This window comes from Typopeltis vanoorti, chromosome 11 (genome assembly GCF_054136105.1).
Source record: "Typopeltis vanoorti isolate ZY-2024b chromosome 11, IOZ_Tvanoo_1.0, whole genome shotgun sequence".
In the NCBI taxonomy this organism is placed as follows: Eukaryota; Metazoa; Arthropoda; class Arachnida; order Uropygi; family Thelyphonidae; genus Typopeltis; species Typopeltis vanoorti.
This window is the reverse complement of record NC_143559.1, coordinates 45,974,627-46,240,776: the sequence shown is the minus strand read 5'-3', so window position 1 is coordinate 46,240,776 and position 266,150 is coordinate 45,974,627. Positions and strand designations below refer to the sequence as shown.

Sequence of the window (266,150 nt, the reverse complement as noted above, 5' to 3'; positions counted from 1 at the left end):
AGTTGGTCCGCGAAGTCTAAAATACTTAATATCCAGTTCGCCTCAGAGTACGTTCGCTGATTCCTAGTCTAATGCATGTTTAAAATTTTGTAGCAGCTATTATATGTCTTAGGTATGTTTAGAAAACGTCTGTAATATACTAGTCTAAGGATTTTATCTGCTAAAATTTAAACTATAGAACGAAATGAAATATAGGATTATTTCAAACGCAATTGCAATTGTAAAAAAAAAAAAGAAGAAAAATAATTTTTAAAGAAGAAGGAGTTACTCTGTTAATTAACAGGACACTCAAGATAGGACAGTTCTGTTGCGCTCTTAGGCAAAGCAATTTTTCATTAACTTTAGATTGAATGTGTTTAGTAACGGAGTGCTGAGAGGAATGCGCCGCATTTTTCAGTATTGATCATAAATAAAGTTTGCATGCTGTGCTCTTGCAAGGCAGTTCCGTGTAAAGGAATGTTTTTCCAGTTGAAGATTTTGCTTACTGTCACCATTGGATTAATATCGTTTACAACTTATGTTGGAGGAAATGAGTGTCACAGGATATTACGTATTTCAAGGATTATTAAACACTGGTTCTAATGAGATTTCATACAAGCCTACCTGAAAAGCATTTTCATAATGGCTATTTCTTCATCCTGGTCCCCATCTTGCAAGTCTGGTGAGGATTGAAGAATACGTCATGTGAATCGTAGGAAAAGAATATCCTATAAGATTCTGATGCTACGTCAACTCCACGCGGTAAAAAATAAAAATAAATAAATGAATAAAGAAATAAAATAAAAAAAACACTTGCATATTGTGAGCATTCTTATAAGAGTATTACACGAGAAGCTCGGGGGGGGGAGAATCCGACCACACCTATTCGCGTCTCCCCCTGGACTCTTGAAGCTTTTGACCAAATTTCTTATGGTCCGATCTCAAGGTGACTAACGTGGCAACGGCATGCCATTTTCCAATGAAGAATCACAGGAAGAAACCAACCAATGCTACTGCGTCCGGGGTAGTCGACAGGTCTGGGGTTGCAGTGCGGGCTCCTGATGGAAAATATGCTACCAGGACTCGTAGCATATTTTCCATCAGGAAAATTTTGCAACATCGTAACATTTTGCAACTCAATATCAATGGTACTCAGAGAACCGGATGAACCAAAAACAATATCGATATTACTTACCTTCAAGAAAGAAACTAAACAAAAATCTGAAATTCAGCATCAAAGATTATACAATTCTTTGGAAAGACAGAGAGAAAAAAAACTGGTGGAAAGTTTGCTATCCTATTGAAGTCCCAAGACATTAAATTCAAAGAAATTACTCTAAATCAATATTCAAATAATAGTAGTTCAACGGAAGCTCAAACTGTTGAAATAAATCTATAAAATCATTCTATTTCAATCACAAACGTCTACCACCCTGATAATACAAATATTGATACAGACATCATTGAAAAGCTAAGTGAATCTCCAACTGATACAACCATCATACTTGGTGACCTAAATGCAAAACGTCCAAAGTTCCATGTCCTTCTGATCAAGAACAGCAAATCAGGAAGACATGGAACTTTAGAAAAGCCGACTGGACAAGGTTTATCTAACACTTGAAGGACATTTGTCAAGTCGACGTTTCTAAACAGCCAACACTGGAATATTATTAGAATCCTAGAAAACAACATCAAAAAAGAGAATCAACAGAAAACAGACTTCATCATAAATGCTGGGAAAGAAGCTATAAGAGATCAAGAAATAGCAAACACAGTGACAAATCCAAACTTCTGTATAACGGAGAGAACAAGACCCTCAATAACTCACAAGTAAGATACTAAAACTTGCAAGAACATACCAATCTAATGATATCTTAGCTGAAGAACTTACTCAAAGTGAGCAAAATTCATCAATCGAGAAAACTACACCTAACAAATCTCCTGGTAATTATCTTAGCTTTGGTGATATGGTCAAACACCTTGTCAAAAACGCCAAAGAACAACTTCTGGGCATTCTTAATACTTCTTGGCGAACATAAAAACTAGCAAAAGAATGGAAAATTCAATTATTGTATCCATCTTAAAACCTGAAATAAATGCCGCAGAATGTCAAAACTGTAGACCTATCGCATTAACTAGTATACTCTGTAAAATTACTGAAAGAATCATACACTCCAGACTCATGCACTGGCTCATAAAAATAAGAGAATTAACTTCTATCAAACTGCCTATAGAGCCAGTCATTCAACGACAGATCAGTTATTCTACTTCTGCCAAACAATAACAGATTCATTTCAGGAAATGCAACAAAAAAAGATAACTGCCATATTCCTTGATATGAACGCTGATTTTGATCGCGTTTGGATCAAAATATTAATATAAATATAGGAAATGCTTTAATCTGAATCGCTGACGACATGAGAGGCAGAAAAGTGAAGGTTAGAATCAATGTAACAATGTCCAAAGAGCAGAGAAGCTGCGCTGGTATTCGCCAGGGCTCAGTCCCTTACTATTTCTTTTACAATGATATTCATCCTTACCTTACAGAAGACACAAAAGTAGCTTGCTATGTAGACGATATAGCCAACTGGCACACTAGTGAAAAAATCAAAGAATCGGAAGAGATTCTAAGCAAATCATGAGAACTCAAAATCATCCCTGATAAAACAACTAAGCATCTTTAGTACAGATGGGAAAAATAGACATTCCTACAATCTCAAGGTCATGATCAACAACAGGCTAATTGAAAAAGTCGCAAATCAAAAATACCTTGGTATTATGCTTGATGAGAATTACGTTTCGCTCGACACCTCCACAGGGCTCTCAAAAATCTAAATACCTATTGAAAAGGATTTGCGGAACAAATTTGACTGCAAAGTCAAAAATTCTCAAAACTACTTACACTACACTAATAAGGACAATAATGGAATATGCAGCACCTATCTAGTCACCTTATGCTGCATCTGTAAAGGAAAAAATAGACAAAGTACAAGCAAAAGCGTCCAAGATTATCATCGGTGTAGTCTCGTCCACTAACACCATCAGAGCACAACAGGAATGTGGGTTTGACCTGCTGGAGGACAGACGGAAATTTGCACCATTAAGTTCACTAATAATATCCGAAGCCACCAAAGCTTTCATATCTCCATAAACATTTATGAAGATTGAAATCAAAAATGTAGACTTCACAGATCATCAACTTTACAGTGTGATGACACTATCAGGAAGGAAATGGGGCTTGATTATCTGAATGCCCACATAAGCAAAGTATCTCTATTTTCCAGACCTTTACCTTCGAATACCTCCATAAATCTAAACCTTACCGACCCCCATGGAAAAAAATATTTAAAAGAAACGCTCAAAGAACATCCTTCAAACAAGTTACTTGTTATACCGATGGATCGTTAGACACCAATATGATAAATGGGGGCGCTGATGTTCTCCATCTACTCCAGAAAGGCAAAAAACGCTCAATAAAACTTGGATTCTAGGAGACGTTCTTGCAATTTTATCAGCGAACTCTATGCAATAAATAAAGCACTCGAAGCCTACTTAAAATTATCATCATCTCAACAATCTGAGGGAATTGTGATTTACAGTGACTCAAGATCAGCCATGTAGGCAATCAAAAATGGCAATACCAAGCTCACCCAAGATATCCATAAACTTTTAAACTAACTAACGTGTTTGGGAAAAACTTTCCATTTTAAAATGGATTCCTACACATGTAGACATTGACTACAATGAAGCAGTTGATAAATTAGCAAAAGAGGCCAGAGAACTCAACCAAGAAACTGACATGATAACTTTTGCTGATGCTAATGCACTAGCAAAATTTAAACTAATTCCACTAAAATCAGGGATCCAATACCAAATTACCGAAATTGATGTTGACAGAAAGACCTCCACCACGATAGCAAGATAGCGAACAGAACATTTTAGAAGAATGAAGATCAATAAGGATGGTACGAGAACATACAGAAACTGTAATAACTATCCTAATACTGAACTCACACCTACTTAATTTTTACCTGTCCAGCGATTACAGCAGCCATGCAAGCAATAGGCACTAATCGTGAATAACTCTATCTGAACAAAATCATGGACATCGCAAAAGCAGATGAAAGAGCGCATAGAAATATCTAAGACTCATCAAAAGACAAGACAACAACAACACGAGAAGCTCCATTAACATTTCTGAAAACGAAGTTTCTTTCACTGTGTCTCAGATAAAAGATTTTGCACGTATTCAGGGCATCTTCGCAAATCAAGCTAGATATTTTTGGACGTAACTCAGTGTTAGTATTTAAGGTAGCAAAGAAGAAGGGCCCTGTGTCGATAGAAGAAGAAATATATTCTTTTGTCGACTCGGCTTATGTGGTTTTCGTGACACTACATATTCATAAAAAATAATAAAATAAATAAATAAATAAGTAAATAAAAAGCAGTGCATGAAAACCAATAACAGAATTTATCCTACAATATAAAGACATAGAACAGTATATGGCTTGATTGACTTGATCCTATAAAACTTGATGAATTTCGGATATTTTTAAAGAATGGCACTGTAGGAGTTGGAATCTTCAGTATGTAGCAGAATATACTCACTGGTTTGATGATTATTACTCTCGCTAAGAAATATTCAGTAGTTTTTAATGAGCTATTTGCCTAGCACTTCAATAAAGCATGGGTTGCTCGCCGATAACCACTGGTGGCTCTTGGCCGCTTATGTTTCTCTTGTTTCAAGGTGGCTTTTATCTTACTGTATAATCTGAAAGTATTATGAAGTGGCTGCACGCAGCAAGCTGAAGAGGTGTATGTATAAATTATCTAAATCCGTGAAATAGTTTTCATTTCACGTACCTTTCAAAGTTCAGATGTAGCCAGAGGCCAACGACGATAGAAGAACAAAGGGCGTCGCCATTGTTAATAGGTAGTTGTAGTAGCACCTTAAGGAGAGTAGGTGAATCATCAAATGCAACACATACCTAAAGGATCTAGCGCCTGTAGAAAATGCTCGCACGGTTAACAGAAACCAGGACCACATGAGTCAACATATCTGGAAGATTCTTATTTGTTTATATACATACGAAAACATGACCTCTGCTATCCCAATAACTAAACTGCATACATTGCTTTATAACAGATCCCATAATGCTCTATAATGCTCTATAACAGATCCCTAACCATAATGAGACGCATGAATAGATATTATGTTATCATTCGATTTCTTCAAAAAATGAAAAAAAGAAGGTTGTTAAAGTATGCAGGTTTTTATGCACTCTCCATCTTCTCCTAACGAAGTTGTCAGTTAACTGCATAGCGAAACTAGACGATGTCCATATAATTGCTTGGAATTCCGCTGTTGGAATGGATGTTACATTACTGTCCTTCACTGAGAGATGTACATCTCTCATTCAAGGAGATTAATGTATTTGTCTTTGCATTAACATTATTAACATTCGCAATTATATTTATTAGAGGCCTGAAGTGATGATTGTAAAAGTTCTATGTTTAGTATCCGAAGCAGGATATCCTCATTATCTAACCCATAGATATCAAAGGTATGAGTAGTAATGTAAAGTAGGCTAATATCCTATAGTAGGTAAAATCACACATAAAATATCAGAGAAATGCATTTTAATATTGTAAGTGTCAGGTACTCGTTCAAGTTTCTTGAATAATATCACAGACGATAATGTGTACGAGGGTGGTCTGAAAAGTTCTTGTCCTAACCATGAAAACGTGAATTTATAATTTCAAAATTATTTTTATTTTTCAACATAATCTCCCTTAAGACTAATACATTTATTCCAGCGTTGCTCCAGGTTCATTATACCGTCCCTGTAGTGGTTCTCAGTAAGATCTGAAAAATACTCCTCAACAGCTACAATCACCTCTTGATTCGAAGAAAAAATGTGACCAGCGAGGAAGAGTTTTAGTTTTGGGTAGAGATATAAGTCAGGGAGGGGGGGGGGAATCTGGGGATTATGGTGGATGTTTCAACAATTCATAGTGCAGATCCCTTAATTTTCCCATTACCAAAACACATTTGTGGGCAGGTGGATTGCCCTGATGAAAGATGATTTTTTCTTCTACAAAGCGAGTCTTTTCTCACGAATGTTTTCGTCTAGTCTGGTTAAATGATTGGAATAATATTCCCCGGTTAGCCTTTTACCCTTCTCAAGATAATTAATTTTAAAAAATGTCTTTAGCATCGACAAATACCGATGCCATGACCTTTCCTGCTGAAACCGACTTTGTCTTCTTTGGCGCCACTGAATAATTAGCTTGTATCCACTGGTTTGGTTTCTCTGTGTGTGTGATGGTAAATTCAAGTTTCATCCATAGTAATAAATCGACGCATAAAAAATTAGTTTTATGCTTGTTAAAACACTCCAAGCACTGTTCAAAGATTTTCATGCGAGTGCGTGTTTGATCTGCTGTGAGCAAGCGCTGCACGCATCTTGCAAAGATTTTTCATTTGCAATTATTTATGCAAAATATATCCTACACGTATTTTTGAAATACCTATAGTCTCAGCAATTTCACGCACTTTGACTCGCCGGTCATTCAATACCATATCGTCCACTTGATCAACGATTTCTGGTGTTGTTACACTTTTTGGACGTCCTTCACGTGGATCATCTTCAAGGATGATAAGGCCACGTTGAAACTCAGCAGCCCATTTCTTAATTGTCGAAAACGAAAGGAAAAGAGTGCCCATAAACGTTTATGAACTTCGAGTAAATTTTTTTGGCGTTAAACCTTCTTTTACAAAGAATTTTATAACCGCGCGAATACTCACTTTTATCCATTTCAAGGGTTACAGACAACACTTTTGCTTCAGACAGCTGTATAAAACAAACTACTTGATAGAATAACTGGCAATTTCACATGGATGCTTATGACAGATGTACCAACTTAGAAAAAAAAAACATCGTATCGATAGTGTTGCCATTTATGGTTGAGGCCGAGCACTTTTCAGACCACCTTCGTATTATAATTCTGATTCCTTTTATCGCTATTTATAATCTATTTATTAGCTGAGTGAGATATGCCTCGTGACGCCGCTAAGGAATCAATCCTTCGCACATGCGTTAGAATACAATTTAGGATGCAAGGAACTTTATTAGAAAGATATCTTCAACATACAAAACAAAGAAATAACATATAAGAAAATAAATGGATAGGAATACATATTTCTCTATTTATCAAAATAGAATATTCAAATGAGACCTAACCCTGAAGGGTCATGAGTTTTTACAGTAGCAATTTGTATCTCATGTTAATAATACGTACTATAACAAACTCTGCAGCGCAATACAGCGAGAGATCCAACAGAGTGAAACAGTAAGTTTCAGGGTAATGCACTTAATTTCCATGTGCTACCGACCTCACCCCTCCAAACGCATTAATAATATCGACTTCGTGTCTCTCGTTAAATTAGTATTTAAATTACTGCAACTAATGTGTAAGTAAAATAGTTTCTAAATTATTAGGTTTTTATAGATGCCACCATTATGAAGGTGTGCTTGCAAGTTCTGGATATCGCTGCACTTTCTACGCTTATGGAATTTTTACAGTGAATGTATCAGTAACGGGTGAACAATAATCCCTATCACACAGTATAGTTTACTGTGATGTGATGTGATGTAATATGGCTTGAGGAAAAACAATGCGTCTCTAAACGACTGGCCAGAAATATAGTCTCGCTTACAATAGAAAGTAAATGATGTGACTCAAACCAAAAGCGAGACTATATTTCTTTAAAAACGTAATTAATTTATTTCCAGAGCAATTCAGTACTCACTGTAATCACATGTATTTCATACAGATTAACATAGTCTGATTAACAACTATAAAATTTACTTTTTATAGTGTTGATTGCAACTGCACAACTTTATGCGCTAATTTCCCCAAATTGCTCCTAATGTTTATTTCAAAACGTCTATTCACGGATACAGAACGTAGTATATTTGCTAAAGATCATTCCATTAATAATATATCAAAAAACTTATTTAGAATGAAACTGACTGTTAGTTTGCAGCTAAATATATGGCAATAATGAATACTGTGATGCGATGATATAAAATGTTTTTCCCAAATTCAACATTCTCAATTTTTATTTTAATTTATTTAGAGATATTATGAGTACTTTTAAAAATTGACTTCAATAATGACATTACAAATGTTTCGTAGAATAAAATCCATATAAATAAACAAATCTTCGTTTTGCTAATAAACAATATTCCATTTCTTTAGATTATTTATTTCTTTAACAATCGAAAATAAAAATCATAATCTGTTATATACGAGTATTATCTGTTGACTGCATGCTATCAATACAGGGAATTCAAATAAGAAAAATAAATCAATATCTGAATTGAATATGGCCAGAACATATCTATTACCATTTTTTTTCAGCAACTAGCCTCTCAAGTACCGATTGGCAACCTTTAAGAAAACTGTTCTCCGATGTCCTTTTAGTCCTTTTTTCGTATTTTGAGAACAATGTGACAACAAACACACATTATACTTCGATGAAGTTTTGTTACTTCATCGAAGTAAGTTTTGTTGCATGAAGAAATATTTAAGCCTTTAATTGATACGTAATGATAAAATGAGAAACATTAGCAACAATTTGACACTGGTTATTAAAAGTCATCTTCGCTTTATAAGACAAAGCTTTTGGTCTTTGGCATGCAAAGATATCGTAAGGTGTCCTTCAAAATCGACGGATGCTCCCTCTGGTAACGTCACTTCAAACTGTTGTAGAATTCTTGTAGTATACAGGAAAACTGAAACTAGTCCCATATTCTCTCCTATACAGGATCGTTTCCCTTTAAAAAATAAAGAGGCCTTTTCTATAATCATAATATGTGAATTCTCTCTCTCTAAGTATAATTAAATAAAATAATAATAATACATGATTAATCATAAGTCAATTGACTGAGTGCAATGCATAACTGCAGTTTTACATTTAGGAGATAAGGCTACTATTCAAGCATCTGATTGATAGTGAATGAATGAATATCTCAGTAAATGAACTAATTCTAAGTGCTCATCAGTATATTATTGTATCATTTCAGGAAAAACTGCGAATTCTCTAGTAATCTGAAAAAATTTGATATGCACGTAACTGTAATGTCTAGAAACCAAAATCACTTTCAAATCTTCTATCACTGTACTAATAGCAGTAACTTACCCAGAGAGAAGGGAATGAGATATTCTGGCTTCTTTACTATTTTCCCATCTGATGATAAAAATCTTTCTGGAAGAAAGCTATCTGGATTTTCCCAGTACTTTGGATCATGATGCACAGCCCAAAAGTTGGCGACTATTATTGTCCCTTTCGGAATGTCATAGTTGCCGATAACAGAATCTTCTGAGGCACTATGAATATGTAATCGGTTACACAGTTATTTAATACAGGTTTAGTTAAGGTATCTGCATATATTTCTTTCAAATAATGCATTTATTTCTAAGAATACCAGAAGTTTTATTACTATTACAAGTAGCAGATATAAGCTGAATAAAAATGAATATGATATATCCAGTACACAAAGCAAAAATTGCTTGTTTTAAAAAAATGACGAGTTCCTATTATTAATTGTTTACTATTGGTATTTATTGTCTGTTATAAAACGTTATTTAAAGTTAGGAAGATATATTAAAGAGAGAAAAAAAGAAGAAAGGAAAGATAAAAAGATATTCCGCACTGCATATGTTTCAGAGGCAAATAAATCAAGCGATTCAAAATTTTAATTTCGTTCATTTGTCTGATCGTTGTTCTGTCTTGTGAATAATGATGCTTCGTAATACGATATATTTGAAACTTTTTTAATTTATTAATGAATCTTTGCTGTGACTACGTGTTCATTTTTCTTACAAATGAATATCCCACAGTTGTGTCAAACTGTGGGATATTCATTCATTTGTACGCAAATACGCAAACGTTGCGAAAAAAACAGACATTAACGATCCAGTGTTTCTCAACGTTTTTTGGATCATGCCCCACCTCAACGTCTCAAAGATTTTGATGCCTCCCCCTCTAGCATAATAGTCAGCCAAGTTCTGATAAAGTATAATATAAATATGTATAAATATGTGCATGTACATTTTTTAATTGCCCTAAAAGCTAACCCTAGGTTGGAAGTAGGAGGGATTAGCACGCCTTAATTAACTAATCCTCATTATCCAATAAATCATCCAACCACTACAATTATTATTATTATTATTATTATTATTATTATTGCATCCTTCATGGAATCGATAGACTCGTCGTAGGAGGTTTATTCAACTGGCAACATATTTTTCACTAATTATTAATAAATTATTAATTAATATTATTATTAATTTTGCATTAACTTGTCTCCATCCATAACAATCAGCTTAAATAATTTCAGCGATGCATGCACAGCAAGAGACATTGTTTGGTTTCCTTCGTTTCTATAGATATCTTTATGTGTAGACAAAGATCACTAATTAGATATATTTGTGTACACATAAATTGTAAGTGTTGGAAACGAAACCAATTAGCAATTCTAAAATGCTGAATTTGTTCCGGAGTAATTTTCTGACCACTTTCCCTCTTTGTCCATAAAACTATGAGTTTTCCTGTCAAGCGGATAATCTTGAATGTAATTTGACAATGTAAACATAACTAGGTCATTCCAAAAATATTCTTTAAAACTTTAACATTAAATACTTACACTCTATGTGCATTCAACGGAACTGTGGTCTGCCATCTGGAGATTTCTAATAATGTAGCTTGCGTATAAGGAAGACGAAGGCGATCTTCCCAAGACGGCATCCTTTCTTTGCCGATAATATCATCAATTTCATCCTGGACGCGTTTCTGAATATCAGGATATGCTGCCATTGTTAAAAGATTCCATATAGTTGAGGATGTTATAGTTTCTGTCCCCGCACCATAAAATGAACTTATATTTCCCAACAACATGACATCTAAGGAAAAATATACATACGTGCATCTATATATGTCTAGAATTCAGTCTTATGATAGATGAGTATTCAATAATATCTGTAAGCTAGTTGGTTAGTATTGATTTAAAAAAACAATAATATAAAAATAAAACAAACATGCTGGTTTGGATAACGTTTCAAGAAATACTCACCACTAAAAGAACTTTTCGGGTCATTTTTTCGGGAATTCATTTCTAGCAAAAATCTTTCTAGGTAACTGTTGATATTGTTCGGATCGATGTTCTTTCGAACATATTCGCTTTTATTTCTATAAAAAATAAAAATAAATAAAATATACAATTACTTAAAATATTTAACCATCAGCAAATGATAATAAATCCAGGAATGTGTGTGTGTGTGTGTGTGTGTGTGTGTGTGTGTGTGTGTGTGTGTGTGTGTGTGTGTGTGTGTGTGTGTGTGTGTGTGTGTGTGTGTGTGTGTGTGTGTGTGTGTGTGTGTGTGTGTGTGTGTGTGTGTGTGTGTGTGTGATATGCTTTCATATCATTGTAATATTCGCTTTGATATCTTGGCAGAATTAAACCTTCAAAAATCACACACGTCTGAACTACTGCTGCTGCATTGATGTAATTGTAACAAAGCACTTCGTTGGAGTGTCATCTTTGACAGTGGAACGGAGACTGAGTCTCATACGAGTGTGGGAAGGTCTCTGCAAAGACCAAAAGGGGATGTGCTACATAGGATATATAGGATTAAAGCCAAGACTAACACATCTACCTATTTCACTGGCTGCTGATACAAATAATCACCTGGTTTTCTTCTATGCTGAACTGTATTCGTTTGAAAGTCGATCATTATAAGTTAATTTCAACAAAATAAAATATCAATTAAAGATACCAAGAAATTATATACTTGCTTTTATTCCTTATCCAAGTGTAAGCAAACAAAGTTTGCGCGTGAAGTATTTTCAGGATTGAGGCAACTCGCACATAGAAGCTAACGACTTCACATCACTTGCCTTAGTATCCCATAATGCAAAACAAATATCCTTACTTCCTGAAAATGCTGCAGGTAAACGTTATATGCTTAGGCTTGTATAAAGGATTAAACTAATTTCTTGGTATTTTTAATCATCATAACACTAATTACGAGTATAGACCATATTGGTCTGTTCCGACTCGCTATCCATCTGATATCCTTGTTTTGAGGACTACCCGGTCTTCTCTTTCCAATTGGCTTATATTTTAGTGTTTGTTTAGGATATCGGGTGTTGGCCATTCGGTTTACATGTTCAATCCATTTTTGTTTATAATTGTATAGTTTTCCTTCTATTAATTTTGTTTTTAGTTCTTTTAAAATGTCTTCGTTCCTTTTTTGATCTAATAATGTGTATTTTGCAGTTCTCATAAACCTCATTTCACTTGTTTTTATTCTTTATTCATCTTTTTTGTTTATTGCCCAATTTTTACTGTCATATAATAATGTGGGCCTGCTCAAAAAAAGTTTGAAGTTTTTAATTTTAAAACTTTTTCTCCATTATATGATATTTCACATCCAAGATAACTGAAAGTATTTATCTTTTCTGTTATTTTATTATTAATAACTATTTTGCTTGTAACTGGAGTTTGTCCACAAAATGCCATCGTTTTAATTTTATCTATGGAATTTTTTCAATCCAAACTGTTCTACTATAATATGTAAAATATATATTGTTCTTAAATTGTCCTTCTTATCTGATATTATTACCTGATCATCTGCAAATAATAGCGTATTTATTTTGTTATTTCGGGAAATTTATATATCTTGATGGTTTACGGTGTTCCACTGTACTAATATTTCATTAATATAAATATTGAAAAGTGTACAACACAGAGGGCATCCCTGTCTTACTCCTGGGTTTATAGATTGTTTTTCAGAGAACCTTTAATTTATTTTTAATTTTATTTCATTATCTTTATGTATATTCAATATTGCATGCAGTAAAATATTAGGTATATTTATTTTTTGTAATATATGAAACAGTATATATCTTTTTACTTTGTCAAATGTTTTTTCGTAATCTATAAACAAAAGATGAGTTTCCAAATTAAATTCTCTTCTGTTTTCTAAAAGCAGTTTTAAACAGAAAGCTGCATCCATTGTTGAGCGTCCTTTTCTAAATCCATTTTGTAATTGTAATACTATTTTTTCACTGTATATTTTTAGTTTTTCATTAAGTATTCTATTCTGCTATATATTTTTAGCATGTATTCAATAAACTAATACCTCGGTAGTTAGCAAGTTTGTTTTATCCCTTTTTTAAATATAGGTATTACCATGCTTGTATTCCATTCTATTGGTATTTGTCCATTGTATATATTTTATTTAAAAATTTTAGTAATCTCTGATGAAATTTGTTTCCAGCAGATTTATACAGTTCGGAGTTTATTATAACCAAATAGAAAAACCTGTATAACATAACATATCAGTTACGTGTGTGTATACACATCAAATAATTACAAATCTTGGGATTTTCAAACACTTTGTTCATGTTTAAGAGCGTTTTATTAAACATTTCATGCACTGAAAAATACTCAATTCACACAGCCAATAATTATCGCATTGATTATTTCTATCCTATATCATGACAGTTCAATTTCTTTTTTCTTTTTTTTTACGCAAATAATGTTCAAAATTATATCATTTTAGCTTGCCACGTTCTAGAACTCTCATGTACACGTATATAGGTTCGAAAATTACCATTTTCGCTAGAGGGAACCCGAAGAAACAAGTAAGAAACGACTGGTGTTGTAGACTTGGGTTAATATAGATTTTTGTAAACTTACTTTTCGGAGAGTTTCAATAGATAGTCCGGGCGAGAATTTCGACAATTCTCGAAAATACACAAGAAAGAGAGAGAGAGAGAGAGATTCATCCATCTGATACTGAAATTGGGAAATTTCTTCTATAGTTCTCCTACAAACCATATAGAGAACAAGGCCAATTGCTGGACAACAAAAATGAACCTGAACTTTGAGATAATAATTGCATGTGTTCTCAAGATGCTTTGATAGAAGGAGAAACCAAATTACTGGTAAGGGGTACCATGTTATCTCCATACGAGCCAGCCAATTAAACTAATACTTAGCTGAAACGATTGATAAACAATAACAATCCTAGCATCGCAGATGAAAATCGAAAAGCTATGGCATATAAACTCTTAACAAACAGAGAATGGTTTGTATTTTTATGAACAAATATTAGTGGTTCCACAATATCATCTAATCCTGCATGTTAATTTAAATATATGCAGATTGAATATCAGCACTTTTGCTAAAGTAATGTTAGACCGAATTCGCTACGCCTTCACATGTTTGTATAAATGGAGTCTCAGCTCAAGAATTTATGATAATTCCTTTGTCAGAGAATGGTGCAAAATCTGAAGTGTTTGACTGCAGGTTTTGACGATTTTAGAAAAGTTGATAGGAACTTGCATACAGAAATGGGTAGAGAAAGGCGTAGCATGGGTTTACTCAAGAATGTCATGTTATAGCAATTTGTTCATATTTTTTGACAATGTTAAGGCCAATTTGGATAAAGGGAATGGATATAAAATATTAATATTGAACTTTTCTAAGGCATTTGATTTGATACCACCACACGATAGGATGTTGCATAAACTGGACGATATGGGAATGGAATATAAACTCTTTACTTTGTTCAGGATAGTTGACAGACAGATATCAAAAAATGGTACACCGTGGGTGTGAAACTGTCCGATAAAAGGTGACCAATGGTATATCTCAAGGTCTTTGAGCCATTATTGTGTAATTTATACATTAATGACATTAGACAGGATCTAACATCAGATGTGCAATTGTTTGCTGATGATGCGAAGATAGGCAGGACAATCAGGGATGCTACTGGTATTCAATTAAACATTATATTTAATAGGCAGGAAATTCGGAAAAACGAAAATGGTAATCAGTTTAATGTAGTAAGTGTAATGCACTTTGGCGTGATTTGAGTTCCAGCGGAATATTATATTAGCTGAGTTATGCTACAAGAAACTAATAAGGCTCGGGATCTTGGCGTAATGGTGAACAGGAATCACCGTCTCTCGATGAATCTTTGACTCCCTGGAGGTCTCAGATAATAATAATAATAATAATAATAATAATAATTTTGTTTCAGTTAAAAATTTTAATAACACTCTTTGCCTCTGTATTGTGCATTTACAACGCATGTTCTGATATTAACAGTGTGATTATACATATTTTTTTTGAGTAAATAACTAATATAATAATAATAATTTGGAAGGCATTTCTGATTTCTTCCTCGAAGCTTTGCAGAGCTTATATGAGGAATATAATAGATGGCGGAGGTTCTGTGGTTATGTTTCTATACTGGTCGCGAACCAGGTGTTCATTTTACTGTTTGTTAGTACGTGCTTGGAAGTCTTCAACTGCTATTACACAGTTTTTAACTTTTTTTTCCTTTTTTTATTTTTTGCAAGTAGGGTTGGATTTGGACATGGTGTGTTTGTTTGTGTCCTTGTAGTGAGGGAGAGAGAGAGAGAGAGAGAGAGAGAGAGAGAGAGAGACAAGAATTTCTCTAATTTTCTTTCTCGCTATAATATTTATAAAGCGCTTGTTTCAGCTCTCTGTATGTTCCGAGGTTTCTGCCTTCGAACGGCAGTTTGTTTATCATGTCATGTACGTAGAAGTTTCGGGTGGCTTTTCCATGGTGATTGCTGTACTTATATGTTATATAGTATGTTGACTGTGGTCTTGTTATCTGATATGTTGTTCTGGTTACTCTATAGGTTGGGCTGTAGTAGTGCTTTAACACTTTCATTGCCAAGCTGAAAATTGGAATTTCGTGTGATGGCCAATTTTTTTTAATTTTTTTTTAATTAGTTAGCGACGTCCACGCGATAACGCGTGATCGGCCGTTTGGTGAGGTGTCGCATTGCGCGATATCGCGTGATTGGCAATGAACGTGTTAACATGACTGTGTAGTGGCATAGGTGTTCCACCTTAAATATTTTGTGTTCTGTCCATGCTGCCTGCATAAGTGTGAGTTGTTCCCAGAATATCAGTTTTACCATTTTATCTTGCAACCGTTGTAACCTATTAAGTCTGTAGTCTGCGCAGAATGCGTATGATGTGATTGCGTATCTTAAAATGTTTTCACGTAATGCTTTATAGATTAGTATTTTTATGTGTGTTGGGGCAATATCTTTTAATCGGTATAGTTTGATTGCTATTATCCTAAGTTGGTGTATAGGTAGTTTGTATGGTTATTCCAACTTTGACCAGCATCGAAGTGATGTCCGAGATAGCTTTTGTTTTCACCTGTGTGCTGGTTGTGGTTTTAGATTCAGCACTTTGTGTATAGGTAGGTGAATGTCGGATAGTGAGATATTTTGTTTCTATGGGAAAGGATTGGGGGTTTTTGAATATCATTAGCTTTGTTTTTGCAGGGTTTATATATATATACCGTTTTCGGTTAAGCAGTCAATGATTTGATTGATGTCGTGTAGCATATTTGTGTAAACGATATTTGCGTTCTTGTGAATGAATACTATGGCCATGTCATCTGCGTCCGGAAGATTTTACTTTTTGAAGGGAAGATAGCTTATGTCGTGTGTGTGTGTGTGTGTGTGTGTGTGTGTGTGTGTGTGTGTGTGTGTGTGTGTGTGTGTGTGTGTGTGTGTGTGTGTGTGTGTGTGTGTGTGTGTGTGTGTGTGTGTGTGTGTGTGTGTGTGTGTGTGTGTGTGTGTGTGTGTGTGTGTGTGTGTGTGTTAAATAGAATGGGAGATAGGACAGTTCCTTGCGGTACTCCACAGGTTACCTGTACCTCTTTGCTGTATGCTGATCGCATACGTATGATGTGCTTCCTGTTTTCCATGTATGCTTTAAACCACTGGAGTGGAGGACCTCCGATTCCGATATGCGTTTGTTTAGTTAATAAGGTGTTGTGAGTTAGTGTGTAAAATGCTTTTGTTAGGTCAATGCATACGACTATTCTGTTTTTATCCAATGCAGCGTTTATTAGGTCTGTGAAATCTTCCACGAGTGTTGCTGTTCCTTTATTCTTTTGAAAGCCATATTGTGTTTTGGGTATGATTTGAAATTTTTCCACGTATATGGAGAGTTTGCAGCGCACGATGCGCTCTATGATTTGGTTGATTACAGACAACATGGCGATGGGTCTGTAATTACTTATAATGTTTATTTTTCCATGTTTGTGTATGGGTGTGATTAATGCAGAGTTTAGTGTTTCAGGTATATGTCCCGTTTCGAAGATTTTATTTAACAGTTTTTGTATAATTGGATATAGGTTCGTTGAGTGTTTTTAATGACTTTTGGTCCGATTCCGTCTATCCCAGGTCCTTTGTTCGGGTTAATTTGTTGAATTTCCAGTGATAGTTCTCCTTTTGTTGCAGTGGTGAACCACATCGACTGGGTTGCTCGTGGACCCCGTGGAGAATGTTCGTTTATATGAGGAAAGGTTGTTTCTTGTAGTTTTTTCACAGAGTTCTCGAATTGCTGATTAAAGTTTGTTGCCAACTGTTTAAGGGATTTGGAGTCGCAAGCAAAGCTATGTTTTATTGTATCTGAGGCAGTGGTTCTATGTATATTGTCCAGCATTTCATTAATCAGATGCCAAGTTTCCTTTATGTCGTTCTTAGCTGTTGTCACAGTAGTTTTTTTTGCCGTTGTAATCTGTGTTGTTAGGAGATTCCGTTTTCTTTTGTATTTAGCTTGTAAAGCAATATTGTTTGGCACTTCTTAAGTTGTTTCCATAGGACATCTTTTCTTTGTATGTCTTGTAATAATAATAATAATAATAATAATAATAATAATAATAATAATAATTAAAAGAACACTGAAAATAATATTTTAATATAAATAACTAAATGGAGGAACAAATAATAAATTGCTTACTCCATATATTTTAGAAATTTAAAATACGTTTTAATCATTTCCATGCAGTTCATCACTCTTAGGAAAATGGGCCTCAACCATGCAATAAAGATGGGTGCATCAAACATTGAGAAATCTGTGTTATCCAGCGCAAACTGTTCGAGCATCACTTTCATGAGCTCGTCATCTGTGTGCCTTCCAAATATCAGAATGGTGATGGTTTTGGCAGCACTTTGAAGAAGGTGTATTTTCAGGTCACATGCTTTTCCATCAAAACTTTCGACGACTTTAATAAATGCGCATATTTCATCCTATAAGAGAAAGAAAATATGACGTCTCCAAGATGCTATTCAGTAAGAAATATCATCTTATGAATATATGATCTAATAAAATATTTTCATAGTCCTTCTACGTTTACCAAAACCAGTCAGTATTTTGAATTTAGAAGCATATCACATGTCAAAATGTTTAACTCCCATTTCAAAAAAAATCAACCAGAATCACAATGTTTTAAAAAAAACGGTCTTAGAATTTATAGAAGCGAGATGAAGCAATTTGCCTTTTCTTTGAAAATAACGTTTAGAGATATAATAGCAATTTGAAAACATAAAATGACTGTTTACGCTTCATAAATTAATCACAATTAAAATTATATCTTGGAAAATGGAATAGTAAATTCAAATAATATCAGACTAGTGTAATGCTTCAGCATGCGATATTGTACTTTGTGTTGAGGTTAACCGAGAATGATCGTAGTTATCATTCAGTGGTCCTACTGCAGGTCTGTGAGAAGTATATGAGGTATACAGTGTGCATTAGTATGCAAAATTCTGATTTCTCATCCGACTATTCAGAAGACAAAAATATTATCACACAGTAATAATTATTGTTATTATTACAAGGTGATACAATTCATCTCATGGGATATTGCAGTGTTACTTATGAGGTGATAGCTATCACTTTAGTAATATCTTAATTTAAAAACTACAGAATATTTACCTTAGAATCTTTCAATATAAATCGGTTTTTATTCATAGGACGCTAAGTTGCAATACTTATGAAAAACAGTTATATAAAATTTTGATATAATTATCATTCTTGTTACCTTTATAATTTCCTCCATTTGTCCTTTCCCAACTCCTAAATCTCGAAGCACGTGGACAGCAAACCGTCTCTGTTCCTGCCATTCTTCGCCATTATCAGAAATTAAATCTGGTAAAAAAAAAACATTAGACAAAAACAAAGCATGCATAATAATTTTACACTATTTTTGAAAGGTTTAAAATGTATGCTAATATTAGATAAGAATCGAAAAGGTAATATCAAATTCACTACGACACCAAAAGACACCACAATTCTTCTAATGGAAGTCTGAAACAGTTTCTAACAGTTCCGTGGTCGATCCCTGGTGCAGAGAGCACATTTATTTTTTGGTTTATGGCTTATTCACAGCATGCAGCACGCACGCAGCAATGAGCGCCTCTTCGGAAATTAAGATATTACTAAAGTGATAGATATCACTTCATAAGTAAAACTGCAATATATACATATATATATATATATATGTACATTTATATATATACATATATATATATATATATACATATATATATATATATATTTATATATATATATATATATATATATATCGCAGTAGACCCAACCCTCTCGCAATCGGAGCCCTTCATATATATATATATATAGACGACATGTCTGAAAAGTTCTTATAAACACCTACAACAAAAAGGACTGGTTTGTGTTACAAGGGACAGACTTTATTCTTATTAGAGGATTGTAGGATAAATGGAAAAGATTCCAAGAAATTTCATATGCTTGGTTTTAATCGTTTTCCCAAGTGAGCAAAACAAAGTTTTGCACGGGAAATCTATTCACGTCTAAGCTACTTGTATATAGAGGCTGATGACTTCGTATCACTTGCCTTAGTATGTATCCCATAATGCAAATCACATCACACCCCCTTTGGAACGTGTCTAATGCAATGCATAATGGGAAGGCCAGCACCCAGACCAGTTTAGACCTTTATTGAGGTCTCTGCAGTGAGAGTCACACCCGGGAGAGATTCCAAGGTTGAAGTATATCTCATAAAGAAATAGACAAAAAGTGCTTGATCTTCTTCATAAAAATCTCTGGATGAGAGAAGGATGTGGAAAGTTTTTTACCTTGGGTGTAATATACGTTAAAGATACCAAGAAATTTTCTATGCTTGATTTTAAAGATTCTAAATCTTTCTCTCATCCAGAGATTTCTATGAAGAAATTCAAGCACCTTTTTATCTATTTCTATATGAGATATATATGACTTCTGCATTACTTCAACATCGGCATCTCTCCCGGATCTGGTTCCCATTGCAGAGACCTCAATGACGGTGAAAGCCGGTCTGGGTAGTGGCCCTTCACATTATGCATTGCATTATACACGTTCCAAAGGGGGTGTGATGTGATTTGCATTATGGGATACATACTTTAGGCAAGTGATACGAAGTCATTAGCCTCGATATATAAGTAGCTTAGACGTGAATAGATTTCACGTGCAAAACTTTGTTTTGCTTACTTGGAAAAAGGATTATAATCAAGCATATAAAATTTCTTGGCATATTTAACGTATATTACACCCAAAGTAAAAAAAAAATATATATATATATATATATATATATATATAATAAAATGAGATTTATTAGATACGTAATATGTTTCGTCGAGCTCGACTTCATCAGGTGTTAACAACATAGAAAGCTATTAAAAGACACTGAATAAAACATTGAGACACTCTAAAGCTATACAATTATAAAGCTATAATATTCGACTGTAAATTACAGTTATTATGAACTTGTGCTATAGTCCTTGTTAAAGTTCTATTGTTGTACACCTGTGCGTGAGTGGAATCACGAGATCGCCAGTATCTGATAGTAGAGCTGAAAGAGTCAGGCAAATTATAGCTGAGATTATTATTCATATGAAGAGGGTCCAAGGTAATTTCTTTGGACTCGACAATGCGGCGTTCTACCTCTTCGTGGCAAATGTGCAGGTTTGAAGTTGTTGTCCAATTTACTTCATGTTGGTGGCTTTCGTTATTTGTGTTTATTGAAAACAGGACATGGCCTGATAGTGCAGTAGCCCTGGATCTCTTGTAAGCAATGTCGCTCTGGTGTTCCTCGAGACGTAGGAGGAGAGATTTATCCGTTTGGCCATAGTAAGGTTTTACGCACTCACATGTGATTTTGTATACACCTGGGAATTGTAGAAGGTTGTGAGTTTGTTTGTTTGTAATTGCTGAAACTTGAGCTTATATTTGGAAGAGTCGAGAAGCACGTTTGTATGTTGAATTTCTTTAAGATTCTACTCAGTATTTTTGATAGTGTGCTGATATATGACAAGGAGATATAACCTTTGAAGTCGCCCTATGTATCTACGTTGCTACGTTGACGGTAGAATAATGGTTTGTTAATACTTTTTTAAAGAGTAGCAATTGCTTTTAAAGGTCCATATAAGATGTTTCAGTTCTTTTTTTACTTCTTCTTCAAATGACAGTACAGATCTTGCACGATTCGCTAGAGTTGATATAATACTCAACGTCTGCGCTGGATGGTGATGTGAGGACGCATGCAGATATCTGTCCGTGTGTATGTTGGCTTTCTAAATATAGAGACTTTTATTGATTCAGGAGTCTTGGTGAGTTTAACATCTAGGAAACAGAGGGAACTATTTTCTTCAATCTCCAATGTCAATTTGATATGTTGATGGAGATTGTTCAAGTGGTTGAGAAAACTGTGAAGATTCTCAATACCATGTTCCCATATGAGAAATATATCGTCCACATATCTAAGCCAAATTCTTGGTTTTAATCTAGAAGAGGAGATTGCCTTTTGTTCAAAATCCTCGAAAAAAAATATTTGCTAGCATAGGAGAGAGGGGACTTCCTATTGCTAATCCTTTGACCTGTTTATAAAGTTTACCTTCAAATTCAAAATAGCCAGAGTTTACACAGTGAGATAGTAGAGAGAACATTTTATTCGAAATCTTGTTCTTTAAAATATGGAGAATTTCTTGTGTCGGAATGTTGGTAAAGAGTGCTACCACGTCAAAGCTCACTATGATGTCAGAAGACCTATGTTTTAAGTCCTCGATTTTAGAGACAAAATCTGTTGAGTTTTTAATATAAGAAGAAGATTTAAACTTTTAAATCATAAGCTTTTAACCATGATGCCAGATATTTAGATAACCTGTAGGTGGGTCAGTCAATGCTGTCTACTATAGGTCTTAGTGGGTAGTTTTCTTTATGTACCTTAGGGAGACCATATAACCTTGGAATGAGTGGGTGTAAAGAACGGATGGAAAGCGGTGTATTTCGTGGGATTTCTGTGGTCTTTTGTAGGAGATTTGTTAATAACCAAATTTTTAAGTCTGTTATGATTTGAGTAAGTTGAACTTCCTGATGAGCTTGTGTTTATTTTAGTTTTGAGATAGTAATGCGCGGTGTGTACTTAATTCATTAATTTAATTCCAAGATTCAAGATCTAAGCAGGCTGCAAATTGGTTTTCTAATGATGTTTTTTCTGTGAAAATAAACGATAAATTGCGTTTTGTATTGCAAATCCTCTCCGTTAAAGATCTAGTTTAGCTTTAGTGTAAATTCGGTGCGCTTTTTCTGTAGTAATCACTTCTTCAAATTGTAGGAACTTCGTAATAATTGAGGAAAACTTACATCTCTTCAAGAAGATAAGTCTGACGATATTAATTCCAATGCTGTTGAGTGTCTTCTGATATGATTTCGTAAGTGCACAATTACCCTCGTCAGAAGGGAAATGATGACTACTAATATTAACTCGGAGTTGGGATATGTTCATATTTTATACAAACTGACTAAAAAACATGGTATTGAGAATCTTTACAGTTTTCTCAACCACTTAAACAACCTCCATCAAGATATCAAATTGACCATGGAGATTGAAGAAAATAGTTCCCTCTGTTTCCTAGATGTTACACTCATCCAGACGCCTGAGTTCATAAAAATCTCTATATTTAGAAAACCGACACACATGGACAGATATCTGCATGCGTCCTCACATCACCATCCAGTGCAGAAGTTGGGTATTACAAAAACTCTAGCGAATCGTGCAAGATCTGTACTATCAGATGAAGAAGAGCTAAAAAAAGAACTACAACATCTTAAATGTGCCTTTAAAAGCAATGGCTACTCTTTAAAAAGTATTAACAAACCATTATTCCACCGTCAACGTAGCAACGTAGCAGGACGACTCCAAAGGTCATATCTCCTTGCCATATATCGGCACACTATCCAAAAAACTGTGTAGAATCATACAGAAAGTTAACATACAAATGTGCTTCTCGACTCTTCCAAATATAAGCTCAAGTTTCAGCAATTACAAACAAACGCACAACCTTCTACAAATCCCAGGTGTATACAAAATCACATGTGAATGCGAAAAATCTTACTATGGCCAAACAGAGAAATCTATCCACCTACGTCTCGAGGAACACCAGAGAGAGACATTGTTTACAAGAGAACCAGAGCTACTGCACTATGAGGCCATGTCCTGTTTTCAATAAACACAAAGAACGAAAGCCACCAACATGAAGTAAATTGGACAACAACTTCCAACCTGCACATTTGCCACGATGAGGTATAACGCCGCATTGTCGAGTCAAAAGAAATTACCTTGGACCCTCTTCATATAAACAATAATCTCAGCTATAATTTGCCTGACTCTTTCAGCTCTTCTATCAGATACTGGTTTTCTTGTGGTTTCACACACGCGTAGGTGTACAACAATAGAAATTTAACACGGACTATAGGTCAAGTTCATAATAACTGTAATTTGCAGTCGAATTTATAGCTTCACAGTGTCTCAATGTTTTTTTCAGTGTCTTTTAATAGCTTTCTATGTTCTCAACGCCTGATGAAGTCGATCCCGACGAAACATGTTGCGTATCTAATAAATCTCAATTTTTTTATAATTCTCGGATTTTTAGTCAGTTTATATAAAAAATGAATATATATATATACAGGGTGTTCGGGATAAATTTGACATATTTATAATTAATTATATTTTTCCGTAAGTTACATGTATTAACACACACTTCTCTTCATTTAAAAGTTTGGACCCTTCTTCATTCATATACAAGATGTCAGAAAGGATGGATAGCTGGAACCCACCTGAATCATGGAAGAGAATAACTTGTATCATGATGATTCGTGCCCGCCATCAAAATAAGGATATTACGACTGCTGCCCAATGCTCCCTGAATACAGTAAAAACAATCAGGCATGAACTAGAGACTTGCAATGGTGACTACGAGGATGTAGCAAGAAGAAAGATCCCTAGCAGACGATCTGATTGCGTTCGTACAGCAGAATTCCTCGCAAATCTGCAGGAACAGATGTTGAAGAACCCTGGCATTGGAATTCGGGCTTTGTTCGTGGAGTTGCTAACTGTAGTCAAGCCCTGGATAACAAGGGTAGCCAATGGTAGGCCGCATGTATGGCAGCAGGATTCGGCCCCTTGCCACACCTCTGGGAAAAGTCAAGAATGGTTGTCTGAAAATTTCTACGACTTCACCAGTCCAAATGTTTGGCCTCCAAACTCCCCAGACCTTAACCCCATGGATTATTTTGTATGGGGCGCAGTTGAAAAAGACACCAATCGCACTTCCAGTAATACAAAAGTCCAGTTAATGGATAAAATTAAAACAGTTTTTGCGGCCCTTCCCAGGGAGACTGTAGCATCAGCTTGTTCGAGGTTCCGAAGCAGAATTGAAGCTGTGATCGATGCTAATGGTGGTTATTTTGAGTAAATCTTGTTGATAGTATTGTAATTAACTCTGCCTGTAATGTTTTTTTGTCAATTCATTAAATTTAATAGATACAAAGAAGATTTTCTTTTTCCTTACGAAACTGTCAAATTTATCCCGAACACCCTGTATATATATTAACATAAATTGTCCAATTTTCGCTTCTTGGGTTAACTGTCACATACAGTTTATCCTGGCCCAAATACACGTACATTACTACTCACTTTGCCTCTAAACAGCATTTTGTTCTTTTCCGTTGTGAACATTACTTTTTTACTCTCAATCCCTAACATTCTATACGTATCAATCCGTCCAACATTGGCGTACCGTTCCCACATTTGGGGTACAGCACCTACGATCTCTCTAAGAATTCCTGATGGTATTCAGAAGAGAGTAGTCCTCTTTATAAGTGACCCGTCCATCACATATTCCTTTCAGTTACGTTATCATAGGTTCTGGTGTATTTCAGAACTATGCCTTTTCTATAGATAATTTCACGGGTACTGCTCCTCTGAATTGGTTGATACCATTCCTCCACTTTCTTCTAACAATGGAGAAACTAGAGAAGCGATTGGCCTAAACCCATACACTGTCCAGCTTTGAACACATTGAACATCAGCTTGCTTCATTTATCCACTTCTATATTTTGGAACAATCTCCCTCATACTTTTTTCCCACTCAGTTATTAACCTCCCACTGTTTAAGAATTATATCACTAAGCTATATTTTACTCCTTAATCACTTTCCAGCATTATAGATTTTGTGACATTTCATGTGTGATGTCAACAAAAAAAAGAAATTGTGATGGAATACACATTGCGAATGCTCTCATTTAATACTATGTGGTATTATTATATTCGATTAACAGAGTTTATAATCAAAGAGTAACAAGAAACATGGAATTGCATAACAAAATCTGGCTGGCAAATGAGTTCCAATTCGGGCTTCATCGAAAGGCCTAGGAATCGATTAGATATGGTCGTCGTAAAAAGTAAAATGTCCCTAAAAGTGCAGATTTCTGGAGTTGGGATGGGTAGCAGAACTTTTCGAGAGGTTTTATATATAAATGTTCTGGGTATCGCTCTTAATGCTCTTAATGCTCAATTGACAATATCAACTGTTGTTGCTTTCTTGCCCCGAGTTTGTTGGATTTCAATTTCAATTTCAATTGTAATTGGTCATGTTTTGGTGGACTTGTTCTTTTACTCTACTATTGACTGGTAATTGCCACATCAATAAACCACACATGTTGTGGTTCGAATGCGTGGTATGTAGTACAACAACAATGTACTCGTAGTTAGTAGTGGCATATTATGTTCAAAATGTCTGTATCGTTTAGAGTAACATAAGATCTTCGTATTTTCATTTTCAATACCTTTTTCGACTGTTTATTCCCCAAGCGATTTTGCAAGTTGGGAAACGAATGTCCTTGATGTAATTATTCAACACTCGCTTTTCTTCTTCGACTGTTTGCATCACTTGCAAAAGACCATTTTCTCCACTTTTCCTGGTTATCTATAACTGATCCAAATCATCGATCGATAGTACAATTTCTCTTAGCGGGAATGAACTCCACCCCGCACAACTCACGTTCCTGCTTCTTCAACCACTAAAACATACCTTGATGTGTTTTAGTGATCTACACATAACGCCATCTACTGCCGACCAAAAGTAATTTTATTTCTAAATTGAGTGTATTTTCGGATACGTGTATTTTTATGGTATCCAATAAATAAATAAATAAATAAATAACGATCTGCTGTAATTTTAGAAAACATTTGATGAGGGGATCTTTATGATTTTGTGTGATAATTTTCTTACTTATATTTTAACTGTATGATGTAGTCACGTAAGTAATGTCCTTCTTGCGTCACCTTGTACGCTATGTTTAGATATGGCTGTAGATACGTCATGGAGGATTGCATGACACTGTAGAAATATTAATGATCGGCCTACGTTTAGCTTTTTATAGGTTAACAATACTCACCTCCTTGTAGACACTAAAAGGAACGGAAAGTAAAAAGAATTAAATAAATAAACATAATCAGCATATTGTACTATAAGAACTTAACTGAAGCTGAGCAAAATGAGATTAAATCAGAAATATCATTGAATGTTTTTTACTTATTTTCTTTTATTTTTATACAAATGTTTTAATCGGTTAACATTTTCAGGATGGCTCCAAGAAGTTAGATATTGATATTACAGAGCAGTCAATAAACCGTTTTCTTAGAGTAGTCGACTGGGTTCATCGAAAACGTTCGAGCGATGAAAGAAAACATTCTTCTCTGGTATATCTTGTGAGCGCTGTTTTACCTAAACACATAATCGTCATATTAACGGACTGCGTCAGGCAAAAATGGTGGATATCTCTGTATTGGCGAGACATTAACGTAGAACTAACATCGATGCATCGGTGTAAGAAGACTGTAAAAGAGGAAAAGAAATTTTCCTCTTTTAGAAGGAAACATTGGTAATACGTTTCTTTTCATCGACAGGAAAAGAAACTATAATCTAGAATTATGATTTGTTTCCATTCGTTATTATAACTTCTTTTTTAAATATCACAAGTGATATACATCTCGATAACGCTGACGCCTGAAGCGATATTTTCCCTCCTTCACTTCTATTACTAATTTGTTTATTTACGTAAGATTTGTAGATTTGCAGAGAATTTTCTATCAGTAAGTTTAGTAAGCTATAACACATTTCGTATACTTTGTATGATGAAATTTCATAACAAATATTGCAAATTTATAACACTTACAAATCTATAATTCTTTCTTTATTTATTCATAACTCTTCAAAGAAATTCACCATAAAATGAAGATTATTTATATTCCTACGTTTAATACACTATGTTTTGCAATTTAAATAAAACCAGGGTGCATATAGGTAAGATAATTTGTTTACTTTTGCTTCCAGGAAGAATGTTAAATATTGTTGGATTTGGCCTGTCTAGGAACTTGGTCATTGCCTCTTTAATAGTCTCGAAATCATTCAGGAATACTACTAAATAAGAGCCAATTTTTAAACTGAAAAAGAACATTATATATATTTTTTTAATTCAATTTAATAGAAATATAAAAACACATTATATTTGTTTTCAGCATTTTTAAAAGAAAAAAATCATTTAGAAGGAAACATTGGTAATAATTTCATAAAGATAATTTAATCCTTCAGTTTCATCTGATGCATGCATTATTAGCTTCGTAAGCAATAAAATGCAAAAAAAAAAAAAAAATAGCGAATCGAAGCACAGAATAATGATGCAACTGAACGCGAACCTAATAATAATGTGTGTATATATATATATATATATATATATATATATATATATATATATATATATATATATATATATATATATATATATATATATATATATATATATATATATATATATATATATATATAAATCTTGGAAGTAGTAATTTATGATTTTAGTAAATAAAAAAGTTGTTTACCTTATTGTCTTGCCATATTTCTTGGACAGTTTCATTACTTGCAAATGAAGATTTCTTTTAACAAACGGATAATATCCTATAAGTGGCAGTCCTATTGGTCCAGGAGGAAGTCTTCTACTGTCGCTCAGACTGCGATAGATAACACATGCACATAAAACTGTTAAGAATACACTTATGGTGGAAGCAGTCAAGTGAGTTTCTATGAAAGATGTGAGCTGAGACTCCATCTTATCTTTAATAGATCAATGATTGATCCAGTGATTTATTAATGTGAATACAAAACCTCGGTTAATGAATCGTCTAAGTTAAAACGGACGTTTGTACAAGTTGAAAACAGTTCTGTCAGAGTGTCGAAGGCATTCGCGAGTAATATCAGTAGGGTAAGGTTCATTGATAAGGAGAAGGGGAGTTTCTTATACTTTGCGCGCGCAGCATAATCACCCATTAAGTGCTGAAATTAGTTTTTGCTGTCCGTCGCCAAACCGGACGCAGACGTCACGTTCCGAGCTGACGGACGGCTACGAAGTGTGCCACCAGGGCCGACGACGACATGTTTCAAACATTGAACCATTGAATAAACACAATTTTTCAAAAAATATCCCGTGCTTACTCTGAAATTTCATTTTAACGTTCATAATTTTTTTTTTCTACAGGTTTTGTAAACCAGATTATTTATTGATAAGGCCATACAGTTTTCTACTTCGTTTAGCTACCTTTGATGATACCTAAATAGAGGTCGAAACTGGTCCTGGTAGCTCTTCTTCCAATAATGCATATACTGTATAAGAAATTATCCAATTATTAAATTAAAAAAAAAAAAACTCTTAACTACTCGATAAGTTGTTATGATAGATGAAATTTATATAAAAACTCATAACTGATGAAAATAAGTTAGGATATATTAAATAAATAAACAAAACAGACAGAAATATAAATTCTTTTATTAATTAATTATTACACTAATTTCATCTAAAGTTTATCCGATCTTCGATCTCAGCTTTTCCAACTCCAAAATCTCGCAGTATATGGATAATAAATCTTCCCTGTTCTTGCCATTCATTACCATTTCCCGAAGCTATAACTGGAACAACCACAGAAGTGAGCAGAAATATCTTAGCGATGTAACTTACGTTTATGTACAAAACTAAAATTATTGCAAAAAAAGTTGAAATTACGGTTCCGAAAAACAAGTAATCCATACATATATATATATATATATATATATATATATATATATATATATATATATATATATATATATATATATATATATATATATATATATATATATATATCAAAAGAAATATTTCTGGACCACTCAAACATGAACAGTAATTTAAGTTATAGCTTACCTGATTCACTCAACGTTGTAATTCAGTTTTGGAGTTCTTGAGATAGTTCCCACTCACTAATACCTCACGCTATACCTGACACAAGGACGCCAGTTGAAACTTGACTGCTGTTGTTCCTAACTTGTTTATATGAGTTCATTTTTTATCTTGCTAAGTTTCCAGTTTTTTGTGATAGTATGTACACCTGAAGAAGTGGCATTCCGACGAAACTAGTTGTGTTCTAATTAAAGTTTTTGTCTTATCTCGGTGGTTCGAGTCAGTAAATTTCTGATATAAAAATGTCTTAAATCCGAGTAAATACCCTTAATAATAATAATAATAATAATAATATTTTTTTTAAAGTTTGAGAAAGAGTGATTATACATACAAATTTCTGCATTTGCTTATAAGGGTTACTTGCAGATGAGTGAGGCGAGTTAATACCACCTACTTCGAAGCTTGGGTTAGCTTTTATGAAGAGAGTGAGATTTAGCCTTCACTATTTGTGTTGTTGCTAGTGTTTATGTATGGGATGTAGGCATTGGATGCTAGTAATTTGTGATGTGTATATTAGTGTTAATGGTTTATTAACTGTGTTGGTATATTTTCCAGAGTTCGTTTTTAATGTTCTGTAGTCATCTACGTGTTTTAACTTTCTTGGTAGGTTGTTGAGTTGAGTGGGTGTCTGATGTGATCTCACAAAAGAACCGTATGAGTTACTGAAGGGTGTGGGGATGTAGAGAGTCGTTGTAGGTCGTATTATACGATGTGTGTCTCTGTTGTTTCGATAGGTGATGTTGAAGTAATTCCTTGTTAATGTCATGTAGTGTTTCAGGTTTTTAATGCTCAGAATTCTGTGTATCGCCATGTGCTTGTCGGATATTGGTTGTTGCGTGTAAGGTGTCCAGATCACTGCTGACACGATTTTCCTATGTATTGTTTCTAATTTTGTTAGGTGGCTGTTTGATGTATTTGCATAGACTGTTATTACGTATCTGAGTAGGGAATCGCAGATACCGTGATATAGGAGTTTTTTTATGTTGGGTGGAATAATGTCTTTAACTTGGAAGAGTTTTGCTGCGATGATCCGGAGTTTGGTGTGTAGGTATTCTATATGTTTTGTCCATTTAAGGTGGGAATCTATATAGAGACCGAGGTATTTTGTGTGTGCTACAGGTTTGATTTCGGAACATTGGCAGGTATTTTTGTTGTTCGTGCAGCGGTATGTATAATAATAATAATAATAATAATAATGGTATGAATAATAATAATAATAATAATACTTTTTTTATTATTTTTTATTTTTTATAATATATAATTTTATTGATTTCTAAAATATTTACTCATATACAATGATCATATTGAGTGACATTCTAACTTATAATGTTTACAAAATTCAGCGCTAAGAGCTGCATATATGATTAATTTTCTAGATTGGATTTCAATTAAAATTTTCAATTTTTGCCTCTATATTATGTATTTACAACACATGTTCTTCGAATATTAACAATGACGATTGTACAGAATTTTCTGTATAATGAATGTCTAATATAATAATGTTAATAAAAATAATAATTTTTTTTTTTTTCACACTGAGAAGATTTATCATACATAGTATTTACGTATATATACATGAGACATATTATCTGTACATTACAAAGATCCAGTACAATATGCAGATTTTTTTTTTTTTAAGTTTGAGAAAGAGTGATTATACATACAAATTTCTGCATTTGCTTATAAGGATTACTTGTAGATGAGTGAGGCAAGTTAATACCACCGACTTCGAAGCTTGGGTTAGCTTTTATGAAGAGAGTGGGATTTAGCCTTCACTATTTGTATTGTTGCTACTGTTTATGTATGGAATGTAGGCATTGGATGCTAGTTATTTGTAATATGTATATTAGTGTTAATGGTTTCTTAACTTTGTTGGTATATTTTCCAGAGTTCGCTTTTTAATGTTCTGTAGTCATCTACGTGTTTTAACTTTCTTGGTAGGTTGTTGAGTTGCGTGGGTGTCTGATGTGATCTCACAAAAGAACCGTATGTGTTGTTGAAGGGTGTGGGAATGTAGAGAGTTGTTGTAGGTCGTGTTATACGATATGTGTCTCTGTTGTTTCGATAGGTGATGTTGAAGTAATTCCTTGTTAATGGCATGTAGTGTTTCAGGTTTTTAATGCTCAGAATTCTGTGTACCGCCTTGTGCTTGTCGGATATTGATTGTTGCGTGTAAGGTGCCCAGAACACTGTTGACACGATTTTACTGTGTAGTGTTTCTAATTTTGTTAGGTGGCTGTTTGATGTATTTGCATAGACTGTTATTCCGTATCTGAGTAGGGATTCGCAGATACCGTGATATAGGAGTTTTTTTTATATTGGGTGGAATAATGTCTTTAACTTGGAAGAGTTTTGCTGCGATGATCCGGAGTTTGGTGTGTAGGTATTCTATATGTTTTGTCCATTTAAGGTGGGAATCTATATAGAGACCGAGGTATTTTGCGTGTGTTACAGGTTTGATTTCGGAACATTGGCAGGTATTTTTGTTGTTAATGCAGCGGTATGTGTGACAATGTATCGATAGTGATGTAGGGCGTATGATTCTTGAGTTGTGTAACCATCTGTGTTTTGGTGCCGTTGATAAGAATTGCGTTTTAGTGGAAGTATATTGTGATTTCGTTTAGGTCTTGTTGTGCTTTGCAGAGAGCTGTGTTAATGTCTGTGTGGATTTTTAGTAGTGCCGTGTCGTCTGCGTATTGAAATATTTGACTTCTTGTGGATATGTTATGAATATCGTTAATGTATATGTTGAATAGAGTGGGTGATAACATGGCACCTTGAGGAATACCGTGTTTTACTTGTATACTCCGACTGTGACATGTACCTATTTTTGTTACTTGTGTTCTATTTGAGAGGTAGTTCTTGAACCATCTATGCAGTGTTCCTCTTATACCTATTGAGTATAGTTTGGTGAGTAGTATGTTATGTTCAAGTGTGTCAAATGCTTCGGTTAGGTCCAGCAGTATAAGAACGGCGTACTTGTTTTTGTCGAGAGCTGTATTTATTGTGTCGGCGATGTCTTCTAATAAAGTGATGGTGCTTTTTTGTTTTCTGAAAGCCATTTTGGTTTGGTGAGATGATGTTGTACTTCTGTAAATAGTTCTGTAGTCTGGTGTGTGTTATTTTTTCTAGAAGTTTTGAGATGACTTGTAGTGTAGCTATTGGTCTGTAGTTCTGAGTATCGTTTATTTTGCCGTGTTTGTATATTGGCGTAATTACTGCAGTTTTTAGTTGTTGTGGAATAATACCTGTGTCGAATATTATGTTCACGAGTTTCAAAAGTATTGGATTTATTTGTTCAAAGTGTGTTATAAGGTCTGTGAGTCTTATTTTGTCTATTCCTGGAGTGGTCTTTGGTTTTAGTTTTATGAGTGATTCTTTAAGTTCCTGTTTTGTTATGGGAGGAAAATACATCGTTTGTTGTTGACTTGTGTCGGTAGTTTTTTGTTGATCGTTGGTAGTTTGTCTTTTCTGAGTTGTGTGATGTTGTTTGTGAAAGCATGGTTGAATGAGTCTGCTAGTTCCTCTTGGTTTGTGTTCTGACCGAAGCTTTTTGCAATAAAATCTTGTGCTGAAGTTTTCTTTTTTTTTTCGTGTTACTAATTCGTTGAGTGTAGCCCATGTTTGCTTAATGTTGTCGTTATATTCCATGAATTTTTGGAAGTAGTAGCGTCTTTTTGCCCTACGAATTTTTGTTGTTAGTTGATTTCTTGTGTTTTTGTATAAGGTTTGTAAATGCGTGTTACTGGATGACTTTTTAAGTTTTTTCCATAGGTTTTCGTTTTCAGTAATAGTATTTAGTATGTCGTCATTTATCCATGGATTGCTGTCTGTTTGTCGCCTCGTTTGTGTAGGTTTTGTTGCTTTTTTTTGTATATTTCTGTGAACTTTAGTTGAAAATTCTCGTATAATGTTACAGGATCATTTGTTTTAAGTAGGGAATTCCAGTCTGTATTTTATTTTTTACTTTGTTATCGACAATGCTCTTTAGTATGATCGATTTTTGTCGACTTTTGTGGTGGTGGGAGGGGGGGGGGTAGGAAACGTAATAAAACGAAGTTGAGACAAAGCATTGATCGGGAATTTTTACGTTAATTATTGATGATGTATATGTATGGATGGGAGCCCGTATGTTGATATGATCAATGCATGATTGTGTTAGTGAGTTATTGAGTATTTTTTCTCTTGTTGGGGAGATAATGGTAGGGTTTATGTTGTACTGACTTAGTATATCAAGATATGTGTTAGTGGTTGAAGAAGCGTGGTCAAGCGTATTTATGTTAATGTCTCCTATTAGGATGAGCCTGTGTGTTGTACGCGGTTAGATGAATAATAATAATAATAATAATAATAATAATAATAATAATAATAATAATAAGTGTTCGTTTGTCGGCTTATATTGTTTCCTCACACTACATATTAAAAAACAGTAGCATGAAAACCAATAATAAAAGTTGCCCTACAACACAAGAAATAGAATACTATGTGATTTGTTTCGAAAACCTCGGTAAATGCCGCCTAATTTTTAAAGAACTGCACTCTAGGAGTTGGAATCTTCATCGTGTGCTATAAGATATTCACAGGTTTGATTTATGGGTTGCTCCCCGATGACCAAAGTCACGGTTGGTTAGTGACATCCTCCCACCAGAACAAACTTTAGAGTCTGTTCTGGTGGGAGGATGGGATTTTATTACCACAGAATTATATAGACATCCGTATATCAAGCAGCCCCATCACTGGCAGTCTGTCTAGTTATTAAATGACATCATACCCCGTGTTATTCCCGTTTGATGTTTCTCCTTTATATATTTTTTTCATCACAGATTACAAGAGTTACAACACATATTCTAAGTGTTTCTAGTTGTTATTATTTAATTTTGTCGATTAGCAGAAATATAAGGAAAGTGATACGATATGAATATACCTATCAATCTGTTTTATAGAAATGAAGAAGGAATATCCTTATAAGTATTTCACATAGTAAATTTTTAGAAAATTCTGTGTCAAGTACAAAATTAAGATTCATGATTCCTTCTCCCAAGACCTTTGATTCTTTCCATAGTTTTTGTGGTGATAGTGCACTCCCTTCTGCTTCTTCAGTCTTCAATATTTTCCCTAACTATTATGCTAAACACTTATTCCTTCTCATTCCTCTCTGTGTTCAGACAACCTTGTCTTCATTACTTCCAAAACATTCTTTTTTCTTTGTTTTTCTAAACAAAGAAAGATCGCAATACAATCCTCCTTTAATTATGATGACACATGCATCTCGAAACAAGAGCAGATTTATTTAGACTGTTTGAAACCTCTTGCCGGAATATTTTCTTACATGAATACGTACACACATATAGTTAAGTGGCAAAGACGATGCGACATTTTCCCTACGGTTTGAAACTCCTAGGTTCGAAAACTGTCTAAGAAGCGAGGAACCTTTAGAAGGAATTTTCAGGTAATTCACATTAGTAGGACTCCTGCATAAGTGGCAGTGTTTCCTTTTACCCCTAGGAAAGTCACTCTATCATATACCAAATACGGAAGCCCTGCTTCCGTATTTGGTATATGATCCGTATCAGAACACACCTACTTCTTACAATTAGTTGGAGGAATACTAATCAAAGCAATCCTTCCAAGCACATCACTCGTAGTCTGTAACATCCCAAATCCTGGTATCCTCGTAGGGTCAAGACACTACGTATCGCCTGTACATCTAACAACAATAAAATCCAAATCTGTCCAATATTAGTGTACCCTTCACACATTCAAAAGGTGCATGAGATACCTATATAATAAGGCAGTTCGCTCTAGAAAAAGGGAATTCATCTAACAGATGCTCTCTCTCTCTCTCTCTCTCTCTCTCTCTCTCTCTCCATAGACATGGTAGATCTCTCACTACACACACACACACACACACACACGCAATGATATCACTGTCATTGTGTTGTTGTTCAAATGGCTTTCCCCTTCACAATGGTATCACTGTCATTGTGAAGTGGAAAGCCACGTGAACAACATCAACATAATCGGGACCTGCTAGGCGACATAAAATCACTGAGAGGGACAGCCAAGTGCGTGGTTCAAAAAACTCACCTGTTCTAGGTCACTTGCTACAGAGTTTCGAAATACCGAGGGAAGCAAAGTGAGCACCACAACTGTTAGTCTGGATCTGAAGGATATTGTTTACGTGACCGTGCAGCTGCACAGCATTAGGAAGCGTAATTTCAAACGTTGGGTGGTATGGTAACCAAGAGGAAATCCGATCGCTAGAGACAAGAGTCACTTTTCATCACCCAGAAGTCCAACGAACGAGTCTCTGTTTGGCGGAAGCCAGGAGAATGATAACCTGCCTGAATGTGTTGTGACAACCGTACATTTTGGTGAGGGAAACATCATAACCTGGACTTACAGGGTTCCAGTGACTGTGAATGTTAATTCTCTGGTCAATAATCAAATTAAACATATTCTAGACAGCTCTCTCCTCCCAAATCTATGAGAACAGCTCGGCGAAGAGCCATCCTGTTAAAGTCAGATATAATTTCCTTTATAAAATGTTCTTTTTTATTTTCCACAGACTGAGGCATGAGATAGAAAGAGACAGAGAGGGATAGAGAGAGAGAGAGAGTATATGGACATTTATTTATGAATTTTTACAGTAGTAATTTGTATCTCATGTTATTAATACGTAGTATAACAAGCTCTGCAGCTCAATGCAGCAAGAGATCGAACACAGCGAAACAGTAAGTTTCAGGGTAATGCTCTGCATTCCCATATGCTACAGAGTTACTTCCCTCCCACCCAAGCGCATTAATAATATTGATTTGGCGCCGATGGTTGTATTGGTATTTAAAGTACTGCGTCTAATGCGTAAGTAAAAGAGTTTCTAGATCATTAGTTTCTATATACACTATCATTATGGAATTTCTATAGTGAATGGATCTGTAACGGGCGAACAATATCCCTTATCACACAGTTTCGTTTACTATAATATGATATAGCTTAAGGATAAACCATGCGTCTGTAAACGATTGGCCAATTCAGATCATTCTTTGGGCCTAAATGAAAAATGGAAACAAATTAGCCAAGAAAGCTGTCAGAGGTATGCAGAAAACTTACAATATAAACTAAATGATGTGACTAAAACCAAAGGCAAGATTATATTTCATTACAAAGGTAATTAATTTATTCCTGGAGAAATATAGTATTCATGGAATCATACTGTACTTCACATACATACAATACTTCACCTGATTAACACTACCAAAGTTCACTTTTGGTAGCGTTAATCACAACTGCGCAAATTTATGCGCTAGCTTCTGTAAATTATGCGAAATGTTTATTGCAAAATGTCTATTCACAGATGCAACAAGTAGGCTGTTTGCTACAAATCGTTCCATTAATAATATATCAAAAATTTATTTGGAATGAAATTATTGACTGTTAGCTTGTTAGGTTATTTGATGATTAGTGTTATTTACTAATCATATTTGTTCAAACTCTAAAATATTTTTATACGTGTCAATGATACAAATATGTGTCCCAAATTCAATGTTTTAAATTTTTATTTGGCTTCATTAATGTCATTACAAATGTTTCGTGGCAAATAAAATCCACGTAAATAAACAAATATTCAGTTTGCTAATAAACATAGTTTCATTTCTTTAGATTATTTATTTCTTTACAAATCGAAACAAAAATCATACTCTGTTAATATATTAACAGTTGATTGGTTTCTATCAATATCCGAATTAAATATGACCACAACATATCTGTTACCCTTTTTCTTTTCAGCGACTAGTCTCTAAAAGTACCTATTGGCAACCTTTAAAAAAACAAATTTCCGATGTCCTTTCGTCCGCTTTTTTCGTATATTGAGAACAATTTGACAACAAACATACATTACACTTCGATGAAATTTCTTTATTGAATACTTTGCAGAAACATTTAAGCCTTTCACTGGTACGTAATGATAAAATGAGAAACATTAGCCGCAATTTAAACACTGGTTATTAAAAGTCATCTTCGCTTTATAAAACAAAGATTTTGGTTTTTTGCATGCAAAGATACTGTAAGATGTCCTTCGAAATCGACGGATGCTCCCTCTGGTAACGTAACTTCGAACTGTTGTAGAATTCTTGTAGTATACAGGAAAATTGAAACTAATCCCATATTCTCTCCTATACAGGAACGCTTCCCTTTAAAAATAAATAATCGTTTTCTGTAATCATAATATGTGAATTCTCTCTAAGTATAATTAAGTAAAATAATAGTAATACATGATTTAATATAAGTCGATTGACTGAGTACAATGCATTAATGCAGTTTTATAATTATGAGATGAGAATAATATTCAAGCATCTCGTTGACAGAGAATGAATGAATATCTCAGTAAGTGAACTAATTCTAAGTGTTCATCAGTATATTATTGCATCATTTCAGGAAAAACTGCGGATTCTCTAGTAATCTGAAAAAATTAGATATGCACGTAACTGTAATGTCTAGAAACTAAAATCACTTTCAAATCTTCTATCACTGTACTAATAGCAGTAACTTACCCAGAGAGAAGGGAATGAGATATTCTGGCTTCTTTACTATTTTTCCATCTGATGATAAAAATCTTTCTGGAATAAAGCTATCTGGATTTTCCCAGTACTTTGGATCATGGTGCACAGCCCAAAAATTGGCGACTATTATTGTCCCTTTCGGAATGTCATAATTGCCGATAACAGAGTCTTCTGAGGCACTAAGAATATGTAATCGGTTACATAGTTATTTATTACAGGTTTAGTTACGGTATCTGCATATATTTCTTTGAAAGTATATATTTATTTTAAAGAACAATAGTTGTTTTACTACAAGTAGCAGATATAAACTGTATAAAAATGAATATTATGTATCCAAAAAAAAATACAAAGCGAAAGTTACTTGTTTTTCAAAAATCACCAGAGTTTGTATTATTAATTGTTTAATATTGGTATGTGGTGTTATAAAATGTTAGAAAAAGTACGGAAGATAAAGAGATATGTAAATATAAATAGTGATTAAAAGAAAGAAAGAAAGGAGAAAAAGATATTTCGCACTGCATATATTTCAATAAATTAATCGATTTAAAGTTTTAAGTTTTTTGTTCGTTTTCCTGTTTTGTAAATAATGATGCTTCCCAATACGATGAATTTGTATTTTCTTTTTAATTTATAAAGTAAACATTACTGTGGGTACGTGTTTATTGTTCTTACATGTGAATATCCTGCAGCTGTCTCTTCATCAAAAAGTACAGTATAGCAACTTCATCCTTCTGATTGAATAGGTTTGGTTTATCGATGAATTTCACAGAATTCGTTAGTGTCCTTATTAATGAAATTTAACGTCACGATTGTCCTTCTAGTTGTATTATATTTTGGCATATATTTTAAGACCAACAAAAATTATCAAATTATCAAATTGCACTGAAATTTTGATGTTGCATCAAGTTCATATTTCTTTATTTTTGCATGCAACCCTTACTCACTTTGCTTGTTATTTATTCGTCATTTACTCGATCTCATCTGATTTTCTGAATTTTCTGATATTTAGGTGCCTATCATTCTGATTCTGTTTACTTTAGCAGATGCATGCAGTGTTCATTTTATGCTCTGTAGAAATACCAATGTGTGCAGGCTGATATCGCTGCTACAGTTTTTGTAGTTTTAAAGTGGTTTTAATTATGAATTTTAATTTAAAAGTGTTGTGAGGTAATTTTACTTGTCACAATGAATATACTGATATACAGGGTGGCCATAAAATAACTTTCTCTCTTTAGAGGCATCTGGCTAAAACCAATAAACGGAATGAGACCAAATTTATATTGAGACTTTTGAAGGCATGAGGAGATGAATTCCGCGAAAAAAATATTAATCCCAAAAGTCGCCGATAGGAGAAATTTTGACGCTGGCGGAGCCGAACGTAGGTCAAATATTTGCAGTAAAAGCAGGTAAAAAGGATTCTGCAAATTTTACTGTGCGTAAGTGACAGCAGCGCCACCAATTCTACTTAAAAAGGGATTGGCAACTTTCAGCAGTTATTCGAATAACTGATGAATTGTGCTCAATTCGTCAGTCATGCGTCCTACCTTGCCTTATTCCATTTCTATATCTGCCTTTAATGTAATTATCCTTGTTTTCTGCTCCGCCAGCACCAAAATTTCCCATATCGGCGACTTTTGGTACTATTTTTTTTTCGCGGATATCATCTCTCCATGCCTTCAAAGTCTCAATATAAAATTTCGTCTCATTCCGTTTATTGGTTTTAGCTACAGATGCCTCCAAAGAAGGGAAGTTATTTTATGACCACCATCTTTAATTTTTTGAAATAGGCTAAGAAGAATCCAAATTATATGTGCTGAAATTCGAAGACAGAATGGACTGTAGTCGCGAGCGAGCGAAGAACAAAGGATGCATCCACTGCAGTTGCTCAAGGTAAGGAAGTCCAAAGGTCACCCAGATTTCCTGGTCACCAAGCACAATGTTTTGTATCAGGCCCAATAAGACGTTAAACAACGAAAGAACTTGCCACATTCCTCTGACTGTGGTTGAAGACTACATTACCAGTGCTACAGGATCTCGGAAAGCAAAAGAGCTCCGGAACGTGCCGAAAACCGCCATCCACAATGCCGTTAGCAAATGAAAAACAAAGAGCAGACACCAATCAAAAGCAATGATCGTAAGATGACAACTTAGATTCATTCATGCTCATTATTACAGACTTTCTTAATACTCAAATGGAACAAATTAACAAAAAATTCGAGGAGTACGATCATTATGTATAGTATAATAATATTTCCTCCTTCTTGGGTAAATCACTTCAAGTGCCAAATCCAGCTTATCATAAAAAGAATGATAAAAAGAACTTCAAATGGAGGGAAGACCAAAAGAAAAGAAAGAAGGTTAAGCTCTGTAGTACAACTGATTGGCACCAACATCGGCATTCCTGTCAAATCCACGAACAGCACCTCTGGTTATTGAGAAGCACAAATTAAAGTCACCGCCAGAAATCATCGCTCGTTTTGCCAGCAAAGTCTGAGAGACCGCATTCTAGCAGCAAGCAAGGAAACAAGGCCGAAAACGTCTATCTTAACTGACAAGAAACTCGCAATTTTCATCAATATATCCTAACATTTTACTCCCAATACTTTAAAAAAATTTCAATACTAGGCAAGGTAAACTAAAATAGAAAAAACTACAAGTTTCTGTTGACTAAGATTCACAGATGCTTATCAGACTGAACGAAAACACTCGATATATAGTTGCAAGAGAATCCGACGTAATTTTAAGAGCAATACTTAAAATTATTTATAAATAGTTCTAACATGGAGATGTCAAATCTAGGCCAACATATCCTGTCACAAAATATAAATTTCAAAATCTTTTGCTCTCTGAAGAAGTAGACAGACAACACTTCCACAAATACCTGTCCATGTACAGGTATTGCATGTAATACCTTTACCTCTTACATGTACAGAAATACCGATGTGCATTGATAACTCTGCTCATCTACACCATAACGAACAGAAACGTACTAATCCTGACCGAAGATGCAATAAATGAAGTAGAAACCTATACTTACATTTATAACCACCAGACCAGTTTGACATCTTATATAAGTCTAATGAAAGAGGTGGCGGTATCATTGTATTTATCAAAGATAAATACACCTTGACGGTAAAGGAAACACGATTCGAACATTTGGAAAGACAAATTTTGGAAATAACGACAAGCATAGCGTCAGTTACACGATAAACATAATATGCAGAAGAATTAAAAGCATGGAGAAGTGGCATGGAACCCCGTACAACACATTGGCTCATTCTGATAGGAGATATTATCGTAAATACTCTTGACCACGCTCCTTCAACCACTAACACATACCTTGATATACTAAGTCAGTACAACATAAACCCTATCACAAACTCCCCTACAAGAGAAATACTCAACAATTCACTAACACAATGATGCATTGACCATATAACTATAAGGGCTCTCATCAATATATATACCTCATCAGTAATTTACACCAAAATCGATCATCACTAGTTTGTTTCAGCTTCATTTTATAACATCTCCCAACACCTCAAAATACAACAAAATTCCATCATATTAAGGTGCATTGTCGACAACCTTTTAAAAAATACAGGCTGGAATTACGTACTCAAAACAATTTAGCCTGTAACTTTATAAGAGAAATTATAACTAAAGTTCCAATAAATATATAAAAAAGCAACAAAACCCACGCAAATGAGGAGTCAAACGTTCTAAATAATATTACAGTAAAAGAATATCTATGGAAAACACCAGGCAAGTCATTTGGTACACTCATGTATACACCGTACGCAAAAAAGCAAGAAATCAACTAACAAGAAAAATTCGACTACTTTTTAAAATTCACGGATAAAATAACAATATGAATCAAACATGGGCTACACTTACCGAATTACTAACTCGAAAAAAATTTCGGCACAAGAATTTATCGCAAAACGTTTCGTTCAGGATATGAACCAAAAGGAACTAGTCTACTCACTCAGTTACACGCACACAAACAATATAACAAAACTCAAAAAAGATAATCTACCAACGATCAGCAAAAGCTTACCAACACACATTCAACAGCAAACGATCTATTTTCCACCAGTAACAAAACTGGAAATGATGTAAGCACTCTTACAGCTAAAACCAAAGACCACCCAGGAATAGACAAAATAGAACTCACAGACACTTACCCACACTTTGAAAAAATAGAGCCTATATTTTTAAGACTCACGAACATACTTCTCGACACTAGTATTATTCTACAACATTTAAAACTGCAAGAATTAGGCCAATTTAGAAGCATGGCAAAAATGATACACAGAACTACAGACCAACAGCTAACCTATCAATGATCTCCAAAATTCTTGAAAAAATAACATACTAGACTGCAGAACTATTTGTAGAAGTACAATATTATCTCACGAAACTAATACGCCTTACGGAAAACAAAAAGCACCATCACGTTTTTAGAAGATAACGCCGATTCCATAAACAACGCCCTCGATAAAAACTCCTTTGCTGTCCTTATACCTCTTAATTTAACTAACGCTTTTGATAACCTTGAACATGATATTCTGCAGACCAAAATATACTCAACCGGAATAACAAGAACACTGCACACCTGGTATATTTCCTGGGTCAGGAAATATCTTTCAAACACATGTAACAAAATTAGGCACACATTACATCCAGGGTATACAAATAAAGCACAGTGTCCCAAATGCGCCATATTATCACCTGCTCTGTTCAACATATTAATGATGTTCACAAACTGGCCACACGAATCAAATATTCCAATACGCAGACGACACAGCGCTACTAGGGATCCAAACAACCATCAATACCGCTCTCTTCAAAGCACAACAAGACCTAAACCTAATCACAATTTACTTCTACCAAAATTCATTTATAATGAACAGCATCAAAACACAGATGTTAATTATACATAATCCGATATTCATGCGTCCCGCACCACAATCGTTACACTTTTACACTGTCGTTCTGTTAAGCGGATAATCTTGAATATTAATTTAACAGTGTAAACATAACTGGACCATTCCTAAACTAATATTTAAAACTTTAACATTAAATACTTACACTCTATGCACATTCAACGGAACTGTGCTCTGCGACCTGGAGACTTCTAGTAGCGTGGCTTGCGTATAAGGAAGACGAAGGCGATCTTCCCATGATGGCATCCTTTCCCTGCCGATAATATCATCTATTTCATCGTGGACGCGTTTCTGAACATGAGGATATGCTGCCATCGTTAAAAGTATCCATATAATCGAAACCGTGGTCGTTTCTGTCCCGGCACCATATAAGGAAGTTATATTTCCCTGCAACATGACATCTAAGAAAAAACATACATACCTCTATATGTCTATAAAAAACAATAATATCAAAATAAAATAAAATAAAACAAGCGCCCTTGTTTGGATGACGTTTCACGAAATACTCACCACTAAAAGAACTTTTCGGGTCATTTTTTCGGGAATTCATTTCTAGCAAAAATCTTTCTAGGTAACTGTTGATATTGTTCGGATCGATATTCTTTCGAACATATTCGCTTTTATTTCTATAAAAAATAAAATTAAACAAAACATACAGTTACCTTCAAATATTTAATCATCAGCAAATGATAGTAATTTTAGGAATATTTGTGTGTGTGTGTGTGTGTGTGTGTGTGTGTGTGTGTGTGTGTGTGTGTGTGTGTGTGTGTGTGTGTGTGTGTGTGTGTGTGTGTGTGTGTGTGTGTGTGTGTGTGTGTGTGTGTGTGTGTGTGTGTGTGTGTGTGTGTGTGTGTGTGTGTGTGTGTGTGTGTCATGATATTGTTTGATCAGCAAATATATTGGTCTAATCAAGAATGGGGTCATTTTCGAAAAAAAAACATGATATGCTTTACATTTATAAGCTCCCAGGTTTTTTGTAAATGAGAATTTGCATTTTTATTCAACTGAAAATATAGTGTTTAAGGAACGATATGCGTCCGAGTAGCTAAGCGCCTCTCAACCATATGCCTGCGAAAGGGGTGTCCTGGGTTCGATTCCTTCGCTGACGTGATGAACTTAGAATCTTTGTAGACATAGCCAAGTTAGCCGGACGTGGACTGCAGGGTTTTTCTCCCCAGTTTATCTGGGGGGTTTTTATCCGGCAAGCAAGCAAACCGGCCTTGAGAAATCCACGCCTCTACAGACATATGTTAAACTGGGAGACATAATGCTAACCACCTTATCTTTGAGGAGGGTTGCAGTTAAATGAATAGAAAACCCTCGACATCGCAAGGTAAAAGTGGGGAAAAGGAGGTAGAAGAGGAAGAAGAAGAAGAAATTATATGCTTACATATTGTACTATAAACTTTGATATCTTTGGGGCATTAAACTTAAAACTTTCAAAAATCACACTCTTAGATCATGCAGCAGTAGTTCAGTGAGTGTGATTTTAAAAGTTTTAAGTTTAATGCCCCAAAGATATCTAAGCTTATAGTACAATATGTAAACATATCATATTATTTCTTCTTCTTCTTCTACCTCACTTTTTCCTTGGAGTGTCGTTTTTGACAGTGAAAGCCAGACTAAGTGTCATGCGAGAGTGGGGGAAGGTCTCTGCGCAGACGAGATAGGGGAGAGCTACATAGGCTAAAGGTTAAAATCAAGACTAACACATCTACCCTTACAGCCTTTCTAATAATTGCGCTAATTTGTTCATCTAAGCTGCCACCTGTTTCATTATTTCACTGATAAAATAATCACCTAGTTTTCTTCTGTGCTGATCTGTGTCCGTTTCAAAGTCAATCATTAGAAGTTCATTTGAACAACATAAGATGTCAGTTAAGTATGTTTATGCACATCAAATAATTACATATTGATTTTTCGTTATATAACTGGACAATTAAGTTAAATATTAATTTCGTGTGTTCCAATGATAATAATCAACTTCATTCCATGGTTAAATACCTAAAACAGAAACAACAAAACATTTTGGTTTGATTCATTTCCTGTAGCATTTTCCTGATTTTAATTCGGATGATATCGATTTGTTCCGCATTTATGATGCAGTAAATTATAAGAATCTACCATATTATTAAAATCAACCTCTTCAATGATTATTCTACTTAAACGAAGAAATTTTCAGTATATCTAATTATTATAATTGAAGGGTGAAAACTTGCAATATCGTTAGTGATCTGTGAGATTCTTCTCGAATACGAAATATCGAATGGAGGGCTCCGTCTTGAGGCCCCATCTTCAAGCACTGTGATCTTACTAAAGAGCGGTCCTTTCATTAGACATTTTTATGGATTGAGAAGTTCTCAATTCACCCAGCCAATAACTATCACATTGCTTACTTCTATTCTATATGACAGTTCAGTTTAATTTTTTTTGTGCAAGTAATGTTCAAAATTATATCATCTTTACTTACCATTGTTATATCCTACCTTGTCTTCGAACACAATTTTTGCCATTTTTATGTCTTTGCTCTTCCTAAAATATTATTTTCTTCCCTTATTTCTTTTAACCTCTCTACTTTAACTACAAGCCTTACATTAATTTCCTTGACTCTAATATTTGTATCACTTCTTACGTGTTCATTCTATAAGGAAAGCAAATTCTATATATGTGGCCGATTCCTAATTTTACTCACGTGCGTACCCCTGACTGTTAAAGGTTATCCTTGCTAAAATAAACAGGTCCTCTAATTTCTTTCTGGGTACGTCTCCTCTTCAGATATTGACAAATTTATTTTTTAAAGCTGCACCAGCCAATATCTTAGAATAGAGGGGACTCTTATTCAGACATTTTGTGCACATAGGTGAATAAATTTAGTGCTTATACTCATAAATCAAATGCTCTACTGTGGCTAAGTAAATTCTGGTTTGCAGTAGTAACCTCTATAACAATATGTACCTTTCTTACAATCCCCCCCACTATGGTTCAAATTAATGAGTGGTAGTTTTGCTTCATATCACAGGCAAAACTCAGGTATAAAAGAAAAAACATTTATTGGAATCTAAAGACATAATATACACTTTCAGTTAGTTCGATGACATGCTAAATCAAATTTTATCAAACTGATTAATACTCACACGTATGAACAATAAATCCTTCTCTTGAGTTAGAGATTTAACATATAATATACACATTCTACTCTTCTAATCAATATTCTACCTACGGTGTTAGTCCTGCATATTAAACTAGACACAATCATCTATAATCATTCCTAACAATTTGTCTTATGGACATTAGCCACTGCTCAATAATCACTTAAAGTTCTTAAATACTGTTCATACTCGATTAATACACTACAATGATCTTTTCCTTTTAGCGACTGGATAATTATACAGCAAAATCTGTACTTTACCATTTCTTGGGGCAGGGTCTCCAGGTCCATCTGAACTCTCCTTCTTTGTTTGGATTACCTTTGGAATCTTCCATAAGCCTGCGTCCACGTGATGGATCACTATGGTCATCAGTTTCCGTCGTCTTTTTCTCGATCATTTTCGGGCCATCCTCAATCCTAGCTGCCGGTTTATAATGTACGTCCGCGATAGTATTCCGTTGTTACTTTCAGCGAAGGCAGTATGTGCCGACATCTCACGCTTTAGTACCGGTAGAAGTTCAGACATCGAAGGGAAATGCGCACCCTCCGATATCGAACTATCGCCACGAAACACCATCAGGAACCACCAATCCACGAAAGAAGTCAAATCATCATCCAGGAAAACAGGCGAAAAAAAGCTTTGAGAAATGGGTGCAAACCCTTTTTATTCTCCCTTCACTTTCCCCCTTTTAGCACCCTGTTACTTCCACGATAGCGCCCTTTTAACTTTTTTTTTTGCTATCTTTTCCCGCCTGCTACTTTCTTCATTCACAGCAACTTCGGTACATCGCAAGATTTCTCGCGGTGTCTTCCGGGAAACGAATGTGCGTCGCTTTCTGAGATTGCCAATGCCTCAAGCTCGCCCATGACCTTTGGACTATTGTTTACATCTAATTTATCCATTCATTGTATACATGATGCATTCATATAATACTAATTTGTACACGAAGTTCATTACATGGTCTTACAATTCTACTAAAATGAGGTAATTCTATTTCCATTTACAGTTAGTACTTTAATTCTTCTGCTCGAGTACAAGTTTTTTTCTTTCAGCTGATTTTTCTGACTTCTTAAATCCTGAATGAATTATTTCTTTAATAAAGTTTTTCATTCAGGATTTAACACTATGTTCGAGAACTCTTATATATTTAGTTTCAGAAAAATAGCATTTCGCTAGAGGTAACCAGAGGAAGAACAAATAAGAAATGACTGGTGTCATATAATATAAATTTTTTAAAGTTACTTTTAGGAAAGTTTCAGTAGACTGTCCAGGGTGAGAATTTCTACAGTTCTCGAAAATACCCAAGAGAGAGAGATTCAATCTGATACTGAAATTGGGAACTTTTCTTCTATAGTTCTCCTACAAAACATATAGAGAATGTGTGAAATCGACGGACAACAGAAATTAACCTGAAATTGATGCGGTTGTAGTTATGCAAGAAAAAATAAAGGCTCTGATGCTACAAAACCTTTTTTGTGATAATAATTGCATGTATTCTCAAGCTGTGTTGAGAGATGAAAAACCAATTTTCCGGGAGCGCGAACTACATTATGTGCATACAAGACCAGCTGATTAACACGTACTTGAAACAATTGATAAACAATCCTAATTGTTTATCAATTGTTTAAACTATGTGTTTTAACATGTTTTAGCAATTTGTTCATATTTTATCACAATGTTACAGCCGATTTGGATAAAGAGAATGAATATAAAAGATTAATATTGGATTATTCTAAGGCATTTGATATGATACCACACGATAGGCTGTTGCATAAACTGTACAGTATGGAATTAGAATATAAACTTTTGACTTGGATAAGTGGACGGTTGACAGACATGCATTAAAAATGGTATGTGGTTGGTGTGAATCTGTAAGATCTAAGGTGACCAATGGTGTGCTTCAAGATTCAGTCTTAGAGCCATTGTTGATCAATTTATACATTCACGAAACCAGGATGGGTTAATGATGGATGTGAGATTCCAATTATGCGAAGAGACAGGGCAATGAAGGATTCTACTGTTATTTAGCACTTATAAAACAATTTGAATAGGCTGGTAGGTTGGGAAAACGAAAATGGCAATCAGTTTAATGATAGTAAGTGTAAAGTTATGCACTTTGACATCATGACTTTTCTAGCGGAATATTATATTAGCGGTGTTAAGATTCAAGAAACTAATGAGTCTAGGTATCTTGACATAATGGTGAATGGGAATCTGAAGATCAAAAGTCACATAGCGAACATTTCAAATACAAATCTGATTATAACTGCGTTGAAGCGAACCTTCATATATAAGAATAAGTAAGTTATTTTGCCTCTTTATAAAGTTTGATAAGACCACACATAGATTATTGTAAGCAGATCTCGTCTTCCGGGGTTCCATAGCGATAAAGAAGCGGTGGAAAGGGTTTAGATTATGAGTACAGATTGCATGCATTAAGATTACATGCTCTCTGATTAACAGGAGAAAGACAGGTGATATCATAGAGGTCTATAAACTTTTAAATGGGTGATTTAGGATAATGTCTGATGAAATTTGTCGTTATATTAAAGCTGGGGAGAGAATACTGGGACAGTTATTGAAGTTAAGTTTGTTCGTAGTCAAGAAAGGGATAAATGTTAGGTTTTTCTCACGTAGAGAAAACCCTTTAGGGGAAGCAAGTGCTTTTAATGTGAATAAATTTAAGGGAAGTTACAGCTGGTTTTGGGTGATTTATAGTCTTTCGATGAGTCCTTAATTCCCTGGAGGTCTCAGGTAATAAAAATAATTAAAATAATTAAAAGGAAACTGAGAATGATATTTTAGTAAAAAAAATAAATAGACGAACAAAATGACATTTCTTTAATTACTAAAAATGCTTACTCTATATATTTTAGAAGTTTATAATAATTTTTAACGATTTCCATGCGGCTCATCAATTTGAGGAAAACGGTCCTCAACCATGTAATAAAGATCGGTGCATCAAACATTGAGAAATCTTTGTTATCCACTGCAAACTGTGCGTAGATCACTTTCATGAGATCGTCATCTATGTGTCTTCCAAATGTCAGAGTGGTGATGGTGTTGGCAGCACTGCGAAAAAGGTGACTTTTCAGGTCACATGGTTTTCCATCAAAACTTTCGACGACTTTAATAAATGCGCATACCTCATCCTGTAAGAGAAAGAAAATATGACGTTCGTCTATATGCTATACATTAAGAAATATCATATTATGAATATATGATTTAATAAAATATTTTCATCGTTTTGATAAGTTTACAAAAAAATAGTCGGTACGTTACAATGAATAGCATATCACATGTCAAAATGTTTAACAACCATTTCAAAAATTCGACCAGAATCACAATGTTTTTTTTAAAAAAAAAACGGTATTAGAATTTATAGTCGCGAGATGACTAAATTTGTCTTCCTCCCTCTCTCTGTCTCTGTCAATCCCCTAAAAACGGTTCATTAATAGCATGAGTGCATTATAACTGAATGAATGAATGAAGAATGGAAACGAGCTGCTCGCTTCTCTTCAAATGTATATTACAGCTATACGAGCAATTTCTACTTCCATTGGGGACGGAAAGGCATCAGATGAATTTTTTTTGTTGTTTTTTAAATTTAATGATTTCAGTTTTCTTTTTTTTCAACGTTCTTGGAAATATTTTATTTAATTTTTTAAAAATAATGTCTACAGATATAATGGCAATTTGATAACACAAAATGACTCGTTTGATAAATTAATCATAATTAAAATTATATCTTAGAAAATGGAATGGAGAAAAAAGGAAATAAACATATAGGACTAGTGTAATGCATAAGCAAGCGTTCTTGACGTGCTGAGGTTAAATGAGGATGACATTTCGTTATCATTCGGTGGTTCTACTGCAGGTTTGGCAGTAGATAAGATATAGACTGTGCATTAGTATGCAAAATTCTGGTTTCCTCATCCGGCAAATCAGAAGACACAACTGTCGTCATCACAATAATAATTATTGTCAATATTACTGAGATGATACAGTTTATTTGATGTAATATTGCAGTTCATTTAAGATATGATTTCTATTACCTTAGTAATATCTTAATTTATCAACTACAGAAGAGTTTATCTCAGAATCGTTCAACATAAACCTGTTTTTGTTCATGAGACGCTAAGTTGCAATATTTATAAAAAAAAAAAAAAAACAGCTATATAAAATTTTGACATAATTATCATTCTTCTTACCTTTATAAATTCCTCCATTTGTCCTTTCCCAACTCCTAAATCTCGGAGCACGTGGATAGCAAACCGTCTCTGTTCCTGCCATTCATAGCCATTATCAGAAACTAAACCTGATAAAAAAAAAAAAAAAAAAAAAAAACATTTTGCAGAAATCAAAAAGTGATAATTTCATTTTTTATAAAGCAAGTTCACATTTTATGTTAATATTAGATAACAATCGCAAAATGCGAGACCAGATTCACTACCACATTAGAAGACACCACAATTCTGCTTACTGGAAGTCTAAAGCAGCTTGAAAAAGTTCCATGGTTGATCCCTAGTGCAGGTTATATATATATATATATATATATATATATATACCTTATTACCCACAAGAAAAAACGATTTTTCTTATGGGTAATTTGTAGTGTAGGTAATTTCATATCCACAATCGTTTTGGATAATGTTCCAATTTTCCTTTCAAGATCAACCCTCACTTCTTGAGGTGACTGTCACGTACAGTTTTTTATCCTCACACAAATATATTACTATTCACTTATCCTCAGGGCCGGCGGAAGCGGGCATGCACAGCATGCGGTGCATGCGAGCGGCGCTACAAAGAGGGCTCCGGCGCCGGGGCATGGTTCATAAGTTAATTTTTAAGAAACAAAATTTTTATAATAAAAACGAAAAAATTCTTAGAATGATTAATATTAAAATAAATAAAGCCGGATACGCCGAATAAAAATGTTTAAAAATTGTATATTGCCGCCTCTTTGATCAGCCGGCTGTTTACTATTTTGCAGCGAGAATGTCTGCAGAATGTTGTGTTTACTGCACACGTGAACGGTTTTTATGCACAGAAACGAATTTTCGTACAAAACATTTGTTGCTAGTTAACCAGTCATATGGTACGCATCTCAGGCTACTGACAGTAGCGCAGTGCAGACTATTATTTCGTCTCTGTGTCGTGTTGTGTAATAATTTCTTGTGGGCATAAAATAGAAATGAAATCAAAAATTAAACAAAAGTTATCCGGTCCACAAAATCGTAAGCGTCATGCTGCGAAAGAAGCAGATATTAAGAAACAAACTGGGCTCTTAATAAATTTATTAAAATATTCTGATGCAGATTGTAACCAACTCTATACATCAGAAATCAAAGTTGACGAACCGCGCACGTCATCCAGTTTGCATGAAAGTACTATTGCAACTATTGAACAAGATAACAAGACGCATGATTTAAGTGAAAAATAGTTAAGAGAAAATTTAGTTGTAGTTGACCACGAAATTAACATGTTGTTAGTCTCTGTAAATTTAGAAGATCCAGGTGAATGTGAATATATTGATGAAAAATTACGAGTTGGTTTAATTGAAATGGGACCTGTTCAAAAGAAAAATATAATATATCCCAGAGATACATATGGTTGTAAATTTGGAGACACGTATTATAATAGAAAAATGGAAAACGGGGAGCTCGTGCCAAGAACATGGCTCATTTATTCCGAAACTTTAAATTTTGTTTTTTACTTTTGTTGCAAACTTTTCGCACTTACTGAATCAAGTAGTCTTGTAGAAGGTTCTAACGATTGGAGAAATGTAAGTATAACTTTGCATAGACATGAGACTAGTTCAGCTCACATGAAAAATTTCTTAAAATGGAAGGAACTTGATAAAAATTTAAAAAACAAAACTACTATTGATTGCCAGACTCAAAGCATGTATGAAATGGAAAAGATACATTGGACGAGTGTTTTAGAATGCTTGATTGAAATTATAAAATTCCTTGGTAGTCAAAATTTAGCTTTTCGCGGAGAATCTGATAAATTATATGAAAGGAATTTTTTTAAATTTTTTAAAATTAGTCGAACTGTTTGCGAAGTTTGATCCCGTTATGGAAAATCATGTTGAAAGGGGCCCTACAACGAAACAATAGAGTACACTATTTGAGTGAAGACAGTCAAAATGAAATATTGGAAACTTTAAGTAACGCAATCAGGGATACAATTTTATTATAAATTCGAAAATCTAAATATTATTCAATAATTTTAGACTGCACACCTGATGCAAGTAAAACAGAACAAATGACCATTATTATTCGCTTTGTTTCCTGTGACAATGGAATTGTCAAGATCAGAGAAACCTTTTTAGGTTTTGCAGATATATCAGATTCCACAGGACGTGGTTTATGTGCAACAATAATGGAACAACTGGAAAAATGGAACATTCCCATTGAAGACATGAGAGGTCAAGGGTATGACAACGGGTCAAATATGAAATGGAAAAAATATGTGCTCCAAAATTTGCTTTTGAACAAAAATCCTTGAGCTTTTTACGTGCTATGTGCTGCTCATACTCTAAATTTAATCATTAACGATGCAGCCAAAGTGAATGCAGATACAATTAGTTTCTTTGCAATTATTCAGGAAATATAGAATTTCGTTTCATTCTCTTACAAACGTTGGGCAATCCTTTTAAAATTCCTAAAAAATTAACATTGAAACAGCCATCAGAAACGCGATGGGAAAGTAAAATTAATGCAATCCGCCTTCTACGATATCAGTTAGGAGAAATTTACGATGCACTTTTTGAAATTTTAAATAATGAAAATTTTAATAAAGAAACAGCATGAAGTACAAACATTATGTGCTAAAATAAAGGATGACACATTTATTTGCTCTCTTATAACTTGGCATGATTTACTTAACAGAATAAACCCTGTGAATAAAATGCTTCAAGACAAAAATGTAAACTTACACTTGCTTTAGAATCTATCGAAACTTAAAAGTATTCTTACAAGAGTATCGATCAGATACAAATTTTAAAAAAGTTCTATAAACGGCAAAAGAACTGAGTGAAGAGGTGGACGGAGAACAAGAATTTAAAACTGGTACGGAAGTTCGACGACGAAAGAAGATAAAACAATTTGACTACGAGCATTACGACGAAACGCCGCCACTATCACCAGAAGATAAATTTAGAGTGAATGTGTTTTATCCACTTCTAGATGTTGCAATGTGTTCGTTAATAGAACGTTTTGAAAACTAAAAACATATTATGATAATTTCAATTTCTTGTATAGATTACTACAAATTAATAAAGATTAACGAAAAATTGTGACAATTCAGAGATTCTCTTGAAGGACGGCGACAATAAAGACGTAAATGCAATAGAACTATTATATATGACGAGTTATGTGCTTTTCGGGATATTTTTCGGAAGGATAATTTAAATATTCAAAACCCTTTCGATATTCTTAATTTTATTGCGTCCAATAATTTATTTTTCCCTAACTTTTCAATTGCTTTAAGAATACTATTAACCGTACCTGTTAGTGTAGCGAGCGGTGAACGTTCCTTTTCCAAGTTGAAATTGATTAAAACCTACTTAAGAACAAGTAGGTCGCAAAAAAGGCTTGTTAGTTTGGCGTTAATAGGAAATGATAACTGTGCGGAAGTAGACGTCAAGACCATTATTTCTAATTTTGTGAATATGAAATCAAAAACCTTAAAATTTTAATTTAAAAAAATTCAAGTATATTTATGTAATTTAATTTATTTTCTGTTATTTTGAAAAGATGTTTTTTTTTTGAATACTTATATTCCTCTTCTTCTTCTTCTGCAGCTTCTCCCACTTAAGTGGGGTCACTGTTGATGATGAGTCTCCTCCACATCCTCCTGACTTGGGCTGTCACCACATCCAATTTCTTCATCCTCAAGTCCTCTTCTACCAGCTTCCTCCATCTCTTCTTTGGCCGCACACGCTTCCTCCTTCCTTGCAAATCCATGTGCATGACCCTTCTTCCCACATATTCGTCCTCCCTCCTCATTACATGACCAAACCATCTTAACCTTTCCTCCTGTATCTTCGCTCCTAAGCGTAACTTTCACTGTTCCCCTCATATAGTCATTTCTCATACGATCCTTTCTGGTCACACCGCACATCCACCTAAGCATTCTTATCTCTGCTACTTCCATCCTGCTGATGTTAGTTTTCCTCAGGGCCACAGTTTCTATAGCATATGTCATAGCTGGCCTCACTACTGTCCTATAGATTTTGCCTTTCAGATTGATCGGTACCCTCTTATTGCATAACACTCCAGCCATCACCCTCCAGTTCCTCCAACCCGCTTGTATCCTGCATCCCACTTCCTTCTCAGCTCCTCCATCTTCTTCCACTGTGTTGAACCTAAATATCTAAAGTCCTTCACCTTCCTGATGACATTTCTTTCCAGCTCCAGATCTATCTCCTGTCCGCCGCCCACTCTGCAACACATATACTCTGTCTTACTTCTTCTCAGTCTCATACCTCTCTTCCAGTACTTTTCTCCATCTTTCCAGTTTAGTTCCCGCTTCTTCTCTTGAATTTGCACACAGCAAGATGTCATCTGCATACAACATTGTCCAAGGTGCATCTTCTCTCACCTCCTCCGTCACCACCTCCATCACAATGTTAAACAGAAACGGACTTAATACTGACCCTTGATGCAAGCCAACTGTTACTTGAAAACTTTCTGTCTGTCTCCCAGACAGGTCCGAACACTTGTCTTCGCATTTCTGTACATCACACGCACCAACCTGACATATTTCTCCGGAACCTTTTTCTCCCTCAGACACCTCTAGACTTCTTGCTTTGGCACTATATCGTATGCTTCCTCCAGATCAATAAATGCCAGATGTAGCTCCCGTTGTTTCTCTCGAAACTTTTCCATCATCTGCCGTAACCCAAATATAGCATCTGTTGTTGATGAAGCCAAATTGTTCCTTTGCAATCTCCACCTCCTTCCTCAATATTCCATCAAGAACCCTTTCTAGGATTTTCATTGTGTGGGACATCAACTTTATTCCTCTGTAATTTTTGCAGTGTTATGCATCCCCTTTACCCTTGTAGATGGGTAAAGGGGATGTACATATTAAATTTAATTTAAAATTATATTAAATGTTCTAATTATTTCTGAATTCTTTTCTTATTTTCTCATCTATCTTGAGTTTCTTTTATTTTCCTAAAAGTTAGTTCCACTTATAAAAATTATTAAAAAAAAATTACAAGTTACTAAATTCTTAATAACTTGTAAAATGCAAGAATGTTTTAAACTTTACTTGAAATAAATTTTAATTTTAATTAAAATTCGTTTTAATTTTGTTAGCGATTCGGGTAGGCGAGAAGGCTATAATCCCTGTATCATTATATTCAACGATTAAAGTAAAGTGTCTTTATCAGAATTTGCTTTAACTTTTAGAATTTTTTGAATATTCGGGTTTTTAACGATCATCCTGCCTAGTCAACACCTCCGGTTCGTTACATTTAGCGAACTAACGTGTGGCTGTTCTGTCAAAATTTATTTAAGAAATTTCAAATAATTTAAAAGAACCACACACGCCCGGATCGTTACAGGGGCGCTTAGATATAAATTGACTGCGGGCGGCAAAGACCCTAGTGCCGGCTCTGCTTATCCTCTAAAGCGCCTTTTGTTCTTTTCCCCTGTAAACATTACTTTTTTTCACTCTCAACTCCTAACATTTTATAAGTCTCAGATCTGTCCAACTTTGGAGTACAGTACCAATATTTGGGAACTATATATCATAGACGCTCTATTTCTGCACTATTTCTTTTCTATAGGTAATTTCTTGGACATTGCTCCTCTGAATTGGTTCATACCATTCCTCCACTTTCTTCTAACTATGAAAGAATTAGAGAAGCGACTGGCCATACTCTGTCCAGCTTCGAACACACCGAACAACTTCTCATCAGCTTCCTTCATTCTATCCACCTCTATACTTTTGAACTGTCTACCTCATACTGCTTTTTCCAAAGAGTATAACGTCCCACTGTTTAAGAATTGTACCAACAGGCTATATATTACCCATTTATCACTTACTAAGGCATTATAAGTTTTGTGACCTTTCATGTTTGATGTCAATATAAAAAATTGTGATAGAATACACATTGCGATTGTTCTCATTTATTACTGTTTATTATTATTATATACAATTGTTATTATTATTATTATTTATACAGAATTTACAGTCAAAGATTAACTAGAAAGAAACATGGAATAGAATAATGAAATCTCTGACTAGTCAATGAGTTCCAATTCGGGCCTTCTCGTAAGTCCTAGGAATCGATAGATATCGTCGAAAAATATGAAATGTTTCTCAAAGTGCAGTTTTATGCAGTCGAGATGTGTAGCTCAGCTTTTCGAGATGTTTCCTAAATGTTCTTGGTATTGCTCTTAACTCTCCATTGACAATTTGAATTGTTGTTGCTTTCTTGCTCCAAGGTTGTTGAATTTTATTTTCAATTTCAATTTCAATTGTAATTGGTCATGTTTTGAGTGACTTTTTCTTTTAGCCTACTATTCCCTGGTATTTACACATCGACAAACCACACATGTGGTTGTTTGACTACAGTCATATGTAGTCGAACAACAACAATGTAGTCAGTAGTAGCATATTATGTTCAAGATGTCTATCTCTTAGAATTTTAAAGCAACATAATATCTTCGTATTTTCATTTTCAATAACTTTGTCAACTCTCTATTCCCACGCAATTTTGCAATTGCGAAATTTTGTTTGTACAAGCTCTACAAACATTCATTGGTAGTGCTTGTTCTTGAGCAGCAAGTATCAGGCCTGACTTTCTTGATGTTGCCCTTTTAAAGCGTTGCCAAGGTAAGCGATGTTCCTTCAATACCTTTCAAATATTGACCATAGAGTACTTTCATTTTCAAACTTCTGATTATTCTGCCATTTCTCTCTCCTTTTACCCCTTTCACTGCTTTCATGAGTCTACTATATTCCCTATGTTTTTTATAAGCTTCAATTAACATCTTTTCTCTGCTTTCCTTGATGGAATTATTCAACGCTTGGTTTTCTTCGCCAACTGCTTGCTGCACTTCCAAAAGACCACGTCCTTCATCTTTCCTGGTTATCTATAACCGATTCAAATCACTTCGTGGGTGCAAGTAATAATTTAGTATCATTATTTTAAGTGTTTTATGGTCAAGTGAATCCCAATTAGTTTATGTTCAGTCAGTTATCCTTACTGGGTATATGATTTCAGGCATCGTCCATGTATTAATTGATCTTACAGTATTGCCCTAGTTCAGCTTCAACTTCAGAACTTATTATTATTATTATTGCATGACTTATTCACCGAGTAGTACAATTACTCGTGGCGGGAATGAACTCCACCCCGCACAACTGACGTTCCTACTCTTAATCCTGCATCTACACATAACGCCATCTACCGCCGACCACAAGTACTTTGTTCCTAAATTAATTGTGTTTTCGGATGAGTATATTTTTATATATAAAAAAAAAAAATTAACGACCTGTTGTCATTTTAGAAAACATTTGATGACACGTTCTTTATGATTCTGCATGATCATTTTCCTAATTATGTTTTAGGAGTATAAAGTAGTCACGTAACTAATGTCTTTTTCGCGTCATCTTGTGCGCTGTGTTTAGATGTTGATACGTCACGGAGGATTTACGATAATACGTATAAATATGAATTATCCGTCTACATGTAGTTTTTACAGGTTAACAACGTTCGCTTCTTTGTCGACGCTTAAAAAGAACCTAAGGTAAAAAATTAAATAAATAAACATAGTTGACATATAATGCTACATGAACTTACTAAAATCAAGGATAGTGAGATTAAAGCAAAAATATTATTGAATGTTTTTTTTTTATTTATTTTATTTTATTTTTATACGGATAGTCTAATGGGGAAACATTTTCAGGATGGTTCCAAGAAGTTCACAGATACGGAAATTGCAGAGCAGTCAGCGAAACAGTTTTGTAGCTGTAGTCGACTGGATTCATTGGAAACGTTTCATCGATTAAAGAAAACGCTCTTTTCTAGTATATGTTGTGAGCTATGTTTTGCCTAAAAACGACAATCCTCATATCATTTGGACTGCGGCAGGTAAAAATGGTGGATATTGAATGGCAAAAATTCCACTTTTATCCTACTCCTCATGTTTGTAGTCACAGTCTTACCTTTCAAAATTCTGCTAAAGCTGTAGTAGAGAGTCATAAACATAGAACTGCTGTAAAACATCATCGAGAGGAAAAGAAACTACAATGTAGATCATAATTTGTTTCCATTCGTTATTTTAACTTAATTTTTAAATATCATAAGTGATACACGTCCCGATAACGTTGACACCTGAAGCGATATTTTTTCCCTTCATTTATATTACTAATCTGTTTATTTATTTAAGATTTGGGGATTTCCAGAGATTTTTCTACCAGTTAGAATTTAGTAGGCTATAACACATGTCGTATACTTTGTATGGTGAAATTTTATAACAAATATTTCAGGTTTATAACACTTACAAATCTATATTTCTCTCCTTATTTATTCATAATGTTTCAAAGAAATTCACAATAATCTGAAGATTATTAATACTCTAAAGTTAGTTTAATACACTATGTTTTTAAATTTAATAAAACCAGTGTACATATAGGTAAGATAATTTCTTTACTTTTGCTTCCAGGAAGAAGATTAAATAACGATGGATTTGGCCTATCTAGGAACTTGGTCATTGCCTCTTTTATAGTCTCGAAATCATTCAGGAATACTACTAAATAAGAGCCAATTTTTATACTGAAAAAGAACATTATAATTATTTTTTTAAGATAAATTTAATATTAAATATAAAAACACATATTTGTTTTCAGTATTTTGATCATTTTAAGGGAAGCATTGGAAGATAATTTAATTTTTCCTTTTTATCTGATGCATGCATCATTAGCTTCTTAAGCAATAAAATGGGGGAAAAATAATAAATAAAATAAAAAATACATACCTATATATATATATATATATATATATATTATTTGTATGCAGATTGACTCCGTTTATGAACATGTTTAATAATTTTAATAACTTAAAACACCGAGATAATTAAGAATAAAAGTTTCATAAAGACACTACTAGTTTCGTTGATAAGCCAACTTCATCATGTGTCAAAACACAATGGTATATACATAAAGACCAACGGAAACATTAAACACTTACAACAACAGAACTTTCAAAAACTGTAGTTAACTTTGAACTGGAGTCAGCACTTCAGTTCTAGCTCCATTTATATGCGTGCATGTGATCTGGCAATAACGTCAATACTGAATATCAGAGCTATGAGATTCTGGTAAATTGTAACAAAGGTTACTTATTATGTGGGTAGAATCGAGGGTGATTTCTTTTGATCAAAGATCCGTTTTTCAAGTCCATCTTAACATTTGTGAATATTAGAAGTTAGATTCCAATCTGTTTGGTGTTGTCGGTCTTCATCAGAGTTTACAGAGAACAAGACGTGGCTGGCGAGGACACTGGTTCGGATTCTATTATATGAGATGTCTCTTTTGTGATCTTCAAGACGGAGAAAGATTGATTTATCAGTTTGTCCGTAATATGGTTTACCACAACTACAAACAATTCTGTATACTCCTGGAAAATGAAGATGGTGATGTTTTTCTTTAGGCTGACTAAGGATAGATCGGAGTTTTGGTAAAGTTGAAAAGCAGGTTTCGATGTCGAACTTTTTTAATATTCCTGCCAGTTTGGGGGAGATGGAACTGATGTAATGTAAGGAAATGTAAGCTCTGGGGGTTGTAGAATCTTCATTGGTTTGTTGACACTGTGAAATAGAAGTTTCACAATACTTTTTGAAGAGAAACCATTATTGATAAAGGTCCTTTTGAGGAAATTAAGTTCATTTTGAGCTCTACGTTGTCTGATAATAAGGATCTGGGCCGATGCGCAAGAGGATATAATGCCATATTTCTGAGGTGGGTAGTGGTGAGAGGACGAGTGAAGGTATCTATCTGAATGTGTTGGTTTCCTGAAGATTGAAATTTTAATATTATCAGTACTCCTGGTTAGCTTTATGTCTAAAAATGAAAGACTGTTGTTGACTTCTAGCTAAGAGGTGAATTTTATGTTGTGATGAAAGTTTTTTAAATGATCCAAGAAAAATTTGAGGTTATCTGGGCCTTGTTCCCATATAAGAGAAACATCGTCAATATAACTGAGCCAGATGTGGCCGAAAAAATTTATTTTTCTTCATAGTCTTCGAGAAACATGTTTCGTAACACCGGAGAAAGCGGACTACCCATGGTTAGTTCCGGTGTTTTGTTTGTCGATCTTGTCTTCGAATCTGAAGTAGCCTTGAGAAGAGTGAGAACTTCCTGGGTTGGTATATTGGTCATCATCATTATCATGCATATCAAGGATTTAGGCCTAGTATAGCCTGTTCCGGCCTTAAATGTCATCGTTGAATCGATTAAGAGGTTTTCTTTTTCCTAATGGCTTGTACTTTAAGGCTTATTGGCTTTAAGGCTTGGTATATTGGTAAAGAGCGAAACTACGACGAAGCTTGCCATCATATCTGATTTGTTCAGTTTGAGGTTTGTGATCTTGGGAACAAAGTCAGCTGAATTCCTGATGTAAGAAGAGAATTTACCTGTGAGGTGTTTTAAGGAAGAGGCGAGATATTTAGATAAATTTATGTGTGCGCTTAGATGCCTTCAAATATGGGTCTTAAGGGAGAATTTATTTTGTAGTTGTGGTAAACCGTATTACAGAGAAACTGATAAATCAATCTCATATAATAGAATCCAAACTATCGCCCTCGCCAGTCACGTCTTTTTCTCTGTAAACTCTGATGAAGGTCGCCAACACCAAATAGACTGGAATCTAACTTCTAATATTCACAAACATTAGGATGAACTTGAAAGACGTATCCTGGAATCAAAACAAATCGCCCTCGATTCTACCCACATGAATAGTATTACAATTTACCAGACTCTCATAGCTCTGCTATTCAGTATTGCCGTTATCGAGAGATCACACAAGCATATAAATGGAGTTAGAACTGAAGCACGGACTCCAATTCAAATTCAATTACAGTTTTTGATAGCTCTCTTGTTGTAAGTGTGTAATGTTTCTGTCGGTCTTTTTGTATATACCTTTGTGTTTGGCTTTCCAACGAAACTAGTTGTGTCCTTATTAAACTATTATTCTTAATTATTTCGGTGTTTAAGTCATTAAAATTATTAAACACACACACACACACACATATAGATAAAAAAGGTACTTCTCATATGAACACGTTAGGAACAACAACACGCGGACGCTAGTTGCGTGGCAGGTCTAGCGTGAGGCGTTAGTGAGTGGGAACTGTCTCTAGAGATCCAAAACTGAATTACTGCGTTGTGTGAATCAGGTCTATAACTTAAAATTACTGTTCATGTGTGAGAAAATCTTAGAATCAATACTTTTGATTCTAAGATGCGTCTTTCTAGCTCATGAGAGCATTTATGGGTATTAGTAGTAAGATTCCAGTCTATCTGGTGTTGACGCCCTTCTAAATTACCAGAAATTAAATTGACAGAGAAAATGACATGACTGGAGAGGGAGCCTGCACGGGTTCTGTTGTAAGAGAACTTACGTAAGTCAATTGAATGTGTGCAATAGGGTTCGAGTTACTTTTGCCGAGGTTGGAGACGTGGCCATAGACGGTTAGAAATGCTTCCAGGTGAGTAGCCGTTGTTTAAGAAAATACTTTTGAGGTGGTTAAGTTCGATTTAAAGATCTTCTTCTTCTGAAATTAGAGATCGCAACCGATGAGCCAGAGTGTTGATAATTCCGTGTTTCTGCGGAGGGAAGTGATGAGAGGAGGCATGGAAATATCTGTCCGTATGAGTTATTTATCGAAAAATAGCAAATTTGAGACAATTAGGCATCTTAGTATCTTCAGTTCCCAGCAGTTATATAAACTCATCTGTAGTTGCGGGAAGCCGTATTATGGGCAAACCGATAAGTCTGTCTCACTACGACTTGGAGAGCATCAACGTGATATCTCTTTCAACAGAACCCGTGCAAGCGCCCTCTCCAGTCATGTCCTTTTCTCTGCCAACTCTAATTTAGAACAGCGTCAACACCAGATAGACTGGAATCTTACTGCAAATATCCATAAGTGCCCTGATGAAGTAGAAAGACGCATATTAGAATCAAAAGAAATAGTTATGGACTCCTCCACATGAACACTAATTTAAGTTATAGCTTACCTGATTCACACAGTGCAGTGATCCAGTTTAGTCGCTCTCGAGATAGTTCCCACTCACTAACGCCACATGTAGACCTGACACGCGGACGCCAGTACAAACTTGACTATTGCTGTTCCTAACTTGCTTATATGAGAAGTTCCTTTTTTATCTTGCTAGGTTTCCAGTTTTTCGTGATAGCATGTACACCTAAAGAATTCCGACGAAACTAGTTGTGTTCTAATTAAAGTTTTTATCCTATCTCGGTGGTTCTATTCAATAAAATTATAATATATATATATATAAAATTGTTAATTTTATGCAGCGTCAGTGAAATGAATGAAACTGTTCACACTCTCTGTGCGGATGATAACACGAAGACGCCCAACTCACTAAGCTAGCAGCTGTTTACCATTTTGGTGAATAATGGATATATATATATACAGACACACACACACACACACACACACACAAATATTTAGAAATCTGAAATCTTAAAATAGTTATTTATAATTTTAGTTAGTAAATGAAAACGTTGCTTACCTTATTACATCGCCATATTTCTTTGAGAGTTTCATTACTTGCAAATGAACATTTCTTTTAAGGAACGGATAATATCCTAAAAATGGCACTCCTGTTGGTCCAGGTGGAAGCCTTCTACTGTCGCTCAGACTGCGATAGATAACACATGCACATAAAACAGTTAAGAATACACTTATGGTAGAAGCTGTCAAGTGTGTTTCTATGAAAGATGTAAGTTGAAACTCCATCTTGTCTTTAATAGATCACTGATCGATCCACTGTTTTATTAATGTGAATACAAAATCTCCGGTAATTTAATGTGCATAGTCTAAGTGAAAAAGGACGTTTATATAAGTGGGAAAGAGTTCTGTCAAAGTTTCGAAGGCGTTCTCAAGTGCTATCAGCAGTGTAAAGTTCATTGATAAGGAGAATGGGAGTGTCTTATAAAAGAAAAATTACCGCGATTAATATTAGCTGAAACCTCTATAGAAAGGATACTTGTTTCAAATATTGAACCATTGAATAACACAATTTATCAAAAGATATCCCATTGCTTACTCTGAAATTTCATTTTAATTTTCATTATTTTTTTTCTACTACTTTTTGAAATGATCGAGAACATTTTAATGAGAAGGCGATACAGTTTTCTACTTCGTTTAGCTACCACTGATTATACCTAAATAAAGATTGAAAGATCCGGGTAATTGTTCTTCCAATAATGCATATATAATAAATTACCCAACTATTTAATAAAAAAAAACTGTTAACTACTCGATACGTTGTTGTGATAGATGAGATTGTTATACAAATACGCATAACTTATGAAATGAGTGATGATATTTTAAATAAATAAATAAAACAGACAATTTTTTAAAAACTTTTTTAAAACATATATATATATATATATTAGTGAAACCTCGACATTGCCCACTTCTTCATGATTTTCTTCCCACTTCTTTATGCCCACTTCTTTATCCGGGTATTTGTCGGCTATGGTGCGATTGCAAGTCATCTTATTATGGACAGACAGAAAAATCAGTTGAAAATCAAAGAAATTTCTAATGAAGAAGAAAACACTGGATTTCTCAAGTTCCAATATTTTAGCTCTATTTCAATAAAACTAGTCGTTCTCAGCAATGCGTTAACTGGGTCTACCCCAGAAAAATACCTAAAGACATTTTGTTAGCTAAAGTTGAACGAGTTACGTCTATCTTATCTTATGAAAGTCATCACTGAGTTGGTTCAAATCAGCACTTGTCATAAATGCAGGCGAAACCTCCTGTTGATAATCTTTCACCTTAGAACGAGCTGCTCTCAGTAAGCTTCGAAACAATTCTAACTTACTGATCTCGACTGCAGACGAAGGAAATTTTACGGTTATCTTTGAATCAGATGATTATGACTAAAAAGTTAGACAACACCCACAACGTACTATACTCGTATTATGGATCATGACCCTACTAGAGAGTTTCAAAAGCGCACCTATAACCTTTTAAAAACAACCTGTGAATTTAACAGAGAAACCAGACTTTCCCTTTGTTCTCTTCATACTCTTCCTCGAAGTCTAAATTCATAAAATAGGCACAGCACTACGTTTAATGGTAGAAGGGATAGATTCTCTGGCATATCTCCTTACCACACATCTAGCTAAACTTGTAAAGGTCCTAACAGAACAATCATGGTACTTTGATAAAATCTCCAAGAATTTTGTTTGAAGCGCATGAGCAAATCAGCTTGATGAACATGACATTTTGGCAAGCTTCGATGTAATTAATTTGTTTACTAATGTTCCTACTGAAGATCTACTTAAAGTGTGTGTGTGTGTGTGTATATATATATATATATATATGTGTGTGTGTGTGTGTGTGTGTGTGTGTGTGTGTGTGTGTGTGTGTGTGTGTGTGTGTGTGTGTGTGTGTGTGTGTGTGTGTGTGTGTGTGTGTGTGTGTGTGTGTGTGTGTGTGTGTTAAAGATACCAAGCTATTTTAAACCTAGTTTTACTCCATTTCCCAAGTAAGCAAACAGACAAACAAGTCAAGTTTTCGCCTGCAAGTGTTGCAAGTCTAGCTGATCCTACACGTAGTGCAAGACCAAGGCATCTCATGGTAAAAGTAGAATAAGCACTGATCACTAATCTTAATATTTGCCCTTAATGCAAAGTACATCTCCTGGAGGATATTTATGATGATTTGTATTAAAGGCCAGAGGGCCACTACCCAGAGCGGTTTCGACCTTTATTGAGGTCTCATCAGTGGGAGCCAGGTTAGAAAAATACCAAGATTTTAGTAATACAGAGCTTCTAAGTATTTTACCAGAACAAGTTACCATAAGGTGTTTAATCTTATTAAATAAAAATCTCAGGAGGAGATATAAATGTAGAAAGCATTTTACCTTGGGTATAATAAATGTTAAAGATACCAAGCTATTTTAAACCTGGTTTTATAAGGGTGAATATTAAGATTAGTGATCAGAGCTTATTCTACTTTTACCATGAGTTGCCTTGGTCTTGCACTACGTGTAGGATCAGCTAGTCTTGCACTACGTGTAGGATCAGCTAGACTTGCAATACTTGCAGGCGCAAATTTGACTTGTTTGTCTGTTTGCTTACTTGGGAAATGGAGTAAAACCAGGTTTAAAACAGCTTGGTATCTTTAACATTTATTATACCCAAGGTAAATACTTTCTATATATATATATATATATATATTGTAAGAATTCATATCAGAGTATAACAAGAGAATCTCCATGAATATTTCTGGAAACGAAGTTTCCGTCAATGTGCAGACGCAAGATTTCCCACGTTTTCAGAGCATCTTCTCAAATCAACCTTAGATGGTTTTTCACAGTCGCTGTTAATACTTAAGGTAGTAAAGAGGTAGGTCCCTCTGGTGATTGAAGAGTAAATATGTTCTTTTGTCGTCTTATGTTTTTTTTTTTTTTTCGTGACACTGTATGTTCCAAAAAAAAAAAAAACCGAGCATGGAAACCAATCGCAAAAGTTCCGTTACAAAATAAAGACTTAGAATGGTATATGATTTGATTAACTTCATCCCCTAAAACTCGATGAATTCCGTCCAGATTTTTAAAGAACTGCACTGTAGTAGTTGGAATATTCAGTGTGTTTCAGAATATACAAGTCTGATGGTTATTAGTCTTTAGTCTCGCTCAGAAATATGCAGACTTTTAATGAGCTATTTGCCTAGCACTTCCTTAAGGCATGGGTTGGTCGCCGATGTCCTCCCAGTAACGGTCGAGTAGTGCGCTAAAGTCTGTTTTGGTGGAATGATGGGATTTTATTGCCACAGAATTATATAGACATCAATACATCAAGCAGCTTCATTGCTGTCAGTCTGTTCAGTTGTTAAAGGATATCACAGGCCGTTTTATTCCTGCTTGATGCTTCTATTTTTCTCCTTATTTCACTGTTATCACAAATTACAACACTTAAAACTCATTTTCTAAGCATTTGTAATTATTACTATTATTTATTTTTGTCGATCAATAGCAATACAAGGGAATTGATACGACAGGAATGTACCTATCAATCTGTTTTTTATAGAAATGAAGAAGTGGTATCCCTAATAAGTATTTCACATAGTAAATTTTAGAAACCCTGTGTAAAATATTAAACTAAGGTTCATGATACCTTCTATTAACACCTTCAATTCTTTCCATAGCTTTTGTGGAAACAGTGAACTCTCTTTTACTTCTTCAGTCTTCATTATTTTCCATAACTATTATGCTAAACACTGATTTCTCTTCATTCGTCTCTGTGTTCAGACAACCTTTTCTTCATTACTTCCAAGCATTCTTCTTTCTTGATTTTCTAAACAAAGAAAGATTTCATTTAATAATGATAAGACATGGATCCTCTTTTAATTATGATAACACATGGATCTCGAAATAAGAACAGATTTATCATTGGATGTTTGAAACGTCTTGTCGGAATATTTTCTTACACTAATATGTGCACACACATATAACTAAGTGGCAAAGACGATGCGACATTTTCTCTACGGTTTGAAAATCCCAGGTACGAAAACTGTATGAGGAGTGAGAAACCTTTAAAAGGGATTTTCAACCAAAGCATATTAGTAGAACTCCTGCATAAATGATAGTGTTCGATTTTCCTACAGGAAGTTCACTCTATCAAATACAAAACACTGAAGCAGGGCGGAGAACATATCTACATCACACAATTGGTTACTTAGGAGAAATACTAATCTAAGCAATCCTCCCAAGCACATCACTCCCATTCTCTGTTACAACCAGAAAAATTTGGTATCCTCTTAGGATCAAGACACTACGTATCGCCTATACATCTAACACCACTAAAATCAAGTTTGTCAACACTTAGTGTACTCTTCTCCATTCCAGAAGGTGCAAAACACCGCTATAAAAAGTCAGTTCAATAAAGAAAACGGAAATCCTAATAGATGATATCTCTCTCTCTCTTTCCCCACAGACACGCACACCAGATCTCTCACTACACACACACACACACACACACACACACACACACACACACACACACACACACACACACACACACACACACAATGATATCACTGAATGATATCACTGTCATTGTGAAGTGGAAGGCCATGTGAGCAACAGCAGCATAATGGCAACCTGCTAGGCCACATAAAATCATTAAGAGAGAAACAGCCGATTGCTGAAGCGCGTGGTTCAAACATCTCACCTCTTCCAGGTCACCTTCTACAAATACCGCGGCAAGCAAAGCTAGCACCACAACTGTTTGTTAGTCTGTAACTGAAGATGGTTTCCATGGCCGTGCAGCCGCACAACATCACCAAGCGTAATGTGATGCCTTGGGTGAAATGGTAATCCTGCGGAAATCCGATCTCTAGAGAGATGAATCACTCTTCACCACCCAGAAACACAACTGACGAGTCTCTGTTTGGTGGATACCAGGAGAACGCTAACCTACCTGAATGTATTGTGAAAAATGTGAAGTTTGGTGAGGGAAACATCATGGCCTGGGCTTCCTGGATTCCAGTGACTGGGAATATTAATTCTCTGGAAAATGATCATATTAATCATATTCTAGACAACTCTGTCCTCCCAAGTTTATGGAAACAGTTCGGTGAAGAGCTTTTCTATATCAATGAACAATTCACTTATACACAAACGATGTTTGGACTGGAATGATTTGATGAGATGGGTGTTGAAGAACTTTACTGCAGGGAATCCTAGTTTCTGTCCCATGAAATATCTATCGAATGAATTGGAACTCCGATTGCGAGCGAGTACGAATCACCCTACATCTGTGTCCGACCTTATTAATGCTCTTCTCGAAGTATGGAAGGGAATTACCACAGTGACGTATCAGAAATCTAGTGGAAAGCCTTTCCAGAAGATGAAACATGGAAGCTGAAGAGCATTAGCTTCCAGCGGTTATCGAGGGAATTATATTGTTTTATAGGGATCTGTATGGTGAAGTACAATAATTCAATCGTTGTTCTAATAATTATTTTATTTATTATAAAATGAGCTTTGTAGTGTCCCCAAGCGCATTTGAAATGCGCAACAGAGTTATATCCCAAAAACTTTGATTGCACCTGCGTAGACTATTGAACATCCATAAATTTATTATGCATTAAGCAAATTCGAGTCACAGAATAATCAAAAAAGTCTCTGCTATATGTTTGCCTAGAAATCTGGGCAGTAGTAAGTACATGAAATCATATCTTGGTAACATCCAACAAACTGATGACAAAGTCAGCAAGATTAAGAAGAATTAGTTTATTGTTTTCTCTCTTGTAATAAAAGTACGTATTTCAAACGTTTTGAAAGTAAAATAATTAGTTTAGCTCCCAGCAGTACGAAACTTAAATTATGTCTTTAAGTACTGAATGGCACTGAATGGCAGCGATAAAACAAATACGTGCAATACGTACATAAAACGCCTTTAACTCACCAAATAAACGAGTTTGTTGCCCCAACATTACCTGATAATGTTGGGCAGCAGTGAATAAACAATCGGTAGTTTTCTGTGAATAGAGCTGCATTAATATTCAAAATATATTTGATTATTATGATTATCATTACTGACACTTCCAGGGAGTCCAAAGACTCATCGAGGGAGGTCACCTACTCTACAGTTCTCCATCTCCACCACACAATCCACCAACTGCACCAACGCCATCTACCGCCCACCACCACTACTACTAGTATTTTTCACAGACAATCACAATTTTCTTTAATAAATACTATACATAAGGAGCTAATTCTTCACTGAGTATAATCTAACATTTGATGATGTTTGGACTGGATGTTTTAAATATGCTTGTTTCTGTCTGACATTTTCTGTTTGGCCAAAAGAAAGAATTATCTGGTTAAAGATAATATAAAGTATTTAGATTACGAGTTTGACGAGATATATTGGCGTCGGTTTATTAGTTGAAATCACTTGTTAATATCTATTTTAATATAACTGGAAATCAGAGAGTTTAAATATACATGAGTTGTACTTTTGTTAAAAGCAGAAATAATTTCTTTTATAAAGTGTTCTGTTTTATTTTGCATAAACAGACTGTGAAACAATTCATCTGAGGCATGAGAGAGAGAGAAAGAGAGAGAGAGAGAGAGAGAGAGAGTGGGAGAGAGTTTATGGACATTTATTTCTAATAATGCTATAAACCCAACTCAAAAGTATGTATTTACCTAAACGTTCTCCCATATTTTTTTGAAAGTTTCAAGATTTCCAAATGTGTATTTCTTCTTAAAAACGGGTAATATCCCACTATTGGCAGTCCTATCGGACCGGCAGGAAGTCTTTGATAGTTCATACTATGGTGAAGAAGGTATGCCCGTGAAAAATGAAATAAAAATAAAAATAAAATAACTGTTAAGTTTCTATTAAAGATATCGCATGGCGCAAATAAAAATAAGTACCGAATAACTATAACGATATACCCGTATGTTATGGAGTAAACTGGTTTATTAACAAAGAAATAGATGTTTACATTTTGATATGTACATCCCCAACTATCGGTGGAATCTTGGTCGAATAAAGCATTAACGACTGTAAATTACGTGCTGGAAATAGGCATCTTGTCTTTTAAGACAGGTTTAGTAGCGCATCCGAAGGTTCTTTGTCGTCTTGGAAAACAAAGCTTGGGAGGTTTGCTGGACATATCGTTTAATTTTATTCCTTAGTTCATCAGTGTTTAAAATGATATTGGAATACCCATTCCTTCAATATATGCCAAACGAAGGTATCACGCGATGTAAGATCAGGAGAACGTAAAGGACAATGGAATTCTGAGAACCTAGAAATGAGTCTATTCTAAAGGTTCTAGAGTTTATTCTGATAAATAAGCTCTACAACCACGCAATGTTTGACAAGTAGTTCCCTCCTTCTGGAATATCTGTGCAAGAAATATAATGTTTTGGGCGTGATACATCCTATGCAAGTTCCGGCTGAACTGAACCACAAATTCCCGATGTAGGGTTCGCTATTCAAGGTCACAATTACACATCCTCTTCAATGAGATAGGACTCAATTATACCATGGCAGGAAATCGCAATCATGCGGTGACCTTTTCACTGAAGGGGTTTCACTAGGAAAAATTCGGGTCTCGGGAAACCAAGAAATATGTACGTTCGTCTGTTTACATGGCCGCTTAGATGAAAATGCGTTCTTCCGAAAACCACATATTATGATCTTCAAAGACATTGCCCAGCACTCCTGCCCAGTATTCTCTCAACGAAGCGTAATCCGTTGCTGTTAAACCCCGGTCTACCTGAATGACGTAAGAAAGGTACCCAGCTCCTTAAGGATTCTCTATAGTGACCGCCTGGGTATCCAAAGTTTTACCACTGTTCGGCGTTGATTGCGTTTCGTAGACTGTAACACTTACCTAAGCACACGCCTGTGATTCCCATTTGTGTTAACATCTCGTGTTCTCCCCGAATGTCCTTTGCATTGTAGCAGAACAGTCCTGGAACCTCTCGATCAATGATGACACTATTGCTTGGTGCACGCTTACGGAAATGACGAACAAACTGCTCACGAACATGTCGTACGCTTCGACCCTTTGATCTACCAACTCCGTATGAACGAAAATAATGCTTAACAAGAAACTTCTTTTCTTCCAACATCATCACCATTTCTACAGGAAAATGTAATTGCGCAAACTCTACGCTTGCTCTTCTATCAATATGCATGAAGTCCAACTGCTTATCTCATAGCACATGTACTCAGAAGTTCAAAGATAACATGATCAATGTTATGATCATGTTATCTTTGAAGTTTCATGATCAATATTTTTCCGCATTAAAAGAGAAATTAGGACAGCATATAACAAACTGAGAAGGAAGCATATAGAAATCTCTGAATATTGAATCTCAAGGTATTCTTAAAACAACTAGAATATTTTGGAAATATTATGCTTCCTGAACAAAACAACTCTAAAAAGTAAATAAAATATAAAAATCACATACCAGACGAAATCATATGTGGCAACGCGAAATTGAAAAACAAAAATCGGTAGAAAGGCCATAAAACGAATCAAATATATGCGTTAATAATATGAAATGATAAAAATAATCTGGATTTTGGAAAAGTAATCCCTTTAAAAATTCTAACTGTGGCATGAAAGACAGAAAATTCATTATAGGATCATAATGCAACGAAGAGATTTCCGAGGAAGAGAAATTCTTCAAAACTGTGAAAAGTGGAAGGGAGTTGAAATAGTGATATTTGACTTGAATAGTTCAAATATTGAGGCGTTTCGAGGATTTTCTTAGGTCCTTGAATCTAAAATAACCAGGTAAAACATTTAGTGTGTCCTGCGGTTTTTATAAAGAACAAAAAGCCGAATAAATAAATAAATAAAACTAAATGTCATATTTCGCGAGGATTGTCTCTCTGATGCTTTTCGCAGAAAACGTTAATTGAAGCATTTTCAGAAATAAAAGTCAGGAAAGCTGTGAAAACATGCTTTTTAAAAAGGGATTATTTCAAAAAGTTAAATCCCCCATAAACACATACTCCTTGACTATTGCCTGATGGGTTCAATTTCTTTTCTTACCAAATTCTTTCAACTAATGAAACTACACGACTGATCAGAAATTAGGCCACTGTCGTTGGGAGACACCAAGGTTAAATTAAATGTGCGTATATCTTTCAATCAGCGCCATCAGGAATGAATGAATGAAAGAATGGGGGAGGGGCACAATCCTCCCTTACGATCTATGCAATGGAGAGCACAAGCTGCGGATGATCAACTTCTGATGTTATTCCATTTATTTCATTCTCCCTAGGAATCATCCTTTGAAAATTCTAAATTGCTTTGAAATGTCGCTGCAAGGCAAATGCGAGTCAGTCGCTGCTTTTGCAACTGACAGTTATTAGTAACTGAAATTGCAGATATATCAGATGAAATCCTATTATATATCCAAGAAATAGTCTTAAAGTGAAGCTTCAATAACAGAATTTACAGGAAATAAAATTTGATATCTTCACCTATGTAAAGTTATCTAGTGGAAATCAATCACATGGTGTAGAAGAGAAAGACGAAAGTAAAGTTTGACTGTCTCTTCAGAGCGCTGCTTCAGTGGTTTTATTATAAATCACGGATAATTCCCCAATTTAAAAAATATTTGATTGACCAGCGACAGGAATTAGTTTGCTCTGATAGTTTCATCCTACGTGGATCAAGCTGTCAGAAAATAATCTCAAATTATCTGTCGCCATAAATTATTCCACTTCCAGCGATATATCTTCAGCATTTTGCAATCGATTTTATGAGCTGTGCAAGACTTACGGTAGGTTGAATATGCCCACTCCTAACATCTTGTGGTATTTCTAGTGTTACTTCGTAATATTTCATAAAACATATCATAGATTACACCATCCTTTTTAAATTAATTTTGGGATGATGGTATTGTTTCATCATTAAAGGTTTTGAGATTTTTATTTAATATTCTGTTATATATTCAATATTTGTCATTATATTAAAATTTAAAATATAAAAAGGTCTTTCAAACCTTTTTATATTTTAATCGCTTATTTTAATGCATACAAGCAAAAAGGAAAAAAATATGAAAATCGTTAAAAAAAAATGCTAATGACATATTTTTAGCTAATCTATTCCATTCAGAATGTACTCACCTTCGTTTGCTGTTTCTCCTGTCTTTATGTTAATTATTTTAATTATTTCGTCATTTCTCTTTCTTCAATATAATCTTGCGCATGTTTCACCATAGATTTTTTAATATAAATATAATCTTACCAGAGATCTTTGAAAAAATAGGCATTTTTACTGTACAATCGATTATTAAAATAAATGAATGAATAAATAAATAAATATACTTAATGGCGCTTCGATTAATTCGAAATGTTTGATGAAATGACTAAAACCACGGATAACCATTGAACATCGTACTGTCCTCATAATATTTTAATTTCTTCCGAAAAGTGAGGCTCCGTCATGATGCAGCTACAACAAGGTTACCAAGGCAGAGTTATACGAGTAGTGTGAACCTACATTAACGAAATGTGCTGACTTTACAGATGATCATAATGAGGAATACTTTTTAAATTTAGAATAAATGTTAATGCATATACTAGTATTGGTTTCATCGGATATATTTGCTTCTTGACTTTCCTCACTTTCTCAAAAACTAGGCATTTCATCATATTAAATCCGCTTTTCTTTCATTATGTTGATGTTGTTTCTAATATCGTTATTTTCGTATATAATAATATTAATTTCTGTCCTTTTTCTATCTCTGTATTATTGCAATTATGGAAGACACTTTCTAATCTGGTTTAATAAAAATTTTTGGATTATGGTTTGAATTCATGCTTTGAAAAATTTGTATGCAAAGAGTTTTTTTCCCTATTATGTGAACGAATTTCTTTTCTAATATAGTATACATATAACACCACCAAACAGTTCACACACACACACACACACGCACAGTTCATTATTCACCTACATTGAATATCTAAAGAAATTAAGCAGATAACCAGTAAACAACAATTAATAGCAGTTTTAATAGACAATGCATTATAATATTAAGAGCATGTTTTCTTAAATATTAATTTTAATTTGATTTTGTGAATCTCTTCTTCTATTTATTATTATTAAAAAAATTTTTGCTGCGTTATATTATTATTCCCTTTTCACAAAATACAGTTTCTGACCCTTTGTACTGAATGTTATCATATAAATTCTTTCTAAATGAACTGCGCCCCCTTTTGGTAGCTTAACAGTAAAACGTCGCAATATTGATGTGAAATATAGAAATATTTCAACAACAACTATTGTTTCTCCTGGACAGGATCGTTTGCCTAAAGAAAATAAGAAAGTGAGATTTCAGATAACGTATGCAACTCACAAATTAAAAGTAACGGCAGCTTGAATGCATGAATATAAATACAGCTTATCAAAAATATTCTCTTGACCGTAATAATCATGACATACTTGAGAAAGTGAAACTTTGTATCAAAGAAAACGACTGCTGTCAAGCATGATTTTGAATCAGAAAAAGCGGTTTGTTTTTTTGAATAACAATAGAAATACAATTACAAAATAAATTTGTGTTTTTTCTTATCTACTTTAGACTCTCGCATAAGAACAGCATTTTGCGGGGGTGGATTTTCGAATAATAGAGAATTTGGTTATTTTGGTCGAACTAAATGAAATGAAGAAAACTTTCTTAATGATAATTAACCGAATGAAGAACTCAGTTAATTTGGTCAACAACTTCTTAATACTGACACTCAGAGATTAAGAATCCTTGTGGTTCGAAATAACAAGCCTTCTGAAAAGCGACGGAAATAAGTTAAATATCACTTAAATTATTTCCTTGTATGTAATTTATTTGTTTCATGCAGTTCGAACATATATGTATGCAATTCATTGATATACAGAACGCCTTTGATTCTATTTGGCATGTTGGCTTTGGGATAATTCTCCAATATTATGGAATGGATAACAAAATAATACATTTCATTGAATCTCTGTATTCATTTGCTGTATTGATGGTTAAAATTAAAGTGCCACTTCCCTTCCAGTACAACGTAGAGTCAGACAGTGACAAAAGTTATTACCATGTTATTTAACTGCTTCCTTGAATATGTTGTAAGTGAAGCTCTGGTCATTTGTGATATCTTCAAGGAGGGAAGATCAAGACAGGATTTTAGAACAACTATAGCACTCTAAAATATAGTCAAGTTTTTGATATATAATTTTCCATATATTTCTAACTTTTTGCCTATATTTACAATTGGAAACGGTATTGATGATTTTCTGAATGTCCTGTTTTCTGCCAGAACTTTTGTAGATTGATGACTGTACTCGAAGGCTCTTCATTCCCATATGCTACCGAGTTGCTTCCCTCCCACCCAAGCGCATTAATAATATTGATTTGGTGCCGATGGTTGTATTCGTATTTAAAGTACTGCGTCTAATGCGTAAGTAAAAGAGTTTCTAGATCATTAGTTTCTATATACGCTATCATTATGGCGGTGTGATTGCAAATTCTACACTTACGGAATTTGTATAGTGAATGGATCTGTAACGGGCGAACAATATCCCTTATCACACAGTTTCGTTTACTATAATATGATATAGCTTAAGGATAAACCATGCGTCTGTAAGCGATTGGCCAATTCAGATCATTCTTTTGGCCTAAATGAAAAATGGAAACAAATTAGCCAAGAAGGCTGTTAGAGGTATGCAGTAAACTTACAATATAAACTAAATGATGTGACTAAAACCAAAGGCAAGATTATATTTCATTACAAAGGTAATTAATTTATTCCTGGAGAAATATAGTATTCATGGAATCACACTGTACTTCACATACAATAACATAGTCTGATCAACACTACAAAAGTTTACTTTTGGTAGTGTTAATCACAACTGCACAAATTTATGCACTAGCTTCTGTAAATTACGCGAAATGTTTATTGCTAAATGTCTATTCATAGATGCAACAAGTAGGCTATTTGCTACAAATCATTCCATTAATAATATATCAAAAATTATTTGGAATGAAATTATTGACTGTTAGCTTGTTAGGTTATTAGATCGCAGTGATGATTAGTGTTATTTACTAATCATATTTGTTCAAACCCTAAAATATTTTATACGTGTCAGTGATAGAAATATGTGTCCCAAATTCAATGTTTTAAATTTTTATTTGGCTTCATTAATGTCATTACAAATGTTTCGTGGCAAATAAAATCCACGTAAATAAACAAATATTCAGTTTGCTAATAAACATAGTTTCATTTCTTTAGATTATTTATTTATTTACAAATCGAAACAAAAAGCATACTCTGTTAATATATTAACTGTTGATTGTTTTCTATCAATATCCGAATTAAATATGGCCACAACATATCTGTTACCCTTTTTCTTTTCAGAGACTAGTCTCTAAAACTACCTATTGGGCAACCTTTAAAAAAACAAATGTCATTATACATTACATTACGTAATGATAAAGTGAGAAACATTAGCCGCAATTTAAACACTGGTTATTAAAAGTCATCTTCGCTTTATGAAACAAAGATTTTGGTTTTTTGCATGCAAAGATATCGTAAGATGTCCTTCGAAATCGACGGATGCTCCCTCTGGTAACGTAACTTCGAACTGTTGTAGAATTCTTGTAGTGTACAGGAAAATTGAAACTAGTCCCATATTCTCTCCTATACAGGAACGCTTCCCTTTAAAAATAAATAATCGTTTTCTATAATCATAATACATGATTCTATTTCTAAGTATGGTTAAATAAAATAATAATGATACATGGTTTATCATAATAAGTCGATTGACTGAGTACAGTGCATTAATGCAGTTTTATATTATGAGATGAAGATAATGTTCAAGCATCTGGTTGACAGAGAATGAATGAATATCTTAGTAAATGAACTAATTCTAAATGCTCATAAGTCTCATCAGTATATTATTGCATCATTTCAGGAAAAACTGTCAATTCTCTAGTAATCTGAAAACATTCAGCTCTGCATGTAACTGTAATGTCTAGAAACCAAAATCACTTTCACACTGTTCTATCACTGTACTAATAGCAGTAACTTACCCAGAGAGAAGGGAATGAGATATTCTGGCTTCTTCACTATTTTTCCATCTGATGATAAAAATCTTTCTGGAATAAAGCTATCTGGATTTTCCCAGTACTTTGGATCGTGATGCACAGCCCAAAAGTTAGCGACTATTATTGTCCCTTTCGGTATGTCATAATTGCCGATAACAGAATCTTCTGAGGCACTACGAATATGTAATCGGTTAGACAGTTATTTAATACAGGTTTAGTTAAGGTATATGCATATATTTCTTTAAAAGTATATATTTATTTTAAAGAACAATAGTTGTTTTACTACAAGTAGCAGATATAAACTGAATAAAAATGAATATTATGTATCCAAAAGAAATACAAAACAAAAGTTACTTGTTTTTCAAAAATCACCAGAGTTTGTATTATTAATTGCTTAATATTGGTATTTGATGTCTGTAATAAAATGTTATACAAAGTACGGAAGATAAAGAGATATATACATATAAATAGTGATTAAAAGAAAGAAAGAAAGAGAGAGAAAGAGATATTTCGCACTGCATATATTTCAATAAATTAATCGATTTAAATTTTTAAGTTTTTTTGTTCGTTTTCCAAAAATTACAGTATAGCAACTTCATCATTATCCGATTGAATAGGTTTAGTTTATCGATGAATTTCACAGAATTCGTTAATTTTCTTATTAATTAAATTGCACATCATGATTGTCCTTCTAGTAGTATTATATTTTGGAATACATTCTAAGACCAACAAAAAATATCAAATTATCAAATTTCACTGAAATTTTGGTTTTGCATGAAGTTTATATTTCTTTATTTTTGCAAGCAACCCTTAGTCACTTTGCTTGTTATTTATTCGTCATTTACTCGATCTCATCTGATTTTCTGAATTTTCTGATATTTAGGTGCCTATCATTCTGATTCTGTTTACTTTAGCAGATGTATGCAGTGTTCATTTTGTGCTCTGTAGAAATACGAATGTGTGCAGGCTGATATCGCTGCTACAGTTTTTATAGTTTTAAAGTCGTTTTAACTACGGATTTTAATTTAAAAGTGTTGTGAGGTAATTTTACTTGTCACAGTAAAGATACTGATATACAGTGTGGACATAAAATAACTTTCTCTCTTTAGAAGCATCTGTAACTAAAACCAATAAACGGAATGAGACCAAATTTGTATTGAGACTTTCGAAGGCATGGGGAGATGAATTCCGAGAAAAAAAGATTTACTACCAAAAGTCACCGATAAGAGAAATTTTGACGCTGGCGGAGCCCAAATTAGTCAAATATTTGCAGTAAAAGCAGGTAAAAAGGATTCTGCAAATTTTACTGTGCGTACGTGAGAGCAGCGCCACCAATTCCACTTAAAAAGGGATTGGGAACTTTCACCAGTTATTCGAATGACCGACGAATGGTGCTCAATTCGTCAGTCATGAGTCTTACCTTGCCTTATTACATTTTTATATCTGCCTTTAATGTAATTATCCGCTTGTGTTCTTCTCCGACAGCGCAACAATTCCCTATCGGCGACTTTTGCTACTAAATCTTTTTTTTCGCGGATATCATCTCCCTATGCCTTCAAGGTCTCAATGTAAAATTTGGTCTCATTCCGTTTATTGGTTTTAGCTACAGATGCCTCCAAAGAAGGGAAGTTATTTTATGATAACCATCTTTAATTTTTTGAAATAGGCTAAGAAGAATCCAAATTATATGTGCTGAAATTCGCAGACAGAATGGACTGTGGTCGCGAGCGAGCGAAGAACAAAGGACGCGTCCACTTTAAGAGTCACTCTGCAGTTGCTCAAGGTAAGGAAGTCCAAATGTCATCGAGATTTCCTGGTCACCAAGCACAATGTTTTGTATCAGGCCTAATAAGACGTTAAACAGCGAAAAGACTGGCTCCATTCCTCTGACTGTGGTTGAAGACTACATTACCACTTCTACAGGATCTCGGTAAGCAAAAGAGTTCCGAAACGTGCCGAATACCGCCATCCACAATGCCGTTAGAAAAGGAAAAACAAATAACAGACACCAATCAAAAAGCAATATTACTGAGATAACAACTTAGATTCATTCATGCTCATTATTATAGACTTTCTTAATACTCAAATGGAACAAATTAACAAAAACATTGGAAGAGTAGGATCACTATGTACAATATAATAATATTTCCTCCTTCTGGGATAAATCACTTCAACTGCCAAATCCAGCTTATACTACAAAAAGAATGTTAAAAAGAATTTCAGATGGAGGGAAGACCAAAAGAAAAGAAAGAAGGTTAAGCTCTGTAGTACAACTGATTGGCACCAACACCGGCATTCCAGTCAAATCCACGAACAGTACCTCTGCTAATTGAGAAGCACACAAATTAAAGTCACAGCCAGAAATCATCGCTCGTTTTGCCAGCAAAGTCCGAGAGACCGCATTCTAGCAACAAGCAAGGAAACAAGGCCGAAAACGTCTATCCTAACTGACAAGATACTCGCAGTATCAATCTATATATCTTACCATTTTACTTCCAATACTTTACAAATTTTCTATACTAGGCAAGGTAAACTAAAATAGAAAAAAATGCAAGTTTCTGTTGTCTAAGATTCACAGATGCTTATGAGAAAGAACGAAAACACTCGATATAATTGCAAGAGAATCCGCCGTAAGCAGGCTTATGTCGGACACACATGGAGATATCAAATCTAGGCCAACATATCCAGTCACAAAATATAAATTTTAAAATCTTTTGCTCTTTGAAGAAGTAGATAGACAACACTTCCACAAATACCTGTACATGTGTACAGGTATTAGATGTAATACCTGTACCTCTTACATGTACAGAACTACCAATTTGCATTGATAACTCTGCTCATCTGCACCATAAAGAACAGAAACGTACTAATCCTGACCTAAGATGCAATAAATTAAGTAGAAACTTATACATACATTTATAACTACCAGTTCGACATCTTATATAGGTCTAATGAAAGAGGCGGCGGCATCATTTTAATTATCAAAGAAAAATACACCTTGAGGAAAAAGGAAACAGGATTCGAACATTTGGAAAGAGAAATTTTGGAAATCGCAAATAAGACAAGTATAGCGTCAATTACACGATAAGCATAACATGCAGAAGAATTAAAAGCATGGAGAACTGGCATTGAACCCCGTACAGCACATGGGCTCATCCTAATAGGAGACATAATCGTAAATACTCTTGACCACGCTTCTTCAACCACTAACACATACCTTGACATACTAAGTCAGTACAAAATAAACTCTCTCACAAGAGAAATACTCAACAATTCACTAACACAATGATGCATTGACCATATAATTATACGGGCTCTCATCAATATATATACCTCATCAGTAATTTACACCAAAATCGATCATCACTAGTTTGTTTCAGCTTCGTTTTATTACATCTCCCAAAACCTCAAAACACAACAATATTACATCATATTAAAGTGCATCGAAAACCTTTTAAAAAATACAGACTGGAATTACGTACTCAAAACAATTTAGCCTGTAACTTTATAAGAGAAATTATAACTAATGTTCCAAGACATATATAAAGAAAACAACAAAACCCATGCAAATCAGGAGAAAAACGTTCTAAATAATATTACAGTAAAAAAAAAATCTATGGAAAACACCAGGTACAAGTCATCTGGTACACTCATGTATACATCGTACGCAAAAAAGCAAGAATTCAGCTAATAAGAAAAATTCGACTACTTTTTAAAATTTACGGATATAATAATAACAATATGAAGCAAACATGGGCTTCACTTACCGAATCACTAACTCGAAAAAAAAAATTTTGTAAAAGATTTTATCGCATAACGTTTCCTTCAGGATATGAACCAAGAGAAACTAGCCGACTCACTCAGTTACACCCACACAAACAATATAACAAAATTCAAAAAAGATAATCTACCAACGATCAGCAAAAGCTTTTACCAACACAAATTCAACAGTAAACCATCTGTTTTCCACCAGCAACAAAACTGGAAATGATGGAAGCACTTTTACAGCTAAAACCAAAGATCACCCAGGAATAGACAAAATAGAACTCACATACACTTAAACACACTTTGAAAAAATAGAGCCTATATTTTTAAGACTCGCGAACATAATTCTCGACACTAGTATTATTCTACAACAATTAAAACTGCAAAAATTACGCCAATTTAAACCTGGAAAACAAATTATACAAAGAACTTCAGACCAAAAGCTAACCTACCAGAGATCTCCAAAATTCTTGAAGAAATAACATACTAGACTGCAGAACTATTCTTAGAAATACAACATTATCTCACGAAACCAATTCGCCATACGGAAAACAAAAATCATCATCAAGGTTTTAGAAGATAACGCCGATTCCATAAACAACGCCCTCGATAAAAATTCCTTTGCTGTCCATATCCCTCTTGATTTAACTAAAGCATTTGATAACCTTGAACATGATATTCTGCAGACCAAAATATACTCAACCGGAATAACAAGAACACTGCACACTTGGTATATTTCCTGGGTCAGGAAATATCCTTTAAACGCATGTAACAAAATTAGGCACACATTACATCCGGGGTATACAAATAAAACACAGTGTCCCAAATGCGCCATATTATCACCTGCTCTGTTGAACATATTAATGATGTTCACAAACTGGCCACACGAATCAAATATTCCAATACGCAGGCAACACAGCGCTACTAGGCATCCAAACAGCCATCAATACCGCTCGCTTCAAAGCACAACAAGACCTAAACGTAATCACAACTTACTTCTACCAAAATTCAGTTATAATGAACAGCATCAAAACGCAGATGTTAATTATACATAATCCGATATTCATGCGTCCCGCACCACAATCGCTACACTTTCACACCTACCGCTGCATTAACAACGAAAATAGCTACCAATGTCCTGAAATCAGGCGCTTAACACAGGCAAACTATCTTAGCCTTTATATAGATTGCCATCTTAAAAGGACAAAACATATAGAATATCTACATGCTAACCTCCGCATCATCGCAGCAAAAAAACTTCCAAGTAAAAGACATTATTCCATCTAACTTACAAAAAGACATATATATCCTTTGTTTTTATAGATATCTTTATGTGTAGACAAAATCACTACTTAGATATTTTTCTGCACATGGAACACACGAGTTAGAAATGAACACAATTAGCAATTCTGAAATCCTCAGTTTGTTCCGACTAGCAGTTGTTCAATCTTGAATATAAATTTACAGTATAAACATAACTGGACCATTTCTAAACTAATATTTAAAACTTTAATATTAAATACTTACACTCTGTGCACATTCAACGGAACTGTGCTCTGCGACCTGGAGACTTCTAGTAGCGTGGCTTGCGTATAAGGAAGACGAAGGCGATCTTCCCATGATGGCATTCTTTCCCTGCCGATAATATCATCTATTTCATCGTGGACGCGTTTCTGAACATCAGGATATGCTGCCATCGTTAAAAGTATCCATATAATTGAAACTGTGGTCGTTTCTGTCCCGGCACCATATAAGGAAGTTATATTTCCCTGCAACATGACATCTAAGGAAAAACATACATACCACTATATGTCTATAAAAAACAATAATATCAAAATAAAATAAAACAAAACAAGCGTCCTTGTTTGGATGACGTTTCAAGAAATGCTCACCACTAAAAGAACTTTTCGGGTCATTTTTTCGGCAATTCATTTCTTGCAAAAATCTTTCTAGGTAACTGTTGATATTGTTCGGATCGATATTCTTTCGAATATATTCGCTTTTATTTCTATAAAAAATAAAAACAAAGTACCTTCAAATATTTAATCATCAGCAAATGATAGTAAATTTAGGAATATTATTGTGTATGTGTGTGTGTGTCATGATATTGTTTGATTAGCAAATATATTGGTCTAATCAAGAATGGGGTCATTTTCGAAAAACATACATGATATGCTTTACATTTATAAGTGCTCAGGTTTTTGGTAAATTAGAATTTGCATTTTTATTCAACTAGAAATATAGTGTTTCAGAAACGATATGCGTCCGAGTAGCTATGCTCCTCTCAACCATATGTCTGCGAAAGTGGTGTCCTGGGTTCGATTCCTTCGCTGACGTAATGAACTTAGAATCTTCGTAGACATGGCCAAGTTAGCCGGACGTGGACTGCAGGGTTTTTCTCCTCAGTTTATCTGGGGTTTTTCATCCCGCAAGCAGGCAAACCGGCCTTGAGAAATCCACGCCTCTACAGACATATGTTAAACTGGGAGACATAATGCTAACCACCTTATCTTTGAGGACGGTTGCAGTTAAATGAATAGAAAACCCTCGACATCGCAAGGTAAAAGTGGGGAATAGGAGATAGAAGAAGAAGAAGAAATTATATGTTTATATATTGTACTATAACCTTTGATATCTTTGGGGCATTAAACTTAAAACTTTCAAAAATCACACTCTTAGATCATGCAGCAGTAGTTCAGGGAGTGTGATTTTGGAAAGTTTTAAGTTTAATGCTCCAAAGATATCTAAGCTTATAGTACAATATGTAAGCATATTATTTCTTCTTCTGCTTCTACCTCACTTTTTCGTTGGAGTGTCGTCTTTGACAGTGAAAGTTAGACTAAGTGTCATGCGAGAGTGGGGGAAGGTCTCTGCGCAGACGAGAAGGGGGAGAGCTACATAGGCTAAGGGTTAAAATCAAGACTAACACATCTACCCTTACAGCCTTTCTAACAATTGCGCTAATTTGTTCATCTAAGCCGCCGCCTGTTTCATTATTTCACTGATAAAATAATCACCTAGTCAGGTATGTGTATGCACATCAAATAATTACAAATCATGAGATTTTACTTCATTAGTAACATAAATTAGCTTTAATCTAAGTCACAGCTACCATTGGGTTTTCGTTCTATAACTGGACAATTAAGTTAAATAATAATTTCGTGTGTTTCAATAATAATCAACTTTGTTCCATGGTTAAATACCTAAAACAGAAACAACAAAACATTTTGGTTTGATTCATTTCCTGTAGCATTTTTCTGATTTTAATTCGGATGATATCGATTTATTTCGCATTTATGATGCAGTAAATTATAAGAATCTACCATTTTAATAAAATCAACCTCTTCAATGATTATTCTACTGAAACGAAGAAATTTTCAGTATATCTAATTATTATAATTGAAGGCTGAAAACCTTCAATAGTGATCTGTGAGTTTCTTCTAGAATATGAAATATCGAATGCAGGGCTCCGTCTTGAGGCCCCATCTTCAAGCACTGTGATCTTACTAAAGAGCGGTCCTTTTATTAGACATTTTATGGACTGAGAAGTTCTCAATTCACCCAGCCAATAACTATCGCATTGCTTAATTCTATTCTATATCATGACAATTCAATTTAATGTTTTTTGTGCAAGTAATGTTCAAAATTATATCATCTTTACTTACCATGTTCTAGAACTTTTATATATTTAGTTTCAGAAAATTAGCATTTCGCTAGAGGGAATCAGAGGAAGAACAAGTAAGAAATGACTGTTGTCGTAGACTTGCGATAAATATAAATGTTTGTAAAGTTACTTTTAGGAACGTTTTAGTAGACTGTCTGGGGTAAGAATTTCTACAGTTCTCGAAAATACCCACGAGAAAGAGAGAGAGAGAGAGAGAGAGAGATTAATCAATCTGATACTGAAATTGGGAAATTTTCTTCTATAATTCGGTTAAAAAACATATAGAGAATGTGTGAAATTGACGGACAACAGAAATCAACCTGAAATTGATTTGGTTGTAGTGACGCAAGAAAAAATAAAAGCTGTGATGCTAGTAAATTTTTTGTGATAACAATTGCATGTGGTCTCAAGCTGTTTTGAGAGATGAAAAATCAAATTTCCGGGAGTGCTAATTACATTATGTGCATATGAGACCAGCTGATTGACACTTAGTTGAAACAAATGATAAATAATCCTTGCATCGCAGATGAAATTCGAATCGAAAAGCTGTTGCATATAAACCCTTCCTAAATGGAGAATGACCGGCATTATTATGAAAAAATATTAGCGGTTGCAAAATATTATCTAATCCTACACGTTAATGAAATATCAGCACGTTTGCTAAAGTAATGTTAAACCGAACTAGCTAGACCTTTCACATGATTGTATAGATGGAAGTGCAATTGGAATATAAACTCTTGACTTGGATAAGTGGGCGGTTGACAGACATGCATTAAAATGGTATGCGGTGGGTGTGAATCTGTAAGATTTAAGGTGACCAATGGTGTACCTCAAGACTCAGTATTAGGGCCATTGTTGTTTAATTTATACATTCACGAAACCAGAATGGATTAACGGTGGATGTGCAATTGTTTTCCGATGATGCGAAAAGAGGTAGGGCAATGAGGGATTCTACTCATATATAGTACTTACAAAACGATTTGAATAGGCTGAAAGTTTGGGAAAAGGAAAATGGCAATCAGTTTAATGTTAGTAAGTGTAAAGTTATGCACTTTGGCGTGATGAGATTTCCATCTGAATATTATATTACCGGTGTTATGCTTCAAGAAACTAATCAGTCTATTGATCTTGGCGTAATGGTGAATAGGAATCTGAAATTCAAAAGTCACATAGCAAACGCTGTAAATACAAATCTGAGTATAATTGCGTTGGAGCGAACCTTGACATATAAGAATAAGAAGGAAGTTATTTTGCCTCTTTATAAGGCTTTGATAAGACCACACCGGGAATATTGTGCGCAGATTTCGTCTTTCGGGTGCCATAGCGATAAAGAAGCTGTGGAAAGGGTTTAGTGTATGAGTACAGATTGCATGTTAAGATTACATGCTCTCGAATTAACAGGAGAAAACGGGTGATATCATAGATATCATCCGTTTTCTCCTGTCATTAGAGAGAGTCATTAGAGCTAAGTTTTTTCCTAGTCAAGAAAGGGATAAGTGGTAAGTTTTTCTATCGCAGAGAAAACCCTTTAGGGGAAGCAAGTGCATCTAAAGTGAATAAATTTAAGGGAAGGTACAGCTGGGTTTGGGTAATTTATTGCGTCTCTCGATGAGTCCTTGACTCCCTGGAGGTCTCAGATAATAAAAATAATTAAAAGGAAACTGAGAATCATATTTTAATAAAAATAAAATAAATGGACGAACAAAATGGCATTTACTAAATTACTGAAAATGCTTACTCTATATATTTTAGAAGTTTAAAGAAATTTTTAACGATTTCCGTGCGTTGCATCACTTTTAGTAAAATGTATCTCAGCCATGGAATAAAGATGGGTGCATCAAACATTGAGAAATCTTTGTTATCCACCGCAAACTGTGCGGGGATCACTTTCATGAGCTCGTCATCTGTGTGCCTTCCAAATATCAGAGTGGTGATGGTGTTGGCAGCACTGAGAAGAAGGTGACTTTTCAGGTCACATGGTTTTCCATCAAAACTTTCGACGACTTTAATAAATGCGCATATTTCATCCTATAAGAGAAAGAAAATATGACGTTCGTCTATATTCTATACATTAAGAAATATCATATTATGAATATATGATTTAATAAAATATTTTCATCCTTTTGATAAGTTTACAAAAAAATAATCGGTACGTTACAATGAATAGCATATCATATGTCAAAATATTTAACAACCATTTCAAAAATTCGACCAGAATCACAATGTTAAAAAAAAAAAAAAAAAACGTATTAGAATTTATAGTCGCGAGGTGGCGTAATTTGTCTTCCTCTCTCTCTCTCTCTCTCTCTCTCTCTCTCTCAATCCTCTAAGAAACCTCCGTTCATTAATAGCATGAGTGCATTATAACTGAAGGAATGAAGAATGGAAACGAGCTGCTCGCTTGTCTTCAAATGTATATTAGAGCTATACGAGCAATTTCTACTTCTTGTAGACGGAAAGGCATCATATGAATTTCTTTGTTTTAATTTAATGATTTCAGTTTTCATTTTTCAATGTTATTGGAAATATTTCATTTCATTTTTTGAAAATAACGTGTACAGATATAATGGCAATTGGATAACACAAAATGACTCATTTGATAAATTAATCATAATTAAAATTATATCTTAGAAAATGGAATGGAAAAATGGAAATAATAATATCGGACTAGTGTAATGCATAAGCAAGCGTTCTTGACGTGCTGAGGTTAAATGAGGATGACATTTCGTTATCATTTGGTGGTTCTACTGCAGGTTTGGCAGTAGATAAGATATAGACTGTGCAGTAGTATGCAAAATTCTGGTTTCCTCATCGGGCAAATCAGAAGGCACAACTATCGTCATCACAGTAATAATTATTGTAAATATTACTGAGATGATAAAGTTTATTTGATGGAATATTGCAGTTCACCTTAAGATATGACTCCTATCACCTTACTAATATCTTAATTTATCAACTACAGAAGGGTTTATCTCAGAATCGTTCAACATAAACCTGTTTTTATTCATGTGACGCTAAGTTGCAATATTTATAAAAAAAAACAGCTATATGAAATTTTGACATAATTATCATTCTTCTTACCTTTATAAATTCCTCCATTTGTCCTTTCCCAACTCCTAAATCTCGGAGCACGTGGATAGCAAACCGTCTCTGTTCCTGCCATTCATAGCCATTATCAGAAACTAAATCTTAAAAAAAAAAAAAAACATTTCTCAGAAATTAAAAGTGATAATTTTATTTTGTAGCTAAGTGGATGTGGCGTTTGCATACCACGGCGCTTGCCGCACGAAGGAAGACTTGGTTTCGAGTCTAGTCGGCGACTAGAGGAAATTTTTCTAAGCCTTTTTTCGACCGGTTCCCGAGTTAGTCGATCTCTGGCATGGGCAATCGGGTTTTTCCTCACGGAAACTCGGGTTTTTCGTCCCATAAACTCAAGAAATTTGACCGTAGAACCCACATTATTTCAGACATTAAATATATTGTGTTAGGGTTAGGGACCACGATATGGCGGCACATTTGAGCCGTCTCTCTTCACTGTGTACGCTTAATTAGTAATAGTCTTGGGCCATCTATCTCTGAGTGGTACCAGTGGAGATTGAACTGCCCATTCAGTCTCCAAAAGTTAGATAGGGCTAACTTTTGACCTCGCCTACTCCCCGTACACGGGAATAAAAAGGCGTTAGCTGATTTTTTTTTTTTTTAAACACAAGTTCACATTTTATGTTAATATTAGATAATAATCGCAAAATGCGAGACCAGATTCACTACCACATTAGAAAACACTACAATTCTGCTTACTGGAAGTTTGAAGCAGCTTGAAAAAGTTCCATGGTTGATCCGTAGTGCAGGTTTTCTGATTAACACCTGGAACAAATAGGACTACTCTCTCTCTCTCTCTCTCTCTCTCTGTATATATATATATATATATATATATATATATATAATCAACCCAACCAACCCAACCAACTTCTTGGGTTGACTCTCACGTACAGTTTATCCTAACAGAAATATATTACTATTCACTTATCCTCTAAAGTGCGTTTTGTTCTTTTCCGTTGTAAACGTTACTTTTTTCATTATCAACTCCTAACATTTTATAAGTCTCAGATCTGTCCAACTCTGGAGTACAGAACCAATATTTGGGAACTATATACCATAGGCGCTCTAATTCTGCACTATGTCTTTTCTACTGGTAATTTCGTGGGCATTGCTCCTCTGAATTGGTTCATACCATTCCTCCACTGTCTTCTAACTATGAAAGAATTAGAGAAGCGACTGGCCATACACTGTCCAGCCTCTAACACACCGAACAAATTCTCATCAGCTTCCTTCATTCTATCCACTTCTATAGTTTGAAGCCATCTCTTTCATACTGTTTTTCCCAAAGAGTATAACGTCCCACTGTTTAAGAATTATTACTCCTTTATCACTTGCCCACGCATTATAAGTTTTGTGACCTTTCATGTTTGATGTCAACATAAAAAAATTGTGATAGAATACACATCGCGATTGTTCTCATTTATTACTGTCTGTTATTATTATATAAAATTCACAGAGTTTACAGTCAAAGGGTAACTAGAACGAAACATAGAATAGAATAATGAAATCTCTGGCTGGTCAATGAATTCCAATTCGGAACTTATTGTAAATCCTACGAATCGGTTAGATATCGTAAAATGTAAAATGTTTCTAAAAGTGTAGTTTTCTGCAGTTGAGATGGGTAGCTCAGCTTTTCGAGATGTTTCCTAAATGTTCTTGGTATTGCTCTTAACGCTCCATTAACAATTTGAATTGTTGTTGCTTTCTTGCTCCAAGGTTGTTGAATTTCAATTTCAATTGTAATTGGTCATGTTTTGAGTGACTTTTTCTTTCAACCTACTATTTCCTGGTATTTATACATCAACAAACCACACGAGTGCTTGTTCGACTACAGTCATATGTAGTCGAACAACAACAATGTAGTCAATAGAAGCTTATTATGTTCAAGATGTCTATCTCTTAGAATTTTAAAGTAGTATAATATCTTCGTATTTTCGTTTTCAATAACTTTGTCAACTCTCTATTCCCAGCAATTTTTCAAGTTGCGAAATTTTGTTTGTACATGCTCTACAAGCATTCATTTGTAATGCTTGTTCTTGAGCAGCAAGTATCCGGCCTGTCTTTTTTGATGTTGCCCTCCTGAAGTAGTTGCCAAGGTGAGCGATGTCCCTTCAATACCTTTCAAATATTGACCATGGGGTACTTTCATTTTCAAACTTCTGATTATTCTGCCATTTCTCTCTCATTTTACTAATTTCACTGCATTCATGAGTCTACTATATTCCCTATGTTTTTATAAGCTTCAATTAACATCTTTTCTCTGCTTTCCTTGATGTAATTATTCAACGCTTGGTTTTCTTCGCCATCTGCTTGCTTCACTTGCATAAGACCACGTCCTCCATCTTTCCTGGTTATCTATAACTGATCCAAATCACTTCGTGGGTGCAAGTCATAATTTAGTATCATTATTTTAAGTGTTTTATGGTCAAGTGAATCCCAATGAGTTTATGTTCAGTCAGTTATCCTTACTGGGTATATGATTTCAGGCATCGTCCATGTATTAATTGCTCTTATAGTATTGCCCCAGTTCAGCTTTGACTTCAGAACTTATTATTATTATTACTGCATGATATGTCCAGCGAGTAGTACAATTACTCGTCGCGGGAATGAACTCCACCCCGCACAACTCACGTTCCTACTCTTAATCCTGCATCTAACGCCATCTACTGCCGACCACAAGTACTTTGTTTCTAAATTGAATGTGTTTTCGGATGCGTATATTTTTATAATATCAAAAAAATAATAATAATAATAACGACCTGTTGTCATTTTAGAAAACATTTGATGACGCGTTCTTTATGATCCTGCATGATAATTTTTCTAATTATGTTTTAGGAGTATAAAGTAATCACGTAAGTAATGTCGTTTTTCATCATCTTGTGCACTGTGTTTAGAAGTTTATACGTCACGGATGATTTACGATAATACGTATAAATATGAATTATCCGTCTACATGTAAATTTTTACAGGTTAACAACGTTCGCTTCTTTGTAGACGCTTAAAAAGAACCTAAGGTAAAAAATTAAATAAATAAACATAGTTGACATATAATGCTACATGAACTTACTAAAATCAAGGATAGCGAGATTAAAGTCACGGATGATTTACGATAATACGTATAAATATGAATTATCCGTCTACATGTAGGTTTTTACAGGTTAACAACGTTCGCTTCTTTGTAGACGCTTAAAAAGAACCTAAGGTAAAAAATTAAATAAATAAACATAATAGACATATAATGCTACATGAATTTACTAAAATCAAGGATAGTGAGATTAAAGCAAAAATATCACTGAATGTTTTTTTTTTATTTATTTTATTTTATTTTTATACGGATAGTCTAATGGGGAAACATTTTCAGGATGATTCCAAGAAGTTCACAGATACCAAGATTACACAGCAGTCAGCGAAACAGTTTTGTAGCTGTAGTCGACTGGATTCATCGGAAACGTTTCATCAATGAAAGAAAACGTTCTTTTCTAGTATATGTTGTGAGCTGTGTTTTGCCTAAAAACGACAATCATCATATCATTTGGACTGCGTCAGGTAAAAATGGTGGATATCGAATGGCAAAAATTCCACTTTTATTCTACTCCTCATGTTTGTAGTCACAGTCTTACCTTTCAAAATTCTGCGAAAGCTGTAGTAGAGAATCATAAACATAGAACTACTGTAAAAGATCATCGAGAGAAAAAGAAACTATAATGTAGATCATAATTTGTTTCCATTCGTTATTTTAACTTAATTTTTAAATATCATAAGTGATACACGTCCCGATAACGATGACACCTGAAGCGATATTTTTCCCTTCATTTATATTACTAATCTGTTTATTTATTTAAGATTTGGGGATTTGCAGAGATTTTTCTACCAGTTAGTTTAGTAGGCTATAACACATGTCGTATACTTTGTATGGTGAAATTTTATAACAAATATTTCAGGTTTATAACACTTACAAATCTATATTTCTCTCCTTACTTATTCATAATGTTTCAAAGAAATTCACAATAATCTGAAGATTATTAATACTCCTAAGTTAGTTTAATACACTATGTTTCTAAATTTAAATAAAACCAGTGTACATATAGGTAAGATAATTTGTTTACTTTTGCTTCCAGGAAGAAGATTAAATAACGATGGATTTGGCCTATCTAGGAACTTGGTCATTGCCTCTTTTATAGTCTCGAAATCATTCAGGAATACTACTAAATAAGAGCCAATTTTTATACTGAAAAAGAACATTATAATTATTTTTTAAGATAAATTTAATATTAAATATAAAAACACATATTTGTTTTCAGTATTTTGATCATTTTAAGGGAAGTATTGGAAGATAATTTAATTTTTCCCTTTTATCTGAAGCATGCATCATTAGCTTCGTAAGCAATAAAATGAAAAAAAAATAAAATTAAAAAATACATACCTATATATATATATATATATATATATATATATATATATATATATATATATATATATATATATATAATATACATAAAGACCGAATGTATATACCATTGTGTGTATATCCGAATACATAAAGACGGAAACATTAAACACTGACAACAACAGAACTTTCAAAAACTGTAGTTAACTTTGAACTGGAGTCAGCGCTTCAGTTCTAGCTCCATTTATATTGCATGTGATCTAGAAATAACGTCAATACTGAATAGCAGAGCTATGAGAGTCTAGTAAATGGTAACAAAGGTTACTATCATGTGGGTAGAATCGAGGGCGATGTCTTTTGATCGAAGATCCATCTTTCAAGTCCATCTTAACGTTTGTGAATATTACAAGTTAGATTCCGGTCTATTTGGTGTTGTCGGTCTTCATCAGAGTTTACAGAGAGCAAGACGTGGCTGGCGAGGGCGCCGGTTCGGATTCTATTACATGAGATATCTCTTTTGTGATCTTCAAGACGGAGAAAGATTGATTTATCAGTTTGTCCGTAATATAGTTTACCACAACTACAAACGATTCTGTATACTCCTGGAAAATGAAGATGGTGAAGTTTTTCTTCAGGCTGACTAAGGATAGAACGGAGTTTTGGTAAAGTAGAGAAATAGGTTTTGATGTTGAACTTTTTTAATATTTCTGCCAGTTTGGGGGAGAGGGAACTGATGTAATGTAAGCTCTGGGGTAGTAAAATCTTCATTGGTTTGTTGATGACTGTGAAGTAGAAGTTTCTCAATACTTTTTGAAGAGAAACCATTGCTGATAAAGGTCCTTTTGAGGAAATTAAGTTCATTTTGAGCTCTACGTTGTCTGATAATAAGGATCTGGCCCGATGCGCAAGAGGATATAATGCCATATTTCTGAAGTGGGTAATGGTGAGAGGACGAGTGAAGGTATCTATCTGAATGTGTTGGTTTCCTGAAGATTGAAATTTTAATATTATCAGTAATCCTGGTTAGCTTTATGTCTAAAAATGAAAGAAAGTTGTTAACTCCTAGCTAAGAGGTGAATTTGATGTTGTGATGAAAGTTTTTTAAATGATCCAAGAAAACTTTGAGGTTAGCTGGGCCGTGTTCCCATATAAGAAAAACATCGTCAATATAACTGAGCCAGATGATAGGTTTCAGCGTGGCCGAAAAAATTTCTTTTTCTTCAAAGTATTCGAGAAATATGTTTGGTAACACCGGAGAAAGCGGACTACCCATGGTTAGTCCGGCGTTTTGTTTGTAGATCTTGTCTTCGAATCTGAAGTAGCCTGAGTCAACGCAATGAGTAAGTAAAGCGAAGAACTTCTTTGATAATTTGTTCTTGAGAAGCGTGACAACCTCCTTGGTTGGTACACTGGTAAAAAGCGAAACTACGACGAAGCTTGCCATCATATCTGATTTGTTTAGTTTGAGTTTTTGATCTTGGAAACAAAGTCAGCTGAATTCCTGATGTAAGAAGAGGATTTACCTGTGAGATGTTTTAAGGAACATGCGAGATATTTAGATAAATTTATGTGTGCGAGTAGATACCTTCAAATATGGGTGTTAAGGGAGTATTTATTTTGTAGTTCTGATAAACCGTATTACAGACAAACTGATAAATCAATCTTTCTCCGTCTTGAAGAGCACAAAATAGACATCTCATATAATAGAATCCAAACCAGCGCCCTCGTCAACCACGTCTTGTTCTCTGTAAACTCTGATGAAGGTCGCCAACACCAAATAGACTGGAATCTAACTTCTAATATTCACAAACGTTACGATGAACTTGAAAGACGTATCCTGGAGTCAAAACAAATCGCCCTCGATTCTACCCACATGAAGAGTATTACAATTTACGAGACTGTCATAGCTCTGCTATTCAGTATTGCCGTTATCGCGGGATCACACTCACGCATATAAATGAAGTTAGAACTGAAGCACAGACTCCAATTCAAATTCAACTACAGTTTTTGAAAGCTCTGATGTTGTAAGTGTGTAATGTTTCTGTCAGTCATTTTATATAGACCTTTGTGCTTTGATACCTGATGAAGATGGTTTTCCAAAGAAAGTAGTTGTGTCCTTATTAATATTTTATTTTTAATCATCTCTGTGTTTTAAGTCATTAAAATTATTAAACACACACACACACACACACACATATATATATATATATTGTTTAGAATTGACTCGGGATGTATACATATAGAAAATTAATATTTAACTGACTAGAACCCGAGAAAGTATAAAACAAAAAACTTTATTGAATCACAACTAGTTTCATCGGTGTCCTGACATCTTCAGGTGAGTAAGAAATAACAAGAAACTTATAAAACTAACAAGATAAAAAACATGGACTTTCCAGCTTAATAAAAAGAAGAAGAATAGTAACACTCATATTTGAATTGGTGACCCCGTGCTATTGTTAGCGTGAGTTGAGTGTGAGTGACAGCTGATTCTAGAGCGCCGGTACTGGATTACTGCGCTATGGGAATCAGACAAACTGTAGCTCAGATTGTTATTCATGTGTGAAGGGTCCAGAACTATTTCTTCGGATTCTACAATTCGTCTTTCAAATTCATCCGTGTATACATATAAATTGGTCGTGCGGTCAATCACCCAATCAATTTGGTGTTGACGTTCTTCTAGGTTAGAGTTGACAGTGAAAAGAACATGACTGGAAAGGGCGCTCGCTCGTGTTCTTCTGTAGGAGAAAGACGCCTATATTTCTCTGCCAAATCTTCGTTCTTTTCTGAGTCGACCAAAACCAAAACCAAAACACAACCAATTGCATTTTCAGGTGTTTATAAGGTTATGTGCGACCGTGGTTGACATTATTTTGGTCAGACAGATAAATCTATTTTACTACGTCTTGGGGAACATAGACGTGACATCTCCTACAGAAGAACACGAGCAACCGCCCTTTCCAGTCATGTTCTTTTCTCCGTCAAATCTAACCTAGAAGAACGTCAACACCAAATTGATTGGGTGATTGACCGCACGACCAATTTATATATATATGCAAAAATGAATTTGAAAGACGAATTGTAGAATCCAAAGAAATAGTTCTGGACCCTTCACACATGAACATCAATCTGAGCTACAGTTTACCTGATTCCCATAGCGCAGTAATCCAGTACCGGCGCTCTAGAATCAGCTGTCACTCTCACTCAACTCACGCTAACAATAGCACGCGGTCACCTATTCAAATATGACTGTTACTATTCTTCTTCTTTTTATTAAGCTGGAAAGTCCATGTTTTTTGCCTTGTTAGTTTTATAAGTTTTGTGTTATTTCTTACTCACCTGAAGAAGTCGGGACACCGATGAAACTAGTCGTGATTCATTATAGTTTTTTGTGTTATACTTTCTCGGGTTCTATTCAGTTAAATATTAATTTTCTCTCTCTCTGTATATATGTGTGTGTGTGTGTGTGTGTGTGTGTGTTGTCAATTTTTAGGATTCCATGGCGATTATTGTGTTTACTCTAAATAATACAGAATAATTTTGTTGTAAGCAACAAATGCAATACCAGATAGGGTAATTTTAATTTTACGCAGCGTCAGTGGAATGAATAAAACCGTTCACACTGTCTGTGCGAATGATAAAAAGAAGACGCCCAAGTCACTATAGCAGCTGTTTGCCATTTTGGTGAAGAATGGATATATATATATATATATATATATACATATACATACATACAAACATTAGAAACCTGAAATCTTGAAATAGTTATTTATAATTTTAGTTAGTAAATGAAAGCGTTGCTTACCTTATTACATCGCCATATTTCTTCGAGAGTTTCATTACTTGCAAATGAACATTTCTTTTAAGGAATGGATAATATCCTAAAAATGGCACTCCTGTTGGTCCAGGTGGAAGCCTTCTACTGTCGCTCAGACTGCGATAGATAACACATGCACATAAAACAGTTAAGAATACACTTATGGTAGAAGCTGTCAAGTGTGTTTCTATGAAAGAGGTGAGCTGAGACTCCATCTTATCTTTTATAGATCACTGATCGATCCAGTGATTTATTAACGTGAATATAAAATCTCCGTTAATTTAATATGAATCGTCTAAGTGAAAAGGGACGTTTATATAAGTGGAAAAGAGTTCTGTCAGAATTTCAAATGCGTTCGCAAGTACTATCAGCAGGGTAAAGTTCACTGATAAAGAGAATGGGAGTTTCTTATAAAACAGAAATTACGTGATTAATTTTTGTTGAAACCGCTATACAAAGGATACTTGTTTGAAATATTGAACCATTGAATAAACACGATTTATCAAAAGATATCCCATTGCTTACTCGAAATTTCATTTTAATTTTCATTATTTTGTTCTACTGCTTTTTGTGATCCGGAATATTTTAATGAGAAGCCGATACAGTTTCTGCTTCGTTTAACTACCACTGATTATACCTAAATAAAGATCGAAAGATCTGGGTAGTTGTTATTTAAATAACGCATATATAATAAATTACCCAATTGTTTAATAAAAAAAAAGAAACTGTTAACTATTCGATACGTTCTTGTGATAGATGAGTTTGTTATAAACATACGCATAACTTATGAAAATTAGTGAGGATATTTTAAATAAATAATTAATAAATATATTTATTTATTAATTATTAATAAATTAATAATTAATAAATAAATAAATAAACAAAACAGACACATAATATAAATTCTGTATACAAATATAAATACAAAGTGTGCAAAGCTCTCTTTGCGCACTTCTTCAGTATCCGGGTGTTTATCAGCTATGGTGCGATTACACGTTATCTTATTATGGACAGACAGAAATATCAATTCTAATGAAGAAAGAAACAGAGGATTTCACAATTTCCAATATTATAGCTGTATTTGAATAAAACTAGTCCTTCTCAGCAATGCGGTAATGGAGTCTGCCCCCGAAAAATACCTAAAGAAATTTTGTTAGCTAAAGTTGAACGAGTTATGTCTATCTTATCTTATGAAAGGGATCACTGACTTTGTTCAAATCAGCACTTGTCATAAATGCAGGGGAAAACTCCTGTTGATAATCTTTCACCTTAGAACGAGCTGCTCTCAATAAGCTTCGAAACAATTCTACCTTAGTGATCTCAACTGCAGACAAAGGAAATGTTACTGTTATCTTTGACTCAGATGATTATGACTAAAAAGTTAGACAGTATCCTTAACGTACTATACTCGTATTATGGATCATGACCCTACTAGAGAGCTTCAAAATAGCACCTCTAACCTTTTAAAAACAACCTGTGAATTTAACAGAGAAACCAGACTAGCTCTTTGTTCTCTTCATCCTTTTCCTCGAAGTCTAAATTCATAAAATAGACTCAGCACTACGTTTAATAGTAGAAGGGATAGATTCTCTGGCATATCTTCTTTCCAAATATCTAGCTAAACTAGTAAAGGTCCTAACAGGACAATCATCGTTCTTTGAAAAATCTCCGAGAATTTTGTTTCAAGCATCAGCAATATTATCCTTGATGAACATGACATTTTGGCAAGCTTCGATGTAGATAATTTGTTTACCAATGTTCCTACCGAAGATCTACTTAAGGTATATATATTGTAATCATTCATATCAGAGTATTACAAGAGAATCTCCATGAGTATTTCTGGAAACTAAGTTTCCGTCAGTGTGCAACAGAAGCAAGATTTTCCACGTTTTCAGGGAATCTTCACAAATCAACCTGAGATGGTTTTTCATATAAATCGCTGTTAATACTTAAGGTAGTAGAGAGGTAGGACCCTATGGTTATTGAAGAGGAAATATGTTATTTTGTCGACTTACAATTTTTTTTCGTGACACTGCATATTCAAAAAAAAAAACAGAGCCTGAAACCAATCACAAAAGTTACTTTACAAAATAAAGACATAGAATGGTATAGGATTTGTTTGACTTCATCCCCTAAAACTCGATGAATTCCAGCCAATTTTGTTTAAAGAACTCCACTGTAGGAGTTGAATTATTCATTGTGTTTCAGAATATACACGTCTGATGGAAATCGTTCTCTCCTCGTCAACATTTCCATGACATAGCCCATTTGCGTCATTAATAAAGTAATATAACATTGCCACTCTTACACTCACATTACCACCAATCCTACCTTTGTAATTTAGTTTCCTGACTCTCTGTGTTACGTCTCATACCAGTTATTAATTTTTCTGGACTCTTGATACCAACCGCATTTAGGTGTAGGCCGTCTCTCTTATACAAATCCAGTCTTCCCTCAAACTCACCCCACACAACCAAAAACTCGCATCCATTCCTTCTACACAGCCTACGCATCGAATCGTTTGCCATCATAGCGTTTCTTCTTCATTTATTCTTCTCATAGCGTGGTAAAATACTAACGATTTTCACTTTCTCACTCATCACTCTCACCTCTTCCAACAACCCTTTCATGTCCTCTCTCATACTGAACTTATTACTAGTTAAATCGTTCGTACCTACTACAACTACGATTTCGTTTACCTTTCTTTTCTGTTTTTGAATTGCTTGCGTTATATTTTTAATTTTCGCTCCAGGAAAACTTGATGTTATCTCTCTCATCTATAGCTTGTTTTATTATAGAGTCATCATACTAAATAACTTCTTTCTTTTTACTAACAACGTCACTTATTTGATTTCCGTTATTTCCTGACCTACCTGTTTCCTTGTTTTGTTGCTTCTTGTTTTCTTGTTAATTTTTCTTTTTCTCCCTCTGCTCATTTAAACACCTCTCAACTTTTTCAATTCCCGCGTCGTCTCTCTGAAGATCTGCTTCAGATTCGCTATTTTGGCGATTAACTGATTTTCATTAACCTCCTCCATGTGTACAATAACGTTTAGCAGGGCTAACCTTCTTGTTCTCGCCTGCAGTACATTTTTTTTTTTTAGAATTACATTCCTTGCTGTCGTCATTGATTATTCCACTTCCAGTGATATATCTTCAGCATTTTGCATTCGATTTTATGAGTTGTGCAAGACTTACCTTAGGTTAGATATGACTTCTCCTATCATATTCTGGCACTTCAGGTGTTGCTTCGTAATATTCCATAAAACACAGAATAGATTACACAATCCTTTACGAAATTAATTTTTGCATGCTAGTATTATTTCCTCATTAAATTCTTTGAGATTTGTATTTAATATTCTGCTATATATTCAATATCTTGTCATTATATTAATTGTTTTCTAATTAATTAATCGGTTTCTTTCATAACCGTTTTATATTTTAATCGCTGCATATAAATAACCAAAAGGGAAAAAAATAAGAAAACCGTTAAAAAATTTCTAATGATCATATGTTTCAGTTGTTTTCTTCTTCTTCTTCTCACTTCCATCATCTATGTGGATGATGATGAGGCCGAATGAACTCTTTCCACTTCTGTCTGTCCCGGAAGAGTCTGAACAATTCTATCCAGTTTGGGGTCGCTTGTTGTGATTTGGTTTTCAGTTCCTCTTTTATTTTGTCTATCCGTCTAATTCTCGGCTGTCCTTTGGATCTTTTACCTTCCATCGTTGTATTCAGGGCTTTCGATGGTAGTCTTTCTGTTCCCATTCTGGTCACATGGCCAAACCATCGCAGTCTTCTTTCTTGGATTTTGTCTATTATTGTTATTTCTTGTTTTAGTCGTTTCCTTATGTCTTCGTTTCTTAGTCGATCCAGTAGAGATACTCTAAGTAATCTTCGTAGCCAACCCATTTCAGTAACAAATATTTTTTTTTCTCTTCAGCCTTTTTGAGATTTTAGCATTCACTTCCATAGAGGAGTATTGGGAGGACCATTGTTTCATAGATTCTTACTTTTGTTACTTGTTTGATGTCTCTTGACTTCCATATTTTATTGAGTCGTCCAAAAGTTTGGGATGCTTGACTGATTCGTCTGTTTATATATTTTATAATTTCACCATTGTACTAAATAACTCCTCCAAGGTAGATGAAGTTTTCTACCTGCTCTAGATTCTTACTATCAATTTCAATTTTCATATTGGTGTTTCTTTTTCCTATTTGCATAATTTTGGTTTTGTCCATATTTATGTTTAATCCAGATTTTATACACTCCTCCTTTATTTTATCAGAAATTCGCTGTAGATTTTCTTCTGTGCATGCAAGTAATGAATGTCGTCTGAAATTTTTAAATTTGTCACATTTTTCCCATATATTTTGATTCCGGAGTCTTCATTGTTTAAGGCCTTGTTGGTTGCTTCTTCCAGTGTAAGATTGAACAGGTCTGGTGACAGATTGCATTCCTGTATTACTCCGCTCTCTGTATGGAACCAGTTGGTTAAGGTGTCCTCCATTCGTACTGCACTTTCAGATTTCTCATACAGATTTTTTATTATTCTTATGGTTTTGTTGGGAATTCCAAATTCTTCCATAGTTTTCCATAGTTCTCTTCTACGGATTGAATCAAATGCCTGACGAAAGTCTATGAAATTTATGTAGCAACTTTGGTTATACTCTAGTGTCTTTTCTATTAGCTGTCTTAAGGTGAATAGTTGATTAATTGTGCTTCGGCCTGGTCTGAAACCGGCTTGTTCTCCTAGTGCCAGTTCTATATATGGCTTAATTTGTTTTTGGAGTACTTTCGTAAAAGCCTTACTTGGAATACTGAGGAGGCTAATGCCTCTGTAATTATTGCATTCTGTTTTATCTCCTTTTTTTTATATAGGAGTTATGCCTGAGTTGGTCCAATCAGTAAGCACTGTTTGGTTTTTGTAGATCCGTTAAAATAATGTTTTTAATGGTTCCAAAAGTTGTTCCTTTCCTGCTTTTAAGAATTCTGCATATTTGATCAATGCCAGGTGCTTTCCTAGTTTTGAGTTTTTCTATGCTGTGTGCTATTATTTCTTTGGTAAAGATATTGGTTTCCTCTTCCATTTCAGTGGCTGGAATCGTAATATCCTGGGAGCTGTTTTTATTATATAAATCTTTGAAGTATTCTTCCCATCATATTTTCTTAAATATTAATTTCAATTTAATTTTGTAAATCTCCTTTTTTATTTTGCAAAGTTATTTTTTGCCGCGTTGCATTATTATTCTCTTTTCACAAAACACAGTTTCTGACCCTTGGGGCGAAATGTTATCATATGAAATCCTTCTCAATCAACTGTGCCTCCCTCTGGTAGTTTAACAGTAAAACGTTGCATTATTGTTGTGAAATATAGAAATATTTCAACAATAGCCATCGTTTCTCCTGGACAGGATCGTTTTCCTAAAAAATATAGTAAAATGAGATTTCAGACAACGATGTGCAACTCCAATAATAATAATAATAATAATAATAAATCAGCTAACGCCTTTTATTCCCGTATACGGGAGTAGGCGAGGCCATTTAGCCCTATCTAACTTTTGGAGACTGAGTGGGCAGTTCAATCTCACTGGTACCAATCAGAGATAGATGGCCCAAGGCTATCACTAATTAAGCGGTACTCAGTGAAGAGAGACGGCTCAAATGTGCCGCCATCTCGTGGTCCCTGACCCTAACACAATATATTTAATGTCTGAAATAATGTGGGTTCTACGGTCGATTTTCTTGAGTTTACAGGACGAAAAACCCGAGTTTCCGGGAGGAAAAACCTGCTTGCCCGTGCCAGAGATCGACTAACTCGGGAACCGGTCGAAAAAAGGCTTAGAAAAATTTCCTCTAGTCGCCGACTAGACTCGAAACCAAGTCTTCCTTCGTGCGGCCAAGCGCCGTGGTTGGCAAACGCCACATCCACTGAGCTACACAGGCTCTATATATAATAATAATAATAATAATAATAATAATAATAATAATAATAATAATAATAATAATAATAATAATAATAATAATAATAATAATAATAATTGATCTCTCAAACATTTACATATGTGCAATGGCAAATTATTAATATTTCTTCCACCAATTATAATTCCAGCTGAATACTCCTCCAGCCCTGCCATTCTTAAAATATATTCGCTGTACAAGGTAAACAGGTATGGAGAAAAATTACATCCTTGTCGCACACCTTTATCTATAGTGAAATACTCTGTTGCTCCAAGATCTGTTCGGGCAGTAGCTTCTTGTTCATAATAAAGATACCTCAGAAGGATAACGAAATGCTCTTGTACTCCCATTGTTCTTAACACATTCCACACATGATCTACAGAGTCAAAATCCTTGCTATAGTCAAGGAAACAGAGGTAGAAATTCTTTTGATATTCCTCTGCTCTTTCTGTTATCCATCTCACATGGCGATCTGATCTCTGGTTCCTCTGCCTTTTCGAAATCCTGCCTGTTCATCTGACATTTCTCTTTTCATGAATGGTTCCAGTCTTTTCTGAATGATCTTGAGTAAGACTTTACTTGCATCAGAAATCAGTGCTATAGTTCTAATTTTAGCACTTTCTTTTCGCATTTCTTCAATAAAGGTATATAAACTGATTTTTTTCCATTCCTTAGGCCATGTAGTGTTCATTCAAATTTGCTGACATATCATATAGCTGTTAAAATGTTAACTGCCTCTTCTCCCAGGGATTTGAGCAGCTCAATAGATATTCCATCCCCTCCTCGTGCTTTCATACTGGATAGCTGTTGCAATGTCAGCCTCACTTCGCTCTCACGTGGTACTGGCTCCTATGTATAATCCTGCTCTTCAAATTTCATAGTAATTTTGGAGTCCTTTCTATAAAGGGCTTCTGCATGCTCTTTCCATCTTCCTTTGATGTCTGCAGCTTCTGTAAGATATCCTTTGTGTTTACTTTTCAATATGGTCACCTTGACTCTGAACATCCATGTCAGTTCCCTGATCTTTCTGAAAAGATCTCTTGTTTTTTCCTTTCTTGTTTTGGTCTTCTATATGTTGTCATTCTTGGTTAAAGTATTTTTCCTTGTCTCTTCTGGCTTGTCGTTGAAACTCTACATTCAAATGCCGTACTTCCTGCAAATTTCCTGTGGTCTTCATTTTCCTTCTTTCCTGAGCAGTTTTGATGCCATCTTTTGACAGCCATTTGGACTTCTTCTTACACACTGTGGGAATAGTCTTCTTTGCTTCTATTTTAATTATATCACATAGTTTATCTGGTTCTCTTTCACATACGTTGAGTGTGTTGAATCTGTTCTGTATAGTAATATTGTATTCAACCGGTATGTTTCAAAGATCATATTTGATCGACATTTATGTCGTTTTCAGTTTCTCTGATTTCACATGTATCTTACTCACTAATAATTCATGGACTGTTCCACAGTCTGCACGTGATAAAGTCTTGAGAGACTGAATTGCACTTCTCCATCTTCTTTGTCTAAGTATATAGCCAATTTGATTTCTGTATTGTCCATCAGGTGATATCCATGTGTGCAATCTCCGTTTGTGCAGTTTAAAACAGGTTTGTGCAGTTATGTTAGTAACAAAAAAAGAATTCTCTGCACAAAACTCAACTAGTCTCTTCCCTGCAGTGTTAAGAATACCTAAACCAAAACGACCTGTTATTCCTTGTTCCTCGGTTTCTCCCATTTTTACATTCCAATCTCCGATAGGTAGCCATAAATCTCGTTTGGTGTTGCATCTATCACTTCTTGTAACTTGCTAAAAATGTCTTCTATGTCTTCTTCTGGTGCCTCTGTAGTGGGGGTATAAACCTGTATCATCGTCATATTCATGGGATATCCACTGACTCTGAGAGAAATGACTCTGTCACTCACTGGAATATAACGTAATACATACCTAGCCATCTTCTTCCTGAGTAAGAAAGATACTCCATTTTTACGACTTGTTACATGTCCTGAGTAATACACCATATAATCCCCTGACTGAAAATGGCCCATTCCTGTCCATCTCAGTTCATTTATTCCCAATATATCCACCTTCTTGCGCTCCATTTCCATTTTTATTATTTCCAGCTTACATTGTTCATACTTCTAGCATTCCAAATTCCAATGTTGTGAAACAGGGATCTCCCCTTTTCCAACCAGCAACATCCGACCACGCTTCCTTCCTGGTTTGACCTGAACGCATCATAACAACTAGTTATACTTGTGGAAGCCCTCTTTTCTTCCCCAGTCACATGTTGGATGCCTTGAGGCCTGGCGGTCTTACCATCCAGCACCACATATCGTACTTTCTCATTTTTGGCATGTTCATAGAATGTTCTTGGCAAGGTAATGTTTGCCATTGTCTTCCTCAGGAATATTTTTCGACATTCTAGTCTAGATGCGCACTGTTCTGTGAAAACGGGGGCACCTCTGGAAGGATGTCACTCTTCGCCACGCAGTACGGTCTTGGTAAAGGAGAAGCTAATTCTCTATATTAGAGATGTATTGCGCATATCTTTACCCTGGAATAATTCCCAATAAGGAAGTTACCCCTTACCCCCCTTTGTCTTTAGTATCCCAAAACACCGATACCCTTTCCTTACCCTTTCCATAGAATGTTCTTGGCAAGGTAATGTTTGCCATTGTCTTCCTCAGGAATATTTTTCGACATTCTAGTCTAGATGCGCACTGTTCTGTGAAAACGGGGGCACCTCTGGAAGGATGTCACTCTTCGCCACGCAGTACGGTCTTGGTAAAGGAGAAGCTAATTCTCTATATTAGAGATGTATTGCGCATATCTTTACCCTGGAATAATTCCCAATAAGGAAGTTACCCCTTACCCCCCTTTGTCTTTAGTATCCCAAAACACCGATACCCTTTCCTGCTGATGGAACCGACTTTGTCTACTTTGGCGCTGAACAAACAGGCTTCTGTCTTCTTTTGACTGCTATTTGGTTTCTGGTGTGAAATCGTAAATGTAACTCTCACCCCTAGTAATAAATCGATGCACACAATCAGTTTAATTCTTGTTAAAACGTTCCAGGCACTGTTCAGAGATTTTCATGTCAGTGCGTTTTTGATCTGCTGTGAGCAAGTCGGCACCCATCTTGCTCAAAGCTTTTTCATTTGCAATTCTTCACGCAAAATATATCCTACACGTTCTTTTGAAATGCCTATAGTCTTAGCGATTTCACGCACTTTGACTCGCCGGTCATCCAATACCATATCGTGCACTTGATCAATGATTTCTGGTGTTGTTACACTTTTTGGACTGCCTTCACGTGGATCAACCTCAAGGCTGGTACGGCCACGTTTAAACTTGGCAGCCCATTTCTTAATTGTCGAAAATGAAGGAGAAGAGTGCCCATAAACTTTAATGAACTTCGAATGAATTGCTTTTGGCGTTAAACCTTAAAAAAAATCAGCTAACGCCTTTTTATTCCCGTATACGGGAAGTAGGCGAGGCCATTTAGCTCTCTCTAACTTTTGGAGACTAAGTGGGCAGTTCAATCTCCACTGGTACCCAATCAGAGATAGATGGCCCAAGGCTATCACTAATTAAGCGGTACACAGTGAAGAGAGACGGTTCAAATGTGCCGCCATACCTTCTTTTACAAATAATTTTATAACCGCACAGTACTTAATTTTATCCATTTCAAGGGAATAAAACAGACAACACTTTTGCTTCAGACAGCTGTATATAAAAAAACAACTTTATAGAATGACTTCCAATTTCACATGGATGCTAATGACAGATGTTACAACTTAGTAACATCTGTCAAACACAGTAAACACTATATGTTTACTGTATTTAATGATGACCAAAGCTAATTGATTTTCTTGCTTGGGCACTATAGCATCTGTTCAGGTTGGAAAGTTTTTTAACGGTATAGGGACATTTTTATTATCTTCGGAAACAACAGACATAGTAAAAATTTATCTATTCCCGAATAAAAATGAATACTTGTTTGTATTATAAGAAGTTGTTGATCTACAACAAAATATCAGCATATGTATGATATCTATTATTGATAAGACAGAAGAGCCAATAACGCTTAAAAGATAAAATAAAAAATAATGAATCTAGGATTCCCGAAATTTTCATTAAGTCTCAGAAAACAAACGAAAATTCTTAGAATACGCAGAGATGTATACATAAACCAAAGAAATACACATAACATGCACATCAAAATTTAAGAGATAACTTTTTGCTGCATCAGGCCACATGTATTCCTGCCAACCCCAATGAATCATTCGATGAACATTAGTTCATTGGATTAGCCTCTCCCTATAGTTTTTAACTGAACTACTAAATGTATTAGAGACTGTTTATTATTGGTTACTTATTTATACTCTGCAAATTAAACTCTTTTCCCTCCTTGTCCTTTGTTTTTAATTATGCCATCATAAAATACAGTGCCGTAACGAGGGCGTGGCGAAAGACACGCCCGCCATGAGCGCAAAACGTAAAAAATGTAAAAAATAAAAATAAATAAATAGATATAAAAGTCCACTATTTTATATTGTATTTTTAAATATCGGGAATACGCCGCATTAGACCCACAAATTCTGCAACACACTGCAACTCATTTCTAAGGGGTTAATAGGAAGTATTTAGCATTTAAAAAAATTTAATTTGTTACATTTAAATTTTTCAAATATTTTATGATTTCGGGTTAGGGGGTGCAAGTTTGACACATGCGTTGGGTTAGGGGGGGCCGCAAGTTAGAAACTTACCACAGGCGCTTCATACCCTCGTTACTGTACTGATAAAATAGTCTGTATAGGATTACATACTATTCGCTTTACCCAGCAAGTTATAGGGCGCACACATATCACAAATGTTAATTATTAATAACTCGTTTGCCATCAACAAAAGTATTTCTCTCCCACTTATTCTTTCCTTAACATTTCCTATTCTTCCATGACTTATTAATGATGGTTCACCTTTGAGTAATTCAAATATACCAATCAAATATAGCATCCTCCTTCATGTTGTTTTCTAATAAATCTTAAAACAAACGCATGTTCCCGACTCTGCACAAATTTAGTTACATAATTGATAAATTGAGATATTCAAAGTTATCTTACAATCAATTGCATTGGACCAATTAATATGAGAACTGATGTGCTATGCACGCGCAAAACGTTTATATATCGATAAAACTGAGACAAATTGGCATGAATTTTGTAGCGCGGGTTGCATAACCCCCACACCAGCACACCGAAATGAAATGGGGACTCGATCCCACTGCAATATATATACCAAAATAATATGCAAAGAATATATTTCACTGAAAGTTTACTTACCCATCGAAAATGGAACAAAATATTCTGGCTTTATGATAGATTTTCCATTCGGGGTTAAAAACCTGTCTGGTATAAAGTTGCTTGGATTTTTCCAATATCTTGGATCATTATGAATTGCCCACAAGTTGGCGATTACAATTGTTCCTTTTGGAATGTCGTAACCTCCCACTGTTGAATCTTTTGCAGGCCTAAATATTGGAAAGAAATGCGGGTGATCTGCAAAACATGAAGAATTTTAATCACAAATTTGTTAAAATTGAAAATGCAAGTTTATTCATTAGAAGAGACCGTCGAGTGAGTTATTAAATAACTCTATATTATGCATTAATTTTTTTTTCAGAATAACAATGATTACGTCTGTTTCTCTAATTTGAAGTGTTTAATTAGGGGATATAGAAGATTAAGTAATATTTAATTAAAATCATTATTACCATAAAAAATTCGTGATCCATAGTTCAATAGTTCTGAATTATGTCCAATATTGCCGGCCTGGTTGGCCGAATGGTTAGCGTATTCGCTCTCTAGACAAAGGATGCGGGTTCGAATCCGGCGTCGGCATGGATGTTTGTCTATGAAAATACTAGTGGTGCATTGGTCGGCGATAGATGACTTGGTTGTAGATGAAGTTGAAGTTGCGGTTGGTGGAATGGTGGAGACGGAGAGTATAGAGTGGATATACTCTCCGTCTCCACCTATACATAAACCATATACATAAACCTCCCTCGATGAGTCTATGGACTCTCTGGAGGTTTATGTAATAATAATATCAAAAATGTTGTATAACAAACAATTTTTAACTAAACTAAGATGAAAATCGTTGCGAATGAAATACCATCTCTAGATAAAAAAACGTCAAAAGCAGAAACTTTTCTTCCCACATAAGAAACAGAATATCTGAAGGCTGCTTTGTCTCTTATAAGGGTATTCCTTATCAAGCTGCATAAAGGTTCTCCATGTTTCTATGAGACCAGCTAACTGACCGTTATTTGAAAAAAATCTCAGGAATGTTCTTCATTCTGATGATGGCATTGATTTAAGTCCATCTCTTTGGAGGTTAGAATCCATCTAACTCAGAGAGACATGAGTTAGAATATGAAAGTTCAAGTTCGGAACCATACTTGAAAGAAATAAAGACACTCGGTAGAGGCTATTTGTAGTTATACTGGAACGAACTAAGATTATAAAGTTAGTATACTATGTCTGTAAACTGTGTGTGTGTTCTGTACGGTTTGTCTGTTTTCCGAGGTGATAATCCCAAGTTTCTGGAAGGAAAATGCCTACTAACTCCGTATAAATATCGGATCTATGTAGAATATAATTAATCAATGAAAAAAAAAAAAAAATTAATTAATGTCGAATTTATGAAAGTAGTTCTATTAATATATATTGTTTAAGAGATTAAAACATACACGAGTGAGCAAATGACTTACTATTAAGTGATCTGATTATTCCTAATACTTCCAGGTCTAGAATTTTAGGAGGTGGTTCACAACATTTAATATTTATAGATCTGTCTATATTCTGCGATGCAAAATATTTCAAGTTTTATTTTTAAGATTTTATATTTTATTTTATATTTACTATTTTTATTATATACACATTATAAAGGATATTTACCTTAATTTTATGATACATTAAAATATCAGTCGATTGTTTCAATAAATGACACAGACATGTAATTAATTTCTCATATTAGCTATTAATTTTCAATTAGTCCTCGATCTCAACTTACGTCCTCTGAACATTTAGGGGAACCATTGTTTGCCATCGCATAACTTCTAATATTGTTGAGTGAGTATAAGGTAATTTCGCACGGTCTTCCCAAGAGGGCATCTTTTCCCTTCCTATTGTTGAATCAATTTCCTCCTGAACACGGCGCTGGAAATCTGGATATGCTGCCATTGTTAAAAGAGCCCAAAAAATGGTAGATGCACTGGTGCCACTTCCTGCGTTAAAGAGAACTTGAATATTTCCTCTCAACATCATTTCTAAAATAAAAACAAATAAAGCTCACTTAAACAGAAAGATTGGCAAATGACAAATGATAAATTAGTGAGACTGTCGATTCAAAATTTCATAAAATACATTAATCACGATAGATTTCCAACGCACGTATATAATCCATAGATAAGGAAAATCCTATGCTACTAACTGTCGTGTGTTTAAAACCTCAACCAGACTGAAGCATTTACTTTTAAAACTGCAGGATCGACTTTCTCTTTTAAAATGGGAGAAAGAATAAAGAAACAATAAAGAATACAGATGCAAATAAAAATAATCTATGTTTTTATAAGAAAACAGTGGTGTATAACTGACCGGAAAAGGAATTATCTGGATCTTTTTTTCTTTTTTCCATTTCAAACACAAAACCTTCGATATAGTCACGCGCACTATCCTGATTCTCAATTTTTTCATGGGACTCTATTTCCTTCCTGCCAAAAATAAATAAATAAAAAACAAATAAAATAAATAAAAAATCTTTTCAAGATGCTAAGCCTTATCATGAGGTATTTTAACTAGTTGGTTTACACATATACTATGATTATTAATTTTTTTATCAATTTGCATTCATTTTAAAAAAATTAATGTGTCGATATTATTTAAGTATTGAGAATTTTAACTGTCTTCGAGACAACGTCCTGAAGAATGCATTTCTGAAATAGGATTTTCATGTGCCATTTCTCTTATCTTGAAATCTGAAATGAAACGTTTACAGAATTACAATGTACTCGTATTTATTACTGCTGTTTCAAGGAAGTTAAAGAATCCCATGAACTCTGCTTCTAGAGAATAAATATGGAAATTTTCGGGCAGATTCAATATTTAGAAATATACAAAGGATGATATGACAAAATGTAAGAACCATTGGAAATCGCAGATATGCTTGTATATATTTCAGTAATCACTCACCTGATAAAATTGTCCATATCTATAAACGTCTTCACAAAGTGGGAATTTTTTAAGAAAAACATTAAAGGTCTTAAATATGGAAAAAATGTAGATGTGGCGAAAGGATAAATTATATCCTCTACTTCGTTTACAATTTTATTCATTCATGTTCTTTTCGAATCTCCAAGTTCAAATCACTCTCCAAAGATCATCGAAGAGATATTATTTGATGCACTAGAAAGAATGAGATTTTCTATATCACTGGGTTTCTTCCAGTATTTCTCATATTTCTTCAAGTACTTCAAAGTACTTGAAGAAATATGAGATTTCTTCAAGTACTTTGAAGAAATCTTATATTTCTTCCTGAAAGTTAGAATAACACAATGCAATTAGTTCTTTTTGTAGAAAAATGAAAACAAGTGTTTGAAAAGCTATTGAGTCTTAAATAAAGATGGATACTTAGAAAACTATTATGATTTCATTTGATATGTCAAAGCACATAAACACTCTCATATAACCTACCTTTATATGATCTTCCATTTTACCTTTGCCGAAGCCTAAATCCCTCAATATATGTACGGCAAATCTTCGCTGCTGTTGCCACTCGGGACCATTTACAGAAATGAGACCTAAGCAAAGAAATAGTGTCTAAATGCTACTATTCAGATTCTGCAGCGTCTTATGTATTAAAATAAAAATATTTTTACTTATTCATGAATTTCTGATTATTGTTCTACTTTCCTATATTTTAGGGAGGTAATTACAGGAAATCTTAGGGTTTTTTTTTTTTTTAAAAATTGCTTTACAGTTATTTATTTAATTAATTAAAATTAAATGATTTGAAGAGTAAAATTAATAGACAAAGTTAAATACTTTAATTCATAAAAAAAGTAATTTTAATCCTTGTTTTTATACAAAATGTATTCAATTATTATTATTATTATTATTATTATTATTATTATTATTATTATTATTATTATTATTATTATTTAATTAACATAACATAACAATTAACATAACATTCACAAATTAACATAACATTAACATAAATACTCTTGACCACGCTTCTTCAACCACTAACACATATCTTATTATACTAAGTCAGTACAACATAAACCCTACCATTAACTCCCCAACAAGAGAAGAAATACTCAATAACTCACTAACACAATCATGCATTGATCATATCAACATACGGGCTCCCATCCATATATATACATCGTCAGTAATTAACGTTAAAATTGCCGATCACTACTTTGTCTCAACTTCGTTTTATTACGTTTCCTACCCCCCCACCAGCACCACTAAAGTCGACAAAACTCGATCATACTAAAGTGCATTGTCGATAACCAAGTAAAAAATACAGACTGGAATTTCCCACTTAAAATAAACGACCTGTAACATTTTACGAGAATTTTCAACTAAAGTTCACAGAAATATACAAAAAAGTAACAAAACCTACACAAACGAGGCGACAAACAGACAACAATCCATGAATAAAGACGACATACTAAATACTATTGCTGAAAAAGAAAATCTATGGAAAAAACTTAAAAAGTCACCCAGTAACACACATATAAAAACCTTATACAAAAACACAAGAAATAAACTAACAACCAAAGTTCGTAGGGCAAAAAGACGCTACTACTTCCAAACATTCATGGAATATAATATAACGACAACATTAAGCAAACATGGGCTACACTCAACGAATTAGTAACCCGAAAAAAGAAAACTTCAGCACAAGATTTTATTGCAAAAAGCTTCAGTCAGGACACAAACCAAGAGGAACTAGCAGACTCATTCAACCATGCTTTCACGAACAACATCACACAACTCAAAAAAGACAAACTACCAACGATCAACAAAAAACTACCGACACAAAGTCAACAACAAACGATATATTTTCCACCCATAACAAAACAGGAACTGAAAGAAGCACTCCTATAACTAAAACCAAAGACCCCTCCACGAATAGACAAAATAAGACTCACAGACCTTACAACACACTTTGAACAAATAAATCCAATACTTTTGAAACTGGTGAACATAATATTCGACACAGAAATTATTCCACAACAACTAAAAACTGCAGTAATTACGCCAATATACAAACATGGCAAAAGAAACGATACTCAGAACTACAGACCAATAGCTTCACTACCAGTCATCTCAAAAATTCTAGAAAAAATAACACACACCAGACTACAGAACTATTTACAGAAGTACCACATAATCTCACAAAACCAATACGGCTTTCAGAAAACAAAAAGCACCATTACTTTATTAGAAAACATCGCCGACACAATAAACAAAGTTCTCGACAAAAACAAGTACGCCGTCCTTATACAGCTGGACCTAACCAAAGCATTTGACACACTTGAACATGACATACTACTCACCAAACTATACTCAATAGGTATAAGAGAACACTGCACACATGGTTCAAGAACTACCTCTCAAACAGAACAAAAGTAACAAAAATAGGTACATGTCACTATCGGAGTATACAAGTAAAACACGGTGTTCCTCAAGGTGCCATATGATCACCCACTCTATTCAACATATACATTAACGATGTTCATAACATATCCATAAGAAGTCAAATATTTCAATACGCAGATGACACTGCTCTACTAGCAATCCACACAGACATTAACACAGCTCTCTGCAAAGCACAACAAGACCTAAACGAAATCACAACATACTTCCACCAAAACGCAATTCTAATCAACGGCACCAAAACACAGATGTTGATAATTCACAACCCAAGAATCATTCGCCCGGCATCACTATCGATACATTATCACACATACCGCTGCATTAACAACAAAAATACCTGCCAATGTTCCGAAATCAAACCTGTAACACACGCAAAATACCTAAGCCTCGATATAGATTCCCACCTTAAATGGACAAAACATGTAGAATACCTACACACCGAACTCCGGATCATCGCAGCAAAACTCTTCCAAGTTAACATGTTCATTGCCAATCACGCGACATCGCGCGATGCGATTTCTCACCAAGCGGCCGGTCACGCGTTATCGCGTGGACGTCGTTAACTAACTTGAAAAAATAAAAAAAAAGTTGGCCACCACACGAAATTCCAATTTTCAGCTTGGCAATGAACGATATCGCGCGATCACGCGATGCGAGTTCTCACCAAACGGCCGATCACGCGTTATCACGTGGACGTCGCTAACTAAATAAAATAATAAAAAAAAAATTGGCCACCACACGAAATTCCAATTTTCAGCTTGGCAAAAAAAGTGTTAAAGACTTTATTCCACAAAAAAAAAAAAAAACTCCTATATCACGGTATCTGCGAATCCCTACTCAGATACGGAATAATAGTCTAGGCAAATACATCAAACAGCCACCTAACAAAATTAGAAACACTACACAGGAAAATCGTGTCAAGTTATCTGGACACCTTACACGCAACAACCAATACCCGACAAGCACATGGCGATGCACAGAATTCTGAGCATTAAAAACCTGAAGGACTACATAACATTAACAAGGAATTACTTCAACATTATCTATCGAAACAACAGAGACACATATCGTATAACACGACCTACAACAACCCTCTACATCCCCATCCCCCTCAACAACTCATACGGTTCTTTTGTGAGATCACATCAGATACCCGCGCAACTCAACAACCTACCAAGCAAGTTAAAACACGTAGATAACTACAGAACATTAAAAACCGAACTCTGAAAAATATACCAACAAAGTTAAGAAACCATTATCACTAATATTTACATCACAAATCACTAGCATCCAATGCCTACATCCCATATATAAACAGTAGCAACAACACAAATAGAGAAGGCTAAATCCCGCTCTCTTCATAAAAGCTAAACCAAGCTTCGAAGTAGGTGGGACTAACTTGCCTCACTCATCTACAAATAATCCTTATAAGCAAATGCAGAAATTTGTATGTATAATCACTCTTTCTCAAACTTAAAAAATAAAAATAAAAATAAAATAAAATAAATAAAAAATTACACAAAAAAAGTATTATTATTATTATTATTAGTATTCAGTCCGCGCGGTTAGCCTAGTGACTTTGCGCTTCGCAACCATATGCCTGGGGAAGGAGTGTCCTAGGTTCGATTTCCGTCCACGACGTGAGGAGCTTAAGGATCTTCCTCAGCCATAGCCAAGTTAGCCGGTCTTGGGCATGGGCAGCAGGGTTTTTTCCGCCAGTTTATCTGGGGTTTTTCATCCCGCAAGCAGGCAAACCGGCGCCGTGAACACACAGGTTACAGTCATAAATACTTACGGCAATGAAGGCAACGGGAAACCACCTTGCTCATAATCATCTCTCCCTAGAATGGTAGCATTTAGCTACCCGCCCACGGCCGTATGGCAGATGGGAACCAGAAGAAGAAGATTATTATTCAGAAAGACCTCCAAGGAGTCAGTTACTCATTACCGGTGGCCACATGGTACACTAACCAGCTATCATACTAATTATTGAATTCATTAACACTGCTTGCACTCACAAAATCCAATGGTAATCCATTCCAATCACGAACCAACCTATGAGAGAAATATGTAGCCCTCTCCCCCCTTCTTAACAACATTCATTCTCTGCTTCCAAGAATGCCCTCTTGTCCTATCCCCACCGTCCTTAAATTAAAAAATTCCATCAACTAAAGTCTGTATGAGCCTTTCAGAGTTTTTAAACCTCAGTCATATCACCCCCTCTTTCTCCTGTTTGCTAGCGTTTGCAGGATATAAATTCTCAATCTCTCTCTCTCTTTATAATCAGTATTCCACAATCCTGATATCATTTTTAACACTCTCCTTTACACTCTCTGCACTATGTAAGAATCAGAACGGAAACCAGACCTGTGTACAATAGTCCAAGTGATGTCTTATCAAGACCTTGTAAAGAGGCAAAATCTCATCGTTATCTTTACATGTGAACGTTCGTTTAAGCATGGCAATTATCCTTTGAGCTGCATTTGCAATATTTGCTACATTGCCCTTGATCTTCAATTTCCTATCTACTAACATTTCAAGATCCCTAGCTTCATCAGTTTCATCTATCATAATCCCACCAATATAATACGATATTGGATATCTAATCACGCTAAAGTGAATGACTTTACATTTACGGACATTGACCTGACATCTATTTTCCTATTTCCATAATTCCAGCCTATTCAAATTATTCTGCAAGTACTGCAAATCAGCAGCATTCTTGATTACCCTGCCTATCTTTCCATTATCAGCAATCAGCAAATAGCTGTGTTTCACTTGACAAATCCTTCCTAATATCAATGGTCCAAGCACTGATTCTTGTGGTATACACATGTGTCTTATCAGACTTCTCTTTCACCTCCCTTTACTTTTGAAAATATTTAGTTCACCAGGTAAGAGTTTTTTTTTTTCTTTTCAGTACTAGTTTATTAGAAATGATAGAAGCTGTGATAACTAAATCACTAGAAATTGGATTAGACATTACTTGTAAAAATCCAAAATAATGACAAACCGAAAAGGATACAATGAAAGACACAGTCTTATAACGATAAACAATCAAGAAATTCAAATACTTAGGAATCGTAACAACGAAGAAACAAGGAGTCTTGTAAGAAGTGAAAAGAACAGGAATGGGATGATCAGTTTTTGGAAAATTGAAGAGATATTTAAACAGCGAAATAAAACCTGAGAACAGAGCAAGACTGCTCAACCAAACTGTATTGCTTTTTATGACATACAGAACAGAATCCTGGTCAATCAAAAAGAAAATAACAGATAAAATGCAAAAAAAAAAAGAAAGAAAGAAGAATGGAAAGATGTCTGGTAAACACGACACAAATATAAAATCAAAAATGAAGAAATAAGAACTAAAATATTTAGATATTGGGGAATAAATGAAAATGGGCGTGAGAGACATTGCAAGACCCAATGATAATATACAGACAAACGTTCTACTACAGTGACAGCCATATGAAGGTAAAAGATCTGTTTGAAGATCTGAAAGAAGATGATCAGACGATATACCAGACGTATATATGATAAATAACATTCCGAGTATTTGAAAGCATTTATTTGTACTAAAATTTTATTATTATTACTATTATTTGACACCACCAGGGAGTCCAAGGACTCATCGAGGGGGGGTACCTGCTATACAACTCTGTCTCCACCAATCAATCCACCACCTGACGGCAATTACACCAGCACCATCTACTGCCGACCATCACCACTGGTATTTACAGACACAATCACAAACATCCATGCCCACGGCAGGATTCGAACCCGCAGCCTTTTGGCTGGAGAGAGGATACGCTAACCACTCGGACAGCCAGGCTGGCATTATCTATCTTTCTTATCTATCTTTATATATATTATTCATATATTTTCTATCACTATTTGACTTCTTATTGGGTGTTCTCCTTTGAATGCAATTATTTTGTGTTTTGTTTAAATATTGTCTTATATTGTTTTGCAATATCATTTAATGATCTTAATGGTCTTTGTAAATCATCTTCTGATGTCGCTAATACTATCTGCTGTGAACTGTATACCAAATGGGTTATACAGTTCACAGATTGTCATAATTATATATATATATATATATATATATATATATATATATATATATTTTTTTTTTTTTTTTTTTAATATAGATTTAATGACTTAAAAACCGAGGTAACTTATAAAGTTTTTTATGAGAATAATACAACTAGTTTCGGCTTATAACAGCCTTTATCAGGTATTCATTAAAGGAAGAGAACAGTAATGAACATTGAAGCATCTAAAAAACTGAAAATAACAGGTATAAATTGTTGCACCACCTTTAGACTTGAACTACGTTCAGGCGCAAACTTAACTGTTTGCTTACTTGGAATTAGGAGTAAAATAACCAAGTTTATATATATATATATATATATATATATATATATATATATATATTCTTTTCTCTCTCTCTCTCTATATATATATATATATTTTTTTTCTTGAATGGACTGTAAAAGTTGATTTGTTATATTTAAATCGGTTACTATTTTAAACAATTATTGTCCACTAATTTTGTCAAAGGCTTTTTCATAACCAATAAAGGCCACGTGTGTTTCTTTTTGAAATTTTCTTCTCTTTTCTATTTATTAATTTTAGAGTAAACATTGTATCTATGCAGGATCAGCGTTTTCGGAAACCATTTTGTTCTTCTAGTAGATTGTCCTCTACAATACTACTTAGCTTCTATTTTAGTATTCCTGCATATATTTTATATCATGTATGTAGCAGACTAATTTTCCTATAGTTATTGCAATCGTTTTTATTTCCTTTTTTATAGATTGGGATAACAAGCGCGTTTATCCAACAGTTAAGAGTTTTTCCTGACATCCAATCCATATTAAAAACTTTCATAAGCCTTTCATTAAATTTTTCATCTGCATGTTTGTATAGTTCTATATTTATATTGTCTTCTTCTGGCGGTTTCCTATTTTTCATCTTCTTTATTGTATTTTTCATTTCTAACATTGTGATATTTTCTGTTAGATCATGGTCATTCTTTGTTTTACAAAATTTTATTTATACATTAGTCGTTGTTCTCATCTGTTCAGAGATTTTGAAAATAGGCTACCCATTTTTCTGAATCTATTGTTTTTATCTTTTATTTCTTTACTCATGTGTTTTATTACTTTATAGGTTTTCGGTTGTGACTTAAATATATCCTTTTCTAGTTTTGTTACGAAATTGTTCCACTTCTCTCTCTATGTTTTTAACTTCTTTCTCGTTTTGTAATTACATTGTTTCTTTTATGCTCTATTTCTGCTTCTATTGTTTTCGAATTTAGACATTTCTGATAACTGTACTTTTTGTTTTTATTATATTTTCTATTTCTTTGTTCCAGTCTCGTAGTCCTCTTTTTCTAATCCATTTGAGCTTTCTTCCTAAGCTTTCTGTTGCTGCCTTTCTGAGAATTTGTTTCAAATTTTCCTATTCCTCTATTATGTCGCTTGTTTCATGTGTGGTTTCTGTATTAAGTTTGTATATTTTTGATACTGTTGTCTAACATGGGGATCCTGTAATGAAGAAGTTTTGTAATTCAGTTGATAAATATTTTCAATTTTATCTATATTTATCACTTTGGTTTAAATCGAATTTTTGCTGATACCATTTAATGATCAGAGTTTAATTCAAAGCCTCGATATGCTCTTACGTCTAATATTAAATCTGCTAAATTAAAATTCGCGATAAAATAGTTAATAACTGATTTGCATACTCTAGCTGACCAGGAATATTTAAATATTTCCTTGTGTTTGATCACTGAATTCATTATTCTCATATTATTATAAATGACAAAATCTCTCAGTATTTGACCATTTTGATTATGTGTATCTTCGCCAAATTTGCCTATATTTGTTTTGTATTTTTTGTTTCTTATTCCGGCATTTAAATCTCCTGCTATTAGAAAATGGTCAGTTTTGTTTCTTTTGTCTATGGCATTCTCTAATTCTTTATAAAATATATTAATGTCTTCTTTTTTTCCCTCTTCTGGTGTATATGCACCAATTATTGTTATGGGGTCTCTTAATGTCTTGAGTACAATTTCTATTAGTCTCTCGTTCAAATAGCTATGATATACAATATTGTTCTTTAGAGATTTAGGTACCATAATTATTATACCTCCTTTTGCTCTTTCTTTTATTACCCCACTGTAGATTTGTATATGTAACAAATTACTAAAATTATAATCGTTAAAACAAGAGTACCTACACGTCTTATAAAAATTGAAAAATGATACACTCCTTACTTTTCATTCCTGGAAGAAGGTGGAATTGAGGTGGTTCTGGCCTACTCAAAAATTGCCATTTGCTAAATGCCTCTTTAGTGCTTTCGAAGTCTCCCAGAACTTCATTTACTTTATGAATTATTTTAAAAGAATACTCATCTAATTTATTTAGGAATGAGGATAGTAAACAAAGCTTTTGAAAAAATGTATGATGTTTTTTCAGTAATAATTTAATTACCTGTAAAAACTTTTATACTTGATCTTACAGACCGTAATAAGTACTAGTACATTACCACCAACTCAGGAAAACCTGCTTTAAGGATAACAAAGAATCCCTTTGCATTTTTGTTTTTATATTTTCATCAATACGGAGACGGCGCCTTATTTTTATCAATACAGGCTATTTGTTGTTCATTCAGAATTCGACAGCTGTTGTAGTTTGGAATTTCAGTTCACAAGACAATCGGAAGTTGTCTGATAATTGCGTGTGCTGTTCTCGCCAGTTTTCTTTAATGAAAAACCCAGTTTCAAAGACGAGAAACTGGAAATGTCACCTTCAGTTGAAATGACTCCACCGAACTTTACTTTGCTGCCGAATTCTACATAACTTGCAGTACACGATCTTTGTGATAACATAGCCCAACGCAATTTTTGCTGACTTTTATATGAGACTTGTTTTTTACTAATTTGGGTGCGCTAATTTCAAATATCAAACCCATTTTTCTCTATCACGTCAGGTTTTTCTCTCTATGGCATTTTCTTTGTGCTAATTTGTAAATTTTTGATAGTTTTAAAGAGGCAGTACTATTTAGAGGATCAAAAAAATCGATCTTTTAATATTGTTTTCTGAAAGTATGTACTTTTAAAAATCTGTTCCTAACTTTATATCAAGAAATTCGAAAAATTCCCGAAGATATAGCCTATTATTCAAAGCGGTGCGCAGATCGGAATCGGAGCGCTCACCGCTCTCGCTTGTTAGTAAACGAATAAATTCGTAAGAACCTGCAACGGCACGTACCGGCGCTTTGAATGCGAGAGAGGCCAGTAATTAGATACATAACTACTTAACAATATTCATTAAAAATTACAAGAATATTTATTAAAAAAATAACAATTTTACTTACACATGAGTTTCAGGGAATAAATTTTTGTTTGTAGCAATTTCTGCTGTGTGTTCTGTTTTGGCAATCCCTTTGAATACTCCAACAGTAGTCGGCCATCATGTGAGAATCTCATCTTCCTTGGTACCGATCTTCCATAGTTTTTAAGTCTTGATGAAATCTTTCGCCTTATTCATCGCTTACAGCACCTAAATTCTCGGGAAATCTATCAAGATGACTGTATAGGAAATGAAGATTTATGCTCATGTAACAAGCGCTGGAAATTTTCAAGTATTGTTTTCACTAGATCTTTGTAATTGCACGCTTTTTTGTTTCCAAGAAAAGTATTCGCAACCATCGTAAATGAAGTCCAGGCCTCTTTCTCAATTTCGCTCATAGAGTTGATGAAATTTGGGTCTCTCATTAAAGTTCTAATTTGCGGTCCATCAAATACACCGGCTTTAATTTTTTCATAACTAAGTCCTGGAAATTTTTCGCATATGTATTGGAAACAGTCACCTTGTAAATCTAAAGCTTTAACATACTGCTTCATAAGACCTAGTTTGATGTGTAGAGGTGGAAAAATGATTTTTTCTCTGTCGATTAAAGGTTGATTTATAACATTCTGTTCTCCAACATTTAAGGATATTCTAAGAGGCCAATGTTTCTGACTCCAGTGTTGGTTTCTAGCTCGACTATTCCCAGAAGCATAGAAAACACGGAAACTTTGTATATCCTCTTTGAAAGCCAAGTAAATAGTTCACAATTTTAAGATCCACACAGATGATCCAGTTATGGTTTATATATTTTAATAACTTCAGAACCTTTTTAATGTCCTCATATGTTTCCTTTAAGTGGACTGAATAGCCAAGTAAAACTGAAATGAGTGTTGTACAATATCATCCAAATGAGTGGCGTTTATTTATCGACAGTTCAAGCAGAAGTCTCAAATGTGTCTTACTACACAATGGGAATGTATATGACTCAATTACCAGTGTGTAGTAAGACACACTAGAGACTTCTGCTTGAACTGTCGATAAATAAACGCCACTCATTTGGATGATATTGTACAACACTCATTTCAGTTAGTAAACCTGACACATTGTTACAGTAAACAAACCCACACTCGTGTTTAAAATATTGTACAAGATTATTTTCCTTGCTACGATAAAAACGTTATCTTCGTATCTTGCTCCAGTAAGTTTTTTTCATTTAATCTTGAAGCTAGATGATTCCTTTGATAGGCCCAAATCTCTTACTAAGGCATTCAATTCCGCTTGAGTAAAACGTTGCGGTCCAGAACTAGAAATGAAATTTTCATTGTCTAAATCAACATCCGGGTCTTGCTCCTCAAGAACATCTGGCATATCCCAAACATGCTCGTTCTCAAGTAAAGGAAGTCCTTTATAAATTGGCACGGCTATTTCATTGGAATGAGCAACTGGCCGAATTGCTGAGTCGAGGTTTGGATACACAATTTTTTTCTTATTATTCTTATTATAACCAGAAGACTGTACTAAATAAAACTAGCAATCATCTACGTGAGTTTTCAGTTCACGCCAAATCATTGGAATGCCAAAAGCTAATTTTTGGCGTTTTCCCTTGCTCCAGTGTCGTAAATTTTCTACACAAGACTTACACACTTTATTTGGAGCCCATGAATTGTCCTGATCTTACGTCAAAGTATGCAAAGTACCCTTTCTTAACGAAATTGATATTTTTCCTTTGACTGGAAACAGTAAAGCTGCCACAAATATAGCAGAAGGAATCTACACTATTGACACATTTTCGAGTAGTAGACATGATGTATTTTCTTCACTGCCGACTAACATGCAATTAACAAGACAAAAAAAAACCAGACTTTATTGAAACGTTATAAGCGCTCATCATACTTTCACGATCGATTAACGATTGACTGATTTCGATCGTTCTTAGTCCGCTATGACGCTGACGCATATAGGAGAAACTACGAAGTTTCTCCTATATGCGTCAAGATTTCTCCTATATCCATCAAGGGGACACTTGCCCTTAATGCTATGCATTAAGGGCAAGTGGCCCCTTGCCCTTAATGCATAGCATCATACATCTCCTCAAGGAGATGGGCTTTGCATTAAGGGTAAACACTGAGAATAGTGACCAGAGCTTATTCCACCTTTACCACGAGTTGCCTAGACTTGCACTACTTTGCGGGTCACCTAGACTTGCAATACGTGCAGGCGCAAACTTGACTTATTTGTCTGTTTGCTTACTTGGGAAATGGAATAAAACCAGGTTTACAATAGCTTGGCATCTTTAACATATATTATACCCAAGGTAAAAAAACTTTCTACATCTATCTCTCATCCTGAGATTTTTATTTAATAAGGTCAAAGAACGTTATGGTTTGTTTTGGTAAAATACTTATAAGTTCTGTATTACTTAACCTTGGTATTTCTAAGCCTGGCTCCCACTGAAGAGACCTCAATAAAGGATGAAACCGGTTGGTAGCTTGGTTGATGACTGACAATGCTGTAGCGCGTGAAGTTTTAACTGAGGCTCGGCTGTTGCTGTTACTCTTCCAGATGAGCAAATGAGCGTTTCTGAGATTCTGACTTTCTGATCCTGCGGGTCGCTCATTATTGGGTGATCCGGGTGATTTTACGAGATTTTGGAATGGTATCCCCGCACTTAAACAACCGGTCTGGGTAGTGGCCACTTGCCTTTAGTGCATAGCATCATACATCTCCTCAAGGAGATGGGCTTTGCATTAAATATAAATATGAAGAATAGTGATCACAGCTTATTCCACCTTTACCACGAGTTACCTAGTCTTGCACTACTTTGCGGGTCACCTAGACTTGCAATACGTGCAGGCGCAAACTTGACTTATTTGCTGTTTGCTTGGTAAATGGAGTATTACCCGGTTTAAAATAGCTTGCCATCTTTAACATATATATATATATATGTACAGTATAAATTACAAATATATACAAGTATATAAGAGAGTGGTGATTATATATTAAATTCCTGATTTTCAAAGATTAATCACCACTATTTTTATAAGTAAAATGTTGCTCTTTAAAACACCAAAACTCTATTTTAGGTTTGCTGGTGAATCGACTGTGGATTTCTCAATAGCCAATTTTCTGGAAGAAAATTAGCCCATTCTGCTTTTTATGGTGTTTTAAATTAAAGTATTCAGAACAATCTGTGGAGAAATCCACTACATAAAAAAAGCCTAAAACTTGAATGGATATCCTAACCAGATTATAGATAAAAGATTTTCACAATAAAAAAAGTTCAGAATGTTTCACAGAGGTAATATGGCGCTATAAGTTCATCATTTTGAAGTGACAAGTGACAGACCAACCAGGAAGATTTTTATAATGTCGAGCCCATATACGAGAGTTTGGTTGATCAACCTATATATTGTGTTAGTACCGTATATGGTTAGCTTGTTGGAAAAGGTGGGACTTGTTTATATTGAATTTAAAAGCCTACATAGTTTGGAAACCCAACAGGCTGAAGACCTGTTCCACAGTACGGCAGTTGCAGGGATGAAGAAAGAGGAAAAAAAAAATTGTTCTGTTTGTTTCAAGGTGCACTGTGAAAGGATGTTCAGCAGTAGCTGCACGCGTTTCAACGAGCTTAGCACTAAGTACCGGAATCATCGATGATATTTCAGATAAACATTTCCCATAAAAATACTTGTAGAATATACTCATTGCCGAAACCAAACGTCTGTGCGAAAGTGTGTTGGTAAGAGAGGAGTCATTAATAAGTCTAATTGCTCTCCTCTCTAATGAGTGAAGGATTTTGAGGGAGCTTTTAGGGCCTTACCCCATATGTGAGGGCAGTATTCCATTAGCTGGGCGGATTTGTGATTGGTATAATGTTAACAGCTGTACAGGGGTGAAGTAACGTCTTGAGCGAAAGAGAAATCCTAGCTTTTTGAAGTTGAGAATGCAATAGTTGTTACGTGTTTATACCAGGAGAGGCATGACGTCAGGGTAATTTCAAGAAGAGAAATCTGAAATTGTCTGGAAATTTAGGTATTAAAATTTCCCACTATTAAAAATCCCAGTAATAAATATCATTTTTTCCAGTATTAAAAATAATACTGGGAAAAATTATTATTTTTTTATGAAAAATAACACAGAACTGAGCTCTATTAACATTTAAATTGATTAGGTATCTTAATCGAATGGAAGATGGCTTGGAGATCAGAACTGAGGGTAGTGGTGGTTGATGTTCTGAAGGTTGGGGTGAGATGTGTAGAGTAAGATTTATCAAATGAGATGGAACAGTGCAATGAGCTATCATCCGCAAAACTATGTATTTTTTTATTAGAGCTGACATTACTTGATGGAGAATTAAACCTTGATTTTTATTGCATTGGGTTGGGTTTTTTAGCATATTAGCAGCGTCTTTAAATTTTCTTATATAACTGTTGTTTTCTATGAATGACATTTTTTTGCCAGAGTACATCGTGTCCAGTGGAAGTGGTATGGAAAGCAAGACCCGTTTTTTGTTCTCTTTTGTATTGTACGTCTTTTTTGTGTTCAGCTATGCGTATTTCTCCAGATCTTCTTGTCTGTCCTACGTAGCAAATCCGCAAGAGCATGTTAACTGGCCGAGCGAAGTTAACATCCGAAAAGTGGGTGATTTCATCAAAGAAAACCCGAAATCGTCCGTGAGATTGATTGAAGATGAATGAGGATTCCAAAATCAACTGTGCACAACATTATGACCGAGAGTTTGGGCCTTCGTAAATTGAATTCGCGATTTGTTCCCCACAAGGTTAACGACGACCAAAAAATGTACCGAATTGAGCACTGCAAGGACATCATTAAAACCGCGCAAAGGAACTCAAACTCAAACTTTCATCGGCAAATGAACCCAACTTTATTTGCCGATGAAAGGAAAGCGATAAGACACCATTGAAAACATTCAAGGGGAAGTAACCAGGACCCTCAACAGTATCCCAAAAACCGATATAAAAAACTCATTTAACGAATTAACTGACCGTTCCAAACTCTGTATCGAAGCTGAGGGAGAGTATATTGATTGAAATAGATGAAATTGGCCTGTGTTTTATTTGCTATCAAAAGTTCGGTTTCTTTTTTTACAGAGGGTGTATTAATAAACTTATATAGATATGTGTCACTGAGAAAATGATACATAATATAAGTTACATCGACAACGATAGTGTCTTAAAATCTGCATTTCGTTTTAGAAATTTTTAAATAAAATTATATTTGATTTGATACTATTTAATAAATGTAAAACATTTTATTTAAGGACTGCAAGAGCTGTATTGTATGAAAAATAAACTATATTTAATTATAAATGGGAATTTAATCAGTGTTTTAACCAACAAAATCATCATTAAATCCATTCAGAACAGCTACTTAAATACGTTTCCGTATTTCTCAGCAAGTTTTATGAAGTCTAAGGCAGGGTGCTTTCATAGAAATGGAAGATATCCTAATAGAGGAAGACCGATGGACCCTGGAGGAAGTTTCTTTCTACGACTTATATGTGAATAGACTACATATAAAATACAAGTAATCAATAAAAGACTTATTGCTATCTTAACAAAACAGTTCTCCCCAAAATACTTCTCAGCTAATGTTAACAGACGTGTTATCACCATTTTGGATCGGCTAAAATACTAATCCTAGCTTCAGCAACAATGAGAGTTCATCGCTGATTATACGTGACGCACATAAGCAACACTGTCTCCCTCTGGCAAATGGAAATTATTTTGCAAACATCAACATTTTGGAAATGAAATTTCAAATAAATAATGTTATAAAGTAAAATATATTTTACTTTATAATTTCTATACTTTATATGTTTACGCAATATACCTGGAAGAAAAAAATATATATTTGTGAAAAAACATTACGAGCTGGATTTAATAAGCAAACCCGTCAATTTGCACGTAACATTTAGGACTAGGCTACAGATCAAAGTGAAGGTCAGGATAAAAATTGAATCTATTAGAAGGATAAAGCACATGCGCGTTGATGTTTCCGTCAGGCCGCTCATCAAATTCAACTAGTTACACCTTGAACTAGATACATCCCAAATAAACTAGATAATAAGTAGTGTATGTGATGCCATGTCATCTCCAATTCATTCATTTGAAATTTGTTGAGATTTTTAAAAGTGCTCTGTCTAATAATATTCCATAGACGAGATTGGCTATAATCGTTATAACTGAACTATTATAAATAAATACGGGTAGGTAGGAAGAAACTCTATTATAATGGCATGTTTTTATACTTGTCGAGAAAGTATTTTTCTTTCTTTCCAGTATCAGCATTTTTTTCTGTTCTTTTTATCTTGATGCATAGGAGTGATCATCTGTCAACGCAATAAATCACTTTTGGTTGGCAGTCATTTACTGCCATAATAGTAAACTAAACTGATGGTGAAGCATCAGAATAGCTAACTATCATCTGGTACATATTATGCTACTAGTGACACTGTGAAACGGTGCATCTAGAGAAGCTGCGTATCTCTATATATCAATGGATTTGTTAGTCCAATATTAAACTCTGGAAATGGAATGCACGTTCTCTTCATGTCCCTACTTTTTATTTCATTTCTTACCCGAAATGATAAATAAATAACTATGGTGTCTTTACGGAGAAAACACAAACATTCTCAGAAAGGCTACAGAAAATGAAAAAAATCACAAAAGATCACTTCTACATCATACATTCGAACATGATCGGGCGAAGAATAACTAATAACTTATTGCAACACCACTTTCAGTCATCTAGAACTGATGCTCTATTTTAGATTGAACATGAATAAAAGCTACATCTCTCATAGTACCTCTCATAGTAATCTACAAATTAAAAATTATAGTGTGTGATGGACTTTCGTTATATGACTGACACAGTGCATTTTTCTATAATCTCTAATCTCTTCTCTCTCTCTCTCTCTCTCTCTCTCTCTCTCTCTCTCTGGGCTTAACAAGAAAAAGCAGCTGATTGCAGTGTTATCATAGACCATACTCAAGCCTTTGATAATGTCCGGCATCCCTTTCTGTTCCACATCCTCCATATATATATATATATATATATATATATATATATATATATATATATATATATATATATATATATATATATATACATATATATATATACATATACATACATACATATATACATACACACACACATATATATATATATATATATATATATATATATATATATATATATATATATATATATATATATATATATATATATATACATATATATATATATATACATATATATACATACATATACATACATACATATATACATACATATATATATATATATATATATATATATATATATGGAGGATGTGGAACAGAAAGGGATGCCGGACATTATCAAAGGCTTGAGTATGGTCTATGATAACACTGCAATCAGCTGCTTTTTCTTGTTAACTAAGCGAATTAGCTCACCTAGCAGAAACAGATTAAATTCTACTGCTCGGCCTGGAACTCCATAAAACTGTACGCTTTTAATTATGTATGTCATTGCTACGTTGATCATGTTATTAATAATGAGAAAAAATATCGTATAATAAGCATTAGATATAGAAATAAGTCTCAGCTGCTGATTAAGGTGTGATCTCTATTAGGTTTTGGGATGAGGACGGTATGGCTTGCTATAAATTCACTGGTATGCGTTCTAACGAGAGAAAAGAATTAAGCAGTATAAACAGAAAGGGAAGAATAAAATTCCAGGCCTCGAGCTAAATTTATATCTCTAGACCATCAGTTAGCGAGGATTTTCTTGTTTGCATTCTTTATAGGTTGGGGAAACTTTAGATGCTGTAATGGATCTGTCAAGCCCATCTGAGATATGAACAGGAAAGCCATTAATGTTCCAAGATTTATAATTTCCCATAGTGCTATTGTCTTCTTACGGATCTTTGTAGTATTTTTGAAAGGAGTCAAGGATGTCTTGAGTTGTGGACATGTCTTCACCATCAAAGCAGATTTGAGTGATGATCATTTCTTCCCGGAATTTTGTCATTTGTCTATTGAAAAATGCAGCAGCAGCACTATCGGCTAAGTGCTGCTGTATTTTTATTTTAAAATTTCTTTCTTCTACTTGTTTCGCCTTTCCATTTCTATCTCTCTGTTGATGTTCTAATAATGTTCCTACATTCTATACCAGGGATCGACAACCTTTTCAGACTCGCGGGCCACATTCAACTTATGTTTTTAATATTCGGGCCCGAAGAGTTAATTAAGAGAAAAATGTGAGTGAAAAAAATACTTAAGTTATCAATTTTTATTATATCAATTTTAAAAAGAACAGAGAAATATTTAAAGTACGAGATATGAAGCAAGCATGAAAATGAAACTCAATGAATATAGTTATGCATCGCAATATGCGTGTTTTCCTGCTTAATGTGAGTTTTATGATTGTTTTCCCTTAGCCAAATTATCTAGATCCATTTTATAACCGGAGGTGCAAATTCGAATCGAAACATGCAAATGTTCATCAGTCAGTCAGTCGAGAAGAAAATTTATTTTTTTCTAAAACTCTTGGCAGAAAATGCTTATTCGCAAATGTATGTGCTTCCCAATGCGACTATCATCTTCTTTGTGAAACTGATTAATACTTCAATTTTTTTTGGTAAGCATCGATAAAATATTTGGATATTTTCTAACGAAAATACGTTCTTTAATGTTTCATTCTATTGTAATTCCAAAACTTCCGTCTGTAGTTGGCTTTGTACGTTTCAATGACAACATTAAAAGGGTTCAAACATAATCGCCTTTCGATGTTACATTTATGAAAATCAACAAACTTCCGTTGTAAGTCTTCAATAATACCAAAAAAAGTTTCCTTTTGTTGGTATTTCCAAGTTGCATGGACGTTATCACGAAGCATAGGTATAAAATTATTTTTAATTTGTTATTCGTATTATAAAATGTATTATTTAAATAATTTAACAAACAGGCAAGAATGTAATTTATCTGAGACATAATAAAATGTTTAAATGATGAAAAAAAAAGTATTATTATTATTATTATTATTATTACCAATAATCTTCTTCAATCTATTCGTCTCTTAAGGTCCACGCGACTAATTAATTCAGCGAATTAATGTATTTTCTTTGCTTCCTTAACCAACGGATGTAGATCTATAGATACGACTAGTTTACCTGTTATGAGGGAAAAAAATGAAGTTTCGGGGGAAAAACCATCTACCTCCGTATGAACCTGGTTAACTCACCCATTTCCTTGAAAATATGAATAAACGTTCTTGACATCATATATGGGATTTGAACTCGGGTCCTTCCAACCAAAGGGCTCGTTTATACCAACTGAGCTATTAGTAAAAATAATTACTACTACTAATAATAAGAAGAATACTCTGTGACCTCAAGTTCTGTCTGAGGCATGCTCCTTGAGGAAGTTGAGGTCACAGAGTATTCTTCTTCTTAATATTATTATTAGTATTTTTTCTAGTAATTACTAATCTTATTTTTATTAGCTTATTCTTGGAATGATTCCCACACAAAGGAATATTCTCCAAACAATGATATTGGGTCATATCTTTATAAAGGAGAAAATAAATACGATGGATGTCGTGGGAGTTTACATAATTTGTCGAGCCCTTCCATTCCCGCGACCTATGATATTCCAAAGGGAACAATTCCTATGGCCATCTTTTAGGCGATTCATCATGATTCAAAGCTTTTGAAAAATGCTAGTGAATGCATACCAGATTTAGAATTCATTCTAACACCCGATCGTAAATCTGTGATAAAGCCAGAATATTTTGTTCCATTTTCGATGGGTAAGTAAGCTCTCAGAAAAATATATTATTCTGTAAAGATTCATGTTTAGGCAAGAAGTACTTTTGTATTCTTCTTGAATTAGTCGCATGGTAAATGTAACTCGATGATATGTTATAAATAGGGTTCGAAATATGTGCTCACCCACTTGCCCGTGGAGAGTAGGTTTTGCCAACGGGCGAGCAACTGCAAGCTGGAAAAAACAAAATATTTTTCTTTAATAACAATTAACTTTATAAAGAAATTATTTTTTTTAACTTTAAGTAAATGCAGAAGAATATACATTATATAAGGGGCTATTCTAACAACAAAAATTATTGTGACATTTTTTTTTCAGAAACTCAATGTTCTTTTACTTCTTTCTAATCTTATTATTTGTTAACTCCTTGTTGGAATGGTTCTCACACAAAGAAATGTTCTCCAAACAATGGTATTGGGACATATATTTATACAGGAGGAAACAGATACGGTGAATGTCGTGGCGAGTAGGATTTTACATAATTTGTCGAGCCCTTCCATTCCCACCAACCATTACCATACCTCAGTCCCTCCAAATTAATGGACAACGCGTCATACCCAAATTCGCCACTTCGGGAAGCCCACTAATTAATCAGTGACTGCCAATATGAATTCACCCATTCAAATTCACAGTTGATCTTAGTTTATAGTACCACCCACTTCTCATATGCCGAAGAAAGATTCGGCACGTCATCGGTGGTGTCGTTCTTGATATTCCATATTATTTGTTTGTCTCCGGTGTCAAGGCTTGCTAAGCAAATGGCCATCCATTGGTCTATCCGTCAATCTGTTTTATTTGACAGCCAGCGTCTTCTATGGGCATTCGGATGTAGATGGCGTCCGCTATTTCAGCATCACCACCACCAATTAAGTAGTAACCCAGGGCTACGTCCTATCAGCTACTTTCTTTCTACTGCACATAAATAACCTGTTCTTAATATACTATGCATTCTTTCTGCTAATTTGGACAAACCATTCCGTAATGTGAAATTTTGTTTCACAAAAGTGATCTCATCTCACCTATCCAAACATTCATTAAGACATAAATGACCCTACAGATCAGATCTCTCTACTTGGACTAACATTCACCTTCAGTGTCTTCTGGAATACAAGCATTACATCAATAACTTTGACGTAATGTGTTTTTGGAAACTACGGAATACAGAAACTTTGATGAAATTATTGAATATTTTGCACCAGGTCTGCATATATCTTTAAACTGCATTCACTGCCTCAAACTGGTTATATTTGGAATAGTTTAAATAAGGATAAAAAAACTAAAATAAATAAACGATGGCTAATCTTTATTGCCCCAAATGACTACCCCTAAGTGTATTAAGAGTAATTCCAAATTTCACCCTCAGCCGTTAGCGATAGGCGGCCGATTATTTTTATAGGTATCAACAGAGTATGGAAGGGAGTCAAATTGGAGAGTTTATTTTTGCTTTTAAATTCCTGAATTTACCTTTCGATGATACATGAAGAGAATGGGAAACCGACAATGGAGAACACGTTTGGAGTTAAATACGCAGTTAATATGATGATCATGCAGGAGTGTTTTGTTATGCTGTATTATTCTTAACGCAAATTGTCTTGTTTATGTCCTTTTGTATATACGCTAAACTGAAATCTAATTTTACTTTCATTATGTTTTCAGGCAAACAATCGTGTCCAGGCGATAAAATAACGAAGGTTGAAATACTTCTGTATTTCACAAAGATTTTGCAACATTTTCATGTTAAGCCACCAGATGGAAGCACTTTTGATTTACAAGAAACTCACATGATAACATTCCGTTCAAACCAGCAGTTGTGTTCGTAAAAGCGAATGACATACAATGAGATATAAAAATGAAAAATAAATAAATAAATAAATAAAATAAAATAAAAAAACAGTGGAATGAAATTCCACTTTTTCTGGCAAAACCAAGAATGTTAGCCCTGTTAACGAGGTTATTGTACACATGGAGGAGGTTAACGAAAATGAATTAACCGCCAAAATAGCGAAGTTGAAGCAGATCATCAGAGATACGACTCGGGAATTGCACAAAGTTGAGAGGTGTTTAATTAAAGGAGCATAGGGAGAAAAAGAAAAATCAACAGGAAAATAAAGAAACAGCAAAGCAAGGAAACAGGTAAGTCAGTATTTACACATATGCAATCAAAATATTATATTTCCTAATTCTCAAAAATCTACAGTGTAAACTCGTTATTTACATTTTTTATTACATTACATACATTTGATTACATATGATACTTCCATTACATACATTTGTTTACATGTGATATGTACATTACATGCATTTAGTACATATGATACATACTTTTTTTTATCTTGGATGAGAAGTAATTTCTCAGCTTTCATCCTCGAAGCTTATATGTAAGCTTATCTGAGGATGACACCAGTCGGTTATTATTTATTGGTTTGTTTCCTGTGTTGGGAAGCTACGAAATCTATGATTGAGAAAATTCTCGCGCGCACACACACACACACACATACACGATAACTTGGAATGTATTGATGCGTCGCTGAACTGCACGCCTAAACGAATATATTGTGTTTCATTAAGTTTGTATGGTATTTGGGGTGCATGTTTCTTGTTCATAGTATGTCCTTAGAGCTCTTTTCAGGCTATTGTAGTTTGTAAGGTTTCTGTATTCAAAAGGTAATTTGTTTATCATGTCTGGGATGTAGACGTTTCGCTTGGCCTTTCCGTAGTGATTAATGTATTTAAATGTGGTATAGTTAGTAGTCTGAGGTCTTGTTATACGGCATGTATTTCTGACTGTCTTGTAGTTGGCATCGAAATAATGTTTTAGCAAAGCTGCATGTAAATGTTTTGCTGTCGGTATTTTATGTTCTGTCATTGCAGTGTATATAAAGTCCCTGTTGTCTCTTTGTTCCCAAAAGATCAGTTTTATCATTTTGTACTATAGTGACATTAATCTATTTAGTTTGTAGGATGCACAGAAAGCGTATGTTGTTTTAGCGTATCTTAGTATATTTTGGAATAGTGCTTTGTATATTAGTGTTTTTAGCCGTGTGGGAACTGTCTTTTAACCTGTAGAGTTTGCCAGTTATTGTTAGGAGTTTGTTGTGTAGATGATTTTTGTGGCTATTCCAATTCATATCTGTATCGAAGTAAATCCCAAGGTATCGTATTGTTTCAATCTGAGTGAGTGTAGTGTTTCGCTATTCTGTGTGTTTATTATGTTGGAGAGTGGATGTTCGATGGTTATATATTTGTTATCAACTGGTCAAGTCAGTGGATTTCTGAGTATCATTAATTTTGTCTCATCTGAGTTTAGGTGTATGGAGATTTTTGTAAGCCATTCTGTGTTCAGATTTATGTCATGTTGCATATTTGTTTGGGTTATGTTTGTGTTATTATGGATGGATATTATAGCTGTATCGTCTGCGTATTGGAAGATCTTACCTTTGAGTGGTAGCTGATTAATACCGTGCGTGTAAATGTTGAATAGAGTTGGGGAGAGTACAGCTCCTTGTGGCACTCCACAGGTTACTGGTAGCTCGCTACATCGGTTTGACCCGATACGTGTGATATGCTTTCTATTTTGGAGGTAGTTTGTAAACCACCTGTGAAGAGGCCCGTCTATTCCAACATGCCTCAGCTTTTCTAACAAGGTTTGATGTGTAAGTGTATCGAATGCTTTAGTTAGATCAATAAAGACTACCATGGCTATTTTGTTTTTGTCTAAGGCGGTATTAATCACGTCTGTAAAGTCTTCCAAGAGAGATGTTGTTCCTTTATTTTTCTGAAATCCATATTGTGTTTTGGGGATAATATTAAAGATCTCAGTGTATGCTGTGAGTTTCTCCAGTATGATCCGCTCCATAATTTAATTGATAATTGGTAATGTAGCTATGGGTCTGTAATTGCTGATTAAATTTCTTTTTCCCTTGTTTGTATATGGGTGTAATTATGGCGGTCTTTAGCATACTTGGTATCTGTCCTGTTTTAAATATTTTATTTATTAATTTTAGTAGTATAGGAACTAAGCTAGTTGCATGTTGCTTGATATCCTTAGGTCTTATACCATCAATTCCTGGACCTTTGTTTGGTTTGATTTGATGTATTGCTGAGAGAAGTTCTGCTTCTTTTATGGTTGGGAACCATAATGTCTGTTTTGATAGTGGCGGATCACGTTTCGTGATTGGGGGAGTATTTCTCTGCAGTTCTTGGATGGAGTCTGCAAAGTATTGGTTAAAATCATTTACTAGTTGTTGGATAGGTTTTGCTTCTTTCATGAAGCTGTGTCTTATGGTTTCGCAGGCGGTGGTGTTGGGAGCACAATCTAGCATCTCGTTGATCGGGTGCCAGGTTAGTTTCATGTTGTTTTGTGCAGAGGTTAAATTGTTTCTGTAGTAGTTTCTTTTTACATTTCTTATTTGTGTTGAAAGGCGATTCCTTGTTATCCTATATTCAGTTTTTAAAGCTGTGTTATTTGGATATCGTTTTAATTCTCTCCATAAAGTGTCCTTTCTGTGTATTTCTCGGATTAAGTTTCGTGTTATCCAAGGATTTTGGGTTGTTTTTGAGCGAATGGTGACTTTCTTTGCAGCTTTCTTATAGACGAAGACGAAGTAATTGTTATTTGGTCTATTTCTATGTTTTTGTAATTCACTATTGCTTGAGTTTCTGAATAGTAATTCTTGATACAATTTGATGGGTATTTGTCGAACCCTCTGTTTTCTAGAATTTTAATGAGTTTGCCTCTGATTGTCCAGTCAAAAGCTTGTTTGAATCGATAAAACAGCAGTAGAGTTTGTTATTTTCGTCTCTCATAAGATCTGCTATTGAGTTTAATGTGAAAATTGCATCTGTTGTGCTTCTTCTTCTATTTCAAAATCCCATTTGGTCTTCTTCCATCTCTTCTTCATAGGAAAGTTTAACTCAGTTTTGAAGAATCCTGATGAATATTTTATAGCAATGGCTTAGAGGAGTGATAGGTCTATAGTTACTGCAGGATCTGACATCTCCTGTTTTGTAGATAGGTAAGGTCTGACCTGTTCTCCATTCTGCTGGTAAATTTCCTTTCTTTAATATTTTGTTGAAGAGCCTGTGTAGCTCAGTAGAAGTGGCGTTTGCACTCTACGGCGCTTGACCGCACGAAGAAAGGATTTGGTGGTTCAAATCTAGTCGCCGACTAGAGGAAGTTTTTATAAGCCTTTTTTCGACCGGTTCCCGAGTTAGTCGATCTCTGGCACGGACTAGCGGGTTTTTTCTCCCGGAAACTCGGGTTTTTCGTCCCGTAAACTCAAGAAAATCGACCGTCGAACCCACACTATTTTTAGACATTAAAAATATTGTGTTAGGGTTAGGGACCACGAGATTGCGACACTAGCTTGCCCCTTTTTCACTGCGTACCGATGAATCAGTGATAGCCTTGGGCTAGCTATCTATCTGATTGGCTACCAGTGGAGATTGAACTGCCCACTCAGTCTCCAAAAGTTAGTAAGTTAAACGGCCCCGCCTACTCCCTATACGGGAACAAATAGGCGTTAGCTGATTTTTTTATATATATATATTTTGTTGTACAGTTGTCTTACGTAATTTACTATGCTTTATCTCCCTTTTTCTGGATGTTCTTTTTGAATGTTGTCTATGCTTGGTGCTTTATGATTTTTCATTTTTTTGATTGCTCTATGCATTTCTTCATTTAGTATGTCTATTGTGTCAGAAGTTTCTTCGGGGTTGAAGGCATCTAGATGTATGTTTTCTTAATCTGCAAATGTTTCTTTAAAATCTTTAGTCCATATTTCTTTTATTGTTTCATGGCTACTTGTTGGAGTTCCGTCTTTTTGCAATATTGAAACTGGTTGGTGAATATGTTCTAGTTATCTCTTTACCTGTTTCATAAATGGCCTTGGATTCATGATTTTTGTATGGTTCTTCACATATTTCTGCTTTTGCTTCTAAATGTGTAATTTTTGCTAATCTGCATTTTGTTCTATTTCACGTTTGAAATTTTCGTATAATATTCTATTTTCTTCATTATTTTTTTTTCAGAGGTCAGTTTTGGATATTCATTTTTTCTTCCATAAGTCCAAAATCTCTGGTGTAAGCCAATCTTTATTTACTTGGTATCCCAGGTGTTTTGTTGCTGTTTCTTTAATAATTTCTGTATCATTTTTTCCAAGACTTCGAGACTGCATGTAAAGCAACAGTATTTAAATTTTCTTTTAATATTTTCTGATAGTTAGGTCTTCTCAAGCTATCGTTCAGTTTTGAGATGTATATTTTCTTTTGTTTTTGGTGGTTTATTTTCTTTCTTTTTAAACTGATTTTTAGTTTGACTGATAGTTATTCATGGTCTGCATCGATGTCAATCTTTTTTGTTTTGACATTTTGGAAGGAATGTTTCCATTTCTTGTTAACGATTATACAGTCTATACAGTTTTTGATTTCGTTGTTTGGTGATGTCCATGTGTATTTGTGTTGCGGCCTGGGTAGATAAGATATTTGTGATTAACAACTGATTTATTTTGCAAAAAATAATCAAGGCCCTCCGCTCTCATTCATCTCTCCATGACCAAATTTTCCCATTACTTCTGCTTTATCTTCAGAGTATTGACCGATCTTTGCATTAAAATCTCCCATAATAATCAGGATATCTATTGTACTTGATCGCCTGATTTTTTCTTGCAGTTGTTCAAGAAATTGGCTATATTCCTCCTCTTCATATGATTAGTTTGGGGCATAAACTTCTATTATATATATATATATATATATATATATATATATATATATTCCTTTTTCTTTTGCTTTGAATCTTACTGAGATGATTCTACAGGAAATTGGTCTTACATCAACTATTGAGTTTAGGAGCCATTTTTTAATGATTCGTGTTACACCTTCTCTGCGATGGTTATCTTTCCTTCCTGAGTAAAATCTGTTTGCGTTTTTTATGTCGATTTTTCCTCGCCCGTCCAGTGGTTCTCTGCAACTCCCACTATTTCCCATTTAAACAGTTCAAATTCTCTCTCTCCATCAGTTTTAATTTTCCAATTTTGTACACCGTTCTGATGTTGAAGGTTGAAATATTATATATGCAGTTTACGTTCCACATTGCGATCCCCTCGCCTACTCTATATGGGCTTCAGTTAGGCGCGTCAGCTCTCCAGTATGCGGTAGCATTATTTCTGCTTCTATTTGCTGGCTGATTCATCTTTAAAGATTTTAGGTAATTAATACAGCCGGCTTGCCATTCTTCTGCTGCATACCTGTTGGTCCGCGAGAGGTAGTATTTCATTTCCCAACGACCACCAATTTCTGGGAGACATTCCCGATCCTCCACCTGGGGGGGGTTGCAGGATTTCCTTCGAAAACAGAATGTTTCATTCTGAGTAATAAAAGATGGGTGAAGTGAACAACAATGTGGTTTTATTGCTTCTGCCTTCCCTTGCTGTTTTGTTAGATTTCAAATAAACATGTGTTATCCACATTTCAACAATTGCTTGTAGTTTATTGATTTTTATTATTGAAGGTTTTTCTCTTTCAACCAAGGCTCAGTATATCTTCAGAAGTACGAAGTGATACTTGGACAAGGTGTGTCGTTAGTTAACCCCAGTGTTTATAAATTTTTAGAAAACGTTTTTTTAATAATGGAAAAGTGGCTTACAACTAAGACTTGCAAAAGAAAAGCAAATGAAACAGGTGATGCTAACCCTAATTGTGATGCACGTGTTGTGACGTAGAGTAAATCTGATACTAATATAGTAGAAGATACAAGCAGTTCAAAGAAAAAATACAGTAGGAAATATAACCCAGTTCATATTTGGAATTCGGATTTACTTGGTGTGCAGGTAAAGTGAACAGAAACCTCAATGTATTGTGTTATGAAGTGTTGTCGAATGAGGACATGAAACCTGCGAAACTCCACGACATTTAGAAACTAAACATTGTGATTTGAAAAATAATCCTATTGAATTTTGTCAGCGACGCTTAGCGACATTAAATCAAGGGAAAAATATAATTTCAGCCATGGGTTCCATTAATAGCAAGAAGCATCTTATCTCTTAAGTTTGCGGTAGCGAAAATAGGGAAACCTCATTCTATCGGGATAATTTACTACTTCCAGGTATAAAAGATGTGGTAAAAACTATGTTTCGCAACAAGTTACTAAAAGACGTTGATTTGATTCCTTTTTCAAATGACGCTGTCGGTCGCAGAATTAATGATATGGCAGGTGACGCACAATCTCAATTAATCGAAAGAGTCCCTTTTTATGCGTTACAAATAGACGAGACTACTGATGTTCCAAGTGATGTGCAGTTAATATGCTAAGTAAGATATGCGCACGATAACAACATTCACGATATTCTGTTTTGTAGAACTTTGTCATCCCAAACAACTGGAGAAGAAATATTTCACACTCTCAATAATTACATAATACACAAAGGGATCCAGCTGAAAAAATGTATGCACTTCTGTTCTAATTGAGCTCGCGACCTTACAGGCAGGCCTAGTGGGGCTGTTTCTAAGGTCAAGGAAGTAGCTCCAGATTTCATACATAGGGAAGCGTTAGTCTCCAAAGGAATGCCACCAGAATTTAAAACAGTGTTATAGAACACTGTAAAGCTAGTTAATTTTATTAAGGCTCGACCGTTAAATAACAGGTTATTTTCAGTACTCTGCGATGAAATGGGCAGTGAATATATATACAACTTTTGCTTCATTCTGAAATTCGCTGGCTTTCCAGGGGCATAGTACTAACGAGGTTATTTCAGTTAAAGCACGAAGTTTTATTGTTTGTAAATGAACGTGATTCTGATTTTCCATCACTCCTTGTTGACGAAGCATGGTTATCAACACTATCCTATCTTTCAGACATTTTTTTTTCGAAATTAAATGAACTAAATCTCTCCCTTCAGGTAAATTGTTTAGCTGTTCTTGGTATCTAGGACAAAATAAAGGCATTCGAGGAAAAAAAAATGGTGTTATGGATTAGTTATGTAAAATACTTTTATAGTGGAAAATGATATTTTTGTTGATTCTGAGTTTCTGGAAAGAGTTTGTGACCACCTCAAAACTCTGAAACAGAATTTGGAAACATATTTTCCGAATAACTTTTATAAGAAAGTTCTATGGATTCGCGATCCATTTCAGGCTTACGGTCACGAGAACGACCTTTCGTTATCGAAAAAAGAACAGTTAATTGAGCTTTCAAGTGACAGTGGGCTTAAAATGCAATTCCGTGATCTTTTGTGGCTCTCTTCTGGATCTCGCCTTCAGTGAGAAGTGAATTTCCCGAATGATCTTAAGAAGCATTGAAAATTGTCATACAATGTTTTACAACCTATCTTTGTGAGAAAGAATTTTCATCGCTGCTTCAAATAAAAATAAAATTCAGAAATCGTCTCAGTGTGTTTGTGTGCCGATTTCCGACTGAAGTTGACCAATATTGATGCAGATATCCAGCAACTCTGCAAGGGCCCGAGATGCTCAACCATCTCATAAAAAGTAAGTAGTAACATAATTATATCATATTATTTATTTGTTTAATAAAATTAAAACTTTGTTCAATGATGATGATACACTTTTTATCGTTTACTTCCAATTTGATGAATTATGTTTTGATATGTATTCAAAATATGCTTTTAGATTTATTATGTTATAAATAGCACACAGTGTTTCTCAAATGTTGGTAATCCGAACATACTGTAGGTTGTATAAAAAATTACATAACTTAGTGGTCCTTAGAATTGTTTTAGGCATTCTACTGGTCTTTAGGCCTAGAAAGGTTTAGAAAACACTGGACTAGTATACAAGGTATACTAGTATTCCTAGAACAAAGAATAGGATTAACTTTAGCGCTAAACTTTATCTAACATAATGACGTCGGCTGCAAAGTTTGTGAACAGACATGTATTGACATTACATCTGTAATGAAGTGTGAAGATAAATGCAAAAATAGTTATCAGTTTTATTGTGCTGGGCTCAGCGAAAGCCTATTTAAAAAGCCCTGTAAAGATAGTAAACAAAACTGAAAATGCGCTTCGTGTAAATTCGGTTAACAACAAAGACCTGCTGTGTGTGTTCCAACTCTTTGTTCCACGACGGACGCTATTCCAGCGCTAACCAACGCCCGCCAGCAACTTCTCCCAGGGATGATTACTCATGCATCCAGAGATTAGTAACATGGACAACAGGGCCGGTTCTAATAGGTGTGCAGGGAGTGTGTGCACGCAGGAGGCCAAATCTCTAGGGCGGCCTATGCAATAAATTCGATGTAGCCTATAGATAATTAAAAAATATTGGCGATGAAATAGGAACGTAACATTGTTAAAACTTATAGCGGTGCTAACTTCGAAATGTCTTCTTTGGGTTTCATTCTCTATCTCTTTAAAAACCTCACTCAACAGCGAATGTTCATTCAAGCGAACCATAGTTTTGACTTAGTTTTTTGCTACTTAAAATACATAATTGGGGAAAAAATGGAATTACAAGGTTTTTGTTTTTTTTCTAGTACCTGTTAAAATATACCACCGTCTTTCAAATAGACCTAACAGACAGACAGACGGACGGACAGATCAGAGAGTTTGGGTCATTACAACATTTATTTATTCATTCAAAAAGAGAAAAATTAATTTGTGTTTATTATTATTATTATTACCATTATTATTATTAATGTTTTTTATTATATGTTTAGATATGTCGGAATAGGAAAACTAAACGTCTGTCTGGTGCTTTTTATCGCAAAAAGAAAGAATGAAAGTGATAAGGAAAAGGAATAATTACGAGTATCCATACTGAAATATGTAAAATTAGACGAAGATAACTCAACAACCTCAATCACTTCAAAACATTTTCCAGACAGTAGGGACAAATCAAAGTGGAATGTTAAAAATCAAATGAAAAGTTTGAATTTCGTTCAGAACTGTGCCAGGAGAAAGAGTCAACGCCGAAATCAAGCTGTGGGGATAATTTAAAAAGTAGGCCTTCTGGTAATTGTGCTGAATTCACTACAGAATGTGATTTAGGGGATCCTTGTACCTGGCCATGTATTGTTAATAATCGGTTATTAGAACTCATAATTCATGAGGGACCTGTAACACCTCAAAACATCAACTTTATTAAAGATAACAGTGGAAGATTATTTTCCACGTCACAGTTTGTAAGACTCTTACCTAATGGTGAAAAAGTTCAAAGAACTTGGTTAGTCTATTCTTAAAAATCCAATAGTGTATTTTGCTTTAGTTGTAAGCTGTTTGCTTTAAAGAAAAACAAATTAACAGATAGTCAGGGTTTTCAGATTGGCGACATTTGGCCACTAATTTATCACCACATGAAACGAGTTTAGAACATATGCAAAATTGTAAAAAGTGGTGTGAATTAAAATCACGCCTTGACAACAATTGTACAATTGATAAAGAACAGCAACGGTATTTTGAATCTGAAAAAAGACATATGCACAAGAATGGTGATGTTCTGTACAAATGTTTCCGTCAACGTGGCTATCACCATTCTTGCATATGTTCTATTCACTGCTGTACATGTTCGAAAAAAAAAAAAAACACTAGTGTAGCCTTACCCTCAAGGGCAGCCAATTATCTCTAGCACGCAGGCGTCTAACAGCCTATAACCGGCCCTGATGGATAATATATGTATTACAGATTTAATGGGGGATAATGAAAGAATTAAAAAAAAATAGACGTCGATGACTTAAAAAGTTCGACAGAACCTCGAACAAAATAGATAACTTTCTGGCTATCATTGCTGGCGTAACATAAAAACTAAAGGAAATAAAACAAAGAACTCTGAATTATAAAACGCAGTAAATATGGAGTTGCGTAAGGAGCTTTAAAAAATTCATGAAACAGTGGATGACCTGAAGCAACAGGAAATTAGCTCAAACCTGGAAATTGTTGATTTTCGTCATGAGCCAGGAGAAAATATCCATGAAATAGGAAATAAAATTGCGTATAAAATAAAGATCAACTATAATAAAGATGATATTGAGGCTATACATGGTGATCCTAATGGGCAGAAAAAACAGAGCAATGCCTATCATTATAAGATTTAAAAGTAAAGCGATCAGACAAATGGCTGGATGGAAACAAAAATATCAATATAGACTAAGCACAACTGATATATGTGACAATTTTAAGGATAGCTAAATATATCTAAACGAGCACTTGAGTGGAAACCCAAAACATCTACTGTTTATTGCCAAGAAACATAAAGAAGTACGCTACAAATATCTCTGGGTCAAACAGGATAAACTCTTCATGAAAAGAGACGATACATCTAAAATATCGCGAAGAAGACTTGTGTAAACTCCGAGAAAATAGAGAGTATAAAGTGACTCACGAACAACAATGGCAGATGAGAATAACAACTGTGATGCCACTCTTCATAAATGTGTAATATGTCATGATTCAGTAGAATTAAGAAACTTTTTATATCCCCCAGACACGGTAAATATTTTGAATATTTTGCATATTAATATAAGAAGTATTCGAGATAATTTATGACACATTGATTACTACTAGACAATTTAAAATATCAGCTAGATGTCGGATATTAACAGACATCTGGGTAAAGACGAAGAAATTGATTTGTACTATTAAAGCGGATTTAAAAATTATTATCCATATAGAAATTATAACAAATCAGGGGTTTAGTTATCTTTATTCGAAATTCTGTATCTGTTAGTAACAAGAACTCGAGTGTAGTCTAGATGAGATAAAAAGTAACAGTGTTGCCATAATTAGGGATATGAATATTGACTTGATGAGGAATAGCGGTTAATCTCAAGATTATCTAGATTTACTTGCCATGCATGGACTCGAACAATATACTAATGATCTCACGAGAGAATTCAATGGTAGTAGAACGTGCCTAGATCATGTATTGGGGAGAACTTTAAGTGGAAACAAAAATCCAAGCAGCATTTCTGTGCCAATCTCTGGCGGATTACTTTCCAGTAGGTATCAAAGTGCATTTCAAAGTACAGCACAGAGATAGTACAATCGAAAATATCCCCTACACAACAATTAAGTGCAGAGTATTAAGGCGTAACTTGAACATTGTCTCTTGGGAAGAGATAACGATGGAAACAAATATTGATAGCTCGTATCATAAATTTATTGCGATATTCAACGGTGAAATACAAGACTCAATTAAAGTTACAATAATAGACAAAATGAAAGTCAACAAAATCATGATTTAATCAGAAATAAGACACTACATAAACATTAGAAATAGAGTGTATAAAAAGTTTTAAAAATACATGAGTAGTATGGGTGGCTCTAGTGACCAAATGCTTCCGGTGGGCGTGGCTTTTCCCTGAGGATACATGTGTCAATGGCTTCAGCTCCTAGTAGGGGTGACGGTTCTGACCAAATGCTTCCTGTGGGCGTGGCTTCCTGACGTCATTGTGAGTGACGTCATGAGTTCGGAATGTTAGGAATTTCCCTATGGGCATATGTGTGAATGGGTTCAGTTCTTGTGTTTTGGTTCGTGTATGGAATTGTGGGGGATTTTTTTGGTTCACCTATGGAATTATGGGTGATGATAGAGATAAGGATTCGTGTTGTGATTGGTGGGACACTTTAAACCAAATGCTTCCGGTGTGCGTGGCTTCGTGAGTCAGGAATTTCCCTGTGGGAATATGTGTCACTGGCTTCAGTTCTTGTGTTTTGGTTTGCGTATGGAATTATGGGTGATGGTAGAGATAAGGATTCGTGTTATGGGTGTGTGTTGTTTTGAATGGAAATGATGATATTAGTGGATAAGAAATCGTGTCGTGATTGGTGGACACTTCTGACCAGATCAAGATCAAGATAAGATAAGGAATCGTGACGCGAATGTTTGTTGTTATTGAGTTTGGAATTTCGCTGGGCCCCCCTTCTGTCAGAAATATCACGTGGTGTGATGGGTGATATTTAGAGATAAGAATCGTGACGTTATGTCTTTGTGCGGTATTTTGGTTTGGCTATGGAATTGTGGGCTATGTTTTGAGATAAGATATCTTTGAATTTTCCCAGGGTGACACACATCCGTCATTGTCGTCTGTGGGAATTCTTAGAGTATGTCGTGATGGCGGGTGTGATTAGATTTTCTGAATAATTAATTATATACTGGTGTCACTCAAACATACGGTTTTTTTTTTATTTTATTTTATATAGATGTTTGTACTAATTTTCCAATACATTTGGGGTATTTGTTTCCTGTTAAAGGGTGGGAATTCTTAGAGTAAGTCGTGATGGCGGCAGTCTTTCGAGCTTTTCTGAATAATTAATTATATACTGATGTCACTCAAACACACATACTTTTTTTCCATACCTCATCTGTATTTTCTTCTATATTCATATTCTAATCAAGTTCATATTTTATTCATAATTCATCCGGATATTTTGATTTGTCTAAAAGTAAGATCTTAAAGTTCAATAAATAAATAAATAAATAAATAAACAAATCGTGTGTGTATTCATGGTTATTTCAAAAGTGTTCTTACTTAAACATACATACATAACACATCAAAGACACTGTTTGTTCTTATAAGTTTACATATTTATTTCACAGATATTATTTACATTGCAATATGCAAGAAATAGGAATTGAATTTACATATATCACCAATGCAAATGGTGTTACATTTGGTGTTACTTGGCGTAACATTTCTTTGAAGAAAAAAAAAAAACTTACATTTCTTTTCAGAATGGGAACATCGTGGTGCTATCTAGGTTTTCTGAATATTCCAAATTGTTGATTAACATATATTCACAGAACACAAACACAAATCTGAAAATACTTTTCATTATAGGTTTCTGTGGCTAACATATATTCACACCACAAGACACACAAAACATAGGAGTTGAATGATATTTCTGTAAATAACCAGAAAAGCTAGTGGACTACTTAATTTACTTTAGTATCCGTTTGGTTCTCTGTATTAATTCTTTCCCACGGGTGCCCAACGTTTGGTGGGAGTGTCTATGCGCTGTTTTGTTTAAGGTAAGTGTTATTTCCAGTTTCGAATTCCGATTGCTGTTAGAGTATGGAATTCTGACAAGTGACACTATTATTATTTTTTTTTTTTCAAATTGATTGGTTATTTTCTGTATTTTACTTTTAAAGGTCATATTCTAACAGAATAACTGAGCAGAATTAATAAATATATAAAGTATATGTGAATTTTTTTCCAACACTGAATATTTCTCATTAAGTCTTATCTCTAAGATATCTATCTTATCCGGTCGCCTTTTGTTGTACGTAGGTGAGAAATTGTGTGTTTTGTTTCGAACTCTTGGTTTCCGTTGGGAAATTACCAATATAACTATTAATTTTACGTTCGTTTCCTTGTGCTCTTAACCTATTTCTGTAAGTAGAATTTATTTGCGAATTATTTTCCCACACTGTTAATTTTCATTAACCTTGTTTGTAGATAACTGAGTGACTCATTTCCGATCAGTCGATCATCGTTCTTTTCTTACCCGTATAGATAGCGGTTACTTCAAAGGTAAAATTTTTATCAGGGATGTGTATTAGTCAATTTTCTGATGGGTAGCAAAGGTTCGTAATTTGACCTTGTGTGATCGATGAGAATTAAGTTATTCATTGTCACATGATGTGATTTTTGGTTTTCCATTGGTTCCAATTTTTTTATAAATAGACTAAAGGTCGCTCTCTGGTTGCAATTTGAGTTTTTAGTAGTAACTTTCTAGCAGTATTTGTAACAGTTGTATGCATTCAGAAGATTATTATAGTTTCAAAATGAGTTTTTCTGGAGAAAAAGTAAGTTAATTTTGTCATTTTATAGCAATGTCATATGAATTTTAGTTATTACATTAGCGATTTTTATCTATAAAGTTATAAGGTGGTTTTTGCAATGGAAAATAAAATTCATGTTTATGATATTCAATCTGTTTTGTTTTTAGTGAAATCCCATAAATTATATATATATATATATATATATATATATATATATATATATATATATATATATATATATATTTTTTTTTTTTTTATTTTATTTTTTTTTTATTGGGAAAAGATATTGAGTGTGGTTTGTGGGGGGGGGGGGGGGTGGGGGGGGGGGGGGGTGGGGGGGGGGGGGGGTGGGGGGGGGGGGGGGTGGGGGGGGGGGGGGGTGGGGGGGGGGGGGGGTGGGGGGGGGGGGGGGTGGGGGGGGGGGGGGGTGGGGGGGGGGGGGGGTGGGGGGGGGGGGGGGTGGGGGGGGGGGGGGGTGGGGGGGGGGGGGGGTGGGGGGGGGGGGGGGTGGGGGGGGGGGGGGGTGGGGGGGGGGGGGGGTGGGGGGGGGGGGGGGTGGGGGGGGGGGGGGGTGGGGGGGGGGGGGGGTGGGGGGGGGGGGGGGTGGGGGGGGGGGGGGGTGGGGGGGGGGGGGGGTGGGGGGGGGGGGGGGTGGGGGGGGGGGGGGGTGGGGGGGGGGGGGGGTGGGGGGGGGGGGGGGTGGGGGGGGGGGGGGGTGGGGGGGGGGGGGGGTGGGGGGGGGGGGGGGTGGGGGGGGGGGGGGGTGGGGGGGGGGGGGGGTGGGGGGGGGGGGGGGTGAACAATTCCATACGCGAACCAAAACACAAGAACTGAACCCATTCACACATATGCCCACAGGGAAATTCCTAACATTCTAAACTCATGACGTCACTCACAATGACGTCAGGAAGCCACGCCCACCGGAAGCATTTGGTCAGAACCGTCACCCCTACTAGGAGCTGAAGCCATTGACACATATACCCTCAGGGAAAAGCCACGCCCACCGGAAGCATTTGGTCACTAGAGCCACCCATACTACTTACATGCACCATCAACATTATGAACACTTTTCACATATTATAGAAATCTAATACACCATAAATTAAAATGAAGTAAAAACGAATAGTACGGAAATGAATTCCTAAAATGCCAAGGAAACCCCAGAAAAAAAATGGAAGTTTGTGAATAAATTAATCGGCAAATATATACACAAACAAATCCTCCCCATACTTAAAGATTTCGATTGGAACAGAGAAAATGGAGACAGAGGATTAGTTGATGAATTTGATAATCACTTTGCCACGTTCAGTGAAATCATTTTGAAAACTGCTAAAACCACCCGTCAGAGTTGCACATCCAAATGAATTGATAACTCCATATGACTTTTCCCCACTTGTGCAAACGAAGTCAAAGGTGTTATTAATTAATTTTCACATTTGACGTCCGTAGATGCCTTATGGTCACCGCGGTATCTCACATGGTTTTTGGCAACGACGTCGTCTGCTAGAATAAGTGGTAGGGTAGCAGATTCCCTTTCCACACAAAGTTTTTTTGTAGGACAGTCACAAACATCCATGCCCACGGTGGGATTCCAACCCGCAGCTTCTTGCCTGGAGAGCGGACACGCTACCCATTCGGCCAACCAGACCGGCTATAGCTAAAGTGTTATAGATAGCCTAAACACAACCAAAACCTCAGGATACGAAGGCATTAACACACTAGCATTGTGAAACAATGGTCTAAATGGTTTAATTGTGAAACAATGGCAAAAGTATATTATGAAACCCCTACTGTACAATTTTAACTCACCACTGATGACAGGCACGTTTCCATCGGATTTTAAGAAGGCCGTAGTTGTACCTGTTTACAAAAAGAGAAACAAAACTAACTTGAAAAATTACAGGCCGATCTCCCTAATACCTCTCTTCGAAAAAATTGGTAAAAATTAGACTCATGAAAATTTTGGACAAAAACAACTTCTTTTCAAATAATAAATTTTTGTTCAGGAAAAAGTTTAGCAAAGAACATGCTTTACTGACCCTCACAAACACAGTTTATTATTATAATTACAGCTATTTTGCTTGCTTCAGTTTAGGAGTACCCCTGTTTAGATGTCATTGGCTATTTACTCATGGATTCTTAGGGCATTATGAGTGTAGATGTACTAAAAAGTATATGTAGCCTAAGGAATAGAAAATTGTACATACCTTTTTCTGGGTGTTGTGGCTTTTCCTCAGTCAGCGATGTCGAAAACTGCAGAGTGTGTGTGGGGGGGGTAAGCAGTTTGGTAGAATAAGTTAGAAAAACCCGGGTTTTTTTCGTAATATATAGAAACATATACTTTTATATAGGGTGGGGAAAAAGTGAAAGGGTTAGTTTTTTAAAATAGGGAGGGGGAAGGGGAAAGGTGGTTGACGGGGTGTGGACCGTTTCGAGTACTGCCCTAAACTGAAGCAAGCAAAATAGCTGTAATTATAATAGTTTATAAAGAGGAGTAACATGGGAGTTTTCCCAGAAATAATATACACAGTTTATTATTATTATATGACACCTCCAGGATCCAGAGTCTCATCGAGGGAGAGTGTGTGCCAGCGATATATATATATATATATAAACCCCTTCCAACTACTATCGGCGCTCAAACGTGCTAAACTTTCTTTTTGCGAGCCATTATAGTTTATATCTCCCTAGATGAACATAAACTACCATTAGCAGTATTTTTAGATATACACAAAGCTTTCGACACTATATCGCATGAAAATTTATTTAAAAAAAAAAAAAGAGAAGTCAGAGGAATACTTGGTACTGCCCTAAACTGGTTCAAAAATTACTTAAATGCCAGATCACAAATTGTAAAAATAAACAACAGCTATAGCAGCTCCAAAATAGTAGACTGTGGTGAACCACAAGGATCTGTCTTAGGAACCAATTTTATTTAATATTTATATCAATGACTTCTGCAATCTTCAACTAAACAATAAAATAAATACTTTTACAGATGTAACAGTACTAAGTTTCTTTACGGACACTGCCGAACAAATGGAAACCACATTGAATGCTGATCTTTTAAAAGTAACAAATTGGTTCCAGTCAAATAAACTCAGTCTGAATGTTTCGAAAACTAAATATGTAAATTTTAATTTGCGAAATACAACAGGCAAAATGAAATTCGCTGCAGAATTAATTTTGCATGATTCGAACTGCAGGACAAATTCAAATTGCAACTGTGAGGAAATAGAAAAAGTCAGTGTAATAACTTAGTTGGGATTAAAAATGTATAGACATTTAAGCAGGAAACCGCATATTACCGATGTCGTAAATAAATTAAGGATTATGTTAAACAGACTTTACTTCCTAAATAGATTCTTAAATTTAGATTTGCTAAAAATATTATATTCTGTCTGGATTCAATGCACACTATAATATGATATAGTAAGGTGTTAAGGAATCTATCGCACTAAGCTGAAATCTTCAGTTTTGATTCAGAATAAAGTAATTCAAATCTTAACTAGAAACAAATACAAGGATACTGCAATGTGTAATAAATACACCATATTAAACATACTATCCCTTAGATATTTATATGCCTATAGGATACTGCTATTCGTAAAAAAGACAACGATCTTAAATATCAAATAAGATGCTTTCCTTAGTAGATATAAGGGCCTAAAATATATACAGGCAGTCCCCGGGTTACGAACGAGATACGTTCCTGAGAACCTCTTTAAGTCGGATTTGTACTTAACTCGGATCCCTGATGAACAGCGAACATGCGGTAATAATAATATTAATAATATTATAATGGCTCATATGTGGCAATAAAAATACAATGTAATACTTCAATAATAATACGACTCTCTGTAGAAACTATTGCGCTCTTCTTAATTTAAACAAACAGAACATAAAAAGAAACTCATACAAAAAGCTTAGACAGGAGAAATTTCAAAAAAATAATATTAAAGGTTGCATCAATGTCTTGCTTACTGTAAGAAGCATTTCCGAGGCAAATGTAGGCTAACATTAATCTGAATATGATGATAGAGATGATGTTAGAGAGGATGGACCTGGTGCTGGAGAATTCCATTAATTTACTAGAGTCCCATTCTTGTGAATGAGACTCTAGAAGTCATTGACATCATTTTCATTGATTTCCAATTGCAGTGAATTGCAACTATCCACCAATGCTCCGCTGTAATTAATAAGCTTTAAATGCAGAAATGACTCCTGGTCCTTAGGCCGTAGTAACAATGTAGTGTTGGTTGGTAAAAATACGACTTTACGTTAGGGTGAAGTTCAGCTAAAGATGTTGGAAGTCCAGGAGCAAAGGGAATTTTATTTTACGAACAATAACGCTCCTTAGCAGGAGTAAAACAGTTCAAGAACCAATCTTCAAACATGGCATACTTAGTGGACAATGCCTGCAAAGTCACCTAAGGTCAGAAACGAACGAAACGGAAAATCAGATCAGATATATTCAACGCACTACCTTTAGCAATAAGAAATGAAACTAACCCAAGCAAATACAAAAGTTGAATGAAAGATTATTTATTCTCACACAGAAATGAAGAAGCTCTGTTAAAAATAATGATATAAATTATTGGGTTTTGCATATTCGTATTACAGAGATCCTGTTTCAGATGTAAAGATGTAAATTTTACATGCCATTCATCTACTTTGTGTTATTTTGTTCCTAATTAATGTTGCGCAACTTTCTCTATACATATTAGCATGTCGCCTGTGATTTTATTAGTATAATATATAATATGTATATTATATGAATGTACATATGTGTATATAATTATATGGCATCACAAACATATGATTGTCAAAATTTTGTATTAGAATACGAAGCTTACAATAAAAAATATCTGTCGGTCTGTCAAAAAAACATTTTTTTTGTAGTTCCATACCGTACAATTTGAGATGCCATGTTATCTTTGAAACTCTTCAAATAAACGTATAGGTATGGAAATGATCACGTGCAAAGTGATTTATGTTCGTTAATCAGTAAAGACATGCGCGAATATTATCAATATGTGCAAAGGTCACTGAGAGAGAGAGAGAGAGAGAGAGAAATGCAAGCTTCATATAAATCTATTCTAATGTGCGTATGCATTTTCTAAATGAAATCTTTTCACGAGGGATGTTTGATTTGCCTGAAATTATCATAAAAAAAAAATCAGCTAACGCCTTTTTATTCCCGTATACGGTTCAATCTCCACTGGTACCCAATCAGAGACAGATGGCCCAAGGCTATCACTAATTAAGCGGTACGCAGTGAAGAGAGACGGCTCAAATGTGCCGCTATCTCGTGGTCCCTAACCCTAACACAATATATTTAATGTCTGAAATAATGTCGGTTCTATGGTCGATTTTCTTGAGTTTACAGGACGAAAAACCCGAGTTTCCGGGAGGAAAAACCTGCTTGCCCGTGCCAGAGATCGACTAACTCGGGAACCGGTCGAAAAAAGGCTTAGAAAAATTTCCTCTAGTCGCCGACTAGACTCGAAACCAAGTCTTCCTTCGTGCGGCCAAGTGCGGCGGTGTGCAAACGCCACATCCGCTGAGCTATTTGGGTTTTTATAAATGATATCATATGAAAGTAAAACAGATAATCTTTATACTTTCGTTTCGGTTTCATGATCAATATGTTTTTTTCTTTTCTACATTAAAATAGAAATAAAGACAGCATATAGAAAACTCAAAAGAAAGCATGTAAAAACCTCTGAATACTAAATCTCCAGGGATCCTTAAAACAGCGAGAATATTTTGGTAATATTATGCTCCCTGAAGAGAACAAGTATAAAAATTTTAAAAAATATAAATATCACATACCAGACGAAATCATCTGTAACGAAGCGAAAATGTAAAAATAATCAGTAAAATGGCGACGAAACTAATCAAAGATAAGCGATAATAATATGAAATGATACAGATAATCTGGATTTTGGAAAAGTAGTCCTTTTAAAAATTCTAACTGTGACATGAAAGACAGAAAATTGATTATAGAATCATAAAGCAATGAAGAGATTTTTGAGACAGTGAAATTCTTTAAAATTGTTAAAACTGGAAGGGCAGTTGAAATAGTGATATATTTGACCTGAACAGTTCAAATATTGAGGCGTTTCGAGGATTTTTTTAGGTACTTGAATCTAAAATAACTAGGTAATGCATTTATTGTGTCCTGCCGTTTTTCTTAAAAACAAAAAGCCAGCATAAATAAATAAAATTAAATATAATATTTTACGAGGATTGTCTCTGATGCCTGTCGCAGAGAAAGTTTAAAGAAGCATTTTCCGAAAACAAAGTCAGGGGGCAGCTATGAAAATGTACCTTTTGTAAAGCAGTTTATAAAAAAGGGATTATTTCAAGCACTTTAATCCCCCATACACACTCCTTAACTATTGCCTAATGCTTTGCATTTCTCTTCTTACCACTTTCATCTTTCATTCCAACCAAGGAACCTATACACCGACTGATCGGAAATGAGGTCAATGTCGTGGGAGATACCAATGTTAAATTCAAAGTGTGTATATCTTCGGATCTGTGCAATAGAAACCCCAAGCTGTGGATAATGAAGTTCTGATGTTATTTCATCCACCTTGTGAATCATCCTTTGAAAATTCGAAATTCCTTTTAAGGAAGGCATCTGAGACTCAAGTTGCTGTTTTTGCAACATAATCACTAGTAACTGGAATAGCAGATGTATCAGATGAATTCTTATATATATTCAGAAAAACTACTGTCTTAAAAGGAAGTGTCAATAACAGAATTTCCATGGAACTAAATTTGATAACTTGACCTGTGTAAAGTTATCTAGTGGAAATAATTCACATGGTATAGAAATAACAGACTTGCTTTCTACACAGAGCACTCCGTGGAATTATTATAATCATGGCTAATTCTCCAACTGAAAGAAAATTTCATTGGCGAGCGACAGTAATTAGTTTGCTCTAATAGTTTCCTTCACCTCCTACATGGAGAAAACTACAAGAAAATATTCGCAAATTATCTGTAGGCATAAGTTATTCTACTTCCAGCGATATATCTTCAGCATTTTACAATCGATTTTATGAGCTGTGCAAGACTTATTGTAGGTCAGATATGTCCTCTCCTAACATCCTGTGGTACTTCAGGTGCTACTTCGTAATATTTAATAAAACATATCACAGATTGCACAATTCTTTTCTAAATTAATTTTGGGATGCTAGTATTATTTCCTCATTAAATTCTTTGAGATTTTTATTTAATATTCTGTTATATATTCAATATCTTGTCATTAAATTAATTGTTTTCTAATTAATCGGTTTATTTTATTGATTATATTTTAATCGCTGAATATCCATAAGCAAAAAGAAAAAAATCGTTAAAAAAATTCTGATGACATATTTTTCAGCTAATCTATTCCATTTAGAGTGTACTCGTCTTCATCTACCGTTTTCCCTGTAATTCGTGTTAATTATTTTAATTATTTCGTCATTACCCTTTCTTCAATATAACCTTGCTCATGTTTCACCATAGATTTTTTAATGTAAAATTAAAAAAACCAGAGATCTTTGATAAAAGATAAGCATTATTACTGTACAATCAATTATGAAAACAAAGAATTTGTGATACAGCAAACAGTGAGTTTCTAACTGGAGAAAATATTTTGCCAATTTCATATTCTTTTTAATGGCACTTCAGTTAATTCGAAATCTTGGTTGAAATGATTAAATGCCAGGTTAACTATTGAACCTCGTAATATCCTATTTTAATTTCTTCCGAAAAGTGAAGGATGACGTCACTTCAGAAGATGATAAAATCGACAGCAGTGAAGATGTAGCTCCGACAAGGTTAACCAGGCAGAATTATATAGTGAACCAACTTAAATCAAATATGCGGACTTTACAGAGGATTACAATGAGGAATAATTTTTAATATTAGATTAAAATCCAATGCATGTACCAGTGTTGGTTTCATCGGATATATTTGCTTCTCCACTGCCCTGTCTTTCTCAAAGACTAGGCATTCCGTTTCATCAAGTTCAATCCACTTTTTAAAATGTTGATGTTATTTCTAATATCGTTTTTTTCTTATATAATAATATTAATTTCTGTTTTTTTCCGTCTCTTTATAGTTCAAATATCGAAGACACTTTCTACTCTGGATTAATAAAGATTTCTGGATTATGGTTTGAATTCATGCTTTGAAAAATTCGTATACAAAGATTTTTTTTTCATTTTATTTCTATTATGCATCCGAATTTCTTTTTAATACAGCATGTGTATATCACCAAACAATTCGATATTCATGTGTATTGAATATCTAAATAAATTAAGCAGATAATCAGTAAAGAACAATGAATTACAATTATAGAAGACAATAAGTTTAAGAACATATTTTCTTAAATTTTTTTACTTTAATTGAATTTTGTGAATCTCCTCTTCCATTTTTTTTTATTATTTTTTTGTTACGTTACATTATTATTCTCTTTTCACGAAAAGCAGTTTCTGATTCTTGGGACGAAATATTGTCATATGAATCCCTTCTAAATCAATTGCAGCTCCCTCTGGTGGTTGGACAGTAAAACGTTGCATAATTGATGTGAAATATAGAAATATTTCAACAACAGCCATTGTTTCCCCTGGACAGGATCGTTTGCCTAAAGAAAATATTAAAATGAGATTTCAGATAACGCTATGCAACTCACAAAAAAAATAATAATAACGACAGTTTGATTGCATGAATAATACAGCATATCAAAAAGTATTCGCTTGACCATAATACCTATTGCATACTTTAATCATTTTTCATAAAACCAGAAAAATGTAATTCAATTCACAAAATTAATATCTCTTAAAGAAAACAGCATATCACGGAGGTTGATTTTCGCAGAATGGAGAATTTTGTTTTTTTTTGTTCTAATTAACCGAACGAAGAACTCGATTAAATTGGTTAATAACCCTCTTAATACTGACACTGACAACATTAAGAAACTTTTGGGTGAAATAATTGTGGATGATGCAATTTATTGAACTACACAGCGCTTTGATTCTATTTGTCATGATGCCTTTAGGAGTATTCTCCACATTGTGGAATGTATAACAAAATAATTAATTTCATTGAATCTCTGTATTGAATAAAATGAATTATTTTATTGAATACAGAATTGATGGTTATAATTAAGGTACCAATTCCTTTTTAGTACAACGCAGAGTGAGACTGTTGTATAAGTTATTACCCATGTTATTTAACTGCTTTCTGGAATACGTTGTAAGTGTAGCTCTGGTCATTTGTGATATCTTCAAAGGTGGGAGATCAAGACAGGATTTTAGAACAACAATAGCATTCTAAAAAATAAAAATAAAAGCACTTATTGGGCAAAAATCAAGCTTACAATTACATATGAATTACATCTTACTTACACACTGGTTAATTCTCTACTCGTATATGAAAGTGAAACTTGGACTCTAGTAAAAGAAGTTGAATAGAGGGTGCTAATAATTAAATTAGGTTCTATAGACACATTTTAAAGATACAATACAAATATGCTATCACAAATTAAAGTAAGACAAGGAATCGTTCCTTTCACTGGTCCGAGAGATAACACCATAAAAAAGATTCGAAGGAAGCAACTAATTTGATTTGGTCATATTAGCAGACTAAAGGCTTTTAAATGCAAGATCTGAAAGGATTTATTCCATAAACACGAAAAATAGGCCGACATAAAATAAACGGGATAAATAACATAAAAAATATATATATATCACTTCACTTATAGAGATTAAAGCTAAATATCAATCAAGGAAATTGATTGAGCAATTTCTGCGAGGAATATTTCCGGTTATCAGTTCTACTGTTCTGTGATGAACTGTGCGAGGAGGGAGAAAATTCCTTCACCTGTGTTTAGTGGATAATAATAATATTTTTACAATACAAAAAGTTAATTACCATCATCGTATATACAGAGTATTTACAACTATATAATTCAGATTAAACACAAATGATGGAATGCTATTTTTGCATAAAGAGTAATGACAATGCTGCATTTTGCAATTTTTATGAAGATATTTTGAAGATATTTGCAAAGATATATTTATAACAGATAAAATCGCTTTATTTAAAATAAATGAAATATTTTTGAATAAGTGATATACATTTTAATAATGAGGTATAACGCAAAAGTGGGAGAGACTGAGGAACAAGAAAAAACAGGTAGTTTTGGTTTAGGTATTCTTAACACTGCAGTGAAGAGACCAGTTGAGTTTTGTGAAGAGAATTCTTTCTTTGTTGCTAACACCCGCTTTAAACAGCACAAAAGAAGATAGTACACATGGCTATCACCTGGTGGACAACACAGAATCAAATTGACTATATACTGGGACAAAGAAGATGGAGAAGTGCAATTCAGTCTGTCAAGACTTTTCCAGGTGCAAACTGTGGAACAGACCATGAGTTATTAGTGGCTACGATACAAGTGAAACTACGGAAGCTGAAAACATCACAAATGTCTATCAGATATGATCTTGGAAACATATCAGCTGAATACAAAATTAGCATACAGAACAGATTCAACACACTCAATTTGTGTGAAAGAGAACGAGATGAACTATGGGAAGAGATTAAAGATATAAATAAAACAGAAGCAAAGAAGAATATTCCAACAGTTTGTAAGAAAAAAAAGAAGAAGAAGTCCAAATTGCTGTCAGAAGATATCATCAAAGCTGCTCAGGAAAGGAGGAAAATGAAGGCCACAGGAAATTTGCAGGAAGTACGGCATTTGAATGCAGAGTTTCAACGAGAAGCCAGAAAAGACAAGGAAAAACACTTTAGCCAGGAATGCCAACAAATAGAAGACCAAAACAAGAAAGGAAAAACAAGAGATCTTTTCAAAAAGATCAAAGATCTAACAGGAAAGTTTAGTGCCAAGGTGACGAAGCCTAAGACATCCAAAAAAGATGGAAACAGTATAGAGAAGACCTTTACAGAAAGGACTCCAAAATTAATGAAAAATTTGAAGAGCAGAATTATACACAGGAACCAGTACCAGTGGAGAGTGAAGTGAGGCGGGCACTGCAACAGATATCCAGTAAGGAAGCACCAGGAGGAGATGGAATACCCATTGAGCTCCTCAAAGTCCTGTGAGAAGAGGCAGTTAAAACTTTAACAGCTCTATGTCAACAAATTTGGATCACAACTACATGGCCTAGAGAATGGAAAAAATCAGTTTATATACCTTTATTGAAGAAAGGCGATGCAAGAGAGTGCGAAAATTACAGAACTATAGCATTGATTTCTCATGCAAGTAATGTCTTACTTAAGATCATTCAGAAAAGACCAGAACCATTCATGAAGAGAGAAATGCCAGATGAACAGGCAGAATTTTGGAAAGGCACGGGAACAAGAGATCAAATTGCCAATGTGAGATGGATAATGGAAATAGCACAGTAATATCACAAGAATGTCTACATTTGTTTCCTTGACTATAGAAAAGCTTTTGACTGTGTAGATCATGTGAAATTGTGGAATGTGTTAAGAACAATGGGAGTCCCAAAGCATTTCATTATCCTTCTGAGGAATCTTTATTATGAACAAGAAGCTACTGTCCGAACAGATCTTGGAGAAACTGAGTATTTCACAATAGATAAAGGGGTGCGACAAAAGAATGTATTTTATCTCCATACCTGTTTAACTTGTACAGCGAATACATTTTAATAATGGCAGTGCTGGAGGAGCTTCAGTTGGAATTAAAATTGGTGGACAAAATATTAATAATTTGAGGTATGCAGATGATACCACCTTGCTAGAACAATGCAACGAAGATTTGAAGGAACGTGTTATGAAAGTTAAAGAAGAAAGTGCTAAATATGTTCTTAAACTTAACCTCAAAAAGACAAAAGTTATGGCAACATGTGAACTTAATGATTTTGAAGTAGATGGGGAGAAAATGGAAGTAGTTTACAATTTTGTGTTCCTAGGATCTCGAATTGATAAAGATAGTTATTGTACCGAAGAAGTTAGAAGAAGATTATTACTCGGAAAAAGAGCAATGACAAATTTAAGCAAGATCTTCAAAATAAAGATATTAGCCTCAGAACGAAAACAAAATCTGAAAAAGATAAAATCTGTGGTACTGTGTGATGTGAAAATTGGACTCTGAGAAAAAGTGAAAGAAGAAATATAGATGCATTTGAATTATGGGTTTGAAGACGCTTACTATGAATACCATCATGGACTGCAAAGCAAACCAATAAATCAATGATAGACATAAAAAAGCTAGATTGCTCCCTTGAAACTATGATCATCAAGCAAAAATTGTCATACTTCGGACACATTATGCGAGCAAATGACATTCTGGAGAAGATGAAGATGCTTGCTAAAGCTGATGGAAGCAGGAGAAGAGGAAGACCAAGAATTAGATGGATGGATGGAGTTAAAGAAGCAACTGGAGTGCGCTTGGAGGTTCTGAAAGACATGGTCAGGGACAGATCGGAATGGAGAGTGTATGTTCATGGAGTCACCAGGAGTCGGAAACGACTGGATGGATCTTAACACACACACACACACACACACACACACACACAACGCATTTCAGGAGCCTTCGTAGCTCATTCGTTATAGACGACGCCCTTTGGTCGGAAAAACCCGGGTTCCAATAATCATCGATTCCCGTCCAGGTCGTGAATAACCTTTATCTGGTCTCTTTCGACTAAAGGTGAGTTAACTCGTCTCATACGAAGGCGGAGTGTTTTTTTCTCCGGAAACTCGGGATTTTCGTCCCTCAGAATAGGCAAACCGGCCCCCTGAACACATACTTCTACAGACATGAAATATCTTTTCTCCTATTCTCAACGTCAGACTCTGCAACACGTTGGCTGGGATCGTGCGCGTAAAGTCGCGTCCAGTAAAAAGGCCGATTCTAAATAGATGGAATAAGACACAAGAGTAAGAAGAAGAATTTATTTACATACATCCTCGAAGTTTGGACTTAGTTTATCTTAGGACGACATTCATCAATTATTGCATATTAATTTTTGCATTATTGGCAATCGTTCATATATATATATATATATATATATATATATATATATATATATATATATATATATATATATATATATATATATATATATATATATATATATATATATATATATATATATATATATATACCATAGGAAGATGCAAACCTACTGCATGCACAGTCCTATGATTTTGGTGGTACTTCATTGAAATGAAATCCAGTTCGTATAGTGTTTTGAATTAGGAAAGTAGGATGGCTAGTGTACCTATTTCTCGCTCATAGTATAACATTAGAACTCGTTTCAGTGTTCTGTAAATTGCAAGGTGTTTGTTTTCAAATAGCAGTTTGTTTAACGTATATGGAATATAAAAATTCCGGTGGGTTTTCCGTAATGATTGTTGTATTTATATATAATGTTTTTGGATGTCTGAGGCTTTGATTTACGGTGTGTGAGTGTAGTGATTCTATAATTAGCATCAAAGTAATGTTTTAGCATAAGTATGTAGTGACATAAGTATTTAGTTTTCAATATTTTATGTGCTATCAATGGCGTGCAAAAATTTTGGCATCTGCTCTTTGCTCACCAGCATCATTAGCAAGATAATCATCATTATTTTATTCTGAAGAGATATTAATCTGTTTAGTTTATAATAAACACATAGTAATTAGATTTTTACGGCATATCTTAATACCTTTTTACATAATGCCTTGTATATAAGTGCTTTTATGTATGTAAGAATTAAATCTTGCAGGATGTGTGGCTGGCTTGATGTTATCTGGAGTTTACTTTATAGGTGATTCATGTCGCTGTTCTAGTTCAAATACAGATAAAGGTAAATTGCAAGCTATCATATTGTTTCAACCTGTGTAATGGTGATTGTTTTATTTATGCATGCCTTGTAGGCATGAGGGATGATGCTGGATTGTAATGTACTTACTGCCAATTAACTGCCTGAGTGGGTTTCTGCAATCATAGATTTTGACTTGCTATAATTTAAGTAACATTAATAATAATAAATAAGTTAATTACTAGTAGTAATAATAATAAAATACCGCCAAGGAACACAGCCTTATCGTGGGGGGTAGGGCTTACACACTTCAATTATGTTGACAGCTACCCTTGGGGTAACGCAGCTACTAGCAGGGCCACTATGGTCAGAGAGTTCTCAACTGAGAAGCCAGCCAAACAGTATTCCATCCCCAATTTTAATGCTGTAAAGCAAGAAGAAATCTATACTAGATCAGTTGACGCCCAGGTCATCAAGGACTGTCAGATGTTGGGGATAGTGGGCATCAGGCGATAAGCGGGCTACAGGACTGAGCTCATCTGGCCGAACAACTAAGGTAGGAAGATGAAAAGCGACTGGAAGAAAATGTTAAATATTGATTGTTGAAGAAAACAGAGAAGTTATGAAATGTTCTTACAGATCAACATCAGAAACATAGGGTTTCAGATAGCATATGCACATGATTTGGGAAAAAAAATCTAGAATCTGTAATAACATAACAAAGACTTATGTACCAAAAGCATTTCATTTTCCGCAACAAAATATTTACCGAACTTGAGCTGCAAGAGTTACGTAATAAACCAACAGCTCCAATAACAGCAAATCATCATGAGGTAGAACTTCAAAATTCAGCTCAGTGAGCATCAAGCTGGCAACATATTTCAGAATGTTTTGACAGAAGTACAGTGTAAACTAAAATGAGGGATATAAGGGCATATGAACTCCATAAATGATCGTATAACACTACCAACATTACAAGCCTTACATAGATCTAAGCTAAAACAGCTCCTCTTAAGCAATCTGCACCATGGAAAATCCAGGTGGAATGAAAAATTCCACAAACTTTGAGCTGATCTGATCAACTTAAAAGAGTATTAAAGAAGGACGACTGAAAAATAATAGTATCAAAAGTTAACTCATGAATTCACATAATTTGGCCAAAAACAGTTGCTGAAGTTACCAAAGAGCTAAAACGAAGAATTATTACAACTGCACAGAAAATTAAAAGATATGAAGCAAGAACCAACTAATGTGTACAAAATATTCGACTAAACCAACGTGACTTCTTTCAGTCTTTCCGGAAAAATACAAATGCAACAATAGTTCTCTAGAAAAAGAAGGAACACTCGACTTTTGGAAATCAATCTAGGATAATCTTATTGAACATGGATTTTGGTTAAGGTATCTAACCATTCTACATAGTAGAATTGGTTATTGCAATGAAGCTCTGTGGAAGACTGGATAATGTCTGGGCATACTTTTAAAATGAATGACACTAGCAATTTTAATTTTAATCATAACAAATATATAAACGCAATTTCAGTTAAGGAACACTACTCACACTTAGAATATTCGAAGCCAGTGATATTCTCCACTAGAAGGTTACGCAAGAGGCAGTAGAGGAATACAGCAAAAGAGTCAGAAATATTCAGAGAACAAACTAAATGAATGAAACATAATTAGAGCAAAGAAAACCTGTGCTACACCAGTGATCCGATACACAGCTGAATAGTAGATTCAACAAAAGAAGACCTGAACAAATTGCACCTCAAAATTAGAAAATTAATGATTATGCATCACGCATTACATCCACGAAGTGATGTTGCCCTGTTGTGCCTACCAAGGAGAATAGGTGGACGGGGTATACTGCAAATGAATCAGAGTGCGGAAGAAGAAGAAGAAGAAATTAGTTTAAAATAAACATCGACAATATCAGATGAAATGCTTCAAGCCATTTCACTAGAAGGCCTTCCGAAAGCAATGGGAAAGAAATCTAATTACGAAAACGAACAGTAAAATAACGGATATGTGTGTCTAAAAAATAAACCTTTCCATGGGCAGTTTCTTCGAGATATTGAAGAAAAAACGTCACCTGACCAATACGTGGCGGTGGCTACAATATGGATGTAATATAAAGGAAACAGAAGGATTTATTCTAGACGCTCAGGAAATCGCGTTATAAACTAATCCAATCAAAGCAAACATTTTGAACATCAATAACATTTAATCAGTGCTTGCAGCAAAATAGCTCAAAATGACTATAAATACCCCCATGATCAAGTGGCCAAAATAATTCTTTGGCATGCATGCCAAAAATATGGCTTTCCTACATCTGATAACTGGTGGCAGCATAAAACTGAGACAGTAGTGGAAAACGAAACAGCAAATATTTTCTGGGACTTTGGAATACAAACTAATCGGCAGCTGGAACACAATAGTCCTCACATCACAATTATCGTACATCAACAGGTTTGGATTATTGATATGGCATTACCCAGCGATAACAACATTAACAACAAAGAACTGGAAAAAATCACTAAAGATCGAGATCTAGCAATCGAAGTTGGCCAGCAGTGGCTTAAACACACCGAAGACCCTTATCTGGTCTCTTTCGATTAAAGGTGAGTTAGCCGGTCTCAATCGGATGTGGAGGGTTTTCACTAGGAAAAACGGTTTTTCTTCCCTCAGAACAGTCAAATCGCCCTTGATAGCACATATCTAGAGACATAACATGCCTGCATCAGGGGAGTGACGAACCTACTGCATTACGTCGTAAATAATTCATTACGGGTTTTTACCGGTTAGAAGGACCGGATGAGAAGGGGATAAGAAATATGTTATTTGTTTGTGATTCGGAAATTCGTCAAATAATTTACTACGTATACCTAACAACCAACAGAATTTTATTGTAAAAAAAATGCCGAATAATACGGATTCATAAGAAATTTAATTGTTTTATGGTATGTGTAATTTCTTGTCTAATTAATTCCATTAGATGTGTAAAATGGATTTGAGTTTTTTTTTTTTTTTTTTAAGTTTTATATTACATATCACCAGCAAATGATAGAGTTAATCTTTTGCTTGAAATAGACATCTGTTTGTTCTCTATCGATGATACCTTCTGGTTGGAAAGGTCAAGTTTCGAATTCAGCCTGCACACAAAGAATCTTATAAGACATTTCAACTTCGTATAAGTTACCCATTCTCATAATGATGGGGCTTGTTCTCCCGGAGAACTAATATACTCATATACTCGGAAAATAATATAGAAAGAATATATTTCACTCAAAGGGTACTTACCCATAGAAAATGGAACAAAATATTCAGGCTTTACAACAGATTTTCCATCAGGCGATAAAAACCTGTCTGGTATAAATTTGCTTGGATTTTTCCAATATCTTGGATCATTATTAATTGCCCATAAGTTAGCGATTACAAGTGTTCCTTTTGGAATGTCGTAACCTCCTACTGTTGAATCTTCTGCAGGCCTAAATATTGAAAAAAGCATTCGGATGGTTTGTAAAACATGCGAATTTTTTTATGCCACATTTGTTGAAATACAAAATACAAATTCATTAATTAAAAGTTCTCTTCGATTACATGTTATATAACTCCATTTTATGCATCAATTTTTCAGAATAACAATGTTATCTCTGTTTCTCAAATTTAAAGTGGTTACTTAGGAACAGAAGACTGAATACTATTAAATTAAAATTATTATTACCCTGTAAATTCACATGATGCATAGAATACTTTCTTGACTGAATCATGAAACATCATTTTTACTAAGCAAAGATGCAAATCATTGCGACTGAAATGCCATGTCTGGATAAACTTTCTCCCTGTTCCGTATAAAAGTTCTTCCTGTTCTTATGAGAACTGTTCCTATTATCTGAAAAAATCTCATGAATGTTCTTTGTAAGTACAGAGAACATTCATGAGATTTTTGTTTTTGTATCTTTTTGAGATTACCATTCATCTTACTCAGAGAGACATGAGATTTACGTCTTTTAAGAATGGAACATTCTTAAAAGACGTAAAGAGATTCGAAATAGGCTATTTGTAGTTATACCGGAACGAACTAAGATTATAAGGATAGTATACCATGTCCGTAAATTGTGTGTATTCTGCCCAGTTTTTCTGTTTTCTGAGGTGATAATCCTAAGTTTCTGGAAGGAAAATGTCTTCAAACTCCATATGAAGATGTCGTAATGTTAGATTCGTGAAAGTAATTATGGCAATATATGTTGTTTTAGAGAGTACAAAACTTTACGAATCAGCATGTGATTTATTATTAAGTGATCTGATTACTCCTAATACTTTTAGGTCTAGAATTTTATGACGTGGTTCAAAACATTTCAGATTTATAGATCTGTTGATATTCTGTGATGAACCGAAATATTTCAAGTTTTAATTTTACGTTTTTGAATTTTATTTTGTATTTACAATTTTTATTAAATCCACTTTATACGGGATGTTTACCTTCATTTTATGATATATTAAAATATCAGTCGATTGTTTACAATAAATGAACACAAATAAATATATTTAATTTCTCTTATTAGTTCCTAATTTTCAATTGGTCCTCGATCTCAACTTACGTCCTGTGAATATTTAGGGGAACCATCGTTTTCCATCGCATAATTTCCAATATTGTTGACTGAGTATAAGGTAATTTTGCACGGTCTTCCCAAGAGGGCATCTTTTCCCTTCCTATTGTCGAATCGATTTCCTCCTGAACACGGCGCTGGAAATCTGGATACGCTGCCATTATTAAAAGAGACCAATAAATGGTTGCTGCAGTAGTACCACTTCCTGCGATAAAGAGCACTTGAATATTTCCTCTCAACATCATTTCTGAAATCGAAACAAATACAACTCACTTGACAGAAAGATTGGCAAATACCAAATGATAAATCAGTGATGCTATTGATTCAAAACCTTCATATCTAAATACATTTGTGTTGTTGAATTTAAACTGCATTATGCATGATAGAGGCATATAAATAATTCATAGCTAAAGTAAATTCTATGTTAGTAACTGTTGTGTAAAACTGGGGCATTGACTTCATCTTTAAAAAATGGGAGAAAAAAGAAACAGTAAAGAATACAGATGGAAATAACAATAATCTTTATTTTTATTCTATAAGAAAACAGACGTGTATAACTGACCTGTAAATGAATTATCTGGATCTCTCTTTCGTTTTTCCATTTCAAAAACGAAACCTTCGATATAGTCACGTGCACTATCCTGATTCTCAATTTTTTCATGGGACTCTATTTCCTTCCTGCCAAAAATAAATAAAATAAAATAAAATAAATAAAAATATTTTCAAGATGCTAATCCTTATCATAAGGAGTGAGGAATTTTAACTATTTCATTTAGACATATACCATGTTTATTAATTTTTTTATCAATTTGCATTCATTTTACAAAATTAAATGTCGATGTTAATTAAGTATTGATGCATTTTAACTGTCTTTCGAGATAACTCCCTGAATAATGATTTTCTGAAATAGGATTTTTAAGTGTTTGCCATTTCTCTAATTCTGAAATCTGATATCAGCCATTTGCAGAATTAATATGTATTTATTACTGGGATTATTTAACCTCTATGAAATAGAGGTTAAATAATCCCATGAATCCCATTTATAGAGAATAAATATGGAACTTCCAGTCGGATTCAAGAAATATTTAGAAATGTACAATGGATGATATGACAAAGTGTAAGAACAATTGGAAATCGGAGATATGCTTGTATATATTTCAATAATCACTCACCTGATAAAATTGTCCATATCTATAAACATCTTCACAAAGTGGGAATTTTTTACGAAGAACATGAAGGGTCTTAAATATGGGAAAAATACAGATTTGTCGAAAGGATAAATTACATTCTCTATTTCGGTTACTATGTAATTCATTCGTGTTCTTTTGGGATCTTCATGTTCAAGTCTCTCTCCAAACACCATCGATGAGATATTATTTGATGCACTAGAAACAATGAGACTTTCTAAATCACTGGGTTCATTATTACATTCTTGAAGTACTTTGAAGAAATCCCATATTTCTTCCTGAAAGTTAGAATAACACAATGCAATTAGTTATTTTTGTAGAAAAATTAAAACAAGTGTTTGAAAAGCTAATCAATCTTTAATTAAGATGGATACTTAGAAAACGATTATAATTTCATTTGATTTGTCAATGTACATAACACTCTCATATAACCTACCTTTATATGATCTTCCATTTTACCTTTGCCGAAGCCTAAATCCCTCAGTATATGTAGGGCAAATCTTCGCTGCTGTTGCCACTCGGGACCATTTACAGAAATGAGACCTAAGCACAGAAATATTGCCTAAGCGTTACAATTCAGATTCTGGCGCGTCTTATGTTTTAAAAGAAAAATATATTTACTTATTCATGAATTTCTGCTTCTTGTCTACTCTACTATATTTTGGGGAGGTAATTACAAGAAAACGTTGCGTTTTTATTTGCAAAAGAAATCATTTATAGTTGTTTATTTAATTAATTATAATTAAATGAAATGACTACAGTAATAAAATAAATACACAGAATTGAATACTTTAACTGAAGAAAAGTAAACTCTAATTATGCTTTGCTTTTTTATAGAAAAAGTTATTCATTTATTATGATTTAAATAGTTTTTTTTTCTGAAATGCGGTGATGTATCAAAACCTAAACCTGTCTTTCGTCTCCCATTACTTATCACCAGATGAGATCTTTTCTCTGCTTTTTTTTTTAATTCTAATTTATTATTGATTTCTTGCATTCAAGTTTTAATTCCTGGTCAGAGGCTTTTATAAAAAGTTCACTCTATATTTCAAAATTTTAATAAAAATTAAAGAAACACCTATACATTTGAAGTGTCGTTCTATGAATTTTATTTTTTGTTTTATTTTCAAAATAAAATAAACGAATTGGTATATAAGTATGATCTCAGTTCAGCAGCATTTTAGTATTTCTTTTTTCTCATGAGGGATAAAATATTATCTATTCCACTTTCATCATTATTTTTTTTCATATTGTAACTAGTCTCTGTCTCTCTTGCTGTATAATTCTACGATTATTTTGACAGTATTTAGCTTGTTTTATTTTATTCATAAACTGAGTTTTGAAAGCATTTGGTTGTTATTTTTTTTACAAAACTCAGAAATCTGTTATAGATACTGAACATAAAAATTTTAGAGCCAACGGTTCAGGCTCCGAATAGATGAAAATCTCAGAGATCGGTGAAATTTTCCTGCCATCAAAAGGCAAAGTAGAGATTTGAACCTGAATGTTCTGAACCGAATCTCAATATAGTTGTTGAGAAAATACGCAAATAATTCGGCCAGCATATTTTTGTACATTTCTTCTGTTAATTCTGTTTATTTTTGAAACCACTGCTTCATTTACTAATTGTTTTATTAGGATTTTTCTTCTTCATTATAGTTTTTAACTATCGTTTTCGTAATAATTTATTTTTCTTTCCATTTTCGTTTGATGATGTTTGAGTAAAAATATTTGTCTGCTCCCTCTTCTTCAGAATACCCATCATTCATGTTTTCTTTATCTGTAATGCTAATCACAACTGATATAATATTTCATATTTTTTCTTTCAGCAACCGTAGTTTATACATTTTAATGTATTCTGTTCTTATTTATTTATTTTTAAGACAACATAATGATTTGAAGACGAATTGTCTGCCTCTTCCGAAACGCTTGAAGTCTTTGGTGTAAGATTTCTTTCTGCTTTAAATTCGAGATACCAAAAACATTAACCTAATAACTAAAAAATAGTACAATTATAATCACTAAAACAGGAGTAACTACACATCTTATAAAAACTGAAAAATGTTACACTCTTTACTTTTCATTCCTGGAAGAAGGTGGAATTGAGGTGGTTCTGGCCTATTCAAAAATTGCCATTTGCTAAATGCCTCTTTAGTGCTTTCGAAGTCTCCCAGAACTACGACTTGTCGGCTTCCTATATACAAGCTAGAAGAATGGAAAACGCGATGAATTCCATTACTCTATAGTAAAAATTATATACTCAATACCTTTAACAGTTTATTCATTTACTTTACTAATTATTTTAAAAGAATGCTCATCTAATTAATTTAAGAATGAGGATAATAAACGAGGATTTTTAAAATAAAGCATGGTGTTTGTTAGTAATCTTTAATTACTTGTAAAACTTTTACTTAATGTTACAGAGCAGAGTGAGTAGTAGTAAAGCGTTTTTACAAGTAAAATTAAAGCATTATTAACCAGCGACTCAGGAAAAACCTGTATTACCACCAACCATCAGGAAAAACCTGTATTACCACCAACCATCAGGAAAAACCTGCTTTAATTATCCCTAAGGTTTCCATTGCTGTTTTATATTTTCATCAATGCGGAGACTGGCGTTATTTTAAGCAATTCAGCTATTTGTTGTTCATTTTGTATTCAACAGCTGTTGTAGTTTGGAATTACAGCCTACAAGACAATTCCGTTTTGTCTGTTAATTGCATGTGTTCTAGCCAAATTTCTTTAATGAAAAAAACCTAGTTTCAAAGAGGAGAAAGTGTGCCTCACGGATAGCTCACTTTCCGTTGAAATGCTTCTAAGGTACTTAAGTTTCTGCCGAATTCCACATCACTTACAGGGCACGTTTTTTCATATAATGAACAATTCAGTGTAACCTTGTCCGTTATCTAATCACTCGCTTAACTGGCAACATTTGAACATTTGCTCAGTAAGGCTAATACGAAGGACAAACATGAAGATAAATTTGATATAAAACAAAACCTGAGATTCTATTTACGTACTACTGTAGATTTGGAGAGGATGGGAATCAGTGTTAGGATGATATAAGGATATGAAGACGCATATTTATATATTTTTTATTAGATTGTGTAGTTTGGATAGTTTTTTTGTTCAGCAGAGATAAAAATGCCAATTTCGGCCAGAAAGAATTTAATTAAATATGATGAAGCAATTAATATCAAGCAGGAAGGCTGTTTGGTGTATATGATAATCATCTTTCTCATTCTAAATGATATTTTGAAATTAATGCAACACATTAATCAGTGATAAAATAGTAAGCGCGTAACTAAGGAACTTTCCTACTTATTAAGTCTAAATTTAATACTTCATACAGTAAGAACACATGCCTACAAATCGAAACTCATCAGTTTGTATTCGAATATCGAAGTGTGATACATTTGTTGTCTGATTCCAAAAAAAAGATTTGAGTCATGAAAGAATTTTTCAGAGACCATACAGAGAGAGAGAAAGAGAACTAAACGGAAATGAAAACCAGATGATTCTTAAACAGATTTATTTAAACCATAAGATATTCATAATCGAAACTTTCTAACGCTATTCAAAGTTCAGCAGTCGTGCCATCTGTGGACATAAGTAACTTTCAATAAACATTAATGAAGAAGTGAAGTGCCAGACTCCTTGAGATTAGATGTTTTCACTTGAAATCAAAATTTAGTTAGTGTCTACCTAACTTTGCACATTGATCCCCTTGTTTATTTCTCATAATTGTTTTCTTTGTATTCACAATGCGCTTGCATAGAAGTCCTTTTTTTCCATAAAATTACTTTGTGCTGAAGAGCCTTTCTTCCTGCTTTCCCATTTTCACCTGATTTGCCTCCATTTCTTAGTGGTGCGTGATCATCTTATGAATCGACTGTGGATTTCTCAAAAGTCAATTTTCTGGAGAAAACAGTTTTTTTTTTCTTTTAATTCTATCCTTTCTGCTTCTATCTTAGGACATACACGGTTTTTAAATTAAAGTACCCCTATTCAGAACAATCTGTAGAGAAAACCACTGGATAAAATATCCTGAAACTTGATGGATACCCTAACCAGATTATGGGAAAACGATTTTCACAATAAAAAAAGTTCAAAATGACTGGCAGGGAAAATATGGCGCCGTAAGCCAAAAATACAGTGAATTTTGCATGACATATAAAACCATTACGCGGTATACACAAAAGAGCCAGACACTCTACACTCATTCGACTTGTGCGATTTTCCTCACTTTGCCTGAACATGCCTTGCATGTCAAGTATTTCTATAGGAATGGGAAATATCCAGAACACGTCACGAGTAATAAGGACTATCAAAATACCCAATGCCATCAAGTGCAGTGCGACACATGGTTCGCCAGTTTGAAGCAACAGATGACAATTCAACCAGGAAGTTGTTTTTTTTTTAATGTCGAGCCCATACACGACAGGTTGGTTGATCAACCTATAGTACATTAGTACCGTATATGGGTAGTGAGTTGGGAAAGAAGGAACTTGTTTACATTTGATTTAAACTCTGCATATTGTATTCCTTGGGAAACACAGCATGGGGGGGTGGTAGATACAACAGTTGCAGGGATGAAGAAAGAAAAAAAGAAACTTGTTCTGTTTGTTTCAAGGTGCACTGTGAAGAGAAGATGAGCAGAAGCTTGACGTCTTCCACGAGTTTAGTACTAAGTGGGGGATTTATTGGTCTTATTTCAGATGCACAATTCCCGTGAAAATAATTGTAGAGTATGCATATTGCGGAAAAACCAAACTTCTGTGCGAAAGTGGGAGACTTAGTTGGGCAGATTTATTATTTGTATAATGTTATCAGCTGTTCAGCGATGAAGCAAAGTTTTGAGCGAAGGAGAAATAAAACTGACATCAAACCTTTCCTCTCATAAACGCATCACAACAATGGTTGTGACGTGTTTATGAGAGGAAAGGTTTGATGTCAGGGTAATTCCAAGAATGGAAATCTCAAATTGCCTGGAAATTTGAAGATTGTCAAAAATAATACTGGGGAAAAAATTGTTATTTTTTATAAGAAATAAGAGAGAAGTGGGTTTTATTAGCATTCATATTGATTAAGTTATCTGAACCCCAGTGGAGGATGGCTTGGAGATCAGAATTGAGGGCGGTGGTGGCTAATGTACTATAAATTAAATGAGATGTGTAGAGTAAGGTTTATTAAGTGAAAGGGAGAAGTGCAATGATCTGTCATCTTCAAAACTGTGTATTGGATTGGAGGTTGATATATAGCAGGAAGAGGGTTGGTGAGAGGACAGAACCTTGTCGAACCCCGGCATTAATTGAATGGTGAGAGGATAAGGAACTATCCACCATCATCCACAGTGTGCGTTCAGACAGAAAGCTGACAATCCAACTACAGAAGTTCTGAAATAGACCAAATGATTATAGTTTGCTTAGTAAGCCTTTGTGATAGACCCAATAAAAACGCTTTCGAGATATCAGATGCAAACACTTGAGATTCGCCATACTTCTCCATGACATTTGTCCAGAGATGGGTATCATATGTGAACAGATCTCGTGTTGGTCGGCTGCGACGGAATCCATGCTGACGGCCATTTATTAGGTGAGTACCTTCAAGTTAGTGTAGGAGTTGTAGTTGATGATTTTTTCCATTACTTTAGACAGGGCTTAGGTAAGCGAGATAGGTCGATACTAGGATGGCATTGACTTGTCGCCATTCTCGAGAATAGGTTGAATATAGGCCAAGTTCCATGTTGTGGATTAGGTACAGGTGGAGTAAGAGGGAGTATATAGAGCCGTCATAGGGTAGTAGTAAGTTTTTTAAGGAGAATTGAAGGAATGCCATCAGGGCCAGGAGACTTTTTTGTGTGTCATTTGGACAGTATTTTTCTGATCTCTTTCTGGCAAAAGAATATAGGACATTTACGTTTGTAAGTTATGCTTGCATTAGAAGCAAAGTGTGATTTTCATCTGTACATCCTTGGCACGTCTTTTGGAGAACCAGGGTTTAGTTAGGGAATGGCTCTTCAGATTAGTGTGGAGAATATATGTTTCCATGCCAATGAGGATTACTTTGGTGATCAGTTTGGTCATATGTTTGGGTTGGAAGGTCAAAAGCAAAAGTCGAACCATAGAAATGTACCAAATTAATGTTATAATGCCAAACTACTCTTGTATGGAGAGGTTGTGTAAGCGTTGTTGCATTGGGGGACGATATGAGCACTAGATTGTGGTGAGCATTGCCTAGGGAGCATTATTTTCACTTTGTATTTGGAATGGTCATTAGGGTGTTTGTTGAGTGATCTGGGTTATCTGGTCTGGTTGGCATCTAAACATGTTGTGTAGAGTAGTTAGTGATGACAAATATTTCAGCATCTCTGCCAGGAAAAGATCTGTACAACTGGAGGAGTAAAGCCAATTGGTGTGGTGGACATTAAAATCTCCTAGGAGGATTGGTGGGTTGCATTGGGGAAGGGGGAGTGATAGAGATAGCAAATGAATTTGACTGAGTGGGGAAGGGATACTTTCAACCAAAGAAGGTCAAAGTTGGGCGATTCTAGGTTAAGTGCTCTCTCGCAAACTAATTATTATGTCAAAAATTCACGGAAGATAGATGATCAGTCAATGATTTTCTATGAAAGGTTCACTGCGTTCACCAGATCTTGCCTCCTGTAACTTTTGGCCTTGGGGTTACCTCGGCATCATGGTGCACCGGGAAAAAGTTCTTACGTGTCAGATTTGAACAACAAAATCGCACATCATGTGCGAAACCTTTCGATACTTCAATTGTGTTCCGCTGTAGATAATTTTGTATGGTTGTAACAGTTATTGGTCCTGTGCAAAGCCCAACAAATTGAATGTCCCCTCCATGGATCACTGCTAGACATTTCCTTATAGTATGTCAGCTTTATAGAATATGCTTTCTTTTTACATCAGTTTATGGAATGAGAGAATTAAACATAATCGAATATCTTAGTTTGTTATTTATTCTGAATCATTTCGAAATCACATAGCATCCTGACAGGGCCGGATTAAGACCAGTAGAGGCCCTAAGCACTTAAAAGATTTTGGTGCTCCATATATATGTAATTCAAAATATAAACAATAATAAACCATAAAATACATTTTTATTTTTCAAAATGAAACAAAACTTATAGTAAGACGGAAAATAATGTTTATTTTTGTATACTTCAACTTTATTTAGATTTGAAAAGTTTTCTCCTACTTTTTTTAATTGCAAACTCTTTGATCATATACTCAAAATTAATCTTACGTAACATATCTGCTTCTATACTTAGTGGAGATAAAGTATTCAACCTGCCTTTTTGCACAGTTGCTCTGATGGGATTTTTAATATACTTCAACTGAGAAAATGAACGCTTAGCTGAGCAATTTGTGACCATTAATGTTAACAGTATACGAAAGGCAATGTCTACATTTGGAAAGGCACACTCAATACTGTCTTCTACAATTATTGTATAAAGATCAGCATGACTGCATTTTGTTTTTACATTTTTTTTTTTTTGTTGCACTTAACATATGGCGCACGTATGAGTGAAACTGTGAAGCTCAGCTGAGAAATTAGTGTTCAAGTACTCTGGGTAAGTCAATCAGCTTTTGACAACACTGAGAATACCTTTCAATTTCAGTAGATGATGAAGTCACCGAAGTAGCATTATGTGGCACATCACTTAGAAAAGAAAATCTCTCTGATATTTCTTTGTATATCTCTTCTCTTCTTCTCATCCCAGTTTCAATTTTGTCAGCAATTGTGTAAATGCTGGTTATATGAAATTTATCTCTGGCATTCATATATACTTTGGAGCATCTCCGTCATTGGGTACCTTCTTTCTGATACGTTTGCGATGCCTTGTAATCAACATCTGGTAGACCTTTCTTTGTATCTACTTCATATCTTTCAAATTCATTTCGTGAAGTGCACAATTGGTCAGATAATGATTCATAAAGATCTGCACGTTTTTAAGTTGACATCCTTATACTGTAGAACTTGACTTACTCTATGAAACGTTTGCAAAATCTCATCCCAAAAATTCAACATAAAAACGAATTCTAGCTCTTGCATCTTATTTGCAACATTATTTGCTTCTCTTCTAGTGCCTCCCTTTTGTGACTGGTCTTCGGCTATATAGTCTAACGCTTCTAAAATTTGAAGGAAAGATTTTAAAATTGCTGTTGTTGCCATAGCATGTGCCCCCCATCTTGTATCAGAGAGGGATTTTTAGACATTTCATTTCCAGTACAACCTTTAAGAATTGTCCACCGGCTGATTGAGGCTAAAAAAAAGGTACAGAGCAACCGCACTGTAGAGAAGAAATTAACCGCCTCTTGACAGCAGTTAACAGCACTTCGGCCTATCGAATTTAGTGAATGAGTTGCACAGGGAACATATATAGCAAACTTGTTTGTTTCTAAAATTTTTTGCTGCATCCCCTTATAACTTCTAGACATGTTAGCAGCGTTGTCATAAAACTGACCCCTACATTTTGAAAAGTTTAGCTGACAAACTTTACGTAAATACTGCAACACCTGATTTGCCATTTCCTCACCGGTATGGCTTTTCATTTCCAGAAAGATTAAAAAGCGTTCAATAGGCTGTCCATCTTTTAAGTACCTTAGTACAACACTTAACTGGTCGATATATCACAGATTCTGTGTTGAATCAACTGACAAACTAAAATAACCAGAAGATTTGACTTCATTAACAATAAGCACGTGGACCTTTTGAGCCATCAGTTTAATGGGTTCCTCACAGGTGGCTTTAGACAGATACGAGGGATTTCCTTAGCCATAATTTCCATATTTCGTAATGTAACCTGCTAAAAATGGATCAAACTGATTTATGAGCTCAAGCAGCCCTAAAAAGTTCCCATTTTGCAATGATCCAAATCTTTCTTCTGTTCCTCGAAAAGCCAAGCCACTTTCAGCTAACGTACGAATAGCAGCAATGACACGCCTCAGGATATGTTCCCAGTAATCACACTCTTCCTGAATTTGTTTTTCTAACTGTTGTCCCAACCCTATACCTTGTCTGCGAGTTAAGTATATTAGCATAGAATCTCGGTGAGTAGTGCTTTTTTTCATGTTGATCAATTACAACAGTGTCTCGCCAGTCACTGAACCCTTCTCTTGTAACAAAATGTGAGAAATTTTTAGGAGAAAACAGTTTACAAACAAAACAATAAACTGATCCCCTTGATGGTGAATACAATAACCACTCTCTCTCTCTTGTATTCCTCACCATTGGCTTTTGTCCCAACAAAAGGTTTCTGCGAACAGTATCTTACTGGTTTTCCACTACTGAAATGCCAGTAAGATTTGTCAAATGGCCCATTGTGGTGTTGACAGTCCACAAGCAGTCCAATAAGCCACGTCATCAGCATAGAAATCAAGCCACAACCCTGGATCTTTTGCTATATTTACTTCATCTTTTGCACACTGAATCATTTCACCACCATCACTATGGCCCACCAAGCTTTCATTTTCAGCAATTATTTCAACCTCAGAATGTTTTGAAAAGCAACTTGCATCAACATTTGCAATAGAGATATCAAGGGAATTTACAGACAAAGTGAGGTCAGTAGTGAGACATGTGCTAGATGAACCTGCTTGTGACACCTTGATGATTCCAACATCATCATATTTTGATTTTGCAGTGATCAAAGTGGTATTCATGTTTACGTCTGATGATGGAGATTGGCTCTGATCAGGAATTGGTATATAATGTTGTGGAACTTGCGTGAAGAAATCAGTCAGATTTGCAGTCTTGGAATCTAATTCCAAAGTCTCCTCTTGTTTCTTTTTTGATAGTTTTCGCTTTTGTGCACCACTTAACTGAATACGTTTCATCTTGGTTCTTGGGATCTGTTAAATACAGAAATAAAAATATTATTTTGTTGAATATTAGGTGGCAATCAACACAGTAACATATATCACAGGCATAATCATACGAACAATTTAATTTTCGGCTTACAGCTGAATCTTGTGCTTTCGTGCTTTAATTAACTCTTACCGGAGGCGCGTTATATTTGCTTCTGGAGCTTTTTATAAGACATAATTTATTAAAACAAGACCTAAAACAGAGATGAAAATAAAAAATAAAATGGTTACGTTAATTATAAAAAAATTACCTCATTTGACGCAATGGTAGTGCCAGAAAGCGTCGTGAGCAATAATACGGGGTAAACGAATCGTCCTGCACGTGGTTAGAGTTTTATTAGGCCTTCTACACGTCATTATTTATTGAAACAAAGTAGGTAACAGTAAGAAAAGATAAAAACAATGAAAAACTAATTATAAGTTAATTTAGATTAAATTCATCTAACTAAAGCAGAAATTCTGTGGTGTCCCCCCCCCCGTTTCCATGATGCCCTAAGCACGCGCTTATTTTGCTTAATGGTTAATCCAGCCCTGCATCCTGATCACATTAATGCAAATTTCTCCCTAACTCAAACATTATTTCCCCTAATTGTCTTTTTTTTTTGGTCAAAATCTGTTCTCTCTGATTGGTTAGGGTGCTTATTAACTCTGAGGGTATTTCGTCCGCCGGTTCTCACTCTATATATACATATTACTCCGATTAACTTGAAACTCCCTGTATAAGCTGATTAGCTTTCACATTATACATTTTGCATAAATTAATTCTGAAAGGAATGCGAATTCTACCATCTTATGTATTATACCTTGATTATACATCCTTATAAAGTGAGTGTGACACGTAAGACGTGTCTCACATACAGATCACTTGTATATTATAATTTTGTACAAGAAAAACAAGTATTCTTTAATTTATATGTATTTAACATTTTTCTTAAATTAACTTCTAAGAACATCTCGAACCATCCAATGTTATGTTGCTAGACTTTGTTGTCATAAATGGCAAATATTGTTGAATGTTTGAGGGAAAGACAGACTAATGACTCTGGATAAGCAAATTAGTAAACGTTAATGAGAAGGAGAAGAAAAGGAAGATTTAAAACTTTCAATACGCTGACTATTATTATACCCAAAATTTTGATTTTCTCTAATGGGGGAGTCGATGAATTTTAGAAGAAAGTTTATCAGTACTAAAATCATAATGTGAGATTAAGATTTTTTTTTCCAGAGTGCATAATATATTTTACAGTGTTATCCAAAATTTAACTTTATATTTAACGGCCATGTATACAATGTGGTTGCAATTTATGAAATTACAACGACTGCTTGTAAGTTTCCGGAAAGGACCTTAAGACGTCGGCTTCGTTTGCCAAGTAAACTTTCGACACTTGCCAAAAAGCCATGGATTAGAATGTCGCTACACAGGGTTTGGATGTTTGAGATTATGTTTAGTTTAGTATATAATTTTCAAATGATATACTAAATATACCGCCATGCAAGATAACCACTGCTTATTGGAAATCTAAACTACTGGTAAAAGTCGCGGATTTGGCTGTAGATCAAGGTTTGGAGAACTCTAGAGGAAATACCAGTAAACATTAGAGAATCTGTTTTAAATAAGAATTACAACAGATTCATTTTATCAAGATTTTGTATTATATTCACTTTAATAATATGTTAAAATAGACTCACTTTATCGAGATATTACAATAGATTCATTTTAGGAAACCCTTTTCTGTTACTTTCAGCTTTTGACAATTGTACATACGAAGAAACTCGTAATTTGTGGAAAAAAAAGTTGCAACTAGGCATTTTCTCCTTGTTGCAATTTCTTATTTATTCTATTTGTTTATTTTTATTTTTTCAAAAACCTTTTTCGGGAAACAATTATGATAGGGACTATTTTTGTGTGTACATGTCAAAGACTTTTCCCTAACCCTAAAATTTATATAATTTAACAAAATTAATAGAAAAAATTTCATAATTCATAAAAGGCTTCCTTCTCTAATACTCAAAATACGTATCGGATGTATTTAGTAATTAAATTATATAGATATGTTTCTCTGCCAATATGATATATAAGTTACAAAGACATCGATGTTGTCTTAAAATCTGCATTTCATTTTGGAATTTTTTTAAATAAAATTCTATTTGATTTGATTATATTTAATAAATGTAAAGTATTTTATTTAAGGACTACAAGAGCTCTATTATATGACGAATGAACATTTTTACATATAATCGTGAATTTAATCAGTGTTTTAAATGCACAAAATCATCGTTAAATGCATTCAGAACACCTACCTAAATACGTTACCGTATTTCTCAGCAAGTTTCGCTAAGTCTAAGTACGGGTGTTTTCCTAGAAATGGAAGATATCCTAAAAGAGGAAGACCGATGGGACCTGGGGGAAGTTTCCTTTGACCACTTATATGTGAATAGACCACATATAAAATGCCTGTAATCACTAAAAGACTTAATACTATCTTACCAAAACAGTTATCCCCAAAATACTTCTCAAATAATGTTAATATGCGTGTTGGCTCCATCTTGGATCAGCTAAAATACTAATCTTAGCTTCAGCAACACGAACATTATCAATTATCATCGCTGATTATGTGTGACGCCCATAAGCAACACTTTCTCCCTCTGGCAAACGAAAATTATTTTGTAAACATCAACATTTTGGAAATGAAATCAAAAAATATTATAAAGTAAAATATATTTCACTTTATAATTTTTATAATTATATGTTTATACACTTCACTTTACTTGGTGAAAAAAATATATAATACGAGCTGGAGTTGATATACAAAACCAAAAATTTGCACGTTGGACTATACTAGAAAACAGATAAATGTGAAGGTCAGGATAAAACTGGAATCTATCAGAATGATAATACACATGCGGGTTGACGTTTCAGTCATACCTGTCAGCAGATTCCAACTATTTAAACCTTGAACTAGATACATTCCAAAAACACTACATAATTAATAATTGTATGTGATGACATGTCATCTACAATTTATTCATTTGAATTTTTTAATGCATGTGTCTATTAATATTCCAATGACGCGATTGGCTATACTAGTTCTGACTGGACTTTATTATAAGGAAATAGAAGTAAGCAGCAAGAAACTCTATTATAATGGCACGTTTTATACCCGCCCGTAAGTATTTTTCTTTCTTTCCAGTATCAGAGTTTTCAGAGTTTTTTCTGTTGTTCTTGTTATCTTAATGCAGAATGAGTAATGATCTATTAGCTCAGTAACTCTTTTAGAGGGAAGCCATTAACTACCATAATACATAACCGAACTGATAGCGCAGCATCAGAATAGTTAACCATTATCTGGTGCCTTTAGATAAGCGATGCCTCTGCATGGAATTGTTTGTCCTATGTTATACTCTGGAGACGGAATGTACTTTCTCCTCATATCCCTACTTTTTATTTCATTTCGTTACCCGAAAATAAAAACAAATAAGTAACTAGTGTCTTGCTGTTAAGAAACAAACATCTTCAGAAATGCTACCGAAAATAAAATAGTCAAAAGTAATCCCTTCTACATCACCGATATTCGAACATACATGTGTGTAAGCAAAACAATGTTTTGCGTGTGAAGTATCTTCACTTCTGAGTAATTGTATATAGAGGCTAATAACTTCACACCAGTGACCTTAATATGCAAATCACTCTCCGCCCCTTTCGGATGTGTATAATGCTATACATTATGGGGAAGGCCACTACCCACACCGGTTTCGAACTTTATTGAGGTGAAAAAGTAAAGGAGTACTCATCATAGAACCAGAGTAGTTAGTATACGGGTGCAAGAGAGCCTGATAGTAATTGGAGAAAGAAAAGAGCGATAGCAAGAAAGATATAGAAAAGGCCTCAGCTCTTTTATATCATCATATAGTCAAAGGCTATCCGTTTTCCTTTTTCACCAGTTTTTCATGCAGATGAACAACCAAAAGACCAATTGAAACTAAAACGCAAAGATGACTGATACACAGGTGGTTAGACTTATCTGAGTTGGTCTTCTCTGCCTGGGATTGTTCTCCAGTGCCTGCAATTGAACATAAGACCACATTGAACTGAGAGAAAGGAAGTATTTAAAAAAACCTCTAATAGCAAAAATAGGCAGACTTTTACCTCCCCCCTGGTTAAAATTGCTTAATGTGAGTGGTCTACACCACCTTGCCAAAAATTGGATATATTCTAGAACGCTTCTTTCTAAATTCAAAAATCGTTTGATTGAAATAATAAAATTTCCACAATACAATGTTATAAAGCATCTATGTCAAATTGCTTTTTTTTTTCAATTCATTAATTATAAAAATCAAAATTCTCTTCCCATTGCTGAGAGTTGGTGGGTACTGCAAAAAAAAAATAACCTGTGTTCTGTTGTAAGTAGTGGCATGCCCAACTCATCACACCTCTGAGTATCTCTTCCAAATACTCAGAGGAAGAATGCAGCCGTAGAATGCATGCTCTACTGTTTCAAATCGGAAACAGATGTCACAAATTAGATTTCGAAAGTTACATTACCACCATTTGATTGTATTTAATGGAAGAACATATGCAATTCTCCAAGCAAGATCTATCCTGTTTGGGTATTCTTGGAATTTCAATAAGTTAGGAATCATAGTATTGTCAGTATTCAACTGAAAAGGTTCGCGGCGAATGAGATGAAACATTATTTTCTACCAAATTTTACTTATTTTAATTGAAAGAATATCAATTCCAGAGTGTTGAAGAAATCTGAGAGGTTAAGCTCAGAATATTGTAGTATTCAGAACAATTGCAGCTTTTGGAAATTTATAATCATTTACTACAAACAATCAGTGGAAGATGAACCCCAGGTTGTACAAGAGACGTTTTGCACATGTGTGATTAGTCTGTAACAGTTTATGGATTTTTGAAGCTGTATTACTTAAATAGCAGAATTTTAAGAATAGAAGCCTCAAATCAGCCATTCTTCTTTGATAGTTGAAGAAATTTCTTGCTAATTCATGATATCGATCGGCTGGACCAAAACAAATTGCACAGGCTTACTATACAATTGCTTTTCTTCAATTCTCTAACATCTGATATATTAATATACATCTGTAATATTAATAATGTACAGCTGAGCAGGGAATGTTAACATCTCCATGTTAATGTTTCTAATGATGTTGCTACATTCTATACAATTGAGTTAGTTTTGCTACGAACTAGCTCCTCTCTTTACAGGTCTTTCAATTTTTTTCTTTTGATGAAAGCCTGTTTATTTCCCCCATTCAATTCTGTTTTAGCGGTTGTTTGAATTTTAACCCATATCCCAGTTCCACGTAACATTATTCCAATTTGAACAGAGGGTCTGGTGTGTTGAAAAGATCACCATAAAATTCGATGTAAGTTCCCATGGCCCAGAACTGATCTCTACGTGTTAAAAGTAACGGAATTTAAGTAGAGCTGGATTATGATCCATGTTCATGCCAAGATGTTTTATCTGAATTATCCGATTTATAAAGGAAGAACAGATAAATTTAATCAAGACTGGTATCAATATCTTGATTCATGTACGTGTAAGCCTAGAGATTAGGATTGCGAATCCTCCTAATGTCTTGATAATACTAGTCGAGCATTATCAAGACACGTTTTAAACTGTACATATCCCACTTTTCCATGCTTGGGGTGTCCTCTTATTATGTATGATATAGAGGGAACCGTGTAAATACGGATGCAGTTCCTGGAAGAACTTTTGCCTGACTGTTCCCCTGGATGAATCATAAACATTTATAAACCTTATTACACAACCGCAGTATTTGCAATCTATTGTCAAGATTCTTCTTCTGCATCCCTTTGGATATTACAGAATTTCCAAGGAGGGGAAACAAGAATAAGAACTTCTACTCCAGCCCTGTTAAAAAATTCCAGAGCTGCAATAGGAAAGATGCGGATATCTATCTGTTAAAGTTTTATACCTTTATGTCTGCAGGAGTATGAAAAGAAGAATGACTAAGTTTCGCCTCTTTGACAAGCATTAGAGCTTATTCTTCCACTCTTAAATATTGTGGATATTTCATCTTTTGGAAAACCAGTCAGTTCTGCTGTTTCAGAAGAAGATCATAAGCACTACATGGTCAATATTTAAAGAAAAAGGAAGATAAAATTGTTGCTATCTTGGCAATGGCTTCAGAATGCGAAAATCGAGAAAGAGACAGAATGTCTGATACTTTTTAATCGAGACCAAGTGCTAGAAACGAATGCAGTAAAAGCAAAGATTGTAATCAGTTAGTTTCATTAGTTCCAGCAGCAAGATTGCTCGTGCTGTAAACAAAGGCACGATGACCAGATAGCCAATTCTATACACTAGAGTTTGCGCAGGATATATGGTATCCCAACTTTCAAAACCCGCTGGGAAAACACAGTTGAGAAAGATATTGAAAATTAAATGAAATATTATTATATGACTTTAAAATTCAGACAAATAAATCTATGGGACATAATGCGCCAGAATCATTTAGTCGAACAACAAAAATGTGTGGGTTATTGATGTGGCAATACCAGGAGGATAATGGAGTAGAAGAAAAAGTGAATGAAGAACTGACAATCTATATGGGTCTGCAGATTGAAATTCAACGAATTTTGAACAAGAGAGCAAGAACAGTTCCAGTTTTCATAGGAGCAGTACCAAAGGCATTTATGAAACATCTGGAAAAGTTGATCGTTCCAGATATAACACCATGTTAACGCCAGAAAACAGCACTTTTATGGATATCTCACATTTCACAGTGATATCTAGTCGATTCCTAGTATTTAGACAAGGGCCAAATTGAACCGATTTTCCAATGAAAGATATCATTATGCAGTTTCGTGTTTCTTATTACTCTTTGAGTGTGAATTAAGTTAGTTGAATATACTACTAGCTCTACTACTACTAATTATTATTAGTAGTAATAATCTTCAACTTATTCGTCCCTTAGGGTTCACGACAAATTAATACAGCGAATTAATGTCTTTTGTCTGTTTCATTACACAAGGGATGAATTTTTGGCTACATTTTGTGTGTTTATCAGCTGATAAACACACAGATTATGGTTTGTGCCCGAAACTCGTTTTTTTGTCCCTTATAATAGGTAAACTGACCGGTAAACACACAGATGCATAAATAAATGCATCCCTTATGCAATGTATTTGAGAAAAGACAAATTCCTGCATTAAATCGTTTTAATGTTTATTTTTGTTAATATTCTTTTATTAATATTTCATTATTTATTATTTATACTAATACTTCATGAATTAGAAGACTCATTGCAGGAGCCTATGGTGTCCATTAACACATTATACATCCACTTTAAACTTATTCAGTTGCGGCTCTGGGAACCATTTAACGCATTCACAACTCTCTCCAAGTAAAGAACCTAGTACGAACATCCTTACTAACTACAATCAGAGAAAACTTCCAAGTTGATCCCTTGTTTCCCAAACATTTTCAATACCTCCCAAGTATAACCATTTATTTTGTGTCAATCCTAAAGAATCCCTTTAGCATCTGATAAGTTACCATTATATTCCTTTCCCTCTGCCTGTTAGCTAAAATTTGCAACCCACACACCTTCACTCTATCCTCATAGGATACAATCCATATAACTGTCACCAACTTAGTCGCTCTTCTCCGAATCCTCTCCATCACCTCCAGATCCCCAAAAACCGCAGGTGACCAGAACTGTGCACGGTAGTCAACATGTGGCCGAATCATAGCCTTATAAAGATGAATAATAACCTACTTATCTTTACTTTTAATATATTCAACATCAAAATAATCCGAATATTTTGTTAACCCTTGTTATATATCCCTGAATGACGAATTTCAAATCTCTATCCACAGATCAGCCACAGATTCTTAACCTCATCTACTTTCTTGTCAACTAGTATCATCAATATGATACGAAGCATGCAACCTTTTCATCATTATGTGCATAACCTTAGAGTTTATAACGAAAAGATTGATTTATTTGAATCAACTTGTAAAATACGTTTATCAACTACTGATCCTTCCCAACCACTAGCAGATAAATAAATTCGGCCTCATTCTTCACACGAAATTACATCACTATATAACCAATCTTCGTATAGTGAAAACCATTTGCGATAAATATTACTCGTTTAGTAAAACTGATATTGATTTGGCAATGCATTCATCGTAACTAGCATCGTATCCGCTGTTGAGGTACCGACATCCCAGCATATATATGCGTTCTCGTTGTACACTCCGCCTTTCACAAGATAACTGTAAACTGTCTCATGGAAATTTGCAGTAATATTGCTACTATAGTTTTTAGACAAACCTGCCTCAGTTTATCCGATATGTCACATCCTTTTTCATATCATTAATGTAAATATTCAGTAATAGTGGACTAAACACTAATCCCCGAAGTACATCGCTGACCCTTTAAATTTTTTTTGCAGACTCATCTTCTCTATACATGAATTCTTGATATATGTCAATATGCCATCCCCTTATCTGAAGGGATAGCTTATAGTCCAATTCTGTACCCTATAACCTATTTGGCATTCCAGGATGCTTCCTCTGAAATGCCTTGGCTAAAATCCAAACGTATGGATCCATGTTGTACTCATTCCCTTGGCTAACCCATACTGTTTATTGCAAAGTATAGATTATCTGTAAATTCACTTCTATATGTGAGCTGTTACCAACTTTTGCAAAACTTCACTGCCACTTCAGCAATACTGTACTATACGCATCCTACTTTGCACTAGCAGCATCCCCTTCTTTTCTATCTTCTCTATGCTTTCTAAATACTGTGTTCTGTCCATTCCTTATGAGTGAACACATTTGCTGTTAGTGATATATGACTCTATAAAATGCAGATGTTTGTCTTCTTCATGAATCTGAAGATAAAAAGTATTCACGAGGACGACAAACTGAACCACTTTATTCCCGATACTGCTGGAAGTTTTATACTGATATAATAAATTACCTCCGGCTTTTGTTTTGCATTAATATGATAAACTAGTTGCACAACTAGCAGATTTCAATTTCTATCTAATGCTTTACTAGGACAGGCATCCTAGCACATATTTCTGAATCTGATTCGCACATCATGATTATCATAATAGCCTCTGTACTTGTTCACATTCGGGTCATTATCACACTTCTGACTTCGTCACTCTTATACGTAGGTTAAAAACATTCCTTCCATTTTTCTTTTAGTTAGGTATTATATTTGATGTCAGCTGATGTTTGATGATTTGATATTATATTTGATGTCAGCCCAGATTGCGAATTAATTATTTACTTGAGAATGAAGTCTGAATACTTTATATTTAACAAAATCTTCCATCTGTTTATTTCTTATTTCTTTTATCAGACAACATGCAGAGATATTTAATAATTGTCAGAGTGTCTCTGTGGAATTCGTATAACATGCGAAGACGTTAAGGATATGAAGAGTCTTAATGGGAATTCTCATTGTTATTATTATAGGAAACCCACACGAAGTCTAAGAACCGTCATCTTCGATGTCATTCGATCCTACTTAATACGCTTACGTTATTGCTCTGCACCGTACACTATTAGGTATAGTATTTCTGGATGTTAACTGGATGTGTTTTTGCTTTATGACGAGAATCGAATCTATCCCCCTCCAAAGACACTTTACTCTTTTGTTATGATGAAACAGACAAAACCGGCTATTGAATTCAATATGGCATCAAGGAGACTTAATGACAGTTTAAAACTGCAAAATGTTTGTTTTTCGTTCTACACGTTGATCTCCTCTGCGCTCTGTACAGAATATTTCGTCCATATTTTTCAGAAGAGATGGAAATCCATCTGTTACAACAGACGAAAAAAAAAAATTAAGGATTATTTTCCTTCCGACAGATGAAAAAGCCTGGATTGTGATAAAGAACTTTCGCAAAATATCCACATTGATTTAGTAATTAACTAAAACTACTTTAAAGTTTATGGAAGTATGTGAAGCCTAGAAATAATATAATTATAGCTTTCTTTCTTAATCCTCCTCTTCTATCTTTTACGGTGTCGATGTTTTTTATTCTTCACCACAACCTCCTCGAGGATAACTTGGTTGGCCCTATGCCTCCCGGTGTGTCCTATGTCTGTAGATGCTTGTATTTACAGGTCTGTTTGCCTGTTCTAGGGAACGAAAAACTTGAGTTTCCGGGTGAAAAACTCAGACTAGCTAATCACCTCTTTCGTCGAAAGAGACCAGATAATGGTCCCTCACGTCATGGACGGGAATCAAACCCAGCTCTTTCCGACCAAAGGGTTTCGTCTATAACGACTGAATTACGGAGGCTCATATAATTATATACGAGTTATAATTCTGTCAAATTACAAAACGAATGTAAATGTACCAGTATTGGAGTCAACGAGCGTATGTACTCATTTTATAGGTGAACATTACATTCTAACAATAAAAATAGGACGCATGGGAGTCATGCTGTTATTATTATTATTGTCTATTTTTGTTTGTATATTGTTAATCTCGAAGCAATTATCAACTGTATTTGTAAGGTTGTAAAATGTATATGTGGCATTTTATTTATTTTTTCTTTTTATTTTTACGTTCATCTAAATTACATATGCAGTCTTGTTTAATGTAAATTAAACTCCTCTGCATGTATAAACAGAGGACTAAAAAAAAAAACATGGAGCTACATTATTATTCATTACACATTTTCTTTCTTTCTTTAGTTTTATCTCATAGTATATTATTATCTTTTTACGAAACACAACTTCTGATGGTTTGAATGGAGTGTCATCGTGTGAGTTCCTCGTAAATCAACAGTGCTTCCATCTGGTGGCTTAACATGGAAATGTTGCAAAATCGTTGTGAAATACAGAAATATTTCAACGTTTGCCATTTTCTCTCCTGGACAAGATCGTTTCCCTGAAAACATAAAGTACAATTAGATTTCAGTTTAACGTATATATAAAAGAAAATTAAAAATGCAATTAGCCTAAGAATAATACAGCACATCAAAACACGCCTGCATGATCATGATATTAACTGCGTAGTTCTCCATTGTCGGTTTCCTATTCTGTCTCGTACCATTGAAATGTAAAATGCATGAATTTAAATGCAATGTTCTATTTTCCTTTTTCTGTATTTGAAACGTACAGCGCTGTGTTTAGCATATGTATGACTGCATTATGCCAGTATGTTTAAGTTTGATACAGCCAAGCTAGACGCTCGTATGCTTATACGTGCAATGGTGCAACTTCCGTCAAACATACATAAGAAATGATAATTTACTTCACTTTTGCGCTGGTTATATAAGCATCATTCCTGGGCTGTAGGTTAAACAGCACCGCGTCAAAGAAAATTGACCATAGAAAATGTAGCGCTAGGACAACGAGATGGCAACAGTTGTTTCCGTACTCTTTTCTGTTGATATCCATAAAAATGATCGGTCCTCCTACGTATAACGCCCGAGGATAAAATTTGGCAGATCCCTACTCTTAATAAACTTAGTTAAGGCTAGTCCTTTGGAAGAATAAAGGTTATCGCTTCTTTTATTTATTTTAGATTTTATCCTTGTTTAAGCAATTCAAAATTTAAATAGGTTGAGGCAGTGAATGCAGTTGAAGGACATGTTGATATTCCATGCAGATGTGCTGTAACATATTCCGTAAACACATTACGTCATAGCCTTTGATGCAACGTGTTTATTCCAGAACAGACTAGAGGTGTGAATATTAGTCCAAGTAGAGAGATCTGATCTGTATGGTTATATGTGTATTACTGAAAGTTTGGATACGTGAGCCGAGATTCCGTTTGTGAAATAAAAAGCAAGACTGCGTTTTGACGGCATTGAACGCAACACGTTTGTCCTCCCCACATCGAAAGATACTACGTAGATCAGTTTTAAGGCACTAGTTGTAGATTATCTTGATGTTGGGATGTCGGAATGGTTTGTCCATTTGAGTAGGAAGAATGCAGAGTGTATTAAGAGCAGGTCATTTATGTGCAGGAGAAAAAAAAGTAGGTGATAGGACGTAGCCCTGAGATACTTCATTGGTGGTGATGCTCAAATAGAGGAAGCAGTCCACTTTGACACTCACTGAATGACCGTGGAGAAAGCTGGCTACCGAATAATACAGATTCACCGGTAGACCAATGAATGGTAAATTGCTTAACAAGCCTTGATACCAGAGACAATCAAATGCTATGGAATATTTAGAGCGACGCCACCGCCCACTTGCGGAACCTTGCCTCGGCACGTGAAAAATGGTGGGTACTATAAACTAAGAGTTCGGCTGAGGATTTTGAATGGTTGAATTCATACTTGTGGTAGCTGATTAATTGGTGTGGTCTATGCAAAAGCGAAGTTGGTTATGATGACCTTTGTCCATTATTTTGGGGGAACTGAGGTATGGCAATGGGCGGTGGGAATGGACGGGCTTGAAAAATTATGTAAAACCCTACTCTCTACGACAAAAAAGTATTCATCCGGTATCTCTTTCCCCACTTATAAAGATATGTGCCAGTATCATTGTTTGGAGAACCATTCTAAGAAGTTAAAAAAATAATGATTAGTAAGAATAGTAACAGCAACATTGAGTTTTTGAAAAAAAATATTTTGTTTAGAAAGTTAATTTTTATTAAAGAAAAAATATTCTTTCTTCTCTAGCTTGCACTTTTTCTCCAGTCGGCAAAACTTACTAGCCATGGGCAAGCGGGAGAGCCCATTTATCGAGCCCTGTTTTTAACATATGATAGAGTTACACGTACATTTACTATGTGACTAATTCAAGAAGTCCTAAATATGATTTTCGAAAATGCATATCCGGTTGTATATTTAGTATACCATGAATCCCTACAGAATAATATATTTTTCTGAGAGCATACTTACCCATCGAAAATGGAATAAAATATTCTGGCTTTATCACAGATTTTCGATCGGGTGTCAGAAACCTCTCCGGCATAAATTCACTAGGATTTTTCCAAAGCTTTGGATCATGATGAATCGCCCAAAAGTTGGCCACAACAACTGTTCCTTTAGGAATATCATAGCCTCCAACTGCTGAATCTTCTTCAGCACTAAATATTGTAAACAAAAAGGAGAGGGTAAATGGTACGTCTTTTAAACACTCAGAATTGCCAGAATCAACATTATGAACATGATACGATAATCATATACACAGGCGTACAATATTTACAAACAGGCTTCATCGTAATCACTGATTGACTTATACTTATGTATCGAAATAAACAGCAATAAATCTCAACTAATCGAACATAGAAATCCTCGGATGGCTATATATCCTTCACACATATCACTGAAATATCATACCTCACATTTCTCAAAGATAACAAAATCTTATCCTTAGCTAACAATTCAGAAAAAATTATAAGTTACAAACCTCAAATATACGCATATTACACATTAAAAAATGCACTAAAATTATATAAAATGAAATATATATGTTGAAGATACCAAGTAATTTTAAACCTGGTTTTACTCCATTTCCCAAGTAAGCAAACAGACAAACAAGTCAAGTTTGCGCTTGCAAGTGTTGCAAGTCTAGCTGATCCTACGGGTAGTGCAAGACCAAGGCAACTCGTGGTAAAGGTGAAATTAAGCTCTGATCACTAATCTTAATATTTTCCCTTAATGCCAAAACACATCTCCTAGAGGAGATGTATAAATTTTGTATTAAAGGCAAGGGGGCCAGTACCCAGACCGGTTTCGACCTTTATTGAGGTGTATTTAAGTAAAGACCTCTCTAAAAATTAGGACGATCCCTAGACCACTCAATAGTGGCCGAAAGACCGTCCAAATCAGCGTTGTTCCACTCAGTGACAGACTCACTCCGTCACCGAGAAGAACTTCCCAGCGTTGGCTCTACCCAGTGGCAGGCTCACCCCACCACCAGCCAGAGCCATAATCTCAGCGGTGGCCCTACTCACAGACAGGCAAAAACCTATCCTCAAGCAGAGCCTCTCAAGGCCAGCCCCCATCAGTGGGAGACAGGCTTAGTAATACAGAGCTTATAAGTATTTTACCAGAACAAGTTACCATAAGGTGTTTTAACCTTATTAAATAAAAATCTCAGGAGGATATATAAATGTAGAAAGTATTTTACCTTGGGTATAATAAATGTTGAAGATACCAAGTAATTTTAAACCTGGTTTTACTCCATTTCCCAAGTAAGCAAACAGACAAATGTCAAGTTTGTGCTTGCAAGTCTAGCTGATCCTACAGGTAGTGCAAGACCAAGGCAACTCGTGGTAAAGGTGAAATGGAATAAAAACAGGTTTAAAATTACTTGATATTAGTATTAAGCGCATTAAACTATGTGCACATGTGTGCTCGTGCATATATATTGTAACTAGTATGAATAAATTTCGAGTATGAGTTTGAATAAAAAAAGTATTGATGAAGTAGTTGAAATACTTAGCTTTAAATATCAAAATATACCTGACTGACATGTCAGAAAATTACAGTTATGTCAGAAACGACGTAGTAAAGGAATTAACATACAGTGCTGACAGAAAATCATACAGAGATACATTTCAGTATGTAGAATATGTTCACCCCAAACTTCGATGCATCTCTCAGAACATTACCATGCTTATCACCAAGCGATACAGAAATTCTTGAGGAAAACTGAACCACTTCTTCAGAGCAAAGATAGGCCTTGTTTGTTTTTAGAGGGGAATTTCCAGCAGTAATGCATTTCCTTATTTTGTTCCATACGTGCTCTATAGGAATGAGATCTGGGGAGCGTAATGGACACTCGCTTCGATTAATATTCTCAGTGTCCACAAGTATCTCCACTGCTCGTGTACGATGTAATGTGGCACTGTAATCCATAAAAACGAATTCTTCGCCAACATCACCACGGACCAATCGAACGTGACGAACTTCGTTTCAATAAAGTTCACTATTCATATGCCCTTTTTCCAGCACTTGTAGCTCGGTGCGTCCATTAAGCATAATGCCTCCCCACACCATGACCCCCAGCATCGCCATATCTATCGCTTTCAAGTACATTCTCGTAATTGTAAGCAGTACCACTTTCAAAGCAGATCAATAGTCGTCTAGAATAGGTTGAAAAACTAAAATGATTGTCATCTGTAAATAGTACATTACCCAACCGGAAATTATTTTTTGGGAAAGAGGAAGAATTGATGGGACCTTTGACCCCTGAATTTTTCATATCAATCCCGCCTCTTCCCCCAAAAATAATTTCTATCTTCAGATCCTACTCTAATAACCCTCCCTTCCCACCCTTAATAATAATAATAATAATATTATTATTATACATCTATAAAAGTCGTTTTTTTAATAATCCCCCCACACACATATTACATCCCCCCCCTTTAACAGCAGATGAATGCGTGTGGTCGGAATAAGGAGACAGAAAACAACGCCTGAAAAAAAAGGTATGTCCGAATATCCTCCTATATTATTCTTCACATTAGTTTTATAACACTTCAGTATTGCCCCTAAGATTCGAGTAAAGAGCCAATGACATTGTTAAAAAAGGATACTCCTAAACGAAAGTAGGCTCCATTAGCCATTAAAATAATATCCTATAGAACCTATAGATTAATTTTCATAAATTAATGTAGAGGACAGAAATGAGTCTAGAATTTAAACAATAAATTAATTTTCGATTATAAAACGATTATAGAGCGCACAGACAAAGAAGACTAACCGCATAAAAACGACATAACCGCAGAAAAGACGTATTGAATCAGCTCTATAAGAATTTCTTAAAACAAATGTCATCCCAAGAGACTTTGTCAGAGGAAACTGATAAGATTTTATGAAAAAAACAACCTCTGTAATAAATATAAATAAAAGAAATATAAATAATATAAAATGATTCCAATCAATAGTTAATTTTAAATTGTTTCTAGATCAACTTACACCCTATGAATATTCAGGGGTACGAGGGTTTTCCATCGCATAATTTCCAGTATTGTCGAATAAGTATAAGGTAAGTTCGAACGGTCTTCGTAAGAAGGCATCTTTTCTCTTCCTATTGTTGAATCGATTTCATCCTGAACACGGCGCTGGACTTCTGGATATGCTGCCATTACTAACAGGCACCATAATATAGTTGTCGCAGTGGTGTCACTTCCAGCGCCAAATAACGTTTGTACATTTCCCAGCAGCATATTTTCTGAAACAGAAATAAAATAAAATATCCTGCTAAAGAGAAATAAATACTAATGAGTAAACTACCATCTTAATGATATCTCTACCCTAACGCAGTAAGGAGGCTTTGCGTGAACCATGACCTCAAATGCAATGCCAAGCGGTAGCTAAGCTGCTGATAAGGCTTCCCTAGCTGGACAGTTCAAGAGTTAAGCGCCAGACTAAAAGAGAAATACCCTGGTCCTCAAGGTTGGTGGTTTTGCAAAAGGCTGGTTACCTTACCAAGTAAAAAATACTTCTACAGCTCAGATGCTTGAACTGGAAAGTTCATCGGACAAAAACAACGAAAAACGACCAAGTAAGAATAAAGGTAAACGATTAGGAATTCTAGAGATTTGAAAAGTAGCCACTTGGAACATGCGATGCATAAGAACAATGGAATTACAATTAGCAAAACTACTAAAATCTTAAAATTATTAATATATCTGTGATAATAGAAACAAAAACTTGAAAGGGAACAAAATATATAGATGGTTTCGCTATATTATATAGTGGAGTGGACCAACAATCAGAGCTTCTGGTGGAGTGACCATTGTAAACGATAATAAATGGAAAAATAGTATACGACAGTAAAATTTTGTCATCATCAAGATAGAAAAGGAGTATCTCAACAGTTTTATGATAAACTACAAACTCAGTTTAATAAATGTAGTAGAAATGACTATATATTAAAAACAGATATTAATGCTAGAGTTAGAAATAAACCAAGACCAAATGTCTTAAGAAAATAGGATCCTATAGATCTTTAATGGAGAAATTTGCATAAATAACAATGATCAAGAACTCTTAGACTATTGTACTTTCAATAATTTTAAAATAGCTAATACATTTTGAAAAAAAAAAGAGAATATAAATAAATATACTTGGAAGGAACAAGATCTATAATTAATTATATCATTACTGATCAGAAACTAACTCCACATACGAGTGATATAAAGGTTTACAGATGAAACGAAATTATTTTCAGATCATTATTTAGTAATCTTTAAAATGGAAATACTAAAAAATGGAGAAAGGAAGTAAATAAGCAGAAAAAAAATGACTATTAGATTCACACAATTAGAATTACGATTAACAGATTATCTCAAAGAAAGCTAAATCAATTAAGACATAGAAGAACACTAGAAAACTTTACTAAAGATAATTCATATTATCTTTAAATACGGACTGTTAAAAAGAAAGATGAAAGTAAAATACAAGCTGCGGAAATGAGATTTTTACTTGCAATTAAAGCGTGCATAAACTTTGACCATATAAAAATGAGGACATCGGAAGAGAACTTTCTATTTACAATGTAAACGAAAAGCAAGGAATATAGAGAGAAAGAGCATCTAATCGGGATGAAAAGTTATCGGCTAAAAAAAAAAAGAGGTGGGTAAATCTTGAACAAAGGTAAACAGAGAAACAGAAAGTAAAACTTTATCATCCTAGTACTTTTGGTTTACATTTCTTGGTGTAAGTGATTTAAGAATGTTAAAACTTAACGGACTTTATAATAATGAAAATAACTAAATCGGTAATAATAATTTTATAGTTAGAAAGAATTTTTTATAATTTATTTCTTAATTTAGAATCAAAATTAGAAATCAAATTTTGCGTGTATGAAAAGATGTAGATTTATGTTATTTTCACTCTTTACTTTTATATTCTTTATACCAGTGTTTCTCAATCTTTCTAAACCCAAGGACCAGTAACATGCCTAAAACAATTCTGCGAACCACTAAGTTATGTAAATGTAATTTATTTTAAATGTATGTGAGATCACCAACATTTACATATACATAAACATTTACAAATAATATGGAAACATAATTAAGTTGGAAGTAAACGAGTATAAGTGTATCATCGCTTAATTTTTATTAAACAAATAAAAGGAATCAGTTTCCGATTTGCTGTTAGCAAATGAATGGGTATATCTGTGCTGTCCCGCTGAAATCCCCATTCATCTGTCCACAGGAAATTTTATATTTTATTTGTAATCCCCATTCATCTGCCCGTAATCATGAAGTTAGCCCTACAATTTTTTTATTCATGCACACTCTGAGCAGCTATCTCTCGCCAGCAGAGCTGAGCCTCGCCATGACGTCACTTTGCATAACTGTCGTTTCATCCCGATTTTGGAAATGAATTAATTCCAAAACCAGTAACGAGAATAATCGGAAACTGGAGTCCAAATAAATAATATGATATAAATATGTTACTACATACCTTAAACCACGCTACGGGCCAAGACGTCTATAGATGCCAAGGTTATCATGGATGCGAAGTGCATATTAAAATTGTAATACCATTGATATTACATTGAAATATATGAAATATATGATGAAATAAGTGAATGATGCGTATTCCAAAGACACATCGAGGGAGGGCACCAACTCCACAACTCTCTGCCTCCACCACTCAATTTCATCCACCCGTCATCTGCCAACCGCATCTTCTACACCAACACGATTTGCTGTCTACGACCACCACTAGTATTTTCACAGACAATCAAAAACATCCATGCCCATGGCAGGATTCAAACCCACAGCCTTTTTGCTGGGGAGCGGGTATGCTAACTACTCGGCCACCAGGCCAGCTATTAGTCAACTTCAAGTAGAAGATCGGCACACACACTAATACGATTTCTGTATTTTGTTTTTATTTGAAGAAGCGATGAAAATGTTTTCTCACAAAGATAAGTTGTAAAAAACTGCATGAAGATTTTCAGTGCTTTTTCAGATAATTCGGGAAATTCACAGCTCACTGAATGCAAGATCTAGAATCGAACCAAACCAAGATCACGGAATTGCATTTGAAGCCTACTGTCACATGGAAACTCAATTAACATTTCCATTTCTGAAAAGAGTTATTCGGAAAATTTGTTTCAAAATGCAGTTTAAGGGTTTTGAGGTGGTCATAAACCCTTCCCAGAAACTCCAAATCAACAAAAATATAATTTTCCACTAAAAAAGGATTCTAATGTTGGAAAAGTCCAAATTATCTGTCTTTTACCTAATTAATGCACAACACCAGTTTGTTTGTTTTTTTCTCGAACCTTTATTTTGTCGTAGGCAACAAGAATAGTTAAAGAATTTCCCTGAAGGGAGAGGTCTAGTTCATTTAGTTTCGAAAAAAAATGTTTGAAAGATAGAATAGTGTTGATAACCATGCTTCGTCAACAAAGAGTGATGGAAAATCAGAATTACGTTCATTTACAAACAATAACACTTCGTGCCTTAATTGAAATAAACTTGTTAGTACTTTGCCCCTGGAAATCCAGCGAATTTCAGAATGAAGTAAACGTTTTATATATTCACTGCCAATTTCATCGCAGAATACTTAAAATAAAATGTTATTTAGCGGTCGAGCCTCAATAAAATTAACTAGCTTTACAGCGTTGTATAGCAGAATTTTAAATTCTGGTGGCATTCCTTTGGAGGACAACCTTTCCCTATGTATGAAATAATATACCCGATTCATATCCGGAGCCACTTCTTTGAACATAGAAATAACCTCCAAGTATGCCTGCCTGTAAGGGCGCGAGGTCCATCCGGACAGAAGCTCATGCATTTTTCCCACTGGATCGCTTTTTTGTATTATATAATTATTGAGAATGTGGAATATTTCTTCTCCAGTTGTTAGGGATGACAAATTTCTACAAAACAGATTAATATAGTTAATATACCGGAGTTAATATGCTATCTTACGTAGCATATTAACTCCGCATTATATGTAACATCAGTAGTCTCGTCTACTTGTAACACATAATAAGGGCTCTTCTTAACTCTTTCGATTAACTGAGATTCTACGTCACCTGCCATAACATTACTTCTGTTACCTACAGTGTCATTGAAAGAGTAGCTAAATCAACATCTTTTAGTAACTTTTTGCCAAACATAGTTTTTACCACATCCTTTATAGCTGGAAGTAGTAAATTTTCCCCGATAGAATGAGATTCCTTGTTTTAGCTATGTGCAAACTTAAGAGATAGGATGCTTCCAGTGCTTTGCTATTAATCGAACCCATGGCCGAAACTACATCTTTTCTATGATTTAATGTCGCTAAGCATCGCTGAAATTGGCTTTTTTTTTTCCAATTTGCTTATTTTTCACATCACAATGTTTAGTTTCTAAATGTCGGAGTTTCGCAGGTTTCATGCACTCGTTCGAAAACACTTTATAACACAAAACAGATTGAGGTTTCTGTTCACTTTCATCTCCACACCAAGTAAACCGGAATTCCAAATATGAACTTTTATATTTCCTACTATATTTTTTCTTTCAAATGTTTGTTTCTTCTACTTTAATAGTATCAGATTTACTCGCCGTTATAACACAATTAGGGTCAGCATCACCTGTTTTATTTGCTCTTGTTTTCAAAGTCCTAGTTCTAAGCCACTTTTCCATTATTAAAAAACGTTTCCGAAAAATATATAAACATATAAATATTGGGGTGAACTCACGACATACTTTGTCAGAATATCATTTAGCACTTTTGAGTGTATACTGAGCCTTGGTTGAAGGAGGAAAATCTTCAGCAATAAAAATCAATAAACAATAAGCAATTGATTGAAATGTGGAAACCACGTGTTCACTTCAAATCTGAAAAAACAGCAAGGGAAGGCGAATCAATAAAACCATATTGTTGTTCACTTCACTCCTCTTATTATCATCATTTTTCCGCTACAAATTATTGTAGTGACAGAATGATGAATAATAAAAGAGGAAGTGAAGTGAACAACAATATATTTTTATTGCTTCAGCCTTTAAACATTCTGACGCTATTTGTTGATTTTTTAAGTCTCCATTTGATTTCAATAATTTTTAGTTACTTATTCAATTTTAATTTGTTTGCATAATAAAAATATATATATTTATTTAATTAATTTAAATTTGCCTGCGGACCAACTGTCTCATCGTCACGAACTACCGCGACGATGGAACAGTTGAGGAACTCTTTATACCAGGGTGAGAAACATTGCTTTATACTATACAAAATAAATCAAAGTAGTTTTATATGTTTAGAAAAATCCACTAAATCCTAAATAATAATGCTTCGAGTCAGATAGTTACAAAAAGGAATAAAAAAGGAAAGAAAAACTATAAGAGAATAAAACATTTTATATTTTTATAAAGAAATGCTGAACGATAACTGACCTGTGAAGGAATTATCCAGTTCATTTTTTCTTTTCTTTATTTCAACAAGATAACCGTCGATATAATCACGAACATCATTCTCATCTAAATTCTTTCGATGAACTTCTATTTGATTTCTACAAAAAAGTTATAATCTGCTTTTCAACAATAAAAATTCTCTTCGCACAACAATATATAAAGAAACAAATGCAAACGTTTTACAGATATTTTACAAAGAGAAACACATTTTAATCAGTTGATATTAATAATAATGTTGCAACCCTGACACTTATATATATCGCTTTAACCAGTATAAAAGCTTCGATTATGGACCTTTTCCATTTGATGACAGGAAAAGACATTTGTCTAGTTCAAGATATGGCTTTAAAATAGATTCCATGATATTTTTTCATTTCAATGCTGAATATCTGTAAACTCCATTTCTGTACAGTGCCTCAAGATGCATCTGAAGAGGACATTCATATTCTTGTGAGCTCGCGGACGTACACCCACACACAAATACATAAAAACTAGAAAACCTAAACTCATCTAGCGTGTTTAGGTATGTACACCGTTGTTCAAAGCACTTCTTTCTTTTGCACTAGACTACTTAAACCCATTTTAGGGATTAGAAATCGTATTTCTAAATTCGAATGATAGTTTACTTAACATTACATTATACTTATATTTAGATAGAAACAGTAACTTTGAGACTATTTAGCTCGATTTCTATTTATAGCAACTAATTATTTTTTTTACTGTGTGATCCACATACGTTCCGCGTATCAGGAATGTGTATGGAAAAGCCAGAACTCGTTTCTACTAATTAACATGATTATTTTAGTTTCCGATTCATATCGTCAGGGTAAACATGAAGATATCTCGCAGTGCTTTAACATGAATGATGCAGGTATTATGTATTAATATTATGTATTATTATGTATTAAACAACGCATTCCAGATTTTGTGTTCGTCATCTATGAACATAAGCATTATTTTTATGTCGATCAATTATTGGTTTCTTTTTTTTTTTTCAAATTTTTCTTGTCTGATTGAATAGATTTTCTTAAAATGACATTAAATAACCAGACAACGTATTATTGGAAATTATCTTTCAGATAATTTCCGATAATACGGGGGTGGCGGAGATGGAATGGGGAGGAGAGTCAGTAAAGACTGGATATCATGTATGTCAATAGTATTATTACCAATTTCAGAAATTCTCTTTTTGATTTTCTATATTTCAAAAGCCCGTCTCTAGATAATCTCAATATTAATATTATTTCTAATTTTAAGCTCATATATTAACTTTCTTGACGGAGTTCAGAGGGCTGGTTTATTAGGCAGTTAAGTGACATTTAATCTATTAATCGACAACACAAAAAAATCAAAAAAGAAAAAAAAACTGCTTTGCCATAACTTACTCTTCTCATAGTTCGTCTAACAAGAAAGTCTACAAGCTATATTCTCATTAGGATTAGCATAGTGATAAGGCCAGTCGCCAGAGATCTGAATGTTGTTGTTTGAATATATATTTTTTTTTTCATGTGTAGTTCCTACCCACGAAAGGTTATCTAACACTATTCTGTATTGTCATATTGTAAATTTTAATGCGTATATTAAAATATCCAAAACTTCATTTACTCTTCCCTCACCTGACAATTTTCTCCAATTCGGTGTGTATTTTCATGAGCTTTGAATTCCTCATCAGAGAAATCATGAGAGGCCTTAAATATGGAAAAAATGTAGGTATGTCGAAACAGGGAACGATATCTATGAACCTATTCAACATATCATTTAGGGTTGTTCTGTTAGGATCGCCGTGTTCAAATCTCTCTCCAAACACCATCGATACGATATTATTTGATACACTAGAAAGAATGCTATTTCTTAAATCTTGCGGTTGTCCATTGAGCATTTGAAGTTCTTTTACGAAATCCCATATTTCTTCCTGAAAGTCAGAATAATAAGATACGTTAGCTCTTTTCCAAGAACTATAAAAAAGATAGAAATCACTTATCTGTATTTATTTAACGTGAAATATTCATATACTGTACATTACAAAATATATCTCCATAGTATTTTATTATTGTGCGAATGATTATTTGTATACTGCGCGCACACACACACCAGCCATTCTGGCTGGAGACACGATTTTGAAAACAGCAGGTCTGACTGGTTTCTCAAAAGGTGGTGTCTGGGAGTTTAATCAGAAAAAAGTAAAACACGTTGCTTGTCCGAAAGGCATAATTGTGGTCCTAAGACAGCCTGTCTGGAACGAGATCGCCGTCATCTGAGAAGGGTTGTACGGAGAAACAGAACTTCGTGGGTGCAGCAACTGACCGAAGCATTTAATGAAGGCTGTTTCCTACTTTCATTGAACTATGCGCAGGGCATTGAAAAGAATTGGCATATCTCTACGTAAATGTTGCTAATCCAGTGGTCCGTATGTGTATCAATAATATCTTTATTTTTCCCTTCTTGTCTTCCATCAAGAGCTACATTAAATTTATGTTTTAGAATATCCCCATTATGGTTTAATTTGTTTTTTCGTTTTATTCTGGAATGATATTTCATCTTCTGAACTAGTTTTAACTATTTTTAAATAGCTTAATCTGGTTAACGGAAACTGTTTATGGAATTAGAATAAAAAAGAGTTATTAGAAATAAAATTATCGAATTAACTAAAATATTTAAATCTGTTAAATTATTTCAGAACGTCTACGTTGCTCCATGGTATCTCTAAATCTAGTTCAGCGGAAATAAAGGTGAAGATTTAATTGTCCTCACCGATTTCTTAATGCTTATTCATTTGGTTCTTCTTCAGGTAGTCTAGAAAGAAACTACTCAGCGATTTTGAAAGCTAATTTATCAACAATGTTCTTTTTCTTCCAATGATCGATTTTTCCTGCATCAGAGGAAACCAATTTATAACTCTTATAACAGAGTTCAATTGAAGAAATCCCAGTGATTGTTGAAATGGGGCATACGCGATTCGAATTCCTCTTAACGAAAGAGAAATGATTTCTTTATCCAAATCTGTATTCTAATATCTTGTAAGCTTAAAATCAAGACCAATATTGGACAATTTAATTTTAGGTCCCTCCGTCGTAGAGACAAAATGCAATGCAATTCAAATAACCCATGACTTGCGAGTCTTTATTTACAAAACAAGATCCAATATATCTGCATGTTGTTTTAAAGTTCTGGGTTAATTAAATGCCAATGATGAATTCATTTTTATTTATAATATCCTAATAAACACTAAACTCAACGCACGTTTATACGTTACCTTTATATTATTTTCCATGTTGCATTTACCGAAGCCTAAGTCTCTTAGTATATGAAGAGCAAAGCTTCGTTGGCGTTTCCATTCTTGTCCATTTATAGAAATGATACCTAAGCACAGAAATAAGTATAAAATATTGAATTTATTTGAAGATCATAGAAACAATATACTGCAGTCCAGATATGGTAGATTCATTCAGTGTCAAATCAAGTGTCAAAATTTTAGCAATAGAAGAACATTGCACAAATTTATAAATTAAATCAGTTTCTAAATTTCATTTCAGTAGCATAATTATAGTTGTGCTGTCATTCTTAAATAAGCATTTTGAAATGTGATTTTTGGAATCATATCCAAGAGGGAAAAGAAGCTGTGAAAAGGGTGCCAAGAAGAGTTATAAAGCTTATATCTGGATTATGGGATTTTGATTATGAGGGAAGATTGCAAGTATGCAGATTACAGACTCTGGTTAACACGAGAAAGAGGAATGATATAATAGAGATGTATAAACTGTTGAATGGTAGTGGATTTACTGTTCTATATGTTTTTATGTTGGGGAGTGAATGCTGAATGGTGGTTTATATATACACATAAGTGTGATCTGTTTTCTATTTTAAAAGGTAGTTTCTAAACCACCTATGCTTTTAAGAAAGTTTTTAAGAAATTTTAACACATTGCAAAGTTCTAATAACAATTAATGCCCTAGAATTTACTTGTGGCCTATTCATGTGGTACTTTATTTACTTATTTTGTTTTTATTTATTTATATATTTTATTGCAAAACAACTTCAAACATACTGTCAAGTATTTTAAACATGTGACCTTTGTATTTTATACATTATACAACTACATATTTCCTAAAATGCATTTAATCCCACCTTTTAATCAAAATGTTAGTAGCAGGTGTCTACTTACTTTTTGTACCTGGAATCATGTGAAATGGAGAAGGTTCAGGTCTTCCCAAAAATTGGCGTTTGCTCAAAACCTCTTTTATGCTTGCAAAGTCTTCCAGAACAACAACATACCGGTTTCCAACATAAAGGCTTATAACAAAAGAAACAGGCAATAAATTACCACAACTCTGCATGTGAAAACATATGTTTAGCATTTCCTTGATATTTTTATTCGTTTCTGATACTGTAATCTTTTATTATAGATGTTTCATTGCTTTGTGTAAATCAGCATTCACACAATTTATTTAGGACAAGGACAAAAAGAGGTATAATGTAAGGAATATAATAATAACAAACAAAATAAGAACATATTTAGGGATAATTGATAATCTTTCATTTACCGAAGTTTCTTACCATTTTCGTGCAAATATTAATATCATATTTAATTAGTCTTAATATTTGTATTAGCGTATGATCTGAAATTATTTCACAGACTGTGTTAAGATGTAGTGAGATTTCCTTTGTTCCTTCATCTCAGGGGCAGTTTCTTTAAGGGTCATTGAGAAACTTTTCGTAATTGAGTTTGATGTTCACCCTACGAAACGGAACAGTCTTCGCCTTGTTTATAGCAATGCAAACTATCGTTCCCTCCAAATTCCATAGATTCGTTTCTAATGTTTCTTTGTAGAATTGAAGAACAGTAAGTAGCACGAACCAATAACTATGATGGAATTGTTCAGATTTAAACATTTGCATTGTAGCAATGTGAAATGGAAATCAATCCACGGAACTACCTAACAGTTCCCTGGATTGATTTTTTAGAACCAGTACAATCGGAATAATTGAAGATGAAATTAAAATAAAATAAACATTGAGATTCCTTAAGCGGCATACTTTTCATACACAAGGGGAAGAAATTATGAATTTAGGACAAAGTGAAAACCCATGTCTGCAAATTGCATGTGTTCAAGCAGGTTTTGTGGTTATGCGAAGATCGAAGATGAAAACTGAGTTTTTGATGGAAATTACCCCTCCAGTTTTGCAAGTTCATTAAAATGATTTCAGTTGAAAACTTCCTTATAACAGTTCTGCGGAAGTCGAACTTTGATCTTTCTAAAAAGAATTTTAAATATGTATAGAAATTACTTTTATTTTCCTCTTTGAAGTCGTATGTTTGTACTGATTGCGTGTTTCTCTAATTTCATTAAATTAACATTGTGAAATTAGAGGAACTGTTATGTTAAAAGCGAGAGAATAGTTGAGGAATAGCAGGTCATATTCAGTTCTGCATATAGATATTAATTATATAATTTATAGATGCTGGATAATACATGAAATTAAAAACCCAAACTATAAACTAAGTGTTGCGAAACTATATGACTCTACCACATATTTCGATTGATTTGTTGATTATCTACGAAGTTATCCTCAAGTGATTAACCCGTAGATCTCTAGTACCTTTAAGAACAGTAACTTGTCGTCACTTAGATGACTGTTTGAGACTGTGGGATGGTGAACGACTAGAAGTCGCGCAGTCACAAACGAAAGTATTATACTAACTTAACTCAAATGATCAAATTAAGACATTATCTTCTCTGTACTATGGACGAAGTTACAGAAGACAATGACCGTTGTCTTCTGTAACTGTCTATAACTTCTGTAACTTTGCCCATTGAGGTTGCTACTGCTAGATGAAGGTGCTTCCAACTGAAATGTATTAAGCAGGCTCATCTCGAAAGAAGCCAATGGTTTTTATTCCTTTAACTACAAAACTTTCCGAAACTGAGGGCATAGCCATGCGCCTTAAATCCCTGGCAAAAGCGTTAGATTACTGATCTCTAACGAGTCCTGTTTTTAGAGAGGAGAAGAAATTATGGATTCTAGACGTAGTTTGATCTGAGAGAAAAAGAAATGTTGTACTGTCACTCCAACATCAGAGAATCTTATTTTTCTCATGTGGAGTAGAATAATTATCAACGATAACATTCCTATGCACCTTTTTAATTGGAATACCATAACTGCTGAGATCTCCTGAATAGATCCAAACACTGTATGAATTTGTAGATGTGAGTTGGCCCAGATTTTCTTCTCATGCATGACAATGTCACTTCCCATGGACCTCAAATGGTGGAGTGGGGAGAAACTTAAGATATCCGACACTCAGGCCAACCCAATCACTAAATTTAAATTCCATCAAGCATGTATGGAACATCCTTTGGCATCGCATTGGTAAGCTAAAGTCTTCTCTGGAAGAATAATCAAATTTTTTTGCCACGAAATAATTTAGACACGAGTAGTATATGGGTCACTTTGAACAAGATCAAGATAAGGAATCATGACGTGATTGGTTGATAAGAAGATTACGTCATTGTGTGTGCCGTCATGAGTTTGCAATGTTAAGAATTTCTCTGGGGGCATATGTGTCAGTTACATCAGTTCTTGCGATTTGGTTCGCGTATGGAATTATGGGTGATGTTAGAGATAAGGATTCGTGTTTATTCATTGGTGGTGGTGCACTTCTGACAAGATCAAGATAAGATAAGGAATCGTGACGTGGGTGTGTGTTGTTATGAGATGTAGATAAGTGACGTCATTTGTTAGTTGTAAATAAGTGATGTCATTTGTTAGACGTAAATAGGCGACATTATTGTTTTGAATGGAAAGAAAGATATATTAGTAGATAAGGAATTGTGTCGTGATTGGTGGGACACTTCTGACAAGATCAAGATAAGATAAGGAATCTTGACGTGGATGTTTGTTATTATAGATTTGGGAATTTTGCTGGGCACTCCTCTATCAGGGACATCACATGGTGTGTGTGTGTGTGTGGTTCGCTTATAGCCTTGTGGGTACTATTTAGAGATACAAATCGTGATGTTATGTTTGGAAATTTCTGGAGAATATATGTCTCTCTGTGCTATTACATGGTGTTTTGGTTTGGAAATTGAATTGTGGCCGATGTTTTTGAGATAGCATATCTTAGAAGTTTCCCAGGGTGACACACATTCATCATTATCATCATGTTTAATGTTTGGTTTTCTATACTTGGGTGTACTAATTTTCCAATACATTTTTGGCTGTTTCCTTCCTGTTAAAGCGTGAGAATTCTTAGAGTAGAGTACAGTTGTAATGGCGGCCATGTTTAGGGTTTGCTGAATAATGTAATTATATGCTAATGTCACTCAAACATAGTTTTTTTTTTTACTTCTATAGATGGCTGGACTAATTTTCACATACATTTTAGGGTATTTCCTTCCTGTTAAAGGGTGGGAATTCTTAGAGTCGAGTCATGATGGCAGTAGTGATTAGGCTTTTCTTGATAATTTAATTATATGCTGGTGTCCCTCAAACACACACACACATTAGACATTAAAAGTCGCTAATGTATTCATGTTGATACTCTAATATGTACCCTATGATTATTCTTATGAAAAAACCATTCAGTATTAGAATTACACTTACCAAAGCATGCATTGTGATTATTGAAATTACAATTACCAATTGTTATGTTTAAGTTAAAAAAAAATTAACTTACATTTCTTTCGACAATGGGAACATTTTGGTACAATCTACATTTTCTGAATATTCCAAATTGTTGATTTTTAACATATATTCACAGCACAGAACACAGTCTGAAAATGCAGCTGACTTTTTCATTATAGGTTTTCATTACTGGGGCTAACATATATTCCGTGCACGTCTTTTGCTGATTGATATATCCACCAGCAATCAGTAATTATTGTGTATACTTGAACTTTTCTGTGTGGAAGGGATTGGAATTCTCCTGATCTTACTTGAAGGTTTGATAATACATTCGAAATGTCATCTTTTTCCTGACTCATATTCTCTCTTTGATGTTTGGCTAGGTATTATCAGTTTGGGGAAGTACGATTGTTTTTATAGTGTGAAATTCTTATGACACATATCCTAAAATTATTCATTCCTGATTAAGGATTTTATACAGTTATTGTTTTCAAGTAGATGGCTTGTTCGTTTGATTAAATTTTGTGTAGCTAATAAACTGGAATTTATTTCAAATGAATATTAGCTCTGTATTATATATACTTTTTTAATTTCTATGTTACCTTTCATTTGACTGTAATATTCTTAACAAATGGTATTTACTGAATCTAACATACAGAAATTAAAGTGAAAAAGACAGTATTTTGTTTTCTTATTCTCTTGATTTAACATTTGCGCTGATTTTCATAGTGTATCATTTGCCACTGTTGCTTACGTGTAATTCATGGGTTTTTTCTCCATGTGACATTCAAAACAAGCTGAACTATGGTTTTTACATAGTTCAACTATGTAAAAATTATTTCTGTTAGTCACAATTGACTGATGTCCTCTCAGCCTGAGATTTATTTCACTGTAGGGATATATATATATATATCCCTACAGTGATATACAGGGTGTTCGGGATAAATTTGACATATTTATAATTAATTATATTTTTCCGTAAGTTACATGTATTAACACACACTTCTCTTCATTTAAAAGTGTGGACCCTTCTTCATTCATATACAAGATGTCAGAAAGGATGGATAGCTGGAACCCACCTGAATCATGGAAGAGAATAACTTGTATCATGATGATTCGTGCCCGCCATCAAAATAAGGATATTACGACTGCTGCCCAATGCTCCCTGAATACAGTAAAAACAATCAGGCATGAACTAGAGACTTGCAATGGTGACTACGAGGATGTAGCAAGAAGAAAGATCCCTAGCAGACGATCTGATTGCGTTCGTACAGCAGAATTCCTCGCAAATCTGCAGGAACAGGTGTTGAAGAACCCTGGCATTGGAATTCGGGCTTTGTTCGTGGAGTTGCTAACTGTAGTCAAGCCCTGGATAACAAGGGTAGGCAATGGTAGGCCGTATGTATGGCAGCAGGATTCGGCCCCTTGCCACACCTCTGGGAAAAGTCAAAAATGGTTGTCTGAAAATTTCTACGACTTCACCAGTCCAAATGTTTGGCCTCCAAACTCCCCAGACCTTAACCCCATGGATTATTTTGTATGGGGCGCAGTTGAAAAAGACACCAATCGCACTTCCAGTAATACAAAAGCCCAGTTAATGGATAAAATTAAAACAGTTTTTGCGGCCCTTCCCAGGGAGACTGTAGCATCAGCTTGTTCGAGGTTCCGAAGCAGAATTGAAGCTGTGATCGATGCTAATGGTGGTTATTTTGAGTAAATCTTGTTGATAGTATTGTAATTAACTCTGCCTGTAATGTTTTTTTGTCAATTCATTAAATTTAATAGATACAAAGAAGATTTTCTTTTTCCTTACGAAACTGTCAAATTTATCCCGAACACCCTGTATATCCCTATAAGAATAAATAAATATTTATTCCTATTCCAATACAAATATTTATGATCACAATAAACTAGAAATTCTTCACCCTTTCAAAGTTTTCAACGGGTCTGGCTATTAAGTTCGTTAATGTTTTGATTTTTCTCTTCCAGTGGCGAGTATTTTTTGACATATGCATGTTGATTCAATTATCTGCATGCGACGATACCTTTTTTCTACAGCAATCTTTTTAACAGTTTTAGTAACGTATTGGTTTAAAATATCTAATGGCTCTATAAAATAATAACCAAATTCTAACAGTAATGTGACTTTTCAGGTGAAATCTTCTCTAAAATTCTGGCTATTAATTTAATACCTAACTATTCCTTTTGCTTGCAAGAGTTGACAGTTTCATGACATATTTGATGGCTTGCATGAACAAATTAGATTTTTAATTCACAGACTCAAAAAAAAGGCTCTGGTTAGTTTCTGGCATGAAATTTTACAAGGAGAAAAAAAATGCTATGGTCTTACTTAAATATGTATAACACATCAACGACACCCAATTCGTTCATTTAAATTTACACATTTTATTTGAATGAAATTGATTCAGTAAATACAATTTGTAAATAAATAATAACATACAGAAAATAAATAAAGTGAAAAATACAATCTAATTTTTTTTGCTCCTTAATGATCGTACTGTTAAATTTGCATTGTTATTCAAAAGTTTTCCCATGCCTGTGGAATTGCCATCATGTGAGTTTTGACAATGTGACTTTCATCTGAAAGTTAATTTTCATTTGGTGATCATTGGGAATTTATTGCTGTAGTAAAATTAAGCATTTCATATTTATTTTTTTGAAACCAATACATATACGTCTGAGAATTATTAAAAGCACAGAATCTTTCGTTATGTTTCCAAAGGCATTTAAATGTACACATTATGTTTTCACATTTTGGGCATCCAATTTGATTTAAATCAAGAACAGGAATCCATATTAACCTCGTTAATGGTTTTGATTTTTCTCTTCCTTTGGCGAGTAATATTTGATATTTGCATGTTGATTCAATCATCCAATTTCTTACTTTGTCCAAAGCTAGTGAACCTTTTTTTCCACTTCAGCTGATGGTTATATTTAACTAACCAAGAATTTTGTTTTTTTAACTCTTTCAGGTAATTCTTTCCAACTAAAAGGTGATATTGTCAATGCATATCTCACAATAATTCCATCAGAAATACAAATTTCTTTAGGAAATAAATTTGAAATCTTATTCAAAACAAATTGACAATCAGTTATAACAATGATAACTGAAAATTCGTATTTTTCACCCACTGTCGATTTTTTAAAAACCTTTTCCTTCATTCTTCTTCTTATATTACTTCATATGACACCACAAATAAATAGTTATTTATTATTATTATTTCACTTATTATTAGCTCTGATCTTATATTTTATGTTAACTTTCTGTTACAAAATTCTAAACAATTAGAACTTTTCGCACAGCAACTTTCAAAGAATTTTGTGGTCTCACCCATTTTATATTACCAAACACAAAACACCACAACACAAAACAGAAGCTGAAGTGGATGAACGATTACCTAAGTCCAAAGTCACTCGACTCTATGGTTTTTTTTTAGTACTGTTCACATTTACTATATGCCCTACCCTGGCTATTTCTTCAAAAATAACCTTTTCACAGGTGACTCAACCACATGTTTTCGCATACTGTTGGATATACTGTTGATGTGTTTTTATCTTACTTTGTGTCGGAAAAAGTAAAATTTGTATATTTACAAATATTTTTGATACCAAACTTTAAGAATTTAAGTCACATTGTTGGGCTAATTATCATGATTTTTTAAAAATAATTAAACGGAATTGCATTAGGGTATAAAGTTGTGGATTTAAATATGAAGTTCTAATCAGGATAACTGAGTAAAAAATTCACTGTGGAAAAACACAACAACAAAAGCACACATCTTTGTTCATTTAAATTTACAAATGCATATTTTATTTTGCTGAAATACTATTTACAAGTATATTCACTGAGAAAAATTCGAAACATGTAATTACCTAAAAATATTTCGCAATATTTAGTTTACACTGTTAACATTTTTCAAAGAGTTCAATAAATAAAATTTTTGTTACTCACTGTTTCTTGGTAAAATTACATCAAAATAGCTGGTCATGCAAAAGAGTTTTTAACTCAGATACTATGGAAAACACTCCTGCATATATTTGATATTGTGTCAGTCTGGAAATGACACCATGCCTCCCTAAACATTCTGTGTATTCTTTTGTCAGCAAATATACACAAACAGTTTACGTGAAATGTTTGTAAATGTACCAAAATAAAGAATCTTTATCGAATTGGATAAAATCTTGAAAGCCTAATTTTACCATTGATGAATTTAAATGATTCGTGATAATTTTCCTCATGATACAAATAGGTGGTAATTCAGTTTCCAAAAATAGTAAATGATTATCAATGTCGTACATTGATAATAATCGGTTTCCATCCTTTTAGAGCTAAGTGAAGAGTTTCGTCTTATGCTCTTTTCTTGAAGAAAGAAAATTTCAATGACTTTTGTGGCTCACCAATTGTTTTACTTTACTGGACACAAAACAGTACAACACAATACGATAGCTGCACTGGATAAATGAATTTGCCACAACTGCAAAGATACTTGACTCGTTTGATTTTCCTTATAGTACTGTTTACCTGAACCTTAACCCTGACCATTCCTTCCAAAATTAAACTTTTGCACAGATGTTTCACAGACATGTTTCTACATGCTGTTGGATATGATGTGGTTGTGAAATTATCTTACTTTGAGACATCATAGGACAAAACTTATTTCTGTGGCTCGAAGGGTATTCTATACTACTTGTCCTTATTATGTTAAGTATTTTATCCTCAAAAAGTGTTTTGATGTTAGACCATATGACTATTTCTCTCAATCATATATCCGAAATTGTTGGGTTGGGAAAAAATAGCATTAGGTGATGGAAGTGAAAGATCATCAAGAGTGACAGAGGTCTTCCCTTCAATGCTCCCTCAACCCATCCCCTAACCCCATCATCCCGCTATTCTCCCCCTCTCCTCCAGAAAATGTCTGCTCAGCCTAGTGGAGATGAGCGAGTGCATAATTTGCAGATATCTTTTAGTGATGTCACCTCAAACTAATAACTTTGGAGGAAAAAAATTTCATTAGGTGGTGGAAGTGAAAGGGTAGTCAAGAAGGTGACAGGGTTCTTCCCTGCAATGCTCCCCTCACCCCCCTCTCCTCCATAAGATATCTCAGGCTAGTGACATGAGCAAGCTCATCATTTGCAGCTATCTTTTAGTGATGTCACCTCCAACTGATACTGATAACTTTGGAGGAAAAAAATAGAAAAAAAAGTTTTTTTATTTTTTTCCTCCAAAGTTATCAGTATCAGTTGGAGGTGACATCACTAAAAGATATCTGCAAATGATGAGCTCTCTCATCTCCACTAGCCTCAGCAGACATCTTCAGGAGAGGAAGAGGGGGGGGGTGAGGGGAGCATTGCAGGAAAGACCCTTCTCACTCTCTTGACTACCCTTTCACTTCCACCACCTAATGCTATTTTTTTCCTCCAAAGGTATTAGTTTGAGGTGACATCACTAAAAGATATCGGCAAATGATATGCGCTCACATCTCCATTAGACTAAGCAGACATCTACTGGAGGAGAAGGGGAGAATAGGGGGATGATAGGGTTAGGCAATGGGGTGGTGGAGCATTGCAGGGAAGTCACCCTTTTGATGATCTTTTCACTTCCACCACCAAATGCTATTTCTTTTTCCCATCCCAACAATTTTGGACATATGGTTGAGAGAAATAGTCATATGGTCTAACATCAAAATCACTTTTTGAGGAAAAAATACTTAACATAATAAGGACAAATAATATAGAATACTCTTCGAGCCACAGAGATAAGTTTTGCGCTATGATGTCTCAAATTTTTTTCTCAAAGAAACGGTCAGGGTTAAGGGTGAAATAAACAGTACTATAAGGAAAAACAAACGAGTCAAATGTCTTTGCAATTACGGAAAATTCGTTTATCCAGTGCAGCTATCGTATTGTCTTGTGGTGATTGGTATCCAGGAAAGTAAAGTAAAATAATGGGTGAGCCACAAAAGTCATTGAAATTTTCTTTCTTGAGGAAAATAGCTTGAGACAAAACTTTTCACTTAGCTCTAAAAGAATGGAAACCGATTATTATTTTAGAAGACACATATATTGCGATGAATTTGTCTAGGACTACTTGGGAAAAGTTATGTAGGAAGTGGTCTGATATCCTCTGCTACTTGCAAAGAAGTGTTGACTACGAAATGGCCTTTGGTTAGTGTTATATTCTGAAATGCCAAGAGGGGAACTAATACTTGATGATACAGGAACTGATGAAAGTAACGTTTTTTCTATTATTTGTGAAGAAGCTGAGAGATTTTCAGATTTGAGAGATTTTCAGATTCTGAGAGATTTGAAATGAATAAGAATCCTATGTTGTTATATAGCCAGTAAGTGAAACTCAAGATCGAGAACTACGATCTATGAGTTTCAATGCCAAAGAACTATCGGCGAAGGCAATTCGAAGCAAAGGTGGAGCAAGTTCCCTCACTATTCTTGATATTCTCTCATAATGTAAAACACAGCTCCTAGGAGATGTAATACTTTCATTACATTATGAGGAGAGGTCACTACCCAGACAGGTTTCAACCTTTTTTGAGGTCTCATCAGTGAGTAGGTAGACCTGGAAAATATCAAAGCTTAGTGAAAAGAACTTGCATACCTTCACTATACGAATGCCATAAAGGTGTGCTTGTATTTTGTAATTAAAATAAAAAGCCAAATGGCTAGTTTTCTGGCAATTTAATAGATATTAAATGGATAAGAATCCTATATTGTTATATAGCCAGTAGGTGAAACTCAAGATCGAGAACCACGATCTATGAGTTTCAATAATGAAAAACTATAAGCACACCTTTATGGCATTCATATAGTGAAAGTATGCAAGTTCTTTTCACTAAGCTTTGATATTTTCCATGTCTACCTACTCACTGATGAGACCTCAAAAAAGGTTGAAACTGGTCTGGGTAGTGACCTCTCCTCATAATGTAATCACAGTATTACATCTCCCAGGAGCTGTGTTTTACATTATGAGAGAATATCAAGAATAGTGAGGGAACTTGCTCCACCTTTGCTTCGAATTGCCTTCGCCGATAGTTTTTCGGTGAAGGCAATTTTTTGAAACTCGTAGATCGTAGTTCTCGATCTTGAGTTTCACTTACTGGCTATATAACAATATAGGATTCTTATCCATTTAATATCTATTAAATTGCCAGAAAACTAGCCATTTGGCTTTTTATTTTAATTACAAAATGTATGGCATTGATAATAATTTACTATTTTTGGAAACTGAATTACCACCTATTCGTATCATGTCGAATATTTTTGCTAATCAGTTAAATTCATCAATGGTAAAATTAGACTTTCAAGATTTTATCCACTTCGATAAAGATTCTATTTTGGGACATTTACGAACATTTTACGTAAACTGTTTGTGTATATTTGGTGACAAAAGATTTCACAGAATGTTTAGGGAGGCATGGTGTCATTTCCAGAATGACAAAATATCAAATATATGGAGGTGTGCTTACCATGGTATCTGCTTTAAAAACTGTTTTGCATGACCAGCTATTTTGAAGTAATGTAACAAAGAAACAGTGAGTAACAAAAGTTTTATTCATTGAACTCTTTGGAAAATGTTAACAGTGTAAACTAAATATTGTGAAATATTTTTAGGTAATTACATGTTTCGAATTTTTCTCAGTTAATATATTGTGAATAGTATTTCAGCAAAATTAAATATGCATTTGTAAACTTAAATGAACAAAGATGTGTGCTTTTGTTGTTGTGTTTTTCCAGTGAATTTTTTACTCAGTTATTCTGACCAAAACTTCATATTTAAATCAACAACTTTATACCTTGATGCAATTCTGTTTAATTATTTTAAAAAAATCACAATAATTAATCCAAAAACCTGACTTAAACTCTTAAAGTTTGGTATAGAAAAAATGTTTGTACTCAGATAACACATATACAAACTTTACCTATTCCCACACAAAGTAAGATAAAAAAAAAAAAACACACCAACAGTACAAAAACATGTTGTTGAGTCATCTGTGCAAAAGGTTCATTTTTAAAGGAACGGTCAGGGTAGGGCATATAATAAGTGTAAAACAGTACTATAAGAAAAAACAGAGTGGAGTGGCTTTGGACTTAAAGTAATCGTGCATCCACTGTTTTGTGCTGTGGTGTTTTGTGTTTGGTAATGTAAAGTTAATGGGTGAGACCACAGAATTCTTTGAATATTTCTTTGTGAAATGTTCTAATTGTTTAGAATTTTTAACAGAAAGTTAACATAAAATATATATTATGATATATTTTATGTGATAATCATAATATATTTTATCTTTTATTATTATTTCAGCTCTATCATAATACAGCTGAAATATATATATATATATAATATTTTTATTGATTTGCTAAAATATTTACACATACAATAAACATCTTGAGTGACATTGCAACTTATAATTTTACAGAATTCAACACAAAGTGTAAAATTTTCTACATTGGATTTCAATTAAAAATTTAAAAAATACTTTTTTGACTCTTATGTATTTACAACACATGTTCTTCTAATATTTACAATAAATATTATACAGAATTTTGGAATATAGAATATACATCATAATAATAATAATAATTTATTTATTTTATGTCTCAGATAAATTGCATACATAGATGCAATAGATATATATATATATATGGTGGTGGTTTCATGGTTATGTTCCTATACTTGTCAAAAGCTAGGTGTTGATTTTACTGTTTGTTGGTACGTGCTTGGAAGACTTCGACTGCTATTACAGTTTAACTTTTTGTGTGCAAATAGGGTTGGATTTAGACATGGTATGTTTGTTTCTTTGTGTTCTTGTAGTGATGGTTTTTGAGAGGGGCTTTGTCATAGGTTTGTGTGTGTGTGTGCATGTGTGAGGGGGAGAGAGAAACAGGAATTGCTCTAATTTTCTTTTTCGCTATAATATATATATAACGCCTGTTTCAGCTCTCTGTATGTTCCTAGGTTTCTGTTGTCAAAAGGCAGTTTATCATGTCAGGTACATAGAAGTTTCAGGTGGCTTTGCCGTATGATTGTTTTACTTATATGTTATGTAGTTTGTTGACTGTAGTCTTGGTATTTGATATGTTGTTCTGGTTACTCTGTATGTTGGGCTGTAGTAATGTTTTAACATGACTGTTTAGTGGCATAAGTGTTTCACCTTAAATATGTTGGGTTTTGTCCATGGTTCCTTCATAAGAGTGAGTTGTTCCCAGAATATCAGTTTTACCATTTTATCTTTCAACCATTGTAGCCAGTTAAGTCTGTAGTCTATGCAGAATGTGTATGATGTGATTGCATATCTTAAAATGTTTTCACATAATGCTTTATAGATTAGTATTTTTATGCGGATTGGGGCAATGTCTTTTAATCTGTATAGTTTGCTTGCTGTTATCCTAAGCTTGGTATGTAGATAGTTTGTATGGCTATTCCATCTTTGATCAGTATCGAAGTGAAGTTCGAGATAGCGTGTTGTTTTCACCTGTGTGATGGTTGCGATTTTAGGTGCTGCACTTTGTGTATAGGAGGATGAATGTTGGATAGTGTGCTATTTAGTTTCTATGGGCATGGTTTGGGGGGGGGGGGGTTGAATACAATTAGCTTTGTTTTTCCCGGGTTTTATTTATATATATATATATATATATATATATATATATGCCGTTTTCGGTTAATCAGTTAGTGATTTTATTGATGTCGTGTTGCATATTTGTGTAAGCGATATTTGCATTGTTGTGAATGGCTGTGTCGTCTGCGTACTGGAAGATTTTATTTTTATGGAGAGTTGGCTAATGTCATGTGTGTATATGTTAAATAGTATGGGAGATAGGACACTCCTTGCGGTACACCATAGGTTACATGTATGCTGATCCTATACGTGTGATGTGCTTTCTGCTTTTCGTGTATGCTTTAAACCATTGGAGTAGACGACCTCCAATTCCGATATGGGTTAGTTTCGTTAACAACGTTTTGTGTGTTAGTTTGTCAAATGCTTTTGTTAGGTCAATACCACTAATGTTATTCTGTTTTTATCCAATGCAGCATTCATTAGATCTGTGAAATCTTCCAGGAGTGTTGCTGTTCCTTTATTTTTTTGAAAGCCATACTGTGTTTTGGGTATGATTTGAAAATTTTCAACATATGTGGAGAGTTTCTGATGCACGATGCGCTCCAGGATTTGGTTGATTACAGATAGCGTGGCGATGGGTCTGTAATTACTTATGTTTCTTTTCCCCTGTTTGTGTATGGGTGTGATTAATGCAGTCTTCAGTGTTTCAGGTATGTGTCCCATTTCGAAGATTTTATTTAACAGTTTTTGTATAACTGGAAGTAGGTTGGTTGATTGTTTCTTGATGTCTTTTGGTCTGATTCCATCTATCCCCTGTCCTTTGTTAGTGTTAATTTGTTGAATTGCCAGTGATAGTTCTTTTGTTACTGTGGGGAACCACATCAACTAGGTTGCTCATGGACCTCGTGGAGAATGTTCGTTTGTGTGAGGAAAGGTTGTTTCTTGTAGCTTTTTGGACAGAGTTCACGAAGTGCTGATTAAAGTTGTTTGGCAACTGTTTGAGGGATTTGGGTTCGCAGGCAAAGCTGTGTTTTATTGTTTCTGAGGCAGTGGTTCTGTGTATATTGTCCAGCATTTCATTAATCAGATGCCGGGTTTCCTTTATGTCATTCTGAGCTGTTGTTAATTTGTTGCTGTAATAGTTTCGTTTTGCCGTTCTAATCTGTGTTGTTAGGAGATTCTGTTTGCTTTTGTATTCAGCTTTTAAAGCGATATTGTTCAGCGACTTCTTAAGTTGTTTCCATAGGGAATCTTTTCTTTGTATGTCTGTTATCCATGGAGTTTTTTAATGCTTTGTTATATATTTTGTTAAATGCAAGTTTAAGATTATTATATACAGCTTCTGTAGGTTCTAAAGATGCTATCTGAATCCAATCTGTTTTTCCGATTTCATCGTTTACTATTGTTTCGTTTAGAATGCTATATTACTGTTTTGTAGTCTCAGTGATTTTTATGAGTTCTGGTTCAGTGTGTAACTGTAATGCTGTGAAATAACGGTCTAGCAGTTTGCATGCTATGACGGCTGCTGTGTGTCTGTTTGGAGGGGTCCTTATATTTATATGATCAATGCAGGATGAAGTTGTTTTGTTTCCGACTATCTCTTCTCGTGTATACGACTGTATGGTTGGGGTTATGTTATATGTCGATAATAGGTCTAGGTATTGTTCCGTGTTGTTATTTATGTTCCTAATGTTTATATTAATTTCTCCTATTATTATCATCAAGTATTCTGAGGTGCCTACTTCCGTGACTGAAAGCCATCTGTTTAGTTCTTCTAAGAATTTTGTGGTGCCTAATTTGGAATGTCTGTATGTTGCGTTTAATATCCGGGAGTTTTCTCCCGGATATTCCCAATGATCAACAAATGAAAATTAACTTTCAGATGACAGTCACATTGTCAAAATCCACATGATGGAAATTCCACAAACATCGAAAGAACCTTTGTACAACAGTGCAAATTTCGCAATAAGAAGATTAAGGGAAAAATAGATTGTATTTTTCACTTTATTTTCTGCATGTTAGATTCAGTAAATACAATTTATAAATAATATTTCATTCAAATAAAATGTTTAAATTTAAATGAATGAATTGAGTGTTGTTGATGTGTTATACAAATTTAAGTATGACAATAAAATTTTTTTTCTCCTTGTAAAATTTCATGCCAGAAACTAACCAGACTTTTTTTTGAGTCTGTGAATTAAAAGTCTTATTTGTTCATGCAAGCCCTCAAATATGTCATGAAACTGGCAACTCTTGGAAGCATAAGGAATATTCGGGTATTAAATTAATAGCCAGAATTTTTGTGGAGAAGATTTCACCTGAAAAGTTACAATACTGTTAGAATTTGGTTATTTTATAGAGCTATTATATATTTTAAACCAACACGTTACTAACACTGTTAAAAAGATTGATGCAGATAACAAGTGAATCAATGCATATATCAAAAAATACTCGTTATTGGAAGAGAAAAATCAAAAGACATTAACGAACTTAATAGCCAGACCCTTTCTTTATTTAAATGATACCAAATGATGAAAACAATATGTGCATAAATTTCAAAACTTTGAAAGGTGAAGAATTTCTAGTTTGTTGTGATAATAAATATTTGTATTGGAATAAGAATAAATACTTATTTTTATTGGAAAGAATATCTAATATAATAATTGTGTTAATATATATATATATATATATATATATATATATATATATATATATATCCCTACTGCGAAATAAATGTTTGGCTGAGAGTACAACAGTCAATTGGGACTAACAGAAATGAGTTTTACATAGTTGAACTATGTAAAAACCATAGTTCAACTTGTTTTGATATGTCACATGGAGAAAAAACATGAATTACACGTAAGCACCAGTGGCAAATCATACACTATGAACATCAGCGAAAATGTTAAATAAGAAGAATAAGAAAACAAAATACTGTCTTTTTCACCTTATTTAATTTCTGTATGTTAGATTCAGTAAATACAATTTGTTAATAATATTGCAGATAGTATGCATAAGCAAATATAAGAAATGAGTGGAAGGAGGGTAATTATTATGGGGGATTTCAACTATGGTAACATTGATTGGAAGGAGGAGAGGACACATGGGAGGAAGGAATTGGATTTTATGCGGTTATTAAGGGATAACTATCTGCGACAGCATGTAATTGAAAATACTAGGGGTCAGAGAATGCTTGACCTAGTAATTGCATCTGAGAATTTGGCTGTAACGAATGACCATGTTGCCACCAATTGGTGAGAGCGATCATAGGGTCTTGACTTGGGAGGTGGCTAAAGGTGTGGAATTTACAATTAAGGCAGGGTACATGTGGAATTATTGGGTTGGTAAGTATGACATGCTTAGGAGATTGATTTGTATAGTGACATGGCACATAAAACTTCAAGGGCGGTTCGAGGCAATTAAAAAGTGCATGAAGCAATGGCTGACTGTATACCTAGAGTCCGAATAATAAATCAAGTAGGAGTTAAATGGATGAATAACACCACTATGCTTGGGCTGCAAAAAAAGAAACAACTATGGGGGAATTTAAGTAGAAAGGTGACCGGCAGACATGTGAACAGTATAAAGCCCAGGCCAGAAGGATAACAGGTGTGTTAAGAAAAGCAAAAAAGGATTACGAAAGAACATTGGCCATGCAGGCTAAAGAGAATCCTAAATAGTTTTTTCGATATGTTGCAAGTAGAAGAAAAAAATGTATATGGCAGAATGATTTTAAAGAATGCTGATGGTAGGGAGGTAACTAAATCAGTTCATATAGTTGAAATACTGAGCGAGCACTTTGCAAAAGTATATCGTCCAGGTGGTGACATTGCAGAAATGAATGAACCAAAAGTTTATATGGGAATTGTGGTGAATGAAGTGGAGGTGAGTAGTCTATTGCATAACCTCAATGTCAATACATCTGTGGGATTGGATGGTATACCAGCTCGTGTCATACGTGAAGCAGCTAAAGAATTGTCAGTGCCCTTGACCATTCTGTTTAATCTGAGTCTCGGGTCTGTGTTAGTCCCTAGGGGGTGGAAAGAGGAGAAAATAGTTCCACGACATAAAGGAGGTTCCAAGACTGCTGTTGTAAATTACCGACCGATTAGCATATCAGGAATCATTGTCAAGGTCTTATAGAAACTAGTCAAGAGAAGAATACAGGATTGGATAGATGAAAATGGGATACTGTATGGGGGACAACATGGTTTTGTGAAGGGTAGATCATGCCTCAGTAATTTGCTCACGTTTTATAACACAGTAACGACAGTAGTATGGGAGGCTCTTCTGACCAAATGCTTCCGGTGGGCGTGGCTTTTCCCTGAGGGTATATGTGTCAATGGCTTCAGTTTGGAGTTTCTGACCAAATGCTTCCGGTGGGCGTGGCTTCCTGACGTCATTGTGAGTGACGTCATGAGTTTGGAATGTTTGGAATTTCCATGTGGGCAAGTGTGTGAATGGCTTCAGTTCTTGTGTTTTGGTTCGCGTATGGGATTATGGGTGATTTTTTTGGTTCGCCTATGGAATTATGGGTGATGATAGAGATAAGGATTCGTGTTGTGATTGGTGGGACATTTTAAACCAAATGCTTCCGGTGTGCGTGGCTTCCTGAGTCAGAAATTTCCCTGGGAGCATATGTGGTCACTGGCTTCAGTTCTTGTGTTTTGGTTCGCGTATGGCATTATGGGTGATGGTAGAGATAAGGATTCGTGTTGTGGGTGTGTGTTGTTTTCAGATGTAGATAAGTGACGTCATTTGTTATTTGTAAATAAATGTCGTCATTTGTTATTTGTAAATAAGTGACGTTGTTGTTTTGAATAGAAAGGATGATATTAGTGGATAAGAAATCGTGTCGTGATTGGTGGGACACTTCTGACCAGATCAAGATAAGATAAGGAATCGTGACGCGAATGTTTGTTGTTATTGAGTTTGGAATTTCGCTGGGCCCCTTCTGTCAGAAATATCACATGGTGTGATGGGTGATATTTAGAGATAAGAATCGTGACGTTATGTCTTTGTGCGGTATTTTGGTTTGGGTATGGAATTGTGGGCTATGTTTTGAGATAAGATATCTTTGAATTTTCCCAGGGTGGCACACATCTGTCATTGTCGTCTATGGGAATTCTTAGAGTATGTCGTGATGGCGGGTGTGATTAGATTTTTCTGAATAATTAATTATATACTAGTGTCACTCAAACATACGGTTTTTTTTTTTATTATTTTATTTTATATAGATGTTTGTACTAATTTTCCAATACATTTGGGGTATTTGTTTCCTGTTAAAGGGTGGGAATTCTTAGAGTAAGTCGTGATGGCGGCAGCCTTTCGAGCTTTTCTGAATAATTAATTATATACTGATGTCACTCAACACACATACTTTTTTTTTTTTCCATACCTCATCTGTATTTTCTTCTATATACATATTCTAATCAAGTTCATATTTTATTCATAATTCATCCGGATATTTTGATTTGTCTAAAAGTAAGATAAGGAATCGTGACGCGAATGTTTGTTATGAGATGTAGATAAGTGACGTCATTTGTTAGTTGTAAATAAGTGACGTTATTGTTTTGAATGGAAAGGGAAATATATTAGTGTATAAGAAATCGTGACAAACATAGTTTTTTTTTCTTCTCTAGATGGCTGTACTAATTTTCCAATACATTTTGGGTATTTCTTTCCTATTAAAGTGTGGGAATTCTTAAAGAAAGTCGTGATGGCTCTCGTGTTTCGATCTTTTCTGAATAATTAATTATATACTTAAAGTACCTGTCCTTAAACACACACACACACACACACACACACATTAGACATAAAAAATCGCTAATGTGTCCATGTTGATACTCTAATATATAACCTATGATTATTCTTATGGAAAAAAAAAAACTATTCAGTATTAGAATTACGCTTACCAAACAACATGCGATCAGTTATGTTTAAGTTAAAAAAGTACTTACAGCTTTCCAGATGACTCTTCAAAATTCGATTATTCCAAAATAGTTCAATTTTATATCCACAACACAACACAAACACAAAAACCACAAAGAATGAAATTTCTGTAAATACTGTAACCTGAACTAGTTACTTCGTCCTTTAGATTACGGAGCGTAGATGGTGAAGTTTCGTCATTGCAAAATCCCCCAGCGAGCGCTTTTCTTCAAAGGGGATGACATGAGTCACTTCCGTAAATTGGGAATTTATTTTCCAGCACTGAATATTTCTCATTAAGTCTTTTACAGTAGGTTTTCTGAATATTCCAATTGTTGACTAACATGTATTCACAGAACACAAACACAAATCTGAAAAGAACATTTCACTTTTTCATTATAGCTTACTGTGGCTAACATATATTCACACCACAAAACACAGGAGTTGATAGATATTTCTGTAAATAACCAGAAAAGCTAGTGGACTACTTAATTTACTTTAGTATCCATTTGGTTCTCTGTATTAATCTTTCCCACGGGTGTCCATCCTCGGTAGGAAGCTCTATGCGCTGTTTTGTTTAGGGTAAGTGTTATTTCCGGTTTCGAATTCCGATTGCTGTTAGAGTATGGAATTCAGACAAGTGAAATTTTTATTTATTTATTTTTTTTTTCAAATTGATTAGTTATTTTCTGTATTTTACTTTTACAGGTCATATTCTAACAGAATAACTGAGCAGAATTAACAAATATATAAAGTATATGAGAATTTATTTTCCAACACTGTATATTTCTCATTAAGCCTTATCCGGTCGCCTTTTGTTGTACGTAGGTGAGAAAGCGTGTGTTTTGTTTCGAACTTTTCGTTTCCGCTGGGAAATTACCAATATAACTATTAATTTTACCTTTGATTCCTTGTGCTCTTAACCTATTTCTGTAAGTAGACTTTATTTATGAATTATTTTCCCACACTGTTAGTTTACATTCATTAACCTTGTTTCTAGATAACGAACAAATAAGACTTTTAATTCAATGAATCAAAAAAAAAAAATTCTCTGGTTACTTTGTGGCATGAAATTTCACAAGGAAAAAAAAAAAAAAAAAAAAAAAATGTTATCTTCTTTCTTAAATTTGTATAACACATCTACGACACCCAATTTATTCATTTAATTTACACATTTTATTGAACGAAATATTATTTACAAATTGTATTTACTGAATCTAACAATACAGAAAATAAATAAATTGAAAAATACATCAAAGGTTCTTCCATGGTTGTGGAATTACCATCGTATGGTTTTGACAATGTGATTCTCATCTGAAAGTTAATTTTCATTTGGTGGTTGTTTGTTGGGAATTTATTTCTGTAGTAGTAAAATTAAGGGTTGCATATTTATATTTTCGAATCCAATACGTATACTTCAGAGAATTATTAAAAGCACAGAATCTTTCGTTATGTTTCCAAAAGCATTTAAAAGTACACATTATGTTTTCACGTTTTGGGCATCCAATTTCATTTAAATCAAGAACAGGCCTCCCTATTAACTTCGTTAATGTTTTTGATTTTTCTCTTCCTTTGGCAAGTAATATATGATATTTGCATGTTGATTCTATCATCCAATCTCTTAGTTTGTCCAAACCTAGTGAACCAATTTCCCACTTCAGCTGATGGTTATATTTTATTAACCAAGAATTCTGTTTTTTAACTCTTTCAGGTAATTCTTTCCAACTACAAGGTGATTTTGTCACTGCATATCTTACACTAAATCCATCAGAAATACAAATTTCTTTAGGAAATAAATTTGAACTGCTATTCAACAAAAATTGTACATCAATTATCCCAATGATAAGTGAAAATTCGTATTTTTCACCCACTGTCGATTTTTCATAATCGTTTTCCTTCATTCTTCTTCTTCGATTACTTCATATGGCACCACAAATAAATAGTTATTATTATTTCACTGATTATTAGCTCTGATCGTATACTTTATGGTAACTTTCGTTTACAAAATTCTAAACAATTAGAACTTTTCACAAAGAAACTTTCAATGAATTTGTGGCTCACCCATTATTTTTGCATTACCAAACACAAATCAGCAGCTGCAGTGGATGAACGATTACCTTAAGTCCAAACTCACTCGACTCTCTGGTATTTTCTTATAGTACTGTTTACACTTATCATCCCCTACCCTGACCGTTCCTTCAAAAATGAACCTTTGCGCAGATGACTCAACGACATGTTTTCACATGCTGTTGGATATACTGTTGGTGTGTTTTTATCTTACTTTGTGTAGGGAAAGGTAAAATTTGTATATGTGTTATCTGTAGAGTACAAACATTTTCTCTATGCTAAACTTTAAAGAAGTGTTAAAGTCACGTTTTGTTGGTTTAATTAGATGCTTCTCTCTTTCTTTCTCTGTAAAATAACCAAATTCTAACAGTTCGGATTTTCGATTATGTGAACGATTTGTTTTCAGATAACTCAAATAATGTCAATAGATAGCATTAGACAATTTCTAAAATAATCAATACATGGATTTTCGTTTTCAACACTTTTTTTTTTTTCCTGTCCTGGCATTAATTTCACAGTTGTGATTTTTTTTAAATAATTAAACAGAATTGCATTAAGATATAAAGTTGTGGATTTAAATATCAAGATCTAATCAGAATAACTGAGTAAAAATTCACTGTGGAAAAACACAACAACACAAACACATCTTTGTTCATTTAAGTTTACAAATGCACATTTTATTTTGCTGAAATACTATTTACAAGTATATTCACTGAGAAAATTCGAAACATGTAATTACCTAAAAATATTTCACAATATTTAGTTAGACTCTTAACATTTTCCAAAGAGTTCAATGAATAAAATTTTTGTTACTCACTGTTTCTTTGTTACATTACATCAAAATAGCTGGTCACGCAAAAGAATTTTTAAATCAGATACCATGGTAACCACACTTCCATACGTTTGATATTGTGTCAGTCTGGAAATGACACCATGCCTCGCTAAACATTCTGTGCATTCTTTTGTCAGCAAATATACACAAACAGTTTTTGTAAAATGTTCGTAAATGTCCCAAAATAAAGAATCTTTATCGAATTGGATAAAATCTTGAAAGTCTAATTTTACCATTGATGAATTTAAATGTTGAGCGATAATTTTTCCCATTAATCGGACAGATGGTAATTCAGTTTCCAAAAATAGTAAATGATTATCAATGTCGTACATTTTTGTTGAAAATCTCTCAGCTTCTTCACAACTAATAGAAAAAACCTTACTTCCATCAGCTCCTGTATGATCAAGTATTAGTTCCCCATCTTGGCATTTCAGAATATAACAATCACCGAGGTCCATTTCGTAGTCAACTCTTCTTTGCAAGTAGCTGAGGATATCAGACCACTTCCTGTATTGGAAAATTAGTACAGCCATCTAGAGAAGAAAAAAAAACTGTATGTTTGTCACGATTTCTTATACACTAATATATTTCCCTTTCCATTCAAAACAATAACGTCACTTATTTACAACTAACAAATGACGTCACTTATCTACATCTCATAACAAACATTCGCGTCACGATTCCTTATCTTACTTTTAGACAAATCAAAATATCCGGATGAATTATGAATAAAATATGAACTTGATTAGAATATGTATATAGAAGAAAATACAGATGAGGTATGGAAAAAAAAAAAAAAAAGTATGTGTGTTGAGTGACATCAGTATATAATTAATTATTCAGAAAAGCTCGAAAGGCTGCCGCCATCACGACTTACTCTAAGAATTCCAACCCTTTAACAGGAAACAAATACCCCAAATGTATTGGAAAATTAGTACAAACATCTATATAAAATAAAATAATAAAAAAAAAAAAAAAAAACGTATGTTTGAGTGACACTAGTATATAATTAATTATTCAGAAAAATCTAATCACACCCGCCATCACGACATACTCTAAGAATTCCCATAGACGACAATGACAGATGTGTGCCACCCTGGGAAAATTCAAAGATATCTTATCTCAAAACATAGCCCACAATTCCATACCCAAACCAAAATACCGCACAAAGACATAACGTCACGATTCTTATCTCTAAATATCACCCATCACACCACGTGATATTTCTGACAGAAGGGGCCCAGCGAAATTCCAAACTCAATAACAACAAACATTCGCGTCACGATTCCTTATCTTATCTTGATCTGGTCAGAAGTGTCCCACCAATCACGACACGATTTCTTATCCACTAATATCATCCTTTCTATTCAAAACAACAACGTCACTTATCTACATCTGAAAACAACACACACCCACAACACGAATCCTTATCTCTACCATCACCCATAATGCCATACGCGAACCAAAACACAAGAACTGAAGCCAGTGACCACATATGCTCCCAGGGAAATTTCTGACTCAGGAAGCCACGCACACCGGAAGCATTTGGTTTAAAATGTCCCACCAATCACAACACGAATCCTTATCTCTATCATCACCCATAATTCCATAGGCGAACCAAAAAAATCACCCATAATCCCATACGCGAACCAAAACACAAGAACTGAAGCCATTCACACACTTGCCCACATGGAAATTCCAAACATTCCAAACTCATGACGTCACTCACAATGACGTCAGGAAGCCACGCCCACCGGAAGCATTTGGTCAGAAACTCCAAACTGAAGCCATTGACACATATACCCTCAGGGAAAAGCCACGCCCACCGGAAGCATTTGGTCAGAAGAGCCTCCCATACTACTAACGACTGAACTGGATAAGGGTAATGAGTTTTCAGTGATTCTACTGGACCTTGCCAAGGCCTTTGATAGGATACTACAAGAAACTCAGATCAGTAAACTAGAGCAGATGGGGATGGATATAGGGTTGGTGAGATGGATAGTAGGGTGGTTGATGGAGAGATACCAGAGAACGGTTTATTCAGGAGTGGTGTCCAAAAGGCAGCTTGTGACTAGTGGTGTGCTGCAGTGTTCTGTTCTTGGACCACTACTTTTCAATTTGTTCATTAACGATATAGAAAAGGATATGAGAGGAAGTGTTCACTTGTTTGCTGATGATGCAAAGTTGGGTAGAGCAATTGTGAATGCACAGGATGCCTAAATTTTGCAAGATGATTTGGATAGTTTGGAGGACTGTGCTAAGGAAAATGGATGTCAATTTAATGTGGCATAGGGTAAGGTTATGTATTTTGGAGTGAAAAGATTAGCAGAGTATATCACATTGGTGGAACCATAGTCCAGGAGATTGATGAGGCCAGGGATTTGGGAGTGTTGGTGGATACGGAATTGAAGTTTAGTGGAAACATTACAAAAGTGGCTAAAACAGCTCATCAAATCCCTTGGTTACTGAAAAATACTTTAAGGAGTAGAGACAAACAAGTTATTGTTCCTCTATATCGAACCCTGATAAGACCACATCTGGAATAAGACCACATCTGGACTACTGTGCCCAGATATGGGTGCCAGGGTTTCTTCTTAATGGGGATAAGGTGGAGAGGATCCAGAGACGAGTGACCAAGATGGTGGCAGGTCTGTGGAATGAACCTTATGAGAACAGCTTGAAGATTTGTGGGTTGCAAAAATTGGTTTATAGGCAGAAAAGGGGTAATATGATTGAGACATTCAAATTACTATTTGGTTTCTATAAGATTAATCCAGAAGATATTTTTGAGAATAGGGCTGGTGGTGGGAGGACTAAGGGCCATACATGGAAGCTGGGAAAAAATATGGTTAACAGGGGTGTTAGAGATAGGTTCTTTACTTGGAGAGTGGTAAATGAGTGGAATACGCTGCCAGAGTCTGTTGTGGGTGCTATGACCATGAATGAGTTTAAGGCGAAGTATGATAGATACTGTGTGAAAGACATAGTTGTTCTTGACATGATCTTAGGGCCTCCTTCGTTGAGTCTGTCGACTCCTTGGAGTTTCCCATAATAATAATAATAATAGAAATGTTCACAAGTAGACAACAATTACAGATCGCCGACAGATATATTAGTCAGCAAAATACAGGTGCTGTGAATACATGTTAGCCCTAGTAATATATAATGAAAAAGATAACTGCATTTTCAGACTTGTGTTTGTGTTCTGTGCTGTGAATTTATATGTTAAAAATCAACAATTTTGAATATTCAGAAAACGTAGATAGTACCAACATGTTCCCATTCTGGAAAGAAATGGGAGTTAATTTTTTTTTTTATTTAGCTGAAACATAACAATTGATAATTATAATTTCATAATCACTGATCGTATCTTTTGGTAAGCGTAATTCTAATACTGAATAGTTTTTTTTCACAAGAATAATCATAGGGTACATATCAGAGTATCAACATGGATACATTAGCGACTTTTCATGTTTGTGTTTGAGGGAAACCTCAAACACAAACATGAAAATCACATATCTATTATTAATAATTATATGTACAATAAATCTACATATAATTAAATTATCCAGAAAAGCCTAATCACGACTCTACCCTAAGAATTCCCACCCTTTAACAGGAAAGAAATACCCCAAAAATGTATTGGAAAATTAGTACATCAATCTATATACGACCAAACACAAAACATGATGACAATGACAGATGTGTGTCACCCTGTGAATATTCCAAGTTATCTTATCTCAAAAACATCACCCAAAATTCAATAGCCAAACCGAAACACCATGTGATATCATGAGACATATCTTATCTCAAAAACATCACCCAAAATTCAATAGCCAAACCGAAACACCATGAGAGACATATGTTCTTCTGAAATTTCCAAACACTTAACGTCACGATTCTTATCTCAAAATTACATCCACAGGGCGATAAGCGAACCAAAGGCACCACATGATGTCCCTAACAGATGAGGTTCCCCAGCGAAATTCCAAACATTCCAAAATCGAACATCCACGTCGCGATTCCTTATCTTGATCTTGTAATAAGTGTCCCACCAATCACGACACGATTCCTTATGCATTAATATATCTTCCTTTCCATTGACAACAATAACGTCACTTATTTACAACTAACAAATGACGTCACTTATCTACATCTCACAACAACACACACACCCACGTCACAATTCCTTATCTTATCTTGATCTTGTTGGAAGTGCACCACCAATCACATCACGAATCCTTATCTCTACCATCAGTCATAATTCCATACATGAAGCAAATAACAAGAACTGACGTCACTGACACATATGCCCCAGGGAAATTCCTAACATACCAAACTCATGACGTCACACACACAATCAAGTCATCTTATCAACTAATCATGTCACGATCCTTTATCTTAATCAATGTGACCCATATAGTACTGACACCCCTATATCGAGCATAACCAACCACTGTTGGGCCTTGTTAGTCGACAGAGAAGATCTTAAGCTATATGTATACTATACTAAAGGATCATATACTATACTAAAGGCCATAATTTCGAGCATATTATGTGGACTTCATTTCTGTAATACTTATACACCAATATTTAATATCTCTTATACCCATTTGATATTCTCTGTGTCATCTTGATTAAATTTCTGTGATTTTTCACTACGACACCAAATTCTGTCCTGAGTCTTCGAAAACTGAGCCAGAGAATGCTTTCTTCGAAAACTGAGCCAGAGAATGCTTCCAGTATTTCTTTAATTTTTGAGCGTAATACATCCATCCAGTTAGTAACACCTCTTTCCCAATTTTCTTCATTTCCATGAGACGTGTATGAGTACATCAGATTGTTCAATGTGATTTCCTTTTTTTATTTCATCCTCTTTGTCTTCCACTGGATCTGATCTCTTGGTTCTCTGAGAATGCAGGCAAATAAGGATTGTCCGCTTTTCATCTCGGCTATATTTCCAGTTCATCTCCACTTTAATTGTTTCAATTTGGAAATAACATCAACAACTTTCATTATCTGTATGTATATGAATTTTTATTTTCTTCTTTCTTAATTCACAAATACTGTAGATCTTTCCATTAATCTTTGGCATCTTCCAATTTTTTGTTGTTGCCCTTAATTTTTTGCTATGGGTAGTATTTCATGTGCATCTCTAGATTATAATGGAATCCAATAGCTGCATTTGAAAGAAACTTGCAAATCATCCTTCATTCATAGTACTAACCATTGAAATGTTTAATACTGTGGTTCTGGTATTATCTATTGTTGGATATTATTTGTCTCTGAAACGATGTGTTACACATACTTTGGTCTTATATAATTCTATATATAATTCTAGTTCCTTTAAATTTTTTAAATTCCGTTTATCATATCATCCTCATCAATTCAGTAGGAGCTTCTAAAAATACAGCAATGTAGTCACTAATTCAAAATCTAAGGCAGACAAATATATATATATATACATACTTGGAAGAAGATGAAGCTCCCAAGTCAGTGCAACTGTGTCCTGATGAATGACAGCTAGAAAGGAACTGAGGGAATTTGAATAAGATGTTCTGATAAGATGTCATGTTGCAGGCCTATCTCTTTGGCAAATTGTTCACAAATTGGGCCATCTCTGGTCAACAATCAATGATGTCATAATGAGATGGCAGTGTAGAGAGTCAACAAAAAGTGCACCCACAATACACGACTCAACACTCATCCATCGTGACTTACGGTTCTAAGAGGAATATGTATAAAAACTAAAAACCAATCTTTTTTCTTCCTGCACGTTAAATGCTGAGTTCTGCATATTACTAAAACACGAATCTGCACAAAAACATTCAAAACTGAGGCTCACATAATAGGTATCTGTGATGTAACCGCAATATGCAAGTCCCACATTACCCAAATTAATATGCAGCATCATCTTCCGTGGTGCACTGAGTGAGTACTCTGGTACCTGGAAGATTGAAAGCTGTGTTATGAAGAGACGAATTGCATTCCATTCTCTGCTGAGCATATGAAGAGTTGTGGCTGTAGCAGATGCTCGGCAAATCTCTCTTACAGGGTTCGTAACCCCACCTATGAAATTCTGAGGCACAAAAGGCACCAAGAATTACTGAAAATAAAGAGCCAAAAGGCTTCACTTCAGCGATGCAAAATTATTCAAATTAAGTGGATATTGTATCGAACATTATTTCAAAGCCGATTTGAGTAATTTGCATAATTTGAGTAATTTTGCATCGCCAAAGTGAAGCCGTTTGGCTCTTTTTTTCAGAAATTCTTGGTGCCTTTTGTGATGTGACACCCTTTTCGGCAACTCGTATGGTAAAGCACATGAGTTCTACATCACTTCAACCTGAGTATTTACATCTGGGTCTGGCTCCCACTGACAAGACCTCAACAAAGGTCAAAAGCGGTTGGAAGCTTGGATGATGAATGGCAATGCTGTAGCCGATGAAGTTTTAAATGATGCTTTGCTGTTGCTGTCACCCATGTTCTGGGTAGGGGGGGGGTAATGAATGTCAATGCTGTAGCCTGTGAAGTTAACTGACACATGGCTGTTGCTGTTACTCATCAACTAGCAGACATGTATGATGTTATGCATTATGGGAGATCACTACCCAGACCCGTTTCGACCTTCTTTTTTTTTTTTTTTAAGTCTTTTATGATGTGACACCTATTTTAGCAACTCCTATGGTAAAATATAAGTTCTGCATCACTTCAACCCGAGTATTTTTGGTCTTGCTCCCACAAATGAGACTTCAAAATAGTCGAAGGTGTCTGAGTAGTGACCCTCACCCCAGAATGTATAACATAGCACATGTCCGCTAGTAGATGTGTTTTACATTATGAGAAATATTAAGGATAGTGACCGGAGCTTACTCCACCTTTACTATGAGTTGTCCCTGTCATGAAAGGTTTGCTTATGCCTCGCTCCGCCGAAAATGTTATTTTATAGTTTTATATTTGGCATGAAACTCTTGTAGTTTCTCTATTCATCCATGAAATATCTACTTCTTTTGAATAATTTTGCCTTGGCAAAGTGAAGCCTTTTGGCTCTCTATTTCAGTAAATAAAGGTATCTGAGCATAATTTCTCATATCACTTGTATTAACCTTCCAAACGGCCAGGATGTCTATAGACGTCCAACTAAATCTGGATATGATTCAGCCCACCTGTTTAAAGAACCAGGATAAGAAGTGCAATTTGACCATCCTGTCCATTAGAAGGTGTGATAAACCCTCACACTGAAGAGAACGGTTAATCGGATTATCTCACATTTATAGCTACCTCTCAGTTGCCTATAACAAGAAACGCACATCCTTGTTCTATGCTGGTCAACTGGATTTTAGTTATATACGATAGACTAAAAATAGAGAAATTATATTTTTGTTTTCTCTTTTTATTGTACAATACAATTTTAATTTCTGGACAAAATAAAGGTCTTGCATAATTTCTTCACTTAAATATTGCCTTACCTTGGAGAACCAATTTAATTTTTAATTTTTTTGCACTAATTTTTTTCTAATCACTTTCTAGACAAAACATTATTCTTTGTTCTCGAAGAAATTAATTCACGATAATTATTTGAAATATTCTTTTAAAAAAAGAAAAGGAAACAGACTACCGATGTTCCAGATTATATTATTTTTATTTTTGTACAAAACCATCGAAATCGAATAATACTTCACAGATTTCCTTTAGGACACGCTGGAGCAACTTTGCTTTATAGAGAATAAAGTGAAATTCTTTAATCATATCACTAAATTTTTTCTTTATATTATATAGTAATCTACTGTTCTTTGTACTTTCACTTTCTTGGTTTCCCTGTATAATTGGTCATTACAAAATGAAATTAACAGTTATAGATATTTACTGCATAATTCAGATATTTTATTCTCCAATTTTTAAAGTAAGCAATACATTTGCTTATTTTTATCATTCAATATATGTATATCAAATGCATCAAATGTGAAAGTTTCATTTCCTTTCACAATACAAATGAACTTTATTTCGACACTGATTGCATCACCCCCCCCCCCTTCCCGTTGCAACATTATCAGACAACCGAAAGCTGTTATGAAATATAGGTACAGTTTTTATTTCATTCGTGATTTTTCCATAATAATTGTTCCACATAACGTTTAATTTTTTCGACACAGAAACTAAGTTTTGATTATTATAAATTTGCAAATTATAAATAAGAAAATATACATATTATTTCCCTAATATTATAAATCAAGAAGTTATTTGATGTTGGCTAATAGGGGAAATTAATATTTAAAAGCACTGTCATCCTACAAATGCAATATCAGAATATGCTTCGAATGTCTGCTAATCAATCAGAAAGATGGAAAAACAGAACAAGGAATTTCTGCCTGTAAAATATTCAGTTATTGCACGAGGTACTTTAGTGTGCTGCCTTCTGGGCATGTTCTTTTGATCTGGTGCCCAGTGGTGGTTGTGTGTGGGGGGGGGAGGAGTTGGTAATCTCCATTAGTTTACAACTTGTTACTGGGCAGAAAGGAATATTAGAAAGTATACCCAATATACAATTCGTTTGTGAGATGGCAAGCAAGAGCAGCAATATTTTTCAAGATAATTATCAAATAATTTCGAATTTTTCGATAATAAAAGTGAAACTGATCACTATAAATAAATAAATAATTTTTTGCATAAATACTTCATCAGCCTGTGAAAGAAATGTCAGTTTTACTGTGTTAGGATATCTAAACAACAGAAAACGAAACAAGACATTCTTGCTTGAGGCAATTTAGTGCGACTTCTAGGAAACTTTCTGTCTTGTGTTTCCCAAAACAGTAATCTAAGACTTTTAGCTTTTCCTCTAGGTAAGGGTATTATTGTCCAGCATATCTAAGACATATTTCAGAAATAACAAATCAGCAGAAATAGAAGTAGTAATATTTAGATTTAAAAAAAAAAAAGAAAGAAACAGAAATAACACAATTGAAATTTCTTTGTGGTGGTTTTACATGTCGAAAATACAGCACAGATTTTTAAATCTTAGAATAATTTCAGCAGACCGCTGATTTCAGATTCAAAGAAAGAGTACAGAATTAGAAGCTTCGATACACAACAATATTACTGCTTTATTTGTTTTGTCAAAACGGTAAACTGAAATAAGAGGTTTTGAATACCGTCTGAAAGCTTTCAAAGCTATATAGAAATTTAAAGTAGTTATGCAACGCAGTTCCAGGACAGGAGAGAGGGGGGGGTGCAATAAAAAATCCTAAAAATGAGCATAAATGTTTAATCATACCATACAGGATATCCTTCCTAATATTTTCAACATGTCTACAGTGGTTAAGCACTGGATATTATAGTAATGTGCATCCTACAAAAAAAAAAAAAAAAAACTCTGTTGCAATTTTCAGCAAAAGAAGAAGGCGTAGAGTCTCTGATAAAATACCATCAGGTATAAATTTTTGATACTAAAAAAGATACAATATCGGAAACCGAGTAATGCAGTTTATAATCATTTGTTGTTCATAAAAAAAAAAAAAAAAAAAAATCGTTCCTGAAATTGAAATGTCACAATCCATATATAGGTATTTGGAAAAGAAAGAAAGCAAAATGTCATATTTATTTCACTAAATGTTATTTAAAAATATAAATATTTGACAAAATATTTTAAACGTAAACAAACATTTGAAAATTCGCGAAAAAGAATATATACTGTCAGTAAAGTGGAGGAAAGTAACTATTACTAAAGTATATTCATTGCAAAGGCTGATCTATGATCATTTCAGGATTGATTATTTATTTTGGCAGTGTGAAACTTCAATTTTTGGAAAGAGACACAAGAAATAAGTTTATTTATTTCTTGCGTCTCTGAACAATTTATTTTTCAGCTAAAAAAAAAAAAAAAAAAAAATCAAATATCCTAGTACAGTGAAGAAAATCCGAAGTAACAGAGTACATGTAAAGACATGTCACACAAAAGTCGCTCGACCACAGTTAATCCGCTATCGCTAATGGCTCTCAAATCGCCGTTAAGGGATAAACAGCGGAGGAGAGTAAATACTTGATAAAAGATAGAATGCCGATGAAGTTTTGATCCATGAAAAAGTCTGGGGTAGTCTTGCTATTTCATCGACCTTGACTGGTAGGAGGGTTAATCAAATACTTAGTTTCTGGTCTATGAAATATTTATATAATAGGTTCAATATTACATTTTTTTCTAATTTTTTTTTCTATAATAGATTCCATAAAGATAGTCTATATAAGTACTGGCGCTTTCTTTTTCACAAAAATTATATTATTTAAAATACTAATTTATATTAAAATCCAATTGGTTAACCGACAGCTTAATACTTATGATTTAGTATCATTTGGAATATTTGATAAATAAGTGCACATCCCTCATAAATCTTAATTACTGAAAATAGACTGAATGATTAAATGTGTGGAATGTACAAAGTAATTGTGGTTTATTGTGTTAAACTTCTTAACACGAAATTAGAAAATAGAATCAACACCTACCTAAACACACTGCCATATTTTTCAGCGAGTTTCATGCAGTTTAAGTAGACGTCTTTTCTTAGAAATGGAAAATATCCTATCAGTGGAAGACCGATTGGACCAGGTGGAAGTTTCCGTTTGCCACGTATGCGTGAATGCACGACACATAAAATGCTAATAAACACTGCAAGAATTATTGCGAAAATACCAAAATAGCTCTCTGCTACTGCTAACAAACGTGTTAGCGCCATTTCGGTTCGACTGAACTGTCGACCTTGATACTTATGCATTCACTTTAACTCGTTGAGTAACATCGGGAGTCATTTATTAAGCAAGAGTAGCGCCAACCACTTTATCAGCAACTTGTATGTACTGATGTATACCGGCAGGGGATGAACAGGATAATTACGCCCTCTGTCCAAAAAGAAACAGAACGTTTTGAAAATAGAATAAACTAATTGCGTCACCTGTTGTCGAAAGCGGCAATCTTCTTTGGTATTGTTTCAACTGTTTATGATATTTCTTTCATTAGAAGCCCAGTTATAGTGCCAAGAATAACGGTGTGTTTTCACGAACGGTCGTAAAATGAGTTCCAAACAGGGAACTGCGATTGACATTTGTGTTAAACTTGGTAAACGATTTACCGAAACTCATCAAATGTTTCAAAAAGCATACGGTGATGAATGCTTATCTCATACTCAAATTTACGAGTGGTTTAAGCTGTCGGAAGACGCTTGAGAACAACGAAAAGCCGGGCTGTCCAAAAATTGGACTGAGCAAAGTTAACATCCAAAAAGTGCGTGATTTCATCAATGAAATCCCGAAATCGTCCGCGAAATTAATTAAAGATGAATTGGGGATTCCAAAGTCAACAGTGCACAACATTTTGACCGAAATTTTGGGCCTTCGTAAATTGAATTCGCGATTTGTTCCCCACACGTTGACCGACGATCAAAAATTGTATCTAACTGAACACTGCAAGGACCTCGATAAAACCTATCGTAAGCACTCAAACTTCCTTGAAACGATCGTCACTGTTGATGAAACGTGGTGTTTTGAGTATGAGTCCGAAATAAAGCTCCAGAGTGCTGAGTGGAGACCATCAGAAGATAGGCATCCGAAAAAAAGTCGCTTGGAGAAGTCAAAAGTAAAGACAATGCTGATTTGTTTCTACGATTCTAAGGGCATTATCCACAAACGAATTCGTTTCGCCTGGCCAAACGGTCAATGGTGAGTTTTATCTCAACGTTTTCAAGCGATTGATAGCGAGAATTCGTCGCATACGCATGAATATCGTGAAGAACGACTGTTCGTCAAAGCACACTGTCACTCTTGTCACTATAACTGCTTCTAATAAAATAAATATCATAAACTGACACAACACTAATGAAGGTTGCAGCTTTCGTCAACAAAAAGATACAACAGGTGGCGCGACTAGTTTCTTATATTTTCGAAAAGTTCGATTTCGTTTTGGATAGAGATGTATGATCGTACTACATGAAACGGTCACACCGTTACAACTTCCGATCAACAATTTCCCACCAAATTGATCTGTTATCTGTCAACTCGTTATCAAGTCTCATTCCTCTGTCTTCTAAGGCACTTTTTCTACATCCACCTATATCTTGGTCTTCCTTTCGGTCTTTTTCCTGCTAATCTGACAAAGACCATTTGTTTGCTAATTTTCCTCTCCCATTTAAAGGAATATACACCTGAGATCTGCTCTCATAACACATTCCTGTATGCTAACAATGTCAAGTTATTTACTAATGGCTACACACTCCTCACCTACTCTAGATCAAATTATGCAGTGGTGGCAGACCCTGCAGAACCAACACATCATAGTACGTATGGCACAGCCATACTTGGCATTGCTATATTACAAAATATTAAGCTACAGTATAGCCTAGATTCTTTAAATGAGCTGACATCTGGTCACAATCCAATCCTGCTCCAGCTGGGAAAGCAAGAACAACTGCTGCCTCCTCCCCACTCCTTCATCTCATGGGAAAAACTAACAGAAGTACTATCAGAACACATTGGACCTGTCCCTCACATCAGATCCATAGGGGAGATTGAGAATGCTGTTAGAAGCCTGACCCAGCGGATCAACACAGCCATAAAGGCTGTCACCTCTACCAAAGCCACTCTTAAGCCAAACCAACTACCCGAAGACATTATGGATTTAATTCGGGATAAAAACCAAGCGAGGAAAAGGTACCACAAAGCCTGTGCACCTCATGACAAAAAGATCCTCAACAAACTGAACAATGAAGTGAGAGAAGCACTTAAAGCTCACAGAAATGAAACATGAGAAGCCAAACTAGCTTCTGTATCACCCGGCGAACACTCTATCTGGAACATATTAAGAAGTCTCAGAAACAAAAACAGATCTCTTTCCCCACTCAAGTCAGACATGGGACTAGTACACACGGACGCAGAGAAAGCTGAAGAAAAAGCAAAGAACCTAGAAAAACAGTGTAGCCCTACATACGGCAACTTGGACATCAAGCATGTCTATAAAATCCACCTCCATGTCAGATATGCACTGAAAGTCACCGTTACCTGCAACAACACACCTCCAAACACCTCACCAGCGGAAATCTATGAAGTTCAAAAGAAGCTAAAGAATAAAAAAGCCCCTGGCCCAGATGGTATATCAAATAGAATAATTAAACGGCTGCCCCGAAGAGCTGTCGTACATCTCACCACCATAATCAACGCCATGTTCCGATTTGACTATTTTCCCAGCTACTGGAAAATCGCAGATGTGGTCCCAGTGCATAAACCAGGTAAAGATCCACACCTGCCTGAAAGCTATCGACCCATCAGCCTAATCTCAAACTTAGGCAAAATTGCCGAAAAAATTATCTTCTCTAAACTCCAAGCCTCAGTAAATGAGTTAAATATCCTTCCCAAGGAACAATTTGGCTTTAGACAACATCATAGTACTACTCAACAAATTCATAGGATAATTGAGTACATCACCAACGGCTACAATTGGCACCAGCACACTGGAGCAGTCTTCCTTGACATAGCGAAAGCTTTTGACAAGATATGGCACGTGGTATTACTACACAAACTCATTTCAGCAGGCATACTATTAAGAATCGTCCACCTAATTAAATCTTACTTCCAAGACAGACGCATACAAGTCAAAATAAACGGTACAGTTTCCAGTCAACGACGGATCTCAGCGGGAGTTCCCCAAGGTTCCCTACTGGCACCGATCTTATTCTCGATATATATGGCAGACATCCCACACAACCCAATGTCATCCATCTTAGCACTTTATGCGGATGACACAGCAGTACTTGCAGATCTCTACACCACATCTTGTCACTAAAACACTGCAAGAAAACCTACTACAACTAGAACAATGGCTCTCCAAATGGAGATTACAAGTGAATCCCCAAAAGCGTTACTTTTCACCAGAAGTTGGCAACTCCTAAGGAGAGGCCTTTATCTATTTAACACCAAAATCGCCTGGCAAACAGAAACAAAATATCTTGGGGTAATTCTAGACAAAAGATTAACGTTCAATCCACACATCAAAGCCTTATGCGTGAAAGCATCTAAAACCATCGCACAACTTTACCCTCTAATAAATAGAAGAAGCAAGCTAAATACCAGAATCAAAGTACTCCTCTACCTGCTGACGATCCGCCCCATAGTGACATATGCATCTTCAGCCTGGAGCCACACATCCAACACCAACATCCTCAGGCTGCAGAGAGTGCAAAATAAGTGTTTGCGCATGATCTTGGATGCACCGTGGTTCGTGAGGAACGTCCAACTGCATAGAAATACAAACATCCCTTACATCTACTCCTTCCTACTAACTACAGCGGAAAAATTCTTCTCAAAGATCTCTACACACACCCCAACGATCTAGTTAAACAGGCAACAAACTCTTCAAATACAAGAGGCCAAAAGCCATCCTGAACACTTGCAACAATGACTAATCTCCTTCCCCCTCCCCCCCAGGGCGAGCTCACAGCTCATAAATCTTTCCTTCAATTCATCCTTCCTATCACACAACGGGGAATAAAAGTATCTTGCTCCTTCTGCCCAATGATGTTATGTTATGTTATGTTATTTACTAATATCCTCGTTTTTAATATGATATTGCCATTGATGCCATCTGTTGACTTCACTAATCTTTCTCCTGAATCTCATTTCTGCAGTCTCTAGTCTTTGGTCAAGTGATTTACTTCTGACCCAGCTCTCGGATCCGTAAGTCAAAATTGATTTGAACGCTGTCTTGTATACAGCTAATTTAGTGTTTTTGACTACTTTCTCTCTTATTCCATATGACTTTATTCAGTTGACTTCCTACCATACCAGCTTTGTTGATTCTGTTGTCTATTTCTATATTTAATTTAGAATTTTCACTAATATTGTGCCTAAATAGCGGAAATGTTGTACTGTTCTATATGTGTAGGTGAATCATTCAAGATATGGTTGATGTTTCAATGTTTCTGCCTATTTTCATTTGTCTTTGTATTTCTTTGCTGACTTTTATTCCAAATTTATTACAACAGTTAATCAATTTATTCAAAGGAATCTTGCAGACCTTTGCTGTATTTATTCAGAAGCATAACATTATCTGCATAAAATAATGATCTAAAATTAAAATCACCGATTCTGTTTTCGTATTTAATAATATTTTCCTTCATAAAGTGATCCATATAGATAACAAATAATACTGAACATAATATGCACCCTTGTCGCACAAATGATTTAGAATCAAACCATCTTCCTGTACTTCCTTCAATTCTAACTGCTGACCTGCAGCTTAAATAGAATTATTCCATATAACTGAAGGGTTTTGAAGAGCTTTCGTCCTCTTCGTACAGTGTCATATGCCCTTTCCAGAACAATAAAGCTGAAATACAAATCCTTGTTATATTCTCAAGGTTTCTCAACTATTTGTCTTAAAGTGAAATCTGATCCTAACACCTTCTATTTGGCTGAATCTAACGTGTGCTTCACCAAGCTTCCGTTCCATAACTGTTCTTAGCCGTTTCTCAAGTATAGTTGATAAATCTTACCAGGAACTTTCAGTAGGGAAATCCCTGTGTAATTATCAAATTCAGTTTTATTTCCCTTTTTATAAATGGGCATTAGGAATTCGATTCACTGATCAGGCCTTCTGAATTATGCAATGCGGCTACTGCAAAACTTTTATGCCTCCACATTTGAGCCTTTTGGTCCAATTTCATCTTTCCTACTGCCTTTCCACATTTTTGATGAATTTTTTCTACTTCAAGTATAGATATATATTCCAGATGACATTCTTCTTGAGTGTTTTCTACCACCATACTGTCACTGCTTGTTTCATTTAGCAGTCTTTCAAAGTAATTACTCGAAACATCTAGAATATCTTTATCTTCAGTTTTCATGTCACCTTTGTCATCTCTGATTCCTTTCACATTACTTTTTCCTCCATTTCTAAGCTTTTACAATAGCCTCCACCAATGTTTCTCAAACTTCAGATATCCGCGTACCCCTTCTTAAATTTTCATTATTACCAAGTACCCCCTAATTAATTAAAAATAAATTCATTAATTAATTAAAAATAAATCAATTAATTTATTTAAAAATTAATTAAGTGAAATGAATAAATTAATTAAAAATATTAATTAAAATTAAATATCTATTTTATTTGAATTTATATGTTCATGTAAACAAAACATATGATTTATTTTTAAATTTTGGTTCTCCAGAGATGTCAGACGACACACTCATCAATTTCGTTTGAACCAGATACAATATCAACGTTTTCTTGTTGCTTACAGCTACAGTACTTGTATTTGCTATATTGCTATATAGCAAATACAATTGCTATATTGCTATATTTTTCTGAAAACCAACTAAAGTTTTCAGAAAAATACTGAAATTGGTGCGACTTATCAAGAAGCTCCTACTCGATATCACTACTTTTGGCATCGAGAATTTCTTTGTGTGCATCGTCAAAGTTATCTACCCAAATAGTCATCTTCTTTCCCATTATTTCAAGCAAAAATTACCATAAATTTATAAGCCCTGAGATACGTAAAGCAACGAAGAACTGCATATGATTGGTGCGGTATTAACAAAATATCGCGCGAACCGAAGACAAATTAGCATTTCAACAGTTGAGTTGAAATGCTAATTCCATAATATCTGAAACACATTCACTATTTCTTAGTTTTAACACGTTAGCGACGGTGGTGGTGTCAAGCAAAACCATATGTTCCACCGGCAACATATGGTTTTCCTTGGTCCATATATCTGTTGGAGAGGGGATGGGATTCATTAGTTAGTGCCGTTTTATCCCAGTTGTCTCAAATTGCACTGTTTGTTGAAAAATATAACGATTCCTTTAATTATGCATAGCCGAAAATTGTCACATTCCCCCTAACGACCTTTCGCATACCCCGGGGTACGCCAAAGGTCGTTAGGGGAAACACTGGCCTACAGAGTACTTTACCGTCTTCCTGATTGTTATTTTCTAGGTTCTTACAAAAATTCTTTACCTGGATTTTATTTAGCTAGTTTTACACAGTGCTTCGCTTTCTTAATTTTTCTCTGTATTCTCTAAGAGCACAGAGTGATTTACCAGGATCTTAACATATACTTTCTTCTTTTCCTTAACTTCCTCTTTAATTTTCTGAGTACACTATGTTTTGATATTTGATATGGTTTTGATGTTTCTTTTCTTAAAGACAACCTCAGCACATGCCTCTTCTGCTGAATTAGTCACTGTTTCTCTAAATGAGTTTTCCAAATTTTTCCATGGCTTGTGTCCAGAGGTGGGTGATGACAGCAAGAATATCAGCTGTAGATCGCGAGTGCCAGAATCATACTGCTGGTCACTGATTAGCTGGTATGACTCTAGGTGGTTCAAGAGTTGGTTGTTGATGACCTTCTCCATAATTTTAGAGAGAACAGAAGTCAGAGCAGTTGGATCTTAATTCGTTGGTTGACTTTTAACACATTTCTTTCGGATTGGCTGGATGTGGACCTGTTTTCATGTTTTTGAATAGATGCTAGTTGCCTACGATAGATTGATGAGGCGAAACAGGATAGATTTTAGCACTAGGGCACAATATTTAACAGAATGGGTGGGATACAATCAGCACCAGATGTCTTGTTTGTGTACAGCTTATTAAGGATTCTTATGATTTCTTTTTATCATCCGACGAAAAAATCAAAACAAATCTCTTCATGTTGGAGATATGAAGAGAGCCGTTCTTGGTGGAGTTATAGGAACTTTTCCCAGTTAACAATGTAGGAATTGAAAGTGATGCCAGTAAGTTGGCCTTGTTTATAGGTGAGGTAATTACAGTACCATCCATATGTCCGAATTGGGGAAACCTGAGTAGGCAGAACTTGGGCCCAGTGGCCTAGGCAAGGGACGTGATGGAACGACTGCCATTTGGGCAGGAGCGAGTTTCCAGTATTTCGCCATTCCACAACTGTTGCGGACTTGAGAGTAGGCAACTGGAGTTTTGGTAATGAACCATTCGTGATAAGCGGAGGTGTTTTCTTTTACAAGATTGCAACACTTTTTTGATAACAAAGAGTTGGATGGTGGTGAGTATTTGGAGTGGAATGAGGAACGAAATCCTTAATTCCTGTTAGTATGATTTCTGTTATTCGGTCTGAGCAGGTGTTTGAATCAGAAGAACTGAAGCAATAGTCAGACCACAGGAAGGAGAAATAGAAGTCAAGGGGGGTCCTCTTAGTTGGTACTCTTGCTTCTAGTTCCCAAGGACACGAGACTGTGAACTGGCGGGTGAAGGTTGTTCTGTGGCAAAAGAGACTTGTATGATGTTATGGTCTGAGTTACCAAGAGGGGAACCAACAACCACAGTATATCTGAAAGATGAGCTTCTTAGGATGAGATCAGATGTGTTGGCAAGTTGGAGGGGGTTGTCAGGTATTCTGGTAGGAAGATTGAGGATCTGAAATAGTTCATTGCTGATGGCGAACACCTTAGCATCTCTGACTACTTGATCAATGAAACTGGAGAAGTGGAGCCAATATAAATTGTGGACCTTGAAGTCCCCCATGAAGGATGACCTCATTATTTGGGTATTTCAACGGCAGAAAGTCGAGCTTTAGAGGAAGAGATAGTTGAAGAGGTCAGAGTGGTTGAAGGAGTTTGGAGAGAGATAGAGAGAGATAAATATGAAATGGGAAGGTTCATTTGTTAGAGAAAGTTTGAGCCAAAGCAGATGAAATAGTGGGAGTCAAGAATATGCGCCATCTAGCATGGAAACGTGCCTCTGATTAACGCACAAGTGCTGGTCTTGTGTCGTAAAGAGCTGTGGAATATGGTGTTTGGGCAGTTTAGGTGTATGGTTGTTTCAAGTTACTAGTTGGGATTCTGATAGGAATAGTAGTTTTGGTTTAGATGACTATAGGTGTTGGTGCACATCGTTTATGTTGCTGTTTAGGCAATGAATGTTGGTGAAGTGGATGTGGATTTTATTTCGTAAGAATTAATGTAGGTAGTTTCTTTGGTTGAATAACTGTTGTTTTGCGTGATTTATTGTTTGATTTTTGCTTTTATGGGTTTCCTGAACTATTTTTTTGTGGGTGATATTTTGAGATCTGCAGTAAAATTGCATTTCTTTGGGTTGTGGTCCATTGTATATGGTGAGGAAAAGATAAAGAGGAAGAGAAGTCATGCAGCGAGAGGTGTCAGACTTACAAACATACCACCGACATAGAGGGAACGCAGTCTGCTGTCCATAGCTGGCCTCGAATGTTCACCCTGCAGCCACTGTATTTGTTCTCTGGCCAGTCACGAACTTGCAAAATATGAAGGATCTGACTCTAGCTGATTGGGAAGCCTCCATATTCATTGCTAGCTGGTTCAGCCCTATGCACTAATCAGCGGCAGGCCTGCGGAACCATTTTACTGCTGTACCCTCGAATGTGAGAGTTTTTGCAGGTCCCATTCGAGGACACACTCTTCCCCACATACAGTAAGAGTGATACCCTCAATGGCATACGGGGAAGAGTGGGGGACACAGAAACTGGAACCATTGCTCTAGCGACGAAATATGGCCGAAGCCACTACAGGTACAGAGAAGTGGTGGTGTTTCATTGGATGATGAAGACATCCACCTAGAAGTCTGTTTGGCATTTCCTCCAGCTAGGGAATATATACGTTTGCGGCGGCAATGCTCGCCAGGCTCGTCAGAGCCACGTTTTTGGACACAGGTTATACCGCTGGAAGGTGAGGATGACTTGACTGCGAGAGGATATATATCTCGCATCGACAGCCCTTAGTAGCTCTAGATAATTACCATTTAACTATTGATATTCAATACATTCTTAATATTCAGTTGTTAAATTTGATAATTAGTATATCTGATTCTCATAAAACCCTTTATGAACATTCATCTTTTTAAATATCGCATTCTTAAGATTTCTTTATTTATTCCATTTTTATTTTGATATATAATTAATAAATATCTGTTAGTACTGCAAATTCTATCCATTTATTTCTAGCCATTTAATTTATTCGCTATATTAGGATGGATTTAATGTGTTAGGTGGATATGAAGAATGTATAGTGCATTTCCATATTATACGAATGAATGTGTAATTTTACGATCTACTATAAAATAAAGATACCAAGAAGTTATATACTTAATTTAATCTTTTACCCAAGTTTAAGTAAATAAAGTTTTCTTATACTTGGATAAAGGATTAAACTTCTAATTTTAACTTTAATTGAAAGTATAAACAAGTGGAAAAACTTCAAACAACTAATTCTAATCCAGAGTATTTTAAAAATAAGTTAAGACACCTTTTAGTGAATTGCATATAAAAATGTGACCTCGGCATTACTTTAAGCTTAGTATTACATAGTGCTGATTGAGTATTCGAGTGAGAGTAGTATTACTCGAGGAGATTAGTGAGTGCATTCCGAGTGGGAGAGTTGGTGAGTGACTGAGGTAGTGAAGACGATTCAGTGAGTGAGTAGTGAAAGACGATTTGGATTATATTTGGATTACCTACTGTGTAGTTATAGTTAAATAGTGAGTCCTGGAAGTGGGATGAAAACATCGAAGGTAAGTTCCAGCCAATTTCTTATTAGTCTAATCTAGATCCACGACAATGGACAAACCCCTTAACTTCGATGACGTATACAGGGAATTCCTACAGCTAGGAAAACTCCTTAATGACAACTGGCCAGGGAAGGTCAAACTATACGAATCATTCCCCCCTACACCGTTTAACAATGACTCTAAAATAGAAGAACCAGATAACACTGACGACGAAAGTGAGGGAGATATAACCGAGGGGAACATTCCTTCCCTCCCCCACCAAAAGTTCCCATTCAAGCGAACTCCCCGGAAGAACACGCCAGTAAAAGGCGTAGAACAGCTGACACTCAGATGGAAGAAGACACACCTGCACAAGAAGTCCAAGACAAAAGGGAAAAGGTCCCCCCAGTAATCCTACGCGATAAAGACAAATGGACCACGGTGGCACGTAACCTCAGACAACACAAAATAGATTACTCCTGGGCCAAAAACACGGACGAAGGAGTTAAGATTCAACCACAAACGGTCACAGATTACAGGCAAATAACCAAAATAATGGACAACACCAACATTCAGTACCACACCTTCGCTCTCAGCAGCGAAAGAAACCTCAAGGTGGTACTACGAGGGGTAGCTGAAGGCATAACCTCCGAGGAGATCACAACAGACCTCACACAACAAGGCCTAACTCCAATCAAAGTTAGCCGGATGCTCAGATCTGACAAACGGCCAATGCCACTTGTGTTAGTTGAGGTCCACAACACCCAAAAACAAATCTACGACATAACCGCGGTCTGCGGACTTAAAATAACAACCGAACCACTCAGGAAAAGGGCATCATCAGGGCAATGCCACCGTTGCCAAAAGTTTGGCCACGGCCAAAAGCTGTGCAAAGCTGAATTCAAATGCCTGAAATGTGGAGAAAAACATCAAACCATTACATGCACAAAACCGAGAACAACACCAGCCAAATGTGCCAACTGTGGAGGACCCCATCCAGCCAACTACAAAGGATGCAGCCACCACCCCAGAAATAGAGGGACTACAAGACCCACCCAACCTCCCCCACTGAAGACCACTCAAAGTATCCTGGCTGACCAGTCATCAAACCAACCAAAACCTAACCAAAAAAGACAGGAAAGAGCTCAACCTCCCCCCAAGACATATGCAGAAGCAGCCCGCCCAAAGGCCACAACACAGGACAACCTTACAAGCTCCAACATCACAGCACTACTGACTGCCTCGCTAGCAACTATGCTGCAAGAATTCAGCAGAACAAACCCAACTACATCCTCCACAAAGAGATTCTTGCAAGGAACCCACTCCATACTGACAGCACTCAACAATGAATAAAAACAAAGTAAAACCCAACTCACTCTTGATTGCCGCCTGGAATGCCAACGGCCTCACCAACAAGACACTAGAACTACAGGACTTTGCACAAAGACACAACCCAGACATAATGCTGATCAACGAGACCCACCTAAGACCTTCCAGCAACCCAAAAGTGAGAGGATATACGATGTACCGAACGGATAGACTCGTCACCAGAGGGGGAGGCACTGCCATCTACATCAAACCATACCTCCATCACAATGCCATATTCAACCCACAGACTACCCACCTGGAGATTACAGGTATTGAAGTCCACACAAACAACGCTGGAAACATCAAGATATATGCTGCGTACAACTCTCCAAGCAACTCTCTACTGACAGCAGACCTGGATGCCATTCTTGGCACCACTGACCCGACCATCATAGCAGGAGACTTGAACGCCAAACACACAGCATGGTTCAGCACCACAAATAACAGAAGTGGACGCATCCTACACAACTACTCAACACTTAACTCAGCTGTGGTAGCAGGACCCACTGAGCACACTCACTACAGCCCAAATGGAAGATCAGATGTACTCGACATAGCTATCCTTAAAAACATCAGTTACCAGTACCAACTGGAGACAATCAATGAATTATCATCTGACCACAACCCAGTCCTGATCAAACTTGGCACACAAGAACAACTGGCTCCCCAGCACACCTTCATTTCATGGGACAAGCTTGCAAAAATCCTACCAGAATACATCGGCCCTGCACCCACCATCCGCAAAAAAGAAGAAATAGATGAAGCAGTAAACAATCTAACACACCAAATCAAAAAAGCATTAGAAGCAGTCACCAAAACCACATCCAACCACCCAACCAGATGGCTCCCAGAAAACATCATGGAACTCATCAGAACAAAAAACAAAGCCAGGAAAAGATACCACAACACAAGAGCCCCACAGGACAAGAAAATACTGAACAACTTGACCAACCAAGTCAGAAAAGCACTTCAAAACCACAGGAATCAAGAGTGGGAAAATAAACTCTCATCACTTAACCCAGAAGATCACACAATATGGAAATTTTTGAAGACCCTGCGCACCAAACGCAACCCATTACCCCCCATGCAGACCGCACATGGAACTGCACTGACTGATACAGAAAAAGCAGGAGCAATAGCAGACAACCTAGAAAAGCAATGCAGGCCATCATATGACAACATAAACATCCCCCACATTTATAAAATCCACCAGCAGGTCAAGCGTACATTAAGCCTGACCACAGACAACCCAGGCAGCATCACCCCCACTACCCCAATGGAAATAACCAACATCATAAAACATCTAAATAACAAAAAAGCTCCAGGTCCTGATGGAATCACAAACAGAATCATTAAACTGCTTCCTCGAAAGGCTATTGTGCACCTAGTTAACATAACCAATGCAATACTGAGGATACAACACTTCCCTACTGCATGGAAAGCTGCAGACATCATACCAATTAAAAAGCCAGGAAACAATCCACAACTCCCTCAAAGCTACCGTCCCATCAGCCTTCTATCCAACTTAGGAAAGATTGCTGAAAAAATCATCCTCTCAAGACTACAAGAAGAATCAGACAAACTAGGAATAATACCAAACGAACAATTTGGCTTCCGCCGTGAACACAGCACAGTGCAACAAATACAGGGACTGGTGGAGTACATCACATAAGGTTACAACTGGAACCTGCACACAGCTGCGGTGTTCCTGGATGTTGCAAAGGCCTTCGACAAGGTATGGCATCAAGGACTACTCTACAAACTCATACAGGCCAACATACCAACAAACCTCATCAAACTAATAAAATCCTACCTCACTGACAGATCCATGCAGGTAAAAATAAGTGGCACCATCTCAACTAGGCGCAAAATCCTGGCAGGTGTTCCACAGGGTTCCCTGCTGGCCCTCCTACTCTTCACAATATATGTGGCCGACATCCCGCAGAACCCAAGGACCACCATCACAGCCCTATACGCGGACGACACAGCCATAATGACAAGATCTCTCCGCCCACACCTGGCGATCAGTCGTTTACAGGAAACTATCACAACACTAGAGAAATGGTTCTCGGACTGGAGGATACAAGTAAACCCCACAAAAGCACAGCTATACTATTCACCAGACGCAAAGCCCTCATCGAAGACGACATTCATCTCCTCGGAAAAAAGATACCTTGGCAGACTGAAGCCAGATACCTAGGAGTACAGCTGGACCATAAACTAAATTTCAACAGCCACATCAAACTCATAGGCACAAAGACGTCCAGAGCCATAGCCCAGCTCTACCCCCTGATCAACCGCAACAGCAAACTGAATACACGCAACAAGCTGCTACTGTAACAGATGGTAATACGACCAGTTATCACATATGCATCCCCTACATGGAGTCACACATCCAAATCCAACATCCTGAAACTACAGAGGATACAAAACAAGTGCCTGCGGATGATCCTGAATGCCCCATGGTTCGTCAGAAACACGCAGATCCATAGAGAAACCAGAACCCCAGACATCCATTCCCTCCTTCAGGACCAAGCCAAAAAATTCTTCAGCAAAGCACACTCTCATCCTAACCCACTGGTCAGACAGGCTTCCAGTTACAGTGAACATGACATTCACAAACATAAAAGACCCAAGGCAATCCTGCTCTCAGCAGAACAGAGCTAACCCAATAGTTCATAAAGTGCGAGCATAAGGCTCACAAACCCCCACTCCCCCATCAAGCTTCTCGACACAGACAAATGGGAAAACAAAAAGCATTTTATGCTTCACCCAGCAAATCAGTAACGTTGTTGTTGTTGTTGCTTAGTATTACATTTTCGGTTTGGCTCCCACTCACGAGACCTCAATAAAGGTCGAAACTAGTTGGGAGTTTGATTTCGGGGCACCAGAGTTTATGCTCTCTGAAGTTTTGCCTTCGGGAGCTTTTGAGCATCCAAGGATTTGGATCAGTTGGGGTGACCTGTATTCGGTCATCCTTGGTTGATGCTTTTACCTGGAACATGAGCGGTTTTGCTTGGTGGTAGGAGAGGCTGTCACTAAGCAGAGCCATTGCTGTGTTAAATTATCACTCAGGTGGCTCATTGTTGGGTGATTGAGTGATCGCACAAGTTTTTGGAGAGGTAACTCCACATTTAAACAGGTCTGGGAAGTGACCCTTCCCATAATGTATAGCATTCAGTATACATATCCATAAGGATATTCGCTTTGCATTATGGGATACTAAGGCAAGTGATGTGAAGTCATTAGCTTCTATATACGAGTTGCCTCATTTCTGAAAATACTTCACGGGCAAACTTTGTTTGCTTACACTTGAATAAAGGATTAAACCAAGTATATCATTTCTTGGTATCTTTAATTTATACTATAACCAAGTGGAAAAACTTCCAACATTTACGATCTACTAATGGTATAGATACTTCGTTCTTTTTCTAGGGTTCTGTTATCATTTACGAGTACTTTTCCTGACATTCCAGCGGAGCTGTGAAGTATAACTCATTTCAAACGAAGCAGAATTAACAGTGCACTATGGAAGATCGTTTTAATTTTTTGTTTTAAAGTTCATAATTCAGTAGTCGATTTCAGTTAGTTATATAAAATTCTTAATGGCGAATTGACATGTTGATACATAATAAAAATCTGCTTAACTTTCCCACGAAGATATTTTAATATTGCAGTCACACACATGAATATCTAACCTACTGGAGCTAACAGAAGTGATAATATTATTTTACAAGTCATGTTCCTTCTTTTATATGGCTATGTTTTATATATTGCTTGAAGTTACTATGTGTGACAAATATTCAGAATCTGTGTTGACTCAGCAGTGATGAAAAATGCATTTAAATCAGTTCTATTAGTCCGCATTCTATGCTCTAATAAGAAAAATGTAAAACAAGTAGAAAATGTAAATGATGGTATATTTTGTAGTGTATTATGAAATGTATTTCGTAATGCATCTGAGTACAAAAATTCAATCTGCCCTTGAAGAATAAGAATATCACACCCTGAAGTCATTATGATGAACCGAGTGTGAAATAAAAAGAAAAAAAAACGGTTACCTTGAACACATTTCCAACTGGCATGATTTCAAGTTCTTTTTATTTCTTTCATTTTTCTTTTGCTGGGACAACGTCAACTAATGGACTGAATAATAATATATATTTGGATTTCTCTATCTCTCAAGGATATGGCATTTGAAAAAAAATGTTGAACATTCTTTCACTTTGATTGAAGACGGTGTGTGTGTGTGTGTGTGTGTGTGTGTGTGTGTGTGTGTGTGTGTGTGTGTGTGTGTGTGTGTGTGTGTGTGTGTGTGTGTGTGTGTGTGTGTGTGTGTGTGTGTGTGTGTGTGTGTGTGTGAAGACTGCAAAGTTATGAAAGCTGGAGGATGATCAGTTAAAATGATAGTGAATCTAGCGTAAGTGAAGAACGAACGTGCGGAATCCAGAGATTTTAAGAACACTTTCATGGAGCAAGTTGTCGTGTGCAGAGTTAGGCTGAGAGATTCGCAAACAATTCTACGGAAAATGGAACGGATATAATGAAATTAGAAAAGATGGGGAAGCAGGGAAGAAACGAAGTAGAGAAAATATAACACAAGAAATTCATGCCGGAATATTCGATGCCTCACAAAGTATAAGAAAAAATATTACGATAGTGTTTTCTGGGTAGTACTTTGGAAAGCAAAAACGGGCAATGAAAAAGTGAGAATATAAGAGAAATTACTGTGATAATAGTTGGGACAAATGATTTCAGAAACATACTATCTGTTTTGGAATCGAAATTGATGAGTATAGTCTTTTAAGGGAGGCATGGAAGAAAAACCTTTGCGTGTGTTATTAGCATCGCGTCGGACAGATGCCCGTGTTCCTTTATGTCGCTCTGCGCTGTTGTTAGTTTGTCCTCTAATGTTTTTTTTTTTTTTCCTTCTTGCGATTCTAATCTGCGATGTAAAATAATTCCGTTTTCTTTTATATTCAGCTTGTAACACTAAACTGTTAGGAGATCTCTTAGAAAGTTATTTTATATTGAAACAAATAAAGTAGAAAAAAATTTTTGACCTCGAAGTTCCTTCCGCGAAGTTGTATCACATAATATTAACAAATTTGGCTTCAATGTTCTCATCGGATTTCACTGCTATTCACGTGCGTTTTCGGCAATAAAACCTATATCTGATATTTATTCGTTTAATATCCACATTTTGAATCTGAGATGAAATTTTTCTTCGCTAGCATCTGATATGTAGTCTTTAAAAATACGACATCATATATTTGAACTTATTAGACTCTACCTTAAACGTAATATTGCAGACATAAGTTTCTACTTTAACTGGACTCATATCATCTGATATCATTATCAACACCCTCATCTTTCCTGTTCTATCTTGTCTATGATTCCTAAAAATATTGCACTCGATATCAATCAGTATATATGTATGTCTTTGAGATTAAAACTACATTGATGCTTCAATCTGTAGATAAACGTGATTTCCAAGAGGATCAGCTGAATGTTTTTGTATATTTACCCTATAGTCTATGATCCAGTTGAACAACTTACAGATCTCAATTCCTATCTACTGCTTCACTTATGCAAATATCCTTGTCTATACTTCATTGCTCCGGACTTGAGGATCACAAAATGACATTTCTTTATAATCAGTTCCATGATTATTCTTGTTCTTATCATAAACGCAGTTCTAAAATTGTCGCTCTTACGCACAGATTCTCACTATTCTTCCCATCCAGTTCTATTGACTCTCAGTATTTGGTCTGATATCAATAAAAATGTCTTCAGACTCCTTATTCTAAATGCATTCAAGTGCAGCCAGTCCATCTGTTATAAATCCATTCTTTCCTAAAACTCACTCCACGCATTCAAGAATCGAAACCATTTCTTCTAAAAAGCATACGCATCGAATCATTCGCAATCATAGCACTTCTTAATTTAGTAATATCCTTAATTTCATGATAACTTGAAAGGATATACGGAAGTTTTATGACTAGTCAACTTGTTCTATGCCATGAACAATATTATTTTTAAGGATTTCACCAGCCTCTTCCAAACAGCTTTGCAGCAGCCGTCATAACGGCTGCTGCAAAGCTGTCTGGAGAAGGCCCGTTTATTTGTGTGGTTATCACAGAATGAGGTGATATTTTCGGCAATCTCTTCTCATGTATACTTCAATATGGATGGGGGATTATGTTAATGGTTATAGGAGGTCTAGGTATTATGCTGTGTTGTTATTTATGATCATAATGTTTATATTCATAATGATCATAATGTTCTGCGTTCATGTAGCTGTTCCCTTCTTTAAGATTCATCAGTGTTCCTTTTAACGTGGCAGCCTTTTGATATCTTCGACGGATTTGGGTTGCATCTTGTGTCTTTTTAAGGAATATTTTGCTGTCTCTTGCCAATTATAAAATATCTTTATTATATTAGAATTATAATGCTATTATAGGAATATCTCATATCTGTTTTCTATTATAAAAAATAATAATACACAACTTTTCAAGGCCATGAAGCCCATGGAATGATTGTTCATGTTAGAATATCATAGATGTGGAATTCAATAGACGGAAGAAACTGATCTGGATTGAAGATTGGATCATTATGTAAAGTTAGTGAATCATTATATAAAGGGAATGAAATAAGGTTTTTCTTCTGAGAAATATGACGGACTTGTGTTCTAATAGCATTGACAATTACATTATCTTCAAACCAGTTTAGAATAATGAGGAAATCACTCCCACTCAGTAACAGCCAACACTCCCAGCAACTATAATTATGGAAAATTATGGAAATGGTTTTTCTCAATAAGATTTTTTGTTTAACGCTAAATATTAGCAATAAAACATTATGTGTTTGAAGTTAGCCGACATACTAAATTGTTTAAATAATACATATATGTGATCAAGCAATAAATATATTGCGTGAAACCTGAATGCTGTTTATATATTTAGTAAGTCATCATATAGATTATCGATTTTAATCTCATCTTTATAAATATATCTTTTTTCTTTTAGAAAAATGTGTTCATATTTTCAAAAATCATATGAAAGTGTTTATCATCCGTAAATAGATCTTTCTGATACTGCCCTCAGTCTTGTGAGTTACAAATAAATAACAAATTTTTACTCTTCATGTTCAATCTGTTGAACATTTATAGGAATTTTTAGTAGTAGTATTAGTATTAATATTATTATGATTAGTAGTATTAGCATTAATAATATTATTAGTAGTAGTATCATTATTAATTTATTTGTAGTAGTAGTCGTAACATTATATGACACCTTCATGAAGTTCAAAGAATTGCTATCGCAAATGTTATCGAAAGATGACTGTCCCGTCTTTCTTCCAACTGCGCTACGAACGTGACAGGGTTTTCCTACTAAATAACTCTAGTTTTTCTGCGGATAAAACTGGGAGAGTCAGCCAGAGAATATAGCCAGTTAACATACTTTGCTTACTGTGACTGCGTTTGGCTGAAGATAGTTTGCAATTAGTGATCTCGAACTTTGTTTGCAAAACTTTGGTCGACGCTTACAAACGATGAGTCCGTTTCTTACATTTCATCCGTAAATAGTATTAAATAAATAACAGAGTTCACGTATAATCTTGAAATAAATCAACTAGCAACATTTAATATCATCAAAGATACTTAACAACTGTTAAAAAGCGCATCAATAATAAATTAGTTCGGTTTGTGTTGCTCAGTTCCTGTATGCCGTGTGTACACAAGAACTGATTTCCGTGCAAGAGATAAATCCATCTTATTTCCATCTCTTACAGTAACTGAAAAAACATTGAAAGAACATATGCTTATAATAAATTATAATAAGTCAACAATAACGGAGAAATGGATCTGTAAATCAAACACAGAAATTTAGACTTATGAAACTAACTGAAAGTTAATGGAAATATGCCGACTGCTGAGATTATTGTAATGACAGATAATTAGTTAAAAGAGCGTTAAAAAACTGAACCCCTAAATAAGACGTATTTGAGCATATCACGAATTCTCTCTCTCTCTCTCTCTCTCTCTCTCTCTCTCTCTCTCTCTCTCTCTCTCTCTATTTTAAAACATGACTGTGTACTTTTGTAACATTTGTTTTAGAAGAGTACCATTCTTATAAATAATAAAACTATTATTATTAATTATCTGTTTGGCTTACAGCATCCTCCACAGCCAGTCAGTATAGACGAATCTGTTTGATTGGAAAGACCAGGATTCGAAACCAGTCTAGAACACTGAGAACCTTTATCGGGGCTTCACCGCTGGTGAGTTAATTCAATTACACTGAATTTCTAAAAATAAAACCAACAAATAAAAGCAATACAAGGAATTACAGCTGTATTTTATTATTAGTGTCTACTCTCCTTTTCTCTTTTGTTGTTCTTTCATTTTATCTCATGATATGTTATTCTCTTTTCGTAAAGCACAGTTTCGGGATTTTTGGAAAAAATGTTATGTGATGAGTTTCTTCTAAATCAACAGTGCTTCCGTCTGGTGGCTTAACATGAAAATGTTGCAGAATCGTTGTGAAATATGGGAATATTTCAACGTTTGCCATTTTTTTCTCCTGGACACGATCGTTTCCATAAAATATAAAGAGATTAAAATTAGATTTCAATGTAACATTACATATGAGGGGATTAAAGAAGGTATTTTCTTAAGAATAATTCAATATATCACGAACCTCATGCATGATCATGATATTTACTCTTTAGTGAAGTCCAAACATGTCTTCTCTAATGTCGGTCTCATGTTCTGTCTCGTATCAACGAAAGGTAAACTGACACTCAGCTAAAGCCTTTCATTCTCCTATAAGGAGTAGGCGAAGCTGTTATAGACCAATCTAACTTTTGGAGACTGAGAAGGGGGGGGGTGATTAATCTTCAGTGGTAGCTAGTCAAATAGCTGGCGCGAGACTATCACTAATTATACACAGCTACTGGTGAGAAAGACGTCTAACAAATATCGTCATCTCTTCTCCCTAACTCTAAGCTATTTTAGACAATATTTTTATTGTCTAAATAGCAGGTTCCTGAGTTAGTCGATCTCTCCTCTAAAGGGGTATATTCAAGGGGTACCTTGAATATACCCCCCCCCTTATTCAAGGCTATTGTTCATGCTACTGTATCTTATTTTTCTGTCTATATATAAAAATATAAATTTTCAAAACTTTTATGTGTAACAAATCTATGACGTTATTTTTTTAACTTTTATAAAATAATAAAATTGACTTACTTTATTAAATAATTTACTTTTGTTGTTTAAAACACACTTTATGTTTCGTTGAAATGGTCATGTTAGAAAATTGAAAAAAAAATTAATCAATACTTTTCAATATTAAGTTGAATAAATAAAGTTAATGATACGTCTAAAATTTAAGATATTTAAACAGTTTATTAAATGACAGGAACCATTTATTGAGAGGATCGAAGCTGTATGTGTTTAGATAATTGTTCAAATTTTGGATTTTTCATGTCAGTTCTCAATACGGAATGAAGTGCACATTCTATTCTGTTTTTAATATTTATTTGATTTCAGGAGTAAAGAAAGTTTCTTGCAAACATATTATAATCCAATCAAAGTTGCCATTTTCCTGTCATTTTCTGTAATTAGCCTATAATCTTCGAATAAGAGAACCTTATAGAATTGAAGTAATTTATTTTCGTCTTGTGCATATTTATTTTTCAATCTTGTTTGCTTGAAGATAAATAATTTCCATTTGAAAGTTGGGATTTTTGTATTCATAGTTTTCAACTTAGTTTTCATAGACGTAAATGAATTTTCAATGAAGCTTATGTTTTTTTTCGAGGGATTTAACAAGAGCGAATTGACTTTCAGAATAACTAGAGTGTCTATAATAATGATGAGTCACTCTATCTTTAATAGTTATTTTATTGGTGTCTATCATAAAAATATCACTTCCATGATGCAGTTTAAAGAAATAATATAATACTTTACTTCAAATTAGCAATTTCACTGCACTGTCTAATATTACTTCGTATTCAGATTCAATTTCTGTAAGAAAAGCTTGAAATATACGATGATTAAAGCGATCTGATGTTATAATATTTATAGTTGAAACGACCACATTCATAACATGTTGACGAGCCAATATTTTATGAGAGAACTTCTTGATGTAGAATGCAGTGAACTCCAATTGGAGATTCAGCTCCCATATCTATCATTTTCTTTTTCTTCTATCCACAAGTACAATGTTTTTATCTGTCATATTTTAGCACTATCAGATGGGACTTCTACCAGCCTTTTAATATTTAATCCTAACTTTTCAACTACTGATTAAAAAACATTTAAACAGTAGTTGTTCCATTCATATTCTGCAGATCAGCTCAATGTTCAACAACCACGAAATTATCATTAATTCGACCTATGAAGAAAATGAATTGAACTGTCTCATTAACATGGATACAGTAATCCAAACGTAGCTCAAACAAATTCTTTTCAATATCTTTTACGCTTCGCATAATTGTTTTTGAGACAAAGTAATGTCTTCCGATATTGTTCATTTCTCCGTACAAATTTCTTCCAGCTTTTAAATGACAAAATTTATGAAATTCGACATCACTGAATAGTCTATATATTCTTTAGCAATCAAATATGCAACGGGATAACTGGCACTTACAGCAGATTAATTTCTTCACTGATTCGTTTTCCTTGTGTTTTGTAGTGTTCTTAATTCCATTATATCTTTGAGCACTTTCCCTTTCTCAGCACTCCTTTATAATAAAACTTGGGAGAGGAGAAGAATTGCCTTTATTTAGCCGGCAGGAAAGTGGGATGCTTTGGAGAAGATTTCTTCGTGACTAGAATAGTAAAGTTACAAAGGAACAGATGCCCTTAAGAACCGTAGATCTATTCTAGCTAGCGGTGCTGGAGTATATTTATGAGGAGGAAATACGGATCACAAATAAAGTAATACAATCGTTCTGTTCACCTAACTATCCATTAAGCAGTAGTTCATTTTTGTATACTACCTGCGTTATCCACATCCACTCAGATTACTTACAATATTATATAAGACATCGATCCCTTGGACTCAGCCTCATTTGAAAAACGGCATGTTTCACCTTGTTTTGATCCTTGACATGAAGGAAGTATTAATAGTGGTTCTAAAATGATGTATGAGAATGGTAGCAATGGCTTAGCAGAATAGCTTACTGATAACAGGAAGCCAAGCGTCATCAGTTATATGGCATCAATCCCTATTACTGGGCTGAATGATTTCTCTGGTGACCTTGGACGACTTATTCGTCACCCTTGGAAGTCCTTGTCGCAACATTACTCCGAGATCTGCAACAGTCACCAACTGTCATGTCACCAACTCCTACGTGAATCATCATATGAAGATGCATATATGCATGAGAATATGTTATATGTGCATCGGTGTCAGATATCTGAGCGAGGTGTTTCTTCTGTCAATTTACACTTCGTACACCACCTCCTGATTGGAATTTCAATTTACTTCACTTCCTAGATTGCACTACATATAAGAAGCGCAATTGGAAGACGGTAATTAAACTTTGATTTCGAACAACCTGTCATACAAATCTACACTGGTCATCTATCTTTGTACTGACAGTACTAACAAACAACTTTTTATTACAGATCGAAGCCCGGTGAGGATGGTTTGCCATTCTTTTTTGTCCATACATAGTTCACTACCCATAGAATTAGTAATTATATGGGTAGGGAAATAGAGGTGGACACAAAGAGGGGGCGAAGACAGTGAATGGAGACATTAGGATGATTCACACAAGATTAGTAAATAGATGTTCAAGAAGAATTAAGATTAAGGAGGATGAGGAAGCAGAAGAAATTGGATGTATAGAAATAGTCGAACGAATGCGAAAGAGTATTGGAGTGAGAAGAGGAGGATTGCTAGTGTAGGTGAGAATAAAAATACAGATGATGTGCAGAATTAAGTGCTAGTTTTAATGAGTGATATGACAAATCGTGAATTTGAGAGACTGCAAAACTGTCAGTCGCGTGAGGTGAAAAGTGAGAATTATAGCATGAAGGAAGATAAGAAAGAGTGGCTGATATGAAAAAAAGAGATATAAAAGGGTAAAAAGAAGAGTGAAAAAGTAAAGACGGTAAGTCTGATTCTCCGGTATAGATTGAGGCGAGATGAGAAAGTGAAGTAGCCCATGATTACAAATGAATCAATGCGCAAGATATGCAGGAGAAATAATGTGTAGTTTCTGCAAGTGAGCATAGAGTTTGATAGATTCAAGGACTTGTAAACTAAGACAGATCGTTTGCTCATTAATATATTTGGTGTAAGGAGACTAGAAAGGTGCTACTGACTAAAATGGGATTGGCAGTGTTAAATCGGAAGAAGATTAGATTTAGTAAGGAAGAGTACGTGAGTACACAAATAAGGAAAACGATATATGAGTGGACAGAGTCATAATATTGTAAACATTATAAATATTATATATTTATAATATTGGATAATTGCAATATTATTGTAATAATATTGTATAATTGTATATTTGTAATAATATTGTATAATTATATATTTGTAATAATACTATAATATTGTAGTAATATCATTGTATAATATTATAAATATTATACAATATTATAAATATTATATATTTACAATATTTACAATATTACGACTCTGTCCACTCATATATCGTTTTCCTCATGGTGTCTTCATGTACACTCACGATCTGTCTTAGTGTACAAGCCCTTAAATCTATCCAACACTCTGCGCACTTGCCGAAACTACAGATTATTTATAATGTTGTATAATATTTATAATATTATACAATATTATAAATATTGTATAATATTATAAATATTATAAATAAATGCAAATATAACAAATATGTATTATGTCGAGGAGTTAAAATATTTATCATACGATTAATTCAAGAAGAATACGAAACTACTACTTGTTGGCTAAATATGACTTCCGAAACTAAATATCTTTGTATTTAATATATCACCAGTCTCTTAAAGACTAATATATTTCTCCGACTGCTTACTTACCCATTGAAAATGGAATATGATATTCTGGCTTTACCACAGATTTTCGATCGGGTGTTAAAAATTTCTCAGGATTTTTCCAAAGATTTGGATCGTGATGAATAGCCCAGAAATTGGCCACAACAATTCTTCCTTTAGGAATATCATAGCCACCAATTGTTGTATCTTCAGCAGCACTAAATATGGTAAACAAAGAAAGGAAATTATTAGGTCTGTTAACCATGCTCAATAGCCTGGCTTTTCTTTAAAGTTTTGACTGAATTTTTGAAACACTTAATTTTAAAATCAAATTTCCTCTTAACTGGAATATCGAACAATTATCTTTTATCCATTATACTAAAATAAAAATAAACAATTGGTCTCTTAAAATGGTTAGAATGACTTTCTGACGAACATACAGCAAAAACCAGTATCATTCTAAAATTCACGTTAACCATGTTTTCTACTAAAATACGCCACAGTATGAATACTTGCACCTTTTATTAACCAAAACAAATTAATGCGCAGATTATCGTATTGTAAGAGATGTGTTTAAATGGGTATTCGCAGGAGATCTATATGCAAATTTTTGCATTTCCCACAGTTCAAATTGCATCTTTCTGCGAGCTTAAAACCGGATAAGAAGCAAAAAGAAATGGTGATACTGAATTCAAACTCCATCGCCCTAGCTAGACTTGAATATATATTTCAGATTTCTTCTTTCCTTTCGTTTTAGACTGAATTGCCTGCAAGAGAAAAGGAACTTTGCATATTGCAAAGTGGTACTGCTTCATTAAAAGGCGATTAAAGCCAGTTGAATAGACAATGTACATTAACTGTTCTTTGGCAGGTTCTCCGTTTGCATGATGAAGAAATAGAGTTTCGTGAATAAACAAACACATTTCACCATTTATGAGATTGAATAACTAACCTTAAATTGAAAGTTCTTGTAAAAGTTCTTGCCTTCTCCACGGAATTCGAACCCTGGGTCTTCGTAATTTATACATGAATTGCATTTCAATATGTAATTATTAATCCGAAGTAATATAATACCTGAAAAGTACTGTGAATACAACTTACTTATATATTGCAGTTTTATCGACTGGAAACAAGTTTTTGATTCCATAGAAATAAAATGAAAACCAACTTAAATTCTATAGCTTTACATTCTGAAATATAAATTTTATTACCAATTATTATATAAAGGGACAAATTCAAAGTATAAAAGGAGTCATGTAAGGTTATTTGCTGTCACCAAATTTACGTGCTATCTCTAATTAATATGCAAAATCATATCTAAAGAACCAGGTTTACAAATAGAAGCATGAATACCAAACACATTAATATGCAGACGATATTATTGTTATTGTTGTTGCAGAATCGAGAACATCATAAGAAAAGAGAATGAAATTTTGAAATAAAAATGCAAATTTGTAAGGTGGAAATATATTTAAGCAAATCAAACACATTGAAAGTAGGAAGTGATGATGAAAAAATGTCGATGTATTTAGAAATCATATAGATGAACAGGTAAAGAAATTTTCATATATTAGCAGTCTCACTACTCACAAAAATAGTAAAATACAGATTTAGGATGGTCTAATATGAATAAATTCAACACAATCTGGAACAAACAGCATTTCAAAGAACCTCAAACTAAAACTCTATAAAATTTCATTGTTATATGAAGTCACAAAGAAGAATGTATTCTCATAAATTATCAAACAACTCTGAACAGTATGAAGAAAAGATTACAATTATCGAACTTAATTATCGAGGATATACTGCAATTGGATGGAAAACATTTCGTAGGGAGATTCACCCGTCATGTCACAGACGACGTAGAAGGATATAATACAATATAAATAGGACAAAACGACAATAACAATTAAAATGCCTAATATATCCGTTCTATCTTTCTTCTGAAATTATCAAGAGAAGACTGAACAGTAGCTTTTTTTATTCTCTTATCTTAAAAATATTCTGAATCAGTATCAGTTTTAAACAAATTAAGCACGCATTACTTGAACATCTATTTCTCCTCATGAAAAGCCTAATTCTAAATTAGTGAGCGCATCATTGGCTGAACATTTCCACAAACCAGAAACAGCTATTTTAACAATTGTGTTGGACAAACGTTTACAATTAATAAATGCTACTAGTAAATCTCTACAAGATCCCGATATGGATTTATTTTTAGCTAATAATTTGTTACAGTCTTTATTTGGTTTTATTTTAGATATAAGAAATAGTTTTGCTGCTGTAAATGAAGAATTTATTAACAGATGAGACAAAATATAAAGATGAAAACGAAAAAGTTAAAAAAACTAAAAAAAAAATGAGTGACGAAGTTTTACAATCTAACAATGAGATTATATTACTTGGGAAAGAAAATTCCGCTGTGAACACTTTTAATGTCATTTGCGATAAGCTAATTTTGGAAATTAATCAAAGAACAAAAGCTATTTCGACATTATAGATATGTTTGACTTGTTTTGAAGAAAGATATAGATCAAGACACGTACAAGACTAGTATTAATAAAATTTTACAAACGTATGGGACTGATATTGATCCAGAAAAATTTACTGATGAAGTTAAGCAATTTTTAATAATGATAAAGGAAGAAAATTCTTCAATTAAAAATATGTACAAATTTATAATTGATTGGTTAAGGTCTACTTTTCCGAACGTAGAAACAATTTTAAAAATATTTTTGACAATGCCTGTTTCAAATGCAATTACTGAACGCTCATTTTCAGTGTTGAAACAAATAAAAATTTATTTAAGAAGCAACTTGCACCAAAATAAAACAAGTGACCTGTCGTTATTGCGCATTAAATCAGATGCAATGGACTCGATTAATTATAATGACATTATAGATATATTTGCTAAAACCAAAATCAGAAAAAAAAGCTTTTAGTTATTAATTTTTTTATTTAAATTTGAACTGATTTATTTTTATACTTTTTTTAAAATGCAAATATATGTAAATTAATGTTGTATTGTGTTATTAAAATGAGTTATTATGGAAATGTTGACTTTTATTTTCAATAAACTAAAAACAAATGCTTATTTTTGAGGCCTCGTAATGATGTTGCGCCTAGGGCCTCCAAAAGTATAAATGTAGCCCTGACGATACATCTAAAATATCGAGAAGACTTGTGTAAACTCCGAGAAAACAGGGAGTAATAACTGACTCACGAACAACAATGGCAGATGACATTAACAACTGTGATGCCAGTCTTCATAAATTTGCAATATGTCATGATTCAGTAGAATTAAGAAACCTTTTATCCTCAGACACGGTAAGTACTTTGAATATTTTGCATACGAATGTTAGAAGTATTAGAGATAATTTAGGACACATTACTACTATACAATTTACACTATCGGCCAGATGTGTGATATTAACAGACATCTGGGTAAAGACGAAGAAATTGATTTGTATCATTTAAGCGGATTTAAAAATTATTATCAATACAGAAATTATAACAAATCTGTGGTTTAGTTATCTTTATTCGAAATGCTGTATGTGTTAGTAACAAAAACTCGATTATATTCTACATGAGATAAAAAGTGACAGTGTTCTCATAATTAAGGATATGAATATTGACTTGGTGAGGAACAGCGGTTCCTCTCAAGATTATCTAGATTGACGTGCCATGCATGGACTCTAAAATATATTAATGACCTCACGAAAGAATCCAATGGTAGTAGAATGTGCCTAGATGATGTATGAGGGAGAACTTTAAGTGGAAACAAAAATACAAGCAGAAGTTCTGCGCAAAAGGATTACTTTCCAGTTGGTATCAAAGTGCATTTCAAAGTACAGCACAGAGATAGTACAATCGAAAATATCCCCTACACAACAATTGACTGCAGAATATTGAGGAGTAACTTGAGCACTGTCTCTTGGGAAGAGATAACGACGGAAACAAATATTGATAGCTCGTATCATAAATTTATTGCGATATTCAACAGTAAAATACAAGACTCAATTAAATTTAAAATAATAGACAAAATGAAAGGAAACAAAGCTCTGGTTTAAACAGAAAATCAGACAATACATAAACATTAGAAATGAAGCGAATAGTACAGAAATGAATTCCTAAATTGCCAAGGAAATCCCAGAAAAAAATGGAAGTTTGTGAATAAATTAATCGGAAAGATATACACAAACAAACCCTCCCATACTTTAAGACAGAGGATCAGCTGAAGAATTCAATAACATTTTGTCAAGGTCAGTGAAAGCATTTTGAAAAAAAAACTACCCCTCAGAGTTGCATATCCAAGAGAACTGATAACTGCATATAACTTTTCCCCGCTTGTGAAAACGAAATCAAAAGTGTTATAGCTAGCCTAAAAACAAACTAAATCTTCAGGATACGATGGTATTAACACTAGCGTTGTGAAAGAATGCCAAAAGTACATTATGAAACTCCTACCGTAAAATTTTAACTTATCACTGTTGACAGGCACGTTTCCATCGGATTTTAAGAAAACCGTAGTTGTACCTGTTACAAAAAGGGAAACAAAACTAACTTGAAAAATTACTGGTCGATCTCCCTATTACAGTTGCTTTCGAAAATATTAGAAAAAATTGGTAAAAATTAGACTCATAAAAATTTTGGACAAAAACAACTTCTTTTCAAATAATCAATCTGGGTTCTGGCAAAAGTTTAGCACAGAACATGCTTTACTTTACGCAAACACAGTTTATATCTCCCTGGATGAAAATAAACTAACATTAGCAGTATTTTTAGATATATACAAAGCTTTGACACTATATCGCATGAAATTTAAATACAAAAATTAGAATTCACTGGAATACGTACTGCTCTAAACTGGTTCAAAAATTATTTAAATGCTAGGTCACAAATTGTAAAAATAAACAACAGTTACAGCAGCTCCAAAACAGTAGACTGTGGTGAACCACAAGGATCTGTCATAGGACCAATTTTATTTAATATTTATATCAATAACTTCTGCAGTCTTCAACTAAACAGTAAAATAAATACTTTTACAGATGTAACAGTACTAAGTGTCTCTACGGACACTGCCGAACAAATGGAAACCACATTGAATGCTGATCTTTTAAAAGTAACAAATTGGTTCCAGTCAAATAAACTCAGTCTGAATGTTTCGAAAACTAAATATGTAAATTTTAATTTGCGAAATACAACAGGCAAAATGAAATTCACTGCACAATTAATTTGCATGATTAGAACTGCAGGACAAATTAAGATTGCAACTGTGAGGAAATAGAAAAAGTCAGTGTAATAACTTAGTTGGGATTAAAAATTGATAGACATTTAAGCTGGAAACCGCATATTGCCGATGTCGTAAATAAAGTAAGGATCATGTTAAACAGACTTTACTTCCTAAATAGATTCTTAAATTTAGATATGCTAAAAATATTATATTCTGTCTGGAGTCAAAGTACACTATAATATGGTATATTAAGGTGCTGAGGAGTCTATCACACTACGCTGAAACCTTCAGTTTTGACTCAGAATAAAGTAATTCAAATCTTAACTAGAAACAAATACAAGGATACTGCAATGTGTAATAAATACACCATACTAAACATACTATCCCTTAGATATTTATATGCCTATAGGGTACTGCTATTCATAAGAAACGACAACGATCGTAAATATCAAACAAGATGCTTTCCTTAGTAGACATAAGGACCTAAAATATGTACAGGCAGTTCCCTGGTTACGAACGAGAATACTTTCCTGAGAACCTCTTTAAGTCGGATTTGTACTTAACTCGTATCCCTGATTAACAGTGAACATGCAGTAATAATAATATTAATAATACTGTAATGGCTCATATGTGGCAATAATAATATAATGTAATACTGCAATAATAATAAAAATAATAGTAATACCCCTGTTTTGTAATAATAAGTTCCAGAAACTATTGCGCTCTTTCTTTTAATTCAAACAAACAAAACATAAAAAGAAACTCTTACAAAAAGTTTAGATAGGAGAAATTTCAAAATATAATATTAAAGGATGCATCAATGTCTTGCTTACTGGAAGGGACATTTCTGAGGCAAATGTAGGCTAACATTAATCGGAAGATGATGATAGAGATGATGTTAAAGAGGATGGAACTGGTGCTGGAGAATTCCATTGACATACTAGAGTCTCATTCTTGTAAGTCAATGACATCATTTTCATTGATTTTTAATTGCAGCGCATTGCCACTATCCAACACAAGCTGTTCTGGCTTCGGCTATGTCTTCTGTGAAGTCACGAAATTAATCAACAGAATTGAGGGCAAAGTTTGTTCCACATCTCCTTTAATTGTTGAATGCTTTACTTCCTCCTAAGAATCAGCAATGTTTTTGGCAACATGGATGTTATAATTCTTTTAGAACTCTCTCAAGGTCATCACATCATCTCTCGTAGCCCTGACTGCTTGCGGGAATGTACGCCATAATTAATTAGCCTTAAATGCAGAAATGACTCCCTGGTCCTTTGGCTGTAGTAACGATGCAGTTTTGAGTGGTAAAAATACGACCTTTACATTAGGGTGAAGGTCAACAAAAGATGTTGGATGTCCTGAAGCTCTGTCCAGCACAAGCAAAATTTTAAAGGGAATCTTATTTTACGAACAATAACGTTCCACAGCAGGAATAAAACAGTTCAGGAACCAATCTTCAAACATGGCAAATGTGATCCAGGTCCATAAATTGGACTTCCAGATAACGGGAAGAGCTGCATTAATAATGCGCCGAAGTGTGGGTTTGTTTACACGCGCGAAAGAAACTAGCTGCCGAATTATTCATTATCCTTATGGAGCCTTGGGAGCCTGTTCGTAAGTACAGAATGCTGTAAGTTGGGTCGTCCGTAACCAGGGGGGGGAGATCGCCTGTAGTTTCTAAAGCAAATAAATAAGCAATACACAAACATTATACTTATTTAGCGTCAAATATATTCAACAAGAGTCTCCATAGCTCAGTCGGAATAGAAGAAACCCTTTGGTCGGAAAAATCTGGGTTCGAATCTCGTCAGTGATGTGTGGAACCTTTATTTGGGTCTCTTTCAACTAAAGGTGAGTTAGCCGGTCTCATACGGAGGTAGGGGTTTTTTTCACCCGGAAACATGAGTTTATCATCCCTGAGAACAGGCAAACCGGTCCCATGAACACACACTGGATTACAGTCATGAATAAGTCCCAGCCATATGCCGGTCCCGAGCCCGGATAAAATTGGGGGTTGGGGAAAGCAATGATGGACTACCCTGTAGGAATACTTTGTGGGCAATGCCTACAAAGTCACCTACGGTAGAAAACGACTGAAATGGAAAATCAGATCAGATATATTCAACACACTACCTTTAACAATAAGAAATGAAACTAACCCAAAACAAATACGAAACTCGAATGAAAAATATTTATTTTCACACAGAAATGAGGAAGCTGTGTTCAAAATAATGATATAAATTATTGGTTTTTGCATATTTGTATTAAAAAGATCCCATTTCAGGTGTAAAAATGTAAAATTTACATGCCATTCAACTACTTTGTTTTATTTTGTTCCTAATTAATATTATACAACTTTCTCTTCGATTTTATTATTATATTCTTATAATATATAATATGTATATTATATTAATGTACATATGTGTATATAATTATAAGGCATCACATAACTTTTTCAAAATTTTGTATTAGAATATGAAGCTTACAATAAAAAATATCTGTTTGTCTGTCAAAAAAAAATAGTTTTTTTTTGTTTTTTTTTTTGTTCCATACCGTACAGTTTGAGATGCCATGTTATCTTTGAAAATCTTCAAAAAACGTATAAGTATGGAAATGATGAAATGATTACGTGCAAAGTGATTTATTTTAGTTGTGCAAATATTATCAATATGTGTAAAGTTCATTGAGAGAGAGAGAGAGAGAGAGAGAGAAATGCACGCTCCATATAAATCGACTCTAATGTGCGTATGCATTTTCTGAATGAAATCTTTACACGAGGGTGTTTTTTTTGGCGGAAAATATTAAATGGGTTTTTATAAATGATCTCATACGAAAGTAAGCCAAGCATTGGGATCATCTCTATATTTTCATTTAGGTTTCATGATCAATACAATTTTTTTCTACATTAAAAGAGAAATTAAGACAGCATATACCAAACTGAGAAGGAAGCATCTAGAAACCTCTAAATACTAAATCTCCAGGGATCCTTAAAGCAGCGAGAATATTTTGGTAATATTATGCTTCCTGAAGAGAACTTGTCTAAAAAGTAAATAAAATATAAAAATCACATACCAGACGAAATCATCTGTGGTGATGCGAAAATGTAAAAAAAAAAAAAAAAAACATGGGTAAAATGACGATGAAACGATCAAAGATAAGCGATAATAATGTGAAATGAAACAGATAATCTGGTTTTGGAAAAGTAATCCTTTTAAAAATTCTGACTGTGGCATGAAAGACAGACAATTGATTATAGGATCATAAAGCAATGAAGAGATTTTTGAGATAGTGAAATTCTTTAAAATTATGAAACCTGGAAAGGCAGTTGAAGTAGTGATATATTTGACCTGAACTATTCAAATATTGTTGTCTCTCACTGTCGTGGGAGACAACAATGTTAATTTTAAATCTTTGGATCTGTGCAATCGAAACCCCAAGCTGTGGATAATGAAGTTCTGATGTTATTCATTCACCTTGTGAATCATCCTTTGAAAATTCGAAATTCCTTTTAAGGAAGACATCTGAGACTCAAGTTGCTGTTTTTGCAACTAATAATCACTAGTAACTGGAAATGCGGATATATCAGTGAATTCTTATATATATTTCGAAAAATACTGTCTTAAAAGGAAGTATCAATAACAGAATTTCCATGGAACGAAATTTGATAACTTGAACCTGTGTAAACTTATCTAGTGGAAGTTATTCACATGGTGTAGAAGAGAGACAGACGATATTACAGACTGGCTATCTACAC

At 34.6% G+C, this 266,150-nt stretch overlaps 5 protein-coding genes across 5 annotated transcripts; all 5 read right to left on the bottom strand.

Moving 5' to 3' along the window:
• Positions 1-8,094: 8,094 nt before the first annotated feature.
• Positions 8,095-28,481, bottom strand: LOC150101509 (vitamin D 25-hydroxylase-like). The gene is made up of 8 exons (XM_090400597.1): positions 28,135-28,481; positions 27,581-27,702; positions 18,943-19,049; positions 17,859-18,148; positions 11,121-11,236; positions 10,695-10,950; positions 9,188-9,375; positions 8,095-8,822 (listed from the first exon to the last, which is right to left on the bottom strand). The coding sequence occupies exons 1-8, from the start codon at positions 28,359-28,361 to the stop codon at positions 8,644-8,646; spliced, it is 1,485 nt and encodes a 494-aa protein (XP_090256723.1). The 5' UTR covers positions 28,362-28,481; the 3' UTR covers positions 8,095-8,643.
• Positions 28,482-37,060: 8,579 nt separating this feature from the next.
• Positions 37,061-63,323, bottom strand: LOC150101508 (vitamin D 25-hydroxylase-like). The gene is made up of 8 exons (XM_090400632.1): positions 62,964-63,323; positions 58,859-58,980; positions 50,390-50,496; positions 49,041-49,330; positions 43,540-43,655; positions 43,175-43,430; positions 38,072-38,259; positions 37,061-37,711 (listed from the first exon to the last, which is right to left on the bottom strand). The coding sequence occupies exons 1-8, from the start codon at positions 63,188-63,190 to the stop codon at positions 37,533-37,535; spliced, it is 1,485 nt and encodes a 494-aa protein (XP_090256758.1). The 5' UTR covers positions 63,191-63,323; the 3' UTR covers positions 37,061-37,532.
• Positions 63,324-76,107: 12,784 nt separating this feature from the next.
• Positions 76,108-96,070, bottom strand: LOC150101507 (vitamin D 25-hydroxylase-like). Its single transcript, XM_090400656.1, has 8 exons — positions 95,760-96,070; positions 91,674-91,795; positions 87,550-87,656; positions 86,207-86,496; positions 82,697-82,812; positions 82,332-82,587; positions 77,025-77,212; positions 76,108-76,650 (listed from the first exon to the last, which is right to left on the bottom strand). The coding sequence occupies exons 1-8, from the start codon at positions 95,984-95,986 to the stop codon at positions 76,472-76,474; spliced, it is 1,485 nt and encodes a 494-aa protein (XP_090256782.1). The 5' UTR covers positions 95,987-96,070; the 3' UTR covers positions 76,108-76,471.
• A 5,012-nt stretch (positions 96,071-101,082) lies between these two features.
• Positions 101,083-177,419, bottom strand: LOC150101506 (cytochrome P450 2J4-like). Its single transcript, XM_090400817.1, has 13 exons — positions 177,175-177,419; positions 167,061-167,188; positions 165,420-165,526; positions 164,969-165,261; positions 164,359-164,474; positions 163,788-164,043; positions 162,487-162,674; positions 153,873-154,036; positions 129,788-129,828; positions 109,383-109,498; positions 108,799-109,054; positions 107,067-107,254; positions 101,083-101,195 (listed from the first exon to the last, which is right to left on the bottom strand). Exons 1-13 carry the CDS (start codon positions 177,417-177,419, stop codon positions 101,083-101,085), a joined length of 2,211 nt encoding a protein of 736 aa, XP_090256943.1.
• A 7,987-nt stretch (positions 177,420-185,406) lies between these two features.
• LOC150101505 (cytochrome P450 2J4-like) lies at positions 185,407-233,065 on the bottom strand. The gene is made up of 8 exons (XM_090400689.1): positions 232,768-233,065; positions 200,393-200,520; positions 199,484-199,590; positions 197,847-198,142; positions 196,213-196,328; positions 190,784-191,039; positions 187,757-187,944; positions 185,407-185,790 (listed from the first exon to the last, which is right to left on the bottom strand). The coding sequence occupies exons 1-8, from the start codon at positions 233,034-233,036 to the stop codon at positions 185,615-185,617; spliced, it is 1,536 nt and encodes a 511-aa protein (XP_090256815.1). The 5' UTR covers positions 233,037-233,065; the 3' UTR covers positions 185,407-185,614.
• Between the last annotated feature and the right edge of the window lie 33,085 nt (positions 233,066-266,150).

What these genes read in the sequence shown, in the direction of transcription:
- LOC150101509 (XM_090400597.1), bottom strand. Translation starts at nt 28,361, where the DNA reads ATGGAGTCTCAGCTCACATCTTTCATAGAAACTCACTTGACTGCTTCC. An exon ending in AAATATGGCAAGACAATAAG is followed by an intron (nt 27,703 to 28,134) that starts GTAAACAACTTT and finishes GTTCTTTTTCAG; the next exon opens with TTTAAAAATTGGCTCTTATT. An exon ending in AAATGGAGGAAATTATAAAG is followed by an intron (nt 18,149 to 18,942) that starts GTAACAAGAATG and finishes TTTCTCTTATAG; the next exon opens with GATGAAATATGCGCATTTAT.
- LOC150101508 (XM_090400632.1), bottom strand. Translation starts at nt 63,190, where the DNA reads ATGGAGTTTCAACTTACATCTTTCATAGAAACACACTTGACAGCTTCT. An exon ending in TCTTCTTCCTGGAAGCAAAA is followed by an intron (nt 50,497 to 58,858) that starts GTAAAGAAATTA and finishes TTTTTTTATCAG; the next exon opens with GTTTAGTTTCTGATAATGGC. An exon ending in TCTCATTCCCTTCTCTCTGG is followed by an intron (nt 37,712 to 38,071) that starts GTAAGTTACTGC and finishes TTATTTTTAAAG; the next exon opens with GGAAGCGTTCCTGTATAGGA.
- LOC150101507 (XM_090400656.1), bottom strand. Translation starts at nt 95,986, where the DNA reads ATGGAGTCTCAGCTCACCTCTTTCATAGAAACACACTTGACAGCTTCT. An exon ending in AAATATGGCGATGTAATAAG is followed by an intron (nt 91,796 to 95,759) that starts GTAAGCAACGCT and finishes GTTCTTTTTCAG; the next exon opens with TATAAAAATTGGCTCTTATT. An exon ending in AAATGGAGGAATTTATAAAG is followed by an intron (nt 86,497 to 87,549) that starts GTAAGAAGAATG and finishes TTTCTCTTATAG; the next exon opens with GATGAAATATGCGCATTTAT.
- LOC150101506 (XM_090400817.1), bottom strand. Translation starts at nt 177,419, where the DNA reads ATGGAGCCAACACGCATATTAACATTATTTGAGAAGTATTTTGGGGAT. An exon ending in GATATGGACAATTTTATCAG is followed by an intron (nt 164,475 to 164,968) that starts GTGAGTGATTAT and finishes TATTTTTGGCAG; the next exon opens with GAAGGAAATAGAGTCCCATG. An exon ending in AGAATCAGAAACTGCTTTTC is followed by an intron (nt 129,829 to 153,872) that starts GTGAAAAGAGAA and finishes TGTTTTTTCCAG; the next exon opens with CTTGCAGTTGCTCGCCCGTT.
- LOC150101505 (XM_090400689.1), bottom strand. Translation starts at nt 233,036, where the DNA reads ATGCATAAGTATCAAGGTCGACAGTTCAGTCGAACCGAAATGGCGCTA. An exon ending in GAATTGGAGAAAATTGTCAG is followed by an intron (nt 196,329 to 197,846) that starts GTGAGGGAAGAG and finishes ACTTTTTTGTAG; the next exon opens with AAATCAAATAGAAGTTCATC. An exon ending in CCCCTGAATATTCATAGGGT is followed by an intron (nt 187,945 to 190,783) that starts GTAAGTTGATCT and finishes TACAATATTTAG; the next exon opens with TGCTGAAGAAGATTCAGCAG.